General features: G+C 40.9%; 10 protein-coding genes, 1 long non-coding RNA gene and 7 other non-coding genes across 23 annotated transcripts in view; 10 read left to right on the top strand and 8 right to left on the bottom strand.

Annotated features, from left to right (window-relative positions):
* Positions 1–16,362, top strand: part of LOC126404221 (sodium/calcium exchanger 1-like) — a 130,589-nt gene extending 114,227 nt beyond the window's left edge. For all 3 annotated transcript variants that reach the window (XM_050067288.1, XM_050067287.1, XM_050067285.1), the window contains exons 13-16: positions 677–801; positions 2,235–2,334; positions 4,083–4,355; positions 8,148–16,362. In XM_050067288.1, the coding sequence (XP_049923245.1) occupies positions 677–801; positions 2,235–2,334; positions 4,083–4,355; positions 8,148–8,527 (878 nt within the window). In that variant the 3' untranslated portion in view covers positions 8,528–16,362. The remainder of the gene's footprint in view (positions 1–676; positions 802–2,234; positions 2,335–4,082; positions 4,356–8,147) is intronic.
* Positions 16,363–32,217: 15,855 nt separating this feature from the next.
* Positions 32,218–86,859, bottom strand: plcb3 (phospholipase C, beta 3 (phosphatidylinositol-specific)). The gene is made up of 34 exons (XM_050066776.1): positions 86,120–86,859; positions 69,187–69,273; positions 53,368–53,436; positions 51,477–51,614; positions 49,850–49,929; positions 49,716–49,769; positions 49,339–49,411; positions 48,366–48,466; positions 47,999–48,165; positions 46,967–47,113; positions 46,695–46,852; positions 45,932–46,014; positions 45,172–45,256; positions 44,266–44,413; positions 43,992–44,093; positions 43,818–43,891; positions 43,635–43,731; positions 43,256–43,340; positions 41,651–41,775; positions 41,261–41,415; positions 41,018–41,179; positions 40,817–40,916; positions 40,548–40,652; positions 38,689–38,783; positions 38,384–38,525; positions 37,681–37,722; positions 37,372–37,481; positions 37,071–37,180; positions 36,746–36,905; positions 36,432–36,508; positions 35,630–35,719; positions 35,460–35,517; positions 35,016–35,102; positions 32,218–34,928 (listed from the first exon to the last, which is right to left on the bottom strand). Exons 1-34 carry the CDS (start codon positions 86,216–86,218, stop codon positions 34,617–34,619), a joined length of 3,777 nt encoding a protein of 1,258 aa, XP_049922733.1. The 5' UTR covers positions 86,219–86,859; the 3' UTR covers positions 32,218–34,616.
* Positions 86,860–96,122: 9,263 nt separating this feature from the next.
* On the top strand, positions 96,123–126,447 carry ppp1r14bb (protein phosphatase 1, regulatory (inhibitor) subunit 14Bb). The gene is made up of 4 exons (XM_050067141.1): positions 96,123–96,784; positions 122,926–123,009; positions 123,105–123,137; positions 123,271–126,447. Exons 1-4 carry the CDS (start codon positions 96,584–96,586, stop codon positions 123,337–123,339), a joined length of 387 nt encoding a protein of 128 aa, XP_049923098.1. The 5' UTR covers positions 96,123–96,583; the 3' UTR covers positions 123,340–126,447.
* On the top strand, positions 123,339–133,815 carry brms1 (BRMS1 transcriptional repressor and anoikis regulator). Its single transcript, XM_050068045.1, has 11 exons — positions 123,339–123,411; positions 129,009–129,067; positions 130,809–131,028; positions 131,117–131,207; positions 131,288–131,415; positions 132,150–132,229; positions 132,697–132,793; positions 132,935–133,024; positions 133,159–133,223; positions 133,413–133,452; positions 133,533–133,815. The coding sequence occupies exons 1-11, from the start codon at positions 123,339–123,341 to the stop codon at positions 133,538–133,540; spliced, it is 951 nt and encodes a 316-aa protein (XP_049924002.1). The 3' UTR covers positions 133,541–133,815.
* A 2,803-nt stretch (positions 133,816–136,618) lies between these two features.
* On the bottom strand, positions 136,619–138,116 carry LOC126404418 (uncharacterized). Its single transcript, XR_007571477.1, has 3 exons — positions 137,931–138,116; positions 137,719–137,837; positions 136,619–137,202 (listed from the first exon to the last, which is right to left on the bottom strand). It is a non-coding gene; the product is annotated as an uncharacterized LOC126404418 (long non-coding RNA).
* A 746-nt stretch (positions 138,117–138,862) lies between these two features.
* Positions 138,863–144,852, bottom strand: tmem179ba (transmembrane protein 179Ba). Its single transcript, XM_050067983.1, has 6 exons — positions 144,722–144,852; positions 144,100–144,217; positions 142,888–143,084; positions 141,357–141,494; positions 140,908–140,986; positions 138,863–140,159 (listed from the first exon to the last, which is right to left on the bottom strand). Exons 2-6 carry the CDS (start codon positions 144,193–144,195, stop codon positions 139,959–139,961), a joined length of 711 nt encoding a protein of 236 aa, XP_049923940.1. The 5' UTR covers positions 144,196–144,217; positions 144,722–144,852; the 3' UTR covers positions 138,863–139,958.
* On the top strand, positions 139,679–139,760 carry trnas-gcu (transfer RNA serine (anticodon GCU)). Its single transcript has one exon. It is a non-coding gene; the product is annotated as a tRNA-Ser (tRNA).
* A 1,674-nt stretch (positions 144,853–146,526) lies between the features above and the next one.
* On the bottom strand, positions 146,527–159,411 carry prox3 (prospero homeobox 3). Its single transcript, XM_050068005.1, has 7 exons — positions 158,974–159,411; positions 156,585–156,673; positions 154,061–155,911; positions 153,845–153,951; positions 151,846–151,958; positions 151,102–151,207; positions 146,527–148,572 (listed from the first exon to the last, which is right to left on the bottom strand). The coding sequence occupies exons 3-7, from the start codon at positions 155,907–155,909 to the stop codon at positions 148,399–148,401; spliced, it is 2,349 nt and encodes a 782-aa protein (XP_049923962.1). The 5' UTR covers positions 155,910–155,911; positions 156,585–156,673; positions 158,974–159,411; the 3' UTR covers positions 146,527–148,398.
* trnai-aau (transfer RNA isoleucine (anticodon AAU)) lies at positions 149,401–149,474 on the top strand. Its single transcript has one exon. It is a non-coding gene; the product is annotated as a tRNA-Ile (tRNA).
* On the top strand, positions 150,177–150,250 carry trnai-aau (transfer RNA isoleucine (anticodon AAU)). The gene has a single exon. It is a non-coding gene; the product is annotated as a tRNA-Ile (tRNA).
* On the top strand, positions 152,690–152,763 carry trnai-aau (transfer RNA isoleucine (anticodon AAU)). Its single transcript has one exon. It is a non-coding gene; the product is annotated as a tRNA-Ile (tRNA).
* A 6,797-nt stretch (positions 159,412–166,208) lies between the features above and the next one.
* snx15 (sorting nexin 15) lies at positions 166,209–173,302 on the bottom strand. The gene is made up of 7 exons (XM_050067984.1): positions 173,089–173,302; positions 172,293–172,449; positions 171,344–171,459; positions 170,896–171,178; positions 170,615–170,788; positions 169,561–169,758; positions 166,209–166,891 (listed from the first exon to the last, which is right to left on the bottom strand). The coding sequence occupies exons 1-7, from the start codon at positions 173,185–173,187 to the stop codon at positions 166,752–166,754; spliced, it is 1,167 nt and encodes a 388-aa protein (XP_049923941.1). The 5' UTR covers positions 173,188–173,302; the 3' UTR covers positions 166,209–166,751.
* Positions 167,012–167,093, bottom strand: trnal-aag (transfer RNA leucine (anticodon AAG)). Its single transcript has one exon. It is a non-coding gene; the product is annotated as a tRNA-Leu (tRNA).
* trnal-aag (transfer RNA leucine (anticodon AAG)) lies at positions 168,736–168,817 on the bottom strand. The gene has a single exon. It is a non-coding gene; the product is annotated as a tRNA-Leu (tRNA).
* Positions 173,303–177,116: 3,814 nt separating the features above from the next.
* trnam-cau (transfer RNA methionine (anticodon CAU)) lies at positions 177,117–177,188 on the bottom strand. The gene has a single exon. It is a non-coding gene; the product is annotated as a tRNA-Met (tRNA).
* Positions 177,189–182,201: 5,013 nt separating this feature from the next.
* Positions 182,202–187,897, top strand: slc3a2a (solute carrier family 3 member 2a). Of its 2 annotated transcripts, none has more exons than XM_050067322.1 (11): positions 182,202–182,347; positions 183,426–183,637; positions 183,766–183,950; positions 184,806–184,979; positions 185,087–185,181; positions 185,309–185,445; positions 186,067–186,176; positions 186,468–186,667; positions 186,766–186,843; positions 186,929–187,148; positions 187,233–187,897. In XM_050067322.1, exons 2-11 carry the CDS (start codon positions 183,441–183,443, stop codon positions 187,370–187,372), a joined length of 1,536 nt encoding a protein of 511 aa, XP_049923279.1. In that variant the 5' UTR covers positions 182,202–182,347; positions 183,426–183,440; the 3' UTR covers positions 187,373–187,897. The 2 variants fall into 2 exon arrangements, with proteins under 2 accessions (XP_049923279.1, XP_049923280.1); XM_050067323.1 differs by lacking the exon at positions 182,202–182,347 and adding an exon at positions 182,981–183,004.
* A 6,834-nt stretch (positions 187,898–194,731) lies between these two features.
* LOC126404107 (transcriptional-regulating factor 1-like) lies at positions 194,732–216,628 on the top strand. 3 transcript variants are annotated; one of them, XM_050067104.1, is made up of 11 exons: positions 194,732–194,878; positions 207,486–208,930; positions 209,543–209,784; positions 211,695–211,900; positions 212,019–212,179; positions 213,127–213,230; positions 213,495–213,555; positions 214,244–214,332; positions 215,130–215,252; positions 215,644–215,744; positions 215,880–216,628. In XM_050067104.1, the coding sequence occupies exons 2-11, from the start codon at positions 207,514–207,516 to the stop codon at positions 216,400–216,402; spliced, it is 3,027 nt and encodes a 1,008-aa protein (XP_049923061.1). In that variant the 5' UTR covers positions 194,732–194,878; positions 207,486–207,513; the 3' UTR covers positions 216,403–216,628. The 3 variants fall into 3 exon arrangements, with proteins under 3 accessions (XP_049923061.1, XP_049923059.1, XP_049923060.1); XM_050067102.1 differs by lacking the exon at positions 194,732–194,878 and adding an exon at positions 204,301–204,529; XM_050067103.1 differs by lacking the exon at positions 194,732–194,878 and adding an exon at positions 204,301–204,529 and having other exon boundaries at positions 211,698–211,900.
* Positions 216,629–224,079: 7,451 nt separating this feature from the next.
* Positions 224,080–288,358, top strand: part of pcxb (pyruvate carboxylase b) — a 345,950-nt gene continuing 281,671 nt past the window's right edge. Inside the window, exons 1-9 of the mRNA XM_050067843.1 lie at positions 224,080–224,573; positions 240,369–240,505; positions 243,148–243,241; positions 244,562–244,652; positions 247,542–247,707; positions 248,003–248,148; positions 253,367–253,484; positions 256,907–256,974; positions 259,058–259,141. Of these exons, the coding sequence (XP_049923800.1) occupies positions 240,370–240,505; positions 243,148–243,241; positions 244,562–244,652; positions 247,542–247,707; positions 248,003–248,148; positions 253,367–253,484; positions 256,907–256,974; positions 259,058–259,141 (903 nt within the window). The 5' untranslated portion in view covers positions 224,080–224,573; position 240,369. The remainder of the gene's footprint in view (positions 224,574–240,368; positions 240,506–243,147; positions 243,242–244,561; positions 244,653–247,541; positions 247,708–248,002; positions 248,149–253,366; positions 253,485–256,906; positions 256,975–259,057; positions 259,142–288,358) is intronic.

Consider the following 288,358-nt stretch of genomic DNA (forward strand, 5'->3'; position numbering starts at 1 on the left):
CTTGCTAGAGGCTTAACTGGTCATAGTGGATGAGAGGAGAGCCAGGGTCTGGGAAGTTTAATTTATAACAAAACATCATATTGTATAAGCTGACATCTTGTGTGGACACTGCATGTCAGTTGTCCTCCAGTGGGGACACTGGAGGACAGCCGACAGCAGGCACTCAGCCGTGGGCACAGACCCCTGGCCTGACTTTCAGCTGCCTGGCTCTAACCCACAGCCCCCAAGCAGCCTCCAGGAGGCCAGTGACCCAGGCTGTGCTCTGCTCCTCAGCCAGAGAACCAGAGAGAGGGTGAGAGGGCGGCGGGGTTCATGCCCTCAGCCCAGGGCTCTCTGTCAGCTTTCCTCCAGTATCCAAATCCCCCTGGATGTGAAGCTGTGGACTTAATGCATGTTGCTGAGATGGCTGTGGTCAAAATCAACACTCTTTGCCTCACAGCGAAACAACCAATCACAGCAGCATCAAGTTTCTGACAGTCCCTCCTCTGTCCCTCTGGACCATACATTCTAGCATCAACCATTTTTCATCCCCCGAGGTTGGCGCTTGATGTATACAGGAGCATAGCGGTATATCACAAAAAAAAAAAAACCTGGCTATAATTGGATTCTTATAAGTTAACCTCTGCATGGTTACACCAACCCTACTGGCAACCCATTCATCTCTGTGGTCTCCTAGGTGACTCCAATGAGAACAAGCCGTTGGTGGGAGCAGAGGAGGAAGAGGTGGCAAAGATGGGCTGCCCTAGTTTGGGCGAACACACACAAGTAGAGGTGGTCATAGAAGAGTCCTACGAGTTTAAGGTAAGTGTGTTTGTTTATGCAAATATTGTATTTACATCTCCGTTAATAGGGATGTGTGTGTTTATGTGCGTTGTAAGTGCTTCCTTTAATTTTGTTTTTCAAAGGCACCTCAGAATAAATCACAGCTAGTCTTGATGAAATAATAATAACCACCAGTTTGGCAGCCATCAAGACAGCTGCGTTTACTATCACCTATAAAGTAAACTGACTTAAAATGCAAATTGGATGTAAAATGGTTTAAAGGGAGTGTCAGCAGCCCCGGTCTCAAGGATGAATGATTCATTTTGTTCGTCTCTGATGAGATGCTTGTCATTTTGATAGCAGACATGAAAAAGACAACAAATAATTTATTCAGAGGGAGCTGTCACAGGGAGGCCTTAAAAGAAAGAAAGTTGCTGGTAGACTATTCATCCAGCAAATTAGAAAATATATTGGCTTAGTGGAGTAATAAATACTGTATATTAGAAGAAATGTGTTTTCAAATTTGATCAGTGTGTAATTTAGCCATGGATCATTACAAATAATTTGACATTTCGGGTGTGCAGCACAAACTAGGGGCGCCTGTCTGGTGTTCATCTTTCATTTCTTTGTGCATTGTCATGTCATGTGTGTGTTGCTTTATTTTCATTCTGTTTATTTCCAAGTGATTTTGCCTTTGATCTGTGATTTAGTTTTTGTGTTCAAAGTGAAACCAATCATATTTATGTTGCACATTTGTCCATTTGTGTCATTTTGAATGTGTGTGTGGGTGTGTGTTTGCAGAAAGCAGTGAATACGCTTCTCTGGCGAGCTGAAAAGGTTATTTATCTGTCTCTTTAGTTGGCCTGTGCATGCAATGCTTGTTCTTCAATCTGCTACTGTACAAAATGTTGTAATGGTGCCTGAGTCCAGTATCACAGTGCAATCTATAAATCCTTAACTGTTATCCCACACCCGAATTAATTTGAATTATCTTACTAAGACTGCTAAGACACAGTAAATCTTGTGTTTTTAATGTTGTTTTTCACTTATTAGATAGTCAACCATGCAGGATTTTCTCCTCACAAAGCTCTGTCAGCTGGGTTATTATAATAGCTGCTAGTGCTCTATAGCCGTTTTTCATCAATTCTTTTATTACTCTTCTTTCTCGCTGCTTTAAACAGAAAACTCAACCACTCTGCCTGAAGATTTTTCCTAGATTTCACAGCAATTGTATTAATTAGCACAACCTATACCTCAAATTGTCAGTGTCACGAAATGCTGACTTTTAAATGTAGCGTGGGAGCTTATTGAAAGGTTTCCTGTTTCTGTTGCTGCAAATGAATTTAACAACTTGAGGGTTGTGTCTTTCCTGTTCTGCCTGGTCTGTATGCACTCGCATGTTTGCTTTTGTGTGTGTTTTTTGTGTGTGCGTGTGTGTGTGTGTGTGTGTGTGTGTGTGTGTGTGTGTGTAGAGTACGGTAGATAAGTTGATCAAGAAGACAAACCTGGCCTTGGTGGTGGGAAGCAGCAGCTGGAGGGAGCAGTTTGTCAGTGCCGTTACTGTCAGCGCAGGTAACGTGCACACACACACACACACACACACACACACACACACACACACGTACCAGGCATCATGTTGATTTATGAACAGTGGTTTTGGTTGACATCTTTCTTGACTTCATTTGGAAAAGATGATTGATGATGGAAAAGTTCATTTTGTTAAAACTCTCATAATACAATCATACAATAACTCAATGTATTCATAGTCTACTTGTTTTGTTTCTCTGTCAGCACGGGACTGGGGGAAGTGTTAGGCGTTCTTGCCAAAAAAACATCAACACCATTCTCCTCTTAAGAGTAGCTTAGCATAATGACTAGAAACAGGCGGAAACAGCTAGCCTGGCTTGAACCAGAGTTTTAAAGATGTTCCTAGTAACACCTCTAAAGCTTACAAAGATGTTGTATTTTGCTTGTCTAATTGAAACTCAAAAAGGAATGTTAAAATGACAATTTGTGGTTTTACAGGAGTTACTTGCAGAGATATTAACTACTCTCCTTCTGAATGGCCAGTACTTGTTGCCTTTGTTTAGGCAAGAGGGGTGAAACTGGTTCAGAATAGGGTATGAATGTCAGGGTAAGCCAATCAGAGGCACAGTAAGGTGGGTTATTTCTTTACCATCTATGGGCAAATAAATTTGCCTACAGGATGTAACATTTCTGTTTGTCTAGGAACCTGCTAATCAGTGAACTTTAACGATGCTGGCAGATGGACGTTTTTCCTTTGCCAGGGTGGCTTACTAGTTTTAGTATTTATGCTAAGCTAAGGTAATCACCACCTGGCTCTAGCCCTATGCTCAGCAGAAAGATATGAGAGTGGTGTCAGTGTTCTTATCAAAGGGCCAGTATCCTCAAAAAGAACTAGTTTGTACGATGTGTTGTCTGAGTCATTGGCACAGTTAGCTAATCAAGGCGTGAAGTGGGTGTCAATGACGAATTGGTTTTGGAAAGAAATAGTTGAACACAGCTCCCCCAATTCCTCCTTTGGAGGTGAATGAATTTCTAAAGCTATCTGACCATCTGACAAGCAGTCCTGAACAAGTATACTGGCAGCTTAACTCTAAGCAAGAAAATGCATGTGCGTATTTCCCATGGCTGTATAAAGAGAACTGGATACAGCGTTCAAGGTGGGGGCCCATTCATTCCTACAATAGTTGCTCAGTGGCGCATGAAGCCAAAAAATGTCAGTTTCCTAGGTGTAAAATTACTCATATTTTCTGCGTCATTGGGCCTATAGCAAGTGCACTAGAGACTTTTCGTGAGCCGAGCAGCTAACTAACCAATTCAGCCCTCCAGTAATTTGAATTGCGATAGAATTATTTAATCATGTGGCTCTTCTAGACTTTCGAAGTGTTGTCGGATCAAATGGATCAAGTCCCGGTAGTGAGACATTTCACTTTGTAGGGGTGACGCACAAAAAAGTTTAACTGCTGATTTACAGACGCCTCTCTCACAATGTAAGTCTATGGAGGAAAGTGTTGTTCGGCCTATGGCATCATGTGACGGCCCCAGACGTTGTAATTCCACCGTGTGGCCACTCTGAAAATGGGCTTCAAAGTCTGCCGCACTTCCTGGAGGCCTGATATGTCACCAAATGTTGAACTAATTCTTGAATCTTGAAGCTTTTTATTTTACGGTATTAGCATAAATTGTTTCTAAAAGTTGTCAGTCACTTCCCTCTGTCACCTTCTTTCAATCATCTCTCTGCTCTCCTCTCTATCTGTCTCTTCCATCAACATTTGAATCACCCTCTGCACCCAAAGGAGACGATGACGAGGAGGAGAGCGGCGAGGAGCGTCTGCCGTCCTGCTTTGACTACATCATGCACTTCCTCACCGTCTTCTGGAAGGTTCTGTTCGCCTTCGTCCCGCCCACGGAGTACTGGAACGGCTGGGCCTGCTTCATTGTCTCCATATCGCTTATCGGTGTCCTGACTGCAGTCACTGGTGATCTGGCGTCACACTTCGGCTGCACGATAGGACTGAAGGACTCTGTGACGGCTGTGGTGTTTGTGGCACTGGGAACATCGGTGCCAGGTGAGCGGGGCTGGTTTGATGTGTGTGTAGATTGATGGAGGCAAAGCAGTGTCCATTTTTGTCATGGTAAATGCTTCCTTGCTGATTTTACGTAACATTCAAGCTTTCTTTTTTCAACTATAAAAAACTCCTCCCCACAAAAACAGCACTAAACAAATGAGATGCATATTCTTCCCAAATTTCCGATATGACAGGGCAACAAACAAACACATAAAGGAAAGAGGACTGATCCTCTCTCCTCCATCTGATTTCAATAGCAGCCGCCCTCAGTAAGTAGGCTGGAAATAAAAATTGAATTGTAAAATGCCAGCTCCATCACAGCCTTCAGTCTGAGCTTGTGGGGACGCGTTGTCCCAGGGCTTTAATTCAATTCCCTTTCTCATTCCTCTCGCCAGCCATTTTATTGTCGCCCCTTCGTATGATTTATAGAAATAGCTCCTTTGCTACTCTTCCAGGCGGTAACTTTGATGGCTCGCGGCGAGGTCTGAATTAGTTCCTTCAGCAGCCATATTATGTTGTGTGTTGGATTTGGAGGCTGTAAACACGGATTTGATATCCATTACCAGTTTGTTTGTCATGACATGATGATGTTAATTTGCTGGCTTTTTCTTGCTTTTTCTGTTCCGAATCTCTTTCGCTCTTGTTTGTTTTATCACCATTTTCTCCTCCTCCTTCCTCCCGCAGTCTCACATCCCACCTCACTTATCTGTTATCCTTGCTCTCACACCCCATCCCGGTCAATTTATAATTCTGACTTGGTGTTACCTCTGTCTCTCGCTCTCCTCCCCCCTCCTCTTATTGGATGTTGTGTTTTCACTATTGTATCATCCATCATCCTGACCTGTGTGCTGTGGTACCCAGGTGTGTGTGGGTGAAAATGTGTTTGCTCTGTCGAGGTGATGCAAGTTTGCGTGCAGCAGGTCCCTCAGGTCATTATAACTTCCACTGGGAGTGTGTGCTCCCTAGTGTGTGTATGTGTGTGTGTATATGTGTGTCTCCTTAAAGCTCATTAGAAACATTCATCTCCTCTCTTGTTCCCCTCCTCTCTGACTTGCACTCTTCCCTCCTCCAGATTTATAAAAGCATTTCTGCATTATTACATCGGAGACGCACTGGAGGATTATCCAGCCAATTTACACCAGATTTGCAGATTCAGGCAATTAGAGAGCAAATGCTGATCGGAGGTTTGACACTGGGAGCTGCTACAAGTTTCGGAGTGTTTAAGAGGTTTATGGAGCTCATTTGTAACCATCCGAGCCATTTAAACAGTATCAGCGGTGTTAAAACAGTATGTGATTTTTGCGTTGGTGATAAACAAGTCCTGTAGAGATCACAGATTCTCACTGGTTTAAAGTCTTGATCTCACACACTGCTACAGTACTAGCTTGAGTTTATCTGTGAATGGAATGAGAGACTCTTGGTTTTTGATTGATGTCACACTTAAGACATTAATAGAACATGATTGTTAAAGAGTCTGTCCACCCTAGGTACAAATGTCTGCCTCCATCCCAGCACAACAACGGTACATTGACAGTTTTGTTTAGGACTGCTTTCTACTGGAAAAATAGTCCTTATAATATATAATATTCATAGTAACAGTAACTGACAATCATAGTGTATTTTTAAAGGTCCGGTGTGTAGAATTTAGTGGCATCTAGTGGTGAGGTTGCAGATTGCAACCAATTGAAACTTTTCTCGTGTGCCAAGCATGTAGGAGAACTACAGTGGCCAATGCAAAAACATGAATGACTCTATCTAGAGCCAGCGTTTGGTTTGTTGGTTCTAGGGTACTGCAGAAACAACTTGGCGGACTCCGTGGAAGAGGACACACTCAGTATGTAGATATAAACAGCTCATTCTAAGGTGATGAAAACACAATAATTCCTAAGGTCAGGTGATTATACATTAACAAATACATAGCTATGAATATTATATGCCATGTCTGCCAATACATCCCCTGAATTGTACGTACTGGACTTTAAACTGACATTGTGGAACAGCTAAAGTTTTAGGTTGCAATGTTTCTGACGTTGACCAGTGTAGACCAGTTACACATGACTTAGTTACAGTCATTTATCAATCACATTATTAAGTAGCAAACAGAGTAAGGGATTCAAATGTAAAATTCAGAAATTACAGTACAGTTACTAATCCCAGTAACTTTTCTCACTGGACAAAAAAACGCCTAGCATCTTTCATAGGAAAAGTCACAGTTGACGTTTATCTGCTGGACAAATGACTGCAGGAGTCACTGCTATTCATTAGCTCCAGCTCGGATACAATTGGCAGTAATAGAAATATGACATCTGGGTGGACACACTAACTGGTCTACTGGCAACCCCACAGATATGTGCTAATTTTGGTGGGAATAGCGTATTAGAATAGGGTATTAGTTTGGCATTTCTGGGATCAACTTGTCTGCTGTTTTACCAGGGAGAATCAGTTTCATCTTCAAAACTTTCTTAGCCAGATTGCCAACATAAGCCCTTTAACATTTAGAAATCACCTGGGTTTTGTTTAGAGTCACCTGCTATTTGCTGAAAAAAGGAGACATAAGCAGCAAATCAGAGGTAGGGAATCAGGCTACGCTGTTTCTGAACAAATACTATAGTGTCTAATTTGGGTCTTTGAGAAGGTTATTCACAACTGGGGAAAAAATAATAATATTTGGTAAATGTACAGTGTGATACAATTGGTTTCTAAATTTGGGTATGATCTTCCTCTATGCTGCCAGCAGTAGTTAGAAGTGTGTGTACGTGAGTAGAGGCAATAATGTGCAGTTTCATGACTCAGATTCAAACCCACAATCTGGTGTACCCGTGCGTCAACACACAATCTTTTCATTTCTTTTTGTGCGGTCTGCAACCCACGGGATTACAACATACACCCCCTCCCCCAAGAAAGTTTGGAGGATTTTTTTCATGTTGGGATATGAATTTTAACTAATCTCACTGACATTCAAATGAGAATTGAGACTCATCTCAGCAGCCGGTCTAAAAATAGAAATAAGCCGAGACAAGCATGGAGTAACTGGCAGCTGTTTCCCTGGTGCTCCCTGCCAACCCAGTTGTGGAGTCTCTGCGCTTTTCACCCAATTTCTCCTCAAATGTTCAGCACCAAAGAGCTCCACTCATGTGCACCTACAGCATTTTACAGCATTAATTACATCTGTCCTGGTTTAGGCTGATGCCAATGTACAACTGCGGATTACAAAACAGAACTGTGAATCTTCTGGAAGTAACCCAAGTCATATTTATGTGTTTCGTTTCCAGCACATAGATGAGAAATAACATAAACCAAGTGAATGTAAATTATATCCTTTATGTCAACTGGTTCATAGTGCCTGTTTATTATACCCAGTACATCTTTTCTCTTCTCTCTTTGCATTGAATACATGTGTGCCATGTGTTTGTACATCCCTGTGTGAGTGCTATACGTGGGTGGTTTCATATACAATGTTACCTTGAAGTCGTTTACTTCTTAGCTCAGTGAGAAAGACGTTTAAAAAAGATCATCAGAAGTCATTTTCATGAGACTGATTTTCACTGTTGCTTTACAGTTTTTTTTCTTTTGTTAACTTTTATGTTTCCTGCATGTTGCTTTTGCTCTCAGTCTTATCAGCTGTGAAAAATTTTTATTTGTATGATTTACACAAGCTAAAAGGTTTTAAAAAATAATGACAAAAGAATAAAATTCATAAAAGTGAGGACAAATGACTGTGATCAAAAAAATGTGCTATCAAAGAAGATGAAGTCTTAACATGACTGTTAATGTTTTGTCTTTCTCATCCAGACACATTCGCCAGCAAGGTCGCCGCCATCCAAGACCAGTACGCTGACGCCTCCATTGGCAACGTCACCGGCTCCAATGCCGTCAACGTTTTCCTCGGCATCGGCGTAGCATGGACCATCGCCGCCATCGCCTGGCGCTCCAAGGGCCAGGCCTTCAAGGTGGACCCAGGAAACCTGGCCTTCTCCGTCACCCTCTTCACCATCCTGGCCGTGTTGTGCGTAGTCACACTGCTGTACCGGCGGCGGGCGACGGTGGCCGGCGGCGAGCTGGGCGGGCCGCGGACTTGCAAGATGCTAACGTCGCTGCTGTTCGTCTCAATGTGGTTGATTTACATCCTGCTGGCTTCACTGGAGGCCTACTGCCATTTACCAGGGTTTTAAACGGAGAGGAAAGGGGAGGGTGAGAGACCCACTGCCAATATGAAGAGAAAGAGAGAGGGAGGGTTGGAGGAGTCTGGAGGAAGACAGGATGATGAGAGATGAGGAGTAGAGGTGGATCAATATGGGCCGATTTTGATATTTTTATGGAGTCAGCAGATCTTTTCAATTTTCTCCTTTTTTTAAAGTCCAAAACAATTTCCAGTGTTTCAGATAGATTTATTTTTCTCTTTCCATTTATTTATTTATTTACTGAAAAAGAGTGTATACCAGTATGAAACATTAAAACTCCGTGAATATATCCAAACATTCTTTTTGCTTTAGCAGACCTTCTGTCTGTCCAGTGATGGAGAAACTTGTAGGATACGTTAACTCTTTGAATTGAGAGTTATTTAACAGAAAGAATTAATGAGAAAAATGCAACACAGGTCTTAAAGAGCGCTTTTATGTTACCTCATCCATCATCACCCGTGGGAAACGCTGTTTAATGGTTAATATAAGGCTAATATCGTTCCAGTATAATGGCAAACCAGCAGGAGAGAAGAAGAGACAGACAGTGAGGAGAGCTTTTAGCCGGCCTCCGAGGGGAACAGTGAGGATGAAGAGGAAGGATAGGGGTGAAAGATAAAAGAGGGAAAGTTAAGAGAGGAGGCTGCAGGCAACAACACTAGAGAAAGGTCTGGATAAAGTCAATGGGGAGACTTGAGAAAATACGACAGAAATAAGTAAAAGAAGAAGAAGAGATGGGGAAAATATTATTCTACACCCCCTCCTCACGCTCTCTCTCTCGCTCCGTCCATCTTTGCTGTCTCTCGTCGTCACGAGAACAGTGGATCCTCCTATCATACTGTACCCACTGAACTCTATCTAATACTACCAGTGACTTATTTCTTTTAACCCCTCTTCTCACACACACACACTTCGGGGCCCTCAGGTGAATCTGCAGTGGAGGACCACTCACTAACTTGCGGGCGAACAGGCAAGATCAAAACAGACAACTTTTTTCCTTCTCTTTTTAAAAAACACTGTGCGAAATAGTCCTTCCACCCCACAACACACACACACACACACACAAACTGTACACCCCCTTCCCAACAAACACTCTGCAGACTTTACACACTCCTCCATCCCTCCCTCTTGCCTTACTCTTATCTCCCCTGTAGGAATTGTCTTAAAGTTGTGATAATGAAACGCTGTAGTCACCACCAACCAGTCCTCTTTTTTAATTGAGCCAATCCCAAGTCCCTTTCCTTTTACGCCAATCAACAGCCTCGTTTATCCCGCTATGGATCCCCCTCCTTTTTTTCTAAACTTTTCAATGGCGTCACGTGTTGATGTTGTTACCGTGCAATTGTAAAAAAAAAAAAATTTAAATAAAGAGACATATAAATATTGTATGGAGGGATAGAGATGAAAAAGCAGGTGGTTTGGAAGATGGAATGTAACGTGGAGGATCAAGACGTTGGATTAGCACCGGGAGGAAATCTCAACAGTTGGAAGACGGAGCAAAAGAAATGTTTGATAAACAGAGTGAAGATTAGAAACGTCTGGAGAACCAACGAGCAAGCAGTCCACCTAGTAATAGTTGTCTTTCTTGCAATGAAGAAGCATTGTGCACTACACGTTGTGCTGTTTACACTCTAATGTTGCATTAAATGTCGAGGAAATGAACATGTGAACAAGCAGAACTGGAGCCAAACAGGAAATGAACCAAGAGACATCAACAAACAAGGTTGGACGAATCAGAATGAAGGATCTCACTGGTTGTGACCTTGACAAAGACCAACGGTTATGACAGTGTTGTTGATGACAAATCAAAACTATGACCATACCCAGTGTTTCTAATTGTACATGGTAACATAAGAAACTTTTATTGATGTGTGTGAGAAAACACTGATATTTAATTTATGTGAAGTTCCCCTCTTTGTAAAGAAAACCCTGGAGGAGGAACAGGACGATCCACGTGATCCCCCTTTTCCTCTGAAACACAGTTCAGGAAGACATGTTAAGGAAATCCATCGCAAGGAAAAAAAAGGCTGTAAGATGTCTAAACCTGAGATGGTTCACAGGCAGAGAGGAGAGTCGAACGCTCTGAGTGAAAATGTACGGCAGCTCTGAAATATCACACGACTGTTCGGCAGCAGTTGTAACGTTGGGACATTTCTTTGTACTCAAAACACACATCACAAGTCCTCTGTTGTCCAAAGATTTAATAGAAAAACACTGTCACAGATCACCATTCATTTTTCAGTGTGCAGTTTTACCTCGCAGGTGTTGTACAAGCCCCACAAGCTGTCAGTTGTAGTTGAAAAAAAACTGGCACATTTAAATTCATAAAGTTGTTCACACTACAGATAAATGTGCTTAATCATTAGTATTTATATGGGTATGAGCCTGTATCTGAAGCTGTGGTATTTATTTTGTTTTTGTGAAACATTTGTTGATTCAGGCATTGTGTGTGAAAGTGAAAGTAAGATATCAGAATAGCTTAAAATGACGATATTATGCCACATATCAACCATATTCTTAGTGTTTGTGTGGAATCCAGAGTTATATTATGTCTGTGTTGATACCCCTGTCTTGCCCAGGGGCCGGGCTGCAGCTGGACAGAAGGGATGGCATATGGCTTGTCAGTGCAAATAACTATTGAGTGTATTCCATTTGTTAACAACAGCATAGAAGGAAAAACTCTGCAACCATTCCTCCCTTAACTGCCCACAGAGCTCACTGTCGACTTCAAGGAAAATCCTGAAAAGAAAACAATAATTTAGCTTTTTGTTCACTAAGAGAAAAATGGGACTGAAAACAACAATTTACCTGCTCACCGTCCGCCTTGTTGAATATGGACAAATTACCAGCTGCTTTCAGCTCAATGTAAATGCAGGCTTCACCGAGCCAGCTCAGTCGTGACCAGACTAAACACAACACGAGCTTGTCCGATGCAGCCTTGGCAGAGTCAGTGCTCCCACAAATGGAAGATAAGTGGCGATTTGGAGCAGAGGGGCATTGATCCGCTTGGGTGAAAATGCCTGTATGCTTCACCCCTTCCTTGCACTTTCTGACAGCTATAAAGGAACGAAAGGAGAAATATTCCAATCTTTAATCGTACAAAGGTGCAGTGAATCCTACTGTGATTCATTTAACAACTGTTTTCCAGCTCAAAGCTGCTGCATCAGCTGATTTCAGACAAGCTCGGCCAAGATTCATTGATAGAAGGAGTTTGGCCACCTGCCATGATGTTCGATTTCAAAGGAATATTTCTTGGCTGCAAATATTTAACATTGCTGTCTAGATATTAGACAAAATGGCACGCCCAGAGTTTCCTCCTCACAGAGGAGCTGCCTGGGAGCTCACAGGGATCAGCATGTTAAGTGCTTGCAAAGCTGTAGCCAGGATTTATAAGCACTGAGGTCATGAGTCTGAGTCCCCCCTACTCCCTACACTCCACAGAAAAGTTTCTCGAACCCCAAAGCAAGCATTCGGTTAGCTGTTCCATTATATTTCCATTTGAAGTTACTCTCCTACATGCAGATCGAAATGTTTAAAGCCTCAACATTACTGAATCATTTGTTTTTAAGCTAACAGCTCCATGAAGCTACTGCTTAGGCACAGCATTGTTCGAACTAAATCCTAACGTCAGCATGTTAGCATGCTAAAAATGCTAACATGCTCATCACCAGGGTCATTGTCTTAGTTAAGTGTGTCAGCATGCTAGCATTTTTCAATTAGCACTAAACAACTTGCATCTGAGGCTGACAGGAATGTGAATAGTTTAGCATGTATTTGGTCAAAAACAGAAGTACTGGACAAGTTAGAATTTCCAGCTGATGATAGCGCAATCAAAGAGTTCACCAAAGTGGTTCCTGTACAAATCATCATGTGGAGAATTGTTCAGCTCCCGTTCTTGTTCAGAGCGGCAAAGTGTCCCAAATGATCAGGGGATCCGTTCTTCTCTAAAACCTTGAGTTTTTATACCTTTTTCTCTATTCCTACATGGACATCCTTCATCAGATCTCCTTCTTTACTGCCCCGAAATGAAAAGTCACACATGGCATGATCACCTTTGCTATGATAAACAAGTGCTACATGACCAAAACTTTGTGTCCTTTCCTAAAAGTTTAGTACTTCAGTAGGCTATCCCCAAGCAACCCTGGTCATGAACCCATTTTTTGCTGAGCTTTGTTGATCTGTTAATCAAACCATCTATTTTAATTCAGGTACTTCCTGTTTTCACCAGCCATCGGTGTCTACTCAGCAGTGTCTGTACTTTCCACCCGTCCTTTCATTTCCTGATGCTGTTCTCCTTTGGTGTTTCCTCTTCGCCACTGGGCCCTGGCTCTGCCTGTGGTGGTGACAGGTCACTTATTAGTGACATGCAGGTTAGGTAATCGATCATCAGCTCCAGTTCTTCCTCCTCTTTTTCTTCTTCTGGATCTTCGGTGGTTCTGTCTTTTTATTAAGTTCTTCTGGTGCTGCTTTGTTTTGCTCGTTTTGTGTTTGTGATTCAGCAGGGTTAATATCTGACCTTTTTCTCTCATGGAGGCTTCGAGGCCTCCTATAAGGCCTTCTGGATTTTGCATCGACTTTGACAAATGTCAGAACCAAATTTCATAGCAATCCATTCATTCATGTGTGTAGGCATTTTACTCAAATCCACAAAAATTAACCTCATGGTGATGCTAGACAGACAAGTCATGAAATTACCAAAGTCCTTGGTCCTGGCAACATGAATGTTTGTACAAAGTTTCAGTGCAATATACCAAATAGCTACAGAGCTATATCAGTCTGGACCAAACCAATGTTGTCATCCCTAAAGCCATGCTGCTAGCATGGCTAAAAACACTGAATTCAGGCTGCGAAAGACCTGCCACGTGGAGGTTTCTAGAATGTTATGTCCCTCACAATCTCTAAAATGCCCTGAAAACCCCGAAAGACATGACCTCAGTGTTCTGAATCATAGCTACAGCCCTGGATGCTTGTTGACATGGTGAATGAGCTGAAACTGTCTGACTAACCATCCGAATCCATTCATTTCTGTAGTATCCTAAAACGTAGGAGTAAACCCTCTGTGACGAAGGTCATCAGCCAGCCACCAGTTTTGACATGACTGTCACGTTGGCACGTCTCCTGGCCTTTCGAGACGTCAGGACGTCTGCCGGGCCAAACTCTGTTTCTCAATGACTTAAGCTTCCGTAACAGTTGCCAGTTTAAGAATGAGTGGGCTGGATAATAGTACTGCTGACGCCACAGGAACACAAGAATACTGGGACTGATTTAGAAATGTAGGCTTTTTAAAGGTTGATAAGCCTTGCTGGAGGACGACTGAGTGTGTGAGTGTGTCTGAGTGTGTGCATGCTTTCTAAGTGAGTGAAGAAATGCAACCATATTTTTAGTCTCTTGCCTGTTGCTTAGCGACCATCTATCTGCAAGCCGTTGTCCTCTTGACTGTTGCTGGTGTGTGTGTGAGTGTGTGTGATCGTCTTTTGATGTTTCTCACTTTGTATGCCCGCCCTTCTTCTTCAGTGAATGTGACAATATAGTTTCTCATTCATATGTTCTCTCTCTGCGGGTGAATCTCAACATATATTACTCTTCATATGTTCAGGGTTTTTTTTAACGTGTGTTTCTTTTACTTTATGTTTCTTGTGCCTCCCCTCGTCTGCATGTGTATCCATTGTGTGTAGATCTACATGCGTATTTGTGCCTTTGTGTGCTTGTGTTTGTTTGTGTCGGTTGGTGTTGTAATCTCCTTATAAGGGCTCGTCCCTGTGTGTCCCTGGCTGAGTCCAATATGCTAGATTAATGAATTAGAATGCCAACCTGACCCACAGTAAAAAATGCCTGGAAATTGGATTCCCTTCCTAGTGTGTGTGTGTGTGTGTGTGTGTGTGTGTGACAGTGAGAGAGAGGCAGGTAGATTGTGCCTGGTACTCTCCCCGCTATGTGTGTGTGTGTGTGTGTATGTGTACCCGTCGAATCAGATTAGATATATAATAGATCTGGCTGGCGATCAAGACTGGGAATAGATGGTGGCACACTGCTTGAAGAAGTGTGGTGTGTGTGTGCGTCTGTGTGCGTCTGTGTGTGTGTATAGTATGTGAGGAACTGTCATACATTAAGGTCGCTGACTCCACACACTGACTGGCTGATGGCTAGCAGACACACACTCACATGCACGTATAAATATAAACAAATGTACTGTACATGCAGAAAACCAGAGGATCGACACGCTGCTGGTACTTGGTAGCTTGGGCATGTTTGAATCTTTACAGTCTATTAAACTATTCATATTTTCCAGTAATGTCACACTTCAGTTTAGTTAGAAAAAGACTACAGTGACCTGGGATGAAAACTGAAATGTATTTATTTCACTCTGTAAGTATATGGTTGCTTGTTTTTGCTGTGCATATGAGTATGTGTATGTTAGGGGTGTTTACAGACATTACTATATGTATCTAAGTTTGAAATATAATATTTATTTGTATTCTGGCACACCTTTCATTGTTAATGACAGTAGCTGCTGTCATATTTACATTATACCTAATACATTTTTTCTAATTTAAAGGTATACTATGCAGGATTGCTGGTTGCCGCTCGCCAGCAAAAGTTCAAGTAAACGCTATACAGAAAAAATACAGCAAAAAATACACCACCACACACTTCCAGTGGGTCATAAGTGTCGATCGAGAGGGATTACTTCTGTATCAGTCAATACATTTTTATGAGAATCCTGCATCGTATACCTTTAATTATTTTGATGTTGTTGCCATATAAGACGTAAAATTTAAACATATTGAGTCAGATAAAACCTGGCATGTATTTAATGGTTGAATGTCACCCCTCCCAATCTGCTAAAACCCCGAAATTCAGGGGGAAAATCACCAAGGACATGACCTCAGTGTCCTGGGTGTTAGCCACAGCCCTGCTGACTCTGCACATTCAGCTGCAGTGATGCACAACAATGAGTTAATTTCTTCAGTGCTGTTGTATGCTCTGGGAAACATAAAGACATAATGTAAAGGATTTGGTTTCTGAATTCAAAAATAATGCTGAACAAGTTTAAAAAAAAATCACATTTTAGATTTGGAAACATCCGAAGAATGTGTGTGCCAGTGTGTGTGTGTGAGAGAGAGAGAGAGAGAGAGAGAGAATTGTGTTAATCAGCCGCTATTTATGTGTTTTTTATTTTCTACCTTTCTTTTCTCCCTCTCTCTACTATTAGCCACTCAATTGCTCTCTACTTTCTAAATATTTATATATTTTATCACTTCATATTCTTCATTTTATTGATATATCATGCAGCCCTATTTATGAAGTCACAAAGTGCTTTTGATATGAATATCTGGTATTTTAATTTTTTCATTTATTTTATTATTGTACTCTTATGGTCGATATGTTTCCATTGTTTGTGTTGTTTTGGTGATTTGTTTTGTAAAAATAAAAAGCCCTCAGAGAGTAGAACAGCAAATTAGCCTAGTAACAAATTACAATAAGTGTGCTCTTATCCTTTTTATTGTGTGTGTGTGTGTGTGAGAGAGAGAGAGAGAGAGAGAGAGAGAGAGAGAGAGAGAGAGAAAGAGAGAGAGAATGCGTGCGTGTGTGTGTGGACGTGTGCATTTCTTCATATCATTCCATCCACAAGTGTGTCGATGCATGAATTAAACTCATTCTGAATACAGTGTTGATGTTGGAACTGTCGTAGTAAAGAGTAAAGTATTTTTAAACGATGAAAATGACATGACATGAAAAACGATATAGATGTTTACAAAGACCAAACTTTTCTTTTCTCATTTTTTTTTCTCAAAGATGAAATAAAACTTGACTGGCAAATGCTCAGAGGAATGTCTGTATCATTTCTACGGATGACGAAGAACTCTTAGCTCAGTTATGGTTGAGGATATTTTCAAAATTAAGATGCTATTTTCACTAAATGCTCAGCTAATTGACTGCAGTACATAATCATATTTGATTGAACTGATTAGCTGGGTAGTAGTCTAGCCACAGCCCTGCATAATATGTATATTTGCAGGCACCACTAAAAAGGTTTGTGCAAAGTTTCTGCAGCAGATTCAGAAGTGACTCAAATCTTACACAGATTCAACACACCACTCTAGTCTGGGCAGTCAGGTCACACATCTGTAACCTTAAAGGTTCTGTATACAATATTCCGAGCATCAATACAGCAAGCCTCTATTTGCTATGTAAAGATATAGTGAAATAATGACGTCCTGAGCACAGAAGTCACACTACCTCTGTGTGTGTTGTAGTTCCAGATTCTCTGTGGTTTGTCTTGGTAAGCCGGTCCATCCACACATGCATCCCACTGGCTAGCTCATTGCCACCACTTTTCACGGCACCTATATAGCAGTTTCCTCTAAAGCAGGATTTATACTTGTGTGTCACCTCTATGCAGGGCCTATGCCGTAGCCTATGCACGTGACCTACGCCATCGTGAGCATTTATTCTTGGATGATGTGTCTGTTACACCTCTAAAACACTAGTCAGCACTGGGGTTTCTGTGAAGTGCTCTTATGTTTAGTTGATTCAAAACACACATTAAACACACATTAAACATGGCTTAATAGCAACAATTTCAAACACAAGTACACAAATTGGCTTCACTATAACTGGCAGCATTCACAGACAAAAGCTGGACACTTTTTCCCCCACAAATACAACATGCTAATGTTTTTAGCACAAGCCTATGGCATTTTACACTGTATAAATTAGCCTAGGGGCTTGTGGACTTTTCCTCTACTCAACTGAAGCCAGGGACAAAAGCAACATTTGACAATGGTAACATTACAAAATGTGAATTTCCCAAGTGTGGGATCTTATCTTCAAATAGGTGAGATTGAAGCTAGAATAAATCACACACAAGACTTTAAATTATATTTTGCGGTGGCTTTATTGTCTCCACAATTTATTGTTTCTCATCTGGGAAATTAAAGTAAATAAAAGCTTTGTTTCCACTGAGGGAAATTTTCAGCTTACAAAAATAAACAGGAGGTCTGCGTCGCCGCGACCTGTTGTTACATTTATGGGGAGTTGCATGTCAGGCTATGGTGTAGGGTACGGCGTAGACTGGTATGGCATCGATTGGATACAGAAGTCTAAATCCTGCTTAATACTGGGACAGTGTCAAAGTGGAAGCTTAGCACCAACCCTCGGGTTCACCCCTGGTTAGCGCTGCAACAATTCATGTGCTCTGAATTCTGCACAGAGTCCTGTTTTTTCTGGGGTTTTTTGTTTTTTCGTGGAACAAGAGGCACTTAATGGGCCTTCAGTCTTTACAAAAATGCACTGTGGATTTCAGCTGGAGCTAATCTGAGGCTTCAGTTGCTTGAACTAGCCAAATCCAGTGGTATATCTTCTGAGGTTACTTTTTTAGCATGAAATTCCCTGTGTGTTACCCTCCTTCACAGCTCATCAAGGAAACACTGCCTGAAGAAATAAAAATAGGAAATTTAATAACAAAAAGAATATAAATTTAGAGCATATATTTGTCTTACTCAGACAGCTGAAGTCTCAGCTTCCCAGAACCAGGACTGTGTCATCCTCCCACAGATAAGTGATATTACATGATATGAAAACATGGTGGCATTCTGCCAGTTTTATCCTATTACACTGTGCTATTATGAAAATGACCAATCACTTGAAATATTAAAAGAGGTCACAACACAATAAAGGACACTGTCAACACAAAAATGATCACTTAACTGTTTGATACCAAGCATAATTTGATCGATAAAGTTCTGGGTCATTTCCGTGACAAAAACACTACAAGAATGCATGCATATTGCTGTGTGAGAGTTTGTGTTTGTATGTCTGCCAAAGTCCAATAATTAGATATCATAAATTAACTGAGGAAACGATCACATGAAATTAAACCACAGAGGAATAAGCAAATATTTGGCAAAAAAACAGAATATTCTGATGTCTATCTCCCTTAGATCTTTGTTGTCAACAGTTATGACGACAAGATGGCACATGCATGATTAGAGGAGTGTGAGTTTGAATGCCAGGAACAGGACTAAATTCTAATTCACTTTGCGATCCTGAGGTGGAACATGGTGATGTTGCCAGTGTGTGTGAACACTTGAATAAACAAGATAATGAGCAGAAACCAAAGAAAGATCAGAAAACACTCAGTGTTTGCCTCGACAGCACTTGTTATTCTCAGTGAGTTTGTTTCTGAGGAGAGGTTGCTTGATAACAAAAATACTACTACTACTAATAATAATTTGTTCTGCATAATTCACTCTTTCTGCAGTGCAAAACACCTCCAAATCCTGGACATAATAATTAATTTTTGTTGCACTTGGTGCTGGCTGACCTGGAAATGAATTGGCTCCATCAGTTTCAATAAAAATACATAATTAAAGGGGAATTCCAATTTCACACTTAAAGTCTTTTTACTGAGCACTACTCAGTCTTTGAAAAAAGTAGGACAGTGTCCTCTATGGCTCTCAAAGGAGTTTTCTAAGTAAGGAAACCTAACCCTGGTGATGTCACAGTTAGAGTTATCTTGGCTTGGCAAGGACATTATAAGGAGGGTGAAACTAAATTATGCTACTGATTGAATTATGGGAAATGTAGGATCCAGTTTTTGTGGACTTGACTTATAGAGACTAAAAGTCCCACACTAACCTAACGTGGTGAACATGGTAAACATTAGCCGCTAAACAAGAGCAAGTTATGTTGTTAGCCAACACTTTCTCACTCCGACTTTGTCACATATGGACATTTGGTCATGGACCTTCCACGTCCACAAACAACATGAAAGGTACTCTGTTCCATGCATTGTCTTTTTCCAAAATATACTCCCGTTTTCACAGGAAATTTACAATTTACATACTGTCTCTTTCAAAATAAATGCAATACATCAGTTCAACAACATGAATTGACTTTTTGACAAGGAAACCGGGTGGCGCTAACTTCCACATTGGCCCACAAAAAAACACTCATCCCTGCAGTGCTCTATGGTCTGTAGCAGTAGTTGGAAGCACATTTTCAGGTTAAAGTTTTGGAAATGTCTTAAAAATTATTTTAACAGGACTGCTATCAGTATTGTCATGTCAATTTATAGACTTCTACTTCAGGTCATAATTTCTTAGATTTCTCCAAATGTTCCCAACTTAGAGCTTGATATTGATCCAGTATGCAACTACACTGCTGACCTCAATCTCTATCATATTTCCAATTTGTTTATTCGAAACTTTTAAATTGGGGAGCTTACTGTAAATGGCAAGAATCTACAAAGTCTGTGACACATCATTTCTCAAAAAAGAGGACAACCATGCAAAAGCAGTGTCCCATCATACTGCTGCTGCTGGAGTCAAGCGTTTAATTAAATCTGAAAATATTGATTTCCGCAATGACAAGGCCTTTTGGGCGTAACAAGTCACTGTAATGTATACTCAGTCATTCTCACCTTGTACTGACCCCACCACACTAGCACTGTAGTGTGAACCAGTGTGCAGAGTCCTCTTCAGTCCAAACATTTGCCAATGATCCATTTCAGTTGAGGGCCTTTTTGAACTTATGAATAGTCAAACCGAGAGGATATATCATGCTGTATGAGCTGCATTACAAATTTTACGGCTGTCTAAACAGGGGATTAGTCCGGATTTCCAAGCATTTTCTCTCTGGTGAAACAGTGATGAAAAGGTCAAATCAGCATCCCAAAGGGCTTGAATCACTTGAGCCTGTCTAAATCAAGAAAACAATGAAGCCATTAAAAAGCTGTGTGGCAGTGGTGGGAGAGGTTCTGACCTGACCTGACCCGACCAATCAAAAGATCACTGGGTCATGCCCCCATGGCGGCTAATGTCAGTATTTGAGCAAAACACTACAGTAAGCTGTGTTTAGGGAGATTACAATGGCTTAGAAATACAGCTACATCTCATAGACGTATGTGAAGCTGCAAAGTGTGTTTTAGTCTAATAAAGCAATGTGCTGATTGGCTGCTGTTATACGACATTCATAGCATCAAAACAGCAGCAAATAACTATTAGCTATGTAGAGATCTATTGGAGTAATTGCATCCTAAACAGAGAATGAAGTCATTCCACCTTTCTGTGTGTTGTAATCCGAGCTTCTCTGTTTTTTTGTTGTGCTGGAAGATCCGGACGCACAGTGCATGTGAGTCTCTTCGAGTGTGTCACACAGGCTAGCTAATCGCTGCCACTTTGCTTGTGTCCATACACCGGTTACTGCATTGTTGCCGAAGTGTAGCACCCATCCTCCAGTTGCCCCTTGGTTGACACCATTTGCTCTGTCAGCACTGTTAGCATTGTTAGCACCATTCACACTATTATCACTGTTAGCTGCTAGCTGCCGACTCAGCCACCTCCATGTTGAGAGTCCTGTGCAGGCAATATCGGAATCATAGATTCACTCTGAATATAGTAAAACCTTAAAGGACCAGTGTTGAGGATTTAGGGGGATTTACTAGCAGATATGGAATATGATACTCAGAATTATGTTCTGATTAGAGTATCACCTAAAACTAAGAATCATTGTGTTTTTGTTAGCTTATGAGTCCTTCTTCCCCTTTAAAGTGGGCTTTTCACATTTATACATCGAAGTGACAGCTTGAATTTGTTGGCGCAAATACACCTGAGGGCCACTATAGGTTCTCCTACCTGCTTGGACAGGGAGGCATGAGCGGGGTGGGCTGTTCAGTACTGTGTAAGGGGAATCTAGTAGTTACAAACCCACAGAGGATAATCTCTCGACTCTGCTGTTCCTCTCAAGTCTACAGGGCATCTTTTAGCTCGTTGCTTTGGTTTTCCAGCCAGCAACTTTACTGTTTTAGTTAACTCTAAACACTCATCAACATTGTTTCCAGAAGCAGCTTTTTTCAGCAAAAAAGCTTGAATAAAGTGTCTGTTACCTGCCTAGACAGAGAAAGTTAGAAACCAACTACTAGCTTAGTGTAGCATTTAGCAGTAGCCAGATATTTCCCTCAGAACTGGTGGAGACAAAAGACGAGCAAATATAAACAAAGACCGAAAATTGGATTTAACAGTTATCAAGCAAACTGAACTTGCTAGATATATCAGAATTGTATGCTAACAGGATAGCCAACAACTTTAGAAGCAGATATTATGTCATTGCTCTGTTTATAGCTTTTTACGCTGCCCCCCAGTGGACAAAACAATCATTTTGAGCAGGTTTGAAGAAACAAATGATGATGATGAAGTCCTAAAACTGCACTTTCATTCTGGTCGCTAATGGCTCTTTAAATATGGCTTTCTACAGAAGGAAAGGACTGAAATACAAGCAAGAAGCTATTTTGTCCATTTAAAGGAACACTTTCAGTACTGCAGTAATAATTGCAGTAGGTTTATGTTTAATATGTGCCTGTATCTGGGTAGGATGAGGTCAATCTGCAAACTCTCCTTGTCTGTGCATTAGTTTAAAAAATTAATTTCAGTATACTGCCTCAAAGTTAATTATCTCATCAGCATTCACCTCTGCTTTTTAGCTGTTATCTAACCTGGCAACATGAGACTCATATTTATAGCACTGGCTGGAGGGGTTGTTGGAGATTAAACACTCACGCATACACACACACACATACGCAGGCATACACACACACCTGGGACCTGACCAGCACAACTGCTGTGTTGCCCTGTTGGCCAATAAACAGCTCCACTGTGGTTCCCTGATTTGATCTGGGGCACTTTGGGAATAGCGGACAACAGAGGCACTCGCTCTGCATTATAGTCCAGGTGTTGTCTGTGCATTACACTTTAAGACTGACCTCATTAAAGAAAAAGAAATCCAAACTTCAACTTAGAGGATTGTAACACTTTGTGTTTTGCATGTTTTTACTCTATTGCCTCTTTTTTCCCTTTCTTGTTCCTCTCTGTCAGTTTCCGAACAACGAAGTGGCAGCTGTTATTCCCACAGCAACCCCGCGGTAACCACGACGGCGAGACACGTCTCCATCCTCCGCTGGAGGAGAACGAGACGAAGAGACACAGAGTAAACACGACAGTCCTGAGGGAGAGATAGAGAAGTGGAGGAGGAACAACAAGAAGGAAGGCGCAGACAGAGACAAAAAGAGATAGACAGGTAAAAATAAAAAATAAAAAGCTGCAGAGATGGAGAGCTACAAAGTGTGTGAGGAGGAAGGAGAGAAAGAAAGGCAGACAGACGGTGGGGGAGTCTGAATGTGACCAGAATCTGAGACAAACAGACACAGAGAGAAAGCAATAAACAAATTGAAGCATGAGAGAGGAGTGACGGAGTTGGTGCTGACACAGATTTATCCTGTGGGATAAGGAAGAAGACAGGAAGTGACACGCTACATTGATTGTCTTCCCTCTCCTGGGTACAAATGTTTGCCTCCACACATAAAGTGATTTTGACACTTCTTAGTTGGTTAATTGGCTCTGCAGTTTTTCTTAACAAACAACTTCATATTAGTATTCACCAGACACAATGGTGTTTCTCACTAAAAGGGTAAAGCATCAAATTCTGTTTCAGTCATTTACAGACATGAAAAGTCTGTATAATGTATATGAGTTCATAGAGAAGCTTAATGGACAATCTGCTCAGCAACAAAGTAAACATGCTCATTTGAAGCAGGGAAGTTTTTGGTAATGACAATCTATGTCAGATAATTATAGAAGCTTCATTCAGTATTACTGCAAATAATTTAAAGGCGAGTTCTGGTACACTGAAGACTTAAACGGCAGTCCTCCAAAATCCCAAGAAATGTCGGTTTTGTTGCTTTTACTAAGCATTTATCTACAGCTACTTAATTATTAAGGCTCTTTCATAAGAAAATGAAAGCATCAAAATACTGAAAATTACATGACGATAAAGATGAATTATGTATATTCTCCAAGCAGCGAACACAACACTGACATATCTCCTTATAAAGTTGTTATGGTGAATATATGCAAGCTATTGCCAGCAGTGACAGAGCAACGTTGGCATTCATGTGGAGTCGAGTTTTTGGCAATCTGAGGAATATCTCCATTTAGCTCTTTTTTGGTCTCCTCCAACTCCTGAGGGAAATATGTGTCTATATAGCTGCTAAATACATGTGTAAACCAGAAAGTCACTAACTTTGTCTGGTACTTTGTGCTGAGTGTACTGTGGGTTTCTTTAAACCTGTCTGCTAAAAACAGCTGCCTGCTGTGGTTGGAAACATCGCTGATAAAAGTGAACCAATCAGTAAAGTTCCAGACAAAGGGTTATCTCTGTGTCTGAAAAGTGAAGCCAATGCGATAGTGCCTCAAACCTGTATCCTTTCTAAAGGCCAGCAGGGGGCGACTTCGGCAGTTGCATAAAGAAGTCAGATTTTATGACAGTGTATTAGAAAATGACCCTACTCCTCACTTGATTTAGGCAATGTATCCTCATAGAACAGTTTGTATGATATCCTATGAAAATCAACACACAACAGTTCGTAACAGTTCGTTGTAATCAACATTAAGTTACAGTGGTTAGGTCAAGTGGGTAAAGCAAAGTTACTGAGCTTAGGTCTAGAGAATGAAAAACATGGTGAGGACGTACCTTAAAATGACTCAAAGTTCACATGATTTTGAACACCCGTCTCCTAGGGAAAGACCCTTGGGTAAGTCCTGTGTTTTGTGACCCATCCACTGCCCCAACCTGAGTCCCTACAGACTGCTTGGGACTACTTCCTTGTTTACACCTGTCAGCACATTGGTCATGTGATCACAGCCTTCCAAAAATGTGGGTTATGCACAAATTACTGGCTCATTATAATATGAGATATGTACAAATTTGGGTGCACACAGTTTATGACAATAGCCTGATTTACTACCTCAGTAAACACTAACGAGTTTATGGTCTCAGCCACGAGTTTCAAGTCTTCCTCAATACAGCATGGTGTTCATTTTGTAAATGATGGTCCCATTTAGAGTAGAATAGATGATAAAGCAGGGTATGCTTCAGGGCATGGCTGCCTTTTGATTGACAAGTCGCTATCACAGCGTTGTCCTCAGGCTCTCAGTCAGATCCACCCCTCAGTCCTCTACAGCTCCACACTCGTGTCCAAATATAATCACTTCTGGCTGCAATTAATCAGGCAAAATGCCAAACTCAAGGCTTCTAAAAGGTAGTCCATAAACCAATAATTTACTTCATGGTGGTTACGTCCAATTCTTTTACACAATCTGTCGTTGTAGGTACAAAACCAAAACAATAAGCTGAAAGAGGCTAAAAAAAACCCATAAAGCTGAAGATAACTGCAGAGGTGGGTTATTTTGATTATTTGTAGGGTAATCATGAGCAACACCTGTCAAATTACACATTATTGTCACATTAATTATGTGATGTTATGTTGTCCGTATCCCATATTTTAATGTTTATGTTAGAAAGAAACACAGAGATATATTCAGATTGAGTGAGATGAGGGACTCATGCCCTGTGAATGAAAGAGAACATCCAGTGCAGTTTTGAGAAATGTGAAAGGATAAAGATAAACAGCAATGTTAGCGAGGATAGAGCAAGAGGACAGGGAGACAGACTGGAGTGAGAGGATGAGGGGGATAAAAAGAAACACTACTTTGTAATCAAAGAGAGCAGAGAGAAGTGGCTGCGACAACGAGAGGATAGACCAGACTTTTAGCAAACAGGAAGGATAAAAGAGGTCGGGAGGAAATGAGATTGACCGGGAGGAGGAGAGGAGTAAAGGCAGGCTGTTAAATGATTTGGAGAAGGATGAGAGTGAAATGATGTTTATGGGACTCAGGTCTGTTTATGACCAAGAGGATGGAGAGTGTTTATCATCAGATAAAGAAGAAGCGTTTTGTTATTTCTGGGGGAAAAAGATGCAGGGAAAAAGATATAGAAGAGATGACGCTACATTTGGAGAGACGAGGATGATTAAAGGGAGAACAAGGATTTTGTGAAATAGAAAGGAGATGTATTCGGAACAGATTTCTCAGGTGACATGACAATCTGTTCATGAGGTTATGGACATTTTAAAATGAAGCAGGTGATAATCAGAATGCATTACTGAGCCTGGATAAAATGTCCATAATCTCTCAAACCAATTGCCTCTGCTGAGGCTCTATTGTGTTGCTGATTACTGAGGATTTGCAGCAGGTAATCAGCGATCTGTGATGGATTATATTCTCAAACTAACCTTTACGACCTGCCGAGCAGCAGCAAGGGATGAGAGAGGGATGAGAGGAAGCATGGGAGAGAAAAAGAGGAGAAGAAGGAGAGAGGATGGTGGAGCTATAAGCTGTTGTCTGGTCGATAAGCTACCAGTTTGATACTATGGCAGCTGACTGTGTCACTTCTTTTCTTCGCTGAGTAAGAGTGTGTGTTTACATGAGGCATATACACTGTCACGAAAAGAGTGTGTGTCTAAGTTATCATCATCATAGATATAAGACACAGCACAGAGTCATTAAAAATAGTAGGAGCCATAAAAAGTGCCTATCACAATTTGTTTCTCTGCCGCTTCTCTTCAGCCACATCCTCCATTCCCAGGCCCCTCCATTGCTATTTTCCTTCCACCCAGATGCCCTCGGACATTTGCTCCTTTCCCCATTACCTGACTGCCCCACCTATCTACTCACCTGTTCCCACTTCCCTACTCGACTCTACGAGACCTTCCCAACTCTTCACCTGCATCTGATTAACTTGTCAGCAACTTTCCTCAAATACTGGTCAAGTGGTTACCAACTGGTGGGTCTTAGTCCATAAGTGGGTCAACTAATTGACAGGGATGGCAAATTAGCTTGACGACATGGCCAAACCCAAGTATGACGCTGAATATATTAAACTGTGTGGACCTTGAACTAATGACCAAGGAGAAATCTGGACCCCGTGGCTGGACTAGTTGGGAACCACTGCCTCAATTCATTTGTCAGATCGTCTTCTTTATGATATAGTATAATAAACCACTGAATTCATCCGGCTGCCTCCTCCATCTGTGTTAGGGTCCTATCCCTGCTGCCTTGCAAGTATGTCTTAAGATCCTGGGTCTCCAGTCATAGTATAATCATAGTATGGCATGCCCAAAACAAATTGCAATAACATAGTGTGCAAAAAGATATGAAATATATATATATATATATATATTTTTTTTTTAAAAAAAGCCATACTATTGTATGGCAATAAAAGTTATAATATTGTTGAAAAATGCAAAAAAACAAAACAAACAAAAAAAAACTTATAGTTTAGTTTAGTGTGTAAATAAATTGTCATGATATAGTATGCCAAAAATGTCCTACTATCACATTCTAAAAATAATGCCATGGTTTGCCAAAAAAAAAGTCATCGGAAAGAATACTAATAAAACACCATTGCGTTGTATGCTGAAAAATACCCAAAAGGTCATGGTAAAATATGAAAATAAAATAGTATAGTCTGCCAAAACAAGCCATGGTAGAGTATGCTAAAAAAAGTCATGGTATAGTACATGAAATAAATGCCATGAAAAAGTCATAGGATGGTATGCCAATCAAAAGTCATAGTATTGTTTGCCGACAAATGCCAAAAATGTCATAGTAAAGTATGAAAAAAAAAGTATTGAATGCCTAAACAAAGCAATTGTATAGTATGCCAAAAAGTTACAGCATAGTATACGAAATAAATGTCATGAAAAAGTTATACTATATTGCGCCAACAAATATGTCATAGGATAGTATGCCAAAATAAGTCACTGTTTAGGACGTCATAACGTCATACTATAGTATACCAATAAAACGTCAAAGTATTGTGTGCTGTAAGTACTGTATTTACCCTACAGTATGCCATAAAATATGATAGTATAGTTTACTAAAAAAAAATCCCAAAAAAAAGTCATAGTATAATATGCCACCAACATAGTCATATTGTAGTTTTCCGAAGAACATGTCACCGTAAAGTATGCCCAACAAATGCAGTAAGGTTAGAGTTTAGTGTGCCAAAAATATAGAATAGGAAAGTGTAGGAGGCCCAAAAATGTTGTACTTTAGTATGCCAGCAAAATAATACACTACAGTATGCCAAATATTTGCCAAAAAGTCATGGTAAAATATCTCAACAAATAAATAATGTTATACTATACCAAGAAAAGTCAATAAAACTGTCATAGTATAGTATGCCAAAGTGGATGCTAAAATGGGATAGTATACACAAAATGCAATAGTATAGTAAAAAAAAACAAAAAAAAAACGTCATTCTATGGTCAAAGTCATGGCATAGTATGGCAATTAACAGTATTTTATGCCAAAAATAAAAATAAAAAGCCATAGTATAAAAGTCATAGTATGATATGCCAAAAAAAAACCTCAGTATGGTGTGCCAATAAAATGCAAAAAATTGTCTGCCAAAAAAGTAGTGAGAATTAGTAGTAATAGTAAAGTATACTATGCCAAAAACTGTCATAATGTGGTATGCTAAAACATATGCCATAATATAGTCACAGTATCAGAAAAAAAGTTCAAAACAAATAGTCATAGAATAGCATGCCAAAAAACTGTAATATTATAGTGTGCATAAAAAATAAAATGGTAATGTATGCCTAGAAAAGCACTAATAATAATCATAAAGTATGCCAATTAAATGTCATATTTCAGTATTGCATGCCAAAAAAATGAGTTTTATGTGCCAATAAAATATAATAGTATAGTATGCCAAAAAACTGTCATTGGATAGTATGCCAAAATGTTGGGGGAAAAAAGTTGTAGTAGAATATGCCAAAACATAGATCATAGCATAGTATGCCAAAAAAACTTGATAGTTCTGTTAGTAAAATGTCATAGTAAAATATGCCAAAAAATATTTCATATTATAAAATGACAAAAAATACTAATAAAGTATAAAAAAAAAGCAAAAATAGGCATGCCAAAATGTAATAGTAATTTATGCAACAAAAAAAAGTAAGGGTAAGTATGCCCCCCAAAAAGATTCATAGTATGCTATGCCAAAAAGATGTCATAGTATAGTATTCAAAAAAACAAAGAGTCATAGTTTAGTAAGCCAATAAACTGTGATAGTAAGGTTTAAAAAAAAAAGTCATAGCATAATATACTGATAACATGTAGTAGCAAAGAATGCCAAAATTATGTCATAGTACTAGTATCAAATTGGTATGCTGAAAAAAAGCCAAGAAAAAAATCATAGTATAGTATGCCAAAAATTTAAACCAAAACATAGTCATTGTATAGTATGCCAATAATCACAGAAAATCACAGAAAAATATGCCGACAAATATGTCATGCCAAAAATTAAAAGAAAAAAAAAAAGTCCTAATATATAATGCCCAAAAATATCATAGTATAGTATTGTTGTAAAATGGTCAAATTGTCATTGTATTTTGTGCCAAAAAATGTAATAGGATAGAATGCCAATAAAATATCATAGTATAGTATGCCAAAATGAATGCTGAAACATGTCAATAAAAGTAAAAAACAAACAAACAACAAAATCAAAACAAAACAGTGAAATATGCCAACAAATGTGTCATAGTTCAGTTTGTCAAAAATTAAAAAAAAAAAAAAAAAAATAGCATAGTATTATTTCTATTTAATGTCATAGTATTGGTCACCAAAAAGTCAGTAAGTATGGCATTAAGAAAACATGCCAAAGATGTCATGGTTAAGATGCCAAAAAAAAAAAATAGTCATAGCATAGCAAGCCAAAAAATGTAATAGTATACTGTGCCAAAAAATAGTTACAGTAAAGTGTACCTTAAAATTGTCATGGTCTAATATGCCAAAAGTTATAGTAAATTATGCCATTAAACTGTGATTGTTTAGTAAAAAATGTCATTGGATATTATGTCAAAAAAAATACAAAATGGTCACAGTAAAGCATGCCAAAATAGACTAATAGTATAGTATGCCAAATATTGCACCTATCTTAAGTTCTGAAAAAACAAAACACACACACACATGTAACAGGAAGTTTTAAGTTTATTACTGAGTGTTCAGTCATATATTTTATATTAATTCTGAATAAAATATTACATCTGGATCATTGTATAGTATTCCCTTATATCAGACAGTCATATACACATATACAGTGTCAACAAACCTCACTACATATCTAGTCTAATGTATATTGCATGCTTTTTCCACTACCTGAAGTGTACACACACGGTTGATGCTTTTATTTAATTTAAATAGTCCAAAAGTAAAAGATGGTCTCTTTACTGAGTGAAAGTGAGGCGGAGGAAATGGGACAGTGGGGCAGAGAGAGGAAGGAAAAAGAGAGGGAAAGAAGACATGACAGCCAGAGGCCTCAGGGTGGGCCTAAGGGGGACTAGTCACACCAAATGTCTAATAAGAGTAAAGTCAAGGAGTGTTTATGTGTGTAACGCTGAAGTGAGCATAGTGTCTAATGGTACGCTGCTGTGTTTGTGTCAGAGTATGATATTGTGCGTGTCTGTTTAAATGAGTGTTTTCAACATAAACAGGACAGAAATAACAGAGGTTAGAGCTCACGGCTGACAAGAAACAACCCCCAGGCTCCATTCTGGTGGGAAGGAAACTGGCTAACGGCACTAGCATACTGACTTTTCTCTCGTCTCTCTGTGTGCGAGTGTGTGCCAAAGCTGCACAGGCCAAATCTGAGCAAGCACCAAGGAAAAGAGAACTGATGGTGGCTTTTTTACTGCCATGGTTTACACTTTAAGTCAATAGATTCAAAAGCAGCTGATATATCCCGATACCTTTCCTCAGAATTATGTTTTAAAGGAGCATAATGGCTTCTTGGGAGTTTGACCCATTTTGCACAAGCCTGACAAGTGTTTAACTCTGTAACTGCTAGACAGCACTACATGTACTGTACAGTGCACATGCTAATGATTTAGCATGTAGTGTGTTAAGTAATGCTGAGTAATCACAGTGAGAGTGACAAAAACTAAACTGGGGGGAACTGCAGTTGTGTGATAATTCTCTGTGGGTTTGTCACTATATCACACAAGAATCAATCCATTGTTAAAATAAAAACATTAATAAGTGCAGCTTTCACTCTGATATCAATCAACAGCTCCAAAATAAAATAAACTAATTAACTGTGGCATTTAAATGATAGGTCTTTTGGGTATTTTACTAATGAATTAAGTCATTATGTCTAACTAATGATGCAGTCGCCTATTAAAGCCGCTCATTGACATATTGTCACTACTTTCCAGCAGGGGCGGAGCCACACGTTGTAAACATTTGGGGCTCAGCCCAAACCTAGGGGGTCCAGGGCCATCCTCCCCCAAGGAGAACTTGTTTTTCCCATTTATGAACTAATTTTAAAGCCATTTGAGATGATAGATTGATTATATCATCCTGTATTTGTTTTCCTATTGTCGTCACCGTTCTAATTTTCATTCCTACCACCTAAGAAAGAGGCTAAAATTGTCTGTTATCTGTGTATTTTTAAGTAACATGACAGGTAGGTTAGGAATTTGGTGTAAACAGTATCACCAATAAAAAGTAATAACACTTTTGCTCCTTTGATTTGCCAGTCCAGGAAGAGAGACTGAGGGGAAACGACACAAAGCTGAAGGGGTTTTTAAAAACCTAAAAGACTCAGCTCTTAAGAAGCCCCCACCCTCACCCCGTGCTCCGCCACTGCTTTAAGCTATTTGACCTAACAGGTGACGGATCAATCTGGTGTTGATTCTCGTCAAACTCCCAAAATGCCATTTACTCTGTGAACCTATATTGGACTGATTACAGCTAGACAGACATCATCTTTATCCCCCAGCACAAAGTAAATATTGTCTATACAGTTCCAAAATGTTGGTTTGTTTTTCGTGATCTAAAGACACTCTCCATCTAAATTCAAAGCCACTGGGGACTTTCTAGAACAGCATGCGTTCACATGTCAAACACCTTCAGATATCTGAAGTATTTCTGTCTTTCAGTATTTTTCCTTTTAGAACTGTATATAGTGGACAATTTTTTATTTTTGTCTTCTATCACTTCCACACACATCAGCATCTGTGGGAATAGTACCAAATAAAAAAAAAAAGCTCAAAGTGCAAAGAAAAAACTGTCTTGAGTAAAATGTGCTCATTGACTCTTTTGCAAACAGCCACTGAACCTCATAAAAATAAACAACCGCTGTAACTTTACACAAAAATAAAAGAAAAATCAAAAAAGGGTTGTAGTAAAATGGGATGCTTCACCTCTAAGAGAGAGAAATACCTCTGAGTACCTGGTAATAATGTACAAATGTTACTGAATACTTGCCACAGGACTAGGAATGGCTTGGACTAGCAAGGAATGTATTTGACTTTCTTAGAAAATAAATCTTTTGGTTTGAAAAGACTGGTGGCTGTTTAAACTCTGCTGCATAAAGAACATACTCACACTGTATACATTAGTGTCCAAACTAAGATAGATGAGCAAAACCATTTACATACTGTATGCAGTGTGGCACAGTGAGTGCAGGACAGCCAGAGGTGAACAGGCTGGAAATCATCGATTGTTAAATTACCAGAGATCAAAAAGTCAGCGTAATCATTTAAACAAAGTGCTGACCCCATCAGGTGTATGCTGTTGTTGCTGTCCTACTAATGACTTATAAGTTAAACCAACAAGTTGCTTTCTTTATGGTGTCCAACCTGAAGGAGCGGAGCTCTGTAAATGAATCTGTAATGAGAGTTTGAAGTATGAAAACCTTTTACACTCGGCAAATTGTTCACTGAATGAATGGACCCTTTCTTCCATCAATAAAAACTTAAATAACCACAAAAGAAAAAGTTGTTAAAATTCCATTTAAATAGATGAGAGTTTACAAAGTCTGTGTGAGAGGGGGAATAATCAGACAGACAGGCAGCCAGTGCTTATTGAAGGAGGGAGGTGGGAGAGGACAAGATAGGAATCACTGAATCTCATCTAAAAAACAAAAAAACAATCTTTTCTTTGTGGAAAAAGTAGAAATTAAAATACTCCCCTCAACCTTCCTTTACCTCTCCTGACCTCCATCCCTCTCCAGCACTTGTGGTCAGTAGTAAAATTCACATAAAACTACACATATACACAGAATACATAAACACAGAGTGCCATCATTTTACCCCTCAAAGCAGACAAGACGAGAAAGAAAAAAAACATTGTGCCGTTAAAAAAGTCTCCAGTAATGGATGAAAAAAAAGAGCTAGGAAGCTTCAACAGAGACAGAAACACAGAATTTTAACTTAAAGTACCGTTCAAACATTCAATATTTGGCATAAATGGAGTATATAAGAGATTGTGTGGGATGTTTTAAGGGCATATTTACCCTAAAATAAAATGCAAATAAGCTGTTCCTTTGTCCATTGGTAATTCTGGAAACAAGAGAACTGTTTTTCAGAGCGACACATGATGGCAATAAGAGGTAACTCTTTGAATTTTGAGGCTTCAGTTAAATTAAACTGTGACAGGACTTCTTACCACATTATCTTACACTACAACAATTAGAACTTGTTAAATTGAGCAAATCTACAGTGTTGTGATTAGAAGTCAAGTGAATACCCTCATGTGTTTGCCTCATTTGGGGATTCAGACTCCACATTTCGAGTGCATTTTTACTTTAAATGTCATAGTGCAGCTTTAAGTCGTCATCTGAAGACTGTCTCCTACAGCAGCGTTGCTATTTAAGCACAATGTCCTTCTCTAGGCTGCAAAAGTGGCAAGCTAACTGCCATAACAAACATGTACACACACACAAACACTGAGCGGACTCTTTCCATTTAGTGGGCAAGAGCAGATGTCTCATCAAGAGATTAACTTCTGGCCACAAACACACACACACATACACACACACACACAAAGCCATGCAGAGTCTCATAATCTGCGATATTTGTAAAATTACTGAGGTTCTTCCCGAATGTGTGTGTGCGTGTCCTGTTTTCAAACGGGGTTAGATTGGATGGGATGAGGATTTTACCGGCTTTTGGCCACTGAACCAATAAACTGTGTCCGTGTGTGTGTGTGTGTGTGTGTGTGGCAAACCACTATGTGTGGATAGAACTTTCATAGAGGCCTCAGTAGATATACAGTGTGGGGAATGTGTGCGAAAGTGAGTGTTGCGTCACTAAAACCCACCATTCTTTACCCTCAAACACACACACACACACACACACACTTGTTTCTAGCCAGATGGATGTCTGCTGACCGCCCCCCATGCGACCTTGGCTGGATTTCGATCGGAGGTTAAAGGCCAGAGATTTTTTTTTCCCAACCAATGACGCTGCAGATCCTGCTGAGACAGGTGTATGAGTGAGTGTGTGTCAGGGTACAGTATAATAGGATAATCGGGCATGAATGGAAGGTTCAAACCACCAATTTAGATTACACAGCAAATGCTGCAGCACCACCTGCTGGTCAGCTACTGCCATTACAGCTAAAAACGTCAGGTTTTTTTTTAAAGTCTCTAAAAAATTATGCCTTATTTTCCCTCTTGATACTCAATTCTGGAAAATTTTTCTCTAACCTTTACCTTTTTACTTGAGAAGGTGGAAAGGATGTGTAGTTTTTAAATAGTTCCTCATCTATGTGTAGAATGTGAGGCCTTTATAAAGCAATAGGTCTAACATTGCTCCAAACCAAAAATCAAAAATTTGCAGTGAGACTTTTTCTTACCATTAAGATTAAACGCTTGGGCCAGGTGTATGTATGTCACAATGTTTTTCTGAGCAAAAGCAGCCGTTATCTAACCCCGCTTCTCTCTCTACACTGTTTAAAGCTTTCAAAAGGTATCAATAAAGTTGTTAAAGCTGTTACAAACAGAAAGCTTTCGTAAAAACAGTGTGAACATGAAGCTCGTGGTGTGGCGATAAACCACAGCAACACTTACTGAGCAGACAAACATGGAAACAATGCTAAGAAAAAGATCTCAAAGAACATGACGTTAAAAAGACAGAGACAAAATGTAAAAAAGGTTAAAAAAAAAAAGTTTGGTTATGATTCTTATGAAATCTTCCAACAAAAGTCATGATGTGCATCTGACAAAAACAGCAAAATAAAAAATAATATAGCTCTGTAGACAAGAACAAAAACAGTCTGTAATAAAAAAGGAATAAAATTAGTAAATAATTAATATCATTACTATCCCACATTATAATCATTATAGACCCCAGTTGAATGTACTGTATGTATTTTCTTTTTTACAAGTAATAGTTTTAACTGAACGACATCTCCGCCTCTGACAGGACGGGAGTGGTGGACGAGGAAGTGGAATCTGCCAGTGAGGCCATGCTATTGTCCATGCTCCTGTTCCAGCTGCTCCGATTGGGCGTCGACGGGTACGAGGGCGTGGAGCAGTTGGAGGGTGGACCCGAGCCGGAGCTGGGGCTGCTGTGATTGGACAAGGGCGAGAACAGGGCGTCTTTTCGGAGACCTTTGTTTTGGAGCTCCAGCTGAAGGTGCTCGCAGATTTCCTCTGGTAGTCGCTGATGCTCCTGCTCCAGGTCCCTCTCCAGCTGAGACTGGAGCTGCATGAGAAACACCAGGAAAGTATATAGGAGAGTATATTCAAGCACTTCAATGTGTGTGTGTGAGTCGATGTGTTTTCTGCTCACCTGTGGAAGTTCATCATCTAAGTGTTGCAGCACCTCCCGTTGTCTCAGTGTTAGCTTTTCCTGTCTCCTGGTCTGAGCCTCCTCCAGCTGGAGTGCGAGGAAGGGAGGAAGATTTAGGAAGGAAAAAGGAAAGGGTCAGTGGGAGGAAGATTTGAGGGGAGTTGCATATGTGGAGGAATGAAACGGCAGGAGAGGTATGTAAGAGGCGATTTTAGGAACAAACAGTCAAAAAGGAAAACATAGGGATAAGAAAAGGAAGGATGGCAACGTGGATTAAGAGGCCAAAAGATTGGCGAATAAGGGAGGAAGGGAAAAGAAGATAGTGTGTGAGAAGAGTGGAGTAAAGTTGATGACAATGGCAGAAAAATGTACTATAAAGTAGATAAATCCTCAAGGACTGCTGGTGATAAGAGTGTGTGTGTGCGTGTTAGAGTGGATACTTACCCCACGGATTAGGGAGACAGAATCTTGAATATGTTTCCTGTTGATCTCATTCAGGTCCCTACAGAGAGGGATAGGAGGAGAAAGAGCGAGAAAAATAAAAGGAAAAATGATGAAAGGCAGAACCAAAATAAGGTCTGACTGATCCAATATCCAATGAAAAAGTTGATTACGTTTCAGCCTTGTCTTTGTCGCGGCTCTTGGCTTCACTGATGCTGTTCTGACGCTTCCTGTCCAGGATCTTCTGGAGCTCTTTCTTCTCCCTGCAAACAAGATGACATCACAACAAATTGCAAATTTCACAGAGGACTTTTTTGTGAATGTTACTGGAAAAAAAACAGACACATCTAGGAATCAAAGTCACCTGGCGTAAAAAGAAATAGCTTTAGCCCTATGGCGTACACTGAGACTTAAAGGTCCAGTGTGTATGATTAAAGGAGATTTAGTGCCATCTAGTGGTGAGGAACGCAAATTGCAACCAGCTAAAACTCCTCCTGGTTAAATTTCCTTCAGTGTTCATTGTTCAGGGTTTTTTTACTGGGAGCCGAATTCTCAGCAGAGGTCTCCTCCTCAGACTCTGTGATTTAAACCAGTCAAAACACCGAAGCACTAAAGCAGTTTCACATTGCAAATCAGTGTTTCTCTGACACTGTTCGGCACTTTGCAGACAGGCTTGCCCAGCACCTACTAATGTGTGCTCACCTTTTTTCTCCCCATAACTTAAAATCCAAATGTTAGGGAGGTTTTTACCAGGAGCTGAATTATCCGCAGAGGTCTCCTTCACTTCAAAATGAATGGACCAGGTGATTTAAACCAATAAAAACAGTCAATAAAACAGTTTCCTAAATCCCACACACTGGACCTTTAAATATACTACAATATTAACTTAAAGCGGAAAGTCACTCTGGCAATGACTTCTGTGTCCTGTCCCAACTTTTCTTGTTCGGCCGTGCAAGGTGAGACAGCTGCACTTACTTCTCACACGTCTCCTTGAGCTTCTTCAGCTGAGCTGCTTGGCATTCACTGGCCGTCTCCTTTAACTTCTGGAAGGCCTAAAAACACACCACAGCAGACGACGACGTGTCAACGAATCACTGTGCAGATGTACAGTAGCGCCATAAAGTTTCTTAGAGGTCAGCGAACGATGAACTCTGTGTGAGTGTACGAGTATTTAAGAATTCAAGGGAGGGATACAGTGTTATTCCAAGTGTGTCACCTTGAGTATGTCTAAGTGTGCAAAGATTGGGGGGAGTGCACTGACGCGTTAATACACAGGTGTGTGTCATTACCTCCTGCAGGTGTGTTTGTTGCTTCTCTCTCTCCAGCGAGTGGAGCTGCTGTCGGAGCTTCAGCAGTTCTTGCATCTGCCATTCCCTCAGCTGGACCGTCTGCTTCTCAAGCTCCTGATCCAGCGCCGTCAGCTCACGTTGCACTGGCTCATAGGGCTCGCTGAACACACACACAAGGTCAGGTTTAGTTACCACCTATCTATTTTTGCATCATCAATCTATCTAAGTATTTCATCATATCTGTTCCCCCTTTCCTCTCTCCTTTACTGGTACTTCTTGAGATCTCTTTCCACTTTATGCACAGCATAAAGCCATCCATCCTTACTTTTTCTTGATGCTACGTTTGAGGTGCTTCTCCATCTGACTGCGTTTCCTCTGGGTGTCAGACTGAAGCTGGCTAGTCCGACTCTTCTGCTCCTTGCTCAGATTCCACACCTGCAAACACACACAAGCAAAAACCAACTTATTTTCCAGCGCACAATAAAAAAAGATATTTCTGTATCTTCTGCCAACACAGGGGACTTTTCATATCCAGTTTCTATGCAGAGCTGAAATATTCCAACAAGTGCAGTGAAAAATGCATACGGATCAAAATAGGTGTGTTTCCACTGTGTCTGTGAGCGTACCTTCTTGAGATGTTTCTTACGCATCTCTTTGAGCTCTTTGCTTTGTTTCTTTAGCAGCTTCATGTAACTCTTCTGCTGCCTCAGTTCCTCTATAGACTGGGCCTGGATGTCTGAGAGACAGACAGACAGAAAGAGAGTTAGTATGGAGGCCAATAATCAATGTCATGTACAACTGTACATCTAGCTGACACCAAGCCACTCCTTGTGTGTCTAATTTCAAAATGGCCATAAAATACATTCTCTACATGCAGCTGACCCACAAATGATTTCACGTATTTGGGTGTGGAATGAATGCAGAAATGACCTTACCTGCCAGCACAGTGGCTATGAGGTCTTCCTTCTGATTTGGTGCTACACACAAACACAAACACACACACACACACGTGGAAAAACAAACAAACAGGAAAAGCACACAGACAGTGTGTGTGAAATGGATGATGGGACAATGAGCCAGAAACACCCGGCAGAAACTCATTGTGCCCACTGCAATGAACAAAACAGTGTGCATGGCTTTAGTGTAAGTTTATCACATCAGTTAATCTTCAGTGGAATAGAAAAACAGTTTCTTGGATTTTCTAAGAAATTAAGTTATTATGCATGAAAAGGTGATATTTGGGAGATGCATGATTTTCACAACACAGTGAAAAAAGAAAGCTTCACTTGTTGGAATTTCCTGAAGACAAGTGAAAAGATTACACTGACTATTTGTGCAGTGAAGACAGATACATTGACATGTTATTATATGCTAAAATTAGCATATAATACTCCTCTCCGCAGCAGGCTGATACAGCGTAGAAACTTTTTGACCTCTAAACTTGCTCCATAACCAAACTGGCAACCAAGTCATTCACAGTGGTAGATTACAAGTATCAATCATTAAAAGTGATATCAATCTTCTGTGTGTTAGAATAACATAACACCCTTTGGAGGTAAATGACAAGTGTGTGCATTTACATGTAGACATTAAGACAACATTTGTGGCTGTGTGTGTGTAACGTGTAAAGGTCTCTACCTGGTGCAGGTACTTTGAGGATGTCAGGGGCTTCGTCCGGTGAGCAGGGGGGGAGGGTGTGGAAGGGGGAGGAGAGTCGACCACCTGGAATGACTTCACACTCTCCCTTGGTCTCTCCCTCTTTGGGATGGTTAGGGACAGGCTGGACAAAAACAACAGGAAGATGAAATTGAGTAACTGAGTAACTGTCGGTCTATCTGACTAATGGGGTACAGATATTTCATAAACGAGGGGGTGTGGGGAAATTTGGTCCACAAACATGTTCTGACGTCCCTGTTATTGTTCAATGAACAGATGTGTCTTACCTCACTGTTGTCCTCTATGAGAACAGCCAGCTGTGTCTCTCTCTTGTGCAATTGACTGATGTGCTTAATGGGGTTGGTCAGAGCCTCTGCGTATTCTGAAAATACACACAAACAAACACACACACACGCACACACACACAAATAAGACAAAGAGCGCCTTAACGTCATTGATATCCACAAGTTTATATATATACATATATATATATATATATATATATATATATATATATATACATATACAAGTTTATATATTTGGTAAGTGTTTTATGGTAAGTCCAAGTCAAGTCACAGGTCTTCCAACTCAAGGTTCTTGACTAACTTTAAAATTGTGACATTGATTTGCAGTGTTTGACTCCATCAGGTCACTGAAGACTTCTCTTTCAAAGTCCTGATTTTACATAGCTGAGGCCAAGGCATTTTGATAAATATGTTTCCAGGTTTTATGGTGTCAAAGTCAAATAAATTTGTTTTATTTTAAGCCTCAAGTCAGTGTAGCTGTTTCCCCCTTTCCAGTCCTTATGCTAAGGTAAGATAACTGTCTGCTGACTGTAGCTTCATTTATATTGTACAGATATGACAGTGGTTTCAATCTTTTCATCTAACTCCTGGCAAGACTGCAAATAAGTGCATTTCTCAACATGTCAAATTATTCCTTTTAATGGCATTAAGATTGCCTGAAAACCAGTGGCATGGTGTGACTTTTCCACTAGGTGGGCCTACAGCCCTGTGGGTAACTCTGTGTATTTTGGCTGAAACCACTGTGAGGGAATCTGGTGTTTTGGATGTCGGTGATGTGGCGGTGTTTTTGTTCGAGTGCTCTGTACAGATCTATCATCTGCCCGCACCTGTTTTCATCCCCTGATCTCTGAAGCTCTGTGTGCCACCACTGACTGGCAAAGGCGGTGGTGTCAAAGCACAGATGTCCCCAGGGACCACCGGTAGACAATAACCATATATTCTGAGGTTTATAAAAATGTACCTAAATTCACAAGTACGTAGGATATTACTATAGAAATTCCTGTACTATGTTGCAGTGAATCAATATTATTTTCATCAATCTTAACCATCATTGCTACTAGCTGATCTGAGCAGCTATATGCTAGCAGGCACACCTCGTCAAGTAGCATTCTAGCTACCGCAGTGTTGCCAGGTTGGTCCAAAAACATCTTTTTTTTTAGCCAGAAATGAATACACAAAGAAAAAAATATGAAAACTATGACAACTACTACGTCAAACCAGCCCAAAATTGTGTCAACCCACCCAAAATAATTTTTACCAACATAATCTCTCCTAAAGCTGCCCAATAGGGTGGAAAATTCACCAATCTGGCAATATTTCTTGGTCATAAAATCTTTGCGCCCTAGATCTAGTTATTTTTAGCATGCAGTGTCAACCAATCAGAGGCCACCGGGAAAATCTAATATACTACACAAATACTGCAGGCAGTACTTCTTCATTAGTCATTGCACGTTTCTCTTATAATTTATGATTTATGTGAGAGTCACAGCTGAAATTTATACAACAATAAAACAAACGGTTATTCATTAAAATATGTATTTTGCAACTGGAACTTCAGGAGGTGTGCACACCAGCTCTCTTAATCTATCACACACCACTAGTTGAAAACTAGTTAGTATTTAAAGACGTCAACATTGTTATCTAAAAGTAATGGATAAATTGTTAAAATAGTTAACTAGAGAAAATGGATAAGCAACTGAAATAGATAAAAGTAACGGTATTTCTCATATTGTCAAACGATTACTTTAAGGTACGTACGTTTAAAGTTAGTCAAGTCAGGTGATTTAAGTGGGATGTGAGGTCAGAGCTGCAAAGTGCTGTTGTCAATGTGGTGTTCTTACCCTGGTGTTCATTGGGGATGTAGTCCTGAGCTTCAGTGTAAACCAGCAGCGAGGGCAGCAGGAGGGGCTGGTTCAGTTCATTCTTCAGGTTGATGTAGTGGTAGCCTAGAAGGAAGGAAGAAACAAATAAATAAATGACTGCAGTCAATTAGTGCTGGACAAGCAAAGGTAAAGCAGCATGTAAACAGGTCATCAGTTTGGTTACAACCAGACTTCTCTAAATGCTTGACATTATGAGTGTGTTTATGGGTGTTTGCGTCTGCACTGACCAGGTCTAATGGCTGACACAGGGAGGATCCGATGTCCAATAAACTTGCCGTTTTCTTCAAACACTGCTATCCTCAGAGAGGCCAGTGTAGGGAGGACCACCTGGAGACAGAAGGGTGTTAATGGGAGAAGTTTAGAGAGCATGTAACAGAGGACAGACAGTGAAGAGTAAGGGAAAAATCTGAAAGACATTTGAATCCTACCTTATTAAAAACAAACATGTCATCGTCCCACACAGGGTCCAGAGAGTTCCCATTGGACGTTTTGGTTCTGTACTTCCTCTTGGTGTCAGCAGGAAGGCCAAACATGTCCACTTCCACGTACACACCGACCTTTTTATCAGTCAGGAACTGACCTGACATCACCTGGTGGATGTTAAATTATACATGTCTATTATAACAACTCTTATACAGAACTTTTCCAAATGATGACATGTTTGTTCTTACCCTAATTTTGATGGTATTGGCGACTATACCGTCCACTATGTTTTCTGTAAAAGGGTCAAAGTGTTTGTCCGTCCTTCTCATGAACTCAGGTTTCAGCAGGTAGCCGCTGTGGCCGTTGTACTCGAACACACCCATGTTCAGCTGCATAGGGAGGTCTGGTACAGAGGAATGGGGAGATGATGAATCAAAGGGGGGAGAGAGATGAGAAAGAGCACGAAAGGTAGGGAAGAAAGGGGTTTACAGGGATGAATATTGAGATCCTTGAACAGTTAAAGTATCTTAAATTAAAGTTAAAGCAAAACTTTACATTTTTCAAGACCTTATTTGTGTTTATTGGTTCTGTGGATACTGTGCACTTTGGCCATCTGAGGCTGAAATAAGCAGACTCACCCAGGGTCTGGAAGTTTAGCGCCACCATCTGGCAACCGACATTCCAGAAGAGCTGAGGCATGTAGTTGGAGCTGTCAACCCTTGTTCCTTTAGGATAGATTCGGCTTAGTTGATTTTTATTGTACCTGGAGGAGTGCTGTTAAGACCCAAACTCTGTATAAGAGGCATACGTGTGCATAGTTTCTTACATGTTGTAAATTGCAGCATATAAAAGGCACACTTGACATTTAACATGTTGGGGGAGACACTACAGGTGAAAATAGTTTATTTCATTACCTGGTCAATTTTTAAGATTGTCTTAAGATGTCTTCTTTAAGATTAGTGGAAAGAAAACATCCAAAATTCACATTGGGTGTTTATTTTAGATCAGATTTATGTTCTGGAAAATCATGCAAAATGTGCATGTTGAATTAAATAATGTGTCATTGGCATATTTAAACATAACATTTCAGACAACTTGTGATACAAAAAAGTGTTTTAATGTAAGTAATGACCTGTGGAAGTTTGATGGTGACATCTATTGGTTAAAAGTTTTACCCTGTTTACCTGTTATGTCTAAAAATGTATGGAATTTAACATTACACATCTTTAAAGTTCCAGTGTGTTGGATTTAGGGGGGATGTAATGGCAGAAATGAAATAAAATATTCAGACCTATGTTTAATCACTGTATAATCACCTGAAACTAATAATTGTTGTGTTTACGTGACAGAATAAGCTGTTTACATGGACATACGGAGCTGGTTCCACAGAATTAACCATGTTGTTTCTACAGTAGCCCAGAATGGACAAACAAATCACTGGCTCAAGATAGGGCCATTCGTGTTTTTGGATCAGCCACTGTAGTTCTCCCACACGCTTGGCACATGGGAGAAGTTTCAGTTGCAATCTACTGCTTCACCACTAGATGCCACTAAATCCTACACTCAAGACCTTTAAAGGGCCAGAAATCCCCACTTCAGTCGCACTTACATACACTAGACTTTTTGGTTTTATTCCAATCTATATTCTGAAGGTTTTTACAAATGGGGTTGTTCAAATATTAATCAGAGACTGATTTAGATAAAATTTTGGACCTAAAAACATGTTGAAAATTGATTCTTTTTAATGGCTGTTAACAGTATTTTCTGATTTATGTAGTGATAAAACGAGATATCCAAAATTCCATTGGTAGAAACCCTTGACTCTAATATTAGAGACAAAATGAAACAAGATTTTTTTTCAACCTGGCTTTATCCCGTGTTTAGATTTCTGTTCCGGAAATGTATGAAAATTAGCGCATATCTAATAATATAATACCTCATTTGCAGATTTAAACATAAAATTTCAGAAACCGATAATCCCTTTAATGTAAGTAATCAACTGAGAAAGTCATCAGTTAGTTTAAAGTTTCAACCTGTTCACCTGTAATGTCTCCCCTTATGGTCAAAAGACTTTCTTGTCAGCTTTGAAGACTTTTTCACACTCTCTACTTTCCATGCTAATAAAGAGTTCCAACACAAAAGAGGCATTTGAACACACCAAATATTTCAAAGACACACCAACATAAACCCTATTTCTTAAAAGAAGCTCAAGTTTTCATGCAATGACAAACTTCCAGGGATACTCGACAAACTCGATGGGGGAGCTCTTCAGGGTGTCCATGCCTTTCGTTTCCACGAAAGACGACATTTCAAAGTACTTCCTCCTCTCTGGTGGACAGAAAGCGTGAAAAAAAAAAGAACTCAGAAAAATTGACACAAGTACAGGAATTGATTAAGATAATGTATGTGCGACAGGTCTGTATGACAAGACTGATCATTAACCACAAATGAGTCGGCACAGCCGGCCTGCCTGCCTAATGAGCTACATGAGAGAGGTGCTTAAAACTAACGAGGCTTATCCAAAGCCCTCATACACACTTTTTTTTTCTTTTACTTCATATCTCCTCTGCACATAAAGTGAGGACATCTTCCTGTCTCTTTATCACTCACACACACACTTACTGTTCGCCACCTCGAAGCTCTTGAATTTGACAGGTTCAATGTAGTTGACAAGAGTCGACATCTCCTCTGTGGCGTTCACCTCACTGCTGGCTGTACCCTGAGGGAGGCAGATAGCACTAATCCATCAATCAGCCCGTCAGCCAGTCAAACACACTGTCAGCCCTGATCCTGTGTGGCTCCTACCTCATCGGAGTTTGGCTTTTTCAACTCTGCCGCTGGTTCGTCCTCCTCATCCTCCTCACTTTCTCCCTCACCTCCTGTTCGATGTAATACATGCACGTTATAAAGAGCTACTGGGGAGCACAGTGGCTGCCTTTATAATACATATATCTATCTACACCTTCCTCTACAACCCACCAATGGATTTACGAGGCTCCGAGTCTTTGACCATCCTCTCAGCCAGCTTCTCCTCCCCGTTAGACAGGAGCTGGCTTCCCTCACCATCTGTCAGAGGGCAGTCTACACAGAGAGCAGCAAACTCTATCTCACTATTAACATCTACATGCAGTAAATGGTATATATTAGCCCAAGACTATACAGGTTTCATTCCCCCAAACATGACAGAAGCTGCATCATTGGCTGTATCATTACAACCAATGCAATCTAAACCAATACAGATACATGCGCTCACCGTTGTTGGGCGACGACTGCTCCTCCAGCTCTCTGCGTCGTATGCTGCCACTACTCGAGGGTCGGTGGTGGTGGTGTTTCTTCTTGTTTTTGATGAGAATCTTCCCCATCATCTCCTGCGGTGAGGGGAGGGGCTGACCGGGGTCCAGCTGAAGACACAGGAAAGACACAACGATAAATTGGAAAGAAATTGGATTTATTTCATTTCATCTATTTGGACTTTCACTGCAAACCCTGCGTTAACTTTTTGCTATAGTTAAAAACTTGTAGGAAAACACTAGAATGAAAAAATGCATATCTCAACCAGTGTGTTTGGAACACAGATGTGCTTTCACATCATCTATATTTTTGTATTTATGCAAACTTGTGTGTTTCAGCAAACCCCATTGTGTGCCTCTTTTGTACATATATAGACATAATTGCCCAAAATGTCTGTATAATCAAATCTGGGGTTATGATACTCGGTGTGGGTCATACACATTTTTGAGTTTTATTTCAAGGATTCTGTGCCTTCACTGGAAAAAAGGCTCCAGGTTAAAACAAAGAGTCTAACTACTAGAGAGGTTTATGAGCTACGAATCACGTACTGTGTCTTAGTGTAAAATTGTCGAGATCATGAGCTGATGTGTGTATCACAAGCTGTTTCATCCTATCTGATGGTTTGCAAGTTGATTAACTCCATGACTGTGGAGTCAAAGGATATTAGTGTGTTGTTAATTCGCCTTGAGACACAGCAGTGAGACATCTAATCATCCAACATCATCCATTTATTTCAGACTGAAACAGACCTTGAAATAATAGCATAAATTCAAGTATCTATATACGTGTTTTGAATAAGTACTGCATATTGAAAGTTTAGGCAACAAAGGCAAAGTTCACGCCAGATCTGAATGGAGACCAGTCTTACCGGATATTTCTCTAGGGGATCGATGAGCAGGGCATCTCCAAAGATGGTCCTGCAGTACTCTGCCATTTTGGCCTGTTGCTTGGCCCTGACAGAACAAGACACACAGGTTAGTTTATTAGCCCTTGAATTAAAGGTCCCGTATTATGCTCATTATCTGTAATTCTGGTTTCTGCTAGAACATATTAACATGCTTTAAAAAAAAACACATTATTGTTCTCACATTGTCTGCCTGAATGTTCATCTATTCACCCTCCGTCTGAAATGCTCTGTTTTAGCGCCTGTCTCTTTAAACACCCCTCCTAAAAGCTCAGTCTGCTCATTTGCATCTGCGCTCTCAGCATCTCTGCACCATCATTGCAGCTGGGGAATGACTGTAACAGCAGTCTACCACCATTTTCGACCTTTATAGACCGGTCAATATAGTATAGTTGTGACATCACAACTTCACTAAAGTCCTGATGGTTCGTTTAAAGGCACAGTTTCTGAATATAGACTGTGGACAGTTCTCTGTGAATTGAGTGTTTTGATGCTTTCAAAGTATTATATAACACCTATACCTGCTTTTTAATAAAAAAAAAGACATATATGGGACTTTTAGAACAAGTCTTCAAGCATCCACGTTTTAGGACAAATACTTTAATACAAGCCTTGATTTTTACATCTGGTCTGGTTATGAATACATCAGACTAACCTGCAAAGTGTTACAAAGACTCAAAAAAGTCTGAGACAAAATAAATGATGAATCCATGTGCTGACTTACGAATCTACGTGGTTTTCAAAGGACAGGATGAGGGGGTATGGTGAGGTCTTGAAAGCACTCTCTGCTATCGCCTCGATCACCTCCTACAGTCAGGGAAAAAATCAGAACATTAAAAGGAGCTCCTCTGAATGAAATCTCCAAATACATGCTAAAAGAAAGAGGTCAAAAAATGCAATAAAAGCCCAAAATACTGAACAGATTTTTGCTTTTGGCAACAGGTCATGGCACTGCCACCACCCTCTGCCACAACACTAATAAAGACACTGAGTGTTTGTTCAAACTGTCGGTGGTTGCTGCCTCCATATTAAAAATATCTGAATCCACTGCACAAAGAATTTACTGACCAAACCGCACAAATTCACCAAGGGTCAGAGGTCCACACACCATGGTCCCTTAATACTTATTAGATTTTTTAACAGTTAGAAGAGGAAAAATAGCATCTCAGCTTGTCATAAACTATCAAATACATTTATAAAGCAGACCTCTAAACCCTAACGCCTCCATAAACATAAACATATGGTACATTCCTGTGTCTAGATGTAAAACTTTCACGAGTTGGTGATTTATGAATCACTTTTATATGGTGCCAGTCATATATAAAATGTAAAAACAGACATTTATGTGAGGAAAAAAAACTGCTGCAGTACATTAAATGTTACATGAGAGCAATGACTTACACAAACTCAGCCTGACCATGCTGTCACAATTTAATTAGACAAAAAACCTAATAATCACGGGTAACTGAATGCCAAAAAGCAGTAACCTTAAATGGGATCTCAGTGGTCATGGTGAATCCGTGGGTGATGTAGGGCTCCTCATCTTGCGGCCGGCCTTTCCAGCAGTCCAGCTCTACACAGCGACAGCCGGTCAGCAGCACCTGCCTGTACATCTCCACTGACGACAGACCGGTCAGCTGACCCACTGCGGGCAAACAGACGAAGGGAGGCAAAGATATATTATAAAGCTAGACATTCCAATGAAGCAAGTTTGTCTTCTTTGCTTTGAGGTATTTGCACTTTGTTAGCATGTTTTTACCTGTGAGGTATGTGTTGTGCGAGGAATTGATAAAGTAGTGGGACAGCGGTTGGTTCATATCGTCGATGAGGTCCAGCCTCTCAGGAGGTACGATGGTGTTTTCCTCTCCTCCCAGGTACCGACTGAAAGCCTGCAAACTGATCTGGTCTGCATGAGAGAGGGGGAGAGAAGGAAAGGACGTGTTTACGGACTCCAAAAAAGGTCAGACTTGTTTTTGACAGTCGGACCAGCATCTGCTCACGGCAATCAGAATAATTGATTTGATTTGAAGGGCAAGGACTGCAACACACCATGCTAAATGCGAGCTCTAGCAGTAAACTGGCCAGAGGAGCAAAAGGCCTCTGTTTTCAGACGTCAACACACTGGCTTAGTTCTAAACACTGTGGGCTGTACGGTGGATCATCTTACAGATTTTGGCTTAACGGTGACCTAGCAGAGTGGCTTACGGCAGCCAGGGCTCTGCTCACTCTGTAGTTTTACAGTTGATCCACAGCAACACATGTGGAGGATATTTCATCAAATTCACAAATGATTCCCACATTCTGGGTGTTACAGAGAAAGGAAATGGATGTGGGCTCGGTCAGTCCACGGCCAAGGATTTTAGAAAAAGACACCCTGCTGCAATAAAAGATCAGGAAATCAATTTGACCTATAAACCTCTAATTCTCTGAGTACTGCTGCAGCTGATAAACCTTGCTTTGAGACAAACTGATACAATCTAAACAAGGATACAGCTGCACGTACACTGAACTCTTGTTATCTACCAAAACAATATTATTTTATGTGACTGTGACATCTTTTGGTGCGGTTATTTGACTCAGCAGCTCAAAAAGGTCAGTGTATTCTGGTCACTTCCTTGGATGGTCTTCGGGGAAAACATTAAAAGGCAAAAGAGCAGAGCTGATTCAGATTTGCTGCAATGATTCACTGAATTACTTCATTACAATATCTCAGCTATGAGGATCACATTCTTGAAGCTGCATCTAAATGCCGACAATGTCAACAGCAAAATATAAAATCAGAGTCACTAACCTCTCTCCAGCTGGCTGGCGTTGGTCTCATATTTCTCCATGATCTGTCGGACCTGCTCTCTCTTCAGCGGGGGGTACAGCACCTCGTTCAGTCTGGAGTCTCGCTGCCTGCGGTTAATGAAGTCCATGAACTGGTCCAGAGAGATGAATGGCTTCCTCTTGGAGCCACTGGAGCAAAGAGAAAAGTGTACTGAATACCATGTGTGTTTGGTCACTTGGTACAGGTTGGGAGCATTACCTAGAATCCTAATAATATTATAGAGCATCATTATTAAAGGATCTAGGGTGGGGGTTGGAATTTTATTCTGGGATTAGAAATGGAAAGTCACAGCAAAGTTTTGTAAAAGCATTATTTGTGTGTCACGTACCTTTCCTCAAAGATGCTTTGTATCTCAGGCCGGAGACTGAGGGTGTCGAGAAACTTCTGGAAGGCCTCCCACGTGAAATCATCTGGCTTGATTCCCTCTGACTGAAAGAGAACAGAGAGGATTGTGTGGCTGTGGATCAGATCCTCCTCTCATTTCCCACTTTGTGTGTTCTTCTATTTCACCAGCAGGAGGCACCAGAGTAAAACAATACAAAGGGAAATGCTGACTGTGCATTTGGCACAAGCTGGTCCCTTATTTAAAAAAAGAAATGTCTTGTGACTCCAAACTGATTTTTAGAAAAGATTCTACCTACTAAAAACACACAAGAAACCTTGTTTTGCTTACAAAACCACAAGCCGGAGGTACCTTACACTGCAGATACAAGCAAAGGCTTTGACAATACAATATGGGACTTAAAAGAATGAATGAAACCTCTAGGAAACCAAATTTGTTAGGAAAAACTGTGTGACTTCTAAATAAATAGCTAGCTTTTGTGTGACTTGAATAGAACAGTTTGACATTTGGGGAAACAGGCTAATTTGCTTTCTTGCTTCAAGATGATATGTTTGATGCCCATTTCGTGTGTATGGTTAATATGAGGGTACTAGGAGCAGCCTAGTTAGTTTAGCTTAGCTTAGCATAGCACAAAGACTGGAGCTAGCTCGCCTTTCTCTGAAACAGCATCTCTGAAGCTCACACACACAACAGGTTATATCTTGTTTGTGTAACCAGGACAAAAACTAAAACTTCAAAACTTGTGGCTCTTGAGGACAGTTAATCAAAATGTCACATTTTAAAGCTAATGTCTGCCTGCAGCCTTTTTTTGCCTCCCTTACATTGCAAAGGCATGCAAAGAATGCTTTGCAGCACTCCGGGGTGAGAATTGATTGCAACTACTCGAATCTCATGTATGAACCAAAACATGTGCATATCTTGAGAAGCCCTGTGGTCAGTGATCGCTTTTGATGATTACCCTGTTATTGACGAGGCCACACTGCTCCAGAGCCGTCTCCACTCTCTTCTTATCCGAAAACATCTTGAGAATACTGAAAGACGGACAGAGAGTTTGGAGAGATAACAGTCACTGTTCAAAGGGGTTTTTTTATATCATGGCTGACTGAGTCAAACCATTCACAGATCAAAGTTTATTGTTCTCAACATTAAATTCAAACACTGTCAGCAGAGTCTGATAGGATTACACTGACATGAGTAAGCAGAGATAAACCAGAGGTGAACTTAAGAGGAGAGAAAATGAAAGAGAGACAGCAAAGAGGAAAGGAAAGAAGAAGTGGGCACTGGCGTTTTAAATTCTGTACAAAGTTTAAAAAGTGGTTGATGTGCGTTTCTCACTTCTTCACGGGAATCTTCCCATCCTGATTCACCTGCAGCTTTAACTTAGTGTACCTGAAACACACACAGAGAGGCTTTAAAAACATTGATCTGAGGCTCCCTGATATCAAGATAAGACATGTACAGCTTCTTACGCTTTGAGGAGGAACGTGTGCCGTGATGCATTCTGGGAAAGTATGTTTGTGGCCAAAGTGAACAGCTCATCTGTCCAAATCTGGAAAAAACACACACGAGATGATAACACAGGGTTGTTTGACTGTTCGTCGGATGTCAATTTAGTGAAACAGTTTCTATATACAACACACACGCAGAGGAAAAAAATCCCTCTTTACAACTCCTAAACACACACACGCCTCTATGTCAACATCGTAAAGTGAGTAATCAGCATATGGCCTGAGAAAAGACGCAAACGAGAGAGGGGGATACATACGAAAGATGGATGGAAAGATGACAGGAATCAAGGAAGAAAAATTAAAGTCCCCCCTCCATTCAAAAAATTTTTTTTAGTATGTTTATGTGCCTAAAAATGTCTGACCTTGGCTATACTGACTTGTGTCTGTGCAGAGTTTATCACTAGAGAAGCATTTTCGCATTCCTCTACTGAGGGGGATATAAATGTACGTATAAAGTGTATAAATGTACGTCGAGCAAGTTAGAGTAGGTACATCACTAACACGAAAGCCAATTGCTGTCTTATACGTAAGCACATAACTATAGGGGAACAAACTTTGACATAACGATGGTAAAGAAACCTGAAACCTCCAGCACAGAGTGGACTTGTCAGAGAGCCAGCGTTAGCATTAGCATAGTCAAAGTTTTGACAGCAAACATGGTAGAGTGCACGGTTTTTGGATGTAAACCAGACCTTGGAGCGTCCTTGAAATATCTACCAAAAACCCCATCATAGCACATGTACCTGTATGTTTCACAAACACTAATGCTGAGTCAGCAACTGCCAGTTAGCCTACAAGCTAACAAGCTAACAAACAGAACAAATAGTACTGCAGATACTAACAAGACATAACACGCTGTTACGTATGCTAGTCACCAATTTTGGTCAGTCATGGTCAGATAGCTGAATCTCTTGTGTTTCTCCTAATGCTGTGTTCACACTACAGGTGACAACGCAACTGTGTGACAAGCTACATTATCACAAAGTCTCAGTTTAAGTGTCGCTAAAACACTCATTGTTGTCACAGGCTTGTGTATGTTTGCTACTTGCCAAAAAGCACCTGGACAAAATGTCATCCTAAGTTTGTATCTGTTCAAAAAAATATCAGTGCTCATTAACTACAAATGAACCCTATTCTAATATCACATTTCGCAGCCCTGTTGCATCCCTGCGTGCACGGCAATGCACATAAAGCTAGCATAGCAACGGCTGACTAAGCTAAGTAACACAGTACCACAGCTAGAACCAAAAACATTTGATTGGTTGACGCTTCACCGCATCATTGGAACACTAAAAAGTTAAGGCCAGCTCATCTTTAATTTGTAGCACATCACGCCTGTCCACAGGGACAAGTGTCGGACGTCAGTTTGTCTTCATGTCACCACCTGCTTTCGTTGAAAATGACTTGTAACCTGTTGCTGTGTCGCTCATAGTGTGATAGCAGCATAAGGCTAACGCTAGTCATTTTCAAGCGTTGGAGAAAGCAGAAAGTGAACGCAAAACCTACCACAAGCAGCAGTTTTGGCGAATTAAAGGCAAGTATAAGAAAGGTAAAGAGGATATGGGATGCTAGTGGTTTCCATGGTTACCTTGGCTGTATCTTCCTGCATCGCCTGGAAGTTGTGGAAGGAGATGTTGACCAGGTCATTGCCATGGACGACAGTTACCAGCTTCCCTTCGACATTGTCACCCTTGCCGAAGCCAAGCACCTCCCGCAGCTTCGGGTCCTGACACATACACACACACACACACACACACACACACACACACACACACACACACACACAAACTTTTATACTTACATACTTTTTAGGACACTGAATATAAGCATGACACATACAGAATAATGACTTGTGCATACAAACTCTCCAGCCTTCCTGCTCCTTGTCCATCTCTCTGCCTCTTGAGAACAGTAAATGTGATGCATATGGTGTAGCACTCTGATCTAATTAACCAAATGACTCTTTCCTCCTTTAAAGACCACTCTTTCTCTGCCACCAACTCTCTCTAGCACTCAGTGTTTCTCCATCAATTATGCATCCTCTCCATCACTCCCTCTCTATCACGTCTCTCTTTCATTTCAGTTAAACAAATTAACTCGGATGACTGTTTATCAAGAAAATATTGCCAAGGCACTGCATAAAATGTACTTTGTAATCAAGCGGCAAGGGAGAGTTTAAAGGATCAGTGCACTCAAACTATGAAACAAGAAAATCAAAGGCAACACAACAGTGTCCACGTGACTTGAGATAATACACAGACCTCAGTATTTTCTTTGGAACTCCTTTCTACCAAAGAAACAGTCCTCATAAAACTGTTGACAGTGTGTTCTGTGGACTTTCCAGGGCAACAGGAACATAAATATTGGTGAACTTTCCCAACCTGCATTAACAGAATTTTTGGCCTTCAAGCCACAAATAAGAACATCAATATTATTATCATCTTATAAAGTTGACATGGTGTACTTGTTATCAGTTGCTTATTTACAGATCAAGATCATTAATTTAGGGTCACTTTTCTGCCTATCTGACAAAAACTAAGTAATAGTCACTAGTAGTTAGCTCAGACTTGGTCTCCACCAACTTCTGAGGGAAATATATCACTTTTTAGCTGCTAAATACTTCACTACATTCGCGAGGTAGTCACTGACATCATCTGTCTGCTATCTCAAAACCTGGGCAAACCAAACCACAGCTATCTGTGTGGCTAGATTCCATTCGTGATAAGTGAGAAGATGTGTCTTTTTGTAAATTGGGTGAACTGGCCCTTTAAGAATTTAAACCACTCTGATATGACTTTTTTTTGTTTGCCTTTCTTTTTCTGAACACCACATTTCAACATTACCTAGAAGTCTTAAAGGCACACTTCATCACTACATCACAACCACAAAATTCACTTTTTACATTACAACCCTAAAGGTCACACTGTGTATACTCCTGAACGTGCAGTTTTTCTTACATAATAACTGCGGCTTTACTGCGGTTATTGATGAATAGTACTCAATTAAAAGCAGCACCAAATTTCATTGTTCATTAGTTTGATTATAGATTGTAAGTAGAGTAATAATGTAAACTTCTGTTGCAACAAACTGTCTTCTGGTATTTTCACCAATTTGACCCAAAAGTCTGCACCATGTCAACACGTTAACACTGCGGCTTTATATTAGCGTCTCTGTCGGCAAGATCTACGCTCTTACACAATGACTTCCTCGCCAACAGTCACTGGTTATATCACTTCCTGTCTGACGGCCCATCTGGCAGCAGGCTCATTAGCGCCCTGTCACCTTTGCACTGTCAGCTGAGAGAGGAGACACACACATCTTTTGGTGACAGTCACACTTGAGCATCACAATTCTGGTCAGAGGACAAAGTTATCAACAGCAGGAGGTGACAGCTTCTCTCTGTCATTCTCTCTCTCTCACACACACACACACACACACACACACACACACACACACACACACACACACACACTACTGACCTTTGGTAGTTTGGCGTATTTTGCTGTTCTGGTGTCCCTGATGGTGCTGATGTCAAGGAGCTCCACCTCCTGAAAGACAGACAGATAGATGTCAGTCACTTCATGAGTAGCAGAGTGTGTGTGGGACAACAATTCAACATTAGCATCAGTAATTGCTAAATATATGTATATGTTAGTGTGGTATATTATTCAGCATCACTGTGGGAAAGAAGGGAAACAGTGGGATTAGTTGGTTCATCTCATTTTTTTAAAAACCTAAACCATCATACCTGTGCCACGCCAGCAGTGTTGTTGTAAGGATGGTGGTGTTGTGTGGTTGGTCTGTCCACTATTTTGGTCCAGACTGAAATATCTCACTAACTATAGGATGGTTTGCCACAAAACTTTGTACGGACAGACATTCATAGTTCCCAGAAAATGTCCTTGACTGACTTTGGTGATGCTTTTAACAGGTTTTAAGTGAAGTCTTTTGAAAACTATGGACTGGATTGCCATCGCATTTGATACAGACTTTTATTTCCCCTCCAGGTAAAACTGTAATCGCTTTGGTGACCCCTTAACTTTCTGTACATCACCATCAATAGGTGAAAATTTGACCAAATACAAACAGAGGTCACATTAACCAAATACCAAATATACCAAATATGTTTGTCATTTTGATGGTTTAACTTTAGGTTACTTTAAGTGATTTACACCCCTTTACAGTTGGTAGTGTGTGCATATTAATTAGCTATCGTCTAGTCTTGTCTTTGCCTTTGTCTGCATGACCTCGTCTTCTTGCTGACTTTAGCCATCACACATACCACTGCAAAATGTCATGTTTTCAAAGTGTCTCTGCAAAGTCTCTGTCTGTTTATCTTTTCTCTCCGTGCCCTTAATGTATAATCCATAAGGTTGTTGTTGCATATTAATTATTAAAAATATTATTACATATTATTATAAAATAAATATGATAAGCTACTGTTAATGCATTAAACTAAGACAGTGAACATGGAAAAAAACATGATGTTGGCAGTTAGCTTAAAGCACCACTATGTCTCAGCAGTGGTGTCTCACAGAGCTGCTGGCATTGCTGTGCACTCTCAGTCCTGCTGTGAATCTACCTGTATGAAATATAGATTGAGTTTGTAGCTGTTTTCTACAGCTCAACCTTAATGTAAATAATGAAACATGTACAGAAAATAGTGAATAGTTTGCAGTTTATGTAGCGAGCAGGAATCCTGACGAACAAACGTGTTTTTGGTGTGTTTATACTCCATGTAACCTCTCTCCTCCTTCCATTAAATCCACTTTTATCAGACTCCCCTGCGTCTCTAGACATAAAACACAACCACTGACATGTGAACTCAGCGTGTTTGTGTGAGACAGTGGAAAACAAAACTTCTGCAGAACTCTGCACAAACACTTATTATATCTTAGACACATCTTTGGAGTAGATTTGCATGACTGATGCCGCAAAAACAAATATGCATGCGTGTACATATGCATGTACACACATGCAAACATATACAAACAAGCCAAATACACAAAGAGATGATAGGAAAATTGTTGTACCACATAACAGCGAGCAAGGACTCAACGGCACCCTTAACCTGAAGGATAGCGTGGTTTGGAAGTGAGGGCGAAGCAAGAGACAAAAATGGGAGGGAGGGATGGATGAGAGGAGGAGAGTGTGGTCATAAACCGAGCCATAAACACAGAGGAGGACGCACAGTAAATATTTGTTTAGCCCTGCACTCATTCCCTAAGCTTTCCTACTACATCCGTGTCACTCATGTGACATCTTTTTCTCCATCTCTGTGTGACTCTGCTGTGACATTGAGTGCATTTTAAGGACACAATTTACATTTTCCCCCCTGTCTTAAGATGTTTTATTAATGAAAAAAAAACATGACATGTTTATGTCTCTTCCCTGTCTGAGTCTGTGACTGTTTCCTTGCCCTTGTTTTACCCATGTTCTCCCCATATTCCCTTTCCAAAAATAACAGTAAAGACAAACTCATAAAGTCACTATCCTTGGCTTAACTATTGAAACGCATGTCTTCCTCATTTCTTCCTTCGTTACTTCACTCTGGCTGTGATGTCATCGCCCTGCTGTCTGTCCGCTCCCCTGGGATTGGCCGCGAGTAATAAAGGTCAGCAACGTTGGACCAATTGGATTAAACTCTGCCTCAAACTTTGTCCTCTGATTGGCCTGTGGAGAATAACTTACTTCCTGGGGGAATAAACCACTTCTGGGTCTGTAGGACACACAGACATATGTGCACACACACACCTCCTCTCCCACAGGCCGTGGTTTCATTCTGCCATTGCCATGGTGACTCCTTGGAGACCACAGTAATGAGACTACAACTTTGTCTGCCGCCTGTGTGTGTGTGTGTGTGTGTGTGTGTGTGTGTCTGTCTCTAAGAGTTCACATTTTCTCACTGGCTAGTAATGTTAAACACACACACACTGCAAAGACGCAGCAATAAACAGACAGGCATATCCTCGACATGCACGTCCTGACTTGTGAACAATCCTGACCTGTTGCACAAGACAGGGTGTATGTGTAGGTGTGTGCATGTGGAAAAGCCTTGTAAGTCAGCCCACATTAGATGCATGCAACACAGAAGCGTGAGCAATTCTTCACAAGCAACTCTTCACTCAAGTCGAGTACAAATGTGTCAGCATGTGATCAGAGAGGTGTGTGAATGCCAAGTGAAATGTGTGTGTTTTGGCACACGGTTGCGTATCTGAGTGCACAACGTGGTGCGTGTGTCCGCGTGAAGGTCGGTCATCTCCGAGAGCACATTCCTAACATATTCCGCCCTTCTGCTCAGTTAGCGTGTGTGTATCTGTGTGTTTCAGTGTGTAATATTTAGCTAGTCGTGGCAGCTGTAGCGCTCCATTCATCTCTCGGTGCTAAGCTCAAACACAGCTCACTCCATTTATCACTTCAGACTGGGCTGCAGGCTCATTATTGCTCCAAATGAGTGTGGGTGAGAGTTTTCCGGGAGTCATGTTGTGATAAAGTGCTATCATTTACTTTAATTTACCATTTTTGGTAGACCGGAGAAGTTTCCCTCAGCATGCCTCGTGTACTTCTGCCTCAGCTAGCGACTTCCTATATTTTCCAGAGTACACTTCCTTTCCACTTCTACAGAATGTCGTTGCCTGTCGTTGCACTCAGCTGTTGATTACATGGGCAGGGAGTGTTTCTAGTTGAGAAAAACTGTATTGCACCATTTATTCAAAACAATGCATGTGCTGCTGCAATGAACTCTGGTCTACTGTGTATAGAAGAGGCTCATCCTCCCTCTTTGGCCCTAAGGAAGCAATACTAACACCACTACTGTTGATGGTTTAGATTAGACTCTTTTTTATGCCATCATCCACAGAAAGACTGATGGTGGCGTATCATATACTATTTAGTCTTTTATAGGGCCAGGTATCAATACTCAAGACCTTTAAGGTATTGACCAATATAACCAAGTAACAAGTAGTATTACAACTTCTCCAGTCAAACGATATCTGCATAAGATTCTTTTTGTACCCAGATCGAGAAAATATTGCTTGCAGCCAAACAACATAAGCATTCTTTGATGTGATTATGATGGTTTATATGACAGAGTTTGCAGTTCAGCATGCAGAGATGCCACCAAAACATTTAAAAGTATGACTACACTACGTCTGTGGCGTCAGACGAAAATAAATGCCTAAAATTCAGAGAGACTATTTCAAATGAACTACTCCATTGGTATCGGTATAACTTAAAAGTTACAAAATGTAATTTACGTGGTTGTTTATTGGCAAATATCAACTACTGCTTTCATAAATATATATTTACTAAAGTGTAATGCAATTCACATACAAATGGAAGCTTTCTCATAGGCTTAGAATGATTTCTCTATATATACACAGGCAGGGCGCGGTCTGCTGGAGGCTGCCTTCTTGCGTCGCCATATTTAAATACAGTGGCCGAAAGGGATATACGTGCTTCGCCTTTCGCTTTTACCTAGAACTTGCCGTCACTGGAGACGGTTAAGGTGAAGATCAATCTGGGGCGCTTCTGCATGAACCTGCTTTGTACTTTTATGATTCTGTTGCACTTTAAATGTGAAGTTTTAAAGTTTGAAAAACTCGAAAAACTCTGCTGTCTGCGCAAGGCTTTTTGTCCTACGAGGCCACCGTCACTTACCCGACAGGAGGGGTGAGTGAGTGAGCGCGAGTGAGCGCTGCAATCTAGAATTTGACTGCTGATGTCACTGTTACTCACCATTTTTACACACTGAGGCTTTAAGGGTACTGGTATTGTAATTTCTTAAACAATACCCAGCCCTAATCCTGATTTTTTTATTTAGTTAACATGCACAAAATAATGTAAGGAGTGTTTATATTTAAAATAACCAACAATGCTAGCTGTTGGCTAATCGAGTGTATAAAATACCGGACAAACCCATACTGGGTGCTGAATGTACTGAAGCGTCTCCATCTTATCATCAGTAATGGAAGATAATGGCAAAAACCCAATCATTTCAGCATGTAGACTATTATTAGATTGTTTATGATCATGTCTTTGAGTACAGTTGAGTCAGGGACTGGGTCTATCGGAGTGCTTCAGATAGAACATTTGGGTTTCTCCAAACCAAGGTAAGGGCTTATTCAGGTCTCTAAGATGATGAGATGTTTACATGTTCAAGACATAACTAGAATACTCCAAAATCCTGAACAGGGTAACAGTGTGAATGTAAACCCACTTACTGATGCTAAACAATTCAACAAAGTATCTGAAGGTTGACGCATTTCTCTCATGTCATAGTATAAATCATCATATCACCAAAGTGCAGCATCTGAGACATAAATTGAGCCATCATTGTACATTTGGCCACAAGATCAATGCCTGAAACAACAAATTGGGCTCAGAAATACAAGAATGAGACCAGATTTATTAGCTTAGCTGAACTGCTAGTGCTGTTGAGTCAGTTTGAACCTGTGACCTTCAAAAGGTAGGCTACAGGACAGCCTCTAGAAATGCTATTATAGTTATCAGGCAGATACGAGAGGCATTGATTTCTGCACAAAAGCAATAAGTGTTTAAAAAAATTATAATTTCTGTCATAGTATCCTCATGGTAATCTTTTGTGCTGTGCTGCAGTTGCGTGCATGAGTGGTTTGCTATTAGGTTAGACTATATTTAGACACTATACTCAAGTACAGTAAATATTGATGTGCTTTGATTAGGTCCTTGTTCACTTACTGCTTTCCTTCCTTCATTTCTTTGATTGACTCCTTCCTTCCCCTCCTCCCCCCCTGCCCTGCCACTCTCCCCATTCATTTTCTTCAGATTAGAAAATTACGAAAGGGCAGCTAAACAATCAAGAGAGCGCCACTCCTTTCCTGTGACGCGCCTGCGTGTGCGTTTGAAAGATCACCACAGCTAAATATGCCTCGAATGACCAATCACGTCTCCGATCAAATGGCACATGATGACGGCATATGGTAAACTGATCCTCTGGAACACACACACATACACGCCAACACGCACAGTGCCAGGCCAGCATACATCTCCACCCTCTACCGCTTGGCTGTGACCCAACAATCAGTGTGGAGGAGAGGAGAGGAGAGGAGAGGAGAGGAGAGGAGAGGAGAGGAGAGGAGAGGAGGACTTTAAAGGACACAGAAACATCGCAGAAGTAGAACAAAGAGACCTTCAAACTGTTTTACGGCCGCGATGGGAGAGTTGGCAAGATGTTTACAGAAAGAGAAGGAGGGGGACACTTAATACCCATGTGAACATGGGACAGCTCTATAACTCTGTCTCTGTGTCCACTCGTAATATTTCGTCGGCGCACATCAATGAGATAAAGCTCCCTCCTTTATCTGTTTATATCTCTCATTCTTTGTCTTTCCTGTTCCATATTTCTGTGGCCTGGGGAGGGTGAAAATGAAGAGAGAGTAAACATTTTAGCCACTTAGTGGACAGGCTGATCCGGTAGTGATTTGTAATCAGTCAAATATTAGAATCAACACAAAGAAGAAGAAGATTGAAGGGGGAAAGAAACAATTAAACATGAAAGAGAAATTAAATCCAAATGTACAAGGACGGAAAAACATCGTTTATGAGAGGAAAACTGAAAACAGTCAATGAAATGAATGCACGCGTAAACAACATCGTCATACCAAATGTCTCAAAGCGCAAATAAATAAAGGCAGAACATGGCCAAAAACACACAAAACAAAAATAGTTGCAGTCATCATAAATCTCTCACAAAACACAAACAGACACAGATTAGTGGGGCAAACTTACAACACAAACCCACATGCCACCAACACACACACAGAGGAAGACAGGGCATGAAAAGCAGACAAAGAATGCAGGACCAGTGTAGGTGTGTATGTGAGTGTGTGTAGTTTAAAGGAATTGGGGGATAAATATAAAACTGGGGGTCTGGGGTCCCTCCAAAGGAAAGTTTGAGTGCCAAACACTTTCTGGTGAATTTTTAAAGCATCAATTTTTGCCTTTTCTGCATCAATTCATGGTGGAAATGTCTCTGATCTCATCAAAATAAAGTCTATGCCCATGGTTCTGTCCACTTAATATGACGCTAGAGCAAGAAATCAATTACAGATTATCTGAACTACTTTACTTAGAGATGAAACACAGAATGAGTGCACAGGAATGTTGGTGACAAGCCCTCATTTCCCTGCACAGGAAAACTATGATAAGTAGAAAAGCTGAATCAGAAAATCTGTCTTTGAACTCTGATGGATGTTTTAAAGAGACAGTTTGGATAATAATTTCATTCATTTGCCCTTTTGTTTCTGTTTACAACCTGTCTGTTTCTTGCCCCGTGTGACGTAGAAACGATGGCTAAGAATATAAAACAACATTCTACTTGTGATAGACCAGAATTATCCTAATTTCTAAGCTGCTCACACGTGGTGGAAGTTTCATTAGCTGAGTGGAGAGATTAGCGAGGCATTACATTTACACAGAAACACATATTTTGGAGGAAGCATCTGCTCAGACAATAGATGTGATACCGTGCAATGTCTCAGTTCTTCATCCTGGGAAGAACTGAATGTCTATGATGCATGAGTGTGTGTGTGTGTGTGTGTGTGTGTGTGTGTGTGTGTGTGTGTGGAGAGTGAAAGTAAAGACTGCCATGTGCGCTAACAGATAATGTCAACAGAAATTGAAACGTGTGACCGAGCAAGGTAAGGAAACCAGAAGGGAGGAGAAAGAGGGAGGAAGCTGTCACATTATCGACTGACACTCAACTTCCCCTGCAAACCACTCACTGGATGTGTGTGTGCGTGTGTGTGTGTGTGTGTGTGTGTGTATGTGTGCGTGTGCGTGTGCGTATGTGCGTGTGCGTGTGTGTGTGTGTGTGTTATGTAAACCCCCTTGTTCCAAGTTAATTCTTTGTGGATGTTTGACTTGAGCCGGGGAGATAATCTCTATTAGATCTCTACTTATACCTGCCAACAATCCTTCTACTTACAATTCAGCTGGCTCATTTATACACACACACGCGCACGCGCACACACACACACACACACACACACACACACACACAAACAGACACACACACGTGCAGCAGGGAGTACCACAAGTAAAGTTTTAAGAGGCTGCTACTACATTAAAAGCCTGCCGTGTACTCACACCCAGTGTTACCAGTTCAGTTGGTATGGTTCTAGTGTATTTAGGCAGGCTCGTGAAGCCATTCTAAATGCTAATTAAAGATAATTGGCCATTCAATAGAAAATGAATCACCATAAAGATGTTTAAGGCAGATGCCAAGGAAACATGCTGAACATGTAGTGGTGTCAACTTACAAAATATGAAGATTTTCAGCTTTTCTCTAGTTTATATCATTTTAAATTTAATTTGTTTTGGCTGGTTTGACAAAACAAGCAATTTAAAGAAAATCGGACCAGCCTGTATTGTTTCTGTCAAAGCCTGACCTGGCCAGCAGCAGTTATGGGCCTGTGGGAAATCAAAAACCTGAACCCCACTGCAAAAAAATCTGAATATCCCTTTAATATTAGAACATTTATCATAAGCTAAAGTCAACATTACCCTCAGCAGTCAGTTTATGCATTAAAAGAACAATATGGCATTTGGGAAACATGTTCATTAGGTTTCTTGCTGAGAGCTGAATGAGAGGATTGATACCACTCTCATATCTGTACACCGAATACGATGCTACAATCAACAGACTATTAGCTTAGCTCATTGGAGAAATTATTTTTTCCCAAAAAGGGATTAATAAAACAATTCTTAAAGACTGTAAACAGGTGGAAACAGCCAGCAGGGCTCTGTCCAACTGTAATAAAATAAGCCTTGGAAAAACATTGTGCCTAGAAATAGCCCTGCATATAACCCCCCATTAAACCACAAATTGAGGTTTTTATACTTTGTTTTTTGTATGGTTTAAACACGCCAGATATACAAGCTATTTACAACTCAAACCACTTGCACCACTCTTTCTCAAATTGGACTGAAACAATTCAAATCACTTAGACAGCCCCAGCAACTCTCAAGTATGTGGTGACACTGGAGCAGCCCCCTAGGGTGTTTGTTAAAATGACATCGCAGGTAATACCTGAAACACCAGTGTGTGTTTGTTTGTGGTTTCTGTGTGCGTCCCTGCCCCTCAATGTGGTCAAGGAATGTGAAATCAATTCCACACCATTACAGGCTTAATTGGACTTCTGTGGCAACTCAATTACATCCCTGGGGGCGAACGTCTAAAAGCTCAGGTGCTATTGACATGACCTGTGCACCTTAAAGGAAGAGGGGAGGGAAAGACAGGAGGAAGGATAGAAGGAGAGAGGGGGGAATTCAGAGAGAAGGGGAAATGTGAAGGAGGAGGAGGAGGGGGGTGGAAGAGGGGGCAACAAAATTCCCCAGAACCCCCATCTCCCGTGTCTGAGTAACTTCCTGCCCACTTTCCCACGCTAAACGAGAGAAAGGGGGAGATTAGAAGTGTTGTTGCAAGAAATTAAAGAGCAATAACTCTGGTAGGAAGGGACCACATGAGAATATCCATTGATGAGATGAAAAGGAAGAAGGGAGCGGAGGGAGGGGTGGGAAGCAGCGAGATGGAGAAAGATAAGGAGAGAAATGGAGATAGTGAGGTGGCAGAAAAAGAGCGAGAGAAACGATGGAGAGCAGAGAGGGAGGAAATGTCATCCTTCAGTTTATATTAAAGGAACAACTTTTGCCTCATCTCTCTGACGGCTACCAGCTGCCCCTGAGACACAGAGACGCAGGGAAGTAAAAGAGGGAGAAGAAGACAAATTGGAGGTGGATTATGCCGTGTAGAAACAGGGCAAGAGCCAACAGCAAAAGTGATAAAAGAAAGGATAGCCAGAGTAAAACAAAGCGACGGGAGGATTATTCGTAGTGCTGCCAGGTGCATTTTAATTCATCCAGTTGTGGCAGGAGAGACTGCGCATCGCCATGACAGCACTAAATCAAACGGTCCTGTTCGTTTATTGGAGACCGCGTTTTGGCCAACACATCATCTCTACTGGCGACGCCGGTTGCATTATGAATAATGGCAGAAATGTTCTTAAACAGGGAAACAAGGCGAACAAAATCAGGCCTGGTTAGCACCGTTTGGCTGTGCAGTGGAGCCCAGGCTTTACAGTGAGGCTCTTTATAGTCTGACCCAACCACATGCTTACATTCTGTGTCTATTCTCTGTATTTCCTTCCAACGAAGGGAGTGTAAGATGGAGATTTGATTAATAAGGTTAATTGGAAAACCCCAACAAAACATCACCATGATCTGCAACACTGGGCTGCTTTAAAAAAAAAAATATTGAAACTGAAATGCACTTTGATTAGAGGTTTGTCCTCTGAGAAAGCAAAGGATGACTTTTCTCTAAAAAGCAAAAGGTATGAATCTATTCTTTGTGTTTTTTGTTGTTGTTGTTTTTGTTTTGTTTGTATTTTTAACTACAACTCCAATTTCCACAAAGGAAGAATCAACAAGTGTTCCAGTCTAATAAGCACGTTTTCACTCCCAACTCATCAAATACAGCAGCTTGTTCAGTGGCCCTACCCTTCAAACTATGACGCCCTTGGTACCCCTTAAGCATCGGTTTTGGACTTGTCAGTTTCCATGGCAACTTGCCTTTCCAAAATAAACATCCGTGTTCACAGGAAACAAAAGTTTTGTCACCAAAACTGATTTAGGCTGACGTAACAAAACTACTTGTGTGGACATTTGTTAACATGTAAAGCTCAATGTTTAACACCGGACACAAACAGCTGTCTCCTCTGTGAAAGTCCTGTGTTTGATTGACCCATCCATCACAGCTCCCTCCCACCCTGCACAAACTTTCTTGCTCTTTAAATTACTTTATGCAGTGAAGTTACTTGAAAGCGCGATACATTTCATATAGACGCTTAAAGGTACCTTGTGCTCAGACACTGACAGCCACTGACTTAGCTGCCATATTTGACGCCCAAGGAATGAGAACTAGCTGGTTTATTCCTTGTCAACTTGTCAATGTGAAGTGATTGACAGCTCTAGTTTCAGATCAACCTCTTCTGAGAACCCTTTAACCCCTCTCCTCCATTTGTCTCTCTGTTATTTTACCTCCGACAGTGTGTGCATTCGCTAAATACTTAAAACACTGAAATTAGGTTGAAAATGTAAAGTGGGGCTTAAGGAGAGTTTGGCCAGAGCACAGAAAGAGGACACTCACACAGCTGGGTTAGCAGTAGGGTGCAAACATATGTTGTAACAGATGTGTGGATTTGGGATGTGGATCTGGTGTAACCCTCAGCCACTGGCATGCACTTTGTGTTAAGTAATAGGGAACTGGTTTTCCAAACTGGATATTATGAATCCTTAGAGGTCATTAAAGGGGTAACAACAGGTCCCAAACAAAGGGAATACAAGATTTTTAATGTTTTGAATGTAAAGAGTGTATGTTTTTGTCTAAAATGATAGAGTTTTCCCTGGATGGGCAGGCATTAAAACTCTTCGTGCAGGAAATTCTGCTGCAACTCTTTTATTAAATGGGTTTCTGTCATCTAAAGCACATCTATTCTGAGCTCCTGTTGTAGAAAGTGTGTTCAAAGTTTGGAAAGTGGTGAAATATGCACTGTTTAATTAAAGTGACCACTTGGAACACCATGAATTAGCAGCCTGGGAGTATATCTCTCTAAGGTGCTACATCAAACAGCACCAACCATGTTACACTAACATTTGGCGAGGCCTGTATATTACGCTTACAGACTCCTGCTGTCATTACTTTTAAATATTTTCATAACATTCAACCCCTGTGTACCCTTACTCGATTTATGCCTGCAGAACACCCAAGGAATAATAACTTGTATAAGTCAGAGAGCGGAGCTGCACCTCAGTGACTTTAAATACAAATGATCACGTTAACAACAACTTCATCACAAAGTGCAAACCGTGGACAGAATTTAAGAGTCAGGAATGGACAGAAAGACAGTGAGTGAGTGAAAGAGAAAGAAAATCAGTCCAGGCTGGTGCAAGGTTGGGGTGTGTCTCCCTTGTTTCACTGCCAAGCCACTGTGTGCGTGTGTGTGTGTCTGTCTGTCAGCGACAGTTGGTTGTTATCGCCACTGACTCAAGCATCATGGGAAATTCTGAGTACGTGCACACAAACACACGTCAGAGGTCCTGTAAGCCAAACCTCTGGACATTACACAAAGATGGAGAGAGGGAGATAACTGAGAGCAAAGGATGACGGACGGGGGGGGGGGGGGGAGAGAGAGGAGATGACTAAGATTAACGTAGAATGAGGAAAGAAAAGAAATCAGGCACAGCTGACCGGCAGAGCAGGAAGAAGATTGTTCTCAGGACAAGACGAATGAATAATGTTTCAAAGAAAAGGTGTCAGAAAAGAGGTGGTAACTAATGGAACAATGGAAAAAGAGAGAAATATAGATAGAGTTATTTAAGGGGAAATGTTAAACAAAGTGAGGAGAAGGTGACACGAAACAGATGAAGATAAGTGAACAGAAAGGAAACAGATGACGGATGGGATGAGGAGGAACACCTGGAGAAAAGGTGAAAGGACACATGTTCAGATGGATATGTAAAAGGAGGTATGAAATAAACCAGATTGAAGAGGAAATGTTGTAAAACAAGACTGAGAGAAAAGGTGAGACGGAGGCAGGTGGTTTAAATAAAAAGAGAATAATGATGGATGGAACAAGAGAAAAGGCCACAACGTGCTCCTTCAGGCTGCACGTAGGGGGATATCTGAAATGATACTGCAATTGTAGAAATTGCTTTTTCAATATTCCGAATATACACTGGTTTTGAGAGGTGTGGACTCGAGTCACATGACGTGGACTCAAATCAGACTCGGGTCACAAATTTGATGACTTTGGACTTAATAAAATAAAAGAAGACTTGCAACTTGACTTGGACTGTTTAAGTCCAAGTCAAGTTGCAAGTGTGACTTCATTTGGACTTGAGCCTTTTGACCCAAAGATAAAAAGCATATTATTTAAAGCGCTCCACGAATCAGTTAATTCCCAGCAAGTCGAGGGCTAATACCTCAGTTGAGTGAACTACTTTTTCTCCGGTAAGCTACGGGCGATTTCTCAGAGCAGGAGGCTCGTTGACAGTAGTGACACCGTCACATCAGAGCTACAGATGGTCAGCGTTTCACACAACTTCATGTCCAAAAACCTGAACTATCACTTTAATTCCACTTTGTTTGAACCATTCTGCAAGCAGCCAATCAAGTTGCAGGAAAGAACTGACTTGGAACTTGAGTGCAAAGACTTGAGACGTACTTGCAAAACAATGACTTGGACCCACCTTTGCTGGTTTCCTCTATAACTGTGGTTAGACATCAGAGGGGGAGTGTTTCAAAAGTTCTCCAAGAGCCCAGTCCTCAAACTCAAATCCATAGGGGCTGAGCTTTCATGCATATTGGTGCCCGTCCTACATAAAATGCACTGTCAGTGCTGCGTCCTTCTCACCTTGACAGAGAAAGTGGTACTTTCTATCCCCTCATCTCAAGTTAAGCGCTGTTTAAAAAGTTCTTGTGACATTTTTGGGTTGTAGTCTTTTGGATGCCCTCGCATGTCTTTGCACAGGTTCTAAAAATTACTTCAGTGAGTGATCCAGTTCACTGACCATGAGTATCGTGAGTTTCACAAAGCAGACACAATACATCTTGATCACGGCCCGAATGCGACGAATCCTTAAATACAAGCAGCACGCCTTTCGTTGAACGCCGTATCCCTTGGCATCAAAATGAAATGAAGAGCAGAGCAGCAAAACTAAAGCCTACACTGGAGATCAAATATTTTAGGTACCTCTATTCAGAGAAATGGGTTCCATCCACAATGCCCTTGTCATCTGTGTAAAAGCGTATTAACTGATCTCATTAATAATAGCTGGATATCTGTGTTGCAGTGTCCTCTTTCTTTTCAGCTCTGGTTCGAAATCTCCAGGGGAGCCACATCATTGAACACTCTGGGATCACTGAAATAGGACTTCTGGAAAGCCACAGTCCATATCTACACATTCAGGTGTGTTCATATCCCCTTAGAGCAGTGCAGAGAAGCTTCAGTAGGCCAAAAGAAAGTTTGAGGAGGAGGAGAGGGCTTGTTTCACATTTTTACTGTGCAGATTTTCTGAGCCAGATTTAGATTGTAGTAACTTAATGCACAGAAAAGTTGAAGAAACAGACGTCACAGCACTGACCACAGAGTGATGGTGACAAGTGATCTGTGGTGCAGTTCAAAAACAACACAGCAATGACTGAAAACAATCTATCTACCCCAGAAAACAACTTGAAACTGGCAGCGTACAGCTTTATGGACACTGAAATGTGACAATTAAAAGAAAAAAATAACTATCATCATTAGTCACTGCCCGATGCTGTTTCTGCTTCCCTGTAATTGGCCTTGGTGGTCTGAATGTTTTGAGGCATATTTCAGATTTTATGGCCAGCAGTGTGCTCCATTCCCGCTACTGAAGTAAGAACAGTGGCCACAATCCAGCTCAGTCACGCCAACATTAACAAAGATGAAAAACACTAAGTAAGTAATGAAAGAAAAGCCAAACACTGCGGCACATAAGGCAAATGAGGAGGTGCTGGCACTGCCTTATTCCAACATTTCCAGGGAGGCAGCCAGATGTTGCCTTTACTTAGGTATTGTTGTAGTTTTAAGATAAAATCTGACACGGCAGTATGAAAATGGATAATTTGCATGGCTGGATCCGAGTCAACAAACATATGTCAGTCATCTACATTCCTGGACTCACACTCACAGGGGTTTAGAGAAGGCTGATCTGACTTCTAGTCTGTCTCTGACTTCATCTCCTGTTGTCTTTTTTAATACCACATGTGATGTGACATCTAAATACACTCCTGTTTCATGTTGAATGTCTTTGTATTTAAAAAACAATCCATCATTTCACAGGGCAGTAGGTCAAAATTGAAACAGGAAGTCATGCTGTAAATCGTGACATGTAATATGACATGTTCCAACTCTGACATCTAAATAACACCTCGTTTGAAGTTGTGTGCTGTTTTTGCAGTGACTGCGCTGAGCTGCTTCATCACCACGCTGAAAAGATTTAATCACTGACGGGCCGACTCCTCGCTAAACAGTGTCACAGCTGCACCTCGGGCGACTACCGGCCTATTATTGCATTCCCGCACACATACACGTGAGCGGGCATCAGGATAAAATGAGTATTTAAAGCCTTTGTGTGTTATGTGAATGCATGAACACATGCTGACACACGTGGACACGGACAGCGTGACGTGTGCTCTGGCCCAGATAGGTACACACACACACACACACACACACTGTCCAAAACATGCAGACACAACGCAGTGATAATATTGGCTATCAACAGGCCATTCCATACATGCCGTTCGGATAAATAGACAGCCAGAAATAAAAAGGAGGGACGGTGTGTAGTGTGAGAGAGAAGGAGAAAAACATAGACAGAGATTGGGATGAGGGGATGGGGGGATGGGGGAGGTGGGGTGCGTTAATTGAGCTGCCTTCTAATGTCATTTGATCCAAGAGGCCTCACGAAATGTTCTGACCGGGTCAACATCACACAGATATATATACACACACATATAGTAAGTGGGCAGATAAATGGAAGAGAGAGGAGATGGAGTAAGAAAAAAGTAGTAGACTAGAAGAGGTCACTGTGTATATGGGATTGAAATAAAACACTTTTAATACATCTGCACTACAGAACCACAATAAAAATCTCAAAACCCTACATCCTGCTGACTCACTGTCTACTGCGTCTGGCTAATTATGTCAGAATCCAATCTTACTAAACTAATGGCTTAAGCGCAGCCACCAAAGATATGGAGAGGAGGGTGGCTGTTGGGGAGTACAGATGGATGGAGTGAAAGAGATGCAGGGCTAAAAGGATGTGGACCGCAAGGACTTCGGGGAGATAGAGGAACAGGGGAAGGAGGAGGCAAACAAGACCGGGACAAATTGATGAAACCCATTTTGGCTGAACTAATGGACTGGATAAAACCACAATAAGAGACAAAGAGACGCAAAGAGAGAGAAAGAAGAAACAATTATTTGGAAAGACAACTGAAATAGCTGGAGGAGGAAGGAGCGTAGCTATGAGGTGGAGTTCAAGTAAACAAATAACAAGTGCAATATCCATATTGGCACTTATGTTGGTGCATTAAGAATCCATTGTGGTCTGCTTTAAAGTGGCCCACTTGTACTTGATCATGTCTGTTTTTGTAAGTCCATTTGGCCTACTTTGAGAACAATCTCTGCGTGGGTGTGTGGGTGTGTGTGTGTGTGTGTGTGTGTGTGTCTTACCAGGTTGGACCCTCCAGTCCAGTACAGGAAGAATCCATCTGGGTCAACTTTCAGGGTTACCAGGGTGGGGGGCCCACTGTTGGGTTCCTAGACGACAACAGAAATAGAGATGTTAGAAGGACGAACAATAATACCCATCTCACCCTCAAACACACACAAGCAACACAGTTACAAATACAAGTGAGCTCCAGTTTTATAACCAGAAGCCAATTTGCTGGCAATTTGCATCATATTTACGCACTTTTAGCTATTGACTATGATACAGAGTCATTGCTTATGTCTGGGAACAAGGCAGAACTGTTAAAATGATGTCTGACTGGACGAAAATCTTGAATGTTCAGCTGATCAGTTTAACCATACTATCTCAAGTGGAAGTGAGTACACATGAAGTGTAACTATCCCTCACTGCACAGGAAACTATGTGCACAACTGGAAAGTACGGCACTGTAGGCCAAAATCGAACCAGGAAGTCGCTCTGCAAATTGTGAGGGATGTTTACAACCAAGAGTACGGGTAAATGTTTCTTTCACATTCTCTTCCAAGTAAGTTTGGCTGAGACCTGTCTCATTGTCATGCAACCAGTCTGACTACTTTGTAGTAGAAAATGTTGCTGCGTTCCTACATCTGAGCAATTGATTTGGTGAGTACAATTTAAGGTTGTCACATTTCATTTCAAATCAGAACTACTGTTCGAAACAGGAGAGAAAACAGGCATTAATTCTGTAATGATTGGTTAAAATTCAAAATTCACAGATGAATTCACAAAAAACTTATTGCAGCTGCTGATAGCACCAGGAAGTAGGGTTGAGTGATATCTACCAAACTGGCAAAGGCAAGACAGTGAAACATCCCAATGGACGATGAATTGTCATTTATGGATTTTGGGAATTTTTGGTCGTTTCTGATTTTTGTGATGCAAGACTGTGCATTATTCAACCTTCCGGAAAGTATAAATGTTGCCTTTGTGTGAAAAACACAGGCAGAAGAAAAAGAAAACTGGAATTTTCAGGCCGCGAGCTTCAGGTCAGGCAAGAAATTTAAACATAACAGAGAGAAACCGTATTTGAGTCAGCGCTGGGCTTGACACCCCTCATAAATGAGCATTCATCGACAACCAACTCTCTGACGACGCTATTACTTAAATTGTAGTAGTGTGTGTAGCTCTGATCTTTGCAAATTGGACTGATCTTACTGTGAGGCTCATTTGCATAGAAAGGGGCCAATTTCACGGTAAATTTATACACATTACCAAATTTAAATACCTGCAAATTGCACAGGAGCACTAATAGACACTATTTGCTTGGCAGCGCAGGTATGTGTGCATTTCACCCTTTGCAGGTGCTTTAAAAATTACATGGTTTCTTTTTGTCTTATCTGTGCAGGTTTAGCAGCTGCAAAAGCCGTGCAATCCTTTTGTGAATTCATCTCCGAGTGTATAACCACAACAGGCTATGCCTTGTACTCCAGCAGAGGACGTTCCTGTAAAGCTCTGTCCATCTGACCCACTGCAGGCCCTGTTGTCTGATCACTAAAACAGGCTATTGTTCTCTTTAAATGAAGAGATAAAACTTGCAAATGAACAGCAGAATGTCAATTCTACGGTTCAGTTTAGGTGACAGGCTACGTTGGTTGCATGTAAACTGAATCAAACGATTTGCACATCAGTTTGAATTTGTTCAAATTTGTTGTTTTTTTAAAGTGAAAGATGGTGACAATGAGATTGTATGAGAGCATCATTTTGTTTCCGAACTCAAATTCCCTCAGCCAGTGTTTTTGAAAGCTACAGATTGGACTTCTAATTGAGCCCTGGGTTCATTTCTGCTTGGTCAGTCTTCTTGTTATATGCAACAGGATCCTTGAGGGGCCATAAAAGCAAACAGGCCCTATGATTCATTTCGTTCCCAAGCTGTATTTAAGTAAACAACTTCTAGTGTAAAGAGAATATTGCAGCAGCTTCTCCCTCTACAGAAGTCCCACAGCAATATATTAAGGACAGAGTGACATGAAATAAGCTGTTTATGGCAGCAGAGGCTCTAACTGCCATTGTATGGTGCCTTGCCATTATGGGATTGTAGACAGACAGGAAGACAGACTGATATTGTGTGTTTCTGCGCACGTGTCGTGCAACAGCTGTTTCGATGCTGGAAACCACACAGTTTGGCCGGCATGAAGAACTCATTCATGTTCAGCATAATGATGGCACAGGAGCCTGCATCAACATGTCATTAGCATCATCATTATGGGGTCATATGCAATATACCATGACCGCACACACACACATCCACACACACACACAGCAACTGGCTCTGTAATTACAGCAGCGAGTGGTCACACTCTGGCCCCACAGACAAACATACCGTCCAGACATCCTGGGAAACAACGATGATGATCCAGATTGTTTGTTATTGCAGTGACAGATGACTCATGTACACATGTCATCATGAGCATCAATATCAGCGTCATCATCATCATCGCCATCAGATTGGAAACGAGATGATCTGTCCGGCAACCCACAGAAACTTTCCCACCAGCATACTATCAGAGGAAATACAGTAAGTTTACAAAGCAGCGACCCACAAACAACTGACCACATACAAACCATACTTCTTCAAGTGGGGTTAGACAAAAAAAATGACGACCATGTGTTTTTCACAAAGCTAATATAGAAATGGTCACAGCTTCATGTTTACCACATTAATGTGCAAAGACGATCAGAGAATTTGACTGCTAAATAATCATTCAAGACTGAATGATTTCAAATTCTGCATAACAAACATGATCCAGCATTAAAGACTTGACACACATCAATTTCTCTAAGAAGTGGGATTCTGAACCAAAGACAAGCAAATTACCCAATGTTCTATCATCACTTTATAAAGGCCCTGACACACCAAGTCGACGAGGGGTGGTCGGTCAATGTCGGGTTGTTGGTGAGCATTTGTTGCCCTTGTTTTTGCGATGTGTCCCGCTCCCTTGGCGCTACAGTCAGCCCTCGTCGACTGTTTTTCAGCTGATTTGACATTGGCTTCAGAGCCGGTGGAGACTATCAGTGAGTGAAATCACTCTGGGAGTTCAGCTCAGCACTCAAGAGGAGAAACAGAAGTGAGGAAAGTAAACAGGCGGTTACAGTCAAGCGGGTGTGAGATCTAAACAAATCTGTTTTATCAGACAGGATCATTTGTTTTAGCCACTGAGCTCTTTAGCAGAAACAGTTCATAATTTTTTGTGTTATTTTACCCTAGCACATGGTGAATGTCGTTTGTTCTTTCACATCAGGTTGTGCTGGTGATATGCTAACTGGTTAACTAGTGTCTTGAATCCGTCCTGTCAATCTTCCTGTTTGCCCTTTTGAATGACGAATACAGACTACCACTGCTTGCTGGTACGGAGAGTTGTTTCCTCCACACAGACGCAGAACGTACGTGCTAGTTGGCTGTTGGCCGTAGTCTCTGGAGGGTGTTCAAGTGCAACTTTTTGGCCGAGACACAGGCGACATGAGACGAGACAAAAGTTGGCCTTCATTGCGTCAGTTTGGTGTGTCTGGGCCTTTAGACTCCATTAAAGGACTTTTTTGCTTACATATACTCACAATAATCATGCTTGCCTTAAATGGGGGGATAAACATTGTTATGATGTAAAACAGGTACAAAAGACCAACTCATAACTGTATCCCTCTATCACAAAATACAAAATACAAGTTATTTTTATATAAGCAAATTTTTCTTTACCTTCAGACAGAACCAGCTTAGCTTATTACTCATCATGCCTCTCATCTATCTCTCCACAAGTAAGCAAATACGTCTGTTTTCCTAAACGTTGAAGTATTCCTTAAAGAAGTCTCCTGGAAATGCACATTTTTCGTGCTCTCTAAAACATACCTTGAGTTTAGGCTCCAAGGTCGGCTAATGAAGAAAGAGTTAGCAGGAGAGGTGTTTGGATTGGGATAAGGAAAAAAAGGAATACAGAGGAAAAAAGGAAGATGGGAGGAAAGATGGATAGGAGAGGGATCGGAAGGGTGAAGGTTGAAAAAGAGAAAGAAACAAAAAGGTCAGGAGTAGAAGACGAGAGCATGAGATCAAAGTCCAACCACATCATGAGACCTTAATAAGCAACGGTAAATTTAGTCTCTTTCCAGTGGGCATCCTGAACTTGGAGTTAGGTGATTATCAGACTTCTTTGATACAAGACGCTTTGCTCTGTAGCACCAGCCAGCTGTGACGTTATCAGGATGTCTTGCTGTGCTTTTATGTAAACCCCAGTGATAGAACGACAGCTTAACATCAAAAGTGGAGCCGACTCTAAATCACTGAACTCATGACCTGAGTTTATTCACTGGAACCAGCGAAAACCTGTATAACTCCAATTTCACGCTGCGATTATCATCTTAAGGCTGTGACCTGATGTCAGATGCTCTTTTCAGCTGCTGATTTGATGTCAACGCTGAGCAGTTTTTTAAAATGCAGTGAAGCCTGAGCTCACATATCTGCAGCCATGTTTGTTTATCTTTTGCCTGCAAGGTTCAATTTTGACAACAAAACATGACACAAACTGGGAAGAGTCGGTATGGAAGGTGCAGACAGTCAAAGGGCTGAAAACAGCTTCCATTCTTTTCACACAACTGGGCTTTCTGTTCGATGCAAATTATTTGCAAATTAAAATGCCAGGCTTGGGCAATGGAGGCAAATGAGCCTATTGTTAAAATTCAAAGTAATCTTTGCTGCAGCTGGACAAACAAATCCATATTATGCATGCACCTCCGACATATAACTTTAATCCATTTTAGAAAGTGCTCCACTCTATTCAAAAAGTCAGACAGATTCAAATGGGTTTTTTTCCAAACTAGGCAGTTTCCATTCAACTTCACTGACTTCAATCTAAATATGGTGATGGCGGCTGGTAAATGGAACAGTGTGAGCACCCTCACAATATATTTTTGCAGCTGTCGTACTCCATGTTGGATGAATACATTATGGAAGGCAGTGCTATTCTGCAGCAAACAATTCTTATGTGTTAAGTAGGATTAAGTATATGGTTCCATAAACACTCATACAATAACTGTAACATGACTGCTACATACAGTCAGTATGTACTGTAGAACTGTAGACTCAAAAGTGGAAACAGTCATAAATGTCAGCTGTTGGGTCAGCAAACTTTCTGTTGCTGCCATCTCCATCTTTGACAGAGGGTATGCTCAACATCTGCCCAACTAGCACGGGCTAACACAGCAGCATCCCGACAAACTCCCACCAACACCAAAACAACTAGACTCTGTCATGAAACCTCTTAAAAGCTATTCAGTGGTCAGTATTGTAATCTTTTAAGCAATACCCAGCCCTAATTCTTACCATGCATTTGGTCATGGGTAAATACCTGATCACTACCAAGAGCACCCGCTCTTTCACACACTTCACTGCCACATCACAGGGCTATATTCAGTTTAAAAGTGGTCGTCAGTCCCCATAATACTGGGGACTCACTTGCGATATGGCACTCAAAAATCATGTTCTAGTACATTTGAGATTGATCAGAGAAATTCATAGTTAAGAGAGGTAGAAGTCACCACACATATCTTGTGTTTTATATACGATGCTCTACAGTTACCCACCCTGAGTGATCTCCCTTCTCTCAACTCCTTTCATTCTCACTTTATTTTGTAGACACATTAAATGGCTCATCCCAACACTCCTCTTGTTCTTTCCTTAATAAACACTTTGCAGTATAGATGGGGAATTCTACTCGGGCCGAACACACAAATGTGATGTGAAGGTTCATGTGACCAGTAACATAACAACCTCTCCCATAAAGCCTTCAAGCCACACAGACAGAAGACTGAACACACACACACACACACACACACACAAATCATTGTGGTCAGATATATTTGCATGTTATGCGTGGTGAGTTTTACATACCTAGCAGTTGCTTTCTAGTGTTGCCTTCCACCATGACACACACCTCTCTGTTACACTACATCCTTCTCTCATTCCTTCTCTTTTAATCTTTCTGTGTGTATTTGAGAATTTACTCACTTTTTGCATTATTGATTAATTGTTTAAATCAAGCCAAATGTCAAATATTCTCTGGTTCAAGCTTCAAAGACACGAGGATTTGCTGCCTTTTCTTGTTTTACATCAAAATAAACTGAATATCTTTGGGTGCTGGTTGACAAAACGTAATTTGAAGATGTCACCAAAATTGTAAAGGTTAATGATGATGGAAATAGCAATTATTTTATTGTCTTTATCCACTTTTTCTTGCTCAGTGTCATTGCGACTGCGACATGAAAGGTCACTATAGCCTCCAGATGAAATTATGTGTAATTCTTAGAAGCCTAACCAGGAAATCATTAGTGCATGCCCTTCACACAGACACACACACGCACCTTGTTTACCATAAAAAGTGGGTGGTAGGTCTATAATTGGACTTCACTCCACTCACTAATTAACGGCCATATGTACAAACCTTCTGAAGTCTCACCTCGCTTCCTTCCTTTCTTTGCATTCTTTAATGTTTGTCTTTCTCTCCATGTCAATCATCCCCTCAGTTCACTCTCTCTCCAACACTTCGATTCCTTTTTCCCTCATTAATTGACTGTAGACCACGGCTGTTTGTCCCGACCCCCTCCAGATGCCCTGACCCTCTGACAAGCACCTTCATTACCTGACCGTAATGTCAAACACACACACACAGTGGTTGGACCACCCTCTGAGGCTGAGGTCTTACATGGACAGACACTAGCTAATGAGTCCCTCTTGAAAAATCCCAACCCATAAGGGCATACACATGTTGGAAGACACACACTCCACTACTCTGCCTCTCTTCCTACACACTGCCCTCACCACAAACGTGTGTGTGTTTGTTGTATAATACGAGTCAGGAGAAAGCCATTAGTGAGAGACTGATAAAAAGTGGCTGCTCCAAGTGCACCTTTGGTCTGCCATACTGTGTGTGTGTTCAGCGACAGTCTGCGGGAGCAGTGTGAGAAAGAGGGTCAGTGTGCACTTAGTGCGAGTGTGTTTGAGCTGCTGCTTTGGCAACATGGTAAAAGTTGATGACAGTAGGTAACCTTTGGACTCAAAAGAGAGAGAGGAGAGGAAAGCGGGAGAAGTGTGGCCAGAGAGAAAACAAAGCTATAGAATATAACACAGAAGGTCAGTAAAGTTAATATTTATTAGAGTGGTGGATGGCATGTGGTGGATATATTCATCAAAACAGCATTACATAATGAGGGTGTAAACGTATTCGGATTTAAGGGCACTCTGGGACTCTCAGTATACTCATTTCTGCACAGGGGTCATTTAACCTTCATCTGATCCAACATCCACTCAGGAAATGAACCACTAACCTACAAGAGGAGGTGCCATGTTCTTACTACCGAATAATACTCCAGTGTATACACGTTGCACTTAGTCAAATACGGTGGAAAGCTTTTTTTCCACATTCCCCCTTATTGGGAGTGTCAAATTCTCCCACACTGATGTCCTTGTCACAGCCACTGTTAGTGTTGCAGGGCTGCTAGTGCAGCAACACAGAGGTGAACCCCAAGGGTTAGGTTGGGTTATGTTTTATCAGAACTAGAAACACAACAATTTTTGTTTTTGCTCCCATTTTTTGCAGGTTTAAATTAAAGATCTAAACTTTTTATGCACACAAAAAACTTGTTTCGGTCAAATTTTGATTGCAAATTTGTTAAAATCTTCTCCTTTTCTAAGATAATCCATCCACCTGACAGGTGTGACATATCAAGATGCTGATAAACCCTTTGCATGATCCTGCTTAAAAATATCCAAAATAAAAACCATAATAGCTTGAACATTCAGTCTTTTGCAGCAGAAATGTAGTACAAAACCACGCAAGATTGCCCGGTGGCGGCAGAGGAATCAATGGTGAAATCAAAATGCCTTTACACTCTGCTCATAAAAATGAGCATATCCCAAAATTTGAACAATGTACGTAGTTCAAATAACCTATGGAGTGTTTGTTTTGTATATTAGGCAGAGGCAGACCATTCCTATTGCTGAGGTTAATGGGCTTAACAGCATCATTACTACACAGGGGTCACAATGAAAGGCCACTCTAGAATGTGCAGTTTCATCTCAGGAAAACAAAACGACAATTCACATTCCTAGCGCTACAGATGCCCCAAAGAATCAGTCAGTATCGTTCAGCGGGATAAAGGCGCTCTGTCACCTCTACACACCTGGACGATCACTATATGAAGTAGGTGTAAATAAGGCTGGACAATATATCGATTTTATATCAACATCACGATATGAGACTAGATATAGTCTTAAAGTTTGTAATATCATAAGTGTTGTCTTTTCCTGGTTTTCAAGGCTGCATTACAGTAAAGTGATGTAATTTCCTGAACCCACTTTAACCCACTTAGTCATTATGTCCATATTACTGATGATCATGTATCAAAACTCTCATTGTGTATAGGGCTGCCACTAACGATTATTTTCATTGTCGACTAATCTGTCGATTATTTCTTCGATTAGTCGACTAATCATTTCATCAAAAAATGTGTTAAAATGTTGAAAAATGTCGGCCTGTCTCGCCCAAATCCCAAAATTACGTCATCTAACGTCTTGTTTCATACTCACACCAAAGGGTTTGAGTTCACTGTCACGGGAGAGTGTGTAAAGCTGCCAATATCTGAACGTAAGAAGCTGCAGTAAGAGTATTTTAGGGTACTTTTATAGTACTTTTCTATGACTCAAACCGATTAGTCGACTACTAAAATAGTCACCGATTATTTTAATAGTCGATCAGTCATCGATTAGTCGACTAATCGTGGCAGCCCTAATTGTGTAAATATATTGTGAAAGCACCAACAGTCAACAATATCAACAATATTTCTGGAGGTGCTATGAGTGTCCGTGTCACAATTCAGTGACAAAAAAACAGGAAAACCTGCTGTCAAACTGAGCAACACTGCTATGACAGCACTAGCTTGGTGATGTCACCACAATCTTACACTAATAACCAGCGCATCACATTTGCCTACTTTGAATTTTATATGATGTTTTATGTATAACTGGGCAGTGTAATAAAACAGACCGTTAAGAACAATAAGATAAGCGAGCTGCTGAATGCAAACTAAATCCGAATTTGGCGATTTTTGTTGTTGCTTCATGAGTTGCAAAAATCCTCATTCTTTCTCTTATCTAAGTAACTCATTTAAAACCCTATTTGGAGATACATTGTGACAAACAAGACCTTGACCAGCTCTACTGAGACACTGCAGTGTTTTAAAGCCTTTAAATACAGACAATTTATGACCAAATATTTGAAAGGGCTGTTTGGATACCATGTGTAGGAGTGGAGGACCCTTAACCCTAGTGAAGACCAGACTGGGATCTTAACTTACAGACGAGATAGACAGAAAGACGAGGACATAGGGGAAACAAAACTAAAACACAGGAAGCAAACTGAGACAAATAGAAGGAGGAAGAGAGAGTGATAGAAAGATGGCAGAGGAATGAATGGGGAAGAGATCACATATCCGATAGAGACACAGCAAGATTAAATGTGCAGTGATTGCAAGTGAAAGGGGAGGAGTAGATACGGAGCAGTCCAGATGTCGGTCCCACACTTCACATGTGGCTGTGGTTGACCTTCCACCTCTCTCTATCCATCCATTCATCCCTCGTTTCTCACCACGCTGTCAGGATGTCAGCAGTGTTTCTCGGCACGGCGTCAGACCTTCGCACAAGCCTGCGTTTCCTCCTCCTCTTACTCCCACTCTCATTTCCTAAGACACTTACCCCTTCATTGACTGATAAGACAATTTGTGGCTTGTTGCTCTCACGCGTCTAACGCTAAACCGAGACATCACTTTCTGATACTGGCCCACAGGAACAATCGGCATCAAAATGGTGCCCATTATGTTTTCCCGTAAGGTCACCATGACACAGCATCTCTGCTTACAAAGGAGATCTGCTTCTAAGGATAGAAATGTTTTCATTGTGATATATTAACTGTCACGTCTCAGGTGTACAATGCTTTCCAAGCTGTTACAAAACCATCTCTCCTTGTGTTGGGACTTTCAACACATCATATATCCAGTGTTATATCAGCAACATGAACAGTGCTGAGTCAGTAAGGAAAATATCTTTCATATTTATCTTACTTAATGAGAGCAATGATCATTCAAAGCTGCTACAGTGGATATTTTTTTATCAGTGCTGTGGCATCATAAAAACATTCAATGGTGTGATATGAAGTGTTTACTCAGATTTGGCCAAAGCCAAGCAGGAACGAAAAAACAAGACGATAAAAGGAGCTGCTCGGCAAGTCCCGACATGCAGGGGAAGAAAGCGTATAGGGGCAAAATTTGTAAGAGGGTTTGACTAATCTGTGTTTGGAAATGCAGTCTCAGACGATGGAGATGGAGAGGAATTTGGAGGCAATTCCTGTGTGAAGAGAGACATCCCAAATGCCTGGATATGGGACTCCCTAAAAACAAGGGGTTTCATTCGGATGGGCATGGTTTTGCAGGATGTAGCTGCTGAGAGAAGTTTATCTTCCAGAAAGGGATTTCTTGGTTTGCTTGGGGTTAAAATGGATAGATATCTGGCAGAAAACCATCTCGGCAAACTTCTCCCATGTGTACTCTGTAACTGTCTCAGCCCTGCTCAGCCCGACCCCCAATCTGAGTGGATTTTTGTTGCTGGACATAACTAAGTTCATCTAAATGTCAATATATTTTTGCACCATAGTTGTGCATATTTTCCAGTGTAATGTTAAGATGGTCAATTGGACATCAGCTGTCAGGTAAAAGTCTAGTTGCGGTTGCAGCTGTGCCAGCAGTGCTTGTTTACAGACTTATAATCTTCTTCTTTTGCTGTGTTCAGGACCTTTAGGGGCTGCAATTGGGCATTGGTGTTTTGCTCCCAGTCAATAACATCGTTTAGGTGAGGTTGGGACTTTATAAAAAGGCAGCCCAGGGAGAAGCAGCATGCATACAAAGAGGAAGTTATGAAAATCACGGACAAAGTGCAGAAAAAAACGCATATAGCAACGCAAAATGCCAAGCAGACAAAGCTGTCCAAAACAAGAGTGAGGGGTCGACTTTTGCTTTCTCTGGTGAGCACTGAAGGAGAGAATGGCGATAGGATGCGGACGAAGAGCAACGTAGATTTGGCCTGTAGTGTGTTGGACAGGTGCCAGCAGTTAACACAGTTAGCTCGCTTTTCCATTACAACAAATGTGACGTTCCTCCAATAGGAGCTTGCAGTGTGCGTACAAGCAGTGTAAAGACAAGGGGCCAGGATTGAATGTTGTCTTTATAAACGGTAAGCGACAATTCCTCTATAGTTAAGCTTTAAAACTACTGAAAAACAAACAGATGTCAGTCATCTCCACGCAGCATCATATGCCTGGAAAACTGCCAAGGAAAATGTTGATCTGCTTTAGTAGTAATAAGTCATTGTTGAATGGATTTCCAGGAAACATTAAACTGGTGCTGAGGTTAACAATGGCACCCTTAAACAAACACAAATACGCTCATTTGCTCTCTCGCTGAGTCTAAGATTACAAGTTTGATTACGACATTGTTAGCTTAATAGCATAAAGAACAATATTTGATAGTTCAGTGGACTGAATAAACATGATGCAATGTAATCACTTGTGAGATTTTGTCTTCAAATGTCCGCACATGCAAGAAATCTGGGTGTCATTGTTTGTTTCATGTTTTAAAATGTCCCCTTTCTCCAATTCATGATGCTAAGCTAAGCTCACTGGCTGCTGGGTGTAGTTTCATGTTTACCGAACAGACGAGAGTGGTATCTTCTTACCTGATATTCACCTAGAAAGCGGATATGCAAGTTTCCCAAAACGTCAAATTGTTCCTTACAGTACTAGATATTTGGCTTATTTCAGCTAACTACATGAATGATACAAACTTTCATGCATGCATCACTCATAAGCAGCATGTAAGCATTCAGTATTTTTGCCGAGTCAGGATATTTGAACACTGAGGACAACAGTGGCATTAAAGTGTCTTTTGTGTCCTCAACAGTTGCCAAGATCATACTTCTGAGCTCCTCTAAGCGAACTGCGGTGCAGCCTGTAAGGTCTGACAAAACAGTCCCTACCAAATTGCAGGAAACAACCTCGAAATGCATCATTTTACGGTGCATCATGCTCACATGCTCACGTTACAGGCATTTTGACCTGCAGCCAAGACTGTCACATTCCCAAAACTCTGTCCAATTAATGAGCAACTGGTGATCTCATATGACTTTGTTTATAAGCCTTGGTTTGCTTGTAATTATGCAATGTGAACATAAGCAAATTAAAACCAAAAAAAAAAAAAAAAGTGCACGTGTCCCATGTGGTTCTGACCAAGGAAAACCTGTAGGAGTGTTTGTACCCTGAGATAAATTCTGCCTTTGTTGTGCCTGTTTTGAAAGTATATGCATGCAAAGGCACATGTTGTACAGGGAAGTGAAACAGTGGAAGTGTATTTGCATACCAGGTGCAAATATAATCCATCTGAATGAAGGCTGGGAACACTCTGCAAAAGGGGCAAATGTTGATGTTAGGTGTAAAGATGATTGTGAGTTTGACTTTTTTTTTTGCACTCCACAGCACAGTGACGGAGAGCCGAGATGCTCTGTAGACGAGCTGTCTGTCTCTGTTTGTTTAATTGGTTGTTTAGGAGGAATTTTAACTGAATTCCAGTTGGAATTCATTTAAACTGAATTGTGGCCGAGGCTGCGAGAGGGTGGAGCAGCTGCAGATGGTAGGGGAGGGAGGGAAGGGGAAGAGAGGGAAAATGGTTTGGCTCTGGAGCCTTACAACAAGCTGGAACAGGAAGTCATTCAACGTCAAACACACACCCAGAACAAAACAACCACACACACACACACGAGCACGCGTGTGCACACAAGCCGAAACACAGAAGAAAGACGGTCAACTTGGAATGCATTCCTCCTCCCTCCCCCCCGTTCATGACTCAGTATGTCTGTGTGTATCATTTGATGTGCAGTGGACATACAGTGGACGGCAGCGGCAGCAGCTCAGTGACAGAGGAGTGTATGGGTTGAAAAGTGAAGAAGGAAAAAGAGACAAAAGTATGAAGAGATGAAGGAATAAGTTATGTGGAGCGAGGGCATGGTGATGAAGAGGAGGGGTGAAAAGAGGGATGGGGTCATAAGAGGGGTTTTCATGTAAACAAACTGCACTGGCCTTGGGCCCTTTCTGTCTGTGTGTGTGTCCTAATTCTTTTCTCACTTTGCAAAGGCCTTTAAGGACTACTCCAAGTTTTTGGGACAGGAGCCCATTGGTCAACTTCCTTGTTAAAACACAGACAGACACTAAAATAATCCATGGGTCGCCGGTAGAATATTATTCCTGAGCTTCATGTGAAAACTAAAAAAAAAAAAAGACAGTGCTTTATGACAAGCAGCTCTTTTACTCAATTACAGTTCGATTTATCGTATGCTCAGGTAATCAATACATCTTGACCATAAACCTTAATAAACTCTAAGCAACTCCTGTGGTTCAGTTACTGCTGCAGCACAGTACATGCCCTTTGTTTCCTGCACAACAGAGCCACACTGAGTCATGCTTAATTTGATATGGGTAACCTTCAGTGTCCCCCAGAGTCTGCTCTTAAACCTGAACTTGTAAAAAACTGCATGTACCCTGACTTTGGAATCTTTTACAAGATTTCGAAACGCCGCCTTCATACCAGGCATTCAAATGCCATATTAAGAAAAAGTTTCATGAGTAATTCGACTGTGTTAAATAGTCAAACTCTCTCTTTTCTGCATTTCAGGCCCTTTCTAAGGATGCTCAATGCTTTTGCTATGTGAGAAAGTTGTAAATGTATTTTTTATGTGAATCAGTGTTAACTCTACCCTGCCGATTTGGCCACTTTCTTCTTCTAGAAAAGAACGTGTATTTCAAGAGAACTTCCTGGTTAAAAAGGTTCAGCAAAATAAAAATAAAATGAACACTCAGCTGTGCAGCTGCAACAAGTTCTTATTTTCTCAAGTTTGAGATGCTGCTACGGAGTTCTGATGGAGCCCAAATGATTGACTTTTAACAGTGTTATTTATTTAGCTGTAGCCATCGGGATCGATACATCAATTCAATGATCAAGGATCTCATATCATCAATGCAAGGTGAAAACACAGATACATATCGTCATCTTTAAGATATGCCTGTGTCACTATTTCTGTCCGAGCACACCTCTTTCTGAAACATTCAAACACTGCAAACTGCCAAGCAGACAAGAAAAAGACAATGAGGATATTAACTGATATCGTCTCACATCGATCGCTGGCCCCTGAATTGAACTGAATCGACTCAAAGTCATATTGTGGCAGACTTTGTCACAGCAAATACTGTACTGTTGTCCAATCATATCGTGATTAAAGTTATGATTTACACCCCTAGATACAAGTATGACAAAGTGAGCAAATAAGGTGATCATCAAGAAGACTGAGAGTCTTAACTTGCAGTAAGTCTCGTCTTTACACTCCACTTACATCATCGATTTGGCAAGAAATTTGCCTGATTGTTTTATGGAGGAAAAAAATGGATTCTTTAATGACTTTCCTACAAGATGTGGACAAGCACAGGCATCATTTGTGACAACAGAAACAGGGTAATTAGAAGATGTGAAGCTTGTCTCACTCAGCAGGGTTACTGTTGTGCATTAGCTGGGTAACAGCTGCAACTCACAATTAGTTTTAGAACTCAACTGAACTTCAGGAAATCATGAAAAATGCAATGCAAACAGTTTTCCCAAAGGTCAAGATTTCATCTTCGCTTTGCTTGTTTAACCAACTCATAGTCCAACACTCGAAGATAATCAAAGAGGAGAAAGGAAAGCAATATATCCTCCTATTTGCAGAGCTAGAAACAGAGAAAGTCTAGCATTTTGCCCTCATAAAAAAATGATTTCACCGTTCTAAAAATTGTTTACAGCTAATTTTCTGTGGATCTGCAATCAAATGACTGATTAATTGTTTCAGCACAGCTCAGTGTGCGGACCAGATGCCGCAGTCCAGATGACACCATAATACCAATTTACTGACTTAAACAGTGTTTGTCAAAACTCATTATTGAGAGAAAAGGAATTAGACGACTGATTAACTCGCCTTAATGTGACATTTGCATTATGGATTCGGCAGGAAATCTGTGAAATGGCCTTATGGGACAAAAAGACGGCTACACAGTTTCTGCTTGTAAATTCAGGCCAAGTAGAAAAATTGTTCGTGCAACATTTACATTGTTGGCCAGCGTTTCTCTTCCAGATTTTAAGGGGTTTTGAATTTGCTTGGCTTCACACATCACAATCTTTAGAATCCTGAATTGTCAGACTGATCCAAGGCTTGATTTACTGAATATAAGCACTATATCAACCACGGTCTCATTTATTATATTGATGTTTAACAATGGAGCATCTTTGACATCTCGTCCCCAAACACAAAAGCATTCCTGTGATTATTTATATAATTCCGCATTTTAGAAAACTGGCATTTTTCCTCTCTCCCTCTCTCTCATCTCCTCCACATCCCTCCTCTCCCAGATGTGCGCTCTCTCTCTCTCTCTCTCTCTCTCCCTCTCTCTCCATTTCTCCTCCGTAATTCACATGTTGATTTTAGCAGGCAATAGCAAATAGAGGGGACGAAAGATATACAAGGAGAAGGCATGCACATGTTTTCGAGTGTTCACACACTTAATCACCACCATGGCCATTTCCTGGGAATTCCCTTTGAGAGAGAGACAGAGGGAGTTAGTGTGTGTGAGAGAGGGAGAGAAAGAAAGGAAATCAAAAGGACATGGTATGCACTGTTTGCGTGACAAGACCCTTCTTCTGAGGCCAGGCACACACATGCACACACGCGCACATTGTGTCATCATTACAACGTGTGTGAAGCTCTGTTGCTGATATATGGTTTTATAATGTGTATAATGTGTATGTGTGTGTGTGTGTGTGTGTGTGTGTGTGTGCGCGCGTGTTACACCACACCTGACCTCGCATCTACAAAGTATGATAACAGCCGTATTGGAACTCTGGACCTTTCTATATAAAGTTTCAATGAGCCACACACTTGCATGCAACAGTTGGAAGACACAGGCCTGATGTTAGAGTCAGATCAGTCAGCAACTCAGTTAATCATTGATCACACACACACCTACATTCTCTAGGGAGAGGATTGCAGAATGGCCATGCACTCTGTCTGAGATAACCCCAGCACACACACACACAGGAACACACACACACACACAATTATTAGGGTCAATGACACGGGCAGGCGCATGTCAGGGTTGCCAGACAAGCTGCGCGGAGGGAAAAATAGGGCAGAAATAGTTTAAATCTTTATGTTGGAGTCAAAGAAACAAAACACACAGTAAACATTCTGATACAGTTTTAACAGAACTCAAAAGGGGATGTTTCAGAGTGTGAGGTGCACTCAAAAAAAAATTTCAGACTCCCACTCGGACAGGTGCTCTCTCCTCTAATCTGCTGGGAAAAAAGGGGGAAAGTAGAGAAGGAAATAAGAGGAAAAGGAGAAAAGAGGGCGTCTGAGCTGAACCTGAGCCCGAGCAAAACCGGCTTGACAAGAATTCAACACAACACACACATTCAAGCGCCTGCTGGCAACTACTGGGGAGTTTTCTACTAGAGTATCTGATTAACACACACTCACAAATATAGTGGTCTTCTGTGTGAGGCTGTGCACACACACCTGCACACCACAAACACACGTTATCTGTGTCTGTATCTTTCCAACACACACACCAGTCTCGTGTGTCACTTCACAACAGTGGGCCCTCTGTCAAAAGCTGTCATGTCTCATGTTGGCTCTCATCAGGAGGACTGTCTTGATCATGAAACAATGATTCGTTTCACTTTGCGGCATGTATTGAGTGCTGTCTGTGGGAGGGAAACACAAAACATTCTCACCTCGTCCCATTTGATGAATTTGCCCCCCTTCTTCAGCGCTTCATGGACGGACAAGGGTTTGAGCTGCAGCGCGTGGACTCCCGGCTTGGCCCCGGCCATGGCGAGGGACTCCCTGCCCGGGTGCCAACGCCTAAACCCCGGCTAAGGCGAGCTGGACTCCTCGGAAGGAACAAAAAACTGCTCTTCCTTCCTCTGCTTCCACCCCGGAGCTTCTTTTTCTTTTCCGGGGAGCGCGTGAATTGAAAGGACGAGGGGAGGGGAAAGTTTTTCAGACGCCGACCTCAAAAGTTAGTGAACCTCACCGAGAGTTTGAAGAACATGAGGAGTAAAATCCAGAGAGGGAGAAAGACAGGAGTGTTGCAGGCGGCGCGCACCGCCACTGTCTTCTCGTCCGCGTCCACGCAACACGGCGGCGCGCCTGGAACTCCACTTTTTTTATTATAGGCTTTGATTCATATATTTGTTTATTTATGCAGGATCCTTTAATCGCGCACTTGAGCCCGCGGAGAGATCCTTTCCTTCCTTCCTCCCATCTGGTCGACCCCTCTCCTCTCCTCTCGCTCCTCTCTACCAACTTTCTCTGCTGCTTCCTCTCTCTCTTGTCGCCTCCAACGCGTTTCTTCTTTTCTCCTCCTCCTCTCCTCCCTGCATGTTTTCTGTGGAGAAAAAAAAGACAAGATTCCGAGGAGAGAGTGAGAGAGAGAAGGACAGCGTCAGATAGCGCTGAGTGAATGAGAAATGAGACAGGAGGAGGAGGGGGGTTCGGAGTTTGTGTAAAAGGGGTGTGTTTTAATTCAGTTCCCCTGTCTGACAGTCTGTCTGCATGCCTCCTAAATGTCATTGTATTTATTCAGAACATGATCGTGTGTGTTTTTTTCTTAAATTATATTGATTTGTCCCTATTTGTTAAAGTTTACACAACTTTGATATTCACTTCATCGCCAAATCTCTCCACCTGCAGTCTGCTGGAAGTTAAAGGTGCACCCCAATGACTCAGTATTGTACTTTCATAAAGTTGTGTCTCTTGTGAGAGGCAGATTTAAAACAGAATTGTCAAAATCAAAGCAGCAGAGGCTGAGATATCCTGACTTTTGTTCCTGAGCTCGATTCTACACTTCCCACAGTGCAACTGCAAAGTATTTTTCATTGAACACCCCTTTCATAAAAAAAGCCCTTGTCTTTCTCCACATAGTAATACAGACATGTTGTTTCCAAGCCCAGGTCGAGATAACCCTTGTGACATCACTATTATAACACAGTGGGCCCCTGGACACAGATGCCCAGTAAAGGGCCCCACCTCCTGTCCTACTCAGCAAAACACACAGGTGGATGTTTTGTGTCTTTTTTGTAGTCATTTAAGTCTCTTCGAGATAATTTTGTGTCTCTTTTGGTCATTTTATGTCACTTTGTAGTCATTTTCTGTCTCTTTGTGGTTGTTTTGCTTGTTTTTTAGTTATTCTGTGTCTCTTTGCGATTCCTTTGCATCTCTTTATGGTCTGTTTGTGTCTCTTTGTGGTCATTTTAAGTGTCCTTTTGGTCAGTACAGGTTAATTAGAGTGACATTTTGCAGGAGGCAGCCTGCATTTTGGGCCCCTGGGCCTGTGCCCGGTAGGCCCATTCAATAATCAATCCATGGACATCACAAGGGTCATTTTTTCTAACAGCTTCTCTGGAGCCAATGAGGAAATTATACAACAAAGAATCTATTACTTCCCATTTCGACTACATTGACCTTGATGTGTAAAATCTGTGGAGTGTCCTTTTGATGAGCTTCAAGTGCTGCAGCCATCAGCAGCACAGATATGAAACTGAAGTGTATTTGGAATAAACACAAGCCTTGCATGATCTGTAGCACAGTGCTAAATAAAAGTATAAATCTACATTTATTTTAAGGTAGGTAAAGGTACAAGGTAATAAAAGGCTTAAGAATGGGAAAATGTTTCCTTTTTTTGTTGTTTATCTTTTTGTCTTTCAGTTAGACACCTTCCCCTCTTCAGGCGTCTTAACACCCCTCAGTTAAAAGAATCCATGAGCAACTCTTTGGTTTCTTTAATTTCCGTTGATGACAGGGCACAGGAAGACATTGCTTTGTTTTAAATGAATTGCTCAACATTTAGGGAACTATGCACCAGCGTTTTCTTGATGAGAACTAGATGATAAGATCAGTGCCACTCTCATGTCTGTTTGCTAAATGTGAAGCTACAGTCAACAGCTGGTTGTGTTAGACACTGGAAGCAGGGGGAGACAGCTAGCCTGGATTGAAATAGAGGTTAGTTTAAAAGTACAGTAAAACACAGCAGCAGCTCCTCATATGTTTTGCATGCGAAATAATCAGTAACTTAAGATGCCGAATAAATTTAGTGGAACAAAAGTACAATATTACTCATGTAAATGGAGTAGAGTCGAAATATGAAGCAGCAGCACTGCTAATTCACTTTGTTGCTGAGAGCTGGCAGCACGAGGTAACAAAATCCACCCATCAATCTTCTCATCTAACTCCTGGCAAAGAAGTGAATAAATATATTTCTCAAAATGTCCAACTGCTTCTATTTAATATCACAGGCACACATACATGCCTGGAGAAATATATATAGTAGTCTCCTACTTACTGTAGTCTGCAGCGGCAAAGGGACTGTTTAATTCTTCAAAGTACCTTTGATTTTAATTGCATTAAATGATTTTCCCCGGTGCTGACAGTGACAGATTACTTATGCATCCAGTAATGTTATTAAAAATATGGTAGCAGTTATCATGGTTATTGGAAATACACAGTAATGAGTTTAGAGGTAACTTTAACTTTGTCAGATCGTGAGATTAAGGGTATATTTTATAAATGATGATATTAAATCTGCATCACAGAGACAGGAGATAATTCAGAGGATTTGGCAGTAAGGTAATTTAAGCCACCGAAAGTCATCAGGTAACTTTCCTCTGCCTCCTCCTCAGTGGCAGTGTATCATGTTTTAAGAAGTGTGAGTGCAAAGGAGGCTGCACAGTAACAATCCCGTCCAAATCCTGCTGCCAAGCAACATTACAACTTGGACTTCTCATAAAAAAAACCTACGGAGCAACAGCTTTTTTGGAAACCGTTGCCATTCTCCAACTCCCTAACTACACCCTGCAGGAATGTCTGCTATGCTGCAGCCTGCTGACTGCAGACGGTGTGTTTTTCCTCGACCAAAACCAAAGTGAAGAAGAGGAAATCCAAAGAAAACGCACGAGAATCAATCAGAAATAATCTATCATGAACACAGAGACCATATTTGTCTCTAGAAAGTGCTGGTGCCAGTGTTACATGACCACAAAGAGGTGCACACATCCAATGGGAGATAGACTGTTAAACAATTCAGCAGCTAGACAGATTGACATTGATGTAGTTGTGTGTGTGTCTTTGTATATCTGAGCTGTGTGTGTTTGAGTCTGGGCCGTAACTGAGTCCAGGTGGACTTGATTAATCTGATCTTGAATCACCACACACAGACACATGCACGCACACATGACCTCTCAAATGACAACAAACAAATAGAAAATGGGCACATGCATATGCATCCTTTCAGCAGCACGGCACACATGCATAAGCGGGGATATTATGTTTCTCTGGTGCATAATAAAATGCATGCACACTAATACACACAAATGCACTTCCTTCGAGCCAGACCATGTTGTGTTGAAGGCTGCATTTGAAGTGCAGGCACCTGTGGTGTCAATAGACAGCCTCCTCCCTCCATTCACCACTCTGTCTCTCGTTTTACAAACACAATCTCTCTTTAGGTCTCTCCGTCCAAGATAAAAACATTCCCTCTCTCCTCCTCTGTGTTTTTCCCTTATCTCCTGCTCTCTCATTCCAACAGGTGTCCAGCTTCCACTGGTTAATGCGACATGATGTGCAAGCTGCTCATCTGAATAAATATGAAAATAGGCAATAACACATATTGCACTCTGAAGAAAGAGTAAATGTAGATGAGCAGGCTTTTTGTTTTTTGTTTCTCTCTTCTCAGAATCAACCTCATATTTCTTCTGAATGCTTTGGCTCCCCAGTACATTTCTGACTCCTGTCCAGTCAGCTCTCTCATGCAGGAGGTTCTCTAACTGTAACAGGAATAGGTCTACCTCTGGTGAGGGTTCTGTGGCCCTGCTTTCTAGAAGTCACAACTGTGTCCACACTAAAACTTAGTGACTGTGTGTGTTTGGAGTTTGTGTCTGTGGAGTGTATGAGGGGTGGTTTTGAGTTTTTGTTTTTGTCTGTCACTCCCCAACTTTGTTCCAACTATCAGATGGGTTGCCATGAAATGGGGTACAGACATTCATGGTCCCCAGAGGATGAACCATAAGCCCCTTTTTCACTGGATGAAGAAACACAAACACCCACAAACATCTGGCTTTTGTGTTTGATGAGGAAAGTTACATTTGGCATTCATTCCCAGATAAATGACTTTGCAGTAGGCATGGGTATTTAGCAGCTCCAGCGCTGATTGGCTCCAATCAATGTCAATGGAAATATGACACCCCCATGAATGTGCTAATTCTCGACCTTTTTCCGATGCAATGCAATAACGGGCCTCAACAACATACCAAATGGCTCCAACCAAGCAGCACTTTACATTGTTTAAAATTAGTTAGTAGCGAGTCTCAAAGAGACTTAAGTAACCGCTGTAACAACTTTACCAGCCCCCGTGCTGCTTTCTACTGTTTCTAACCCTGTTTTCTGACTCGTCTTGGGCATCAAATGCGACATAAGTAAATAAAAGATAAAGCAATACACCCCTCTGGTCTAATGGCAATGGGGAAAGCAGTCTATTGCCCATTTTTAGCTGGTTTTCCCACATTTAAAAAAAAACAAACATAAAACTTCAACTAATTTTGGTGGGAAAAGGGGTAAAAAGAAATGGTAGCCTTAAATGACACCCTGGTGTTTCCTCTAGCCCCACCAGCAGGTTAGCATTTTTGGTTTTCAGTGACATGTCCTGACAACTACTGGTTGGGCTGCATCAAAACAGCTGCAGTGTCCTCACAAGCCCTCTCCATAAGACCACTAAAGTAAGGGGTAAAGCTGAGACAGAAATGGGAGCAAAATAGGACAAGCAGAGCGAAGGGAGGATCATTCAATTTGGAAAAAAAAAACAAAATAAGAGGATTTATGGGCGAAGGAGGGGAATAGGGACAGAGATATTTTACATTCATGGGAAATGTAACAGGATGAACGTGAGATCTAATCATGTTCAGGTATTCACTCTTTTGTGTTCAGTTTGACAAGGAAGCCGAGTTTAGTCTTTCCTATTACCTTTCACATACAGTGGCATACAAGTGTTGGAAACAAATAAATAAAGTAAGTAAGAAAGAGTGAGAGAAGGGCCACAGGGAGGCAGGACGGCTGCAGAGTTTGGAATAAGTGTAGGCTGCCAGAAGAAAATAAAAGGAGAACTCATAATGGCCTGGTAATAAAGAGGGTTATGAAAAGAGACAAAAGAGGGACAACAGAGGTTAAAAATGGAACAAAGTGAAGGACAGAGACACATGGAAAAGATGTTGTGGAGAAAGGGAAGACCCCCAACCACTCCCCTCTCTCTCCTCCTCTCTCTCTCTCTCTCTCTCTCTCTCTCTTTCTAGTAACAGCCAGATCTTTCTCTCCAACGCAAAGCCAAGGACTCACAAAGACACATTGTATGAAGACACACAGGCATATTCACTGTCTCACCACACACTGCCCCCTCTCCATACACACCCACACATTTGCACGCACAGAAACACACAAGCATGTACAGTACACACACCAGCTTTAATAAGAAAGGCCTGACTCAGTCAACAGTGGTAATAAAAGCTTGATCAGATTACCCTCCACAGCACTGCAGAGAGTTTGGCCTGAAGTCGCTGACAGTTCACTGGAGACGGGACCCATCTGTCTCCATAACACTGCACGGTTATTGTGGAGAAAGAGCTATGGTGTGGGCATGTGAGTAAAGTGCTGATTACAGTTTTCCCCCAGAAGAGGCATTCATAGACAATGCAGATGGATGTGATGACCGAGAACCAAAGTATCTTTCATGATAGTTCCATTCATCACAGTCCACTCTGTCCAAATGAGATTCGCTCCAGCTGTCAATCCCCACGGCCTGCAGCATGAAAATGCTCCACATGGGGGACTGAACCCAAGATTTGTACTCCATCACCACGTCTGCAATATAATCCTATACTGTCATCTAGTGGCTGCATGGCAACACTACCCTCCCCTTTGCGCAGTGCTGGGTGGATTGTGCAGCAGTTAGGAATCTGAGTGCACTAGTTTAAAGTCTGCGTCAGTCAGTTGTCCTCTGTTGTGAGAACGGGGGTGTAGGCTACCTGAGTGTGTGCACACCTGTCAACCACAGCAATCTGTGTTAAGTGTATTTGCACAAGTGAATCAGGGTAAACCCACTGTGTATACAGTAGCGCACCACATACAAATAACATAGGCTAAAGCAAGACTAAGAGACAGACAGATTTGGATTCCATTCTAAAATGATGACAGTGAAGAAGATGGAAATCACAGAGTAGAGTATAATACAAGACACTTTTTAAATCAAAGTATTTTACAGTACACTTGGGACAATCAAACACAAGGGAGTGTATGTTGACAGCATTAGAATAAGAGAAAATTAAAAGGCAAAAGCCATCCAGGGGCAGTACAAACAAACAAACAAACAAACAAAGTAAAACAATACAAGTTAAGTAACAAATTTGCACAAACCATATTCTTTGAATTTGTTGTTACCTAAGTTATCTGTGTTGGTTTGTTAATACTACTACTACTACTACTACTAATAATAATAATAATAATAATGATAATAAGACAGAAGAAGAAGAAGAAGAAGAAGAAGAAGAAGAAATGCAATATGGGGAGGGGGCACCAGGGGAAGCTGGCCTTAGGTCCAGCCCTGCTGACTTCATATGTTTAAGTATTTATTTCTATTTGTTTCATCCATCATGTTATATGTCAATTAACAATTGAAATGTATGATGTCACACATTCTGGTGTGGTCTAGGTGTGTTGGATGTAGTTAACTCTGACCTCTGACCTCCTTGTGATAGAAGGATATAGTAAAAAGAAAGTATCTACAATCATAAACAAAGTGTAACCTTATTCTTACTTATGGAAAAAAAGTGTGCAATGAGTAGGTGAAAACAAATGTACTGACACAAAACACTCCAGGTTGTTTCTCACAGAGCTGACATCTCAGTGGAAACGGCTCGACAGCTCCCCCTTGTGGGCGGATGACTTCCTGTCCTGGCTCCTTGTAAGAAAAAGAGGTCTGTATTTCTGAGAGCAGTTCTCTATATGAAGCTTCATGAGTCCAAATAAATACATACATAAATAGTAGGTGAGAGTCTGGTTTACTGTGTCAAGCTGTACAGTATGAGCTACACGGGTTAACATTCTGTATGGTTGCACACTAAAGAGGAAATTGAGACTGAGAGTACACCACGGGATTTGTTTCTTTCACTTATGTTCTTACTGTACATGCCTTCGCAGCACTTCACTCAAATGATTGGAGACTAGTTTAGTTTTTATTTTTCAGATTGCAGTATTGCTGCTTTCACTTTAGTAAAGGATCTGAAAACCTACTCCACCCCTGTGGCTGCCAGTTCTCAAAGGTCACAATGTCCGCGCAAGAAAAAGAACTTTAGTTAAATGAAGGAGCTGACAAGCTGCCCATAGGACAAAACTATGTCACCGTGGAGCCATGGACTGATCAGCACTGCAGTTACATAAGTGTAAGGCAGTAGCAGATCTGTGTCATGTATAGGTCTCCCACAGTGCTTAAGCCCAGGGGCATTCACTATACAATCTAATAAGCTCAGTTTTATGGCTGTTTGCAAGCTTGAGGTTCTTAGTGAGATTATTTGAGCTCATGATGTTTTCTCACACATGTATCATACCATATATACTGGCCTAATACGGTTCACTCTCCCCGAGGCCATCACAGTGTCAATGTTGCATGCTAACATTATACCGACTTCCTCTCCAGAGGTCTGTGTCTGACATGAAGTGGAAAAGACCCAAATATCACTGACAGGTCTTGCAAGTCCACTTAGCCTGTGTACTGGCGCTGATGCACACAGCGAGTCTGCATATGCATTTTATTGTTTTACCAGGTGACACATTTGGGTTGTGCCAAGTGTTTTTGTGTAGCAGCGACTGCATGACTATGTGTGTGTGTGGGTATTTTTATATGCAAGCACACGTGATTGTTTCAGTTACCATTTGTGTATGAGTGTGTGCTGGTCTGTCTGTGCTTACTCAACTGTAAGTTTCAGACATGCTCACTGAATAATTCACATTTTTATGTCTTGTTGCCATGGTTGTCTCTGAAATGGCTGCTTGGGCCAGCACCACACACACACACACACACACACACACACACACACACACACACACACACACACGCACCAATATGAGCATGTTGACAGATGTGAACACCCCCATAAACACTCCAAAAGAGGGAGTCAGACATTATGAATTCGCTCTCCTTCTCTCTACCTCCCCCTTCACTTCACACTCCTATTATTATTAAAACTCTTGTTATTAACCAGCCTGGCCGGGGTGTGGGGTTCCCTGCTGTGACAACACAATGGACAGGCTGTGAAAAAATGGGACTGGTTTCCTGTTAATGGAACACCTCCAGTGGTTTTTATCTCTGATGAAGCGTAAAAGTTAAACTCCAAAACTGAACCCAAACTAGAAAAATGAGCTGCTTTCCTCTTAAAGCTTAGAAGAGAATAACTAAATTTAGCAAACATGGAAAGCATACAATAATCATACTTGTAAACTGTGAATCATAGGCTTATCTTGTGATAAACTGTGAAATTGAGGTGTAAAAATTTGCCTGTATACATTTCACACATTCCAGAGGAGATATTGTTATGAACTAGTCAAATGAGCATTCAAATACCAAGTGTTTTGTGTAAATACTGTGTAAGGACAAAGTGTTACACAATGCACTGCGAGCGTAGTATTGTATACAGTTTGCCTCTGATGGTGAGCACAATGACAAAATACTGCCATTATCTATATATTTATTTATTTAGACACTCAAAAAAATGAACATAAGGGAGTGGAGTTTATGTGGAATACATTAGAGTAATAAAAATGAAAACTTCAATTAATAGCCCGGGCTATTATTTGCTCAAATCACTTAAGTCAACAGGCTTATAATTGGGAATGGCGTCTACATGGGAGAGGCCTTTAATTCCCTTTGAGCAAAACTGTTGCTCAGCAAAGATGAGAAAAACTATCAAATTGTTTATTTGAACGATGTGTAGCATCTTCGTATTGACAAAAGTTTAAACATCTATATTTGTATGTGCAATCGGGTTTTATAAATCCAAAGAAATTCTATAAAAATAAACTGCTTGGCAACCAGACCAGGTGTCTAATTGAGAAAGTCATTTATTTGTCAAAATGTGTAGCTACACCAGGCTAGTAAAAGTTTTAGAAGTTTTATGGTATTTATTATTGTTGTTTGTCAGTTTAGTTTTTCTTGTTAGATAGCTCTTGTTATAAATATAATCATGTAAAGCAACTACTACTACTACAACATGTGTTTTTTATGGGGGGACAGATGAAACTTGCCCAGGGCACCTAGGGCACCAAATGTGCTGGGTACGGCACTGATAATAGGTCATTTAAAAAGTCAAAAAGTTGGTCAAGGGTTGGGCTATTGAATAGGCCTGAATAGACCACTGTGGAGAAGGAGTTTAGTTTTTAAAAGTGGGATAAGAGCATACAGACAATAAAATGCCTGTCTTTGCTGTTTAAATGTGATAATGCTTGCAGTAGAGCATATTCCTCTTGTGCCAAGTGAGTTTAACTGAGTCAAAATGAGGGCAGTGGGCTCCAGTGGGCCACATGTGAAAGTTAAGGGAAAGAGGGGGGATGTGTTTGAGAAAAGAGGAGAAAGGGGGGAGTGAGCTGGTTTTCAAAGTTGGGAAAAAAAATCAACATTTGCTTTTTCTTTTTTTTTAGTCGCTCTACGTCGGATGCGCTCGAGTCCAGCCAGAGAGCGCGCACGCACCTCTCGTGGGGACAGAGAGAAAGACGTGTGATTTCTCTTTGTACTGAATGAAGAGTTGAGGCCGGCTCCGCCACCGCTCACCTCTCTTTTTATATAAGCAGAGTTTGCATGCTGTAAATAGCCTTATAAGCCGGTTACACTTTACGTTTCATCGTAACCCTCGCTCGTCTTTTGTGTTGTGGAAGCGGCCGGCTGCTGCCAATGTCCCTCTGAGCGATTTTTCTTTGGACAACAAAAGCATCAGGTCCAACGTTGTTTCTTCTTCGGGGGGATTCCAAGTCACTCATTTATCAGTCGGGATTTTTCAGTGCGGAGAAGCGACGTCCACACACCGCTTCGCCTCCTCTCCGTCGCCCCGTTCACACTTCCACACCTCCCGGGGGCGATTTTTTTCTTTTCCCCTAACCGAGCGACCATGGCTGCTGTAACAAGCCCGGAGACGAGCCCTCAACCCCGGGTGTATTTCCAGACGCCGGCCGGCACCACGGAGGAACCGGAGACACCCGTTCGGAAGCAGGGACGCGTAACCGTCAAATACGACCGTAAGGAGCTGAGGAAGAGACTGAACCTGGAGGAGTGGATTATCGACCAGCTAACGGACCTCTACGACTGTGAGGTAAAGACCCGAACAATAACCGGCCTCGAAACCGATCGAATGTATCGATCAGGCGGCCGTGCTAAGTAATAGAGCCCTACAGTATAGCCTAATAAGTCAGTGTATCAGCTCTGGGGCTTGTCTGTGTGTCCAGGCCGGAAGCAAACTGTTGATAAAGAAACATTAATAGGCCCATTGTCGCTGCTTTTGGCCTAGCTTCGCTTCTTCTATAGCCCATAGTATCTGGGCCATATGGAGGCTAAGTATAGATGAGGTAATGAAGATGGAGAATTGGGGAAGAGTGTGACCATTACAGGAAGCAAATTATTCATGGCAGACATTTCTAAGTCAGAGGAAGAGCCTTGTGGTTTAACTTCAGACCCCCCACCCACAGGTAGGCTAAATGTAGCTGATGCAGCTTTATAGCCTTATCATGAAATAGACTCCCTCTGCTCTCTCCTCTGATTGGCTGGAGCTGTTTTAAAGCACACCTGTGAACTGATTTAATCAAGTATGAATGGCTGAATGGAAATCAGACTATTTCTGCTATTTGGGTGGAAAAATAAGTCGGCAGCATCATTTTTTAACAGCAATAGTTCAATATAGAAATTAGGGGGAAACTTTTTGTGTGTTGTGTGTGATAGTTATGTTTACTTACTTTTTTCAATACAATTGTTTTCCTGAATTTTTAAAGTAAGATCAACTTGTCAGATTTTGTCTGAATGCAAACTTTTAAGTACGCAAAAGTAAGGTGTTGCTTTGTTGTTCAAGGAAGGTTGGTTGAGGACAAATGAGGTGATACTGATGAATCTGCACGGGCTGTTCAGTCATGTCAGGGAGGGACCCTCATAATAACCTCCCTGGCTGTAATGATGACTGAGCCTAACCATCAGCGGACGCTAACTTTAGAGTCCCTCCCTGCACTATTGCACATCAAACCCTTGGTCATGGTGACCCAAAGGGAGAGCCGCGTGGTCCTAATGTAACCTGGCGGCAGCTGTGGTGTGGCTGCTGGCGTCAGTAGTTGGTAAGCTCATGTCGACTCTACTGAGCTGGCATTGACCCACATTCTATTCCGAGCGGGAGGAATACAACGACTTAACAGGTTTGGAGAATTCCTAGTAGGGGACGAAAAGGCAGGAGTGCTGGAGGCTGGAAGCAAAATCACACACTCTACAGGGGATAAGAAGTTTTTTGTTGTTGCAGAGCAAAACTTTTAAAAACTTTCAGAATGTTCTACTTATCTACACATGAAGGGATAGGACTGGATGTTGCTATCATGATGGAGTTGTCTTGTTGGAGACAGGTTGGCCATTAACATCAGAGGCGCTACAGGCGGTGTGGCCGTCTCCACATTTACACATGGAAGTCCAAAATCCAACCCACTGACAAACTGTAACTAATTGTAACCAGATGTTATTCACAGCCACTGGTAAACAGGAGAGTTGTTAACTGATACGTCCCTTATCATCTGGTGGGAAAACCACCAGATTGTATCCTACTTTCACTGAGATTGTAACGGCAGTTACAGGGATATCCAGTGACACGCAGATCATAATAAAGTTAGCAGGGATACTACGGAGACTCGCACGCCAGCAGGGGCGATTAAATGGCCTAGGGAGGATTTTAAAATCAATGTGCTTTGATTGTCTGCCAACAATGGATTAATATGCTGTGGATTGAAACCTTACAGAGTCACAAAAGTACATTTTCAGGAGAAAATCTTTGCAGCACCGTGTTCTAGTTGTGACCTTTCTGTAATTCACTAGAAGACAATCAAAGTGGTTAATGATAGTAGACAGAGGATTTTCTCAATGTAGATTCATTCACTCATCTCACATCCATCTCTCATTCACTAATCCACTCAGTTTTTTAGTCATGCATGCTTTAATGCACTGATGCTTTATTGTTAGTCAGCTGTTTTTTGGAGCAAACAGGGTCACAAAGAGTCCAAAATCCTCACACTAAGGTGTCGCATTGACAGTGAGACTTGGATTGTAATGATTTCGCCAGATCACAGGCACATCAGATTATACTCATGTAAATAGGATATTGATTTATTCCACATTTTTGGACACACATCTCATTCATCTCTAGTAATGATGCCTATTTTTTCCTCTCATTCATAGTGGTTTCCCCCCTTTCCATTGTCCTGATCTCATCTCTGCCCAGGCTGTTAGACAACAAAGAGATTAATTTACAGTCGGTTCACTGATGGAGAGACATTGGGCTCATTTAGACGGGGAAATGTGGAGCACGTGCTACTAAACAGTGTAACCGGAGAGGCAGCTTTAGCCGGTCACAGAGCAGAGAGGGTACTGGGAGAACCCTGTGCACTGACAAAAGATATGGCGCATGTGGCTTGGGATTTCACTCCTTTCCTTTCACCTTCCTACATCGTCTTTCCCTCCTTTTCTTGCCCGCCCGTGTTTGCCTCTATGTTCTGACTCATGCCGTAATCCGTATTTTCATTTTTCACCCTCCATTTTTTTCCCATCTCCCTTTATTTCTCTCCTTTCTTGGATGCATATTTCTGTTATTAATACAACCACATGGAGTTTGTTCAACAGGGAATTCATAATGAGCTATTTTCCCCCATTCATATAATCCCTTTAAACACGCTACAAGCAGTCAGCCAGTCATTTCTGCCAGCCAGCTTGTCAGATATGCATCCAGCCACTTAGTCAGTCTATCAGTCAGAGTTGCTATGGGTAATAGCGAGGAGCCGAGCCTTAATATGGCTCCATGGCAACAAGGCTTGGTTAAATGTTTATGTTGGTTAACCATACAGTGGAAAAAAATAACGGTGCTGCCCATTTAGTGAAAGAAAGCTTAGTAAACCATCATTTCCAAAAAGCCCCTGCTTTCATTCTGTTCGTTTAATGCAAGATTATAATTAGAGCCATTTAGTTCTTATGTTAGCACGGCTTTAGTGAATTCCTGCACGTCGATTTTAATGTTGTATTTGCCTAGTTTTGATAGGGTGCCCAGTAGAGTGGTGATTCTCGACCAGGGTGTAGGTGAAGGGGTTACATGAGTTCATCTTATGTGGCTTTTGGGGCACATCGAGAAAAAAAAAGAGCCTCCAGATCCCACAACTCCAACCCGTCTCACAGTTTATATAATAAACCCAACTGTAAACTGTGTTAGGTTGAAAACATAAACACCGAACTGGCAGGAAGTGTTAGGATTTAAGGGGCACATAACAAAATGAGTGAGTGTCTCTTTAAGGAGAGATGCCTTTTTAAATTGTGTACACTTTCTTTGTTGTTATTGAGCTTCCACTCTATTACTGGCTTTGTATATAATGTGCTAAGTGAGTTTGAGCTGCTTACACTAGGGAAAAGGAAAGTGGGGGTTATGCTCGTCGAGTCCGCAACTCCACTTCTAGTAAAAATGATCAAATTTCACACCAGCCTTGGTATCATTTCCATGGCAACTGTGCTGGTAAATGTTTATGTGTCAGTAAAGAATAATTTTCTGCCGGTTCCTTTTGTTTTCTGCTCGTAGAACGCTGCTGACCAGAAGCTACATAGTTAACAGTGGGGCGAGTGGGCGGTCCAATCCCCAAACTCCAGGGCCCTACGTGGCCACATGGATACACACACGCGCACACACACACATAAACACAGATGGGGATACGAGTGAGAACAGAGGCAGGATTGGTGAGCAGGAATGCAATAAACGGGGGAAGAGAAGGAAAAAAAACTGGAGGGGATGGCAAGAGGAGAAGGAAAAAGTAGTAGGAGGAGGCAGGGATGTCAAAGAGGGAGAAAGTGTTTTTGTAACATGTGTCCTTTGCTATTGCTTTAATACAATAGTGCCTAAATTCTTCTTATTTGACTGCAGCAGCACTGAAAACAATCTTTTGACTTCTGACAGCTGAATAAATGAACAAAATTAGGAGCATGACAGCAAAGGAAGTTTGTAAATGGATTATTCTTTAATTATGTTGCCGTATTTTCAGTCTGTCTCAAACAACAGACTGTTAAAGAAGGGATCATTATAGTCAGGTAAAAACACAACATGTATACATGGTGTTGTATGTCTGTGTAAGTCATTCCAGCCGACTCATGCACCAAAACACACACACAGACTCTGCAACATTTGCTTAAACCTGACACTTAAAGGTCGGAATACCAATCAGCATTACCCTGTTTCCCTCAGTGTGCGTAAGAGGGTGACTACAAAGAGTGGTTGTTACACAGCGGGAGTGAAAGACTCCAGTGTGTCTTTGTAAACACCCCCCCCACACCAACACCAGCACGCACACACACACACACAGTCGCACACAGACATGCACACATCGTGTTAATAGCTTACATGTGGTTTTACATGTTGAACAGTTCTTTCCTGTTTGATTGGGGGGTGAGTCAGCATGTACTGTAGCCTGACCCACTGACTGACCATGTGAGCTTCTTTTAAGACACCGAGTGAATAAATCAACCAATCTAGAGAGGAGGGAGGGAGGCGGCCGAGAATGTTGTGAGCGAGGGAGGCCGAGCACGTGTTTTGGTTAGTGTGTGAGTAAGATCGGAAGGAAGTAAAGGACGCCAGGCGAGAGAAGGCATGGATGAAGAAAAAAGAGGGATGTAGAGAGAGAATGAGGGATGTGAGTCATCAAGGGGAATGTTTATGCATGTTGTCAGAGAGGAAGTGTGTGACAGGCAAACACATAAGAGTCCACAGAAAAATGGACAATATTAACATATCACTTTCCCTTCAAAGTACAGTGTACAGTCAATGCACACACCTGTTGACACAAACGCACACTCACATGTTTGTCTTGGTTAAGTGCACTTGTGTTGTGCATACTTTAGGGTTTCTAAATGATCAAGAGACACATTTTGCTGTCAAAGACTTGTGAGTCAGGTTTGAGGTTAAGGTTTGCTTAATGTTAAGATAAGAGAAAAGGGACTGTAATACACCACATGTGTGGGGGATAGGTCTGATGGCCAATTTGTCATTGAAGCTGACAAGAACACCAGGATGTCAAAATCTTCCCATTTGTTTTAGCACATGCTTTTGCCAAATGTCTTTGCTTAAAATTCAAATGCACAACAGATCATGCTTATCACCTACCACTCATAATACATTTTAATGTGTGAGCTGGAAACAACTAGTCTGGCAGCCTGGTACATATTGTGAATATCTTCAGATATATACAGTATATTATCTAAAGTAGTCCCTACATTATTTTGCAGCCTTTTTGGGATTATGGTGACTGATTTCATAGCAGCTGTTCTAAAACATTGCGATGCATGTCGCAATGTTTTTAATGTTTTTTGCAGTGAAACTGTAGGGGGAAGTGGAAACTGTAAAAATAGTCGCAATGCTGTCTGGGATTCGGATCCTTTTATTGTGAACAATCAGTGTTATCCACAGAATTAGAATCTATTTGTGATGGTAGGGGGTGGGCCTGGCAACAGCTGATCATTGACAATCAGCTGTTGCTGCGATTCGACACAGTGATGATGGATCGTCCTTGTGAGCAGCTCTCCTCCTGCTCACTCTGCACAACCTAACACAGCAGCAGGTGCTAACATCCGACACCGAGCCGTGAAACGGTTCCAACAATCCCACACCGACACCATAAATGTGGTAAACACATAAATAACCACTGGGTAACTTTAGCTGTGTGATGCTAACAGTTAGCAATGTCATTGTGTTTAAGTTCCAGGCATGGAGCTCACACTCCCGCAGCAGTAGTCTCATGATACAGAAAGAAACAGAGAGAGGGGCAAGGAGGGGCTTCGCAAATCAGCGTGGTACATGCAGCTCTACCATGAAATAAGGTTTTAAATAGTCAAATTTACGGTAAAGCTGTGGTGATCGGACAAAATTTCAGGATCACATTGGCTGAATTTGCGTTAATTTTTGCAATTGCAACATCATGAAGGGGCTACTTTGAGGTATCCTGTGGAGTTTTTGACCACTAGTAGTGCTGTGGAGCAATGTTTTGAAGTGCAGGTCCCTGTTTTGTTTGTGTCTGGTGCACATGCACGAAAACACACATGCATTTGCTGGAGAATTTTGGCGCTTTGATATAAATTCCTAGTGATGTGTCACAACTGGAGGAAGAAATGTAGCAATGGGTCAGCAACAGGCATGAAAGCAAAGAGACTGCCAGCTAGCAAATATGGATGTAAACGCTACTGGCTCTAAAAGCATACCCCCAGAAAATGGCTTATTATTGTTATAATAAGGGGGATAACTGGTATATTTAGGCAGATAGAATGAGAAAAATAATGTTTTAATTTAAACATTAAATTTACATCAGGGACCTTTAGCACATTTGTCAGGCCTCAGGGATACACACAGTGTGTTTTAGTGAGAAATGATGAATATTTATATCACCTTCTTGACAAAAAAACTCTCTAAGACGTAAGTTGACCAATGAGCCAAAGTTTCGAAAGCTTCATAACCGTGTAGTTGACGGACAGCCCTAATAAATAATGTGTGTACTCATGTGTATGGATCCATGATTCTTGTGTCTCAGTCTCTTTGTTGTTTGCAACAATCCTTGGCACATGCGATGTCATGTGTCAGCCAGCATAGTCTGCACATACAGTACTGATTGTCTAACACCTTTCCGCCAAGTCAGATCCTTCAGTATCATGTTTCAGTACTAGCTAAGCCTGATGAGCTTGTCATTCCATCCTCTGTCACACACCTGGGGCTGTCAGCCAACCGCAAAAGGTTTAAACAAAACCATTTTACCTTAACGATCACAAGACAAGCAGGGGAGGTTCCGAGTTCGATTACGAAACTCGGCTGCTCACAGCGAATCTAATAGCAGGCAGTAACTTGTTTAATGCCACGAGACAGTTTACAGACTCAAAAGCCAGTTGTTCATTGACATCTTCCTGCTTAACAGTTGTGTATTTTGTGTGTGCACATTTAATGGGCATCCTGTAAATACTCAAGCTGTTGAGATCTTTGCCTCCATAAAGAATGACTGATGTATAATGACTGTGATGTATTAAAGTACCCCTTTGCTCCTCTGCTCATTATTTTGAATGAGCTGCAATGTATAACACAGTTTGTTTCCTACAAACACTCTTCCCGGTCCAAACCCAAAGTGCTATTCACTGTCCTTTTTTAATTAATGCATTATAAAACTGTACGTATGCTTTTGATAGCTGCTCTGAGAAAGCTCCAGCACCCTTGAGGAGGCTTTTTAAAGTGAGCATGGGTATAATAGTGATATAGTTTGGTACACAGGCCAGTGCTATAACCGTATGTCACTCTGGGGTGTTGTTCCTCTAACAGTGCTTTTAGATGAGAAATGAAAATGAGATTTTGGTGATGGGTTTTTTAATTGGCCTCCATGTTGAAACCATATGAAAACAATGAAGCCATTATCCCAATATTTAACAGTTGCGACTAGAGTTGGCAGCAGCTGGCATACATCTTTGTTATGGAGTTGTTCTCATCATGAAGTCTCTTTGTAAGAAACGCCAACTGCCTGCAGGTTGAGTGAGGTAACGCAGATCCACTCAGGAGTGTATTTTCGTCCCAGGAGGTGTATTAGAGCAGACGCCAGTTGGGCTGTTTGTTAACTGCAGGGAAGCATAGGCTTTATTCACTGTCTCTGATTGTGTTGTGTGTGTGTATAATGTGTTTATTGTACTGTTTGTAGGCCAATAACAGACTGTACAGGAGCTGTGCACAATGTCCTCCCTGTTTATAGTGTATATTTAGAGAAGTTGATGGATGATGTCAAACTTGAGTTGTGATTTTTAATGTTATAGCTTCCAGCAGGTAGTAAAAGGCGTGCGGTCAGATGGGTTCACAGAAACAGGCTGTGTTCAGAGCTGCGGCACTGATGAAGAGTTTGCCAGGTGAGAGCACCGGTGCCATGTTGGCTTCATATGTCCTCCATGATGTCACCGCTGTGTGAAACCCAACTTAAGCTTTCACAGTATCATAACGTACAAGAAGTCATGTGGAAGGATTGTTGTGTGATTATGAAAACTGCTCTGGTTAAAATGGCTTTGGGAAGACGTGGATGGATGAAAGATGTGTGGACAGATGGACAGACAGCTGGGAGGCAGAGCGACAAATAGGCTGGCAATAGAGATGATAGACAAACTGATGAATGAGGTGGAGGAATAATATGACCAGTCACTTCTCTCATTTATTGTAAGAAATTCTAATTATGTAGTTTTATATTGTCCATCTGGTTAATTAGTGAATCATTAAGAGATTACAGTTTACTTTTTCATACTATGTGTGTTGCATGTGTGATCTTAAAGGGACAGTTGAGATTTTTTTGAAGTGGGGTTGTATGGGGTACTTATCCATTGAAAGTGTAGATGTCAGTCAGCACGCCCCCAGTTTGGAGAAGCAGACTGGAGTCCAACATGGAAGCTAAGCAATATACTGCTGTGGAGGGATCAGCAACAAAATGTATTATAGCCACTTAAAAAAAAAAAAAAAATCAGTATCAGTTTAAGTGTACACTATATGTAGAATACGTTCACTGCTTTACCTTAATGTCAGACAGTGATTTCCAGCCGTAAAATGAAGTCGTTATATTGCTCTCTTCAAAGCCAGACTCCCTTAAGAAAAATGCTGATTTAACATTGCTGAACACAGGAGCTGCTGGTCTACTGCTGCCTTTAAGAATTTTTTTATTTGCATTATTGTTTCTTTGGTGTCTATAAGGGTTAGTTGAGATTCAGCAAAGTTATACAATAACACAAATGAATTAACCAATGAAAGCAGCAGTAGATCAGCAGCTCCTTTGTTCAGCAAGCTAAAATTACTGTTTTTGTGAATGGAGTCTGGTGGCTTTGACGAGCGCACAGATGAGGAATTGAAGGCGTTAACAGCTTACCCATTGAAACGGACTGTCTGACAAAAAGCCAAAATGGTAAAAAAAAATATTCTTAATATAGCATATACTTGAACTTATATTGATTTTTTTTTTAGGTGGGACTTTTTTAGGCGGTTAAAATACATTTTGTTGCTGACACCCATCCTGAGCAGTACATTGCTTAGTTTCCATGTGAGATTCCCGCTTGCTTCTCCAAACTTGGGACGTGCCGACCACCATCTGCTGTATGTAATACACTGACTATGGATAAACACCCCAAACAACCCCACTTCAAAAAAATCTGAACTATCCCTTTAACTTATGGACTCAAGCAGACCCTGTAGTTTGCATTTAATCACTAAGCAGGAAGGAAGATCCGACCATATTTGGGCGTCTGACTTACAAGTTACTGATTCATCAGGAAGGGAGTCGGGTCTCTTAATCTCTCTCACTCACACGCACTCTCATGATGTTGGAATTAGGAGCATTCAGTGAACAAAGCAACACAAGTGTTCAGTCATTCACTACTTGTTCCTGTTCCATATTATAAAATATGACAACAAAATTGACCAACATGTCTGTAGTAACTTCCTTCCTGCCAACCCTCAAACCAACAGGGGTCTGTGTTTTATGTTCAGAGGAGTAAATGATTTATTAGGTGGCTAAATGAATAAATCAGTTATTGATATGGATGAATGATCATGTTGGGACAGCTAGTTTCTTTTTAGGTTTACTGTGTCAGACCTTGTCTTGTCTGACTGTTTTTGTTTGCATGTGATAATCTGCTCCTCAAAGCATTCACGTATTGAAGTACCCAGAGTGTTGCCAGTGTTCAGGAAGTCAAAGGTTGTGTCGATGATTGATCTGTATTAAAGAATTATAGCGTTCTCTAATCCCTTTTGAAATCCACAGGGATTACATCTCAGTAATGGCAGAATGAATTAAAGGGCTCCACAAATAAATATGGAAATGTCTTTGGCTATGTGGGTAAGAAATTAATGGAAAAAATATTTAAATGGGACTTGAATGAGTTTGTAGGACTGCCAAACTTTACTTCTGCCTGAAACTGCCAGAATAAGGGAGTGAGTCATTAAATCAGTGGCATGGCAAATGAACAAATGAATGTTGAGCTCTTTGGTTGTGTTAGTAGTACTCGCCAAGAATGACATAATGATAATCTGTTGTAATCCTTGTTTGTTTGGACGCATTCTTAATTTAATCTGCACGTAATCTGGTTTTTCAGTCCAATTGTAGTGGTAATGACTCCTCAGTCTCGTGGTGGAGGTGTGTGTGTACGCGTGTATGTGTGGTCTTCCTCACTCTCTGTTCCTGTATGTATTTGTTCCTAGGTTTTTTGTTTTTACTTGTTTGCTCCCATGATAATTAGTAATTGATGGAAGAAAAGTATAAATCAATTTGTTAGAACACCCCAGAGGACTTTTTCCCCAATGTTCCCCGGATGCATGCGCACACATCGATATCAGCCTGTGTGTGTGAATTAGGAGAGCGCTATGTTCTTCTCCTGAGGTCTCCTCTGCTGCAGAAATGACAGACTCAAGAGAAGATGGAGAGTGGAGGTGGAGGGTGGAAGCGGGCACTCACGATGCTGCCTGGATCACATATTTCAGATGGGGCATTTAGTAATTAGAGTGGGCTGACGAGAGAAATGGATATTCTTTGTGTCTGAGAGAGAGAATGGGGGCAGATAGAAGCTGTATTTTTTATGCAAATTATTAAAAGTGGTATGGAAATTTAAAGCAAAGGTTAAAAGTTAGCACGCCTTCTGGCGCCCCCCCAACTGCCAAGTTTGGTTGTCTGACATACATATTTACTGTACCTGCCTTTACCTAGCTGACACAAATGCATTACATTTGTTTTAATTTTTACAACATTACAAAACTTTGTTGAAGTGGTCCTCAACACCTGGCTGACTAGTTGTTCCTGTGCTGCTTTTGCTCTTCCTTCAGATCACCTGTTGATCACACCAGTTGTGCTGGCATCTCTTTACGCTTGGGTTTTTACGTTTGACAAAGTTTGAGTGTTTATAGTTTTTGCCTGCCTAGCTATGGTAGCTATTTCCACCTATCCCAACCTTTCAATCAATTCTAAGCATGTCACTGTGTCACCAGTATGCTGTTAAGAGGATTTAGGGCAAATTGGGAAAAAAAACTTGAATGAACTAACTTAAAGGTCCAGTGTGTAGGATTTAGGGGGATATATTAGCAGAAATGGAATATAATAGAATAAGGATGTTTTCTTTAGTGTATAATCACCTGAAAATAAGAATTGTGTTTTTTTTTACCTTTGAATTAACCATTTATATCTACATAAGGAGCAGGTCCTCATCGATGGAGATCATCATGTTGCACTGTCATGTTTCTACAGTAGCCCAAAGCAGACAAACCAAACACTGGCTCTAGACAGACATTTTCATGTCAGCCACCATAGCTAGCGGCCCCTCCATGATGAGCTGAGCTGTTTTAGAGAATGTAGTTTCCAAAAATATATGCACTTTATTAGCGTGTGAGAGTCTAAAAAAAAGATTTCTGAAACACCAGAGACGTCTTTCAATCTTTTAATGCTTTGCGCAAAGGTTCAGACAATCATATAGAGTGGCAGCCAGCAGGCAGTCTGCAGAGTGTAGACAAAAGGTATCCTTGTTGGGACTCCCTTATAGACAAGTTAGGGAGGCAACTGATAAGAAGGTATGCGCACCTGCAAGGACGTCAACCAGCTAGGACCATTTCTGTGGTCAACAAGTCGACTTAGCCTTGAACAGAATGAAACAAACATTACAAATCCTGTATGGTATTTGATTGTGTGAGCATTTTTAAATTACATGGGAGACAGTCATTGGAGAGTTCTATCAGTGAGCAACTTACATAAGGCATTTGTTCGAGCAAAGGTAATTCAGGTGATGGGTTGTACAGTTATATGGTAATTTTCCATTACAAGAAGAGACTTCTGTGGATAATTTGTCTCCTGCTAAAAACCTTCTGAACATCTGGTTCTGAAGTTGTCAGAGAAAAAAGGTGAACACACATTAGCATGTGCTGGGCTAGCGGCCCATCTGCGACAAGCCAAACAGCATTGGAGAAACAGAGATTTGTTATGTGAAAGTACTTTATTCACTGTTTTTACCGCTTTAAGTCACCTGGTCTGTTTGTTTTGGAGAGGAAGAGACCTCTGTCGATAATTCAGCTGCAATCCTCCCCGCTAGGTACCACTAAATCCCACACACTGCTCCTTTAAATCACTGCTGTTACATTGCGTTAAATGGTAGTCAGTGGCAATAGTCAAATATAAATATTTTGCCCATTTTTGCTTTATTTTTTTCATCACAGCTGAATGAACAGCTAGAGCAAATGGAGTGAAACTGAACAGCAGCAGTGGCAATCTGTTGCCCTCATGTAGTCGTTGGTAAGCGTGATCCAGCGGCAGACCTCCAGCCCTGGCGGCACGGCGCGGTTGCCAGTACAAGTCTTCCCGAGGCTGGTTGTGACCCTGAGGGACCAGCCAGAGTGTTTTCCCCCAGGAGAGGCTGCAGCACAGACATGTCCAGTCAACACACTGAAACCACTGAACCGTTCAGTCAGGCCAAACAAGCTGATGTGTGAATCATTCAACCGTGCTGCCAGCTACTATGACTTTGGGCAGCTTTTGGGGTGGTCAAGGTTGGGTGACACTCTACATTTTAACTCTCCAAATAGATTTTTTAGCAGTGTGTGTGTGTGTGTGTCTGGGTGCAAGTAGGCCAATCCATGTCTATCAGCATCTTCATATTCAGCTTGCCACTCCCTTCTTTACTAATATATAACTTAACTCTATATTATGTATGTCATTCAACTCTACTAATGCTATGTATGTATATATATATATATATATATATATATATATATGCTATTGTTGCCTAATTGCAGCGTAAGAACTGCCAAAACTACTGTGCCTTCACCTAATTATAGTGATGAATGTTTCCTGGCATCATATGAAGATCCGTCCTGTGTACTTGGAGCCTGTTTGGTTTGGCTTTCTCCTGCAATAAGTCTGAAGCAACCCCCACACACACACACACACTGGGACACAATGGCATGCCCACATCACTACCACCACCACCACCACCACCACCACCAGACTCTGGAGGCTCTGGTTCCCTTTACTTTACATGACAGATCTGTTTTATCAGTAGTGAGATAGCAGGAAGGCTGACAGGGCTGCAGAGTCGAAACATATGGAGCCTCTGGTAGGATGTACTCATTGTTGAGGGGTGCATGTTGTTTTAAGAGGGGGTTTTAAATAAAACAAAAACATGAAGGAACTGCATGTGTCCCTACTTTCACAGAGGTGTATTTGAGAGACACTGGAAATTGGAAATTGAAAACCGGACATTTACTGCACTGCAAGGTGTGAGAGAGTAAAGAAACTATGACTTATTTATGATTTATGACACTTAAGTCATATTACCTAAGCAGGCTATAAAGAGGGTGGTCTGGTTTAACTGTTTTGCCTGCGGCTCTTCTCTGTTTTTCATATGATTCAAAACAGGACATCATATTCTTCCTGGGAGGAAGTACATCTAACTGATTAGACGTGCAATAGAGATGAAGATCAGCTACACACACACACACACACACACAAATGCAAACACACAAACAAAAGGTGCACAATAACACACACACACATGATGTTGCATGCACTTCCCAGACTAAATTAAGTACATTGCATTGTATTGATTATGGATTGTGGTTTATGGTTGTGAGGCCACATATTCATTACAGCAGCCAATCACCACTTAGATTAATTGCACACACATACACACGCGCACACACACCGTCAACTCTGCCCTCTATAAGTGTTTCTGTAAACTCTCACACACACACACACTCAGCCATGCACTTCTCACAGATATGGCTTTACCTCCCCTCCCCCGGCTATCTCCCAAGGTCACGTGCCCAGACAGGAAGTAGCTGGGTGCTCTGGTATTTTAACCCCATCTTTGCATCAGACCTTTTGAAACTTATTTTCTGGGGTCACACATTTTGTGAGCCCCGCTGGTTGTGGGAGGAAGGAAAAGAAGTGTTGAGGAGGGTAGCCAACAGTGTCTGTTATTGAAAGAGCTGCAGATTCCTGATAAGCAATCGTGTTTGGGAGATAGGAAGAAGATGGTAAGCAGCAGGCGAAGACTGACACAATGCATCCCTAATCCCTACAACCTCATTGACCCCTCTTTGACTCCCTCTCTCATATATTCTTGCTCCCGTTCACTCATAAGTGCCCACAGCAACGCTATGAGTTGCCCTATTGCACCATGAGTGATTTATAGAAGCAGCAGGGTGGTGATGTCAACCAGACAGGAAGTCTGACAGAAGGAAGGGCATCAAAGGAGACATTAAGATAAAGAGACAGAAGGGGAGAGCATGACAGGAAGCAGGTTCAAGCCCAGTATTTTTCCACTATTTCCATCATCCTCCGAGTGTCTGTGTGTCAGTGTGCGTCTGTGATCTGATAGTTTGGTCTACTGACGTCTGGTTACCAGTCACAAGGGTGTCATGAATTACCACCTCGAGATGGCTTGCAGGCAACTTTTCAGCTTTTAACGTCAAATATTTTTATGTCTCTGCACTGGCGATAGCCATGGACAGAGGCATTATGTTTTGGGGTTGTCTGTCTGTTCGTCTCATTCTCGTGAATGCAATATCTCAGTATCTCACACCCTGAGGGAATTTCTTCAAATTTGACACAATTTGACACGATGAACTGATTAGACTTTGGTAGTAAAAGGTCAAGGTCACTGTAACCCCATCTGTCTCTCTCTTGTGAATACAACATGTCAAAAAACTTGAGAGAATTGTTTTCAAATCTGGCACAAACGTCAACTTGGACTCAAGGATGAACTTATTTTAGTGGTCAAAGGTTACTATGACCTTGCATCTGACTAATTCTCCTGAACACCATATCTTATGCGGGGTACACACATAAGGATTTTATAAATCTTAAGAGATTTTTTTTATCTGTGAGAGACCCAACACATGAAGATAAAAAATCATGGATTGAACAGTTTTGATCGTACTGTGTGTGGTGTGCTCCGATATTCTCAACACAGCACACCACACACATAACGACTGGCTGGAGCAAGACTAGCTGTTAGCTAGCTAGCCATTAGCTTACCTTCTTGCCAACTCTTGTCCTTGTTGTTCCTGTTGTGATACAACTTGGCGGAGACATTATATAAACACTTGTGGGTTTCCCACAGCTCTACGAGCTGGTCCTCCATTTCCGACGTCCACCTAACTTTGTGCTTCAGGTCGGCCATGCTTACTTTATTTACTACATGCTTACTTCTTTATTTACTATGTCTGCTTCCTTGTTCCTCAGTCAGCTCGCTTCTTGATTGGCTACATTCTGTTCCACGTCACAATTCATGGAGTCAGGACTCGGCTTTCCCCACACACAGGATTTTTGATCGTAAATATTGAACAAGTTTAATATTTACGATTATCGGCCCCGACCCTTTTCCGAGCAGATTTTCGGGACAAGTTGACTCTTAACACACCTCACACCACAGGATAATCTTATAGGATACTCTTATGAGACATAAGATGATGAGGCATTTGCCGTCCTTGGTCGGGAAGGGGGAAAATCAGGACAAAATCAGCCCGTAATCTTTATGTGTGTACCCCGCTTTAAGAAGGCCATGAGAGAATTTCCTCAAGATCTGGCACAAATGTCCATTGGACTCAAGAATGAGAGATATAAATGTGAAGCATACAAGGCATATAACCACAAGACGATATTTCTAGTTTGTTACTTTGACAATAAAAGAGTGTTAACTTTTTTAGTGTCTTTTATTTCTAAATAGGCCACTTAGTCATCTTATGAAATAACATGTTTCCATCTTGGCATGTCCATACCCTGCACATATTTGCACAATATCTGGCAATATAACCTTAACTTCTCCACTTGCTGTAATGGTGGAATTTTCCTATTCATAATTTTCTATGAAACACATTTTGAGGTCTGGGTGTTTGCTCAACTCTAATGTTATTACTAAATCTTTCTGGCTCAATCAGTGCTTATTTAAGAAACAGGCCTGCACATGACTGCGACGTGTGAACTCAAATGTGTGCTTATCGGCTCATCTTGTGTCTTTGTGAGCTCTTAGTTAAGTATAATTATGTGAATCTCTGCTTAAGCATGTTTTGTCCTAAAGCCACTGCTATCCTGAACTTGAGCAATGCAGGAATATACTTTTTTGTTGCTTAAGCAAGACCATACTCGTTCTATCAGTGTATGATTGTTTAAAATTGATTGTCAGCTGTTCTACTATCTCCTGTCTTTTGTCCATCTTCCTTTTTTGCCTGGATGTTTTCAGACCCGGGCAACAGCCAAATATTTTATCAAAATGCCCTGTTCTTTGAATGTTTTTTTTTTATTGGCCTTCAGCCACACTTCTATTTTCCCACCTCTGTACTTTGCCCGTCCTTCAGCTCACCTCAGCAGGTGACTCTCTGTTCGTGATGCACCAATAATCCCTTTTTTCACATTCACAACTAATTACAATAGCTGAGCTCTATCGACAAAGCACTGAATGATTTATTGCTCAGGCCATTTGATTTGGACCATTAGACATTAGATGATTAAAACACAATCCAGCTTTTTCCATTAAAGATGTGTGTCATCCTTTTTTGGGTGCAAATAGGCAGAAAATCTAAGTAGATGCTTTAGTTTCAGGCATTTTAGTCTTAGCTCTTGACAAATTGATCCACACTAATTAAAATCTATTGATAACAGCACCGTCTTGCTCCGATGTCAGTTATTTGGAGCTGTAAAAATGTTGTGTGGACATTATGTTCTTTCTCAGTTGTGAGAACCGAAACACTTTAACAGCCAAACAATCTCAGCTATGCCTGTGCTCACATTTCCTGCCTAGTGGTGTGTGATGTGTGTGTGTGTTTGTGTGTCTGTAACTTGTCATTGCACATATTTTGTACCTGTGTCACTGTGCCAAGTCCACCAGCATGGGGTAATAGTTTTAATGGAGCGCACACATTTTACAGAAACACACACACTCATCCACTCTATAATGCAAACACATATAGCCACTCAGCAAAAACACACGTTCCCGCTTGGACTGACCTCAATACAGTAAAACCCAAGCCAGTCTCACTCTCCATTTGTCAAATGCTGACACGTGGTTAGTGGCCCCTGGCAACAGATATCAATGCACCGAGGCACCCTTAAGCAGCGGTATGAGATGCGCCAGGTGAAGACACTTTTTGATGCTTTGATCAACTGCTGTAGCATAGAGAGTGAGAAAGTCTGCATAGGGCGAGTGGGAGTGGTGGCTGATGGGTCAAACAAACCCGGACTTTTACTCGGGAGACCATTCTGAAAGTCAACCAAGTTATTTGTGCTAATATTAGAGTTGTTCCAATATTGATACCAGTTTTAGAAATGCCTTTGATACCACCTAAAATGCTGGATAGCATATCGGCGAGTACACAAGTCTATGCACCAGTCCCATACAATGTCATTTACTGATAAACTCTGAAGTAGTTTCACACCCAGATAATACAGCAGCCTATTCGCATGCTCAAATGTCGGAATGGGTATTGGGAAGAAAAGAATGGTATCGGAAAATCTCAAGCCAGTATGTCTAGTATACTACGCTAGTAACATATGTCATGCAACGTTACAATTTCTAGTCAAACTGTGCTGTTAAGTTTATTTTCTTTTGAAACATAACCACATACCTAATGTTGCCTAAACCCAAAGAGGTAAGCCTAAAAACATTTTATACCTGCGTTATTTAAAAGAGAGACTGTATGTCTTTAACAAGCTGAAACTGTACATTTCCTGTGAAAACTGAAGTATATTTAGGAAAAGACACAATTCACATAATGAGCGTAAATTGACACACTGTCTCTGACGCTGGAGGGATACCTAGAGCATCACAGTTTGACATATAGGGCCACTGACCATAGCCTATTTGATGAGGTGGGAGTGGTAATGTGGTGGCAACCCAACAATAAGTGCAGATAGATATGGAAAGTAAAGACACATAGTGTTTGTGTAGTAGCCTAGTAGTGTCAGATTTGATCCCTGTAGATCACATGTCAACCTCCCCTCTGCACTAATCAATAAAAAGAACTTACAAGCACAAAACATAAAAGAAGAGGTAGATGGAGTGTAAAGGTCTGGTTTATTCAGTCAAAACAGGGACACGCACACACGAGGAAACTGGAGTGAGTGGTGACATTGTTCAGCGCCACGCGGCCTACTTTTCCTACTCCTTCCTCATCCTCCTTCCTCCATCCTGCCTGCTTCAGCCATCACTTCCCTCTGTCTCCAACTTCCTTTTTCCCCCCTCCTCATCCCCCGCACCATACCCAGCCAAAACATTGTCTTTGTCTTTGTAGGAAAACGGGCGAGTAGCCATCCTGAAGTCCGACTATTTTTATCCTTGTTTGTTACTGCGGCAGTAGGAAAGCAAAAGTGGCTATTTATCATCCATCATCAGCTTTTGGTAGCCTTTCTGTAATCCTTTACATTTCAGTCACTTTCTTCTCCATCTCCGTCTCTCTCTGGCCTCACTCACACACATACTTACACACACAGTTTACACAGATCCTATCACAGGAATCAGCTATGTAGTGTGTTATCACTGGAGGACATGCTGTGTAATCCCTGTAGGTGGCCTCTGTGACCTACTTACACATGAAGCTCCCCACATTAAAAAGACATTGGCTTATATCCACCTTATTATACCCAGTATGGACCTGTATTATCATTTCATTAGCTCTGTGTCTATAAGTGCTGAGAGTTACATGATCCTATCTGCATTTGTCTGGTGGCTGTTTCTCTGGTTTTACGCCCACACCCCCTTTTTTTCTTTTTATATCTGCATAGTTCATCTTTCACTGTGTGTAGCCTGTAACTGCATTATGTGTGTCTCACAAGTAAATCACAGTTGCAGTGTGGGAAGTTTTAAACTGAGTAGAAGTCAGTTAGAGTACTGTGAAATCAAGCCAGTCTAAAATAAAAGCAGTAGACACACAATGAAGATTTTATCTCTAGTTTCTGACCAGACTTCCCAGGAGAAACCCTGACTTTGCTTCAATGTGCTCTCCCGCATCACTTCCCTTTCCAAAGACATTTACAGTTGCCATGATAGGCCTTTTTATTGTAATACAAGGACGCTGACCTACTTGTTTGTGTGTAGCTTATGTTTTTCCTGTAAGGCCGCTGTATCTGGCATTTGATCTGTCCGAGCCTGCAGCCGCTGTACACAGCCCCCTGTGAGAGGAATAGTACTATGACCTACACGTACACATAAATACGCTCTCATACTGTCACATCTCATTCTGCTCTGTTCTGCAGGCAGCCTCCAGACAGACAGAGCGTCTGTCTGTTGCTCTCTCGCTGTCTCAGCCTCATTGTGGTTGTGTGAATCATATTCACAAGCTTGTCAGTAAGAGTATAATTAAGTTTAAAGACCACAGTAAAATAGATCTATATTAGGGTTGGGCGATTTGAAGAATATCTTTTATTGGAGATTGGCTGAGTACACTGCAGGTTGTTTTTTTGGTGGGGGAAATTTTGTCATTTTATTTTGCTAATTCAATGGTCTGCCTCCAAAGAACGAGAGCTGCTGCCAGCAACGGCAAAGAGAGACAGCGGAGAAAAACAGCATGTATCGCCAGCATATTTTCACATTTAACTCAGAAACTGAATTTAATATTCAAAACTATGTCTTCGTTATTGTGTAATCACCTGAAACTATCAATCACTGTATTTTCATTACCTTCGAATGAGCCATTTTTATCCACATACAGCATGGGTCCTCTTCCACGGTGTCCGCCATGTTGTTCTACAGTAGCCCAGAATGGACAAACCAAGCACTGACTCTAGATAGGGTCATTCACGTTCTTGCGTCAGCCACCATAGTTCTCCTACACACTTGGCACACAGTAGAAGTTTGAGTTGGCTGCAATCTGCAACCTAGATGGCACTAAATCCTGCGTACTACACCTTCAAGGGTTTATTTTGACCAAACCAGAGTTGGTGATTACTGGAACAGTGGAAGGTCTAACCAAAAAAAAGTTTGTTTAGTTTAAAAGAAGTGTGTTTTAAGGCCCAAACATACTCGGGCGGAAGGTGGAGCAGACTCCGCGGATATCCGCCCAGACTAAAAGCGGACGTCCGCAAGCCCTGTGTGCGCAAAGCCCAGATTTTACGACCGCGCGGACTCCGCTCCGCGCACCAGTGTACACAAAAGACTGCTCGGCATGTATTTTTCACATCGCGGGGATTTTTCACGGACATTTTTACAGGAAACTACAACGCGGAAGTGCGCTCGACTATGGAAGCCCAAATGACTGCGGACATTCCTCGCGGAGTCTGCTCCGCTTATAGTACGCCCGAGTCTGTGAGCACCTTTATGATGAGTTAACAAGGCAATTAAACCAGTCCTAGTCAGGTGAAAGAAAGAACCCTCAAATCAGAAGGTGTACAGTTGTATTTTTCTGTTTAACAAGGAAAGTAGGTGTAACAATATTACCTTTCTGGACATTTTGTGAGTTCGGCCAAACCACCCCTGGTGGTCATGGACGCAATAAGAACACATTGAACACAAGTGTAAATGCAGCTGTGTTTTTCAATCTACGTACGACAACCACTGACCAACTGTTCAAAAACCAGCGTGACCATTAGCCAGTTAGCGAGCTAAGCTACTAGCAAGAAAGCAGCAACAAAGCTTATGGATATTCATGACTCTCGTGGATGGAGTCAAGATGCGATCAAGTGTCTGCTTGCAGTTTGGTCTGACAAAAGCATACAAGTAAAAAATGGCAATTTATATTGCAATGGAGCAAATGGTGGAGAACAGCTACAACCGTTCATTTTTTTTTTGAGTCCTACAGAGTGATCGAATCTCAATCAAATCTAAGTGTGGATCCTGGAGAAACATTTTTATACCAGGTGTAAATGTAATCATGTTAAATCATATCTAGATAAAACCTGGATATGACACATTTTATGTGCAAGGTGTAAAGGGAGTCTGTATGGCAGTTTATAGTTTGTTTCTCAGATGATGCAGGTGGTTGAAGCTGAGTAAAATTTTGTGATGTTTAATTCCACTTACACTAAAAATGATGCTGAAAATGTTTTTCCCTGTAAACAAAATCACTTGAAGCTGAGGTGCATTGTAACTTTAACAGGTGTCAGAGCCATGCAGCATACGTTACAGTGGTGATCTACCTTGGTACCTTGAAAGAAGAGCTATGAATAAGTATTGTTCCTCCAGTACAGTTTCAGACACCTAAAGACTACATATCATGGAGCACTGACGGTGTTCTGGAGGCTCCTGGTAGAGCAACACCGTACTCTTTGTGTTTGTCTCCTCCCCAGCTGTATCTGTTACTTGCACATGTATCCCTATAAAGTTGCACAGTGATGTGTTTAATGTATCAAACATCCAAACTGCTGATGTCTTGTGTTTGTACTGAGAAGATTCCTGGTTCAGGGTAAATCAGATTTTCCTCTTTGAACAGTCCCACACTGCACTGCTTTGTTTACAACCCTGCAGTGTGTGCCAATATCTCGTAGGCACTTTTTAGTCCAGATCACATCTGCAGCCAACAGCACAAACCCCCTCCAGACTCCAGACTAGTTCAGTAAGTCAGTCTGGAAGATTGTTTTGGAAATCCTCCCTCGTGATTCCCTGCTCTCTTTGTGTCTCCTCTCTGAAGCCCGTCTTCCGGCCTTTTTCAAAATCCCTCCCTCCCTCCCTCTCCCTCTCTCCTCGCTCCACTCAGCTGCTCCCTCTTCTCGATGTGCTCCTTAACCTCTTACCTTCCTTCCTCTTGGTTTTCCCTTCCCCCCCGGCAGTTTTAACAGTCTGTCTCTCAAATCATTTTCAAGTAAGCTGTATTAAATGGAAGCCAAAGTGTATCGCTTTTCAGGAACGGCAATTAGTACATTACATTTACCTTGTGAGACCGCCACAGAGATACAAAGTAGAAATCAAATGCTGTTAATATGACAAATGATGAGCTACAAAGTTGAAAAATAATGTTGATTTTCTCTTTTTATCAGCGCCACATGACTGAGCAGTTATAGTAATAAAAAAAAAATCCAGTATCGTTTCCTTTGTCTTCACGCCTTTCTCATGCTTTGTGCCATAGCTTTCTTTACTGCATGTGGTAGCACATGGAGCCCACATGTTGTGCAGATCAGTCTTTGTGTCAGACTTAACAGCCTGTATGTGTGTGAGTGTTAATAACAGACAGCGTCAGTATGTCTGCAGTGCGAGCATGTGTGCACCTTTGTGTCTGTCTGTCTGTCTGTCGGAGCTTTAATTTTTAAATTCTGTAAGAATACCGGATTATGTGTCTTTGTGTGTGCATGTCTGTGAGTAAGTGTGTTAATGGTGTACTTTGGGTGTACTTTGTGTGTGTGTGTGTGTGTGTGTGTGTGTGTGTGTCAGTATTTTTTGCACATTTTTTCCTGCGTTGCTGCTGTCTGTGCGTCAACTTGTCCATTTGTGTGTGTGTTTAACTCTGCTGACAGTAAGTCTGTCTGTCACCTCCAGTCTCTATCTCACACACACAGGCTGTCCTGCTCAGAATTAAATCCTCGTACCCCACCCTTTACACACACACACACACACACACACATTTCATCCAGCTCAGACTTATTAATGCTCATTTTTATAATTCTTTAATCCATGTGTGTGTGTGTGTGTGTGTGTGTGTGTGTGTGTGTGAGTGAGGTGTGTGTAACAGAAAGGATGTGTGTGATGTTAAGGACTTGCCACTTGAAAAAAAAAAAAAAAAAAAGTGTGATGTTAAGGACTTGCCACTTGAAAAAAAAAAAAAAAAAAAGCACCATTCGGTTAATGTGACACACGAATGTGCACACACAGCATGCTGTGCCTGTCTGTCTGTGAGTGTACATGACTGTGTGTGTGTGTGAGATGGAGTAGGGGGCAGTTGGGCAGGTGCAGAGACAGCTGGTGCGGGCAACTCTAACCGAGGGGGAGGACGAGAGCGAGGGCGAGATTCCTAGAGAATGACATGAATATAGGGTAGCAATTGAGCTGCAAAAGAGGGGGAAACGAGTGTTTGTACGAGTGTGTGTGTGTGTGTGAGTGTGCTGTTGCCAGTGGTGAACCGCTTTGATAGCACACACTGAGCTAGTGTGTTTGAGTGAGACAGATGGAGAAACAGAGAAAGAGAGGGAGACTATTAAACCACTTTATATAGAGCAACAGATTAATCAGAAAAAGGAATTGATTGGCCTGAGGGAGAGGGCGTGGCGAGAAGGGGAAGGAAAGAGACAAAGATGAACTTACAGTGAACTCACTTTTCACTTTTACTTATTTAATAAGCCAAATATCTCTACACTAGAGGCAAGGGTGCTCTTAACCTTCATATTAGAGGTCAGCTTATCAGTATCAGGCGATAATTGCTTTGCTGAAATTAAAAGTGCATTAGTGTGCATTCTCCTTTATTGCAGCTATTTCTGTTTAAACGTGAATTACAGGCCAATTCTCTCTGCTAAACAGCTTCAGTGATTCAAAGAAGCAAATTTGACCCTTTTGAGATTTACAGCAGCGTGTTTTCACTTTAGGCAGCAGCGTGACAGTCAGCAGATTACAGGCAAGCTCTCAATAATGTTCTCGCCGTAGTATTAAGCAATAGTTCGACATTTTGGGAAATACGCTTTTTTGATTTCTTGCCCAGAGTGAGATGAGAAGATCAATACCACTCTCATATCTGTCTGCTAAATATAAAGCTTCATCCAGTAGGAGGTTAGCTGAGCTTAGCATAAAGACTGGAAACAAGTGGTAGCAACTGGCCTGGCTCTGTCCAAGGATAATAAAATCTGCCTTGCTTCCAGTCTTTATGCTAAGCTAAGCTAAGCAGCTGCTGGCTGTAGATTAATTTGTAACTGACAGACATCAGAATAGTATCAATGTTCTCATCTAACTCACAACAAGAAAGCAAATGTGTTTCCTAAAATACCTACTATGGGTGGTATCAATAATAGAGTCAAATGTGTCAGCATTGACCATATGTTTTTTAGTCCTGCTCTTTTCTGTTAATGTTTAAAGTGTGCGTCTTTGTGTGCCTTTGTGTCATGGCTCCATATAGAGCTGCATCAATTAGTGGATTAGTGACAGAAACTATTTTGATATTGATTAAATGCAGAAAGGGAATTCCTAAAGTAATAATACAAAAATATTCAAGATTTCCAGCTTCTCAAATGTCAATATTTTCTGGTTTTCTTTGTCTTCTAGTCAAACAAAATGAGGCATTAGATGACATCACCTTGGACTCTTCAAACTTGTGGCATTTTTCACAAATTTTTGGATAAAAATATTAAGCGAGAAAATGGTCCGCAGATTAATTTATAGTGTTTATTGTGAGATGCAGGCCTAATGTAGTTCATCAGAGTGTAGCACCCTTGTTGAAACACAGTCACCCCACCTCTGCTGATGTTCACTGGGATTTTAAACATTGAAGTGAAGCTGTCATTTGTGTTGCGAACATTGGTGGGTTATTAAAAGTGAAGAACTGAAATTTGCTTTCTTTCTACAGAGCAAGCATTTTCACAAACTGTGTGCATGTAGGCAAATTCATTTTGAATTTAAATGGACATTCTTGAAAAATATTAGCTGTTTGAAAAAGTCTAGTTTCTTTGTCTCCTCTCTTCTGTCACGGACAGCATGTTGGGTAATGGAAGGACACCGCCCTCTAGTGTTCACAAATGGACATTCATCAGTCGCCGCACCACGTCATACAGAGACAGAAAAGACTGCTGGTCAATTTGCAGACAACCACATAACATAAACACAGGGACTAAGAATAGAAAGAATGGTGAGGGTTTATATCCATCGTTGCATCCATGTACCCATACTACCATACCATTTAGTATACCAGAAAAAGATTTAGTATGTCCCAATACAAAAATACCAGGATGTAATGCTTCACATTCTGATTCATGCAAGCCATCATGCTTTTATGGCTATTCTTATGCGCAGTCCTCTGTGCAGCGGAAGATACGTCAAATCCACTGAGGCACAGACAGATGACAGCTCACTAACAGCTGACGGAAGCCATAAGATAATCATATAGATTAACAGTAACAACATAAGGATGTCAGAGGAACACGTAATTTTGTTGTCATGCATGTTAGAGTCTACAATGTATGTAGTTATCACATAAAAGTTAAAACTACCAACATTGCAAAATGGCAGCAAAGCTCAGCAAATTGTGTTTTGCATCTCTGAGGTAACGTTAAGATCTGCCATATTTTAGATTGCATACTTTTCTTACTTCAAAGTTCGCGCTACAGACTGAGACGGATACATTAGCAAGCACAAATGTCCCAATTGTATGCGTACTCCATGCAACAGTGTCTTACTTACCTAAAGTTTGAAGAAAAAGTATACACTATGGGATTCACTAAAATGTGTGAGCACTCTGACAGTGAGCTGTAGAGGCTGGAGCAAGTCGTTGTTTTGTAGTCTCAAGACAGGCAAGTCCCAAGTCACAAATGTGTCCCAAATTATTTCCCCAAAGGAAAAATTTTTCAACATTTGTTTTATCTAATAAGACAAAATTTTCAGTCTGTTCATCTCACACCAGCCATTTTTTGCAGCAGTATAATGTATGTAGTGGACTGAAAAAGCAATTGTTTATAATTTTCTAGTAGGCTACCAAAGTTTTTATTGGTATTTGTCATATTAATGATTTAGACAATTAAAAAAAAATCGACACTTGGCACTGTGTGACGATACAATATTGCCATACAAAAATATTGTGATACTATGCTGTATCGGTTTTTATTTTTCCCCACCGCTAGTTCACATACTGCAATTCAACTTTTGTTAACCTCTGCATATTTTTTGCATGCAAACAGTTTATCTTTGGTATCATTTGCCGCATAGTAATGTGGTTCTTTGGTTCAAACAGAGTGGATCTTTGAATGAATAATGTTAATGTCAGCTGATTCAGGAAATGAATTGATTCGTGGTACACTTTTTAAACAACATTCTTTTTTATCTCTGGGTGTTGGAGCAAGGTATTTCAGTATTCTCAAGTCAAAAGGCTCAAGTCCAAGTAAAGTCTTGTTAAAAGTCCAAGCAGAGGTGCAAGTCTTCTTTGATATCGTGTAGTCCAAAGTCATCATGTTTGTGATACGAGTCTGACTCGAGTCAAAGTCATGTGACTTGAGTCCAGCAGTGTTACCCAACCAAACATGATCACTTTTTTTTGTAAATACATTTGGAATTGTGTCTCTTAATGTGCTCTCCTCTCTTCTTCTTTTGCTGTTACAGGAGGAGGCCATTCCCGAGCTGGAGATAGATGTGGATGAGCTGCTGGATATGCCCAGTGACGTTGAACGGGGAGCCAGGGTCAAGGTAGGCCACAAACATAAGCTTGTGTCAAAGCATGCAAGGACTCACAGATGCAAAAGGCCAGATGTATATTAATACCTTCTTTCACTTTTTTACAGGATTTACTGGTTGACTGTTTTAAACCTACTGAGGTAAGAGATTTATCCTTCTTCCTTCCTGTCTCCCATCCTCCTCCTCTGACACTTTACCTCTGTATCTATGTTCTGCAGATTTTTTGTTCTCTGAATCCCCCTCATGTGTTTTGTCCCACCTGTCTCCCCGTAGGACTTCATCTCAGAGCTGCTCGACAAGATCCGAGGGATGCAGAAGCTCTCCACGCCTCAGAAGAAATGATGGCGTCCCTCCTCATCCTCAACCCCCCTCATCCTCCCACCCACCTCAGCCCTCACCTCTCGTCTTCCTACCGTGCTTTCCATCTTTTTAGTTTGACATCTTCCATCGCGAATCCTCATGAAATACTTTAACTAAACCTTGTTTCCTCTTTTTGCACACCCTCCACGCTAAAACCCCTTTCTTTTTCTTTTTCTTTTAATCTCTTCCTTGCCTGGGTCCAGCCACATAAATCGCTTTTACTTTTCATTTTTTTGTGACCTTCCCTTGCTGTTTGTTGGACCTCCTTCTTAAAAAAAACATCATTAAAGAAGGAAAAGTAAAGAATGCAAAAAACAGCAATAAGCGATTCATCGGTTTGAATCCAGGCACTCTCCTTCTCTCTCTTTTTTCACTCCTGCTCCTCCTTCACCCTTTGTTTGGCTTTACTCCTCTTCCTCACCAAGCTCTTCATCCTCCCACCCTCCCTCATATCACCCTCCATCTGTCTGAGGAGGAAGAGAAGAGGAGCCGAGTCCCATAATTACTGAGAGCGGAGCGGCTGAGAGTGGGAAGAGGCACGAGAGAGAGAGAGAGAAAGTCTGCAACAGCCAAGAGAAGAGTGGAAGGGTGAACGACGAAGGTGGAAACAGCCAATCGGCTTGAAGCAGGGCCTAATCATTGCTTATGTCTCTACCAATGAGATTCCTTATTTTGTTATTCGTGAAGGGGGTTAAACTTGTAAATGATCCTGCTAGCAACCATGATTCTTTTGATAAGTTCAGTTTGAGGGCGTGGGGATATTCACTTGACTTTAGTTTTTTAATTAGTTAACTTTATAGGGGGGGTCAGTACAGTCTTTTCAGATAATCCCCCCCTTTAATCAGAGGCATTTGCTACAGTGGTGCATTTAAAGACTGTCTTTTTTTGTGTGTGTGGATCTGTTGAAAAATCTGCACTATGTCATTTTGGGAAGAAAATCAGAACCTCTGACCACAAAGAATAATGTGTGGTGTATCTTTAGCAACAAAGAGGGAAATCTGATCCCTGGAAATAGTGGTTGAACCTTTAAAAAGTCACTGGTTGGCTGTGGTGGTCATACGGCCCAACTAATTTTAGACTTAAAATCTTCCTTTGAGGCTAGAGTAGAAGTAGGTTCTCTTAGGTCGGGTGTGCGTGAATAGAAATCCAAGTCTTGGGGGGAAAAAAAAGAGTGTTTTTCTTTCCTCAAATGCGTAGTGCAGTCGTAAGAGAGGCTCTTCAGAAGCCACTGCTGTCCAGCCTGCACATACACACGTTTGTGCGTCTGTGTGTCGCTAAATGCTACGTGTTGCTACATAATGTACAGCAACATTCATAATAGGAGTGTTTTTTTCCTGGCCTGTATATTCTGCTGTTCTGTACGACAAACTTGATTATTAGGATAGGACTGGTTCCTGTTTTGTTTTGTTTGTTTTTTCAGAATGCATTTTGTCACACACACACTGACAGTCCGACAGGGGGACCCAGAACAAAGCTGCCTTGTTTTTTTGTATCACCCTCCCCCCTCTCTATGCGTCTCACTTCTCTCCCTTTAGCTTAGAAATTATTTAGTCTGCCACATTGTCTGTGTTAGGCAGATGTCAATTCAGAGTAGTCACCCGCACATGGAAACTCCAGAGCTCTGTGTTGCTGTTGCGCTGGCCTCTGCCTGTCAGTAGACCCACCAATGAGACGTCTGAATGGGACGGCTGGAGGGAGGGAGGCCACTGTTTTACATTGAAGCTGTCTAAATGCATTCACCCTTCTCTTTCTTTCTCTCACTCACACACACACACACACACACAGGCCACCCTAGAGGCGGGCAAAACGGAAACACATTAGTAAACACAGCTGCCTCTCACACAGATGTGCACACACACACACACACACACACATACACTCCAAGTGCTGACACACTCCAAGTGCTGAGAGAGAAAGGGATAGAGACAGACAGGTCCATAGATGTCACAAGAACTGTGTGTTTCCCTGCTGCAGCTGCCAATCATCTCCAAGAGTAAGCCATCTGTTTCTCATTGTGAGCCAATCAGAGCTGAGACCGAAGCCCATTGGCCAATTGGAGAAGCAGCAGCGTTTGCTATGATTCCTGCAACCAATTGCTAACACCTGCGGTGACAGCAGACCTCCACTGTCTGTCTCTTCCTCTCTCAGTGCCAACACACACACACACACACACACACACCCACACACACACAATGGCCCATTTTCATCTTGCTGCTCTGTCATTTCTCCCTGGCATCCCCTCTCTCCTCCTCCTTCCACCCTTTTCCATCCTTTTGTCCACCCTCCCTCCCTCTATCCTTTCTTCAGCCCCCCCCCCCTTTTTTTAAAAACAGATGTTGCCTTAGGTATTATTTATGTTACACAAACCAAATAAACGGGAGACATTCATTTTTAAAAAGGTAACGCAAACACTTGTGTTACTGAGCAGAACTGCGGCACGTGGAGAATCTCGGATCTTCTGTCGCTTTTTTTTTTTTTTTTTTTTTTTTTTGGAAAAACAAAATGAGATTCTGTTGTTTTTTTTTAGGAGTGTTTAATACTTAGGCCTTGATACAGTGATTTTGTTTAGATAAAACAATGTTCTTTACATTTACCATTTGAATACTGCTCTGTTTTTATTGTGATCATGACACTTCTTGATGCCAGGCCTTGGATTAACATGTAGTCGAACGAAAAATCCATTCAGATACACTTTGGTGCGATTGCTTTTGCCTTCCTGGCAGCGTTTCCAAATCAAGCACGGTCTGCATTTTCTTTGGAAACATGGGATTGTACCAGGCAAGCTCAATCAGTAGGTGAATTCGAGTGGATTTTCATTTCTAAATCCAGGTTTGGATTATACCTTCTTAGACTGTTATTGAGAAGTCTGTTTTTTTACTGTTGGGGAAAATTGCAAAAAAATATATATACTGATTATCATCATTGAGGCTAAATACAAGAGCTAAACCATGCGGATTGAAGGAGGGGAGGTGTTTTTTGGACAATGATTAGATCAAACCAACAAACAAATGTAGCAATATCAACAACAGGTCTTGTTTTTGCCCAATTTTGTTACACTTTTATGCAACTTTAATAAAAACATGTAAAATGGACTTATTGTTTGTCTTTGTTGGGTTTGTCAGTTGTGTGCTTCAGATGACCTAGAGAGCCTTATAGATGATCACACCGCAGTATATTTGCTTGTATTATGTTCAACAGAACATCCCTTTTTAATTTGATATTCATCAGTGTGCAATTTATTCACTAAACTAACTTAACCCCACAAATAAACTCTTTATAGTTTTTTGCATGGAAGACATTTGGACTTAGCAGGTTAAGCACAGGTGTAATTAATAACAAGAGCATTGGCTCTGTTCCATTAAGTGTCACTGTAAGTCAGTGACACACAATCAAAGGAAAGGGAATGCAGACATAATTAATGTTATTAGCTCCACCTGTGGTATTCCTGCAGTGACATGCCAAAATGTCTGCCATGAAAAGGCCTATTGTCCAAATGATATGAATTCCACCATTATCATTTGTGTGGCTCTCCAGACATTTTGCATTACGTTGGTGCCATCTTGTGGCTAATTGCAGTACGAACACCACATTTGTACCCTACTGAGAAGCAGGAGTGGTCTCTGATTAGTCTGATGTTCTGATCACAAGGTAGTCAATGTAAGAATGATGCTTAACACCACTAATATAATGACTGCTAGAGTAACAACTTTAGGAGGAGTTAAGGGCTCAGCTTGGATCCATGGATGGATCCAAGGGGCCCACAGTTTCAGGGGGAACTATGGCCTTCACTTGCAAAATTTAAGATGTCAAATTAATATTTAGCAACCAGGAAGAAACTCAAAATAACCACAAAGAGATGCAAAATATCTTCAAAAAGACACAAAATAACAACAACAAAAAAATGTCACAAAATGTCTAAAAAGTGGCACACAAAAACAAAAATAAGACAAGTTACTTCAAAGAGACACAAAATTACACCATTAAGACACAAAATTACCACAAGGAGACACAAACTGACTACACACAATGCAACAAAAAAGGACACACAACTACCATAAAAAGATGCAGAACGACTACAAAGAGACGCAAAACCACCACAAAGTCTGCAAGTCTTGCTCCTGTGTAGGAGAGGTGGTGGGCCCCTCTGCATATCTGTGCCCAGGGGCCCATTGTCTCATCATCTGCCCGTAGTTGGATCTTTTTTTTTATGTTTGGTTTGAAATGTATGTAACACAACAGGTGTTTTACACATGCATATTATGAATAAAAAGTTACATCACAGAGGCCTTGATTCACACCCTCAATATCAGGTCAGCTAGGCCACTATAAATAAATATGAATCATTAAGAATAACTCTGAAAGATAGATTTCTTATTTTGTATTAAAATGTATTATTTTTGTTTTTGTTTTGTTTTTGTTTTGATCTTAATGTTATGTATGTTGGTATTTTTGGCTATTGAAGCCTGCAATTACTGTATTTAATGTAGTGTGCATGTGATCTCACTTGAGAGGTCTGGCCCAGCATCATTATATTATATTATATTATATTATATTATATTATATTATATTATATTATATTCGAAAAAAATGAAGATGCGCGGTATTTTTATAAGGTCTACTCTACTGGCTAATTCTGGTGGTTTGCAGCGCCAAAGTGGACTGTGATTGGTTACTAGACACGCTTCAGCATTTTTGATTGGACAAGCGATGTTCCGGGATCGTCGCTCCTATTGGCCACTCCAACAGTCCGGCTCAGCGCTGATTGGTTGAATTCACGGGCTGTAGAGTCCGGCAAAGTGTCGAACCGAAGATTGAAGTGAGGAGGAAGTACTTTTTAAAATGGAAATACAGCAAATGATACTTTAACTTTCTACAGCAGAGCGGAGGGAGAAGGTGAGCGGGCTCTTGTGGTCACTGTGTTGTCCGGTAAAGGAAACGTTATGCGTTTACAAACAGCATCGCCTGCCTGTCTGTCTGCATGGACGGATAACGTTACTTATTAATCCGTGTACAGTTGGAGGAGAGGGTCAGTGTGAAAGCTACTCTGGTGATGCCTCAGCGTACATAATGGCACTTAAACGCGTATTATATTGTTAACAACCAACTACACGCAGAGAAAATACCTGCCATTGAATAAACTTAAACATTGTGACAGTGTGATGTGATGAGCAGTCATTCCCTCGCTGTGTGGGTTCAATTGTTAGCTAGTGTTGCACTTGACTTCACTGGGCTTTATTTGCCGCTAATTTGACATGAAAACGCAACAACGAGTCTCGGTTAATTTCTTGGGGGTTGTATGTGAATGTACTGACAGGATAAATGGCTTCAGGCTCAGCTCAGGACGTTCGTTTGGTGTAAATACACCGACGGGTTCATAACGTTCACCGTCTTACTGTATGACATCACGGAAGCTGCCAGTGGTCAAGTGTGCAGATTAAAATGAGTCATCCGGTAAGGTATCAAAATAAAAGCCCTGTAAATGAGTGTAGCAACATCTCGGAGAAAATAAACAGTTTGTATTTTCAACTTTTTAATTATTTTACATAGAGCGTCACCAACGTTGTGTAAGGTAAAATATGTTTTGCTTATTCTTTTGCATTTCATCGAACAAAGTCGGGTAACTTCCGGTCGTGTGCTGTGTTCTTTTCCAGCTGACTTGACAGAGATACGGAAGCCATACGGTAGCTCGGTGTCCCGCGGGCTTTCCACTGTAAGTATATTCACATTAATGTCAGTCTGCACAACAAGCTACAAGTCACAAATAAAACGAGAACAGACCAACATGGGAATATGTTTTCCCCTCTGTCTGCTTTCTGTGTGCTTTCATGTGGCATTGGTTACTATTATTGCCACCCAGCTGCAGTGTTGTCATTTACCAGTGTCACCCATACTGAGTAAGTAGTAGTCGTGAAATCAAGGAAATCAACATTGTCAGTAAAGACGGTTGCGTTTCATTTAAATTTGCTCTGTGTACAGAAGAAGAAGAACCTAAAATAGCTATTTTAAATCTAGGCTCCCACTGCATTTCTCCAGTAGTGGACACATACATTGTTCTATTTTACAAGTATTGCAACTGTGATATAAATGGCAATACTTCCTCATGCAGCTATTTTATATGTTTCTATTTTTAATAAGGACATCCAAAACAAAATGGTGTTTAAAAACATTTTTTTTAAATCAGCAAAGAAGTCTTTCTACGTTCTTTGAGGGGAACACTACCTAAATTAAGAGCTCAAATATGTTAACTTATTTCCATGGCCTTGGAAAGTTCAATCAGTTTTTGTGAACATGAGCTACTCTCTCTCTCAGCTTAAAACCAGAGAAGTAAGTGTCAGACTTGTGATGTCATCAAGTATAAAGACTGGAGCTGCCCCATGGACAATGAATAAGAGACTGATTTTGTGGACCCACAGAATGTGTGTTTTCTTTTTATATCCATTCATTTATTAATTCAGTATCTGTAACTGCGTATCCTGGTACAGGGTCGCCGGGGGCTGGAGCGTATCCCAACTGATACTGGGCGAGAAGCGATGTACACCCTGGACAGGTCGCCACACTGTCACAGGGTTGACACATAAAGAGACAGACACCCATTCATGCTCACATTCAAGCCAACACTTTTGGCAAACACTATCACCACTGTTCACCAGAATGACAGATGAGATTAAAAAAACAAATCCATCCCATATCATATGAACACAGTACTGATTTCTGTACTGCTTAAAACAAATAAGGACCCTACTCACTGTACTAGTCTCAGACCCATTTCCTTGATTAACACAGATATCAAAATCATCAGCAAAGCACTGGCAACCTGACTTGAATCAGTTATCTCATCCCTCGTTCACCCAGACCAAACAGAATTTATTAAAGGCAGACTTTTAATAATCATTTATTTAATGGATCACAACATTCTACAACACTCCAAGGGCAGCAGTTACGACTAACAACCTCATTTCACAAAGTTTCACACTCCGTAGAGGCACCAGACAAGGATGTCCGCTCTCACCCTCACTGTTTGCACTTCTTATTTAACTATTAGGAGCAGCATTATGTCAAAACAGCAACATTACAGGTATCCGCACCAATAACATAACGCATAAAATTATCTTATATGCAGGTGATGTACTCATATACTCAGAACATTCCCCTCTACAACATCTTTCCCAATTTGTAGTCTGTGGAGCAGCTCCAGACTTTATATTTGATGACATCACAAATCTGAGTTTAAGCATTTGGGAGGGTTGTTTATGATAACTAAAATTATCAAGAAAAATAATAAATGTAATCAAGCGATCTTAATTAGAATATTTACTAATGGTAAACATTTTTTGTACTATGTGATATTCAATAATCAATGGAATAGCTCAGCAAGAGAAAGAACAAGATTTGGTTGACTTATAAACCTTTACCTTTGTGGTATAGTTAATGTGTGTCTACATGTTTCGAAGCCAGGCCTGTCCACCCAACCGCCTGTGACGGTGCCGGAGGACGAGATGGAGGCAGCAGGAGAGGCACAGCTCCCTGAGGCCAACGGAGTGGTGGAGAAACCAAGAGAGGATGGTGGAGGTGCAGGAGGAGAGGAGACCATGGAGGAGAGCACGGAAGAGAGGGAGAGCGACTTGGATGATAGTGAAGACGAGGAAGAGGAGGAAGAAGAGGAGAGTTCGGGTAAAATCCAAGAGCTTTGCGGAATTGTTGCCTGATTAGATGCAATGTCTCTGTTTTTCACTGTTTGTGTCTTGTCTCCTTCGTGAAGAGATGGACGATGAAGACTGTGAGCGAAGGAGAGGAGAATGTATTGATGAGATGATGGATCTGGAAAAACAGTTTCATGAGCTGAAAGAGACGTAAGTTGAAACATAATCTCAGTAGTATGAAGAAAAGCAGAAAAAAAGAAGGGAAGACTGACTGCACCGTGTGACTGCAGGTTGTTTCGGGAGCGGCAGAACCAAGTGAAAGTGAAGCTGGATGAGGTGCTGACAGGGAAGGCTGGAGAATACAGAGAACCACTGATTGCACTACAGGACAGCATGCAGATACGGACACAAGTAGCTGGTAAGTGAAAACACACACACGGAACCCGACATGCTCAGATTTGGAACAGCCCGAGCTTCTATCTCATGGCGTACACTACAGTTTCCTTTAACCACAGTGGAATGATGTTCAAATTTATAGTTAATGTGTGACTTTTTTGGATGAATGTCACCTGCACACAATATGCATCCCAAACAGACCTGAAAAACTTACCAGGAGATCTGTTACAGTTTGCATTGTATTACTTTTGTCATACATTTTCTAGCACACAAAGTGGACTTTACATCTTTTACAAGGTGTGTGTGTTTTCTCAAGTCTAACGTAGCATGATATAGCTTCTGACCACTAGGTGGGGCTGATTGACAAACATCAATGTCTCAGGCAGCTTGATGGGACTCCAGAAGATCCCCTGTGCTAAATATAATCTGCAGACTGGAGGGTGATTGTAGCCTAAAGTATGATTTGATTGATTTCAAATGCTATGTAAGGGCACTTTAAAGGGAATTTTTTATTCCTACACCTACAGCAATGTCTTTTTGTATTCTGCCCATTATAGTTTCTTTAGCTGTGTTCATATAGAAATGGTCTGTGTTTGGTCTTTGCTTTGATTAGTGAGTGGGCGTTAAATGATGCTAGTATCATAAAGGTCAGGCTGTGTTTGTTTCTGTCAACTTCTAAAAGCAACTAAAACCACAAAAAAATCTATAAATATCCACTTTCTGTCTTAAACATCCTCTCTCTGTCTCTGTCTGAAGGAGTGTACAAAGAGCTGTGTCTGCAGGTGATCAAGCACAAGTACGAATGTGAACAACAAGGAGCAAAGCAGCACCTGGAGGTAATTAACAAACATACTGTACAGCAGGCATGTTCAAAGTCTGGCCCGGGGGCCAATTGTGACCTGCGGGTGGATTTTAAATGGCTGCTGTTTCAAAATATACGAGGCTATATGGAAATTGGTTAATCAAGCTAGCTAAATCGCATTTTTTCCCCTTCACCTCATGATGACAGGACTATCATATAGATTGTAGGCATGCACGTAGGCAGAACTAATGTGTTTTCATACACACACAGTAAACAAGTAAACATCTGGTTACCTAGCAATGAATAAAAATGAACCATATGATGCAAGCAGCAGCTGGCCCCCAAGTATTCAAATGATCTAATCTGGCTTCCGTTAAAAAGTTTGGACACCCTTGCTGTACACTGCATAGGGACACTCGTACACATTAGCCATTGTCACTGAGCAAAATGAACACATGACTAAAACTGTGTTTGTGTATTTGTACTGTATGTGTGGTACAGAGTGAGCGGATGATGCTGTTCGATACCATGAAGACTGAACTGCTGGAAAAGATAAGAAGACTGGAGGAGGACAGGCAGAATATAGACCTCACCTCAGGTACAGCTAAGATGTCATTATCATTATTAGTCTTGCTGATGTGAGGAACAACATGAATCTACTGTACTTTTGCTGCCATTGTTAAGAAATGAATCTGAACAGTGAGGCAAGTTATGTAATAAATGCTGTATTTAATTCCAGAGTGGAGCGATGAGATGAGGGGCAAGAAGTGTAAAAGGAAGAACCTGCTGGGTCGGTCGGAGAGGAAAAAGAAAGTAGCTCTGGTTTCAGGTAAACCTTCCCCTTTTTCTGCGCTCCCCCCTACCTCAACATCCCCTTTTACCTTTCATTCAAAAACATTTAAGCCCCGTTTCCACCAAGCAGTTCGGTACGGTTCACTTCAGTACTCCCTCTCTGTCTCACAGGGCCTTTCATCGTCTACATGTTGAGAGACATTGACATCCTTGAAGACTGGACTGCTATCAAGAAGGTGAAAAATGACTAGCTATGTCTCCATTTCAGCTCCCACGTGTCTCAGCTGTTGCACTACACTATCATTTCAGTGTTGACATTACACTAAATTACAATGAATAAGTAACTGATAGTCACAATGCTACACTACATACACACTCCAACAAATAAACCAGCTAAATGTGTGATTTCTCTGTGTGCATTTCAGGCAAAAGCAGCACTGTCACCACTAAAAAAGAAAGTTGAAAGTAAGTCTACCTGTTTGCATGTACAAACACCTTACTGTTGGGAGATTTTCTCTGTAACCCATTCTCATTTTGTCTTTCAGAGCGGTGATAGGAGGAAGACCTTACCGAAGACCAATGGCAAAGAAACCAAACTTCTCACACACACACATTCCCAGCTACTTCCACTAACAGTCACGGTTTTGTCCCCACTGCATCACCCAGAAGATTACTGTGTTGTTGTTTTCCTGCACCCTTGACCCCGGCAACCAACCTCCCTATTGCTTGTCTGTTATCTATTGCTATTTAAAATAAGTTCTTAATGATATGGCGACTATGTATTTATAGAATGATTTATAATGGTGATTAAAATTTTAATCTTTTGTGACACAAGGGTTTGCTTGTTTGTGCGATCAGTTCCTTCTCAGGTGTTTATGAGTGCACACACACACACATTCAGGCTTTTGTGAAAGGATGAAAATGTTTCTTTAGGCAACTGTAATATTTTCCAAAATAAACTCCATGATGTAAATTTACTTATATAAATGTCAATGTATACATGATTAGTGGAACATCACACACCAGGCACCATATTCACAAAACTTACTAGCACAAAGAGTTGCTCCAATTTCCAACAGGAAATTCTAAAAAAAGTACAGAGTTGGGATGTTGTCTTAGAATTTCCCCTTAAAGTTTAGACAAGGTCCTTATAAAGTTATTCACAGAGCATTTTAGACCTTAAAAGAGCTCCTAAGGTGAAAAACTGTTAGAAGTAAGGAAGAGGACTTTTTAGAGGCTTAAGAGTTTCTTAAGCAGAGGAGAAAATGGTGGATCATTTAATTTCCACTGGGTGTCCACACCTTGCAGGCTCACAAAAGGGTGTGTCTGTGACAACCAATCACACCTGTTAAAAGAATGTGTCACACCTAGCAACAGGGTCAACCACACCTCCTCACTAAGGTAAAAGTTTCTGTCCCTTCCTTAGTAAGAGTTGCTCTGAGAACTTTCCTAAATCACTCCTAAGCTAAGATTCCTTACTAAAAATGTTTAGGCTAAGTTAGGAGCTCTCTGAGAGTTTTCTAAGACTGTTTGTGAATACGGCCAAGAAGTTTTGTCAGTGCCTTACCAAAAGGTTCCACCCATTTTGTTTTAAGATAGAAGTCTGATGCAGATTCTGTTATACTGAAGCTGCTGGTTGACAATATTTTGCACAGTATTTTCAACTGTATTCTAGTCAGGGTGGAAAAGCCTCTGAACCAAGTATCTGCTCACTGTTTAAACTGCTCCTGGATCTTCTTAGTCCTCACAAGTGCATCAGTGTTGGTGCACAAAGTCATCTGTTGAGCCAGACTGGACCCTTTGGCAGGCCTGTTCTGGCCCCCAGACCATATGTTTGACACCCCTGCTCTAAAGCATATCCTGCTTTATTGTCTATATTACTCTAAATGGGACCATACTTTACAAAATAAACATAGTGCTGTCTTGGGGCAGACTTGAAACTAGTGACTGATATCAGCAAACTCATTAGGAAATTTGTTACTGAGGTAATATATCATGTGTGAAATGGGTCTTTTTTGGTGTGCGGGTGCTACTGTTGTTCTGCACTTCCTGATATCGGACAGTGAACTATCACATTTAAACAAATCACTTGTGGAGTGTCAGCTGAGGTCAGTGTCACCAGACTTTTGCTTTAACGTTACTTGGATGCGACTTGTGATAAAAAAGTACTGAAAAACTAGTTTGTAAAAATGCTCAGAAAAGCACAGGTACACAGAAAAACACAACTTTGTTACAGTAACAAATCAGCTTCAATCATCTGTGAAGCACTCTGAACTGCATTTACCTGTATGAAAGGTGCTGTACAAATAAAGTTTGGCTGATTGATTAATTGTAACAAGTGAAAATATAATTTGTTACTTCCACCTGTCAAATACTGCACAGGATACCTTTTACTTTCTTGGTTCACTCCCACAGCTCTGACCAACTCTGTTTTCAGCCACAGCAGGCAGCTGTTTACTGTATAGCAACTCTTAAAAACCCACTGTACACTACATGCCCAGCACAGTTGTGTACAGTTTGTGTAGCCCAGGTGTAGCTTTTGCTACTCTCATCACGTCTTTACAGTGTCTCTACCATGGGAACATTTCAGTGGAATTTCATCTCTGCGGAGTAAAGCTTCAGCTGCAGGTCCCCCCTTAATGTGATTGGGGGATTGGGATTGGGATTGCATTGGGATTGCTTGACAAACAGTCAGCTCTGTAGAAGCACTTCCCATTCTGGCTGCACAGGTGAGGTTTCACTTGGTTTCTATTTCCCCCTAGGAGATGAATAAAGTAATTCTCTTTCTTAAGAGTGAGTGTAGTACTGTTGCTGCACCAGGTGCTGAGACTGGAAAGCTTTTTGCTCACAGGTTCCACAGGTGTGGTTTCTCTCCTGTATGAGAGAACTGGTGTAGCTACAGTTGAGACAGATACCTGAAGCTGGGCTTGCAGTAGCTGCAGTTGTAGTTGTCTCCAGTGATAAGTAGAGTACTGAAACTCTATACTCAAGTAAAATTACATTTACTTTAAAAAAGAAGACTCAAGTAAACATCAAAGGTACTATTTGAGAAACCTACTCAAGCAAAAGTAAAAAGTACCTGGTTAATAAATTACTCAAAGTACAAGTTACTGTTTAGCCTACTTGTCAACAAAGATGCTGTTTGCTTTTCATGTCCTGCGAGCAATGATAAAAGTACATCAGTTTTATTTAATAAAGGGTCAGTTAAGTTAATGTTTATTGCATCAGTTGGATATTTGAACATTTTTAACTGTCATTCTTTAACAGATTAAATATTAATTAACCTATTTGCCCCCTTTGTTTTTATCTTTATAGCTGCTACAGCTAGCTAGCAGTCTGTGCTCAACAGTTTCTGGCTCCCTGTTTCCATGGGAACAACATCAGGGAGCAATGTGAGGCATTCAGGGATACCAGGTTAAATGTTGGGAAAAAAACGTATCTCATTTAGTTCATGATGTCATTCCTCAACAGACATCGGTTGCTCTTTATCGACTTTAAGCCACTTACCTCACATGCCTAATGATAGTGTTGAGTTTAAATCAAGCTTAATGAGGAGAGGATATGTTCAAGGACAGAAAGAGACAAGAGTGTATTTGGACAGTGTTTATTTGACATGAAAAGTGGGAAAGAGGAGAGGGATCAAGTTCTTGTGCGTATTCACGTTTCACATAGCAGCCACAGCCAATAGGAACAAGAAAGAGCTGTCAGTATTGATAAAGTGCTTTTTTCTTTCTTTCTTTCTCTGACTCCCATCACTGGGCATCTTTTCCCTTCCTTCTCTCTCTCTGTCTTCCTTGCCTCCCTCATCCATTTCTCCCCCTCCCCTCAGAGTTTCTAGACTTAAACCCCTTCTTCTCACCTCCTCACCCCCACTTTCCACCTTTAGTGCAAATCAAGTGTTCACCATCACCATCACCATCCCTCTCTTCCTCATTCCCCTCACAGATGCTTGCTGAGTTTACGCGCCTGCCTCTCCCTAGCCTCGAAGGCGGCTTTGGTATCCATCAGCTCGTCCAGCTGCCGGCGGATTCGCGCCATGTCGAGCTGGGTGGACTCGCACTGCTCCCTCAGGGCGGCCGACTCCACCCTCAGCTGCGTGGCGGCTATGGAGAGCTGCTCGCTGCGTTCGCGGCACTGCATCTGCATCCTCTTGGCGTCAGTGAGAAGGGACTCCACGCTCACTGCCACTGATTCACACTGGTTCAGAGACATGTTCTGTGCAAAGATAGAGGGGGGGGGGGGGATGGAGGTCAGAGGTCAAAACACTAGCTAGACATTGTACAATGATTAGCCCAAGGACATTTAAGCAGACAGATGCTTGAAAAGAGTCTTTTTGTCCAGTTGGAAGGCTCTTTATTCAGGACTCTGCTCTCTATACCTTTTGTCTGATCTGGCAGCAAACTACAGCTATCCTGCCAAAAAAAAAAATTAGATGAAGTGAATCAATAGCTCGTAGTCAGAAGTCTCACAGATCAACAGGTTTTAAACAGAACATTTGATCTGTGGAGAGTGAAGTAGCTTAAAGAGGCTTATCATGGCTTAGCTCAGGCTACAGTGGCCACTGCTGCTCTCCTCTGTATTCCTCTTTTATCCCTGTTCTTCCATCAGTCTCTTTTTATCTTCTTATTTAATTTACTCTTATTTTTTCCTCTCGGACATGTTTGCATCCACACAGCTCATTTTAAATCAGTAGATCAATAGAACAGCCAAATAGGTGTGAAAAGGTCTTACCAGAGGCTCCAAAGTCAAATTAATCACAACCTTTGTGGTCTTCTTCTGGGACTCGAGTTCAAGACAGTCCTCGATGTTCTCCAGCGTTCTCTCTCTTTTATAGTTGTCCTTTAGACTTCCTGTGCATATTTAAGAAAAAACATACAGTAACTCCAGGTTTGGATTCTAATTTAGATGTAGATTGTGGAAGTAGCTTTTGGAAGTTGACTTACAGACCAAGTGAAGTTCTTCCTCCAGTGTGCCGGTATGTCTTCCCTATATTGTTTTATCTCCGTTTTCTGTCCCCATGTGTCTCCTTCTTTCCAATCCTGTCTCTCCCTCTCTCCCTCCAGTGATTATTATCTTCTACCTCAGGGCTCAAGTGAGGTCAGGTAATCCACAGAGATTAGACATTTAAGGAAGGAGTAGGAGTCATGTTGTAATAGCAGGAGTAAGCTGTCTATTTTGATCTGTCAGGTGACCACTGGGAACTCGCTCAGTCACACCTCGTTCAATTTTTTAAGAAATCTCCCGAGTCTGATGGTCGAATATTGATTAAATATTTGTCAGTATGCAGCTACAGTATGTTTTACTTCACTGCCTGTGCACAGATTAACCTATAAATGCATTTTTCATGGTGCATTTAGATTATTAGATTATTACCAATATAAATAAAGGTCTGAATTTATTTTGGGGTTTTCTGATATAGACAAGTCTTGGGTTTGGTAAGACTGGTGATCGGGTGCTAATCACTGACGAATATCACAGCCAAGCAGTGGTTTGTTGGGGTTAGCTGTCCTGGGCAAAATTAATAAACTGGTGGGACCTATTGGTTTTATGAGGCTGTAGCAGAAACAGGCTTCTGATGGAAGGGAAAAAGGCAACAGGAAGTATGCTTTGTGCTAATTTATTCTGGAGGAAATGCACTGTTTTGTCTTGAATCTATCCCTGCTGATTAGTACTTGAATTGGATGGCCAAAATAAAGCTTAATTGCAATGGAGGAGCATGAATTGACACAAAATATACTCAGTTTAACACCCATGTATCCCTGGTACAAGTAATTCCTAACTTGTTATGAACCAGCAGAGGGAGACACAGTTCATCATATCTGTCTCCATGTCTCCATTCCCATTGAAAAACATTTGCAGTACACACATTTGGGTCTTTGTGTTTTAACTCTTTGGTTTATTGGTTCAAAAAGGAGCACACCATGTGTCATCACTACAAACCAAGTGGCTGAGATCTTGACATACAGCCATTTAAGGTACATTAACTCCTAAGGTGCAATATCCCAAACACAGTATCACTGTTGATGAGCACCTAGACAGGATATTAGATGTAAAAGTTATGGTGGGAGCAAATATCATACCTAAAAGTAAAAATCCATTTATGTGTTGCATAATTTAATATAATGTTACTGTGGTTGTTTTGAGCCATAGCAAGTCTTTCTATAAGCAGTGGTTATGTTCACATAGTGTGACAGACTGAACTATCCAAGATCACATGGCAAACATTTCCAGACAAAATGAACAGAAGCGACAATCAGCCTCAATGTCACATAAAATAATTAATTATAAATAAAGAACAGAGGCAACTTATAGAAATAAAATTAGTGGGCACAGAGTGGAACTTTTCAAAAAAAAAAAAATGACTTTAGGCTTTTGAGGGCTGTGTTAATATTTGTAAAATGAGTGAAAATGTTTTTAACATAGGACACATCTGCCAGTCAAATCAAAAATACAAAATCGTAGCACACTGATATAAAAAATGAATGCCTGCAATAAACATTCTCCTGCTTCTTGTTATGTAAACAAATAGATATATTTCTGTGTGATCCAGTGGTCAGACATTTGAAGTGGCTTTTGTGAGTACATGTGGGAAACAGGTAAATGTTCTTATCAGCAGTTAAAACTTTGGATCATGTTCTCAGTCTGTGGCAGGCTCGACAAGATTGTTGTTTTTAGTGAGGCATACCAGCTTGACGAGGTGGCCGAGTGGTTAAGGCGATGGACTGCTAATCCATTGTGCTCTGCACGCGTGGGTTCGAATCCCATCCTCGTCGACGCGCAATGCTTCTATTGTATCACAACACTCGGGAGCAAATAAAGTTAAACACAATAAATAACTGTGACAAATATGTTCACTGAAATTCCTCAAACAGAATAACACTGAATGTGTCTACCTGTTTTCCACATCTACTCCCACATAATCATGTTGTGCTAATGTACATGTTTCTGTAAGTCATCTTCCACGCCCGTCCTCACTGTGGTCTTGCGGGACGGTTGAAAAATGGCTCAGTCTCTGCAGCCGTCACCCCCGCGTCACCAAAAAGCCCCCCGGCCGGCCCACCGTACCCTCCATACCCTCCTGGAATCAACTTTGACCCTGAGCTCTGACGCCTCTGGACGAGCACCAGAACCCCGATGATAAGCCAGAAGAAGAAGTTGACCCACACTGCCGTCTGAGGAGGAGGAGGAGGAGGAGGAGGAGGAGATGAAACATGACACACAAGATGGACTTGAAGCTCTTTCATCTGAATCTGAAGTTTTTTTTTTTACACATTTTTTTGTTCTTTGGATGTAAATAAGGTGCCAACTTTCATTTAAAAAAGCATCAACATAGCGCTTGTTTAAAAAAACAAACAGTGCCAGAGGAGGACCCCCCCCCCTATAATAGTCCCTGCTAAGCCCTGAATGTCCTTAAATCCTAGAAACAACCCTGTGTACACCTGACCTGTGCAGGGCTGCTGCAGCTGGATTTGCCTCTTGGCAAAGATGAGTGAGGACAGCAATTAACAGTTTATTAACGGGCTGCTTGTCTCCCATCATTTTGCAAAAGTGGCCCCCGGGCAGAGCAAGCTGAATATCCCTGCACTAGTGGTTCTTTATAGCTGTTTTAAGAATGAATGCTGACTGAATCAATCGCTCAACATAAGCAGCTTTATAAGCTGTGTCCAATTCATTCACACGTCTTGTAAAAACTAGCTCTCTGATCACTTTTCTTTTAAACTCTCTTATTCCCGCAGATGTTAGGCAACTCTTCCATTCATTAAACTGAAGAACAATGACCATATTGCAACTTAGTGCTCTTTTTTGCTGTATATTATTAAAAGGAACATTTGGGGTATATAACATGTAGTATAACATAATGCAAAGAGTTACGAGAACTGGTTCTGTACCCATAAAAAGCAACGGAGGAAGCCTACTGACCTCAGCTTTATATAGACTGTTGTAGAACCTTTCCCCTTTAAGTGGGCTGACCCACTTCTTGGTCTGGGCATCTTCACATCTTCAGAGACAGAAATAGATTGCATGTTAGAAAGTTACTGATCATAACATTTCAAACCAACATTTGTGTCCTATCAAATAGGTGTTAGCTAACTGGCTGCCAAAGTTCCTTCAAAATCATCATGAAATATCAAACATGATCACTTAGGCTTAAAAGTTATACAGTAAGTATAATTATAAGGCTGTAAAAAAGAGATGAAGACAGTAAAACAGTTCTGAGTACAAAACGAAAAAGCAAGCAAGCATGAGGGTAAAGCTTTCAAAGGTTTCAAAAGTTGTGTTGACTTTCATTTCTGACTTAGTGTGGACAAGCCTGTGCATGTTGCGGTCGCACTGTGAGGAGTGTGTGAGTGTGTGTGTGCCTGTGCCACCTTGTGATGTTGGTAACGCTCTCTGTGACCGACTTGCAGAGCGAGTCGCGTCCGATCTTCAACATGCACCCCGAGATGAGCAGGAAGAACAGGAAGAAGCCACTCGCAGCTATAATCAGGTTCATACCCAAGCGCTCCCTGTGGAGAACAGAGTAAACAGAACGAGGGTGAGAACGGCGGCGAGCGTTCTGTGAAGCAACGGAAAACAGAAATGGAAGAATAAAGTGTTATCTCAACCTCTGAACAAATGAGGAAATGACGTCAAACTACTGTATGTAACATGTGACTATGTTACAATGGCATGTCCTCTGTGATCATGTTTTGATTTCTGCTCCATGTTTGTTTTTCCATCCTCGCCCGTTTTGCAGCCTGAACTGTTAGACCAGTGTCAGAGAGACCATTCAGTCTGTAAAACTTGTAGCAAAACCTAATTAAACCATCCTGCTGACACACCCAAAATAAGTTTAAAAGTGTGGGTTGACGTTGTTTCATTGTTTCACGCTAACAAGGATACAACTCTGGAGTTTTGGTTGGGCCAGTTGTGCTATTACGAGAATTGTGACACTTCTGTTTTCGTGCAGTTGCACGGTTTCTGTACAAGCATTTATAGTAAAATGCTTTTACACATGCCTGGCTGAGATGGCTGTTATGGGTGGGAAAATACTGTATGGGATATTAGTATGAGCTTTAATACATGATATTCATTTTGCTCTCGATTTTGAGTGGAAACACTGACTAGTGCCAGTTTTTTTAACTTATATCAGCTTTTATCACTTAAAAGTTTCTTGTGTGATCAATTAAGATTATTACAAGCTGTGTAACATTTGCGTTCACTTAGTTGGCAAAAAGTAAAGTTCAAATTTCAAGTTTCAGTTTTAGTCAACCCATTTTAACAAAGGACCAAGCCCCCCCAACATAGTGATAAAAAATATAAAGGAAAAAAAATTGCAATGCTACAACAGGCAAGCATGCACCAGTGTCCAAAAAAATCTGTTTTGCGTGTGTTTGCTCAAGTGGTGTTGCCATACCAGCTTTTGCTCAACAGCTGTGGGCAGCAGGCACAATCACTGTCAAACACTGTACTGTCTCTCTGTTTCATTACTTTCAAATGTATTAAAAGTGTAAAACTAAAATATAATATGATTGTTATGTAGGCTATATCACTGTCAACTGTTATAGTTTTTGTAAAGAGTTGGTATGTCATAAACAATAATATAAAAAAGTCGTAAAAAGACATAGTATGTGCACTTTCCCCGTGCTGCCCTCAGTCACGTGCTGGCTCCCTAAAAAGGCACTCAGTCATCCCCTGCTCATTGATTTTTGTTTTAAGTTGGTTTAGCTGGTGAGTTTCTACAAATGTCTCCTAAGGGTTGGGTCACACAAGGTTTGGCCCTGCTATAAGGATTCCAACAGAGTAAGCAGCAAAATTCAACAGAAAGACAGAGGAACTCACAAACAATGGCTGTTTCCTCTATCAGGGCACTGAGAGCTAGTGGCTTCTGATGCCATACACAAACACCTGTGCAATTACCTTTTGATTTCCCCATCGATGCAGAAAGAGTACAGCCAGTACAGAGACAGTGAGAAACACACCACTGCCACCAGGACTGATATGGCCGACACAAAGTAGCACAGAGAGGAGGAGCTGGAGGACTTGATATCAATGAGGCCTGCTGTAGCATTGTAGTTGACAAGTCCATACAGCATGCACCGACCTGCAAAATTACCCTGAGAGATAAAGAGATTTTAAATTTTATTTTTGTACTTCTGTTGTTTCTTTTTTGTCATTTTGTTTCATTCAACAGTCTCAGTTTAGTCACATTGTTCCTGTGACTTCCATTTTGTCACATTGCTGTAATTGCACCAACAAAATACAACACGCATAAAGTGCAGCATCTGACTTCTATAAAAGAGTGGAGAGAATAATTGGGCACGAGGACCATCTGGTCACATGATGAGAACAGTATCTGGACACATGACTCTGTTATTACCCGCGCGCGCACGCACATCAAAACAATTAGGTGCGCGCGCATTTTCACACGCTCATAGGCTACATTTCCTGATAGAGAAAGTGGAGTTAAAGGGATGTTAAGCCTCAAAATAAATGTTATTCTTCACTGTGCCTTTAGCTAGAAGCGTAAAATGAGTGCAGCTCATTAAATTAAGTGGAATAAATTGGACACACAGTGATACAATACTGCGCGTGCTGATGATAATAGAGTTTGCGTAATTTTCTTTAGTGTTGTTGATAAGGAAAGTAGTTTCCTTTAGGAAACAACACATTGTGATGTAGGAACTAGCCTAAAAACACAGATATAATACAAAGATATGTCTGAGACTTCCTACAACACTCACAGTTAACAGGAAATCAGAAGAAAGTGAAAGCGCGTGTCTTTTTTTTTAGCTGCTCGCGCCCCATTACTAACAGCCTACGTGACATTTACAGAAATATGTTAAGATGCGCACGAGCGTAAAAGGGGATTAAAAATTTGTTTTGGCCCCCAAAAGTAGCGTACTGTGTTCATTTTAGAACCGAGATATATCGAAAACATAATTAACTTTGAATACAGTAAAATAAATGGCACAAATACAGCCTCTATGTTGTTATTTTTTCCGTTTTCACTGCCCGTTTTCACTTTCTGGACCTCACGCGCGCACTGAAAAAGTGAGTCTACCCGGAAGAGGATGGAGATAAAAGAAGTTTAAGGATTAGTTTGGTTTATTAATGTATGGATGAAGTCACCTGGACTATGGTGACGGATGCGGCGGCAACAATCCCACAGACGAAGCAGCAGGCGTACAGACCCAACTCCAGCAGCAGCAGCCCCGTTAACGCCATCGTCCTGCGGCCAGGTTCCTGTCTGGGAGGACACCAGCGTAAAGGCAGCCACAGTTAGATAAATAACTTCCGGTATGGTCCTTCAAAGTAAAATCTTGGATGATAAAAGCGATAAAACGTTAATTGACTTGAGCTTGTAAGGGGGAAATAATTAGCATGTCTTGAAGAGTGCGCAGTAGAAACAGGGCGGACTGGTGTCAAACACAAGTGGATAAATCAATTAAAATTTCCAATTAAATGTTCACGATATGCCAGAAAATATTATACACAGTTAATTAAAGTTTTTCATTGCATGAGTGACTGGAGTTTAAGGCCGTATTTTAGCAGTCGTTTCGTTTATCACTGTGTAACTGAATATCCTTGAGGACAGACAGACAGTCAGTCATAAAGATGTGATATCCAAAACAAAATCTTTCAATCTTATTGACTTGAAAGTTGTTGTATTAGGCTATGAAAAGACTGAAAAACATCATTTAAAATTCTGTTAATAAAGCCAGATGAAGCCATTTTGACTCGCACTACTCACCTGCCTGTTCCTAATGCAGTGTATGAAATGCCACGCTTAAATTTTGAAGATAAGAGTATTTAGTTTCCGGCGTTATTTTGGCTGGTTTTGCGTCCCTACAGTCCAGCTGCTCGAAGCGACAATCCACCCTTTACGATTCCCTCCAGGTTTTAGATTCAGTGGAGTTTCTTTTGAGCTCCAGCAGAATGCGTAAAAATCGTATATTTGTCACACTGACGGGTTGGGGAGCTTCAACACTGGTTGTCATACAGAGCAATTTTCCTCGGGTCAGCAGCTGGTTTCAACTGATCCTGACCCAGAAAGATAAACTTAAAGCTGTGGGAAACAGAAAGAAGGGATGATGCATCAGCTTTTTATTTATGTAAATGTCAAAACATTACACTGCTGTAATCCAGATGATGCACCACTGCAGTGTTATGCAAAAGTCATATTTCTAAGCAGGATGTCACATGCAGTTTGAGTGTAATAAAAGATGAGGTGGCTAGACTCAGTCAAAGGTTGAGCTACTTGATCTAAAGGCATGTCATCCGGGTGTGTGTGTGTGTGTGTGTGTGTGTGTGTGTGTGTGTGTGTGTGTGTGAAAGAGAGAGAGTGATGGCTGCAAGTAGCACTTCATCCCCAAAGTGCTTAATCAAACCTTGTGACTTATGTCATATGATCCATGCTGGGCGGATATATGTAACACAATTTTCAAGTCTTCTGCAGTAGAAATACTAATTCCTGACACACATCCAGACCCACTGGGAGCGTGTTGCATCATTCAAGTTTGCACAAGAAATATGTTTGACCTCAGACTGCACAAATGAAACAGTAGTCTGCTGTAAGGATGTTTTTATGTGGTTTATTTTCTATTTTCAAGAGACTTGTCACATAGTGAGCAAAGGCTTCTGCAAGCAGAATAAAGCTACTGCAGATTCCCTTCAGAGCTAATCACCACAGTATTTAGAGCAGTATTTTTTTTTTTTTACAGATTTACACAAATAGGCTGTATAGAGTCTGTAATGTGTGCCAATTCTGTGTCAGGCCACTGAAGACTTCTATAGATGTTTTGTGCTTTGAGGAGTTCTGTGAAAACTGTGAGCGCGTTCTTGTTGTGGTGCTTTCCTGATTCCACAGGCAATTGATTTGTCCGAAGGGGAAGCACACAAAGAGATGGCAAAATGATACTCAAAGAAGCCATTAAAGCTTCAGCATCAGTCACAGCAGTATGATAAAGCTGGTGTCAGAAAGATTTTATTATAAAATAAATAGAGACCAGCTAATAATAGCAAGAACGTGTTGTTGATTTTGATGGCTAAAATCTGACCTGGTTTATTCTCAAGTGTTGACAGTCAACAATAAGTTAGTTGGGGAATGTTTGCATTTATATTCTGTGTCTTGACACCAATGCCTTCCTTCAAAATGCCAAACTAAAGCTAATATGTGTGGAGCATGTGTCTAGGTTTAACCAGGTTCACTGTGACAAGAGCCGTTGTCCAGCTTGTTAGTCAAAAACAGGCTGCAGGACTGTGGTTTAGATACATAGCTAGCATACCAGAGAAACTGTGTGTGTGTGTGTGTGTGTGTGTGTGTGTGTGTGTGCGCGTTGCTGTCTCAGGTGGCTAGACTTAGTCCAGGGCTGAGCCTCTTACAAAGCCATCATCCAAGCATTAGTGTTAGTGAGAATGTGTGTATGTGTGTGTTTTAGTGCGGTAGTGTTGTTAGATTAAAGGCTTAAAGTATGATGGTATTAGTGCTGGCTACCAGGAGAGAGAGTGTGTGTGTGTTTCGTGTGTGCGGTGTGAATCCAGACATCACAACACAAGCCTGGTATCACTTTAATTCACTGATAAGTTTAAACACCAAAATTCACCAAAGTCCGAATGAGGCACAGATCTAAAGAATATGTACAATATAAAAGAGAGACCGATAAGAGCCGTGAGAGAAACAGAAGAGATTACGATACAAAATGTAATGCAAATATAGGAAACATGCACCTGAAAACACGTCACGAATAGTTCACACACGGGCTCGGTCTCACAGAGGTGTGATTAAGCCAGAGGAGGCTTCATCTGGAGCAACACTTTGATGAACAGAAGTCCCCTCTGGGTCAGAGTCATGATATACAGTAGATAGAGTGAAAGTTTCCGCAATACTTCCAGGAAACAAATGTCGATATATACTAACTGTGCAGCTGGCCTATTTAGTTTAACATCACGTTAAAGAAATACAAAAACAGAAGTGAATATTTCAACAATAAGAGTACAGCAAGGAAACAACAAAACATTAATTTTACTATTTTAAATTCAATATAATGTCCCTCTTGGCAGAACTTTACATTTTGATTACATTGTGCCATCATGTACAAAAGCTATAATAATTCCTTATTGAACAAAGAGATGGAAATACAGGCAAAAATAAATCAACCACTGCCCTTAAATTTCTCTCAAACAACAGCAATATATTAGGTGACAGTAGTTATGATTGGTCCTCATGTTTTCTTTAAAGATTCCCAAGATTGATTTCTCTGCTGGATACATGACAGCTTTGTGTTGGTGGGGCAAACAAACAAGCAAACAAAAGAAAGAGGAAAGCATCCCTGCAGCTATGGAGAAACTGTAAAAGCTGCAGGGCACACTGAACAAAAAGGTACTTGTGACCCTGCAGGGAAGCCTACACACACAAGGCAGCGATTACAGTGAGTTTCTAGCAAACAGTCAGATTCAACGTTTTGACAAGGCTCTAATGTAAAACTGTGAACACCCCCTGAGGGAGAGCAGTGGGTAAATGTTTGGGTGATAGTTGGGTGCTGCTTGTGCAAAATTACCAACAAATACAGAGCAATATTACTGCTTTTTAAACAATATTTATCAGGAAGCTGGATTTTTTTCTTTGTAGGAACAGTGCGCTCTGCTCACAGTTAAAGTGACAATGAGGAAAGTAGGGCATCTAATCTAAGAAAATTTGGTATGTGGATTCTTTGTCTGCAAGTATCTGAAACGTATATTTGTGCAGTGCCCATGCTCGGTAAACAGATATCAGCGGTACATTTGACTACTGAGGGGATGCATAGTATGGCATTTTTTCTGAATTGCAATCATTTGCAAGGGACTGCCAAGGAATGCATATTATCTTTTCAAGTGAATGAATGATGTGTGGTCTCATGGTAACACATAATGCACAACAAGTATGCATATTTCCGTGAAGTTGTTATTAAATCCAGTCCATCAGTCTATCCCAGCTCTGTGCCTGCAGCAACTTTTATTTTCACGACAGTTTTTGTCAATCCAGTGTAGCAGCACTGTGATTTCACAAGTCAGCTGACTGGTGAAGAATGTTGGGAAAGGGAATTCCTGCTCTGTCCGTTTTAATTCAATGGTATGGTCACGTTCCTCGATAAGTGCAGTCACAAGACTCTTATCACAGCACTGAGGATGTCAGAATACCATTCACTCTGTGAGTGTCTGTTCATTTAAGCGTCTGTGTGTCTTTCCCTGCACACACTGTCAAACAAAATACTTCTATCATCTAAAATTATCTTTTTTTTGTCTCAGAATGAATGCATTATGAATGAATTGCAGAACTGAATGGATTCCTTCACACCAGTTCTCACAGTTTGTGAATGCTTTAACACAATACCCTTTCTTTTAGTGAGTCTGTGTGTTTATGCATTTATTCTTATACATGTGGATCAATCATCAGCCAACAGGACAACCTGGCAGTCTGAAGGCATCTGGTACAGGACTGTCAAGCTTACAAATGATTTTATAGATTCCTTTCTTCCAGCAGGGGTCGCTGTCTCTCCCAGTCCAGATGGCTGAGTAAAACTCCCTCAGAGCCACTTCTGATACCTCGATAAACCTCTCTGGGACCTGCAGACACAAATATGGACGTCAAAGGATAAATACTTCAAGGTCTACAGATGTAGGGCTTTAAAATTCTGGACACAATTATATATCTAATCTTGCAAGACTAAAATTATCCTATTATTTTATCTCATACAAGCTACTGTACTTCTGTTTATTTTAACAAGATTTACAGGGCAGTGAATGGTTCTATAACCTCAATAGGAAGCAGATGACAACGCATGTTATGATGGCTGTTCAGAATTTTAGCATCATTGTTATTAAAGTCCTTTCACACCTACAGTGCACCCACGCAGATGTTTTCACAATTTCACTGATTGGATCTCTCTGGGACTATACAGACTGCACCTCATTGATATAACCCCTTTACTCCTGTTAGATACAATTTCTTATCCGTGCGTGGAATCTGGTGACCTTACGTGATAGGATATTGTAGCAAGAAGATAGAAGAAGAATAACGTTAATGAGTGCTCTATTCCATTAAGCGTCACCGAAAGCCATGTCATGTGAAAAAGCATGCATAATACTTGGGCCCTGGAACTGTTAATGGAGCGTGGGCATAATTAAGGTTATTAATTACACCTGTGCTCATCCTGGTGTACGACATGTCAGAATATGTGGAGCTCAGCTCACAGTTTCAGCCTGAGCAGAGGTGTAATCAGCCAGTAAACTCCTAACACCTGTATGGGTGAGCACAGACCCTAACAACTGTATTTTTGGAATCTCATAATGAGCTGTATGACGTCACACGGCAGAGGTGATTTAGTGTTACTGCCACTGGTCTACTTCATATTTAGTCGGGGTTAAAATGTCTTCAAATTTCTTCCCACATGTGGCCGGTTAGCTCAGTTGGTTAGAGCGTGGTGCTAATAACGCCAAGGTCGCGGGTTCGATCCCCGTACGGGCCAGGAAGATTTTGCAGTGAAATCATGACAGGTAAGTTGAACACTCATCATCCAAGTACCACCATCATCATGAAAGGAAAACATCCTCCGACTTCGGTACTATAAGTGGTCTCTTGAATAGACTCAATAGAAACGTCAAGGCAAATGTTGTGATTTACAATGTTCACCTTTATGGAAATTTTAATAACAATAAGATAATTATTTCTATTATAGTTGTCGTTTTCATTACTATTACATGCATATTTCCTCTAATAAATGACTCATAAGAGTGTTAATGCTAGCTATGAAGAAACCATCAATCAATACGAACCATACGTCGTGATTATTGATAATGATTTATCACAAAAATCCTTGGTATATTGGATATTACTAGCACATTCATATAAGATTTTTACCACTACTTTGCTCCTATTATTATCATTAATTTAATTATGTATTTAATATATTATTTATTTTACATTCATATTTGTTTGAGTATGTTAAAACTAGCAATGGAGGGGTTATCCATCAAATGATGATAATGAATGAATGACAAAAATCCTTACTTTGGCTGATGGGAGAGTTCAATTCTCAGTGTCTGAATTACTTGATTCATTTCAGTCTGTAGCCTATTTCAGATTTCAGTAGTGCTTATGGATTGTCAACATACAACGTCTGCTTGAATAATAATTCGGCAGTAGGCGGCTATAGTGGGATATCAAACATGGCCGGTTAGCTCAGTTGGTTAGAGCGTGGTGCTAATAACGCCAAGGTCGCGGGTTCGATCCCCGTACGGGCCAGTGCACTTTTGACTTACATCTGGCGCCCATTAAGTAGATCCGATATTACACATTCATCGTGTATCAGGTAAACAAGAAAGTCTAAGTGCACAGTGCACTCAACATATGACACAAAAGAGTGTACATCTGGAAACACTATCAAGTATCATTAGTGAGAACAAAAACACAGTTCCTGCTCCATCATTTGCACAGTGTGCACCCTAACATTAACAGGTGCATGCAATAGCTACTACATTTTCACACATGCCTGTGCAGAGACTACCATAAATGGGCTTTTTATATCACAGCAGTTAAAAGACATTCATACATCAAGCACATTTAAACAAGGTTTAACTCTTTAATAGTGATGATTTAAGACAACTAAGCCTGAGGAGGATGAATTCAACACAGCTTTAGTTTCCATTCCATTTAATGAAAAGACTAAAATAAGCAGGAAAACACTGTATGTATGTGGACAGAAACTCTCACGGTAGTAAGTTAAAAATAAAAATTGATTGGCCCTTCTTTCATCTTGTCTTTCCCTGACATCAGCTTGTGAGCTATGGTGAAAATATAACATCCCAGACAGCACAAGTCATTCTTTATTGGATAAACCAAGGCTGTGTCATTATAGACAGCAGTTAGAGTTTGTGATGTACATCCTGTTCACATATTATTTCATACATTATAAAATAAATACCTTGGGGTGTCCTTGTGTTTACGGAAAATGACATACTGCCATTAAATAAAACTTGGAGCAAATCAGATTCAAGGTACCCAGTCACACTCTCCCCACACTGACAGAGCTATACGGTATTAAAGCATCCACCCAAGGACTATAACCATGCTGCATACTGACACACTCCCCTTACCTGGTAGACGTTACTTTTATTGTAGTGCATGTTCAGTATGCGGTAAAGCTCTGTGTCACGGCCCACTCGCAGCTGACTCTCTCTGCCCAGACGAGGTGCACCATCCCTGGATTGCACAAAAAAATATATTAATATTTAAAATATTGAATGTATTATTCAACTAGTATTATTAGTAGTGGAATTTAAGTCCTAGTTATTTAATTCCTATTTAATTCCTGAGGGTGTTCAATGCATGCACTATGGCGAATGTTGACCACTTAAACCAAAATATCAATTTCATATACACTTACACTAACAGTTGTAAACCAGACCCAACACTGATAATTAAATTGTCATAAATAGGAGTAGTGGTGGGAACTGATGGAAATTCACATTTAATATAACTCATGAATATAAAATGTGATCTGTAATCTCTTTGCCACAAGCATCTCTTTGCTTGGCTGATAATAGGACAACTGCATGACTGTCAGAGAGGAAGCGATGGCGCTTCACACTGTTGCACAAAACAGGAAAGCCTGCAGCATGATACAACAAAGTTTTGTCACTCTGGTTTTTGTAATTCTTTCTCTCTACAAATTACCAAATGTGTAGGACAGCATATGCACAGTATCTGATGCATAAATCAGACAAAGTGTCAGCTAATGTAAAAGCCCAGTGCCAACATGCAAGCTCCTAAACCCAGTCAAACAATGGAAGTTTTGCAGCAAATGAGTTTGACGTGAACCAGTGCCAACTCAAACCAACCGGGTGAGAGCCTCGCGGACAGCCTGTCGTGCAAAGCGCTCCATCTGGATATAGAAGAACTCTCTGAAGTTGCTGAACCATTTAATCATCTGGGAGGTCACGCAGCGGTTAAACTAGACAGCGGACAGGAAAACAGCAGGACAGGAAGTGAGCAGGTGAGGACAGCGAGAGAGGGGTGCTTATTAGATGATTTCGTTTGGCATTAATAATTATATAAAAACACTTGACTTCAAAGAGAGTTTTAAAAGCCAGTAGCTCAGAGAAAGAGAGAAATTGTTTGATGCTTCATAATGGAAAATGTTAATATTCACTAATTAATATCATAATAATACATGAGAACAACATTTCTTTCTTTATTTGTAAACTCCACCTTGGACTGCACTTGATCTGCTGATTATTATTACAGATGTATGGGTATTAACAGATATTCAAACACAAATTACATATTTTTTTCCAAACACAAATTTTATGTGAATATGACCTTTGATTTTGCCTGTCAGAGTCAAAATATTGTCATTTGTCTTTGATTATTCATAATAATTGTATTTCCAATACAATTATTATGAATAATTGTATTTCCAATAGTTTCTAACAGCTATTAAGACTGTTGTAAAACAACCCCAAACATTTCATCAAAGCAATCCCTGCTCTGACTCCAGTTTAGAGCTCAGTCAGTTCAAGCTAAATTATCTGACTGGAATATTTCCTTCACTTCAATCTATTGCTTTTTAAAAATTCCCAAAATTGCTTGTGGAAGGGTTGCCCATAAACAAATACAATAATATGAAAGGCTAACATCACGATGACTTCCGATCTGATGGCCACGTGACTCATACATAACCATGGCCTGTTAGCTCAGTTGGTTAGAGCGTGGTGCTAATAACGCCAAGGTCGCGGGTTCGATCCCCGTATGGGCCAAGATGTTTTCATATGAACAGGAACTCTTCCCAGTCCTACTAATACCAATAATTGTAATGACAAAAAACTATATACAGTAGGTAGGTTGTGTTCACAACCACAGCTTGCACCTTGAAAAACCATTACTAAATTCAAGCTACACTCACTCATGAATTAAAATAGCTCTGACACATTTCACCTCATCCTCATTTCCAATCAGTGCAAGTAGAAGGGTATATGTATAAGTTTGCTTCCGGTGGCAAAATTACATCTTCGGAAGTTCAACTGTGGTGAAAGAAGTATGTGTGGAGGAGAGATTGATTGTCATTGTGTTTAACATGCCATAAAATCTATGATACTGGCTCTGAAAAATACAAACTGCCCCGCATGAGAGATGCTGCCTGGCAGTGAATTGAAGACAGGCATGGGGAAATGTAAGAAAATAGAAAATGTACCAATTACATTATATTTCGCTGTATTTATTAGCAGGCTAGCATTCAGTGTCTTTCTGTGTCTTTCTGTTGAAAAGGATACGATCTCCATTAATTATACATTTGACAGTAGTGAAAGTACCATAAAGAATTTAAAAAAAGATCTACAATCAGATTTGCAACCCAATAGCCTACTGCACATAGGCTAAATAAATCAACTGATCTTTAACCTGTGGCTGATACAACATTCTCCATGCAACAAACCCACCACGTGACTGTGGGTGTGTGTTCAGTGACTTTTCTGTACCAGAACTGTGTGCAAATTTTCATGTACCTAGGACTTTCTTTTCTGTTTGCAGTGGTTTTTCAAAGAGGTATTGAGTATTTTTATATTAGTGTTGTATTTAAGTTTAAAATTGTGCCTCACATACAACCAGAGGTGGAAAGTAGCTAAGTATATTTGCACAATTCAAGGTACTTTACCTAAGTATTTAAATTTGATGCACTATTTTTTTTTTCAGAGGGAAATATTGTGCTTTTATTACTTAGCTATAATTACTTGTTACATTGCAGATGTTGAATGAAGATGAATTTTGGCTGCTATGTCATTATCCGACTTTTATTATAGTTTAAAGAAACCTTGATCCAGCACTGCGATGGGGTACACACACCTTGACATCAGGGAAGTAAGTCTTGAGTGTATTGGAGCTGGGATACCGTGTGTAGAAGAACATGAGCTTGGCTTTCTTCAGATGGCAGGGAGACAAGCCTTCCTGGGTGTATACATGAGGCCAGTTAAGGAGATACACATACGTCCTTTTTCACACACTCATGAACAAACACACATCGCTCCCTCATTCCTCCCCCCTTACTGGAAAAAAAGGATATTCCCCCAGCAGTCAGGAAGAGCTCTCCTCCATCCATCCCGCCTCCTCCCCTCATCCCCCCATCTCCCCTCATCCCTCTCTCCCTGCCTCCATGAGCGTGGCGTGCAAGGGAGGCGTCCAGGTGACCGAGCAAGGGGAGCGGTGGGAAAGAGGGGTGAGATGAGGGGTGAGACGAGAACTCCAAGAAAGGGTCGGAGTTCAAATAGTCCTTGCGGGACGGGGGGAGGTGGGGGAGCTGAGGGTGGTGAAGGGAGCGAGAGAAGAGCTGCTGCATGGAGTAGTGGAGAAGGGGGAGAGGGAGAGGGGGAGGAGGTGGAGGAGGGGGAGGGGGAGGCGCAGGGAAGGAAGATGAGGAAGAGGAAGAGGAGGAGGAGGATGGATGGAAGGTGGAGGAGAGGTCTTTGGGTTGTGATGCTGGAGGCATGAGGGGAGGATGAGAAAGAGGAGGAGGGCGAGGTAGAGAGGGGTGATGGAGGGAGAGGCTCGGATGAGAGGGATTCAGGTGAGTAGAGAGAGGTGGGCCGAGGAGTGGGTGGGCTTTTCGTATGTCAGGTGACCTCTGAACAGCCAATGGCATTGCCAGATCTGATGGTTCAGTGCGATGAGGCTGTCCAGGAGGCATGGTGCTCCTCTTTTGGAGCTCTTTTTCTCTTTCTCCATCCTGCCTTCCTGTCTTCTCATCCTTACCTCTTAATTTTTCCTCCCCTCTTCCTCTCGTTAAAAGTCCCATCCACACTCCCCTCTCCCTCCCGTCATCATTCCCCGTGTCTGCAGGGAGGAAAGAGATGGCAGCAGGAGGAGAGGAGGGAGTGACATCTGTCATCTCGGTGTAAAGGCGGAGAACTCGGTCAATGACTCGAGCAACAGCGCTGCCCAACTCCAGCTTCAGAGCCTGAGCAAACTTCTGCCCTCCCTCCTCCCCTTCATCTTCTATCCCTCCATGCCAGTCTCCTCTGACCAGCCCTCCACAATCCAACCACAACCCCGCTCCCTCCATCACACCCTCCAGGTGCAACCCTCCACCTCTCCCTCTCTCCGTCCTCCCCTCTCTGTCTTTTTGCCTCTCCTCTCTCTGTTTGTGGAAGTTGTCAAAAGGGGAAACGGAAAGAAGAGAGAAAGTTTCCTTTTCCATCTCTCCACCGTCAATGTCCTCTTCATCATACATCCCTTCTGCAATGTCCTCCTCCTCCATCATCCCAGCATCTCCTTCTCCTCCTTCTCCTCTGTTTCTGCACCTCCTTTTCTTCTCCTCCTCTGCCATGTGCTTTTCTCCAAAAGCCCTCCATACTTTCTCCTGCAGGGCCTGCAGTCTCTCTCTTGCCTCCTCCAGCTGTTCTTTCAGCTCCTCCCTCTCTCTTCTCTTCCCCTCCCTACCTCCCTCGCGCCTCCTCCCTCCCTCCTCTGCCTCTCCATCTCTTGGCCGGCTCTCCAGCTTCATCCTCTTCACTTTTAAGACGTCCTGACTCCACTCAGCCGCGAGGGCGGCATCACTGTGCCTCTTCTTAACCCCCAACAAGCTGTCCTCTCCCTCCATTACTCCTTCCTCTGCTCCATCCATCCCTTGCTCCACTTGTCCATCCCTCTCTCCCCTGTCTTCCTCCAAATTTCTGTCCTCCAGGTGTCTGTGTGTGCCCAGGTTTGTGTTGAGTTGCCCTCCAATCCTCCTGGGGGCTCCTCCCGGCTGGAGGAGGTGGTGGATGAGGGGGAAGCCAGGAGGTCTGAAGGCAGGAGGAGGGCGGCCTGCACTGGGCTGAGGATGAACTCCGGGGAGATCTGTAGAGCCCTGAGTGGGAGCAAATGCGTGCATCTGGGGAGCAGAGTCATTGAAAAGATCTGTGGGGGAATCCATCACTGCAGAGAGAGACAGATGAGGAAGGAGAAAAAAAGAATGATTGTTTTTTAATCAGTGATTAAACTGGATTGTTTAATCACTGATTTTTACAAACCAAACAATCAATCTATTAATAAAACAAATCATCAGACTAATCTAGAATGAAAATAACCATTAGTTGCAGCCCTGTAGAAAACAGTTTAAGCTCCACCTTAAGCAACAGCAAAATGCTGCTTTGATATAAATACATGAGCAATAATAATCAAATGATACCCACACGGGTCACTTTTCTGCATTCAAGTAATAACCTTAAAGATTTTCATTTAAATGAATGCCTGTTAAGTCATTATCTACTGCTGAATGAGGTAACAGTAGTGACCAACCCTCTGAAAAAATCACGAGTGGCGCAGTTAGTGACACGTTTATCACTCAGCAGTGGTTGGTCTGCCAGAGGGGGTAGGCGGAGCTAACGCAACCAACTGCCTCTTCAATTTGTGTGGGAAGTAGAATATTGTTTTTTCCGTTCTCTGCTATAGCGATGCATGTAAGCTGTTACAATGGTCAGGTGCCAACTGCCAAAAGAATGACATCACACTGGCGACACTGCTTTGATCTCTGGGAAGTGAGATCCAAAAACACACCCCCAATTACAGCTTATTGCCATAGGTGCTGCCAAAGAGGACTTCTGCTTACCTGGATAGCTAAACAGGTCACCGGCCGATCACAGCACACAGCCACTTCCACTTGTAATAACAATGAGCTGCAAATGTCCTTGCATAGAGCTGCAAAATAGAAGCACACATTGTAACAGTGTTGAAGAATTTAGCAAAGCACAGAGTAGATGAATTCCCAAGTGGTCCAAACAGTTATTCAAAGGGTCAATATCCACCTCCATGCCTTTTTTTTAACATAGGAGGAACAGCACTTTACAGAATGACCAAAATCCAATGGAAAACAGAGAGAGAGGGTGTCAACAGACCGGCTACCAGGCTAGTTGCTGGTGTTGCAGTAGGTTAACATCTGGCTGATGATCTTTGTCACATATCAGCTACCTCTCTTCCAACTATCTTTCCTGTTTCTCTCAACTGTGTGCTGTCTAAGAAAGTGCAAATGTCATAAACAAAAAAAAAATGTGACAAAATGGCGGGAGACAGCTGTGTACGGATGATGATCTTGTGCTAAAATACTGCAGAGTATTTTTGCTGGAAAATGTCTTTTTCTATCGCTGGGAAATGTGGGTAATTAAAATACTGACAGTGGGTACTTCTAAGCGGCCTCCATACAATACCTGGAAAAGCTTATAAAACCAAAAAGCGAATGCTGGGCTTATGAATAACAGCACATTTCACTATTTAATCAAGATCAAAAACACACATCCCCATTCCTTTTTTTTTTTTTTTTTAGTATGTAACCTCTCCGTCCCGACACCCCTCTCCCCTTTTTCCTTCCTCTCTATCTCTCTCTCATCCTCTCTTCCTCTCCTCTCTCTGTTATCAGTGCAGGCAGCTTGTTAAGCACTGTTTGATCAGAGTGTTTACCGTCAAACACACTCACACACACACACACACACACACACACACACACACATTCACACAAAAGCGAAAGAGGCTTGAGAGAGGGCTGACAATGGTCAATGGTCCTTGGGGAGTGAAATAGAGTGAGAGCAGCATGTATGTGTGTGTGTGTGTGTGTGTGTGTGTGTGTGTGTGCATATGCAAGAGTGTGTGTGAACAGCAGTCCTACTTAGCATTGATAACACCCCTAATCCACTTCAGATGGATACACTACCGCTCACCGAACAGAAAGATGGATGGATGATAAATGGACAGATGTAAGGACAGACTAAAAGAGGTGTAGTAGACAGACGAAATGTGAACACAGACAGTATTTTAAATTTTAAGCCGACTGAGCTACTTGATTGTCAGTAGCTGGAATTAAAAATGATTAGACCACAGATAGATAGATAGATAGATAGATAGATAGATAGATAGATAGATAGATAGATAGATAGACCAGTGCATAGGTCCCCTGTGCAACATGAAGAGAATAATCCTACTATAAATAGCTAAATATCAATTATTCAAATGCCCTGTCCTCTCTACTATAATACAGCCCAGATGGCAAACCAGCCAATGCGCTTATATCAGGGACAGATTAGCTTTTCAAAGCCAGCGGAAAGCTGCGCAAAATATGAACACTGAGCAATGAAAATGAAAGCTATTAACCACTAGATTAGACTTAAGAATGGTACTCTTGGACTGCTGTGGCTGGCACTGGGAAAACTGACAAGAGAGGGAATTCACACTAAATAAAGCACACACAAGTCACTGGTATTATGTAAAGTATATTTAGAGATTCTAATGTGGGTGTATGTGTTGATAGCATGTTGTAATACACAAGAAAAACACACAAGCCAACAGGTTACCCCAATTATTAGGCCCTCAGGCCTATTTGCATCCAAGCAGTTCACACTGATTAAAAAATATATATTTGTGGTCTAACTGTATTATAAAGGGAAAGCTAAATATCAGTAGGTAGACTCTGTGTGTTTAAACAATATCTAATATGTATGGTTTTCAAATAAATTCCATTAGCATTATATGGGTGAGCTATTTGTCTGGGCTTATCTACCACTTTGTTTAAAATTATTTTTGAAATTATTTTAAAATATTTAATTTAATGTATGTTGCCCATACCTATCTATCTATCTATCTATCTATCTATCTATCTATCTATCTATCTATCTATCTATCTGTGCAGGTGGAAATAACGCCACTTTGAATAATTTATATAATGTTTGAAGCTTATGTTTGAAGCCTCCGCGTGGCAACATCTGCCGGTTTTGCCACGCGAGAGGAATCCGCTTTGGCCATTCTGACGCACGAGCTGTCAGTTTATGTGTGCGCGCGTCCGCGGTGCGTCCTGTGACTAATTGGCAGCGGTGGACTATAATGTCGCAGTATGAAAGAGAAAAAACAAACACACACAGAGAGCAGTAGAACAGACACTGACCCTCGTAGCTTGTTCACCGTGGAAAATGTCAAACATTATGTTGCGTGTGAAGTTTAAAAATTTTACTCACTCTCAGTCACAGAGAGGAGCTCCAGCGGTGTCCGCTCCCCGACGCTTCCCACTCCAGTGGCCGTTCCTGTGCGCTCTGCCTCGGTCGACTGTCTTCAGCTGGCACCGGGCGGGCCTCGGACATCGGTGCGGGCAGAAAAAGAACCAGCCAGCAGCGAGTTTCCGGCTATTTCCTGTTCCCCTCTGCTCTTTATTTGTCCTTTGTTCCGTAACTCTCGCAGTTTTACTCTCACTCATCCACCGCCTCCTCTTTACTCGAGTTGTGTCACTGTGCAGGGTTTTTTTCCTCCCTCGCCAACCCATCTATCTCTGGCTGGCATCATCCTCACGCGCTGCTCCCGAGTGGAGTGGCGCGCGGTGGGCGGGAGGGCTCGAGAGCTGGCCACTTGACGGTCCGGTCCCTCCCATGTTGGCATGACCCCCAGTACACACACACACACACACACTAGAGATGCTGGTTTAAATAGTCAGAAGTAACGCTAACTGATTTCAGATTAATGCATTTTTGATAAGTCATGATAGCAACAGTTTGTTGCAGATGGCTACTTGTTCCCCACACAGACACACCCACAGGTAGGCTATGGAGATGGGAAGTTGACCGAGACTGAGCAGCCTTTCTAAAGCCAAACAAAGTCTGTAGAGCTTCTGCTGCATTACAACAGTGAGGTGACAGACTTTTAGCAGCATGTTCTCATGTACTGTAAGGTTATGTTCACCAATGAAAGTCAGGTCATTCATTAACAGTTTTATCTCATCACAAGTATTTTCTATGAAACCAGGCACAGAAACTAACACAGAACTGACAATACATCCCTAATTTGACTCAGCACAAACAAAACAAATCCAGAATTAAGGCACTAAAGAGTTACTGCAGAACTATGTAAGCCAAAAGTAATACTTAATTTAAAGGTCGGCTCACCAATGTTGGCTCACCAACATCTGGTTCAGAAATAAGGCGAGCACGCTTTAAGTTAGCAGAAAAAATAAGTGAGCACACATTACCAGGTGCTGGGCAAGCAGGCCATCTGTGATGTGCCAAACAGGGTGGAAGAAACACTGATTTGTATTGTGAAACTGCTTTATTCAGTGTTTTTATCGGTTTTAATCACCTGGTCAGTTTGTTTTGGAGGGAAGGAGACGTCTGCGGATAATTCGGCTCCTGGTGAAAACCTCCTGAGCAAAAATATAGGTAGCTATTCTATGCTTACATTATTTCAAGATATCACAGTATTGAAATAAAACCAGTCTTGGAGTCAACCCCATAATGACTGAAGGTAAACAGCAGTAAATGGACCATGTTTTAACGCAACACAGGAAAAATACCCCGTTCATCACAGCCTTTATCAATTTTAGTGAAGTCCGATTTGAACTGTCTTTGATGATTTACTTCAACCTTTTTGCTTAAATCAACCAGTTTCAAGGAAAACAATAATGTTGATGCTTGACCTTGAGCAACACTTTGCCACCTGTTGCTGGGAATGTTGCCCTTCAGAGCCAGCCTCCAAAGTGCTCACAAGGTCTCCCCAGGAGCCCAGAGCCAGTTTCCATTCCTAACTTTATTCAGACCTCCTTATTATTATCTCTTTTTTTTTTTGGAAAATCATTTCTTTTATCTTCCATCAAATGCATCACCTGAGTAACCTTCCCCTTCCAAACTCACTCCACCTCCCTTTCTCTCTGTCTCATCTCATTTCTGTCTTTCTCTACTTCTGATTAAAAATGGTTAGGCACTGACTGAAAGGTCGCAGTTGTTATGGAAACGAGGCTGGTAACAAAAGGTGGACACATGGGTACAGAGGGAGAGAAAGGGGGTAGAGATGGAGAGAAAAAGAGGGAGATGTGTCTGAATAAACATAAACATGCAGAGTGGAGGAAAGGACAGGAAAGAGAGAAAGTGAGAGAGGTCTGAATAAATAAAAACATATTCAGAGGGAGGAGGGCGAGAGACGGCGAGGTCATGAAATGATGGCTCCATCTGCAATAATAAATAACAAAAGATAATACCGGGTTTTGTCATTCTAGGAAGGCGGTCGAGCCACAAAGGTGTGTGTGTGTGTGTGTGTGTGTTTGTGTCTGTGTTTGTGTGTGTGTGTGTGTGTGTGTGTGTATGTGTGTGTGTGTGCTGGACAGAGTGGCAGAGTGGGAGAATGCAATTGATAGATAATACATGGATCTGCTGCACAAGCTAGAGAATACTAAAAAGCACAAATTGTTCACAGAAAAGCCTACCAAAAAGCCTAAAATTGTGTGTGTGTGTGTGTGTGTGTGTGTGTGTGTGTGAGTGCGGGAACACCATCTCTCTGAGGGCTCATATTATGTTAACCACTTAGACCAACATCAAACACTCTCTCTCACTCATACACACACTTCAGTACAAGCGTGAAGGTGCCAGCCATATAAATAGGACGTCCCAGAGCGAGAGATATAAAGAGAAGGGGACTGTTGGGGTGAGAGAGAGAGAGAAAGAGAAAGAGGGGGGGGGGAGAGAGATTATAAATTCAAAGGGGAGACCGAAAAGGGTGAGAAGAAAGGATGTGGGGGGAGTGTAGAGTGAAAAACTGAGAGAAATAGAGAGGGCAAGAACAGGAGGGGGTGAGGACAGATAGATATGAAAGAATCAATAGATGGCATAAAGTGTATGTTCATTGATTTACTTACAGGGGGAGAGTGATGGGGAGAGAAAGATGGAATGAGAGGGAGGGGGAGGGAGGATATAAAAAGCAGGGAGCAGAGAGATGCAGGGGAGAGTCAGCCATAATAAAGAGGAAACAGCAAACAAGTCAGAGCAATACTATAAAGCGAGGGACAATGTAAGGTATAGAGACCTAATTATAGCTGTGTTAATCAATATACTTATATTAGCTATGGGTCAAATGGCTGTGTGCAATGTGAAGGGGGTCACTCATAGCAATGAAGCCACAGAGAATGTAGTTCCTCTCAGCTATGGATGTGTAAATTTGCTTGCTAACACAAAGGTGACAGACGTAAATTTTATGGCTAACACATTAGCCATAACTGTTTTGTTGCCCCCACAAGGCCGAAAGCAAAATCAAATATTGCTCAGTTTATTATATTTTAGTGGTTCCCTTCCATGAATTGGGGAGACTCACAAGAGACAGATTTTTAAAAGAGAACAGCCAAAATGGTCAAGCACTACAGGAAACACTGGATCCTCCATTTCCCACAATGCAACTCAATGGCATCTTTCATTGCGTCCTTCTTGCCTTCTTACTTCAAACCCCTTACCCAAAGTTTGCAATACATGTTGTCTGCTGACAATACTGTGTCTCAAGCCCAATCTGAAATAATCCTGACGACATCATTTTCCCAAACACTGGAAAGATCCCTCCGGAGGCAAAACAGATATACACAACTGTTTTAACAGGCTGTGTAAACCTTGTGACATGTAAACTGAACTTTGTGTGTGTACGAAAGAAGCTGTATACAACATTCAGAGTATTGATAAAGTCTGAATCAGTCCAAAAACCCAGAAATGTGTTAGCGTTTTACCACTTATGGTTCCCTCTTTCAAAGTCAGTTGTTTGTGGTTAACGCAATCTTAAGAGGTTATCACATTTTGTTCTACGACATAAAATACGTCAGTAAATAGGCCTACCCCACTCATAAACTTTGAAGCTTCTATGTATCTCTAGAAAGGCGGTCGCTAACAAGTGGATGAATGAGACTACAGAACACAACTTTATAGTCATAGTTTGGCTCAACATTCACATGGGAAGTAAACAGCCAGTTCCTGGGTGTAAATCAAAGGTTTGTTGGACCCATCCACCTCCCCTCATGCCCACCCTATAGGGACTTTCCAGCTCCATACATTATGTTGTTCGGCCTGTCTACTGTTGCCGCTTCCTCTGCAAACCAATTTGCAACCTGCCTCCACCCCAGCTCCTCCTTTTCATGCTGTGTCTGACTCATATCATTTCTGTTAGTCAATGATGCTGCTCTGCTCTGTTCCCGGGGTGTCTTCCTTGCTGCTCTCCCTGCCTTAGGCTTGAAAGGTGCCTTTGTGTGTTGATACCTAACACACAGATCACAGACAAAGCAGCAATGAGTTCGGAATGAGAGTGGGCTGATGGTCCCCACCAGCACTGTTGTTAGCACTGTTTATGGAGTTAACACCATTAACTGCTAGCCAGCTAGGCCATCTCTATGTTGTGCAGACAACCTGAGTCAGACTGTGAATCATAGATATGCTCTGAATATTGTATACAGCTCTATTCATTTTCTGTAAACTGTATTAGGTGTTGATTGACTTACTTGTGTGCAGATGTATTCAGATGCTCTTGGTGATACCGCACAATCAGGCCCCTGAGTGAAACTGAGCCAGACACTGAGAGACACACAACATACGTCAAGACTGACAGTAGCAGGAAGAGAGAGACAGGTTGGAACAGAGCATACGGGTGAGACAGATAGACAGAAAGAGAATGAGTGTGTTTATGTGTGTGTGAGAGGGATGGGAGTGCGAGGGAGAGACAGAAGTGTACTCAAATAGCTCAGGGCAAGGTGACAGAGAGAAACGAACGGACAGAGAGGGATAACAAGCTCATAGAGGGGGGATTGTGTGTGTGTGTGTGTGTACGTGTGTGTTAGAGAATGAGAGAAAAAGGAAGAGACGCAGGGCGGAAGGGGAGAGGGATAGAGGAAGTTGAGGGAACAAAAACAAAAACAGGGAGAGAGTGCGTGTGTGTGCGGACAGCCGAAGGTGTCAGAGTGTGCTATTTGGCTTAATGATGACCCACTGGGCATGTAGGTCATAACGGTTTGTGTCTCGAAGCCATGACTGTATGCCTGTGTGCATCCATTAGTGTGTGAGCATGTGTGTGTATGTGTGTGTAAATAGAAACTCACTAGACACACGCATGTAAAGTGGGTCTCTTAGCGTACGTTTAAGAGTGTGTTTGGTCAGAGGTTGGAGAAGCAGTTTTTCTAGCCGGTAGGACTCAATAGATACTTACACACACACACACACACACACACACACACACACACACACACACACACACACACACACTCATGTGCACCCACACATGCTGCAAATCCAGTTTTTGGCATTCACACTCACACACATCGACAGCTGCCCTTCATGTCATACATGCACATGTAATGCACCATGCATGGCACTGAATTATGCACAAATACACACACACATCTCTTTCTTTTGATCTCTCATGACAACACACATTCGCTCTCTTATACACACACACACACACACACACACACACACACAGGGGGAAGCTATTATGCTCTCAGGCTGGAGTGTTTTGATGGTATAATTGCAGTGACCAGTGAGGAGAAAGAGACAGAGGGAGGGATGGAAAGAGGGATGGGGATGGAGGGAGAGAAAAAGAGGAGAGTGCTGACACTCTCAGCATGCTAATGTTGCGAGGCTCTACCCCCCCCACCCCCCTCTGATTTCATCCCTCCCTCCCTCCATCCATCTCTTTGTCTCTCCATCTTCCTCTCTATCTCACATCCTCTGCATTTCACAGGTGCAGCACTAGAAAGAGGGAGAGATGGACAGAAAGGTAGAGAGGTGGAGAGATGAGAGGGAAAGAGGGATATATAACAGGATGGAGCAATGTTATCTCTCGCTTCCTCTGCCATCACTCCATCCTCTTCAAGCTCCCCACAATGCTCAAAACAAAGCATGCAAAAAAAAAAAGAGGTACGGGAGGATGAAAATAGAGGAAGAGGGAGGGTCAGTTTTTCTATCCCTTTAACAATGGAGGGATGATCTCTGCTTATCCTCTAATCACGTCCCTTCTTTTTTCCTCTCCTCCGTCCCTCTCTGTTATCTCTCGCTCCCCGCAACCCCTCTTTTGCTCATCTGGTGAGAAAAAGGGTAGCCTTTTTCCTCTCGCCGGCCTCCCTTTTTTGTCGCCTCTCCATCTGTTTGTCCTTCCAGTTCTCCCTCCATCCCTCTATCCTCTCCAGAGAAGGGATTGGGCTGTATGGTGCTGATCTCTTTCCTCTTTCTCTTCTCTTTTGCATCCCACTTCCTCCTCTTTTTTCTCTCAATCAATCCCTTCTCCTTTACTGTTTGGATAAAAATACTTAAACTTAAGCTTAAAAGGGACATTGGTCTAATTCTTTGCAATTTTATTTAAAAATGTGAAACTCCTACAATTCTGATGCATCTTTAACCAGAAGACAGAGAATTGGGGAGGTAAAGTAGCACAAGTGTAAATTTGCATACAAACAGACTGGTGAACGATTACCAGATGGCAGCAGCTCAGTTACAGATACTAGTGATATTATTTTCCTAAAGTAAGTTATGAATATGTACATCACCTCTTTAACAGTCTACCTGACGGCACTGAAAGGGTGTACACACAGGTTATTTACCATGAGAAAAAAACAGAATTAGTAGCAGGTGTTTCCATTTGATCATTGTAGCTGAAGACAGGAGAGTTCATCCACAGGGTAAGTTCTAGTTTCCTCAACGATCCTGCAGCTTATTTTAGTGAGTGCAAAGCTAAACTGCTGCTTTGCTGTCATAATTGCTACTCTGAGAAAAACAAATGCAAGATTTAGCAGATTTATAGCTGGAGAACAAGGGGAATGAGGAGTTTCTGCACTAGTATAATTGATACGATCTAATAGCTAACAGCGCCCCTCAGAGGTACTGCTGCGCAACTGCAAACCTTTAAGAGAATTTAATGATTCTGTTGAGCAACCACTGTGTACTTGACTACTGACAGACTGCTCTGTAATGATGACACCGTTTAAAGTACTGCTTAGTTCACTGGGTAGAGTGTATACCACTAAGGCTGAGTCCTTACTGCAGCTTGAGTCCGCTGTTCTAGTCTGGCCCAGGGCCCTTTGCTGCAGGTCCTCCCCTTTTTCTCTCCTTTAATATATCTCTGTCTCTCTCACTATCAATACAGCATGCCAAAAAATACCCTTGAAAGAAAAAAGCACCACTACATACTCAAATGCATCATCACAGTATACTGAAAGGGTATAAGGCTGCCTATACCAGCTCAAATCGGACGTTTTTGCCACTTATAAACAGAAATGTACCTGCGGTTCCTAAAGAGCAAATTTTATGCATTTATTGTTGATATAAGCTGAGTGATTTATTTTGACCACCTGATTATGTAATCCAAAAGCTGCAGTTAGGAAGTCTTACCAAACAGTGTTGGTTGCAGCAAACTACCTGCTTCTTTTAAGCTTTAACAAAAAAACCCCACAGATATCATATTGACTTAAGTTAAAATCATATTTATTAACAAAACATTGTGCAAAATGCAAATTACTGATATACACACACATTACTGTATTTAACAAGGAAACATTGTAAAAAGAAGGTAAAAATCAAATGAGAAAGAGAGAGATGGATTATTTATCCATTAATGCATGATGTTTGCAGTTACTTTAGATTTAGTAAATCAGTTTTTTTTTACTACACAAAGGCAGCTAAAGCAGCAGTCTGCAGTGTAGTGTGTACCTCAGGAGTGTGTGTTCATGTATGTGTGTGGTGTGCTGGTAGTGCCTGAATGTATTTCTGAGTTCTGTGTTCTCACTATGTGTCAACATACTGTATGTAACTTTGCATTTGTGTAAGTATGCTTATGTGAACCTTTATCAAGAGTGTATGGTAGTGTGTGTGTGTGTGTGTGTGTGTGTGTGTGTGTGTGTGTGTGTGTGTGTGTGTGTGTGAAATGTATGTGTGTGCCTATGTATGTCACAACCCTGAGCTTGTTTGTCTTTGATCAGTCTTCATGTGTGAATAGTGTATACAAAAATGTGCATGTGCTACTAAGGATCCTGTGTGTTTGTGTGTGTAGGTGTGAGAGTGTGTGTGGGCGAGGAGTGCTTGTCAACCAACATCTCAGTATGCTTCAGATACTGGGCTGTCCTCCTCATCACAGACTCCTTGCGTATCGGATCTGGGTCTCCTGAGAGGGCAGACAGACACATAAACAGGGAGATGATTACGTTACCTTATCTAACTGTTTAAACAGCAGTGCTAAAAAAGAGAGCAGTCTACTGAGGATATTTGAGCTGCAAGAGATTACTGGCAGCGGTGGGATTCGAACCCACGCCCCCGAAGAGACTGGAGCCTTAATCCAGCGCCTTAGACCGCTCGGCCACGCTACCTCATGACTCTGCTCATATTACTGTTGCATAACAGATGGTGAAAGATGGGTCAATATTTCCAAGAATAGATCTGGACTGTGTAAAAGAAGAAAACACTGGGCACAAAATGACCCCAGATAACCTATTACAAGATTGTCACATGATAACACAGCAGCAGATAACACACATACTTGTGTTAGTCTGTGACGTTCACTTAAATCTCTGCTTGACTCAGTTAGCTGTAGACAGCACACTGGTATGGAGGATGAAATATAACTAAGTATCAATCGATCAATTTTTATTTTTTTTTAAATACAAGAATAAATAAATAAATACTGAAATAATACAGATACAGAGACAACTACATAAAAGAATATGGAATATAAATAAAGGAATAAATCAAGAAATAAATGCAGAGGTTAGGACCTTCTGCCTCAACATGCAAAGACAGAAATGTAAAAATATATTTATGCAGTTGTACAAAAAGTTAGGAATAAATTTACTATATTTATTTATGTCTTTTTTAATTATCAACTTTTATTTATTTATTATTTAATACTTATTAATGCATTTATTTATATCTGTATTGATTTCAGTATTTCTTTTTCATTTATTTGTATTTTACATTCATTCCCATGTTTAATTATTTATTCCTATTTTTATTTATACATTTATTTATTCATTTATTGATACTTAAGTCATTTTTTGTCCTCCATACCCTAGACGTTGCACAGTTAAGTTTCTGTTTGATTAACACATAAAATAAGATTCTTCTTTTTCTGACAACTGAGAAAGCAAGGTAAACTGGTTAAGCAGGCACTGCACCATGCGGCAATATCATTTTAAAGTGTTGTCCTTTACATAATCGAGCTTATTTCTCAAAGAAGCAATTTGTAAAAAAAAAAGAAAAAAAAAAAGCCCTTTCATTAGTATCAGTAATTTATAATATTATTTGTGACGTTCATTTTCAGTGGCCCTGCCAGACAGTTTTGACTGCATATCTCTAAAACCCTCTAACCCCTCACTGTGCACAATCAGGATGGTCAATTAGTGCTGATGACAACTGGAAACTGTCAAATTTATCCCCCGCCTCCTATGTGATCGATTGTTATGTGCACGTAAAATGGCTTATCACAGTAAAAACTTTTCAGGGATGTATGAAGCTTCTGAAGCAAGTTTCTGAAGCAGTTTGTTTGTAGAGGTCTTCAGGTTTACATAATTTTTTGCTTTTCTGTCTTCCACAGATACAATGGGAGTCAAACCCACACCCCATACTACACTGCAGCCTAAATCCAGCCCCTTAAGCCACTCAGCCATGCTGCAAAGTAAGAAGACAGAGTTCAGTCTCACAGGAAAGAAAATGAGGATCAATATTGTTTACTAGGAGGAAAAAAATAAGCTGACTCCAGCACTCAAAACCTCTGCGTCTTTTCGAGAATGTGATTAGATGAGAAATGAAGACGAATTTTGGATGAAAGGCAAAATATCTTCGAGTATCTCATGCACAGACAGTTGCCTTTGACTCTTAACACTTCTGGATATTAAATACTGCATAACTGACAGTCTTCAGACACAAATATGATTGCTGATATGACTCAGATTAAATCCATTCCATACAGATATGATCCAGCTATTCAGAGGGAACACCAGCTGAAAAGCTTATTGGCAGCGGTGGGATTCGAACCCACGCCCCCGAAGAGACTGGAGCCTTAATCCAGCGCCTTAGACCGCTCGGCCACGCTACCCATACACCACACTGCCAGACACAACACTGAAGAAGACTGAATAAGTCATCCATTAGTGATCTAGCAGAGTCATGGCAGAGCAACACACAGTTTACCCTTGCTAAAACAGGACAGTAAATACGAGGACAAAATAGCAGTGTTGATTTTACGATGAGGTCACATGCTGACATGGCACACACGCTCTGCTGTGCGGTGTCCGTTTACCTCTGTGCGTACGTGTGTATCAGCTGTGTGTAATGCATCTGTCAGCGTGGAAGCGTGTGAGCAGCACATCAGAATATGTAGTGCAGAGTAAATGTGGTAAACAAGATATCACAGTTAAATGCACAGTATCATTTGTGCTGATGTACTAGCTTATTTGCACATGGAGCACGGTCACGCAATTTGCAGTTTTCGCAAGTGAGTAGATGGTCTGTCACTATAGCAACAAAGCTGGCTCATGATTCATGCAGGAATGGGCATGATAGAGTGCATTCAGGTAAAATGCCATATTGAAATAGGACTCACATGCAAGATTGTGAATAACCCCAAAAATGAGAGTGCTTGCAGGTGCACACCACTGCACACTTTTTATTCATCACTAAGTTTACCATTTTCCTTTTCCTTAGCATGTGTGTGATTATTATTTTGGGAGCATTACCTGACTATCACTGAGCTAAAGACTTTACCACATCCCTCCTCGTTCCATCCTCTCCCCTTTTCCACCAACCCATCTCCTTCGATCCCTTCATACATCTTCTCACCCTGCACTCCAGTGATCAGTATATCCACCGCCGTCCTGTATCTACGAATGGCAGAACCAAATTCTCCCTCCTTCTCCAACTCCATCGCAGCCGTTAGCTCAGTGCCAGCTTGGTTTAGGTAACCCGCATCCCCTCCATCCAGACTGGCAGGCGGCAGAGAGAACAACTCTGAGTGGTCGCTGGAGGAATTGGATTTATCTGGAACAACACAAACACCATGAAGTAGTCAACTTGGGGTCTGGGAGTTTTAAAGCTAGATTAATAATACATTTGGCGAGAAAATAATCAGGAGGTTTATTACTAATGACAATATCTGCTAGTTGTAGCCCTACTTAGACATGACATGATTTCTTGACAGCAGCATGATTCAAAAAGCACACTATAGCTAAATATTTTCCTATGTCAGGAGTGGGATTTGAACCCACACCCCTGAAGAAAATGAATCATATTGCAGCACCTTGGACCACTCAGCCACACTATCTCAAGAGGCACTGAGCTCACTATCAGACATCTCTTTAGCAAGGGCGGCTCAGCTTTGCTCTGCCAAGACTTGCTCTGAATCAGAGCGCAGCAGCGAACACACCAGCAAGTTCTAAGGGTTGTAATAATTATATTTATACCACCGAGCTGCCATTCATTAGTTATGTATTTTTCTTACTACTTCAAACACTTACTTACAACATAATACAATTATCAACCAAACACCATGAAAGCACATCAGTTCAGAGCAAATTCCATGTATTAACTTATTTCATAATGTCATAATGTGCAAGTGTTAGCTCAACATAACTTCACAAAGCCACTCAGCCTGTACAGTACAGACCTATTTTCACAAAGTGGAAACACAGCAGTACAACAGAAGAGAAGCCTCAATATTATCAGTTTTACATTTGCATATCAGATTTAGACTCAGGTACGTTGGCAGGAGGGTCAGAAGTAAAAAGAATCTGCACAAGACGCAAACATTTTTGACAACATCACCAAAAACAGGTTGCAATTAGATTAAGACAAATTTGTTATTGTTTCATGTGTATCCATTCACATTTATTGTCACCTTGTTTATAGCAGGGATCAAAGACAGCCAAGTCATTATCAGTCAGAGGAGGTGGACCATCCTCTTTCAGGGATGGGACTTGCTCTTCTGCCACAGAGTCAAACAGTGAATCAAATTCTTCCTGGGACTCTTGTGATTGGTAGTTTCTGGCTGGGCACAGGTCGAGAGATGGAACTGGAGGTGGAAACGTGGACCAAAAGGTAAAAACATGATTAATAATAAAATAAAGGTGCACACCAGTGTGAATTTTTGGAAGATTTTTTTTTTTGTCCCTGTCATACCTCTGTCATCCAGTTCTGTATCGCTAAGCTCCTCTTGTTCTTGTTCTTCTCTGGGGGAGCCTCCCATCTCGCTGTAAGCCTCAGCCGCCACCTCCGGTTCTCCCACCTCTAAGCCCAGGTTGGTGCCCAGGTCTTGGGGTAAAGTGGGAGCTTCCCTTCCCTCCTCTTCTTCGGCAGGTTCACAGTCTGAGTCCCTCCGCTTGGGGAGGGGGATGAGAGGGGGAGGAAGAGACGCTGCAGTGGACAGAGGGGTGGCCTCCAGAGGCCTTGTGACCTCACCACCCTGAGAAAGGTGTTGTGGGGTAGAAGGAGAGCAAGGAGAGCAAGGAGAGCAAGGAGTCCAGTAATATTATTATTCCAGGTCTGGCATGTTTTCCTGTGTGCAGATGTGCATGGCTCTTTCATATCTGTCTCACTGTCTATATGTGTATATGCAAATATGTCTTACTCTGAAGAAGTCCTTGAGCTGTGGGCTATTATAGAGAGCAGGTATGCTGGTGGCAAATAGAAGCATGGCCTCTGCAGCATTTCTCCTCTCTTCAATCACAGCCTCATCAAACCTTCCTGAAACAGAGACAGACAATATAATACGACAATGCTAGGAAAAAATGACAGAAACAAACAGCAGAAATGGAAACCCAGCTGGTCAACCTAACAGTGCTGGATTTTGGGGAGACTTTTAGATGTGTTTATTGAAATTGCTTGTCAATTTTCAGGCTGTAGCTTACAGTTTTGTTTAACATATATCCCATCAGCTCAACATTGTGATGGTTTAGAGCCACTGTTACTCTTTGCCAAAGTAGTTTGCCTTTGTGCATTCAAGCAATGCAGCATGGCAGCTTCAAAGTCAATCTAAGTGGTGACAGTCCATTGGCATATGACTCAACTGTGCATATGACTCAACTGTGCTGCTGCCTTTGCAATTCTGAATCTGTAACCACTGAAAAATAGTGCAACAGGCCGAGGGGAAGTGTCACAAGAGTGAAGAGAGATGCTAAAAACAGGCACACTGGAACAAGTAGATCGCCACCAAAAATGACTGAAAGACACTCAACAGGCTACTTGCATAGAACAGCTACAAACTAAAGCCTAAGCGTGTTGTATATATTTATATATTTGTGGATTTGCACCTTATTGTTATCTCAGATTTTTTATATTTGCACTCTTCTCACTTTGTATTGCTACTCCTGCACAGCAATTTTCTCTTGATATAAAAAGTTTTATCTTATCTTTTTTTTAAAAAAGTTGAGGTGAATTACAACCTCTGATATTTTGAGGTATTTTTGTCTACCTTCTGCAGCACATCAAACAACGCAATTAATCCGTGATCGTAGCTCTTGGTGACTACGCTGTAACTGGGTGTATCTACAATGTATCAGACTCTTTGCCTATTATACCAAAGACTTGTGAGCGGGGAAAAGATGGAAACTCCTCCTGTCTTCTGAACAGGTTCCTGTGAGTGTAAGCCAGCTCCCCATGGAGCTTCTTCAGCTCCGAGAACCTCCTCCACACCACCACCTCCTTCACATCTTCTGGATGACGCTTGGACACAAACTACAAACCACAGAGACGAGAGGACAGATTGTGTCATCAAATACATGTTTAACATTAAATGTCAGGTCAGCTTTTAGCATCTTCGCACAAATCAGAGGACATTCTTACGAAATTATGGGTGACATCATGTTTTGAAAAAGATTAACAGAACAGAGAAGTAAGGCAGCTACATCTAAGGGAGAGTGATGGAGGCTTACATCTATAAAGACATTATCCAGTTATATTTTGTGTGCATGCCTGTGTAGACCACGGGTTATTAGTGTGGTCATGGGGGTGCTGGAGCTCATGAACTGAATCACAAGTTCGCTTTGCTTCACTTGAGTGCTCACTGTGCACCACTGCCTCAAATAACAGGCCCATTGTGTACTTATCAGTCTGACTGAGCTAGCTGCAGAGCCTTTGTTTTTTTATGACTAACACTGATGTGACTCCATTGTGTTATAATCGAATAACAACACAAAGTTACTTCTGATTGATGTAACTGAGCAAAGAGCACAATAGTACAACACACGAAACAATGCATGTGTTACGCACTTAAGAGAAACAAAACACGAAGGCAAACCATAAGTAAATGATGTTAACACAGAAGAGAGATCACACACTGTATGAGAAAGAGAAAGAGAAAAAGAGTAAACCAACCCTCGCTGTCACTTTGTACTCGGTGTACCCCTTCTCGTGTGTGCGTGGGTCGCTAACGGAAAAAAAACGGTAGAATTCATCTTTGGGTTTTCGCGACATGTCAGTTAACGGTAACAACAGACAAACAGCGTGTTTCAGCGGCACAAAACAGAGCTGTCAAAGATGTAGTAGCTCTGTTGTGATTCTCCTGTTCCTCCTCTTTGCTCACTTCCTGGTTGGTGACGTGATTGCGTGATTACGTATGGTAGACGCGTCAAGGTCGATGCAACTCTATTATTATTTTATCACTCTTTCTTTCTTTCTCCTTCTTCTTCTTCTTCTTCTTCTTCTGCAACAAAAACTGCAGGACGAATTCTCACCATAATTGACAGGTGGGTTGCAATTCCACTCACTCCTCAGGCACAAAAAGTAGTTATACATTTTCAAACATTCCTCTTAAGTTCAATTTTACATTACTATTTTACATTTACTTAGAAATCAAAAATGGCTTAATCAATTGTAACCAAACTTTGTGCACATGTGTGGATGTTTTGTCCAGGCTTTGCTAAAAAGTCTCGGGATACTCTGCCACTAGAGGGCGCCACAACTTTGTAAAGTTTCAGAAAGTGAAGTTCTCATAATCAGCTGCAAGGATTCGAGCAAAAGTCAGTTTGTACCATCTAGGGTCATGACTCAGTAGAGGCATGGCTATATTACAATAAATCTAAATTTAATGACATTTCACATTCCAAGCTTCAACATTTATTTAGTTATTTATAATAACTGCAACCTATAGTCAGTTCAGACGCCCGTTACTTATATTTCTAAGAATATTCAAAATGAATCACCATCTATATCTCCACATGTCTTCATTCAAATCCAACCAAAATTGAAAAAGACATTCGTTGGATATGATATATCATATGTTCCAAATAGTGTTAATGTTAATGTGTTAGTGTAATGGTGAGTCCACAGATATATTTTATATCTTGATGTAATTTGTACTGTATGCACAGTATTTTCTGTTTCATCTCATTTTTAACCAAATGTCACCAAAATATTTGACAAAACACCTGAAACCAGCAGAATGATGTGATATTTTTATTTATTTATTTTAAAAACACATACACAAAAAAAATCCCAGTTTGCACATGATCATCGGCTCAAGTAGTCATAAGATAAGCAGGAAACTGTGTCTTCCTGGTGGCACAGTGAGTAGATCATTTGCTTGGGTATACAGAGTATCAAGGTTTGAATCTCCAGGTTGACAAGTGTTACACTTCCTGAATGTCTTCCACCATATGTTTTTGACAATACTCTGGAAACCAGCAGGTGATGCGTGACTATTTTCAGGATTGTATCCCTAACAGTTACAAGTTATGTGACCTCCCTCTCTCTCTGCCTTCTGCTGCTGAGGCTGGTTTCGCTTCCTGGCCTTGGAGCTGGTTGAAGTCGTCATCAGTAAAGTAGTAGCATCTGGGTAGATCTGTTTCTGTTTCTGCCCATCTGCTGTGAACTCTTCAATCAATCAATCAATCAATTTTATTTATAAAGCCCAATATCACAAATCACAATTTGCCTCACAGGGCTTTACAGCATACGACATCCCTCTGTCCTTATGACCCTCGCAGCGGATAAGGAAAAACTCCCCAAAAAAACCCCTCTTGTGGTTTAAAAGTTTACATGCCCTATCCTCTGCTACTTTATTCATTTCCAAACAAAAATTCTCAATATCCTGTGACAAATCTCAAATATCCAATATATTCAACTCAAGTAAAAAGAACCTAACTCAATTCATAATTCTCCATGTCAAAACCTACTATGACATGCAAGGATCAGTTCAGTTCAATTCAAATATTTCTGTTTATTGTTAATCTCATTCTAATTAGTAGCAGTGATAAGCTATTTGTATATTTTTAATATAGTTTTTTCTTTGCTGTCTGATGTTGAGATTATATCTAGCCTAATTAGCCTTATTCTAATAATCATAATGGCAAGGCACTAATTAAATTAGGTTTCAGGTTATGTTCTGTCTTTTCCCGACTGGAATATATCACCAACTCCAATATCTTTAGGTAGCATGAGGCTTGTGCTCTGTGCGTTTTTACAGTTTAAATGCTATTGAAATTCTTTGTGAACAATGGAATTATATTTTGTTCTTTCATATAAAGCTATGATATGGATTAATCAAGACAAAATATCAGGCCTTGACATACTGCATTTAAATTACAAGTGTGTACATTAATGTTGTAATCAGCTAACCTCTTCTAAATATCTAAAAAAAAAAAAAAAAAAGGAAAGAAAGAGATTCAATTCAAAGTGATTAAAATTAAAATGCCACGTAGAATAGAAAGTCTGTGTGTAAGTACAATGTTTACTTGTATGTAAAACCATGCATTACCCCTTGAATTTACCTAAGAAGTAATTCACATAGGAACAGTGATTTATTGAAATGGAAGTCAAAATCATAAAAATATGCAAATTGTATTACATTATGTGTAATCATAAAACTGCCGATTACACAAGATTTTTAAACCTCTGCAAGGATCATCAGAATGCAGCAGGGGGCGCTAAATGTTCATGTCATTTACACGGTGATGCCTACGAGTGGAAAAGGGACTTTACATTAAATAAAAATGTCTGTAACATATTTTTAAATGACTTTTGTTTGATGATAGCTTCTCGATATAACCAATGCAAATCTGCATTCACATTGTCTGTGTCTCAGTGTCAAAGATGCTAAAATAAGAACAGCACATAAAGGTTGAGGCCTTACCCTGTTTGAGACAATACAACAAAGAGAGCAACAACAGACATTACTGTAATGCTGAGGAAGTTCCAGCTGTGCATTCATATTGTGCAACAATACATTCCACCTCTTTCCCAAGCTCTTATCTATTTCCCAAGCTCTTATCTATTTCCCAGCTCTTATCTTTTATGCGGCCATTCTGAAATCAGAGAACCTTGCTCTATTTATTTTACCGTATTCACAGACTCATGAGGGCACTGAAATGACCCCAAGATCAATATGTTCCTCATATCAGAGTTTTATATCTGTTATGGTCCGGCTCTAAGACCATCACAAATAAGGAAACACATGGGGAGTTACATAAAAATAAGTAATTTATTTTAACAAAAATTCAAGAACAAACAATATAAACAAGTATTATAATGCAAACTAAACTATACAAAAACTCAAGTAAATGCAATCAAAACATAATCAAAACCCTCTCAAGGCCTTGAACAGGAGGCAGCCTGAGTGTGAGTTGATACCTAACAGGCTGTAGCTCAAAGGTCGCAGGTGCTGCTGTCCTCTCTGGTAATTGCTTGTTAAATTGAAGGGAAAATGTGCGGCAAACAGATATGAGGTTACTGTTTAAACTGAGATAACCTGTTGAGCTGGGTCGGCTTTACTGACGGAAACCTAACAAGTTCAGTGACAGATAGAAGTCAAACCTGTTGTGTTCAGGCTACAGTTTTATATGGTATTTCCATTTTCTGCTACTTTGTACGTCTACTCCACTACAGTTCAAGGGGGAATATTGTTCTCCATGCTTCACATTTATTTAATAACTTCAGCACTTTGCAGATTTAGTTTAGTAATACAAAATATAATGGGTGTAAAGGGGCAAGCTACCCGACTGTGTATAAAGTAATTAAAATGAGCTCCACCTTTAACAGCTTCAACATTAGAGACGGACACAATGCATCAATGATTATACTACAGTAATATAATATTCAGTATGCTGAAATGGGCCATAATGTGTGTATCCACATAATGGGTACGTTATATATTTTGACGCCAATGCACTTGTACTTTTACTTGCAGGACTTTTTTGTGTCTCAGAGTATTCTTACCATGTATTATCAGTTGCTCAAGTACCTAAATTCGTCTTTCAGCATTAGTACTTGATGTCTTTCCATTTGTTGTCACACAGAGGTATATAGATGGACTGCTTCCTGCGAACACATTGGTGATTGAGTGTAGTTACTGAATCCACAGTCAGCTCAGATATATGTACTACAATGATGGGACGATCTGTGCAAAATAGCAGAGGATGGTTTCGATCCATCGACCTCTGGGTTATGGGCCCAGCACGCTTCCGCTGCGCCACTCTGCTTCACATTGGGGGAGGGGAAAGAAAGACTACTTCATCTGTGAATTGTGAACTGTTTGGCATTCTCCTCACAGAAACGTGCACTCTTACATAATGTGCAGCCATTGTTTCCTGCTGCTAGGGGGAAAGAAAGGGCCTGAGAGGAGGGAACAAGGTTTAGAGAGTGAAAAACAAATGTAACATAAGAGCGGGCCAATAAAGGATGGGGAGGAGAGAGTTTGTGAATGAGAAAGAGATGTATGTCGACTGGGAGAGAGGGAGATGTGAAATGTAGAGACACTGGGCTGAGAGGAGAAAAATATGGTAAAATGTCAATGAGATTCTTTAATTTGTCTCTGAAAGAATGTTATTTGTATGGTTTATCTTAGCATGCTTCAACACAAGATCACTTATTTTAATTTAAACTCTTATTGTCTATATATATCATACAAGCAGGATGTGTCCCGAGTCTTTATGTTCCTTTTTATATGCTAGTTCTGTACTCTGTGTGTTTTATTCTTTACATATTTCCGATGTATTTATGTGGTGACTGCACTGTGATGAACTAATTAGTGTTTGCTGTGTCCATATTAGCTCTCCATTCATGCCAGGAGAGAGTTACAGAGGGAGGCTTTCCGCACCAAACAGTCTCCCCTTTGTCTGTGAGAGAAAACTAGGCCACACATCGGGAACAAAGAAAGAATAGGAGGAAATATATTACAGACTGAAAGACAAATGAAAGAGAAGAGAGACTGGAGGAAAATAAACCTACAATGATTTTAGAGCATAAAGCATTAACATTACACAATATGACAAAGTCCCTTTGAAGTACAACCAACATGACTGAATGTGTGTGTGTAGCATAAACTAATAAAATGTTTTACTTGCAATTTTCTCTGTAAATTGTTCACCAACTATCAGTGCAACATAGTGGTCTATGGGTTCATCTTGAACTGTACGGACTGTATTCTGCGCTGAGCCTGAGACAATGAGATAAAAGCACAAGACCTCAGCAGCCAAACTGGTTTAAACTGGTCCAGGTCTGCTCCGCTGTGGCTTTTTTTTTTTTTTTTTTTTCAAGCTCACGCTGTCTTGCAAAATAAACTCTCTCAGAGGGATCAGACAAGGATTTATAGTGAGGCCCTGTGTGTGTGTTTGTGTGTGAGTGTTCCTCCAGACTATAGATTTGTCACAGAACAATACACAGACCTGCAGGCACCACTAAAAGTTAAACTTATAGGGATTTTAGGCATTGTTAATTTCTGAAAACCATGGATATGTTGCATATGTAAGTTTCATATATCAATGTTTCTAAAATGACATAGTATATTGGCTAACTTTGTCACTGGGATGTGGAGGGGAGTAGAAACCACAGTATAGACAGCTACTGAAGTCAAACAAACAACAAAACTGGTTGTTTTTTAGCAAGTCATCACTGCATTTCCAGCTGGGATAGTGCCATGAAAAGTGGTTGTTTTTTTACCAAGATATCACTGTGTTTCCAGCCGGGTTAGTGCCATGAAAACCAGCTGTTTTTTACCGAGACATAACTATTTTTCCAGCTGAGATAGTGCCACCAAAAGCGGGTATTCTAAGCCAAAACATGATCTTTTCCCAATCATAACAAAGTGGTTTTTGTGCCTTAATATAACCCGTTTTAGCCACAGCGTTGTTGAAATGCAAAGATGTAAATTTTCAACTTATTTGCTACATAATAACGTACAAATGTAATACATCTGTGGTTTGAAGACATGTAATGCTATTAATTATGGCAAGTTGGTTGTTTGAGGATGAAAAAAATTACATGAATACCCAAATTATTGATTATGTTAAGACCCACACAGCAGCATTTGTGTCAGTTACCTGTCTATGTACTAGCTGCGTTATGTGCATTTGAAGTGTTTAAAACTGTGCATTAAGCCACTTTTGTTACAAGTAAACATTGTACTCTATAGCTTTAAGAGTTTGGCCAAATTTAAGTCACAAAATCAGCTGTGAATTTAACTTTTAATTGTTAAAAATGACAGTTTCCTCTTACTCATTCAATATACTTGTGTATGACCATACAACACTTGCTGTTGAAATAACTTGCCTGACATCTGCTGTAAACTGTTGTCTTTCTGAACTGCGGACTACAGTGTAATGTACAATAATCCCTGCCTGTTTCCTCTCTTGTCTACAAAACCATGCAGCAACTTTGCCCTCCTTTCCTCTCTCTCTTTCCTTTCCGTGTGTGTGTGTGTGTGTGTGTGTGTGTTAGTGTGTGTGCATGATTGTGATGAATTTAATGATACTGTCCCCTCCTCTACAGCCAAACGCACAAACAAAGCAGCTTGCTTTACAACAGAACATGTCTCAGAGTGAGTTGTTTCATCAGTGTCCTCCATGAACTTATCTCTGCTGTTGGTGGCTGACAAAGTCACTACTTTGGAAAACATGTGAATCAATATACTGTCACACAAAGTTTCAAATGTTGCTTGGATGTTGACCTGTTATGTGGAAAAACACTTTGGAGAAGTCTCACTGTAGCTCAGTGTTGCATTTCCCTTAATACCACTGCTCCAATTTTTGTTCCAAATTTTGCTGCACCCCCAGCTCACAAACATGTTTACATATGTCTGCCCCCTCCTCTCTTCCCCTCTCATGTCTGCCCTTTCTCCTCTTTCTTCTGACTCCTCCTGCTCTCTTGGCCACGCCTTGTTACTCATGTTACCTGAGCAAACCAGTGGTCTGTCTCGTCCTCTTTCCTTGTTTTTTCCTTTGCCTTTGCCATCGCCTTTCATCTTCGAACGCAGGAAAGTTAGGAAAAAACAGAGGGTATGATGAATATCACAGAAACGGAGATCATCCCTTCGCTGTTTTTCCTCACAGCGTCGGTCCATCATCCTTCCTTGATCAACAGCACAGTGTGCATTCACATCGGCCGGCAGTCAACAGCTCCATTACAGCCTGACTCCGCCAAACACACACGTGTTCAGGCCGAGCTAAAAACAGAAGCAGATGGTGTGTGTTTGAGCTTGTTTCTAGGAGAGACACCATTCCTACAATACATTGAGACATATAGCTTCCAAACACGTGCTGTGGACCCACATTTAGTCTGTGGCTAAATTTATATGCTCATTAGATTAAGTCTCCAGGTTTCCAGTTCTATATTGAAGAAGAAGTACTCCTAGTTGCATCGGGTTGTTATAATTTCCAAAACCTGGATCAATAATTAAGGTGACATGAAAGGGTCATGCAAGGTTGCAGTGTCACAAATCCACAAATAGAAATGCAGCAGCTCGGACACCCCCACTGGATTAATTTTATCCCAGGCCCAAGTTTAGAAAGGCCTGCATTTAGAAAGATGTTATTGTAAATGTGTTTACATTGAACTGTCTGACAACACATGGTACTGTAGCAGGGGTTAGAGTGAATAAACTTGTTTTCTCTCAGTGGTATTATTCATGTTAAAATAAGGATATCCTTTGATTTGCAGGAGGAATAATCTGTAGGAACACAGGTCACGATTTGGGATCCACTTACATAAAATAACATGGGGGTTGTTTAAAGAAACAGAGTGAAAATGCGGCTCCCCGTTGATTGTCCCCTCAGGGCGATAGGATAGAGACTGAACGAAAACATACAGGTGTTCAAAACAAGCACATACAAGCAAAGGCACAGTTACACCAGAGCAAAGTGGTGGAGCGTGTTCCTGAAGTTACCTGTTACAAAAAGACAGCAGTTTGTAAATTGCGAAACCAAAAATATTACCCTCTGAACAGTTACAACAGAACAGTATCATGTGTCTTATTTACTCAGTAATAATAAAACTTATGTGCTTTCTCATAAATAGCCCACAACTTTGTGTACATGTACTTAATGTACTTGACAGTGGGATTCTGTGGATGCTTTTCCTAGAAGTCTGCTGTTAAATAGAGATCAACAACAGCTGGGAAGGTCTCAGAGCACAAGCATGGGCAGAAACAGCGACAAAACTAAACGATACAGCAGTAATGTCAACAACCTGACATTTTAAAAAGGGGATTCACCAGCTATTTTCAGAGCCACACTCAGACAAGACATGATGTGGGTGTTCTGTCTAAAATATATTAATTCAGTATTAATTCAATGCATCCATTTTGTAGGTCTTGTATTATTTGAAAGCTGATTTGGAATAATTTGTGATATTATTCTTGTCTTAAACATAATATATTTTGGTACTGTTTGGTGGTATGGTTTGCTAGTTCTAGTGGGAGAGTCTGGTGTGTCGGATTATTTTCTGTACAAGAAATGTTCTACTTATGAAGACACATGTGTGACATTTATAAAAGGACATTTTTTAATCATTTGCTTACTACAGCAGCACTGTTGCTCAGCTACCAGGAGAAAACTGGAAAGCCACGCAAGTCCAATTCAGCCAAGAAGGGATTACTTTACTTTGTTGCATAAGTTAGCACTAAAATGAGAACATGATCATATCAGACTGAACAGATTACTCAGTGAGTGCTTGTCAAATGTTAATGGAAGCCAAAAAGTGACGCAAATGAAGTCTGTGTGGTGTCACAGAGGGAGAGAAGTGGTAGGAAGTGGGGGTTAAATTAGATCAATAAGGAGCAGAGAGGCAATCGACACTAATCAAAAGACGAAAGGCCTCAGCATGAGCCTATAGTGTGCGATCAGTCCATCAATCAGTGGGTCATCAACATGGTCTACGCAACTGATTGTATTATCTTGAGGAAGTGTTTGCATAACCTAACTTGGTTTGTTAGGTACCCACATGTCATCTCTATTAGCCCCTATTTATGGTGGAATTTTACTTCAGTCTGGAATAAAAACACAAAACAGAGTTCTGCATGTCATGTCTTGTCTTCTGTAGGCATATGTGTCAAAGGCTGAAACAGTGTAAGGACAGACCCAATACAGAAATGTGGTTCAAATAAGTGCTCTAATAGACTGGACATGTGGTATTAAAATTAATGTTGATTTGGAGCACAGGGTGTAGCCTAACATTTGTTCCTAGGAACGGAGAGACAGAGAGGAGGGGGGAAATTACTGGGTCGTCCCCTGGTGGGCGGAGAAACCAGGGCTGCTACATATACAGACCGAGCCGGCCGGTCTGAAACAAGATTAGCAGAGGCAACAGGATTATCGACTGAAAGAGGGGGAGAAAACCCGGACGGACTATACGTTGGCTTTTACAGGTAGTGTTGAATGTACGTCTTTGAGTTTACAGCCACAGGACAAGCTCATGGTGGTGTAACTCTGAATTAAACCGCTTTTATGGGGCCATCATCACTGGGAAGTAGAGTACAAGCTGTTAGGAGCCTCGTGCACCAGAAGATGACGTAGCGATGAACTTGATTTCATCATCTTTACAGAAGACAAATTACACAAATAGTAAACATTTCTTGGTTTCGACCGGTCCGTTTTTACTTGAATTAGTTGTTTTAACAGCTGGGCAGGTATTTTCGTCGAATAATTTATGTGAAACTAATTGAAACGTTAACTTGACTAGAAGAAACCGGCTAACTAATGTACTTCCGATCGAATAAATTAATTAGTTTATAGAAATGGGAAAAAAAATCTTTTATGTCAAACATTGTTCCTAGAAGTGGTCTCAAAAAGGATGGCAATGGTTTTTAAATATTAACTATTCCTGTCACCGCTTTGATAAATGTAATAGTTTTATTGTGAAGGAATATTGTTTCCGTTGTGCGTCGCTGAACGCAGCCCGTAACTGCCGGCCGCTGTTTCATCAGTCAACTGTTGAACACACGACTCGTAACGAACATTTCAAGGGTTGTCTGCCCCTTGTAATTGTTCTTAGAGCAACAAATGCTGTAATTACAAAGTGCAGTGTAAGTAAACAAAGTTAATCTCCGGTTTTATGTGTTGTTGAGCTTTTTGTCAGTTACTTGCTTAAAAATTTGAGGCTGTTACCTGACGCAAGTGTTAATTAGCAACGCCCATTTGATTTCTGCTTTAGGAATTAGCTCGCTAGCTAGTTTTAGGAGTCTAACATTTGTTTTCACGTCTTAACTGTGAGGTAACGTTACTGTATGCAACAGGTGTTAGACTAACAACTTTGTTCTCTTTGCTATCTCATCATTGTCCATATGTTTGGTCACATTGTATTTTCCAGTGAAATAAGACTGTTATTGCTAAGCACAAGTGTTTCAGACCCACACCCTTCCTCACATGAAGACCAATTAACGTGACAGTCCATTATTTCCTCCTCCTCCTTCTTTTATTCACTCCTCTATACCTCCATCTCTACAGAAATCAGATTGAATCATGAATAAGGACACAGAGATCGATATGAAAGAAGTGGAGCTCAATGAGCTGGACCCTGAGAAGCAGCCCATGACTGGTGATGGCCAGGCTGCAGGCGGGGAGAAAAATGGCAGTGTCAAGCTGAAGGTTCCGGAGGACGAGGTTACATTCACCGGCCTGTCTAAAGAGGAGCTGATGAAGGTTGCTGGCACTCCAGGGTAAGCCACTGGAAAAGAATTGCTTTGAACAATGTTTTAAGATATACAGGTCTTGTATTGGTGTGTGGCATAAAGTCATTGGTCATCTTAACTTTTTTTTATCCCCCAATCTCATCCTTTGTGTTTAGATGGGTGCGAACCCGTTGGGTGCTCCTGGTCCTGTTCTGGCTGGGCTGGGTAGGCATGCTGGCTGGAGCCATAGTGATCATAGTCCAGGCCCCTCGCTGCAAACCCATCCCCACGATGAACTGGTGGAACGAAGGCCCTCTGTACCAGATCTCTGACCTTGAAGCTTTCTCTGAGGGATTGAAAGGTACTTTAAATTTCAGACTTTTAATGTCTATAGCGATGCCCTTTCTTGCTACTGTTTGCATGATCTTATTTGCCTATTGTGCCATCCTTACTCCCAAAATAAGGATTGAGATTATCTATACAAGGTGGTTTGGTCTTGGGTTTCCTTAGTTCTGTGTGGCCTATTTCAGCTGGCCAGATACCAAACTGCTGACAAGGCTGACAACAAGTGACTCAAGGTCTAAAGGACGTAAAAAGCCTGCGAGTCATTCCTTTCATATCTCTCCTACTCAGCTTTGAGGTCAGGGTTGAGCAATCTTGTACATTTTTTAGTGGTTTGCAGATAAAAGTTTCTTCACTTGGGATCTCAAAAGTGATTAAACTTGTCTAACAAGCATTTTTTCTTTTCTTTGTTAAATGCCACTAAACAACGTTCACAATTATTAGGCTTCTTTTTTTTTCCTGTTTTGGTTTTAAGAGGCAGGAAGGGGGGCAGGTTGTTCTGCTGTTCTTAGAGTGAATAAGTAGGGAGCACTTGGGTTTCCAACAGGCCTTGGGCAGAATTCCAACAACCACACGTGACATGGTGGAGTTTTCACATAAAGGACCTCCTTGTGCTCAGACTTCACATGGCCAGCAGAGGGTGTGGGGGGGAGTCATTCACATGCTCCTGCTTTGAGTCAATACCTAGCAAAAAGAGCAGCACCTTTCTTCACTGGGCTTTCTCCTAAACCATCAAAATGTCTCACCAGACATTTGCCCTCTCTTTCCACCCCTCTCACCCTGCTACATCAACTCTCTGTTGTCTTTGCTCAATGTGAAATTCACCCTGACACAACATTTCATTCTTCCTCTCTGTTCCTCTGTCTGTCTCTAGGTGTTGAGGCAAAGTTGGATGAAATCAACAAGTTGAAGGTGAAAGGCCTTGTTCTCGGCCCTCTTCACACCGTTCAGGAAGACCAGCCAAACACCCTTAATCTGCAACAGATCAACCCGACCCAGGGAAATCAGGACGCCCTAGTTGCTGTGCTGGAAAAGGCCCACAAGAAGGGTAAGGGGTTCATTCTCAATTAAAAGCAAGACAGATTTTGCTGTGTTTTGGACTGCTCAAATCCAGATGCTGAATGTGAACTGCTTTTGTCTACTTTTCCCCTTTAGGTATTTCTGTGGTGCTTGACCTGACTCCAAACTACCTGGGAGCCTCTCCCTGGTTTACACCGGGTGATGTTGGTGATGTGATGGATAAAGTCAAGGTAGGACACACTCACTATGTCCTGTGGTCCTTCATTTAGTAACTTTTAAGTGTGTGAAACTGTTGCCTGATTGAAAGTATCCATGTCACTGAACTATTCCTGATTCTGTTGTTGCTGAATCTTTCAGGCTGCAGCAGAGCACTGGCTGAATTTGGGTGTTGATGGCATCAAGGTATCCGACCTCACTGTTGCCACCAACTCTCTTGATTGGTCAAAGCTGCGTGAAGCCGTACAGGGCAACCGCACTGACGACACCAAGAGCAGGTAACTACGGCTGCCATTTTATGTCTCTCTTTGGTTCTGCGCAAGTAGACAGTCAGTGCAATGACACAGGATGTTTCATTTGCAAGATTTCTGAATAAATGTAGCTATTGCCCACAGATACAGAGCAAGCAGTTTTGAGCAAAGACTGCAGCGGTATTTATTTGAAAATTAGGTATTAGAAGAAGCTCAATTTGGCAAAAAAAGAGAACAAAAAATGGCTTCCAGCAATTAATTGGGACAGAAGATTTTAAAGTAAAGAATTTGTAGGACTGCTCTTTGCTGGCAAAGTAATTTCAGCGCATGAGTAAAATGTCAGGATGTTGACCTTGCCAGTGTTTCCGGAGAGAAGGTGGAGATTAAAAGCATTCCAGTGCTGCAGGGGGACTGTGGGTGGGGGTCAGGGGGAGATGGCTCAACAAGGCAGGCTTCCAGGCAGATGGGGCTTTACACTCTCTCATGGTGAAGTGACACCTTGTGGCGGGTTTTAGGAATGACAATCTAATTTTTAACATTCGATGGGGTATTTCAAGATGCCATAACTTAACATTTTCTACTTTCAACTAACTAAATACAGTGTCAGCAGTCTATGTGATTTAACCTTTGCACATTCTTTTTCCACAGGGCTCTGATGGGTGTTGTTGAAGGTGTTTCGTCTGCAGAGGTGTCTCAGCTCATCAATACCACAGGTGTAGACTTGGTCCTGTCTGACCTGCTCAGCAGCAAAAAAGAAGGTATGTTGGAATCTCGTTTCTTTTGCCGTACTTGCATGTGTGTCAAGTGTTCATCTTAATTTTTTGGCTATTATTTAAACACAGCATCAGGATGTTTCTGACAAACTACATCCATTATTTTTAATTTTAACTCCATTGCTACTTATTTTGTCTATTTTATCTTATGATTATGTAGTGTGTAAATCAGGAGCTATCAATTGCACTGAAACAAAAGTTAATTTGTGTGTGAAAACCAACCAGTTGGTGCAAATTGGTGCAGTGCATGATGGAATTTTACCTAAATACGTGCAGGTAAGGGGCGCATCATGGCCATGGACACATTGCACTCTCAGCAGAGAAGTCTGGGATGGGGTCTGGGTGCCGCTCAACAGGACCAGCTGTCTAAACAAGCGGCGACTCCTGCTCTGATTCGTCTCTACCAGCTCCTGCTGTTCACCATGCCTGGAACCCCAGTGTTTACCTACGGAGATGAGATCGGCCTTCAGGCAGTTGTAAGCTATGAAACTGAGATGTAAAAATGTTTCAGTGACCTTACAGCTGTTCCAGAGTGTAACCTTTCCCCCCCCCCCCCTCTTCATTTCCTTATCAGGGTGCAGAATCTCCTAAGATGGTGTGGGACATAGAGAAGAAACCAGCTGAAGGAGAGGCTGTCAATGAGACTGCTGAGGTAAGAGTGTGTTCACAGCGAGTGTTAGTGTCCTTATTGATTTCCTCTGTGTTTTTAAAACCTTTTCCGATTCTCTTGTTCACAGGCTCAGCGGGAGGAACGCGTCGCTGTGAGGACGTGGTTTAAATCCCTCAGCGACCTGCGAGGCAAAGAGCGCTCTCTCCTCCACGGCGACTACTATCCTCTCTCCTCCTCCACTTCCTCCCTCTCTTTCCTGCGTGTGTGGGACCAAAGCGAAAGATTCATAACAGCTGTCAACTGGGGAGCAACAGCTGAGACACTTCAATTCAAACTGGCACCGACAGGCAAGTTCAACAGAAGGATTGAGTCAAGGTGTAATGTGTCCTCTGCAATAACTTACATTAACACTACGATCTTTGTTTCTGCAGAAGGACTAGAGTTGCCAGAGAGAGCCAAGGTGAAGCTGTCAACTGATAAAGACCAAGAGGTAGACTCCATGGTCGACCTGGACAAAATCACCCTAGCACCCGGACAAGCGGTGCTGTTGCAGTTCCCCTATGCAGGCTAAAGATGGAGCCAAACAATAGGAAAGCTACCCACAGATTAGACATGTTTTTAAAAACGAAAACTAGAAAGTCAGTCCGAATCCTTAGAAATACGATCGCATATCCATAAGATTCAGGACATTTCTCTTTGTCTTTTTTTGTTGTAGAAGAAAAACAGATTCAGACCCCTCAGACTCTCATCCACTGAGTATTAATCCTTTTTTTATTTTATTATTGTTGACTATCTGTCCAATTATGTGAAAAACATTCCATTCCTGTTCCTCGGGCATTTCTTAAGCAGTCCTTTTTGGTGGTTTTTAATTATAAATTTGAAGAAGTTCTGTTTTAGCGACAGTTTTATTTTCTTTCATGGATTTTTTTTTTCTTTTCTAACAACGGCATTTGTCACACAGGAAAACAGGTTAATTTGTGTGGTGACTTGGTTTAAGGTCTTTTAAGAGTGCTCGTAAACAATTGTTTTTGCAAGCTGCATCAAGTCTGTCAAGTCAACTGAATTGGAGATGAATAAACAGAAAGTTCTGTACCGACTCCTGTGTACTCCATGTTTATTTGTGTTTGTGACAACATCTTTGTAGGAGTGGGTTCTGTGTCGTGTGTTGCTGTCTTGTGCTCCTGTTTGCCGAAGATAATATCAGATGAGACGTTCACTATTTTCAGTCCGTACAGGTGTGTGTAAGTGTGTCACAGATGTTAACAGAGGAAGCATGTAGAGTTTATCAACATCCTCAGATGGGTTATATCGGCTCATGACACATGACTCTAAAATGTACGCAGCGCACATAGCCACAAGTTTCACAAAATAGGTTAAACACTGACTCTTAAAGTAACTATTGTCAAAAAACCTCAACAATATGTCTCGTTTTAAAACGTAGCAAAGCAAATGTGTTAATTTTTAATGCTAAGCAACACTTTGACCCCAGATAACTTTCAATATACCTTTTAAAAAAACACAAATGCAGTTTGCTTTCACAGCGTGTTCGATCGTGGTCTCTGAGACCATTCTGCTAAATTCAGTGATTTATAAACAAACTTCCTGTAAGATGAATCAGCTTTGACGAAATTGAGTAGATGGATGAGCAATTTGAGAAATACTAATACTTTCTCTCTGTATGTACTGTATTTCCCACAGTTGCTTTTATATATAAATAATAGTTCTTGTGTATAAAAGGACTGTGACACTGCATATATATATATATGTATGCATATGTACGTATGAATTATTGCTGTAGGATGCTTTAGATATCGGTAGAAGAGTAGGGTTCATATACAGTAGATCTACATAGACTGACACTTCCTACAGGAAGAATGGTTTTACATACTGTCAATAATAAAATGATAACAATGTTTTATCTATCCGCACAATTGATTTTCAGTTCTGTTTTAAGTCTTGACATTATCGGTTAGAGCAGCACCGAAGGAGAGCAAAGAACACTAACACTTACTGTAAACCATCATGATTGTACCTGTATTTACCACAACAGTCTGTTGTTTTGCTCATTACACTGACAGTCTGTCATTGCTCGACCTGATTTTACACTTTTACCTGTTACTTCTACTTTTATTCAGCTGTGGAAAGCAACTAACACATTTGCTTACTGTGTTTAACTAGAATTTTCCAGTACTTGTACTTGGAGTTTTTCCAATTCTGTGCTTCTTGTTACTTCTAAAGGACTCCATTGCAATTCAGAGAACTGTTTTATGCACTAATACCAATATACATTAGTATATGATGTATATTAGCCTATAATTTTTCGATGCAAATCAGCTTTTGAAATAATGTAAAATACACTCTTCAAACAACAGCAGTATACGAAACAGGTAAAATCAGCTCCACCTTGACCAGCTGCAACATTACCATGTTGATCACACATTAAGCCATCAGTAATTAAAAAAAAAAAGTATTGAGGGCGTCACATCCCCCTCAGTTTTTTATTGGAAGTCTACTACCTCTGATAAAACCATGAAAGTAGTAGACTTTTGTTGCAGGAAAAAGACAAATCGGTGCATAAAAATTCACCAGGATGCGAGAAATTAAGTGTCTGGTGCTCAAAATTTTCTGGCCGAGGACCTCTTAACTCCCCGTTTTATTTGTGATCCCCTCCAATGTTGAAATGAAACCTACACCCCTGTAATATACCACTCTAAAATAAGCCTTTCTGTATAAGTACTGCTCATTTGATACAGTATTTATGTGTATAATTTAGGTCTACATTTATCAAGATTTTGAGTGAGATTATTTGAAAATGAAGGCCTACTTGAAGATATCTTATTGCAAATGTTGACGTGTAATCTTTGTTGGTGTCTGATAATCGCATGTGATGGGCAAAGTGTTTGATTCCATATAAAATATAGAAATCAGCAAACTAAATTAATGACACAAGAGGTCTCCTTAGAAGTTTATACATGAAACGTGAAATCTCATGATGGATCTTTTTAGTTACGTTAGTGATACTGTTACGTGTAATGTAATCTTATAAAACTTCTCAGTTTCTTGCTCAAAATCATCTATTTAAAACCATTCCTTTGATAAAAATGTCAAACAGTCCCTTTAACAGCTGAAAGTAAAGCTAATTCTCAGCAGAGTTTCAGGGTCTTGGTATAATACAGGGCCGCCGAGGTGCTGTGGTATCACAGGGGAGGTTTGAAGTTGCTGATACCGGGAATCAGAGCCCGTCTCGGCACCTCTCTGTGCACCCCACGCCGCTGCGAAACCCAACCACCGTCTCACCCACCGCCATGCACACTCATGACTGACTCTCAGTCTGAGTCTGACACACACACACACACATACATACACCTTTTACATCACGGTGACATGACGATACATGACCTTTCATCAGCTTTCATGGAGCACCACAGAGGCACAAATGATGTTTTATACTGAAATACAGCACTTTAATCCACTCCAACCTGCCACTTTATAATGGAAAGCCCTATGAGTGAAAACAAGACATTGTACATTCAAAAAGCAATCAGAAACCAAGTCATTCCACTCAATATACTCACACTAACTTAACTATTTAATATACTACTATACTACTATTATAGATATATGAAAAATTATTGTTTCTACAGCTTGTTTTGGTAACCTTTATATTAGGCCTGTGACTTCTTCAAGGCTTTCTCAGGTAAGATTTGTTAAGACACTGGAGACAGTACCTTGTTTTTGAACTTCTAGCCCTCACTTTTGACCTCTACTAATGATTATTGTCAGGGCATCAGATCGTAGCATTATTGTCACTCCTGTTTAGTTTAATCAGAGCTGGATTAATGATGTCCCAGAGTGAGAATGAGTTGCTAGGCACCTATTAATTCCCCTTCTGCTGCAAAGGAAATATACTATGACAATGGAAAGCACCAGAACCACCTTAAGTATAGTGTTGGCTGAAAGACGAATTTGAGGATTTTAGAAAAATTGGTGGATTTTCTGCTACTGGGTAGGGCTGTGTTTCGTCTCCTGACTTCATCAAATACACAGATTTTTCTTCTGATATTCTGTTTGTTTTGCCAGCTTGAACACTCTTCATTATGTCCATTATGTGTTTTTGTGGACTCATCGTTCTGTGCTTTGTTTAATTCTGTGGATATCTTACCCACTCTGTGAATTGTGCAGTTTTACTAGGCTTGAACACGAACGAGCCTCGCATTTGCTGACTGTTGTTTTATTAAATGCAAATAAATTTGGGAATGTACAAAAAAAGCACAAAAATGAAAACATGAATGTCTTGACTCTAACTTTCTTAGAGCAGGGACTGTTGATGAACTAATGAAGAAAAAAATTAATCTTTAAAGAAAAAAACCCCAAAACAATTAGAAGTGCTGGTAGGTGGACATTGTTCTCTTTGGGCTTAGCCAGGGTAGCTGTCTCTCCATTTCCAGCCTTTATGCTAAGCTAACTAACTACTCATTCACTGAACGACCAAGAAAGTGGTATAGATCTTCTCATTTAATTCTAGGCATGGAAGAGAGTAGGCTAAATCTTTTCTTTTAAGTCCAGGTGAAGCAAAAATAAAAATGTGTTGTGTTCGTCACACCACAGGAGCTGATGTGCAGCAACAGGCTCTGGTTAGCAGCTCACCCAGTAGCCAAGCACACACACACACACACACACACACACACACCATGAGCCGAAGAACGAGTGAGGCACTGCACAGCAACAGACTCTTGTTCAGCAGCTAACAGCAGCTTTGTTAGTACAAAGCACACACTCACAGCAGCGAGCAGTGGCTGCAGGGCTGTGTGGCTGATTTGGGCTGAAAGACTGAAAGTTATGTTTGTGATGGCTATTTTGCTTGTGTTTATTTGATTGTGGCATTTAACAGAGTTGTTTAATAATGTAGCTATTTATTGGCTAATTAGCGACTGAAAGTCCTAAGAGCGCTTGTTGAGCGTAACAAACTCAACACACACAGGGGTGCACGAATTGACACTAATGTTCTAGTGTTTTGTATAGTGGTAGAGGAAACAGAAATGATAAAAAAAACATTTTAACAGTCTTAGGCCCTTTCTACACATGTACAGATAAATTTAAAAAGGCATATTTGACCCCTCTGTTTAAAAAAAATAAAAAAATCTATATGTCTCTGTCCACACTAGAATGCAAAAACCACCAGTGTTAACCGTCACAGTTTTGAGTCCATGTAGGAGCTCACTTAAAGATTCAAGTGATGCTCTAGACATGCAAAATTCTTTCTTGAATTCTTTATCCAGAACAACCCCACTCTCAAGATTGTCCCAGCATCTAGCGGTTAGACCAGGTCTGATCCAAAACTGTCCTTTCTGGCAGACTTTACACTGCAGACGCTGAGTTGGATCAAATTACACTGGGCACAGCAGAAGTTGTTAAGTGGTGCAGCAATAGACCCTTTTACTAGTCTGGGACCGTTTAGTGGCCATTTTGGTAAGGAACCGGAATGAGGGCGAGAGAGACAGGATCCGGAATTCGATGGATGCGCCTTTCCGTCAAAATAAAAGCACCAAGCTAATAAAATTGCGGTGAAACTTTTTAATTTAAAGAATAATTTACAAGAAAAGCTCCAAGCAATTAAGTTAACCTTTTTCTTTTATTGTAAATCGATGGTGCACCAGAATTTAAAGGTTTACTTTGGTGAACACTTTTACTTTGGTGAATTTGGTGAATTCCGGATCCGCTCTCTAGACCGGAATTTATATAGAAATATAATGCTCAGTTTCTTCAACCAACAGGGCTCTCATCTTAGTGTAGAGCGTCAAACTTAAATTATGAACGCACCTTATCAGATCACTCACTCTCCGCAAGTGTGACTTGAAAAAGTTAACACTGACCAACGGGACCAGACTGGCCGACCCGTATGCTCTCACTCAGTAGATGGATGATTTGACAGGATTGCTGAAGGTGGGATGGCCGGCTTTGTGGTCGATTATTATGCCAATCTTACAAAGGAGGACGACACTTGAACGGTTTCCTCCACTTTGTTTTGCTATCGAAGCTAACGTTAGCTAATGCACTAAAAAGTTAGGGTTACAGAGAAATCCAATATTCCTCTTAATACCTCCCCAAATTCTGATGAGGTGGACATGATCATTTATTTATTTATTCATCCCTACAACAGTTAATACTTTTTTCCCAAACCTGATATGACGTGCGAGCATTTTTGATGATTGCCTCTGTCCAGTCCTTTTGTCTCATCACGTTTAACCGTAGTTGTCTTTGTTTTTGTTGATGGGCAGTGGCAGCTGGTATGGGATAAATTTTAAGTTTTGAGCCATGACTCCTTCTATTCTGGCTCCCAGTAACAAAACAAAATGACATTTTAAGACTCCCATATAACCTCCAGCCCTGTGATGGCGAGTCAGCGTTTTGCCTCCACTTGATAAAATGATGTCATTGTCGTAAAGGGTCAATAATCTATAGGCCCTAAAAGGGACTACAGTCTAAGTGTATTTTCTAACATGGTCATTACACCAAGCAGTGCTAACAAAACATAAATAAACTGATAGTGCTACTCCGCCATTGTTATCATTTTTTCTGGCACATGCTCATTACCCAAAGCAACAGTGGTAGAGCTTAGATCGGGCCCAAAAAATCTAGCCCGACCCCACCCGAGCCTGGCCCAGCCCATCCCTTTAACTGTAATTATGAGCCCAGGGCCAGTTTAAACCCGACTGTTTTTTAAAGATACGAATGTGGACATTGAAGGCTGACTCTCGTCTTTCTTTCCATGGCAAGCCTTCATCATGTGCCTCTAAGTGTCGAGGTCCCCGTCTTTTTTCTGTCATATACCAGCATCGTACTGCACTTGGTACACTCGACGAAGCCGACGCACACGTTGTCACCGTCAACAACTCACATGTGCGCGGCCAGTGACGCCGTCAAGGCCAAAGGACAAAAACAGGACCAACTTTGCATGGCAACAAATAAATTAAGATGTTGGCCTGTCAGGAATGTTGCATGCTTTGTGAAATATTTCATTCTAGCACAATAAAATTACTCAGATTTACAGTGTGTTAAAACTAGATAAACAAGTTCTTGTTAACCATACAAACTGACTTGACAATCAACACAGGCAATTGAATTGAATAGCCCATTAGCCAGTTAGCAGCCTGTTAGCTAAGCTAGCACACTGTCATACGGTCTCTCTGGAATTCACTGCAAACGTTAAATTTTTTTAAGGTACTTGAGGCAAATTCCAGACCAAAATACTACAGAGGGGAGGAGTTTCGCAGGCACATTGGCTATTACGGAGATTCCCATAGGAATAAATGGCATTCCGGTTGACTCATCTCTGTACACATACGTAAGTGGAAACGAGGCGTTTAATTTTCCCCACAACTAGATCAGGACTCCACAACACCTTGTCCAGGAAGTTTTTCTCTCAAATATCTACCCAGGCCAGAAGCTGAATGTATGATGCATTCTTTCAACAAAGTGACATCAGACCTCCATTATGTGCAAAGGTACAGTAGCCTACATCTTCCTGGACAAACCACGCTTCAAATTTTCAATGATGTGCTCGGTATGAGCATTTAGTTTTCTCAGTGGTTCTATGTGTGTGTGTGTTTTACATTAGGGCGTGTGTGTGTGTGTGTGTGTGTGTGTGCGTGTGGCCCTTTAAAATCAAACCGACCAAAAGAGAAAATGAGGGATGAGAAAGCACCCACTCAAACTGAAAGTGTGTGTATGTGTATGAGGTCGAAGCCACATACTAGGGTGTTTTTCTCTTGTTTCCAGCATCACTATGACACAGCCTGTAACACACACACACACACACACACACACACACACACACACACACACACACACACAGTGCCATTATGACACAGTGGATGAAAGGCTGAAAGATCAACTGAAAGAGCGACAGTGGCCGATCATCTTCAGCGAAACTACATCTTTCTCTCTCTGTCTGTCTCTAGTTCGCCATCTCACTCTCCTCCCCCTTTCTCACACACATGTCGACCTACCAGCAGACCATACACCCATGCACCTCACTGTCACAGACACATCTTTCATCGTAATGACAACTTAACAGGTAAGAAGATATTTCTTGTTTTGTTTGTTTAAGCACACTACATGGCAGGAGCTTTTCAGAGGGAGCTATGAGAGATTTTAACTCAGTCTTAGCGATATCAGCATACTCTCACACTAATATAACACACCTGTCCCCGCTGAGTCTTCTTTAGAATCATTTAACAGTTACTTTTATTGAAGGGAGCCATTTTTACCAACCAACAGTGAAGTATACATCTGCAACTGCACATCTTTAGGGATTTTATGGATTAAATGATTAAATTTGAATGTCGCTTTGGATACAAGCATCTGCCAAATGAATACATGTAAATGTACATCCAAATACATACATTTACATGTATTTGAGAATACATGTAAATGTAGATAAATCAACTTAGAAGTCAAAGCTATTCAAACTGACAAATATCAATCAAATGAAAGTATCATTTTGGTCTGAAAAGGGGCTCCCACGGAGTATCTACTCAGTCTGATTGATAAGTCCATGCACAGATCCATACTGTTGGAGCAGCTTCAAAACTATGTTTCTTATTTTACAGTGACAAGCTTGTCTATACCGAGTTCTGAGCCTCAACATGACTTGTAGCATTTCAGTGCTGTTGCCCGCAATATGTTTGTGTTTATACCCAACATGCTCTCACATAGAGAGGCTTAAAACCACAAGCTTGACTTTCTTCACTGTGATCACTTTGTAAAGATATGACAGGATGAACCGGTGCCTCAACGTAAACCTGACCCTGGTACAGTTAAACATTTTAAAGTGATGTGTCAGCTAAAGGCCCACTTGGATTTGAAATCTAGGATGTAACCGTAGTAGCCATTTATTAGCTAATCTCACTCAGCAAGTCATTTGTTACACCGAACAAAAACTTAAACAGAATCCCTGTACGAATTCCTGCCTTCATAAAGGTTCTTTTAAAATGTAATTTCCCATTAAAATTGTTTTACAGAGATGTTTACTGGACTTAATTGGCATTTTGGAGGCTTTACTTCGTGGTGCAGTTGTGTCAAAGATGTGTATCTAATATGCAGTCTATCCAAACTTAAATGAGGCGGACAAAATGTCAGAAGAAGAGTTTGTATTGTTGTTGCTATTTTTGACCTCCTCCCAGTTTGTGACCTCCTTTGACATCTGCAGACAGAACGGGAGCAACAGCTGCTTTTGTGTTATACGCTATAAAGTATAACTTAGGCGTCTGTGCCAACGAAGGCCCGAATTAAAAACATCTGCATTAACATTTGCGCTGCTCAACATGAAAATCAAAGCAAGCGGAAACAAAATGAAGTCGAGTCACTTGTTCATCTTTAAATGGCTTCATTGTTCATGGGCTTCCATACTCTGTCTGGAAGAGAAGGTGAAATGAGGAAACGGAAGAAGATTGCAGTTCATTTCAAGTTACTGGGCCTCTGCTATGCAATGCCTGTAAGTATTCAAACATCCCGATGGACTAAAAAACTCACAAATACCGCCTCAAGCAGAACAGGCACCTTTGGCAGCAATATTAGACTTTGGTCTGTGTCAGCTTTAAACATCTTGATGCTGCAGTGTTTCCTCCTCCTTCTTTGCAGAAGGGCTCCAGCTCTATTAAGCAGCATCAAGGCAGTGGGCGAACCGCAGTTTATTTAAGTTAATTAATTGACGTTCTGCCACATATTCTGGATTGGACTAAGGCCTGAATTTTGACTTGACCAATGCATCTTTTTCTGTGTAGCTTTGGCTTTATCTATCATAAGAGGGAGAGAAGCATCCCTACACTACGATGCTTCTGCACCGTGCGTCAGGAACGGGATGGTGTGCTTCTGCTTATTTGCAGTGTTTGGCATAGAGTCCTTAAAGCTACATTTTACTCCCATCAGGCCATGTAACCTTTTTCCACTTGGTTTCCCGCATGCCTTTTTGACACACACTACCTCAGATGTCATGTGACGTCTTTACAACAGTGGTTTTTGCTGTGCCATGAAGCTGCTGCTGGTGAGGCATCAGTGTCTCCCCTCTCAACTATGGAAACCTGTGAGTAGCTCCCTCACAGTTGCTGTGGGCCTCTTGGTGGCCTCCCTCACTCCACAGCTTCTAACGCAGATGCTCCACAGTCGGGGCCTTGAAAATGTTCTGATATTTTCCCCCTGAGTCTTCTCAGTAACGTTGCTGTGGATGAGCCTGCAATGTTACGTTATCTTTGTGGTGCAGTTTTTGCAAGAGGATTGTGAATGTAACCTAAAATCTCTTGTCATACATTGACTGCCAACGTTTAAAGGCCACTCAAATTGAACTGCAACCTCTAATCGATCCACTGCACCAGTGACAAATTTAGTGTGTCAAAGTAAAGGGGAGCAAATATTTGTGAAATCTGATATATTGTGCTTTATATTTGCACTTAAATTCGATCAGTTGGTGTTATGCCAAGTGTTATTTAAAGCTGTGAAAAATAATACATGAAAAATTCTGGTCACCCTATATTAACTTAATATTCTTTAATATTTGGCCATTTGCTTTATCACTACACTGCGGCGTAGTCGCAGTCGAGTGTTAAAAGTGTGGAACATTTTAGTAATGCAGAGCGAGGACAGAGGTCATATCCATTAGAGCAGAATAACGAAAGACATCTTTCTAATCAGCAGCAGGCAGACTGTAGGATATGAATACTTTGCTTTGCCGCCTCACCGTTAATCTTATTTAATAGGAATATGCCAATTACTGCCTGATCACTGCTCACGTACCAGTTTTAGTAGTGGTTAGGCTGATAATCATATGTCAATGCTGTAAACAAGTAAAACAAGTCCTTCAAAGAACACACATTTATATGGGCTGAGGTTGTTGTGGAGCACATTTATTGGCTAAAAAGTTGCAAAGCATTTTAAAATTTGTATTATTTTCTATGGTAAAGTAGTATGGAATAATGCTGAGGGTTAAATTCATCCGCAGGTTTTGTATTGCCGTTATTTAACATGAAATACAATAAACCTCTAATGAGCCTAATAGGGAAATTATGATTATGGAATGGCCCAACATGGTAAATATATAGCAGTAATAATCACACAGATTAGGACTTGTACAACTCCTTTTTTACTTTAAGAAATAATTCAAATATCCTGTTCTGTAAACTGTGATTAGGTTTATGTTTGAACACAGTTGCATAAAATTTTTTGAGCTGAAACATCACAACCGAAATGACGACAATGTGTTGTAACTTTCAGTTTCAGGAGAGTTTTTTTATCCGGAGAATACACTGACTTAAATTTATTTGTATTCTGAAGGATGCAAAACTGCAGTCCAGTGGCACGATTTATTTACTGCGTGTCAATCATTTTACTTCAGCCGCTCACCAGAATTATAGTATGTTTAGTGTGTCAGCGGCCAGTTCAACATTTATAGTAATATCGTGTGAAGGAAATGTTTTTCCAAAAAAAAAAAAAAAGTAATATATTTTTTTTATACATATTTGCAATACTGAACGTCAAAAAACACCCATCACTGTTGTAATAGCTTAATGAAAAGAAAGGACCTGAAAGAAATATTCATAAAATATTTCTTTCAGGTCACCTTCAGTTGACCTCTGTGACCTTTACTTGAATAGGTTAATGTATTCAGAATTAACACTTTGCAATTATGATTTAGAATTACAATTATTGGTATTTTCTACATCTGTGTGGAGAAAATACTGTTATAATAATATTGGACATCATATTATCAGTGTCATGCTATATTGATAGTGCATGTGTGTGATCAGACTTAATCATTATACTATTACAGACTTTAACCAAATAGATGGACATGACTCTAGAGTTTCCAGTTCTTTTGCACTGTAGTTGTACACTTCTATACCTTGGTGCTGCAGAAAATTTGAAGTTGGAATACTAGGCGTGTTAGCTGCTTAAATTTGTCACTCTCAGTCAAGCTGAATAACTTTGTTAGCGCTCTAATAGTTGATTTATGGGTCATTTGAGACTACAGAACAGTACTACAGTGTGTTTAGATGGCAGCTTGAACATGGTCGTCACTATTGCATACCCAACTTTTGGCACGTCTTACTGATAAATGAAGGTCCGTCATGGGAAACTGACAACGCTAGAATGTCCTTTGATATCCACCACAGAATTGCATTTTTTGAAACAAAAACAAATGACTGCATTCTAGTTCAGTCATGTTATCAACTTTTTACAAATGCTTTAAAGTGGCTTCTCCTGTGGCGAAGACTATTAATTCTACATGAAAGAAGCCTGTAGCAGTCTTTAGGCCTGTGATCATGTTTCAAATGCAAAAGCTCTTGTTGAGCTATCAAGTGATTTTCAAGCCTTCACATATTCTTTGTAAAAGCATCAAATGCATTAAAAGAAAAATGTGACCCAACCTTATTTGTTTATACTTAAGATGCATCAAATCTAAATATAGCCATTTTACAACTTTTCTACAACTCTTTCTGCAGACAGTGTGTATATTTTCTTATGTTTGTGTGTGTATACAACTAAAACTCTCAACCTTATAGTTGTAATTTACAGTGAGGATGCTGGGGACATGTCCGCACCACTTTTTAAATTGACCGAGTTTTCTCACTTTTTAAAAGCATAATTTGTTAAAAATGTTTGGGAAAAATAGCGTGCAACAATAAATGAGAATGCTTTGAGAAAGGTTTTATTCGCACAAAACATACTAAATAAAAAGTAAATATATAAAGTCAATATAGAAGAAACAAATGTGCATTGTGCGAAGAATGTAAGGTAAACTAAAAAAACAAAAACAAAAAACAAACAAACCCTACCCGACCGATTCTAAAATGACTCCAAGATGTGCATGCGCCTATCTGTAAATTTAATAAATTCTTGACACCACTTTTTTCTCATCCAAGTTTTCCATTCCATGAACATGACAACACATATTTGTAAATAAATCAGAATGAATTCATATGTCACTGACATGAATAGGAGCCATATGCACATTTAAAGAGGTTACTTCCCCAAACAAAAGCCACAAAGGAGGAGACTAAATCATGCCTACATAAATGTTGACTCAGCAGAGACAACATTAAATGAGAAAAGTTAATCTACAGTTGGATTGATGTTTGAAAGTGATACAGAATGCCAGAGAGCCGTGCTGCATTATATTCCATTATATTTTTAAACTGTCACCTGCCTCTTAAATTTTATGTTTTCTGTATGTACAAATGCAATCCCTTTATAAACTGGTGCATAAAAATTCACCATAATGCAGGTAATAAAATGTTTGATGCTAAACCCCCACCCCCCACTGCGCTGAAGCTTTGTACCAATCTAAATTCTGTGTGAATGTAAAATACACATTAAAAAATTACTTTCTATCATTTAACTTTCATTTTATATAATCTTTCTGTACTGTCTGACAGTGTTTTAGACGTAATGTTTTTTCGAACACACTTTTCATGACTGTTTTCCCGAAGGTCTTAACAAATGTGGATCATTTTGAGATGCGGATACACTGTTTTTTGAAGTAAATTTCTTAAATTTATTGAATCAGAGTTTCTTTTAAGCTTCAAAATGTTAGTTAAAAAGCCACTACAGGAAAAGACTATCTTTTTGAAAAGTAATGTCTTTTACCTATTTCTGCAGTTTTGTAGCAGTTTCACCTCTGCGAGTTCAGTATTTCATAAAAACTGTCACGCTTTTTAGTTGACGCCACACTTTCTCGTACTGTCCCCCACACCTGCAGCGTTAGCATGGATCAATCGTCCCATAATAACAAGGTCATTGTGGGGGAATGAGCATTGTTTAAGTGCTAACAAGGCTAACTTTAGCAAGACAGCCTGATTCGTGTTTTGTGATACAGAGATACAGATTTCTGTTATTTGGCAGCTTAATTTCTCCCTCATCCATTCAGTTACTTTCTTCTTGCCAGTCATGACTACTTCTGTCAGTGACGGAAGACAGGCGGAGAAGAAAGAAAAAAAAAAAGCAGAAAGAAAAAGTACAGAAGTGCTTCACTCGTTCCCCCTCCTCTGCTCCCGCAGGTTTTTTTGGTGAATTTGAGAGAAAACGAGAAAAGCGTCTCCCCCGTACACACTCCTTCGCACTCCCCTTCCATTGTCTTGCATCCTTTCATTCACACATATTTATTCGGCTTGTTTTCTCATGGTTTAATGCACATACAGATGCAGGCAAAAGCGTACGCACAAGAGACACAGACAAATGAGCAGGCCATGTCAGAATCAATGGTATAAAGAAAGTAGGATGTGCTGAGTTTTAGATACAGAGGCCGAAAAGTTAAAAAAAAATACTTAAATAATATTTTAGGCCTTTGAAGGCTAAACTTAACGCCTTATTGGGTGCAGAATAAGCTTTGCAAAAACGCGTTCTTACACTTCTTCTTTATATTAATCATGTGGTATTGATTTATGTGCTTTCTGTTCTTCCCTGCACTTGATTAACAAATATCCTGAAAGGAATTGCAATGAGAGGGATTAAAGAGGATTTTTAAGTTTCCACTTTGTATGTTTGGTGAGCGTAGATGACATAAAATGAGTCTTGAAAATAACTTTGGTAAAACTCTGAAGCTGCAGAAACTCACACTGTCAGAAAAATACCTGTTATTTGGCTGCATGTGATGATAAATATGGAATCAACAGTCTTTCTGATTCTCGAGTCCTACCTACAGCAACATAAAGATGACTTGGATATCAGCATTGATAATGTGTTTTATATTAATGTCAAAAATATGTTTGGCAGCTAATCCTCTTTGCATAGAACCTTCAGATTTAAAATAGTTGCAGGGAATGTAGTGAGGATGTCTGTATGAGCTTAATTTGACCCCAAATATCATGATACAATATATTGATAAATTATTGACAAAGTGATCACGTATGCTAATGTTGAGGTTATTGTGTCTCACAGGTTGTAGTTACCACATTACTATCTGTCGTGCATATTAATGCTGAGGTTTCCAGCTATGAGAAGTAGTCATACTGTAAAAGTGACCTCAGCATTAACATGATCACCTACACACACACACACACACACACACACACACACACACTCTAAATTGATTCCATGCACCATCTGTAACTGTTAATATTGATTTATAACCAACAAATTGTCTGTTCAAGGGTTGTATTTAAAACATGCTAAAATGATCTGTAAACCTCTTTAGGATTGAACACGTTTTTATGCAAACCGGGGTCCGTGTCATAAAAGTGTTTTGCGAGGACTGCTTAGACACAGGTGCCAGAGTTATGTTTCATAAACGACTGTCACTCACAAATTGTACATACATTCATGGGGCCTGTGTGGTCATGCACGGGTCACAAGTATAGTGTTTATTTTGATACAGGAAAATGTGTCAAGAACAAAATTATCTTGTGTCACAAAATTTATGAAATGGGATCCAATCCGCTGGCATGTTTCGTATCAACTTAACAAGAGACACAGTTTTTCAGAATAGGTGATCACAGCTCGCTGAAAATTCATGTTAAATAACAGCGTTTGAGATCTGTGACGTGACGCTGTCATTTAAAACATATGCTGTAATTTCTGATACAATATTCACACAGTTTTCCAAATTTAGAAAGCAATGAAGTACATTAATTGAAGTGTGAAGTGTACGTACAACTGGGAGGCCATGGCACTTCCTTAGAGTATTTCTATTTTGTGAGATTTTATACATATACTTTGTACATACATGCTTTGTCTTCAGTATAATATAAAGGTACTGCATATATTTTTCACATTATACATTTACTCCAGTACATTTCAGAGGAAATGAGGGAAATATTGTACTTTTTATTGCTTTGTACTTACTTTTAAAAACAATAATTAGTTCTGATGACTGGTAATCTTGCAGCTAGTCTTCCAGATTAAGTTGTCCGTAAAATATGCTGACTTGCATTGGTTTTTAGTTTCCCAATTACAATACAAAATAAAATGTTGCCAATTTGTAGAGAAAGTATTCATTTAACACTCTTTTGGATGAGTTTGAGAATGTTTTATTTGCATTGTTGTACTACATTTTAATACCCTTTTCATCACTGATAGCGAGCCATTTATATATTAAGATGCTGGATGTTAACTCAGAAAACTGATTGATCGTTCACTGTCTTGTCTGTGGTATTGGCTTGTGTGCGTGTGTGTGTGTGTGTGTGTGTGTGTGTGTGTGTGTGTGTATGTGTGTGTGTTTGAGGGGGCGGGCTTATTGAAGTTGCTCGCAGACTTGTGGACCTGTCAGTGGTCGTCTTTGAGGTTATGTGTGCGTGTGTGAGTGGGTGTTTTTTAAAGTTACATGACACACCAAAGGTAGAAAACATCTTATTGGCACGTTAAAGGTGCTATTGTACCATGTGTGGTGGGTGAGTGGGTGGGCGGGTGAGTAGGTGGGGCTGCAGGGTGTTTAGAGGGTTCCCTGAACCTCATCGTTTGCCTTCCTTCCTGTTTCGTTCTCTCTCATTTCCTGTCAGCTGACTCAGCCGGAGAATCTTGATCTGGTAAACATCTACGCTGCCGCTTCTGCACACACTCGCTCTCTCATCTCTCTCTCTCTCTCTCTCTCTCTCTCTCACACACACACACACACACACACAAAATGAACTGTAAAGATGTATGCATGTATGTTCACACATTCAGCACACACATAACTGAGTACTGAAAGACACATATACATGAATTTATCACACATACTCACACTTTTATTAAATGTTTCACAGTGACTTTACTGATGTCAACCAAACTTCATATGTATAACCTATATAAGAAATGTGCATTTATGTGACTGAAGGTGTATAAACTACTGATTAGAAAGTTTCTACAGCTGACTATGTTTTATAGCCTACATAACCCTAAGTGTTTTAGTAAGTCAACATCAGTAAATACCTTTAAAAAGAAACTACAGAGGAAGAACTACAAAAAAGGAAGAGAGCACCACTAAGGGAGTGGGACACAAGAACTGAGATGTATACAAAAAATCAAGGAGCACACTTAGACCGAGAAAACCAGAGAGATGAAAAGCATGTAAAAGACAGAAGATGAAAGGCGGGACAAGAGAGAGACAGAAAACAAAGTTGGGCGCACGGTGAGAAAGAGAGAATAAGAGACACAGAGAGAGATAAGGACGGGCAAAAAGACGGAAAGAGAGACAGCGAGATGGAGGAGGGGGCAGAGAGATAAAGATAGCTGACAGGAGGGAGATCCGTCAGCGTTGTTTCCTCAGGATGTGGTTACCACGACGACGAAAAGGCAGAGAGGCAGCATCACTACCCGCTGGTCCCCTCTGACACCTGCGAATGTGTGTGTGAGTGTGAAACTCAGTGTGTGTGTGCGTGTGTGTGTGTGTGTGTATACGTGTGTTTCAGTGAGTAATAGAGTGAGTAAATGCATGTGTCTGTGTGTGAAGAACACAGTGACTGTGGTCTGTGTATCTGTGCATGTGTGTGTGTGTCCATTTTGCTTTAGGTATGTGCGACAGTGTGTGTGCCGTCAAAGGATACACAGCAGAGAAAGAGAGAGAGAGATAGGAAGGACTACGTGAGAAGCAGAAAATCTAAAGGGGGAAATAATTAGACAAACAGTCAAGGCAGTGGAGACTGAAAGAACAAAATAGTCAGAGAGAACGATGAAGACAACCAGACGAACAAACAGGACTAGAAAACATGAACACCAGAGGACGAACATATGTGAAAAGGAAATTAAGCGCCGAGGACTGGTAAAAAAAACAACCCTCAAAACGTATACAGTGTATTTGTCTCTTCATCTCATCTTCCTTCGTTCTTTCTCTTTCTGACTCACTCACTGTCCTATTTAGAGCAGAATGTGGTTTCAAGAAAGAAAGAAAGAAAAACCAACGAAGACTTCAAGTGCAAGTCTTAACTTTAAGTATATTTCTAACAAGCTATCATGTCACTCATAAAACAGGAAAGAACATGGTTTTGTCACTTATGAGAAATCACTGGTTTTGAGGGTACATGGTACAATGTAGCATTTGCTGGCAAGATTACCTTTTCTTTAGCTTCTTGGCAAGTGTTCATGCATTTTTTTAAGACTACATTGCAGACAGCCACATCTGATATAAATATATATCTTTTAATCTATTTTTGAGGGTAAACAAACCCCAAGGTTGTCAGTCATGGTAGACTGTGTTAGCATAAGTGCTCAACGGGAACATGCATGCTAAAAACGGCTAAACGGAGCTGGATTTCAAATACAAAAAAGGTACCATTGCTTTAAACCTGCAGCCTGCATTATCAGTTTCAGGTAGTGACATGACACTGTCATTAGTGGACTAAATACAGATAGTAATGTGCATGGCTTCTCAGAAAATTACCTCCAATTCCTGCAGGGCTCTGTACAAGCTATTTATGGACAGGGGATTTTGGAGATGTGATAACTCTTCTTACTTGAAACCAGCCTATTTTGCTCAACACTTGATAACTACATCATGCCTATAGACGTTGGAATATGGCCTTACACAGTGATGAGTTATGGTACTCAGAAGATTGAATGAGCTGGTGTTTCACCAAATTCTGTGCTCCATCAGATTCTGTGACCCAAGTAGGAGTTTTAGCTAAACTACCATTGCAAATATGTTCTCATACATTATCACTTACTTTATTATATTGAAACTACAGTGTAAAGGTCTGTCTGTAGAACACATATGTCTCACCTGTCAGTATCTAGCAGACTCCCTGGTCTTTGTCGCGTAGTTAACCCTCGGCTATCAAAAATCAGTAATCTGTACTGTAGGTACAAATTAAAGGAACAGTGTGTGGGATTTGGTGGCATCAGGCTGGCAGTGGGGTTGCAGATCACAACCAGCTAACTACCCCTACCCTCATCCCTCTCTTTACAAGCATGTAGAGAACCCAGAGGCCTTCAAGTAATTTAATAGTGTTTGATTTGTCCGTTCTGGGTCACTGTAGAAACATGACGGTGCAACATGTCGGGCTCTGTGGAACAGGATATGAAGGTCATTATACACTATGAAAACATAATAATGAACATTCCATTTCTGCCAAGAGATCGCACAAAGCCCTACACACTGGTCCTTTAAAGTAATTATGCTTACAGTAATGCTAACAATTCGCTATTTGGTGAATGGCAGTTTTTCCAAGTCAGGTTTCCATCCAACCGTAGTGCAAATGTTAACAATATTTTTAAGAAAATCGTCAAAATAAAATGCAAATTTGTGCCCTTTTTGTATCCAATTCAGCCGCAAATACTGGGAGTTGATTCATTGATTCTAGATAAGCAGTAGGTGCAGCTAATTCTCCAGCCAGGTGCCGCTGAAGAAGAGGGCACAACAAGATGACGTGATTAAAAGAACTATTACAGATATGTGCTCTTAGATGAGTTCAGATAACAGCCCTCTGTGCATTCATATGCCATCCAGAGACAACAAAAAGCTTACAGTGGCCTATGCAATAACTGCAGCCTGTGTCATGACTGTCATCATTTATTACTTGAATCTGGTTATTGCATTTACCTTTTAAAGATACACCAACTTTTCCACCTCCCCCAAGCATAAGTGTTTTTTGCATTTCCATTCAGGGGTTTTTAGTGCATAAATTGAGCATAAAAATAGGTGGATGGAAAGGGTGCATTGATATGGACGTGCACAAAATGAAGTGATTGGGATTTTCCAGCAGTAGCCTCTGTGGGAACTAGTCAATGGTACTCCTCATGGGCAGACATTATACAAAAGCAAAACAATGATTATGTAGTCCCCAGTGTAGTATGTAGTCAGTGTTTAGTTACAACTTTGGATAAATCAAGATGGAAAGCAATGGATGGTCACTGCCTATTGATAAAATACTTGATTTAAAATGTTAGCTGGCCATACAGGGCAATATGGATGCACATCTCTAAGTTAGTAATAACCATCAAGTATTCAGCGAAGTTACAGTTAATATAAATAGTATTTTATAGGGGTGGGAATCACGAGAGACACCATGATGCCATACCATCACAATACACAATACTCACAATATGTCACGATTCAATATTATTGCAATTTTAAATGTGTTTCACAACATATATTACAATTTTTTTCACTGCTAATTTTGTCCCCAAGGGAAAACTTTGTTAACATCTGTTTTATCAAATAAGATAAAGTTTTCAGTCATTTTTACTGTAGCAACATGTAAATTGTAGCCTAATATTAATAATTTATGTAATACAAAATCAATACTTGGTGTCCATGCATTGATATAATATTGCCACACAAAAATATTGTGATACTGTGCTGTATTTAATATTTGAAAATGTGTAAAAGGAGATCAGGGGGAATATATTCTGTTCTATAAATATTGTTTCTCTATACGTCATTCTTCTCTGTATAGATCTACTTATTCTCAGACTGGCAGATGGAGTAAACTGTTTTAAAGCAGGGAGGATTATAGTGGGAGCACTGGGATGTCAGGTGTGACTGTGTGCAATAGCAAATGCCTGGCTTATGGGTCAGTTAGCAGGGCCCCTTACCAGAATTTTGCTCAGGGCACCAGGGAGGTCAGGACCAGCTCTGCTTTGTCACATGGTTATATGATATTATGTTGTTGAATTTTTTTCAACATATGTAGCTTTGTCTTTTTTCAGTATTCATGTGTTTGCACCCTAGTTCTAATGCTCTCATATATACTTACACTATGTTTCTGTGTCTCCTGTAGGCACTCTAGCTACATTCAGCGAGCCATCATGGACGACCATTCATCCACCCAATCCTTCCCCAACCTCCACCACCATCGCCACCGCCCATCCTTTCACCTCACCTTGCCAAGCCTTCAAAGTCCTGAAGTGGGATACCTGTCCTCTCAGCCTGCCCTGGACCCTCTGGAGCAATATGGAAGTAGAGGGGAGGAATCCGCAAACGCCTTCCCAACTTCAAACACCTCTTCTGATGGAAGGAGGGGGAGCAATGGGGGTGACAGAGACTTCGTAAACACAAGTGGTTGCGGTTTGGATGGGGATGCTAACTTGGGAGGCCATCCTGACGTAGAAAGTGGGTTAGGCGTCCATTTTTCTGACACTTGGTATGGTGGTGGTAAAAAAGAGGAAGTTTGGGAGGATGGGGAAGGTTGTGAAAATGCTGCAGATGATTTTTATAGAAAAGGTGATTGCTACGGTAACGCAAATAATGTTTTTTACACCATGAATTGTAGCAGTGAGGAAGGAGTCAGGCGTAAACTCAGAGCAAACTATAATAATTATGCCCATGTTAGCTGCGAAGCTAAAGGGGAAACACTTTACAATAGGGAGGCTCACGTTAGCCACTTTACTAAACAAACTACTTCCTACAGCAGAACTGCGCCTGGTAGCTTTAGTGACAGCAGTGTTGATTATTCAAGAGTGAGTGAAAATTATTTAGGAAAAGAAGAAGATTATGGGTCCAGCTGTGGCTCAGGTGAGGATCAGCTTCAACCACCAGAGGTTGAGGAAACCTGGCTCAGTGTCTCCCCCTCAAGCCAGACCGGAGAGGGCAGGTGGAGAGGAACAGCAGACACCACCACTTTGGCTTCAGGGTGCCTACCACAGAGATCACCTCTCAGCATCAGCAGCGGGACGTACACACAGAAACTGGACTCCTTCTCTGAGGCGTTCCTCTCCCAGCGAAAGAGAAGATTCCCTGTGATTCCCAGCGGGGACTCCTCTGGACAGAGCTGGCAATTTGGAGTGGGTAGAGGAGAGAGCCCTGGATTGGTCAAGTCAAGGCACAGCTGTGCTTTTGATTCAGACACCTATCTGCCTCCCTCCTCCTCTTCCTCACCTGCTCACCCCTCTCCTCCGTCCTTCCCCTTCCCTCCCACATCATCTCACATCATGTCTTCAGTTCTTAGTCCTCCTCCCACACCTCTGCCTCCTCCGTCCCACTCACCCTCCAAAATGGACTCTCCCAGTGCGTTCAGGGACAGCGGACATTCAGTGTCTCAGGGGGGAGAATCACTCGGTACGCTCCAGTTTTTCACCTCCCACCTTCAGTCTCTCCCGTCTATCCATTCTTCTGGGATGATATGGAAGTTTCCACTGTTGCCACACAGCTTTCCACAGTCGTCAGGCGACCCCAGCATCATCGAGAGATCTTCTCATGGTAGTGACTATGGAAACAACATCACAGGTAAGGCATTGTTTGTGCATTTTTGTTCATAGTAAGACTAAAATTGATAAGGGTTTTCCAGAGCTTGTCATAACTGTGCAAGAAGGGGAACAATCTGAAATGGAGAGTAGAGAGATGTAGTAGTGAAATGATTTAAATGAATAAATTATTTCCCCCTTTACACAAAAAAAAAGGGTTGATACCCACATGTAAATTTACGAGACACGTGGGTTTTCTTAGGTAAGCTTGTGAAATTTCCCATTTCCCCTATGCAAATTACATTTTCACTTTTCACATTTTCACAGATAAAACCATGAGCAACAGACATTTTTTGTACTATTGAACACCATGTGAAAAATGTTATGTTTACATGTGACAACAAGCGTACTGTCCTGAACTACCGATTGTGTGCTTTTAGTTTTTATGTGGGTTTTTCACAAGAATTGTTTAGTGTTTCCAAATAAGAAACAGATTCTGGTTTAACACTTTCCCGTCTGCACAGTAATACGTCAGACTTTTTTCTGTCTTGTTATGTCTCACTTTCTGCTGCACTCAAAATGATAAAGCAGCTCTACAATTAAAGATGGAAAGTTGACTTCTACTATTCTTGTCTTACCCCTCTCATTTTCCCAGCCCCCCATGTTCAGTCTCCAGAACCGACATTCCTCACCACTGCATCCCATCCTCCATCCCTCCATCCATCCAGAACCCTCTTGCCCACCAATACACTATCCCTCCATCCCTCCCTCCATCTTCCCTCTCGTCCATCCCACCTTTCCGGTCACCATCATGAGGCAGCAGAAAAGATAGCACCTTACATTGTGACCCAGAAAGTAAAGAATGGACCAATTAATCTGAACCAATCACAGCTACAGGTATAGTATGGCACTTTTACTATTTTTTACCATGGAAAATAAATTTGAGATTTGGAAAAAAAGATACTTGTCTTTTCCTCTTGCTGAGTGTGAGATAAGAAAAGCATTAGCAGTTTTGTGGTCGTGCATTAAGGACTTTTAGATCCAGCTTTGGTCAAAAATAATAGATCCCGTTGCTACATTTAAGAGAAGAAGACAACGGTGGTGTATACCTTTTACTTGCTACAGTTGGTAACTTTTATAAATGATTAACTTTTTTCATTTGCTGAAACTGTCACTGTATTTCCACAGCCCTAAATGAGACTGATAATGTGTGAAAAAAAAGATCATACTCCTCTGCCTACTCTATTACATTATTCCTCCTCTGCCTCGTAACATTTCTAATGGCCCTAGCATGTGTGGGCAAACAACCAATCAAAGCTGAGGAGTCTCTAAAGCAGCTGTCAGTCATGTAACTGCTCGTGAACTGCGGTCAAACTGTCAAACTAGACAGCACTGATCAAATATGAATCAAGATTCTCTTACTGCATTGCTTACTCATTGCCTGAAATGTTTTCAGAAACACATTATAGTGTACTGTTTAGCTGGTGAAATGAGAAAGTTTGTGACCCGGCTGCCATGTTAAATACATTTAAACTGAGTACCAAGCACCACTCACTAGCCATATCAATTTTCTCATTTGATAGCAAAACAGAACACAAAAATCTGTTTCTGAAAACATGAAAACAAGGGTAGGCAATGCAGTAACAGAATCTTGTTTCATATTTGATCAGCACTACCTAGTTTGATGTTTGACTGCAGTTCATGAGCAGTGATTGACATGATTGAAAGCTGTGTTAGAGACTCCTTGGTTCTGATTGGCTGTTTTTTGGTGCACCCTGGTATATTCTAACAAATGCCATTAGAGGCACAGACTATCTGTACTCATGTACTATAGCGATAGCAAATATGACGCAAGGGTATTTTCATACAACTGTAGCTTTAATGTAATTTTAGCCACACAAAAAATATGTCTAATGCTTTTACTGGACAATACATTTATTACCAAAGAAGTACTCAGTGTTAAGTGCTAATTAGCAAATGTTAGCATGCTAACATGATAAGCTGAGATTATTATTATAAACATTGAACCAGCTCAACAGCTGATTGGCATTGGCATTGTGAGCATGTTAGTATACTGACACAGCACCATACTAGTGCTGAGCTCTTTTTCTTTTAGCTTTTTCTTTATAAGTCAGGTAGGACCATTCTGTTGACAGTTTGAAGCTTTAGGAATTAGGTTACATGCAGAAACGTATAAGCATGGTAAAAAAAAGAAGTAAAAAGAAGTAAAAACAAAGACGTTGTGCTTTGTGAACATCCACTGCATTTCAAAAACCACACTATCTCCGTGGGGTTGCCAGGTTTGCACACTGTCGTCACTCTTCCATCAACAGAGACTGGGTTTTGGGAGGAGGCAACACTTGCTACAGCTGGAGAAGCTGTGGGCGGATATATGGTCGTTTGTCAAGAAATTACGTTAGCTTCAACTGCATTTCTGCTTCTAAAACCACAGTCTTAGTCCGGGTTTTTATTTTTAGACTTCTTGAATAGGTGCAGTGTGTATACGAAACAGATTGTGAGTTTGGTGAAAGGAATGTTATTCATCTGTGACAGAGCTAGGCGAGCTGTTTCTCCTGCTTCTAAGCTAGGCTAAATATGTCATGGACTTATCTCTGTGTTTGATATGCACAGAAATGGAAAACTTTGATGCTTAGAAATGGAAAACCATGTTTGTGTGAGACTACATTTTGGAGAACTTGGTGTGCAGATGCCTACAAACCACAAAAAAACTGTTAGGGCATTGTCTAAATACTTAAGCTATTACAGCTTATAACATTTTAAAATTCCATTTCCTTGGATTCTTACAGCAGCAAGCCTCTCCAGTCTACACTGGAACTCCATTTCCCAGTATCCTTCACTCCAGCAGAGGTCAGAAGAGGGGTCGGTACACTCCTCAACCACTCCTCAATCCACTTCGTAGGGGAGTGGGGCTCTACTCGTCCATCTCATCTCCCAATCACAGAGATGAGGACACAGCATGTAAAGGAGAGGAAGATGAGTGTGTTGTGTTACCGTGAGTAAAATGTTAAAGGAAATTTTTTTTGTTTATTACTTTATTAATTAGCATCGTGTTACTGTTATACACATTGTTTTCTTTTCACTTTCCTAACTTCTTCTGTCCTTCTTTACAGATGTGTCAACTTGGGTCATGATTTCCAGGCAGAGCTTCCTCCATGCTTGGCGGGTGTACAAGGGTTTAGGAAGATGTCACCAGAGGAGGAATCCCCCAGAGAACAGTTGCTCTGGAAACCGCTGGACAAGCTGGAGGAGAGTATCAACTTACAAGACCAAGGTAAAAGGCATGCCAAAATACAGCTTTCCAACACAATCTTAAAGAGAGAGTTCCCCTCAAAATCAAAACCACATATTTTCCCTCTTTCCTGTAGTGCTATTTATCAGTCTAGATTGTTCTGGGGTGAGTTGCTGAGTGTTGGAGATATCAGCCGTGGTGACATCTGCCATGTCTCAAATATAGTGGAAATAGATGGCACTTACATGTGGTACTGAAAGCGCCAAAATAAAACATTTGAAAAAGTCAACACTCAGCAGAAATCATGATCCAGTTATCCAAAATAATCCATGAATAATCCATTAACCTTTTTGCGAGAAGTTCAATGTAAGAACTATTTTTTCGACCAAACTACACCTGCCCTCAACATGCAGAAAGAAGCGTGCATCTACTGCTGGCTCACCAAGCAGCACTGAGCCGAGTAATGTTACAGCTCAGCCGACGAGGATGCCATTCAAATTTACATCTCATGCTGTCATGAGAACGAGCCTCTCGTCCATGAGTAGATATTTAGATAGCTCATACTATGAACTCCTCACAACAAGGTGTGTGGATTATCCTGAGTAATTAAGTCAGGATGACTGAAAAGAGACATTGTTTTTGAGTTTCAAATGTATTTTTTTGGCAATTTGAGCACCACAAGTCAAGTGCCATCTAGTTCCGTTATATTCGAGAGAAGACAGACATCTCCACGGCCAATATCTCAATCACTCAGCAGCTCACACCAACAAAATCAATACTGATAAATAGCACTAACAGGTAGGAGATAAGATATGGATTTTTAATCTTGGGGTAGACTATGCCTCTAAGAAAAGACCAGCTTTGGAGTAACAATTGAACAGAAAATGCCGGTCAATTGTCAATATTACGGTAAAGTTCAAGGGTCAAAGCTACAGCGACCTGACAGAGGTTGTGTGTGTGTGTGTGTGTGTGTGTGTGTGTGCGCACAGTGGAGAAGCTGTTGTCCATGTGTAGTTCCAGCTGCTTACCAGGAGGGGGCAGTAACACAGAGCTGGCTCTGCACTGTCTGCACTACTGTCAGGGGAACACAATGGTAAGCAGTGAAGGGGAGTATTAGTACAGCCTTTTTTTCTTTATTCTTCACTAATTGTTTCATCATGCACTCATTCCACTCTTTTCATCATCCCTCCATCCATCGTGACTTACTTGTTTGCATCATTCACACACTCATTCTCTTTGTCATTTCTTTCTTTATTTCTTACTTTCTTACTCATTCATGTCCAGTTAATTCTCTTCAAAGCCATTGCATGCCTCATCTGTCTGTTCTCTGCCTCCTCCATCCCTCTCTCCTGTGCAGGCCACACTGGAGATGCTGCTGTTCTCACAGCCCTCGCCGACGGGAGACTACCACTACTCTGGTAACCTTTAGCCTCACCTTAACCCTTAGGTTTCCATTGCTTGTTTAAGGATGATTCCTGAAATATCACATATTCACATAACTTTTTGGCTTCACTATTAGCACCACTAACAACTTTGTTGAATTCAGCCAGGACAGAAAAAGGAAGAGAAGTAAAATGAATTAAAGTGTGTTGTAGTGAAGGAAGTTTAGTGTGTCTCTGCAACAGCCAACAGCTGTCTGCATGCCAAGTGAGTCAGCAAAGGAATCACCATTCCCACCATACAATAGTAGGCTTTGTAGAAGTCCAACCCTCCTGCCACTTTCATCACATACCATCTCTCTCTTTTTCTCTCTTTGTTTCTGTGGTGCGTTTGAATCCACAAAAAAAAACCATGTTAAGTACAGAGCAGACATTGTTCTGTATACTAGTGTTCGCTCAGTTTGGTGTATTTCTGTAGACAGAGGTACTGTTAAGGGTTTTGGGGCCCCTTGACAACAGCTAAACATCATAAAGGATGTCTAAAATCACTGGCCTTTTTCTTGACTCCCTTCTAGCTATTGGCCCCCTGAATGACTGCAGGAGGTTTGCAGGTTGTCTGAAGCTTATTGAATGTCCTCAGGCAAACTGTGTTATGTGTGTAATTTAGTAAGTATTTATCAACTCCTTTCCCCTCCCTCTCCCCTCTTCTGTCTTTCTCTCTTTGTAGGTAGTGATTGTTGGACAGACAGTGAAAAGAGTCTCTTCACTGCAGCTATGGGAACTTTTGGAAAAGACTTTTCACTCATACAGAAAATGGTATTATTCATTGCTTGTGCTCATGGTGCATTCTTTTAATTGTTATCATCTCCTTTGTCCTAGCCTAACAGTGATGTGTGCTGTATGCCTCTGCATTAGTATAACTACAGTTATGCACATACTGGTGGATTTTGTTATCAGATAGTTCTGTGAAACAACATACAGTGATGCCAGTGTTGACCACTTGCTTTACTGAGAAATGCCTATTTTAGAAGGTAAAATCAACACATCGAATAGAAAATGGGAAGTCAAGCATTCACATCCGGTTTGTCCACCACTGCACCACTTAGTGGTTATTTGTTTTGCGCTCATCATCGATTCAAAGTGCTCTTTTTGTGTGCAGGATCACCACAGAAAGGTGAAGTAGTATTGTACTATGGCATATTAAGTACAGTGTGCTTTTCCTTGCCTGCACCCGTTTGGCTTTTGGTGACTCACTGTGCACTTCAGTGGGGGTGCAGTGACACATGAAACTGCACAGAAAAAAAGAGCAGTTTTGATTAAATCTCACACAACTACAAGAATACTGAAAGTGCACCACCGCCTCCACGGCACACTGTGCACAGTGAAAATGGTCATATGTTGCAGCTTGATTGATTAAATAAGACCCTGAAAATTCTCTGACTCGATAAAAGGCTGGAAATGTCTGCTTATAGTGTGGTAGTGCAACAGAATGTGTCAGCTTGGTTATGTTTTCTGAAATATGTTGGCTTAGATATTTGGAATCAGGCTGAAAAGTTAGATTTTCCAGTTCCAAGTACACACTGTTTGTCCGTGTTTGTGTGTGTATATTGCAGGTGAAGACTAAGACCATGTGCCAGTGTGTTGAATTTTACTACCTGAGCAAGAAGCTCCAGGACAAACAGAAGAAACAGAAGGAGGAGGAGAGCAGAGATGCAGTGATGGAGCAGCAAAAAAGGGTAAGAAACACCTGAAAGAAGCAGTTGGGAATTTAGTGTTAAAACCTTTTTTGCCTCTTGTCCAGATATCCCAGCTGATCCAGGAACTCTGGTACCTCACTGATGTCCCTGATGTTACTTTTAGATGTGTTTTAAAATCAGCCCTTTGCTTGAGTTAACTTTCTATCATCCTTTTTTTTCTTGTTGTTTTTCAGTCATTTATCTATTACCATCTCTGACAAATAATACACATAGAGTAGAAACAAGTAGAATAGTATGCTTGGTGTGGGAAAGAATGAATATGTGGAGTCTTGTGTGATCAATTAAAAGCATAAATGTCTCTCTGGTGTGGAATGCAGCTCAGCAAGCCAGTCAGAGCATGGTTGCTCACAATTGGTCCTTTTTTTAATAGATAACACCCATCTGTCAGCCAGTGGAAAGACAGTTTGGACTGGAGGAGGCAGTTCCTGTGCCCTCATTGGCCAGCTTCTTCCCCTGCAAGCTGTGTGGCAAGTGAGTAGGACCAGTCAATACTAAAGGAAGCTCCAACGAAAACTCTCTCTGTGTTTGACTTCGGGGCAAGCCAACAGATGGTTTAGATTTTCAAGTCTTCTTTTCAAACCTGTTTATCCTCTCTCCTTGCTGCAGAATGTTCTATAAAATCAAGTCCCGTAATGCTCACATGAAGATCCACCGCCAGCCTCAGGAGGATTGGACAGACAGGCGGCTGCAGCACCAGCTTCTCACCCAGCGCCTGGCTCTCAGTCGTTCCACCACCCTCATGCCCACCCCAGGCGGTAACCTGCTCGCACCCCAGGCAGCAGCTTTGACCTTTCCCTCCTCTGCCCTCGCTGGAACATCAAGCAACACCAATGCAGACAATGTCCTCAACTCTGTAACCAGTAGCAACGCCGTCACTCCTAGCAATGCCAGTGCCCTAGATCCCAGCGCCACGATAACATATAGCAACATCGCTGCTTCAAACTCTCATGTCATCACCAGTATTGATGGCGGTGGCTCAAATCAAAGAGCACCCACCACTGTCTTACCTTTCCACCAATCATGGGGCTCATTTGGACACAGCTCTGACCCTGCTACCTTCTACTGCAACACAGAAGGGAAAGACGGAGCTGGGACAGTGGGGGGAAAAGAACCAATCAACTGGCAGTAGTGTTTACCTCTCCCAAAAGCATTACTACCACTGAAGTCTTAGACGCACTCAAACTATGCTTTGTAATTCAAACTAAACTTCAGTCCAAAGTCCAGTATTTTTTCCAGCATATTTCAAGAAAACATCTTCATTTTTGTTGTTTTGATTTTTTTGTAAATTGTGTATATGTGTTACATATTTAAATGTTTCTTACACATTTGACATTTGAATAAAATTTGTAACCTGATGGTAGTTTTTTTTATGTCTTTGACTTGTTTACATGGATTAAACACACAAGATATGTTAATATTTAAACTTCCGAGGTGGTGGAAGGCAGGTTTTTTTACCTTCAGAGAGAACCATGAAAGCTGTTTCCCTTGTTCCCAGTCTTTGCGCTAAGCTAACTGTCCTCCAGGCTGTTGCTTCATATTTATTAGGTACACATGACAGTGGTATCATCTAACTTTTGGTAAGAAACCCAAACTATTTAAAACATAAATCCATTCCTTTAAGTCTCACACAGCTCGTATAGAAGTGAGGATGAGCCAAACGGTCCTTTTAAAGTCTGAAACTCAAAGTGGTCCTCAAAACGGTAGACAAACACGAGCACACACACACAGTTGGCACAACCATTTCAACACAGATTGTTGAAAGGTTTTGATATAACACTATAATGGGCTAATATTGACCTTGGTAGACCATCTCCTCTCTTAAAGCTGTCTGAGTGCGTGCGTGCCCAGAACTGACCTGTTGATGGTTAACCACAGTGCGTGTGTGTGTTTTTGTGACAGTGTCCTGGAGGATGCCAGAGAAAGGGAGGCATTGTGACTGTGTGTGTGGGTAGTGTGTACTGTTATCTGTGTGAACGAGTAGGCCCACTAAATTTAGACCGAGGTTGATCTAAATGAAGCAAATAAACAAAAACAAACATAAAAAATATTTGTAATGACAAAAAAGAAAGACAAACTTTACATACACAAGCAGCATCCTGTATGTCATTGTTTAACTCACGTAAATCTCCAGGGCCTACAGGCTGACTGTCTTCACCATCATGTTTACAATTCAACTGTTACAACCGGCCCATCATACTTGTCTGTGCGGTGCCTCAAGGAAATTTCACAAGGTTGTGAGTATGCTTTGGTCTTGTATCTTTATGAGTGTTATGGCCACTGTGATAGTGATAACGGTGTTTGTATGGGTGTGTGCTTGGTATGTATGTCTGTTTATGTACATATAATGGATCACATGTCCTTCAAGGTATCCTTTTTAAAGTAAACTGTGAGTGAGCAGGTCCTTAAGTGTCTGAGTACGTGGATATTTGTTTGTGTGTACGCATGTGTGTTTACCATATGTGTGTGTCCCTGATAAAAGTTAACCACAGCCTTTGAAATGGTCCCTCCTCCTGGAACACCCCCTCCCCCCGACAAAAGTCCACCGTGTCTTGCAGTTTGTCTGCCCTCTTTTCTCTGTCTGACGCAGATTCTGTCTAACACTCCACTTCCCAGTTCTGTTATATAGAGCATGAGCTGCATCTAGACAATAAATGTGCTCAATCTGTCCATATCCCTCTGTTTTAATAGTTTCTTTCCAGAGCTATGATCAGCATTACCACTGTTTATCTTTTTAAACAGTCTCATTTGGGCTTTTTGGTGGGTTAAATTTTTACTGCAGCAGCACAGGTTGTATGTGGTTGAAGATTTTGTTCTTATTCTTTAATTTGAGTTTTCATTTGGAAATGAGTAGGAAGGGGAGTGGCAACTGGCAGCGGTCCTGAATGTTGGCCACAAGCACGTAGATAAAGGGGGTGAGGGAGTCCAGACCAATGGGGTGAGAGAAGAGGGGAATGGGGAGAGAATCAACAGAGAAGTTACTGAGCAGCAGCCATTCACCTATTCATGATGAGCAGATCTTTGCCAGTTGACTGAGCTCACGCCCCCCACTGCAACCCATCCCTACTTTCTCTCTTTTGCTGCCTGTACTTCTGTCTATTTTTTCCTGGGCCAAGGTGGTATGAAAAACAGCTTTTTCAGCCCTTTCACTGTTTTGACAAGGGTACAATGCCTCACCAATATAGTGACAGCGAAGGTGTCAGTCACAAATAACTACCAAAGCCCAAGTTCAAGTTAAAAACAAGAATAAAGTGTGGCAACAACAGACAACATGATACATCTTTTTCAGTTGCATTTAATGGCAGTTTGTCTATCCTGTGAAGACACCCTCACATGCTGAACATGTGACATGTTTAGAATAGTAACATTATAGAGTAATCACATTAATGGAGTAAAATCAAATACTATAATGAATGGACTGTTAAAGTAAGTCAGCAGAAGTGGGATCAAGTCATTGTTTTGCAAGTCTCAAGTAAGTCTTAAGTCTTTGCACTTAAGTCCCAAGTCAGGACAGGCAAGTCCTGAATCAAATCCAAATTTCAGATTGACAAGTCCCAAGTCCTTAACTTTAAGTTCTGAGTGCCAAACAAGTCATAATTTGCTCTTTGTCTCATGTCATGCTAATATTAGATTTACAAAAATCATTAATGATTTTTTAAAAATTGTATTTATTTGTCAAAACTAGTTCAGTAAAAAGTAAGCCTCGACGTATTGTTCTTTGTACAACTTCAAATGTCCAACAAAGCTAAAAGTTGTTTTGTTTTCTTCTGTAATTTTCCACCCATACATTTTGCATAGCCTACTGCAGTTCATATTTTATCGACCGCTGCAGTTTTTTTTTTTCATGAACGAAATTATCTTTGGTATCATTTTTTCCATCTGGTTCAAGTAAATCTGGGGAATTAAGTGTCAACTTGCTGGGAATGAATAGTGCGAATGCTAGTTGATTAGGGGAATCAAGGGAAATCCATTTATTTGTGGCACTCTTTAAATAACATATTTTTTAATCTTTGGGCACATTCAAGTCCAAGTCATGTGACTCAAGTCCACACCTCTGCAAATTAACATATGATTAATCCTATGTTTGGAAAGTCCAAGCAGATTTTATCACACAGACTGCTTGTACAGTAGCATGAGTGTCCTCTTTGGGAACATTTATGGACATATAAGAACAACACTGTTATGTCCGTATCTTACTGAGAGGTAAGAGTATGTAAAGACTGCTCACTAGCTCTTACTTGGGGTCACTAAAAACAACCGTTAAACTTGTGGAAATGGAAAAAGAAAGCAAATCAAGCAGACATGAAACAACTGTGATTCCTGACACAATGATTCACAGTCGTTTCACTTTTTTACGATAGGAGTAGTTAAAGCAAAAGCATTTCCTCCTTTTCCTTTTTCCTTGCAGAAGAAAATCTTAAGCTTGCTTTGCCCTTCTTGGACAAATGAGTTTATATGAGAACAGAGAATTAAATCTTGAAGTTTTATCACCTGTGAGATAATGTACATAGAGGTCGACTGCTGTCATTGACACAGTTGAAGATTGGGCTCTGTTATGTAATAGGTGGCACAGCCATTACATAGGCCTATTGTGGAAAAACTGTAACTTTAAAGTGTTTATCCACTATACTCTACTGCTCCCATGACTCTATATCATGATATTGTATGGAGGGGAAAGCATCTGTAAAATGTTTAATACTGAATATCTGTAGCTGCTATCATTGATAGCAGTTGGTAAAATGTGCAGTAGCCTCTGTAGAGGTGTTCTCATTTGATTTATTTTCATACCAGTTCAGGACAGACACTGATAAACATTTTTATCATTGTGTCTTACCTCAAGATAGTGGCTTGTTTAATCACAGCAAACATGTGAGGTATTTAGCATTTAGAAACTGGCAGCAAAACTAGGTGGACTGGACCCTGGAGGAGGGGTGAAAGATCACTTGGATAATAAATATTGACCCCTGCCAAACGCACTCTCTCACTCTTGTGCACCCTTTTAAATACGCAAAATGACAACAGGATTAATACTGAGTGTCGGATATACAGGGAAGTGGCCCCATAAAAATTCTTTTTAGGTGGGTCCAGTGTGGCCTAGCTACACCAGCACTGGTGATGTAACACTTGCACACTGTGGTTAGCCCACTTGGCATGACTGAGAGCATTCTGTCTGCCTCTAAAGGAGATATGCAAGAAGCTATGAGAGTATGGTCTTAATCACAACCTTTGAGAGACGGCCTGAGGAGAGGCAAGGAGGGGAGATGAGTGTGAGTGACAGAGGAGAGAGAGCAGTATGATTTAAGTTCAGTGAGAGTGTGAGTGAAAGGCAATCAGACGAGAATAGGTCTAAGTAAAGACAAATAACAGGGCATTTGAACTGATCAGGAATCACAATCCTACTGCAACTATGGTTAAATTTGTGTCTCTTCCTTTGTATGCGTCACTGACTGTACATTCATTTTTGCCCCTGCCATATTTCTGGTCGATTTTGAATGCGTCCTCTTATAGTATGAATGTCATTGACACAGACGCTGTTATCGGGAACTGATAAGAAAACACACAAGAGTTGAGAAACAATCAGTTATGAGTACTTTACTTGTGTCAAGCCCCTGTGTGTGATTGTGTGTGTTACTGAACTTCTGTCCTGACAACACCACATGTAAAGGTAGACAGTTGCACAAAATCCACTTTAAAGACATTCAGCTCTGAAAAAAGAAAATGTTGCCTTGATGTTATGATTTCCAGCTGAGGCTTGTGCAAATTTCTTCCTGACTTAATTGTCAGTTTTCATTGAAATATCACAACACCTTTAAATTAGAGTAGGATCAAGTGCTAGTCATTTGCAGGTTAGGATCAGTACTAGATTAAGGAGGTAATGAATGAACTGCTTTAATACAGTGCCCTCACAGTTTTGTCTGTGTGTAGTTCTCGGAATAAAAGCTCAGTAGTCTATTGTTCACTTAACAAAACAGGACAACAAAAAGCCTTTTTTAGAGCCTGTAATCAAATCCTGTCCTTTTCAGCTGTTTCCTGTATCACAGTTTTCTTTCTTTCTTTCATACTGGGCATCACATCCACTTTAACAACTCACTTTTCCTCTCTTTTCCTCTCTTTCTTTTTATTGCATTTCACTTTTTTAAGGAGGTGTTTACTCAACTTTTTAATCTGCCATAAATGTTTAAAATCAATTTAATATCAGTTATTCTGATAATGATGCAGATGGTACACCAAAGAAAGAAAAGAACAAACCCTTCTTTCTTTTGTCAGTGCAGAATTGCAGTTTAACACGAAAACAAAGTATTAGAATCTAGAATTACCGCCCCACCATTGTATGCCTCCACACACCAGTCAAGTTTCTCTTACAGCTAACATTCTTGTCTGTGAAAACATGGATGCTTCACACACATCTTCCTCCCAGCAGCACAGATCTATACAATCAGATCACAGTCAATGTCAGTGTCAGTGTCACCATTAAGTATCTGCCCAAATATTACCCCTCTGTCCCTGAGATATGACATTTAATAATGTCCAGAAAAGTGTTATGCAGAACGTTATGATGTCACAGTGAAGTTGACCTTTGACCTTTTGGAAATAAAATGTCATCACCTCATTATTCTATGCTGTCAGACATTTCTGTGAAGTTTTGTCACAATAAGCATATAAATTCTTGAGTTATGGCCAAAAGCATATATTGTGAAGTCACACTGACCTTGACCTTTAAGCTTCGACCACAAAATTCTAATCAGTTTATTCTTCGTGCCAAATTTGAAGAAATTCCCTCAAGATGTTTTTGGGATATCATGTTCACGAGAATGAGACAATAAAGGTCACAATGTCCTTGACCTTTAACCTATGACCACCAAAATTATTCAGTTCATCGTTGAGTTCAAGTGGATGTTTGTGCCAAATCTGAGGAAATTCTCTTAAGGCATTCTTTTTTTTTTTTTAATATATTTTTTGGGGCATTTTATAGCCTTTAATGGATAGTACAGACAAGTGTGAAAGGGGGAGAGAGAGAGAGGGAGTGACATGCAGCAAAGGGCCACAGGCCGGAGTCGAACCCGGGCCGCTGCGGCAACAGCCTTACACATGGGGCGCCCGCTCCACCACTAAGCCACCAACGCCCCCTTAAGGCATTCTTGAGCTATTGTGTACATACGTATATATGAACAACCTGAAAACATAATGCCTCATGCTATCGTGCCTATCACCAGCGCCGAGACATTAGAATGATTTTTTTTCCCTCTCCGAACTGTAGACCTGAAGAACAAGACTGGCAGCTAGCTCTCAGTCATTAGCATGATAATAACCAGAGGCCCATATTAAATGAAAAACAAATTAGGGTAAACAAATGAATGCTGTGTTAAAGTAATCCAGAGACTGACTGTTATGTGTTGATAATTAAATTGGAAATGTATAGGGTGAATGGAAACAAAGGTTTGAGGCAGTTATTTGAGTTTAGATAGCTAGTAGACTTTTTTTTCAACTTGTTTTGGATTTCCAGAGGAATTTTCTTGAAACAACCACTTCATTTAACCCCAAGTAAATATTAGTTAATCATCCATTTATTGTTGTTAAATGTATTGGACTTGCATTGAACTGCATGCTTCTCTATAGAAAAGTCCATATTCTTGCATGTTGGTTAGCAATGAACTGGAATGAACTTAACACTGTCTCCATTTCCCCCTATAGTTAGATTCAGATAACAGCAGACATTTTGACTTGCAACAGGAAAAGCACAGGTGCAGCTAATTATGCTAACAATGACTCAGCACTATCAAACCTGCATTAACTGGCTTTGGCCACTTGGGAGCAGCAGGGGCTGTTAACACAATGCTAACACACCTTCACTTTTTAAATTGTAGCATTTGTTAGCCACATTATTTTTGTTATTTCCACGGAACAACATTTGGCATTAATTTGGGGGTCGTGTTTCCGGACACCTGAGACATGTAAGTACAATTTTAACTCTGCTTTGGTCTCCAAAATGATATGGCTTTTTAGCTGCTAAATGCGCCAGTTAACGTTAGCTAACGTTACTGTCTTTCTGCCATTTGGTAGCCTACTGAGCTGGTAGCTATCACCTGGGTAGAGCTTTGTAGCTATAAAATGAAAATATTGATATATAGCAGCTTTAATGTTATTAATGAAGCCTCTGCTTCTCCTGCTGTCAAATTGTCTGCTGTAAAAAATATATGAACCACTTTCATAGCACAGTTGTCTCATATTGTGAGATAAGTTTTATTTCTCTCCTATTTATCAGTTCATTTTAAAGGACTTCCTCTGTGTAGAGGTTTTCTTGGGAGCCATTTTGATCTTCACCTGCCAGTAGTAGTAAAAGCACAAGTGAAATATGGAAATTTGTGGCTCCAGCTTCAGTTTCAGGGACCGTGGACGCCTGAACTGAACACATCGTTAATATTAGCAACACCTGTGCTTTTTCTGCTTTGGCAAGACAAAATGTCTGCTGTGAAAAGTAGTGGGGAATAGTGGGGAAAGAACACTTAATGGGCCTGTATTTTAATACCAGTACCGGAGACTGGTCTTAAACATCGAGTCATCCTCTGCATAACACTATAATATGTTTTTTTTTTTTTACATTACAGTACCCTTCATTATTACAAATACCACATTTTAACTAAATAACGTCACATTTAAGTGTTCAGTCTCGAGCTGTTTCAATGGTGCCGCTCGTGCGTGCTGTCATGCCCTCGTCTGTGATTGGCTGAGAGCAGAGGGGGGCGTGCCTGATTGCGTCATGTCAAAGAGAGGGATGAAAGCTTATGGAGAGAGAGAGACACCGAGAGAGAGAGATTAATAGGGAGTAGGCAGGCGCAGTAGCAGACTCCCATATCCGCCAGACGGAGACGGACGGTGCCAGCTGCTAGCTAAGTTAGCTATAGTACACAGTTAGCAACTAGCTTCTGAGTCTTAGCTGCTTTACCACATATGAGGGACTGAGCAGGAGTGTATGTGCGTGTGTGAGTGACAGCGTGTGTGTCGACGCTTTGAACGCCCGCTCGGCCGTCCCGAAGTCACTCCTTGTGTTTGTGTGCACCTGAGAGTGAGTGTGTGTGCAGGAGAGGGAGAGAGAGAGAGAGAGTGAGTGTGTGTGTGTGTATATAAACTCCCCTATCTTCCTTTTCCTGTTCCGAGCAGCAGCGTGCCTGTGATTGTGTGTGTGAGGTTAGCACGCAGAGAAGCACACATAAACACACTCTGATAGTCGACTGTTTACAATCGGTGTCCGGTTACTTGCCAGCGGATTCACATCATTTACTGACACCGGCACAGCACCAGCATGTGAGTACTGACGGGTAACGCGTGTGTGTGTGGCTGTCATTGAGTTCAGCTATCTTAAAGACAAACCCTTATTTCACTGAGTGACTGAATTGCTTCACGTGTAACCTCACTTGTGTCTTGCTGTCAGCGTGGTTGGAGATGTTGCATGTACAGTGTGTCCAACTGTCATAGCTGCACAGTTGCTACAGAAAGGCATCTGTAACTTGTGTGTCTACCTGAACCAAACTCTGTGCATTGAAAACCTGTCTACAAAGTGGTTTGTTTATTTTGCTAACTCATTTTTTTAGCTGTAATGTGCACATGCAAACTTTAACTCCTCATAGCAGTAGTTACCAAAGTGGGGTCAGAGGGCTCTGAGGCTGTTCCAGGAGCTCCCAAGTAAAATTAGGAGTTTTTTCAATGGAGTTTTTTATTGGTATGAGTTGGCATCGTGGCAGGAAATATGCAGCAATGACTACTTTTGTTAATGGTTACCCATTGTCACTTTCCCACCTACAGAATGGATGGTGAGGTATAATACATGGAAATTGGTATTTAAAGAAGCAGAAGGCACCACAGTAGGGACTTCATTTTCTCTGTGCTGAATAATAATAATGATGATAATGTCTGTTTACAACCCTGATTCAAAAAAAGTTGGGACGCTGTGTAAAACGTAAATAAAAGCAGAATGCAATAATTTGCAAGTCTTTTTCGCGCTACGTTCAATGAATACAGTACAGAGACAAGATATTTAATATTCAAACTGGAACTTCATTGTTTATTGTAAATATAGACTAGCTCCGAGTTTGATACCTGCAGCACGTTTCAGAACAGTTGAGACAAGGGCAACAAAAGACTGTGGAATATTAAAAAAACAACACCTGTTTGGAACATTTCGCAGGTAAACAGGTTAATTGCAGATTTGAGTATCATGATGATTGGGTATGAAAGGAGCATCCACAAAAGGCTCAGCTGTTCAGAGGCAAGGATTGTCACTTTGTGAAACACTGGGCAAACAGTTAAAGAACGTTTCTCAATGGACAGTTGTAAAGAATTTTGGGATTTCGTCATCCACAATCCATAATATTATGAAAAAAATCAGATAATCTGGAGAAATCACTGCACGCTCTGTACGCTCTGTACGCTCAACACGTAAGGGGCAAGGCTGATAACCAACACTGAATGCCTGTGACCTTTGATCTTTCAGGAGACACTGCATTAAAAACCAACATGATTGTATAAAGGACAATACTACTACAAGGGTTCAGGGACACTTTTGAAAACCATTGTCAGTAAACACAGTTTGTTGCTGCATCTATAAAAGTTAAGTCTCTGCCATACAAAGAGAAAAACATGTATTGCCAACATCCAAAAAACACCAGCGACTTCTCTGGACCCGTGCTCATGAGGGAGATTGAAACAAATTGGCAATGTGTGTACGGTCTGATGAGTCCACAGTTCAAAGCCAGCATCTGTGATGATATGAGGGAGTGTTAGTGCTCATGACATCATGGGTAACTTGCACATCAGTGAAGGCACCATGAATGCTGAGTTACATAGAGGCTTTGGAGCAACATGCTGCCATCCAGACAACTTCTGTTTCAGGGACATCCCTGATTATTCCAGTAAGACAATGCCAAGCCACATTCTGCACATGTTACAATAGCGTGGCTTTGTAGTAAAAGAGTGTGGGTACAGAAGTAATCTGCCTGTAGTCCAGACCTGACTGTGATGTGGCACATTATGAAGCACAAAATAGAATAACAGAGACCCCGGACTGTTGGGCAAATGAAGTCATATGTCAAGCAAAGATGGGAAATAATTTCACCTTTAAAACTTCAGCAACTAGTGTCCTCAGTTACCAAATGCTTACTGATTGTCGTTAAAAGAAAAGGTGATGTAACACTGTGGTAAACATGCCCCTGTCCCAACTTCTTTGGAACTTTGTGCAGGCATCAATTTCAGAATAAGTGTATATTTACAAAAACAAAGTTGATCAGTTTGAACATTAAATGTCTCATCTTTGTACTGTAATCAATTGAATCTATGTGAAATGATTTACAAATAATTGTGCCATGTTTTTGTTTAAGTTTTACACAGTGTCCCGACTTTTTTTTTTGATTCAGAGTTGTACATGTTGACACTTGTAGATTGCATAACATGCTTGTTTCCTTGTGAGCTGCAGATCAGAGTTTGTTACTCTGTCTGTGCATGTGGTGACCTGGTTGTCTCTCGAATTGTCTGTATTGCAGAAATGTGCTCTCTGCTCCTCACCTTTGAACCCGTGCATGTGTCTCTCTTGTGTCAGAATCATTTGACTGTACAGTTTGTTCACCCTAAAGCAACCTTTACTCTGCTTCAAAGAGGTACAACAACTGTCCCATCCTGGAGCTCAAGGAGGCCCAGTGGGAGCTGTGTGAGGAAGTAAAAGACAGTTATTTTCACAAGTCGTTAGCAGACCTTGCAGTAGAGCCTGTAGCTGGGATGTGATCGGAAATGTACAGGCAGAAAAAGGCAGGAGCCTCCTCTTTGCCTTGGCCTGCTCAAAGTGACTGTAGTGGCCTTGTGTTTTTGATGGACATGTGGCATTCTCTCAGTCACCTTAATGACAATACTTGTTGCAATATGCCAAGGTAGTAGACTTGAAAGTGTTCAAGGCAAGTGGGACACACATCCATTATAGTTTTACGTCAATGATGCAGAGCTTTCAGAGCTCTCTTTTTCCCCAAACATACACACCACCTTATAAATCTCTTTAAGGATGATATTTTCAGTTTTTAGTCTTATTAGTACTTATTTAGTACTTAAGCTAATGGTAACATACTCTGCCCATACTAGACAATAGATATTTTGAAAATACAATAGCTTTCAAAGACTGCACTTGTTTATGTCAGTAAGCACTGGTGCAGACTTGCCTTACTCCCTTAAGATTTTCTTCAGGGCTGTCAACTAATTGGGGTCCTGACCTGTTGTTAGGGTTCCCATGAAATGAAGAGTAAAAAAAAAAAATGATTTATGCTTCTTGGGAAACACTGGACCTTCTTCTAGTTATGCTGCCAGGGCACCATCTAGCAAATAACTATGATGAGTGTTGCAAGAGTTAGAGTGGAATCCGTCAGATGGCGAGGCAGATAGTAAACAAAGACAGGGGCACCAGAATAAACTAGCTGTGTCCCTGGCACTTTGAGTCTACAGATTACCAAAAGAGCATGACATAAAAATGACTTTTGTGTATTTTTTTTGCACCTTTTCTGGTTTTGGTCATGTTAGGGTGAAGCACAGCCAGTAGTGCATCTTGCTGTGCTTGCAGGCATTAAACAATTAATCAATGTGGCTTCTCGCCCTGTAATGTACTGTCCTGCTGTCCCATTTTAACAGGATCTGCATCAGATTAAGGAGGTGCTATTTCTTTGGGCCTTGAATCACTGACAGATGATGTAGCCTAGTAGTTACAGTTCATGATAGACTGATCCAGCAGTGATTAGCAGGTATACAGCAGATTAATGAAGCCCTGCATGACTTTTAAGCATGTTAAACTGCTTCTTTCCTCATTGTTTCATCCAGAGGGCAGCAAGATGTCACTCGTGAAGCTTTCATGCTCTTAGCAGACCCTCACCAACATTAGCACACAGACTTCAGTGTTCATTAAAGAGCTAACTGCTCACAGACTCCTTTTGGTAATCTCCAACTATAAAGAGAGCAAAAGGTTTCATAGACAATTTCTTATGAAAGTAGGTAAATCCATAGCAAACCTTTTGCTTGTTAAGTATCCACTGGCATTTCTTCTTACAGGGAGAGACAGGTTTAGCAGAATGTAGCCTGTAGGCCAGTTTCAGGGTTTTATGATATATGTCCTCTCACCCTGTTTCAGTTGGTGGTCAAAAACTTTCCCCTTTGCGATATTTTTCCTTTATTACTTTATTTGAAAACACAAAATCTAAACTTTCTCAAGCAAAGAATCTATATAAAATCATTTAAAAGCTGAAAAAATGTCTATGTCCTTGTGGTCCGTGATAGGCCATCAAAACGATAACAGACTAAATAATTTCCAAGCTTCTGTTATGCTATGCTGTAGCCTAGTAAAAATGTACAAACTGGCCCAGGGCAGCATCATGCACTTTAAGAGTTATTTAAGAATTATGTAAGAAATCTTGTGTTTTTCCAACACATTATATCCTAAAGGAGCAGCCAGCAGCAGCAGGGTGCTGGAGCATCTTGTTGACACAGCTGGTAAAGGGGCTGAGTGACAGTCAGTCAAGAGCAAAATGCATTAGCTTCATTTGGCTCAGATAATCCTGTCAGCGTACCACAAATTGTACTGTGTTACACATTAATATAACTAGTTTAACATTGCTGTTTTCAAATGAGTAATATGTATTTGGGTTCTTTTTTATTTAGAGAGTTGAAATGTCTTCTGAAGGGTAAATTTAATGAAAGGAAGGACAGCATCAGCATTTTGTTCAAAAGTTTTGTTTACAGGTCCTTCAAGTATTTATTTTTCACTTCTGTTCGGCAGAGTTTCCCCAACTGCTTGTAAATTCAAACCCACCTACTGTATCTACCCTTCCTCAAGCTCAATATTCTAACCTTTATGCCATCACTAACCACTTTTTAGTCCAGTCACAAGCGTTGGTGTTGTCTACACAAACACAGCCATCCTCCGTAACCATGCTCCTGTTGTGTGAGCAGTTGCTGTTGATAATCGGGACCTTTTTAGACCTCATCCTTTATGGTTCCATACTGCTCTGCCCTGCGTGGCCGATGGTTAACATCCACGAAGCAGTTAATTTTGTCTTGTGGATTTTGGTCTGACTGCACCAGAAGGAAGGGAGTGTGGATGAGGGCTCTCCCATGTAACATTCGTTGTTGTTCGCTTTCCACATTTAATGACACATAACTTTTTCAGGAAGCATTTGGATTCTGAGTGAATCCACTTAGCAGCCAGTCTACTGTGTGTGTGTGTGTGTGTGTGTGTGTGTGTGTGTGTGTGTGTGTGTGAGTGCGTGCGTGCGTGCGTGCGTGCGTGCGTGCGTGCGTGCGTGCGTGCGTGCGTGCGTGCGTGCGTGCGTGCGTGCGTGCGTGCGTGCGTGCGTGCGTGCGTGCGTGCGTGCGTGCGTGCGTGCGTGCGTGCGTGCGTGCGTGCGTGCGTGCGTGCGTGCGTGCGTGCGTGCGTGCGTGCGTGCGTGCGTGCGTGCGTGCGTGCGTGCGTGCGTGCGTGCGTGCGTGCGTGCGTGCGTGCGTGCGTGCGTGCGTGCGTGCGTGCGTGCGTGCGTGCGTGCGTGCGTGCGTGCGTGCGTGCGTGCGTGCGTGCGTGCGTGCGTGCGTGCGTGCGTGCGTGCGTGCGTGCGTGCGTGCGTGCGTGCGTGCGTGCGTGCGTGCGTGCGTGCGTGCGTGCGTGCGTGCGTGCGTGCGTGCGTGCGTGCGTGCGTGCGTGCGTGCGTGCGTGCGTGCGTGCGTGCGTGCGTGCGTGCGTGCGTGCGTGCGTGCGTGCGTGCGTGCGTGCGTGCGTGCGTGCGTGCGTGCGTGCGTGCGTGCGTGCGTGCGTGCGTGCGTGCGTGCGTGCGTGCGTGAAAATGTTCTGTTACAATGTCTTGAGGCCAGACCTCTGTGTCCAGTTGAGACCAATTAGGCGGTGAAAGTGTTGGATGTTTTCAGGTGCCTTTCACAGCAATCTGCAGTGGATCTTTCACTTGTCTGATTCCTGCGTGTCTTACCTCGCCTGAAAATTTGTTGATACATAAAAATAGGCATCCTTATAATGGTTTAAACTCTGTATATAAGTATGAATAACTATTGGGCTGAGCTAAAGGGCAATGTGTTTGAAGGATACATTTGAAATTAAGAATAATTCTATTGAATGCAATAATGTATTCATTGGCATTCTCAAAACTAGGGTAGGACATTATCTTTTTTGTTTTTTGTCCATCTGCCACTGTGGCTGGTGGATTCCAAAATTTACCAACCACTCAATAGATTACCATTATTTTTTTTGGCTGTTGAGTAAAACCTATCTAGCAGCCACTGCCATATTTTATCAGTGTTTGGCTGGTGGTAATTCCAACCCTGGATGTGCAACATGCTTCTTACTTTATAGCTTTAAAGCTCATCTAGGAATTCCTTCTCATCCTTAGTTGTAGTAGAGATAGTCTCACCTCATCCTCCTCTGTAAAACATTACATTACGTGCGGTATATCAAGGCTTTCCCCTGATAAGAGAACTCTGGGTGATTAGATGTTTGCTGTGACGGATGAAAAGGTGGATTATCTATTATTGCACAAATGCTGGCAGCCATGTATTTGCCCTATTATCAGTCAGTTGGGTAAAGTTAATGCTAGTTATGTGTGTTTGTGTGTCACAATATCAGGGGCTGTGTGCGTCAAAACAAAGCAGAACTTTGATCTCTATGAAGTTAATGTATGAACCAGAAATCCCCTCTGTTCTTTTAAGCTGCCCAGCACACACAGGTTGCTCTCAGTCGCCTCTGACCTTTAAGTTTAGACAGAGGAGTGACTGATATATGCATGCAGCAATGCATACGTGCCATGATTTAACTGCACTGTCAGACAGTTAACAATGAAGGCTGAGAAGAGTTTTGGTTCTGTAGAGACTTTGCTGCGAGGACACTTGTGCTTATTCTTGTTTGTGCCCCTAAGAGTGTGTAAGAGAGATTGAGAGACAGGACAACAGAGAAAGGGTTGGAGAGAACATTTGGCATAAAACATCTACATTCCACTTTGGCTTTCCAGCTATAATTTAATTCAGTGCTTGTTTTGTGTTGCAGCAGTTTTGAAGCTGATGTTAGTATGCAGGATTGAGACGGGGAAAAGGTTTCACTGTGAAGTTTAGCTGAAAAGTTTCACTGTGTTCTGCCTGTGAGAAAGAGAGTCAAATAGTGTTATGTCTATTGCTCACTGATTTAAATGCATTGTCAGGAAACATTCAAGTTGTGGACACAAAAATTAAATTAAATGTGCCCCTGCTGCCAGTTTAAAGTGTCTTATGATCTTATTTTGGCCTTCTGAGTTCACAGTACAAATCTTTTGACATTTTCTCACTGCTTTATCTCTCAGCTGAATTGGAAGTTCTTTGTATTACACAATAATACACAACATTCATACCTAAAAGTTTGCAACAATCAGGGGTCTGCAGTGGGTTTTAAACCTTCATATTGACCTTTTTCACAGCAGACATTTTGACATGTCATAGCAGGAAAAGCACAGATGAAAATGACTTGGTTCCTTAAGTGTCCCAGTAGTGAATGTGGGTTTCCTAGGATAGCGAAGGCATGACTTGTCCTACTCTCAGTCTGATTGGCTAGTACTCTTTGCCTTCATTGGTTGGATTGGTTAGGTTTAGGCAAGAGGACTGAGATTAGCTAGAGTTGGGGTCAGAATGTCAGGGTAAGTGTGTCTGCATGAGTGGAAATAACTCCTCATACCAGTAGGTGGCAGTGGTCTGTATGTGTCATTCAAAAAAAGGGAAACTTGAAGAGCTACAGAACATATTTCAGATGTTAGTTAGCCAGTTAGCACATAAAACAAAGGCTATTACTGTATGCTAGGGAACAATAACACAAACAATTTACGAACTGCTTCTCAATGGTTAAAGAAATAATGTTACATTTCTCTTCTGAACTGAGCTGGACTGCCAATTAGCCTTGGACCAAGACGTTCATTGCATGAACATCTTGAAAACGAACCCCGTTTTTCATGTGGGGGTTCCCGGTCTAGACCGATTCACGTCTCCATAAACTTTCAAATCAAACATGTAAAGTACTCACCTAATAGGCACAGATGTTAGGAAGGTGTACGGGGGTTGCCGTGTGTTTGTACTATAGCGGTTGGGAGGTGTAACCACTATAGTGGCGCTGTGGCGCAGTAGAAAGCTGGTGCACTCATTCATTGCCGGACGAAGAAGGGGTGAAGAAAATTTCAAGACATCCCGAGATAAAATGCATGTTTATTGAACAATAACGGATATACAAACACACGGCAACCCCCGTACACCTTCCTAACATCTGTGCCTATTAGGTGAGTACTTTACATGTTTGATTTGAAAGTTTATGGAGACGTGAATCGGTCTAGACCGGGAACCCCCACACGAAAAACGGGGTTCGTTTTCAAGACGTTCATACAATGAACGTCTTGGTCCAAGGCTAGACTGCCAATCAGAGTGATTGCTCTCACCAACAAGCTCTGCCAGCTCCAGTGCCAATTCAACATGCGGAAAACAGGTGACAAGGGCTGACTACTCCCAACATTGTGGGACACACTGCAAAAACTAGGGCAACAGACACTTGCCGACGGCCTGACATTGACCAATGGCTGATTGTCTGCTTGGTGTGTCAGGTCCCTAAGGTATTCCTGTGAGCCAGCATGCACCATACCAGGATCTCCTTGAAATGGAATGCAGCCATCATTAACTGTGTTAAATATACTTGTTCTTTTCCTGCTGTGACAAGTCAAAATCTGAATCTTGTGGAACTAGGCTAAACGTTGTTGTTGTTGAATAATTTCAGCTAGACCTCTGCCCTCTGGTTTGAATTGTATTTGTTTCTTGGGAAGCAGCGGGAGCTGTGGTGCTCCAAATGATTACATCATAACTCTTTGAAAAAGAGCGTCTTGTGTCTTGTGGTATCTTGTGAAACTGGGGTAAATTATTGACCAAAGGGGCTGTTTTGCAGTGGTATGGATTGTTCATATCTGAAACAACAAGACAACTATCCCTATTTTATTTTTTATTTTTTCAGATTCAGTGAAAGGCAAATGGACACATTCCTGTGCCACAGTAGGGACCTTCTGAAAGGCCGAGGGATACTTTGCTAAATGGTTCTGGCTTTTACATGTCAGATGAATGTTCATCAAGAAATAATTATGTTTCGGATAGTTGTGGTGATTGTGCTCCCTTTTTGTCGGGAAACCTTGATAGAAATCTTAAAGTTGAGCTCATGACATAGAGCAAGTACTTTACAATTAGTTTAGGCCTAACTGGGGTATCGATCTGTAATGTCACGTCTTTCAAAAGTTATAGTAAAAAAATTATGTCGGCGCATAAGGCAAAATTCCTGTTCATACCAAAAATGAATAGGAATGACTACGTAGCTCTGTATGAAGCATGGGAACCCTACTAGCCTTACTGGTGACATTAGTTCATTAACAGGTTTTAAAATGTTTCAGTCTTTCACATGAGTAATCAATACAGTTTGTATGCATTGCCACAGTAGGATCACGAGTATTCTGCCCTCTGACCTATTCTGCCTTATTTTACAGGCAAGTGGACAAAACTGATCCCAGTGTAATCCATCTGAAAGAGATTTCCTTTGTTAGAGTTGTGTGTGGAAAAACTAAGAAACTATTTGGATGACTTGGATTTTCTGTTGCTGTTGATTGGAAGGAAATTCCTCCCCTGTGTTCCCTCTTAATATACAGTGGACACAATAGTGCAGTCCATGTGTGTGTGTCGCCTTTAAAGCTGTAGTTGGCAACTTTTATGAAAATAACTTTGTCATATTTGCTGAAACTGTAACTTTATTCTGACAGAAGTTCATGAGACAGTCTGTGAAAAAATCATGTCCCTCCTCCTCTCCCTGCCGCTTCTAATAGCATTTGCTGGAATCTACAGCGGTGCACCGAGAACAGCAAGTCAGAGCCAAGGAGTCTCCAGTTCAGCCAGTCAAGTCATTGTTTGTGTGCTGTCAAACTGCCAAAAAAGGCAGCGCTGATAAAATATGAAACAAGATTCTGTGTCTGCATTGCTTTTTTCTCCCCTCAAATGTTTTCAGCAACATGTTTTGATGTACTGTTTTATCTATAAATGAGAAAGTTTGTGACCCAGCTGCCATATTGGAAAGATTTGACTGAAGTACCAAGCTTTGCCAACCAGCCGGACCAGCTTTCTCATTTTACAGCCTATCACTAAGCTTAAACAGGTTTCTGAAAACATTTGAGAGGAGATATAGGCAATGCAGTAACAGAATCTTGGTTCATGTTTGGTTCTCTGCCTAGTTTGACAGTTTGACTGCAGTTCACAAGCAGCGATTGACACTTGCTGTTTTCGTTTACATTCTGTAAGGCCATTACAAGCACTACCAAGCAATATGCTTTTTTTTTTATCTCTTTAGTGCTGTGTGATTATTGTGACAAGTATGAAAAAAATTATATCAAAGTTACCAACTCCAGCTTTGAAAGACACCCCTTTGATGTGTCTGTTGTATCAGTGTGGGTTATATTGCTGTTTGTGTATCAGATGAGCAGAGTGACTGAAGATTTCAGTTGATAATTGACATGACTTGGTCTATTTATCAACATTTGATAAACAGTCCAATCAGATAGCCAATGGTGAATAAAAAAACAATGATTGATCAAGTTGTATCTGCTCAGCACTACATAATAAAGCTGTAGTGTAGTTTGGTGGCAGTCATTAATGCAGGTGATAACTTGGATATTGATGGCAGTAAATACTATCACTACTATCTTTTACAAATGGTGTAGAGATGTGTATGATGACATACATTCCTACTTTATCAGTCAGAGCCACATGGAATGCACGTCAAAGTTTATTGCATTTTGACGCAAGTTGTGTTGATCTGGGCAGTGAATACGCATGATTCTGATGTGGTCTATGACGTGATCATCTGAGAACGTAACAACTGGACTGAGAGTGGAATTTGGTCATGTTTGTTCTGTGGTCCCAATTAATGTTTGCTTTGACTCAACATGGACGCAAACACAAACTTATCATCAAAAATTGGCAGTGTGTTGTGTTGCATCCTCCTGCTGTCCATGTGACTGCATGAGTCAACAACAAATGGTGTCTGAGTAGCCTCAGTGATCACATGGTCATTACTTGTTCTTGTATTGCACGTTCAACATGATTTGGCTAAAGTCACTGACCTGTAAATAATGATTAGTTTTGTTCCTTTTTTCAAGCACTGTCATTTAGTCAATTACATGTGGTAACTGCTGGTATGTTGGTAAATGTATTCATCAAGCACAAAGAAGAAGTTTCAGTGTTCACCTGCTCTTTAACTGTGTCAGTATGAATTTTGACAGTGAGAGAAGTATGGATAATGAAAGTTGTATTTACACTAGTTGTTTGTAAAGTCTGGCAGGCCTGCCGTCAGGGGGAGGTCAAAGGGTACAGATGGCCCAAGGCCAAGGGGGACCTGTGAAAAAGTCTGTGGTTGACCCTTAAATGGGATCAAGTACAACAATTTACTTACTGACTTAAATCACTGACAGCACAGGATGAATAAATGTAATTTTATAGTTAAAACACATTTCAACATGCCATCTGATACTCACACCCCCCCCCTGCAGGTATTGTGTAAATGGTGCGGCCCATCTGACATGGGTCCGGTGGTGATGTGCAGAACTCTCAAGTTAAATTTTGGCGAGGGGAAAACGGAATATTGCCATTTTTCAAAACGTTGTATTTAAACATTTCTGCATACTGTGGTCCCTAAACAGTCTTGGAATTACATAAACTGGGTGTGACTGGAAAATCGAGAGCTGACAGTCCTATACTCTTTACACTGTTTTAGTTCTGCACACAATTTGACCAGTATTTAATTAAAGTAGCCGTCAAGATTGAATGAATACATGAAAAAAAAAAGATTTGTTCACCCCTTTTCTCTAATCATTCGTCAGAGGGTATTATTTGGCCCAGGACACACATGGGTGTCTAGTAAAGCATAATATACTAGATGCTTTCAAAATACTCCCTTCCAGTGTGTTGTTAGCTGTTAGGACACACACAAAACCCTTATTCCACTTCTCGACCTATGTTATTTCTTTAATTTCTTAGGCTAAATCCTGATGAAGAACTGATTTATTTTTAAAGTATTCTCCAAATATACAGAAGGAGACAATTCAGCAAAATGACACTGAGGCGCAAAACTAAAATTACCCTCAAACTGTACTACCACAGCTCGCGTGTCCCCACCATTTGACATTCCTTTCATTCCACAATTTATCCTTGCGTTTGCCTCATTGCATTTTGGCAATGTGAGTCATACTACCGGTAAACCACTTGCTTTGGCACATTTTATTGTTGGCTCCATCCATCAGTGCAGGAATTCAGGAAAAAAGGAAGAAGAGGGAAGTGAGCTGTGTTTCAAATCTGTTGAGTAACATTATCAAAAAAATAAAGAAATCTTAAGATGAGAGAGATGGAGAAAAAATAGAAGAGGATATGCTTGGGACACAAGTTAGAGATAGAGCTGAGATGGGATGAAAGATACATATAGAGAAACGAGTTTGAAGAGGATGACCTTTTTCTCTCTTCACATTCAGTGTGTTTAAATTGCTGTTGTGATTTCTTTCTCTAAGTCTAACCTTTTATTATTCAGTTCTTTTCTTTAGTCAGAGGAGAGCTAATTATTTGGCTCAAGGACTAATTTGTAAGGTTACAATAAAAAAAAAGTATCACAAAAGATAATTACCACAGTACTACAGGCCAAGTCTAAATATTTCTGCTTCTATTAATTTCTCCTCTGTGGGATGTAAAAACAGTATCGTAGCACCAAAGGTACATTCGTATCAATAAAAGTAGAGGCCAGATAGTTTGTGTCTTCCAGAGAAATGCCCTCAGCGGTTCATTGAACTGTAGGGACAGCATGCTTTCTGTGTTTGGGTGGTTGTTTACACCTCAGCATATGGATAGGGAATTATCACTGAGCACTATTTCAGGTTAGGAAGTTACTTGCCACTGCAGGCTGCAGTTTCCGGTAGATTTCCAGCTTTTGGCAGATCAAAGAGCATTTTAGATTACAGGCCACAGCTTATATTAACCATCATTAGGCTACTGGCTGGTAATATTTCAGTGTCATTTCTAAGTGATCCATGCACTTTTCAATCAATGCATGGTGTTTTTTTTGACAATTTGTGTTATTATGTTTCTACATTATCGTCTACATTGGGGCTCTCAGGCTGTATTACAGATTTCTGATCTCACTTGACTGTTACAGCCGAGAGGAATACTAATACCTCCATCTGCCTGGCCATCATATCCACATTGCTAATACAGTGTAAGTGTATTTTACCAGAGGCCTTATCACTCAACATGAGAGTATACTTTAAAAAAGTTTTAATTCAGCTGTATTGGAGAGAAAAGGTTAATGCAGGACACAGATGGTAATCGACCTGTTTTTGCCTGTCTGCCACAATTGTCTTGTTCCTCTTCAGTCTGCTCTTGTCTCCCTGTCGTATTCAGGCCTTGAGGAAACTGTATCTGCTTCCTAGTCTGGCTCTGTTGCTTTGGTGTAGATACAGGATACTGTTACAGCCTTAGCTTCCTCTGCATACAGTCTTCAGAAAGTCTCAAGGCATTCGTTGACAGTGTAAAAGCACTTCTTCGTTAACTCCTTTAAGTCACACATGATTATGTAAACATTATCAGTCTACGACTAAGAAAGTAAATTAAATTTGACTATAAAGATTACCTTTGCTCTATTTGCTCTTTGTCATGCTATCTGGTTGATCTAGTCTCTCAGCAGTCTGTGCACATTCCTTCCACAAGTCCACCGATACACCTCTTGCGATGTAAGATAGCAGACATGTTTTGATTGGTATGAATAGAAGACTGTTTTGGTTTTATCTAACTTAATGAGTTTGAATTGTTTTGTTTGTTGGTATAATTAATTTTTGCATCATGCAATGAATAATAGTTTAAAGCAGGTTAAATATGGGTATAGTGACTGTGTAGTATTGACACCACTGTTCACTATCTTTTAAATCTATATGGGACATGTGGTAATTCAACTTTAGGTGGAACTCTAACCAGTGGTAACAAACAGGAAGTAGTCAGACATGACAAGACATCACTTGGCTCAGAGAATTGGAGGATATTATTCTGTCTGCGTCAGTATTACCATGACAAGTTGAAAGTCTGGAGAAAACTGGCACTTATTGTGATCCGAGGCTTTTTAGATTGTCCAACATATAGTTTAAGATATGTGCTGCCTAAATTCTAAGTGTTTGATAAACCAAACATACTGTTAAAATGTTACTTGACAAAGTAGTTTGGTTCAGTACATTATGTGCAAATTCTGGGATCTCTAAGGAGCAGCATTTTGTCAGCTCAGCTGTGGTCTCCACTGGCTGCATTGCTGTGGTTTGACCACAGTGTGGCAGCAAATCACTGTCAGTGAGGTGTAGCCTAGTAGTCAGACCAGAAGAAGAAGCTTTCACCTCTGCAGTGTGAGGCCACTATCAAACAGCTCCCAGCAGTTAAGCTGTCTGTTGCCCTGCATTGAATGAGCAGCTTCACATCTAGTTGAGAAGGTAGTTATGTGTTCACGTATGTGTGCAATGTGCCTTTGTGAGATTGTGTCATTTACATTTGGTTGTGAATAAGTTTGTCTGTGTGTGTTTGGTGATTGGGTGCTTCAGTGTAGTAATTGTATGTGTTCAGGGGATTATTCAAAGTAAATGCAGCCACTTAACCACAATGCCACTTTCACCCTAGTTGCCAACATTGTGGGCATGTTTTTGTTTGAAAGGTTTCAGACAGTTTTTTTCTTTCCTACCATTAATCTATGAATCGGACTAATGGGAGCAGAATAGTTTATATGTTTGTATCTGACATGTCTGGGGTAGGAAAAAGATATTTAGTGCTGTACTTTTATTGCGATTTGAAAAAAAGACACCATGGACACACAAGAAAGTTGTTGTCTTTAATTTGACACACCTGGGGCTGATTGGCAGCTGGTTAGCAGAGCAGCAGCTGATTGGCTTCCAGCCTCCTTCCTTCCTTTTGTGGAGGTCTGATCTTTTTGGAAGATTTTTTGATTATGAGTCAGCTGTTAGCTTTATTTCTCTGTACTCGGAAATCATCATCATCATCACTTCTACTAAAAATGTTACATGAGTGTAATCTGAATTTAAAAACGATCTTTGTGGTATTATTAGACTGCTTCATAATATTGTGATAGGCCTTCCTGACCCCTTTTATTATCAAATAATCATCCAATTGTTTTTTTTTTTTTAAATAAATATTGACTACCATCTTTTGATTATCTTACAAAGATATGTCTATCTAATAGCTTCTGACTCATGTGGTTTAGTCATATTGATATATATTGATTAAAGGTTACAGTCATTACAACAGTGGGACCACTATGACAGCCTCTCTCTAACTGAAATGGGATAACATCTTTTATAGTCCCAGCTGCAGATTATGTTAGATTTTTCCACCGTCCTTTGCCAAACGTTCATAGCAAAGGAAGTCAAGGCCACAGCAGTCGTATTTTTCATGCACAATACAGCAGCATACTGGAATAATATCAGCAACACCATTTTAAGTTTTGGGAGAAAATGCCATACATTTAAAAGGCTCCCACAACCCAAGGCAACAACTTTAAAGGGCTTGGCGCTTTCGGAGATTTAATCTCTTTAATTTTCCTTAAAGCATAGTTTTTCCCCCCGAAATAGTTTCTACATGGAGATTGTAAGAATGTGTGAGTTGCCGATTTTGGACAGGGCATTCGTGTTTTTGTTTGATCTAGATTTAATGATATCTTCCAGCTTAATTGTTTAAATGTTTGACTGATTGGCTGTCTTGTTTCTGAAGAACTTATGTATTATAATGCTCCTCAGCACTTGGAATGGAGAATCTGGATGTTATCGTGTGTCACAATAAGCATGTTAACAATTTCTTGTGTGTATGTTTGTAAAAATTCACCCGTTTCCTGATCCACGTGTTCCCATCTCTAGCTAGTATGTCTCACTCTTTTCCCTCTTCCCTCCACTTATTCCTGTCTGATTTTCAGTGTACAGAGACGTTGTGTATGTCAAACATTTTGTCTGTTTCTCTTAGAATGCTGAGGTACACTGTAGTCCGAGGAGGCCTTGGCCTGTTGGCTGTGAGGAGGGCGTGTCTTTCCCCCCGCTTCGCCCACTCTGCCCCGAAGAACGAGTATCGACCAATCAAGAAAGTCATGGTGGCCAATCGAGGTAAGGCCCCTTTCACATCCTAGCAGTACTAATTCACCGCTGAAAAAGACAACCAATTCACATACTGCTAAATTAAATACAGTTTAATTCTGTTTCATTTATAATGTAAGAAAAAAGTTATGACATTTACAATCTTCCCTAGGCAAAGAACAGACTCTCAGACTCTTAATATTTAATGGCCAACACTTCGTTTGCCTTGGCACATGCTAATATTTAAGAACACATTGTATGTGGGTGGATGCACAAGATAGCTTTGTTTGCTTTAATCCAAAGCACTGTTTTTTTTAAAATATTGGAAACACAGGTGGAACAGCTAACAGTCTTCACTGTTCTCTAGGAAATTAAGTTTAAGGCTATATGTATTTAACTGTTATGAACTGTAAGCTGTAGGTAATGTCCCAGATGTTTTTACTGTGTATGAAAGCTAAAATAAAATCAGCACGGAGGTCTCTAAATTCCCTGGAGTCTAAATCAAACCTGTTTTAACGCTGTGTTTATGTATATATATTTTTTCCACAAAAACAAATTGAGCCCACCAATAGGCAAACATATTTGTAAGCTGTTGGATATCAACATAAGTGGGGTCTACATTACTGGCATAGAGGTCTGAATGGAAATATAATTATAGAGAAGCCCAGAGTTTTCGAAATATTAAGCAGTTGCCAGTATGGTCGTTTCACGGAGCATAAACATGACTGATGTGCTCTGGTAATACTTGTAATCACCGGACCCCTCCTATTAATGCTAATGCTGTCCAGAGAGGCCGTCAGTGTGCAATTAAAATGACTCAATGTCAGGTGACGCACAGGATTTGAGTGACAAATAAATGTATTCATGCATTTTATTCTAATTGCTTTTTAGAGCCTCCCATTATATTCATTCCTGTGGACACATTTAAAGTGCTTGATTTGGTTCAGGGTTTCATTATTTTAGATTGATTGTTGCGTAGGTTTCCAATACGGTGCCAACTCTGATCACATGTGGTACTTTGTGGGCCTCCTGCTGCACATAAGTCTGCATTACGCATACATATGCATGCATACATCCGTGTCTACCCTCCAATAAAGGCTCTATTTAACTGCTTTAATCCATCAATTTGATTCAAATAGATTATGGTCTCTGCCACAAGCACACAAACACACACAGACACACACACACACACACACACACACCCTCATCACACACAGCAGGGCTTTCCGTCAATCTCTCTCCGTCACATCGGCGTGACGCGATATCAACACCACATTAGATCACATTCATCACACTGGAGCGCACTGGACCGTGCTGGGCTTCAGCGTGCGTGCGTGCGTGCGTGCGTGCGTGCGTGCGTGCGTGCGTGCGTGCGTGCGTGCGTGCGTGGCGTGCGTGCGTGCGTGCGTGCGTGCGTGCGTGCGTGTGTGTGTGATGAAAAGAGAGACTGGACCATCACATCATATCAGCCCAGATTCCACCTCACCAAGCACATCTCCTCTCTGCCATTGCTTCTCTGCTCTTTCACTAATATTCTCCTTTCCTTTCCTTTTCTATCTGCTCTCCTCTTCCCCTCTTGCGTCCTCTCTTTTCTCCTCGTCTCTTCTCCTCCTTCCCTTTGCACTCCCTGTCTTTTTCAGCACTTGTCAGTTGTGATTTTCCTCTGAGCTCCTTCCTGTCTTCCTTTTGCTCCTTTTCTCTATCCTTTTCTGCATTCCTTATTTCATTTCCCTCTTTTTTCCCCTCCACTGCTTTTCTTGTCTCCTTTCCACTGATTTGTCATGTTGTTGAACTTGCCAAACTGTGTGTCTTTTGGTACCTACATTCTTTAAAACCTCTTTTGTCCGTTTTTCTCTTTTGGCATTGTTCTTCTCTAAACTTTGTGTATTCCCTGACCTTTTATTCTTTAAATTTCTCACCTTAAATCCATTACATTTCATCTGTCTGTATCTCTGTCCTCTCATGTTTTCACCCTTTTCATTTTCCTTCTGTTGACCTTCTCCAGAATTCACTTTCTTTATTGCTCGCTTTCTCTCTCTTTTAAAGCTCCTCAAATGTTTGAGCGCTGTCCTCCCTTTCAAGCAAGAAGAACACATCTTACTAGTTTTCAGTAACTAAACTTTTTTCTCTCCCAAAATGTGTGTTGCTTGAAAAACAAGTATTTGGCTCCAGTGACAGCAAGATAAAAGGCAGGCAGTGTTTTCGTTGTCTAAAGCAGAGATTTTACACCCTGTGTTCTCAGACTAAAAAAAACAAACAAAAAAAACAGTAGACTTATTGCAGTGTCTGTTGATATTTTGCACAGTGTGATGAAGCACACCAGATGTCTTGTTTTCACATCTCATGTATGGCATAAAAAATTCAAAGTTTATTTTATTCTCTCAGCGGAGGCATTTGTCGCAAAATAGGGCCAATGCTACAGGATGTTGATAAAATAATATAAAAAGTGTGTTTATGAAAAATAGATGATGAAAGACTGAGAACCCCAACCTCCCTGTACACACAATCTGCTGAATTGTGGATAAAAAATATTTTCAAGAATAAGCAGAGTAAAAGTGAAGAAGAGGAGGAGCAACATTTCAGAAAACATGGACAGTATGGCTGGTAAATCAATTAAATAACCATCTCCTGCACCATCCATTCATCACAAATGTCCCCCATTTTTCTTCCAGGTGAAATCGCCATCCGTGTGTTCCGAGCCTGCACAGAGCTGGGGATTCGAACTGTGGCTATCTACTCTGAGCAGGACACTGGACAAATGCACAGGTACTGAGTTCTACTACACTGGAGCCGAATGGGTCCACACAGGTTTAAATACAGAAAGCGTAACCGACAGATGTCTAAGTAAACTGCTGGGCTGCCACTGCTGGATATCGACCATGAAATGCTAACAGTTGATTAGAGCCAACAGCAATTAAAGAAGGCTCGGGAGCATTTCTCTCCTCTCCAGTGCTTTGGGCCAGTTCTTTGTTTTGCGCCTGGTATTAAGTAGAGACATAAGTATAATTGTATTGACATTCCAAACATTCAGGTAATCAAGCTGCTTAGTTTACATACACAAACATCCTAATCTGCCTCACTGACAGCTTCTTCTATTCCACTCTGACTTGTCTCTTTCTTTTAAAATGTCTTTCAGTAACTAATAAATCTTGTTATATGCATGTACTACGTCCTCCATCATTGTCTATATATAACATAAACCTAAAAAGATACTGATAAGAGGACTAATCTGAGTGATTAAAACACAAACTACTGGTGCCTACTGAGCTTGGATATTCTGTCATGAGGTCATAGTGTTTGTGTACTTGAGAGCTGGTGCACATCTTTGTGTTTTCTTTGCTTCTGCTGTCCCTCTGCCATCACCCTGACTGCATTTACATGCAAATTGATATTGTGAACATGACAATATTCTAAATTTGATTCAGGTCATGTAAACAGCATATTCTGTTTGGATTTTCCAAATTAGGCCATTTTCCAAATGAAGCATTTTTCAATTAAGACATGTGGGATATGCCGCTATTATTTAGGTTTTAGGAACATTCTTTGGACATGTTTACAGTGCATTCAGAGTATGCATCTTAATAGGGGTTTTTACTGCAGTTTGTGACACACAGCTTCTTGCCTGTTTACAGTTAGCTCTGTGCGTTGTATACATGCCCAAAAGAAAAGGCCACATTTTTGGTTGGAAGGAGAAACACACCTACTTTTAAACATTATGAAAGACTTGGATGTTAACAGGCTTTTGGATATGCACAAATATTGCAACACTGACCTTTTTGAGAAGGTGGTTGAAGAAATGAAAGAGGGAGGCTGGGATCACACGGTCCAGCTAGTCCACAACTGATGGGAAAACTGTGAAAAAGTCCAACTTTGATGCGAAGAAGCAAAATGGCTTTGACTTAACACTTTTCCATATTATAATATGATGAACGACATCTGAGGACATGAATTTGAGTAGCCATAGCTGCATGTAAATGGGAATATTAGTAGGAATATTGTCTTTTTCGGAATAAGGGAAAAAACTGGAATGTGTTGTGCATATAAATGTGGTTACCGATATTAAATCCTTTGCCCTTGTCTTTACAGGCAGAAGGCAGATGAGGCTTACCTGGTTGGCAAAGGCCTCGCACCTGTTGCAGCATACCTGGACATTCCTGACATCATCAAAGTAGCCAAGGTAACTGTTGGTAAATGATGGTATTAAGAAAGTGGTTTTCCCACTAAAGAATAACGCTGCTTGCTTTACCAGTAAACCGATTCACTTGTTTAAAGGAAAACATCTGTGATTTTACATTTTAACTAAAGTTTCATCATGGTTACCGCTACAGTACTCAGCCTGTGAGAGTAGCTTTAATGCTTAATGACCTCTGTGGCCCTGGAGGAGCTTTCTAAAGTCTGAAAAAATATCCCAAGTGATGTCATTAAGGTTTTCTCAGCTCGGGCTTTGAAGATTGCAAATTGTTATCGGACAGCCAGCTTTAAAAACTGGGGGTGGGGACTTTCAAAGACATGGCCATGGAAGATCTAAAAAAAAAAAAAGACATTTGTGAATTACATTAAGGGAAAGTGTAGTAGCTGGACTCATACTAGCAGCTAAAAATATGTATTTTTGAATGTCATTTGCAGTTTTTAAAAGTGCAATACTAAATTGTTATACTAGGCCTTTTTAAAATCTCATCTAATCCTGTGCATTTCCGAATAAAAATTCGCCTCAGCTGCTCTCAGGACAACATATACATAGTAAACATTCAAGAGAGAAACTTGCAGTGTGTCGTCATACATCAGCTCTGTCTTACCCTGAGAGGTGGTACAAATAGTGTCTCTCAATGTTAAAACATAACTAAGCTGATGTAAGCAATCCCTTTTCTCTCTGTTTAAAGGCTTTTACTTTGAAGTAGTGTCTTGAATTACCATTAAAGGAAAAGCTCGACATTTTGCTTCTTTGCTTTCTTTCTGGGCGTGAAATGAGAGGATTATCAATCTTTTATCTGTGTATGAAGTGTAGAGCTGGAGTCGGTAGGCCATTAACTTAGCTTAGCACTGTAATAATTAATATGATGAAAATTATCTTTATTTACACATTACTTTTTTAAAACAAAGTTACAAAGTGCTTTACATGTTTGAGCCAGGATAAATGACTAGAATCTGAGAAACCGGCTTGCCTGGCTCTGTTCAAAATGAAAAACTACGCCTACCACCACCTCTAAAGCTCGCTTATCACCATGTTGGATCTCATTATTTAACCGCTGCAGAATGGAAAAAAAAAAAAAAATGACAGTGTGTAGTTTTAGGGAGCGTTACTGCAACTGTGTTCCCCTGATGTGTTCTGCTAGATTTTTTTTCTTTGCTTAGGTTTTTAGGTTGTTGAAAAATATTCTTTAATGGTTTACCTTACTTTTGATCTTCATGGAAAAACCCTGCTGAGTTCCTGAAGTTGGAAGCTGTCACTGAAACAACAGAACTTTATGGATTTTAATGGCATAAAATTAGGCAGTAATGCTACAGACAATTCCCTTTTATTCCCTTGTGTTCACCCTATATTTAGCTTGATTAGAAGGAAGGAAAAGGAAACAACTGCTCTCCGTCCATCCTTTAAACACCTGCCCCCCCCCCATCTCTTCCTTTCCTTTTTCACTCCCTTTGCCCAATGTTTCCTGCCTCCTCTTGTTCCTTGTTGCTGCTTCCCTTTACCATTTCCCTCCTTATTACTATCTCTCTTGCTCTCTTTCTCTTCCCTCTGACACTTAGCACTGTGTTAGATGAGATCTGTTCCTTGTTACCTCCTTTCCATTCCTCCCTCCCTCCTCTAGGACGTGCTGCCAGTTGTTCATTAGCATTTCTCTGATCAATCTCTCACAGTTTAAAATTTTCTGCGTGGGCATGTGGTCAGCCAGCCAAAGCGGGGAGCCTCTGCCATCCAACTCATTTCTCAAAATCCTTCTGCCTATCTGGGAGCCCAGCCACCCCATGCTAGCAAAGGAGTGTGTGTGTTCTTTCCCTCCTGCTCTCGCTCTTTCACATTGAGTGTATGTGTACCTCTTCTTCTCACTGTGTATCACTCTGTTACTGTGTGACCAAAATAACCATCCGTCTCCGTCCCGGTACCGTCTGTGTGTGGCGTCATATGTGAAAATGTGTGTCTGCTTGTAACTGCGAAAGCACGAGTGTATGATCTTACTTGAATGAATGTGTGTCATGCCGGCGTGTTGTGTTAGCCTGTGTGTGTGAATCTTCATCTACTGTCTGTGTCTCTTCTCATTCACATCTGTGTGGGCGAGTGGGTGTACCTGCTCATGTGCATGCACTTGCTGCATTTTATGTGTGTGTGGCTCCATGCCTCCTCCGGCCTGCCAGTAACAGCTCCCTTAACAACGGGACAGCCCATAATTATAGTCCGCCTCGTATCCAAGAGCAGATGGCACATACTGATCCAGAGATGGCTCTATCTGTCAAGCTCGGCAGCTACTGTATCTGTCTGCCTCCGTGTGTGTGTGTGTTCCTCTCAGTACCTTCCCCCTGACCCTCAAATTATGTGTGCCTGTCTACTTGCTCAGTTTCCTGCTGGTGTTCATTGAGTAGATGATGATTAAGGCGATTGCGAATAAGATCGAATGAGAATAAAGTGTGTCATTAGCTCACAGTCCCTTTGCCGTAAGTGCGACATACATCCTTTTCACTGGCCAGCAGACAGTGTGTGGTAAAGCATGCAGGTTAGTGTGTGTGATGACTTGTTATTTCCCTCACCAATATTCAGCCAAGTGTTAACTGGAGCCCTGCGGTGGCTCTGTATTTAACAGAGCTCCTGTTGCTAAGCTGGGCTAGGTTTCCTTTCTCTGGGTTCCACTGGCAAATGTTTTTGGACAAACCTGGAATTAAATGAGAATGAAAAAATGTGTTTAGGTGGTTGGTACTGTAAATGATTGTAGACTCATTTCTTTCTAAGCTTAATTAGCTAGTTAGTTTTTTTGTTTGTTCGTTCAAAGCATGAAAGCCAACAGGTACCAAGCATAGACATATAATGAATGTGAAGAACTTATTCTCCATATATCCCTTTCTCATTTCATAGGACAACAATGTGGATGCTATCCATCCAGGCTATGGTTTTCTCTCTGAACGGTCAGACTTTGCCCAGGCCTGCGCAGACGCAGGAGTGATGTTTGTAGGACCAACCCCAGAAACAGTCCGCAAGATGGGAGACAAGGTGGAGGCTCGTGCCCTGGCCATCAGTGCAGGTATGGAAGTGAACGAGTGGCAAATACGGGATGAATGATGTCAGGAAGAGTAGATTCAGAGAAAGGAGAACGCCTGCTATAATATGTGTAGTATTTTTGTTTTACCAAAAATACTACAAACCATTTTTGTTTGCTGGCATTCTGCTGTCTTCTCTGTGGTGGTCTCACATGATATATGATATATAACTTTCTCTATATTGATGCACATTTATTGCTATAAAGTACAGCAGTCAGAATCTTTAAAGTACAACATTTTTCACTTAAATTTCCTTTTGCTCTACCCACCTTTGTCAAGGTGTACCTGTGGTCCCAGGAACAGATTCCCCCATTGCCAGCCTACAGCAGGCGCAGGTGTTCGCCCAAACTTACGGGTTCCCCATCATCTTCAAAGCAGCCTACGGAGGAGGAGGTCGCGGCATGAGGGTGGTCAGAGAGTATGAGGTGAGCCAATCAGGTGCTGCTGTACATTATTACTTCTGTGAAAGATGTTATTTAATAGCTTGCATTAAAAACATTAATCTTGTCCTGAGGCGCGCCCAGCAATGACGAAACAAACCCAACTTGATTGCCAGCTCTCCTCATGTTTTTCATATTCATTAATTTTCTGTTTGTTATGAATGAAGGTGAAATTTCTTTGAAATTACAGCCTGGTCATTTATCTCTCTGGCCGCCAATCACCCCGTGTGTTGTTGTGTGTGTACTTTGAAATTGCTTCTGTCACTAAGCAAGGCCAGAGTGATTTCTGTGTGTTGGTGGCTCATTTTACTGCATTAGCCGAGAGCATAAAGGAAATAATGTCTTTCAATATTGTAGCTGTCCACGGGGCCACTTTTGAAATATGCATCTTAATGTACAGATGATCATAAAACCAATCTAATACATCTTACTTGTGTGCTACGTTTCCAACGTGAGCAATCTCTTTATGGTAGAATACCATAACATACAAAATACATAGCTCTACAAAAGTGTCAGGAGATGGGAAGGCGTAGGCAGGAAAAATGTTACCAATACTACCAATCTGCCACCTTCTCCTCATCTCCCTCCTTGCAGCTACGTAAGGGTGCCATCACCCAGACAGGAATGATAGGCTGTCACAATAGCTGTCCCAGTAATGACTGTACAGGACTGTGATTTAGGCCAAAACTGGACATTTTGTGCATGTTACTGTGTAGCTAATCTAGGAAACAATTTTATTTTGCTGTTAAATGATACTAATAGGATTCTAGTTGATCAACATGTTTTTTTCTTCCCAGTGACTCTTCTTTTGCCTGTTCTAGTTTGTGTATGTAGTTGTTCGTCTTGGTTATAAAATGCCTGGTTATGAATTAAAGTCTGTCATAGAAATGATGACTTTATAACTGAGTCACCTGTGTCAGCTGTTGAAGCGTATGTGACCCGTCACCTCTAGATTACAGGCTTGCCCTACATTTCTGCCAGCATTTACTTCGGACAGGAACCTGGTGGATAAAAGCATACTTTGTCTTTTTCTTTATACGTATTCAAGCTTTATAATGCTACAAGAAATGTACTATTTAAAGACTAGAAAACTAAAAAGCAGACTGTTTAAGGGGCTACATTATACATGATACAGGCAAATAATAGAACAGCAGGAAAGTCTGGTAAGTTTAAAAAAATGTCATCACTTTACTGTAATGCAGCCTTTAAAACCAGGAGAGGACACTTATGATATTACAATATCCAAAATCCAAGAGTATAACAGGTCTCATAACAATATTGATTTGATATGAATATATTTCCCAATCCTATTTTCAGAGTTTTCCAAGTGTGGTAATGGTGTGCATATAAAGCTTCTGTTGTTTGTCTCATCTCTGTTGAGTATGCTGTGTGTTAATATATAGTTACAGACTGTTAGATAAGTCCAGTCACTCAAAACATATTCATAGAGCTGTTGGACAGCCAACAGCTGCTTGCTCGCTGTAAGTGGTGTTTTGGGAGATGCTTGTGAAAAATTCAGAATGGTTGTAGCGTTTTAACCTCCAAGAAAAACACACTCAGCCTCTACTGATTGTTATTGGAAACTGGGCCAAGCAGGTCCAATAATACTGTTTCACCTGCCACGGTTCAGTGGTAGGGTAATTATGATTTTTTTTATTACAACATATTGTACATTATTAATAGTAAAATAAAACATCAGAACATCAACATATAAGAAGGGGTTTAATGTCCTTTAGTGGATGATTTTATCCAAAGTATGTGTCTCAAAAGGAAAACGAACACCCGTAGGCCCATAGACACCAGGATGTGGCAAGTTGTCACCCCAGTTTATTTCAGTGGAGGCCTGGTGGCAGCTTTGCTTCTCGTGCCAGCAGTTGTGGGGGCACTGGAGAGTGTGTGTGTGTGTGTGTGTGTGTGTGTGTGTGGGGTTGCTGCCCATGCAAATGCGTGCAACTTTTCACTGTGTTGACCATGTCAAACTTTTTCAGCAGCAAGCAGCTGGTTGTTGTCCAATGAGACAGAAGAGGGCACAGATCAGTGGTGAATCAGAGCTGCACAGAGCATTACCACCTCCTCATTCTCCATTGCTGGTAGCATTTACTGTTCTTTATTTCTGCGCTTGGACTCTATAAAAAAAACAAAAACAAAGAATATCTAAGTCACAATGAATAAGGTTATGCAAATATCTCCAACTTTGTTCCTACTAAACAAACCACATCCATTTTGAAATGGTTATACTCCCGCTACTCAGATGTATGCTTTAAATATATGCAAAGTGCAAATTAAGGTGCTTTATTTTAGGGCTGCAACTAATGATTAGTTTTATTGTTGATTAAATTTGTTGAAAATGTTTTCTTTCTTGATAAATGAAGTAGTTAGTAGTTTGGTCTATAAAATGTCAGAAAATAGTAAAAAATGTTCATCAGTGTTCCCCAAAGCCTAAGATGATGTCCTCAAATTTCTTGTTTTGTCCACAACACAGAAATACTCGGTTAACTGTTAGACAGGAGAAAAGAAACCGGAAAATATTTGTATTTAAGAAGCTGGAATCAGAGAATTATGACCTTTTATACCTCCACGTCTGCGATAGCTGTGGCTGAAGGCATTATGTTGTTGGGTTTTCTGTCCATTGGTCCCATTCATGTGAATGCAATATCTCAAGAACTTCTTGAGGGAATTTCTTCAAATTTTGCACAAACATCCACTTGGACTCAATGATGAACTAATCAGTTTGGTGGTTGAAGGTCAAAGGTCACTATGACTTCACAAGATGTATTTTTGGGCATTACTCAATAATTCATTCGCTGATTATGACTCATTATTCAACATCATGTTTTAGGAACAGAAGAGGAGACATTTGGTTAGATACTGAACTGGTGAGACTGATCTTGGGTGTCTACCTTGAAACTGTGCTGATTGTATAGATCCTCTGTGTTGCCGGATTTGTGACGACGAGAACTGATTAATCATGGCAGCTCTACTTCATTTATTAATTCCCTTTTATTAGCTGGGTGTGGCCCTGTTGGCTGTGACATTATTGAACCCTTGATCCAGAGAAACATGTCACATTTGGAGTGACTGCTCAGTGTCAGCCACAGCAGTACTTTACTGTTATTCACTGATCTACGCATGGAATAGCAGTGCTGTGTTGTACTATAGCCATTGAGCCTCACAAGTCAGCAATCCATTGTAAAGTATGACCTTTTCGGAGTTGTACCCCGGTCTAATTAATTAGTTGTTGACATTTCTAGTTATTCAGTTGAGTCACAGGGGCCTGAGCAGCTCCAGCTGATATGATGTGAGGAAATTGTAAAGAGGTTTCTCTGCACTGTTGGGACCTCAAGCAACAATGCGTAGGTTGCCTTTAAATTCCATTAAGGCCAGCTCGTGGGTCATTTGTATGCTGAATTAACAGATTGAGCCTAACTATCCTCAACATATTGTAGGATGAGATGTGTATGTTTACTGATAAGCAAGGCAGAATTAAAGTGCCAGATTTTTGCTCAGAGTTTGACGTGACGTGCTTTCCCAAAGACTAAGAGAAAAAGAGAGCGGCACGTATCAAAGCTCCAGTGGCCAGAGCTGACAGACGGACTGAACTGATGTGAAAGGAGTACAAATGGAGTTCTGCTAACTTTGAGTCTTTCAAAAGTCTTTTCTGTCATTCACAAAAATGGAGGTGCATCAATAAATTGGCAATGTTGCTAGGTGTGTCATTAAACTCTTTTCCCAACACTTATAATTCAGTGCCAGTTTAAGTATTCTTTTCAGTGGCTTCTTATGTTTTTACAAATGGCCATTTCATTATCTGGTAGGTTTATTTCAGTTATAACAATTGTAGGAGCCATTTTATTCTGACCATAAACTGACAATCCTAGACACATTTCTAAGAATTATGAGCTCATCCTAAGAAAGTTATATTTTGCAGTGATTTATTGGGTCTTGGAAGACAGATATGGAATATTTTCATTATTCATTAATCTGCCAATTACTCTCTTGATTAATCATTTTGTCTATGAAAAGTTAGAAAATGGCACTAGATGCCCACCATAGTCTGCCAGAGTCCAAGGTGACATTTCTAAATTCTTTATTCTCCTTCCAGCAGTCCAAAATTCAAGGTTTTTCACAAAAACTAAAAATGAAATAAAAACTGAAAATCCTAAATTTTGACAAGTTTGAGGCAGCACATTTAACATTTTTGCTCACATGACTCAAACAATTAATCAGTCATCGAAATAGTTGCAGATTTATATCCCCAATATGAACTTTGTCTGGGACTTATGTAATTAATGTAACTGTGATGTTTTAGTTTTGCACTTTGCAAATGTGTTCAATTATAAATCCAGACAATAGAACAGAAACAGGGAGGTTAAATATCTATATAGCCCTGTTGGAGCACTCTTCCTGTGTTGGTGTAATTATTATACACAATCATAATTGCGCACTGTAGGTTTAAGCCTTCCATCTGTGTGTTTTAAGTTGAATCATTTTGAGGCCGTCTGCGTTGGATTTTTAACTTGGCAAAATGAAGCCAACTGACTTACCCTGATAGCACTAAATCCTCTTATTAGTATCCTTCATCTGGTCTGATCGGATGTAGGACAGTCCAGGCACTGAAATGTATTTTTTTCTGGTCAATCTGTGAAATTCACGCTTTCCTTTCATGCCAGTTTTGCATTTTTTTTCTTAGAAGCTTGTTCTGCCTCCCAGAGCATCTTTTCTCAAGGCTACAAGATAACAGATGAGGATAGGCTTGAGTATCCTCCACTGAGGCACAGGGAAAGGGGCATGATGGTGACTCAGTCTTTCCCCATAGAGGAGAGTGGATGGTCTGGATGGGCTGGCCGGATGTCACAGCCTGACAAACACAGATTGTGTCATGACCTCCAGCATGCTCCGATGTGACCTCCCTCAGCCTCTTCCCAGAGATGTTGTGTACAGTCTCAGTCCCTAAGGGGCTGTAAACATTTGTGTCGAAAGAAAGAAAAATACATGAAGAAAACTGCAAAACATCACATGTGAATGACAGGGGAGGGAAAAGGAACGGGAAATAAAAGTTATACAAAATCAAGTGACCTGATGCAGAGATCAAAGGACCTTGAAAAATACTGTGAAAACCTTACAAAACCTTTACTATGACTCACTTTCTTCTTAAATAGTAGCACTAACTCAGACGTGTATGCATTTTTCTCCTGTTTGTCAGGAACTTGAGGAGAATTACCAGCGGGCCTACTCTGAAGCCCTGACGGCTTTTGGGAATGGAGCCCTGTTTGTTGAGAAGTTTATTGAAAAGCCAAGACACATTGAAGTACAGATCCTTGGTAAGTGCATTTACGACTTCCTTTGTGTTTGCATTTAACTACTCGTCCGTTTTTTTGTTTATGTGAATTGATCTAAGTTCATTAAGAAAGCAAGATGCATACAAGTCCTTGACTTCAGTGATAGCGCAAAGGGAGGAAGAGAAACAGATGAACAATGAGAGTGAATGAGCTTTATTAGCCAGCAGAGGATTCTCCAGCCATTATTTCTTCTCGTAATAGTGAACATAACTCTACTACCACTCAATATTAGAGAACAGAAACACAACACCGACACTTACAGGAAGTGCATCTGTACTTTGACCATATACTGTACAGTACATGCGTATTTGTGCATGCATGTTCAGATGTACTTTACTGTAAGTGCTTATGTTTTCAGGCATACATCTGTCCATGGTTTTGGGCTGATGTGTTTGTGTGTTTACGTCTCTTCATGTTTCAGCATTTACCTCATTGTTGTTCTCTGTGTGTGTGGTCACTGTGATTAATTACTGTCTTTAGGGCATGTAAGGGATTTTGTGAATTCTCTGAATTACCTGTTCAAAGCCCTGTCTTTGCCAGCCCTTCTTTTTTTGCCTTTCCTCTTTTCATACTTCCCTCCTTCACTTTCAATTTAATGTTTTCCAGTTTCACCCCTTTAATCTTCTCTTTTTCTCCCTTTTACCCTACTCCTTTTTCTCTTGTTTCATTCCCAACCTCCCGCTGTCTCATTTTGTCTCTTCTGCCTTTGCGTTTTCTCTTAACTTTCCTTCATCCTAAATTCCTTTTAGGCTATTAAATGCTGTGCGATAACAGCGATCTTGCGGGTCATACTGTGTGAGATGGGTGTAATAAGTTCTTCGTCTCAATCTGTGTTGAAGTATAGGATATCAATTTTGAGGCATGTTAGACTGTGCGATTAATGTGAGGTAGATAGTAGGGCTACATTTTGAAGAGGGAAAATAAAGCATGCACAGACATGTCGGTAACTGGCTTCATCAGTCTTTGGCTATACTGCTGGCTCTGTTTTTAAATGAAGTCACAAATGAGACTCAGCATAGTTATATACGTGACAAAATGATATCTGATGATGCACTGCTCAAAAAAAAACAAGGAGACACTTAAATCACACATCAGATCTTATTATTCAAGTTGAAAATCTTTACTGATGTACATGTATAATTTGTTGAGAACAAAACAACATAACAGTGGTCAGTGGAAACCAAAATCATCAACCCACTGAGGACTGGATTCAAAATCACAACAAAAATCAAAGCAAAAAACTGAAATCACAGGCTGATCCAGCTTGTGTGAATTTTATCACAGCAACTCATAATGTGACTCAGTAGTGTGTGTGGCCCCCGCATGCCTGTATGCACTCCTGACAACGTCTGGACATGCTCCTGATGAGTCGGTGGATGGAGTCCTGGGGGATCTCCTCCCAGACCTGGATCAGGGCATCTTTGAGCTCCTGGACAGTCTGTGATGACGTCCTGCGGGATCTCCTCCCAGACCTGGATCAGGGCATTATTGAGCTCCTGGACAGTCAATGGCATTAATGCTTTCATCATCCAGGAACTGCTGACACACTCCAGCCACATGAGGCTGGGCATTGTCCTGCACCAGGAGGAACCCAGGGCCCACTGCACCAGCGTAAGGTCTGGCAGTCGCTCTGAGGCTTTCATCTCGGTACCTAACAGCAGTCAGGGTACCGTTGGTTATGACATGGAGGTCCGTGCAACCCTCCAAGGATATGCCTCCCCAGACAATCACTGACGCACCGCCAAACCAGTCATGCTGGATTGCTGTTACAGGCAGCATAACGTTCACCATGGCGTCTCCAGATTCTTTCATGCCTGTCTCATGTGCTCAGTGCAACCTGATTGGGCTGCAGGTACTGCCTCATGCTACCAGTAGTGACAAGGACACTAGCAGAACACAGAACTTGAGACGAATCAGTCTGGAAGGATAAGGAGAGAGCAACTGTCTGTAAACACCCCATGCAACCCCATTGGGGCTTGTCTCGCTTTTGCTTCTCCATTGCACCCTTTTATCACGTTCATTTGCACCAAAGCAGGTGAAATTGTTTCACAATCACTTGTGCTTCCTACATTGACAGATTGATATTCCTGTAGTTTGACGGACTTTGTGTTAGACTGTGATGGTTAAGTGTTCCCTTCATTTTTTTAGCAGTGAAGTTGTGAGAATGTGAGTGTGAGGATTTGGTGCTCCTTCATATTTTTTCTGTAATTTTAAACTGACTATGTTTGGTTTTGGACTATTGGTTATATAAAAGAAGACTTAAGGATTTCACCTTGAAAATGTTTCACTTTTTTCTGATGTTTTATAGACGTATCCTACTTGATACCTAATCAATTAATTGAGAAAATAACAGATTATTCTAAGTGTTTTGTGAGAGCACAAATGGTCAACCCAACAATATTGCTGCAATGTCGTTTTGGAGGTATTTGATCAAAAGTATTGTGATATTTGATGATCTCCTCATCACCCAGCCCTAGTTGCAGCCCTTAGTGTTATCTTGTGTAGTTCATCCATGGCTGTGAGTTCGTTTTGCAGTTCTCTGTGAAATGCTGAGAATGCCATTTATAATAATCACAACATTTTGTGGAGGCTGTACTTTTTTCATTATCACACATTTCTCTGGCCAGTCTCTGGCTCGACTCCCCACACATTGAAGTACTTATGGGAAAAATCTGTGATGGTTAAAGAAATTGTGAAGACATTTAAATAGGCTATTGAAGAGACTCTTAACTGTGGCTTTCAAAACATCATGTATGTGTGGTGAAGCCAGCATAAATCATCAAAAAGTAACCTACCTGTGGCTCCGTTTGCTACTGTCTGTCACATGACCATTGCCTTGCAGGCCGTAGCAATCCCTTGAGACTGTGCCATCAGCCCATGGAAGCTTTGAATGAGCTGTTTATATCTGCTCCATTATATTGCTATATCTGTTCCATGCAGTCTCCAGGTTGTTTCTACAATAGCTCAGAACAGACAAACTAAACACTGACTCTAGATAGAGCCACTCACGTCTTTGCCTCAGCCACCGTAGTTCTCCTACATGTTTGGCACAGAGAAGTTTCAGCTGGGTGCTGTTTGCAACCTCACCACAAGATGCCACTAAATCCTACACACTAGATCCTTTACAGATGTGGGTTGTAGGAGCAGTCACATTGTAATATTTTGGTCCTAAATTTCTTATGCTATCAGAATTTTGATGCCAGCTGTCTTTGATTGTCAGAGCTTTAAACCGACCATGAATAGACGTGTCTCTCAGAAAATTTAGGACTAATTAAAGCTCCTTTCACTCTGTTTTACTCAGATTCAACCAGTCCTTTTCTTCATACCCCTGATTATCCTCTAATTTTCTTTGTTCATTTAATTTTCTCACCTACTTCTCTCTTTGTCTCTTTCTCTTTCCCCAGGCGATAAATATGGTAATGTCATCCACCTCTACGAGAGAGACTGCTCCATTCAGCGGAGACACCAAAAGGTGAAGTCCCCATTTTAAAATTCAACTAACCTTACTTAATCTTGGGATTTATTTAAGATTATCTTCACGGCATTTCTGCCGTATTACATAGATTAGCATGAAGTGGATGGTGATCGTGGGCAGGCATTAAACAAAGGTCATAAGAAGGAATCACTCCTGCAAGCACTGCAGTCTGCTGAAAAGACCAAAGTGTTTTACTCCCCTTTTTATTTAGGAAAACAGGCCAATTAAGCAACACATTAATAAATACGATGATTATAGTCCTGATTATAGAAATGATTACTATGGCACTGGCCCTGGGTATCATAGACGTCCTGAGCAGCGGGGGGTAAGAGGATTATGCACCAATAAAAATTAGCCACTGCTAATGCTGTGTGAATAGGGTTCTTAGCAATAACTGCAGGAGCTACATAATTCTCCAGCAAATCAACTTGGATCAACAAAAACAGTTTCTTTAAGAGTATATAGCTTTGAATTTATTGTCATTCATTAGCTGGAGCTTTTTTCCCCAACATTTTTTGGCCTGTGACTGGACAGAAATGAGGTATTACAGCAGCACCTGATCAAAATAACAAAAATGTCTAAATACCACATGAGAGAGAAAATTGAAATTGTCATCTAATAGTCACTCAATATAACAATGCTTTCATCAGAGGAAGCTGATTAACATGTGTAATATTTCATTAGATATTGTCACCTCAAAGCAGTTTGAATCATGTGTTTTCATCACTTTCTTCCTTTCCCTTTAATCAAATTATAGATGATAATCATATTAGTGGCTCTGTTCATGCCAGCGCTGTTGCTCTTTGATTCTGTGAGACTTAATCTGCCTTTGCCCTTAATCTAAGATCTTTTTGAATCTCAGAAACAAGAATAGTCGCTTGTTGAAATAGATTAGAGATGGTAGACCGACGATAGGATATATTTAGCTGCTCTGTGTCCTGGAAGTGCAATTCATACTTGGAGAGTTTTTTTTGAGGGGGTGAGGGATAAAGATTTGATAAAACTCTAAATTGAGTTCTTGTGATTGCTATTTTTTTCTAAATCAGACACAGGTCACGTTGTTTTGAACTGGATCCAATTATTTCAGTTGGATGGGTTGACTTGTTTGATGCAGTGGAATGAAACAGATCAGCCTCCATCATTGGCGAACCCCACCCACCCAAATGAAAGGCTGAATGTCACTTCATATGATTCACTCCATCTGCTTTGGGGAAGCTAATATACTGTATCAAACTAATGGCTACTGTGGGGAAAATGAAAACAAATTATGGTATTTACTAAATATTAGTGGTCTGTGGTACTTTGACTGTCTGTTTTTAGAGCTAGTTGTAAAATGGGAATCTGACATTTTGCTATAGCAAAGCAAGGGAGTGCGTTTTTAAAGCTTGATACCTTTAAACATAGATCAAGTGACTGTGTAATATTAAAAGGTTCACTTGATGTGATGATGAACCAGTAGAGAGTTATCACCTGACTCACCGCTTTATTGTTTTGGCTCTCATCAACACTGTATCTACCAGAAAACCAAACTGAGTTAACCCACTATACATTACCTGTCCAATACAAAACAGCAGACAAACCAGTTGAACATAATGAATAATGGGCAAATGCACTCAGTGGCCATTTTCTACATTTTGTCTGTAGTTACAAAAAAAAAGTCACACATTCATTAGAATTAAAGGTATACACGGGAGCATACAGTAGCACGGCTTTTCAGAATTAACTACTGTATCTCAACACATTGCCTATGCATTTTAAATTAAAATTTCCCTTCAGTGGCACATTATTATAATCATTTGAGGTCTGGTGTGCAGCAGTACTATCGTCCAAGAGAATTTGGAGAATTGCATTTCCAGCCTCAGTGTCAGACTAAATGAATAAAACTGACAATTTAATTTAGTTTTTTACCCAGATTCTTCTATGTGTTAAAATGAATTATTAAAGCTGTTCAAGATGCAGGATTTGTAGGTGTCGATCATTGAGTTGAGATATGTTGTTGTTGTTTTGACTGTTTGCTGCATTTCTACTGACATTGCTGTGGTCACTGTGGCATCATCAATAAAATCCTCTTGTTTTGAAGGTTGTAGAGATTGCTCCGGCTTTCCAACTGGACCCTCATCTGAGAGCCAGACTTCACGCTGATGCCGTTAACCTCGCCAAACAGGTACATTTTTGTGTTTTGTGTCAAAGCCAATGCCAGTAAGCCACAAAGCCCTTGTGATTCCCGCTGTCTCTTCCCCCTTTTTTCTATTCCAATGTCACACAGGCATTTCCCCAAGGTTCAGGTTAACTAGACCATTTCATTACATTAGGGAAAATGCTCCTGAGTGAATGGAAAGGAAAAAAAAAAAGTTTTATGACAGAACCCCTACTTAATCACTTTTTAATCATTAAGCGTACAAAATTAATAGCCACGTATTAAAATAATGTTAAATATTCATGCTGCTGCTGCTGCTGCATGATGTTAAGGCAGCTTATTCACTAGGAAGCAGTATTTCCTCAAAGTTGTCAAGGCAGGTGTCAGCACATTGAATTTGCAGTGTTACAAAGTTTTGACCACTTGTTAAAAAAGGTTGGCAGACTTGAGGAGAAATGGCTCACTGAAACTGAAAAAGCTTTCCTGGCGAGGACACTCAAGCATTGGGTTGTATTTAGGAAGTCTGAGCAAACTCCCAGTGCTCTTCATTTTTTCTGTCTATAATTGGTCTGCAAAACAACTGGATTCTCCCCAGGAATTTTAATGCTCTATCTACCTGTGATTCAAATGAGGGAGACATTAGTGCTCTGCCAAACTGTGAAAATGAAAATGCAATTTGAAAATGGGTGGAAATAGATGTCAACCGTGCAGACAGTTAATGCAATTCTGAAAATTAGTGTTTGAACAGTTTTGGAGTGCATCTGTCGAGACCAATTTTATGATTATTGTCACCAATTGTGCACTCTGCTAAGGTAAAAAATGCAAAAACTCTCGAAGTGTAAGCTCACCTTGCATTTAGCCTTTTAAAGCCAGTTATATCACAGTTGGTCTGGCTTCTAGTATTGCCGAAAAGTTGGCTCAACTATGACAGCATCACTTAAAAGTCAAGCCTCATCTCTCAGAGGAGATTTCAAAGTAATGGCCTTTTCAGGTAATGGCCCAGTTGAGGAATGGATAGAAGTAAAGCGGGAAGAGTGGGAGAGGAGGATGGAGACAAGGATGGTGATTTGCTAAAGAAATGACCTTGATGATACTGATGGAGAAATGGTTATATGAGAGAGAGAGATAGAAACTTTATGCGAGACACATGATGTGACCTTGCTTCAGTAATGACTTTTTTCTTGCAGTAATCAAACCACAACATCGCCCAGCTTGTCCGCCTAAAGTGACGAACCATGTCTCCTTGTGTGTGTTTAAGAGCGGCAGCAGCCACAAGCTCTTGTCTGCATATTTCCATTTGAAGCAGGAGAATGATGTTGCTCCTTAAACGACAATGTGTGGATGACTGGTACCAACAAGTACAGCACACATGCACGCTCACGCACACGCCCGTTTACTATTCTTGAGAGGACCTCAATTGACTCACTACAAGGACACGTTTCAGCTCCATCACGCAGGCACCGCTGCAACGTGCTGTCTGTGTGAGAGCGCTGACTGCTGTCGTTGATTGCAGGAGGAATATTTGCCTCTGTTTTCAAACCTTGCATTTAAGATTTAGTAAATGATTTCGGTGTCGAGCTCTATTTGAAATCAGATTTCAGTGTTTACTTACCTCATGCAATATGTGCAAACTAAACATAATTGCCTGTATCAGTAACATATTTCTGCTTGTCATGCCAGCTGTGTGCGCAGTCTGCAGCTAGAGTTGTATGAGATGGAGACCAAAGCAAGATCTTTTTTTTGCAAATATTAAAACATTCACCACAACTCTTAATTTACACACATAAACATGTTCCAAGCTCAAGGAAATGATAAAAGACCCTTAGATACAAGAAAGGAGGGAAAAGAGTGGAAATTACTTGTTACCTTGAGCAGATCAAAGAAAGATTATCATAGATGTAATTAGTAGTAAGAAGATGATAGTCATATTAACAAATACAATAACTGAGACTAGCATAAACAAGTGTGACTAGTTTAGAAAACATTAGGTGTTTGATTTGCAAAAAATAGCAGATTATTCTGTGAGATCTCTGTGCTAAAAGTAAAAGTAGTCTCTCTTAGATCAGCTCTGGCACTGCATAAGTCCTCACGAGTATAACAGCCTGCTAAAACAGACGTGTATGAGGAGTCACGCACACAGCTGAAGGATCAAACCTGCAGCATTTGCAGATTATCACCAGGGGTCTCACTTTCTCCCGGCCTCATCCTCCCATTTTTCTTGTTCCAGACACCCCTCCTTCCTCCTCCCCCTCCACCTCCCTCTCTCCTGTCCTTGCATTTCCCTGCTATGTGTTGTGATTGCATTTCACATTGTGCCAGTCCCCACAGTGGAGGCTTCCACTTCAGAGCTGAACCCAGCTCTCACTGCAGGTATTGAAACCTGCTCCCTAAGCAACGCTGAGGCTGAACTTTGGTACTTAGTTGGCTATTATTAATGTGTGTGTGTGTGTGTGTGTGTTTGTGTTTGTCACCGCCTGTGTGTATGTGTGTGAGAGCGAGAGACGGTGCGAGGCGACATTTATTTTTAATGCGTTCTGTGGTCCTTATAGAATAGAAAATGGCAGTTATTCTCCCTACACAGAGGCACACATTAACAGGTACATGTTGTTGTCTCAAGTGGCCACTTTTCCATAGTTTGCTATTCTTGTGAAGACATTTAGACTCCAACTCTTTCAGTGCTCAGACACCTTAATGTCTGCAGTCCGATTTGCAGTGTAATTAGAGCCTTTTAATTTTAATCAGCAGCTCATTGAAATGTAATGGCATAGTGTTCCGGACATTAAACTGCTATTGTATCACATGTGCGTGTGTATGTGTGTGTTCACCTGCACACATACACTCTCCTCTGCTTTCTCCTGCAACTACACACCAGACAACACGACAAAAAGTCTCCCACTCTTTAAAAACACATTTGGTGTCCACACGGAAAGATTTTCTGTATAACTGGAAAGATCCACTAAATGATATACTGTCCCCAGTCTTGGTTCTGTATGCTCACACAATCTCACGCACACACACACACACACACACACGCACACACACACACACACATACACACACACACACACACCTGCTATTTCTCGACTCTTATCTGGTCTTAATGGCGGCCCCATAGTGCTGGCGCTCTGTATCTGGTCTTAATGGCGGCCCCATAGTGCTGGCGCTCTGTCCCCCTTCATCTCGCCGTCTGTGCCTATCGCCTATCTTCCATTATCGGCAGCCTCCATCTGAGTCTTTCAGAGAAACAGCGCAGTCTTTGAACTCACTGCAGGCCACAGCATTTCCTGGTAGAATGTCCTCGAGAACAAAGTTGCCTGGCAACACTGACGGCTGCAGGAAGTTACTTCAGCTCTCAGTTAAAAAGGGTTTTGAGCTGTGAGTGGATATCAAGCCAGAGCTCACAAGAAAATCAGAGATATTGTCAAACGGCCCGTTATGCTGTTATGTGTTATCTGCTGCTCAAACAGCTGATTTTGTATATTCATTTGTAAATGCTTTTGTTTGTTTCTCTCCTCAGCCCTCTGATTGTCTGGCTGCCATGTCCTTGCTTTGTTGTCTTTGTGTTTTCAGGGAAAGGACTATGGCTGACATTTCATTTAACCACGCAGTATCTCAGCCAGTCCTGATTAGTTTTTATTAATGATGCATCTCACTATAGCAGTGTGAGGTTTTCATAATCAGTGATTGAACCATTGATTGGGTGCTTCATTGCTTGCTCGCTCATCCGTGCCCTGCATGTGATAATTTTGGCTTTTTAAACATCTCTTTGAAATCTGTGTTGCTTTGTAGCAGTTGTATTGGGTAGGTTTGAATGCACCAGTCAGGAGTAAATAGAGCTGCAGAGTGCTTTGTTTTGCTTGGTGAGCACTGGTTTTATGACAGGAAGTGAGGCTGAGTACCTGCATTTAGGCATAAATCCCCCTTTGTCAACCATCAACAAGTTGTATATGCTGTCTGTGAGGCATGCAAAATCTGGGCCCAAATGGGCTGCGGTTTAGCCTCCCAACGCATATGCTGCACAATCTCATGATAGACTCCAACCACACAGACATAAAATAACATGCCTCACACATTAAATTTGACAAATCTTATTTCATTTACAAAGTTGTGTTGACTGCCCCAAGATGGTTGTGTCCATAACACGTGAAAAGTGGTCTATTTGTTGCTGACTGGCTGTGCAGGCAATTGCATAATTCATAGGGAAGACATATTTACTGCTGTTTGACGGATTAGTTACTATTCCTTTTTGCTGGACTGCTGGATGGCCAAAACATTTAATGTTCTTACCTTACTGCTTTCAAGAGAAAGGATGCATCTTGTGGAGCTGTGTAGAAATGGTCCAGTGTCAGCAGTCTCTTTTTGACAGCTGTGTATATTTTTTTCCAGGTTGGTTTTGTCATCACAGGTTTGTTCCTTCCCTCTATCCATTTCAGACCGTCTTTACGTAAGCATTGGCTGAAATAGTGATAATCTTAAACTGGGACTCTGTTTTTCAGGGTTTGACTTGATAAATGTTCAATAAGAGAAATCAACGACTCCCCACATAGTCATTGTAGGTAACTAATGAAAGCAGTAGCTCTGTGTGTTAATCTCGAGCGACCTGCTGCAGCTGTTAATAGCTTGTCCAGTTCCTGCTACATGTGGCCATCAGACTAGTTTTATCGGGAGTCACTTGCCTGGTGATGTTTTTCAGTTTAACATTTGAACTTGCTCATTTGCTTTAAACACAATGTTTTCAGTAATAACTGATCTTAATGTTAATTTTGTGTGAGTTAAAGCTAAAGGGCTACATCACAGTTAGCATTTGGGTCAGTTAGATCATTTACTTGTTTATTTACCCTGAAGTAATTAGATATACGGTATAATGGCAGCAGATTATGCAGAGGCCCTTTTTTGTCAAGATCAAACAAATGAGTCTACAGAAGTCCTAGATCTTGGTTGGCTATTGGGATTTACTTTGCTGTGGAAAAGGTTTCTCTTTAATTCAGTCCTGATGTCCAGATATAGTTAGACAAACCTGCCCTTGGCTGTATTTATATACTTAACATTTATCCTTTACTGTGCTGCACTGTCTCACCCACACTTTGGACTTTGTCCAATGAATCTTGGAGCCGTCTTTATGTTGCACTTTGGCAGCAAGTTTCTGCACTATTTTCAAGCCTCTATATCATGATTTGGATTTGGCTGAGGTAGCTACTGTGAAGGAGTATAAGCAAAAGGGAAGATGTGAGTCTGTGATCCAAAATGATGAAGCTTTTTGAGCTGCTATAATGAATGTTGTTCTTTTAATGTCTACAGATTATACAGTTTGAGCCTGCTTAAAGCCAGAGCATTAGCATGTGCAAGGACAAAACATGTCTCACACTGGATGTCATCCAAATGAGACTAACTGTCCTTGGAATGGTTGTTAGCTAAATAATAGGCACACATCATTAACTATTAGGGTTTTAGCATGCACGTAAGCTCACCTTCGATGTCTGTGGGCAATGAAACTATCAGTCTAATTAGCCCAACATTTGTCTCAGAGTGTGTGTGAGAGGAAAGACAAGCAGGTGTGTGTTTATAGGTGACTTTAATGTCAGCAAGACCTCACCGTCTGCCATTTTTTTCCACGGCATCGGTTTAACCTCAAGACGGGGAGGAGGCAGAGTTACTGTCAGATATTTTGTGCAGCTGTAATTAGGAATTCAATTCTGGTCCTTGTGTGGGTGAGGAGTGCTGACAATTGAGACGTTATTGCATTTTACACTGAATGTGACGCAGTCTCACCCACTCAGTTATGTTCGTGTTTTTTGGGTGGCGAAGAGAGAGGTGAACTTTTTCTCTTTTTTTGGCAGAAATTAGCACACAGCATTGAAGCTGGGCCAGAAAACGACACTTCTCACTGTTTTTGCGCTCTTGTGAAGCGTGGAGAGTGGAAGAGGGCAGAAAATTCTCATTTGCTGCTGTGTTTTAAGTATGAGATGAAGAGAGGAGAACAGGAGACAGAGATTTGAAATCTGTGTGCGAGATGATTTGAAGGGAAGCATCATTCGTGGTTGAGTGTTTTGGAGAACAGGGGAGAAATAATTTGTTGTTTGTGTTCAGTATTTTGCTTGTGCCTGCCTGCTCGTTTTCCCACTATCCCCTGAGAGAACCGCTACTCAAAAGTACAAACATGTCTGCAGCTCATCAGTTCTCTAAACAAAGCAATTGTGTTTATGGCTTTGTGCAAGTGGGATAGCATGCTGCTGTACACCTGCGTGTATGTAAATGCAGTCTGATCTAAACGGTCAATACTTTATCTTTCTTACTCTGTGTGCTGCACCCATCCCAAAGTCTATTCATGCTTACTAAAGACGTTAATGTTCATACATGTGTCACAAATATATTGTTTGATTTCCTCAGACTGCTGTATTGTAGTTTTCAGCAACCAGGACTGAATTTAATTTTTTTCCAGCCATTACTGCCCCAATTACAAAATAGTTGTGAGATTGTGTAAAAGGTAAATAAAAGCAGAATGCAATGATTTGCAAATATTTTTTGACCTTTATCTAATTGAATACAATCCAAAGACAAAATATTTTATGGTCAAACGATCAACTAGGCTTGTGCCGGTTTGAAAATTTTCCAACCGGTTTGATTTAAAGCCAAATATCTAACCGAACCGATATATCGAATTATATACGTAATTTTACCACTGGGGGTCGCATTTGAGCTATTTTTCCCAATAAAAGCCCATTATAGGTGTAATGAGCTATTTTTCCCAATAAAAGCCCATTATAGGTGTAATGTGCTTCCAATCCACTTGGTGGCGTTAATGCTGTATTAACCGCAAATACACACAAGGTTACACAAGAAGAAGAAGAAGCAGAAAGATACTTCTCTCCAGCAGCAGCAGCAGCAGACAGCTGAGCGGAGCTGCAGAGTCTGCAGTCCGCGGACCCTCTGAGATAAACTAAACAAAACACTTGTAGGCTCCTCCACTTCATTTAAAAACATACATAAACCTTATTAAGTCCACTTCATTTAAAAACATACATAAACCTTATTAAGTTGCCATAATGCATGTTTCAGTGCAAGATAAGTTGAATATAGTCCCTTGACACGCCGCTGATGTGAAAAGCTCCCCCCCCCGCCCCCCGTTTTATCCAGTTGATGTGAATTAAACCGGGTGGAGCTCTTAAACTGGACCGAACCGGTTAAACCGGAAATCGGCACAAGCCCTGGACCGAACCGGTTAAACCGGAAATCGGCACAAGCCTACGATCAACCTTATTTTTTTTTTTGTAAATATACACTTTCTGAATTCTGAATTTGATGCCTGCCTCTTGTTCCAAAAAACACCTTGAAAGTTGTGTAATGCTCCAAAATCACCTGTTTGAAACATATCACAGGTTAACAGGTTAATTGGTAACAGATTAAAGTATCATCACTGGGTATGAAAGGGGTGTCCTTGAAAGGCTCAGTTGTTAACAAGCAAGGATGGTCACTTTGTGAAAAATTGTCTGGGCAAACAGCCCAACAGTTTGAGAACAATGTTTTTCAAGGGATTTCACGATCTGCAATCCATAATATCGTCAAAAGATTCAGAGAATTGGAAGAAATCTCAGCACATAAGGGGCAAGGCTGAAAACCAACATAGAATGCTCGTGACGTTTGACCCCTCATGTGGCACTGCTTTAAAAACCAACATGATTGTGACTCCTATTGAAAATGTGTGGCGCATTATGAAGCGCAAAATACAGCAATGAAGACCCTGGACTGTTGAGCAAGTGAAGTCGTAGATCAAGCAAGAATGGAAAAGAATTTCTCCTTCAACTACTACAACTAGTGTCCTCTGTTCCCAAATGCTTGTTTGAATGTTCTTAAAAGAAAAGGTGATGTAACACAGTGGTAAATGTGCCCCATGAGTCTACATTTAAGAAAAAAGTTTTTCAGTTTAAACATTAATTCATTCTGTTTTTATTTATGGTTTTTAAACAGTGTCCCAAGTGGAATTGGGGTTGTGTTTCTAGTCACAAATGTATGCGCATCTGGTGGACATTTACCACAGGACTGACTCAAAACAGTGACAAAATTGTGAAAGTGTCTGCAGCCTGACATCACCCTTAATTTAATTATAGCACCTACTGTGTTTTTGAGACAAACCCATGTGTGTTTGTGAAATCTAGGGCTGTACCAGACTTAAAGTTATGTCCATCAAATCTGATTTGGCTTTTAAGTACAAATATTAGACTGTTCTCCCCCCCCCCAGATAGAGTTTGTGAGTTTGAATGGGGCTCAGTGGGATGTTCATTGTGACAGTGACATTCATGAAGCTAACTATGCAAACAACAGATTGGAAATGTGCAGCAATGTCTTTTGCCAACACAAGAAATCAAACAAAATCCAGAGGCTGTAATGTATTAAGTTGCTGTGAGCTGTAAATTCACCACTTTTCCACAGAAGGTAGAAGATAAAGTTACCTTGGAGACTGACCAGGCAGAGCCTCTCTTGCTCCGGGCAGCTGCCTCTGTGTTAGGTGCCAGTACTGAGGAGCGGCCTGAAAGCAAAGAGCGCTCATTTTGCAGCTAAATCTGGGGAAAGCAATGTCTGCAGAAGTACATTACACACTGACTGACCAAAAAACAAAGAAAAAAAGGATCTGCCGCTCAACTCGGTGGAATCTCAGTCGACTTAGGGGTCTCCAAAAGACGATTCAAATCTCCGACATTGAGGGGGCAGCCGTCATGAAATTAAATGCTGCTTTCAGCCCTCTTGTGTGTCCTTCTGTAAGCTCCATTTGTGCGCACACATACACACATGGACACACACATCCATCAATCTACCATGGGTGATAAACGTGGAATTAGTTCTGCTGTCAATCACCTTGGTGACGGTGAGTGCAGAGATGACACACTCTCACTCAGACGAGTCATGTCCCTGGTAGACACGCACACACACACATGCACATATATACACAGGGACATGGGTGGCTCACAAACTCAGATTGACACTTGGTCCCTGGAGGTGACCAGTGAACTGTAAACATTATTACTACTTACAGGGTCATAAACACCCTGCCTGTATGTGTGTCTCAGTGTGTTCCCATTTTTGACTTCAAAACTAGCAGCACTTTTTGCCCTGAAAGCATATTTTAATATTCCATCAGGAAAACCAGCATTTGGAAATGGGGTAGACGGAAAATGTTCCACTCTTTTCCCAGTGAGCTCATGCATCAGTCAGTTTTCTTTTCTCTAATTTACTTATTTATGTTCTGCCTCTTATGTTTTTCATTTTTTCTCTATTTATCTCGACTACTGTCTGTGTCTTCATCTGTTCTCTCTTTGCCTTCCACCGTCGTTCTTTGTACTGTGTCCCTCTCCTCTTTCATATTCAATACTTTTTAGTTTTTAAATTTACAATATGCTCCTTTCCTTTTTGTCTTTTGTGCTGCTCAACTTATTTGCTCTCATTCGTCAACTATTCCTCTGCTCTCTTTTAGTGACAGTTAATGTAGAAAGGTCAGCAATGCCAAAGTACATATGTGCTTTTGTAGACAAATTAAAAATCTTCATCTTAGACTAAATGTGAAATGTGATAGCATATTAGTTACCAAACTGTTTTGCAGGTGACCCCTAAAGCAACCCTGTGGCATGGGTTACATATGCCTGAGCTGTAAGCTGTTTAGCCAGGGGCAATGATTCATTCTCATATTTATTCATTTTCATAGTTTTTAAAGGCCTGAACAGGTAAAACGATCAAGTGTTTCGCAAATTGGAGAAACGTCAGACAATTTAAGTAAAAGTATATTTTCTCTCAATCTTGTTGTTCATCTTGTGACCCTTCAGAGTTATCATGTCACCCTTTGGGGCGTCTCAGCACCCAGGTTGGGAACAACTACAGTATTGAATTGTAATGAATGGAATTAGATGCCAACATTTAGCCCTATCATTTACACATGATACATCTACTATGCCTCCTCTTTGTTGTTGTAATGCAGTTTTCCAATCTACTAGCAGTCATGGAAGCTGCTGTAAACACTCAGCATCAGGAAGCTCTTTTTTGGTTTCGCAGAAAACCCTAGAAACACAGTGTCTCGGTACAGCCCATAATGTTTAATTGACAAGTGGTCTAAAGGAAGCACATTGCAGACACAAGACAGCATTGACGATACAAACCAAAAATAATACACTGTATGAAATGAAAGCTGTAACTACAGGCTTACATTAAATGAATATGATTTAAATATAATTATAAATTAGAAACAACAGTTTTCTCTCCACTTTATTTTTTCTGCTTTCCCTCCAGTCTTTATTCTTTTTCCTCAGTTTGGTCCGTATCAGTACATGTGTGCAGTGCTTCATTGTCTGCAAAAAGCAAAGACAGTTTCTGCTGTGGTGTGTGTAATGTAGGATGCATAAAGTAGTGCAGGAGTCTTGCATGTCAGGGTGACATTGGCACTTGTGATTGGATGGGTTCTATTTTGAGCATGTGTGGCTTGTATCCTCATGCCTGCAGGATCCTCATGCCTGTGTGTACTGCATTCAAGCTCAGGTTTGATATTGAAATGGACAGTGCTTTTCTTATTGCTGATTATGAGTGTGTGAATAGGAATATATGTGTGAATTTTAAGATCATATAAGGTTTTTTGGGAATATAATCTCTTAGGAAGCAATTCAAAACTGTCTAGAAGGGAGGCAAAGATGGGGGATGGAGGTCTAGATGGAGGGAGAGAAAGCAACAGACAGTGAAGCACAAAGCAGAGGGAAATGGATGTAGGGAGGAGGATAGAGGGAAGGGAAAGGAAGAAGACAAACCTGCTGTTAATGAAATGAGGAGACTTAAAAAAAAAAAAAAAAAGAGGCAGAGTATGCAGAAACCAAGCGAGGTGGTCAGAGGATGCAGGGACTGAGACAAGAGGAAGTGAGGGGAAAGACAAAAGAGGGGAGGTATCGATTCTTTCCGCCAGCTGGGGGGAAACTCAAGCCAACTGTGCTTTCTGAAATTAGAGCCAAGGGAAAGGTGGAAGGGTGGAGGAGAAAATGGTGGGAGAGAGCAGCAAGCAAGCTTTGGCACTGTTTGTATCACATTGTGCAGCAACAACACTAAAGAACAGTGAAAGTGCATGCTTATGAATAAAATATGCTCACAGCAGTGGCTGTTGCAGAAGCAGGATATCTGTTCTCAAACTGCAAACTCAACCAGCTCTTAAGAAGTTGCTCTTTATTTTGATCACGCTCAAAACTCTTGACTTTTATTATTTTTTATAATTGTGTTGTGTTAAAGCATCACTGCAAAGTGATTTAAAATGGTAATAAACAGAAAAATGTATGCAGGTGACATCAAAACTAGCAATCAGACACATCACGCCTACTAAACAACCGTCTAAACAATCAAAACACATCTGACTTGGATAACATTGTATTAATTACCTGCACAATAACACTGGGAATGAAAATGGAAAGATAAAACGCCCTAAAGGCAATCATGGGTTAAATGATTGTAGTAACAAGTTAGAGAGTGCTATAGGTGAGAACTCCAAACTCAGACAACAAAACAAACTAAGTGCTTTAAACAGGAAAGGTAACTATTTGCTTTGTTTTGTTGTCTGCACCTCACTTTGAGTCCCTTTTCACAGCAGGCAGTTTGACATGTCATGTCAGGAAAAGAGATGTAATTAATAATGGCGGCAATTGAGTGAGCTTACCGAGACACTTAATGAAACAAAGCCATTATTAATGTTGGGAGCCACACCTGCACTTTTCATTAGAAATCAAAAGGCTCTCCAATGTTCAGTTTGAGAGGCGGTGGGACTGACCCCTCATTCGGCAAATATTGTGTGTTTATATTTATGCCTCTCCACCGGCGATAGCCATAGTCTGAGGCATTATGTTTTCAGGCTATCTGTCCATTCGTCCCATTCTTGTGAACGTGATATCGTGATAGGGAATTTCTTCAAATTTGGCACAAAGGTTCACTTGGACTCAACGATGAACTGGTTAGACTTTGGTGGTCTAAGGTCACGGTGACCTTGAATCCGTCTCATTCTTGAGAATGCAATACCTCAAGAACATCTCAAGGGAGATTCTTTCAAAGTAACACAAACATTCACTTGGACTGAAGAATAAACTCAATAGAATTTGGTGGCTGAAGGTCAAGGTCAGTGTGACCTCACAAAAGATATTTTTGGCCATAGCTCAAGAATTCCTTGCTATTGCTTATTATGACAAAACTTTACACAAATGTCTAATAGGATATAACAATGAATTAATGATATTGTATATCCAAAAGGTCAACTTCACTTTGACATCATTATTTTCTGCATAAAATTTTTCTGGCCACTACTCAACGTCATATTAGAGGAACAGAGGGGGGCACATTTGGTCAGATACTAATTTGGTGACAGTAATCTTGGGTGACCACCTTGAAGCTGTACTGATTGTATAGACTGTCTGTGTAGCAGTGGGGGGGATCCATGTTTTCACAGACATGGAGGTAAACTTGACTGATGCATGGATGCATATAGCTGCAGGGCGGTAATTCTAGTTTCAGAGATACATCCTCCCAGGAACACTGCTGGATTTTGAAGCCAAGTGGCCAAAAGTGAATTTACACTGTCTGTCGGTCACATGATGCCATGGAGCCCAGAAAAACTTTTTCTCATAGACTTTCATTGTGAAAGAGATGTCTGTAAATCACTGGATACATTTTTTGAGCATCACACCCCATGTGAAATAACTTGTTTTTTTTACTATTGGTATTAATGCATTTGCTCAAGTTGAGAATAGCTGCACAATTAAATTGATTTTATCCCTGTTCAAGTTAGTGTAGCGCTAGACTGGAAGATTCACTAGGTTGGCAAAAGTTAGGTGCTCGGCTGCCATAAGTCTCTAGAGCGCTTGCTCTGTGGGCCCTGTGGGCCTTGTGATGCGGGTTTCTGCAGAAATCGGGCTTTTAGGGCTTTGTGCGCCACTGAGCAACTTTCATCAGAATGAACGTTTAGTCTGCTTCCAACGCAGTTCTCTTAAAGGCACTGAGGCAGAGATACTGAATGGTTTTAGTGAATGGAAGGGCGGTGACACAGGAAGTGTTGGATAAGAAGCTGTATTATTAGGTTCGTTTGAGATGAGCCAGGCCTGCGCAGATTCGATCACCGGCGATCGGCGCACAATGCATGCCGGTTAGTTTTGTGTCCGACTTCATCCCGACTTTCTCTGACGTATTACAAAAGTGGAAGGCGATAAAGCCGCGAGAGCGAGGTGGCTGCAGTTTTTAGAGCCAGGCGCTGCAGTTGCTCTCCACCGACTGCACCGCCTGGCTCTCACCTGATCTAACAGCTTATTGGTTTAAATGTTGACTCAACAAGATGACGTTTTAGATAAACTTTTTATTTTTGTTGAATTTTAGAGATTAAGATTGTATTTGTCTGATTTGAAGGTTTATTCTGTGAACAGAAAACATGTTGTGTGACTGATGGTGAAGTTTAGTTGTCAGAGACTAAATACATTCATCGTAAACTATACAGAGTCTACTGTACTATATTACTATTGGACGGTTTAATTATTGAAGTATTTAGCAACACAGAGACTTGTGGTCAGTGGGATGTGAGGATTCTTAAAATAACATCAGATGTGAAGCCCTGATTGTATCTGACTGAGCCTTAATGAAAGCTTTTGTCTTGTATGTTTTTTTCCTCTGAAAATATGAACCTTATAGTCAAACACAGTTTATATAGCCTGTGTAGTTGAGGGGACAGGTCAAACTGATATGATGCTGATTTACAGGAGAATTCATGTCAAATGGAGGATAAACCATGAACATAAACTACAGATCACCTGTAAAGCATTTTAATAAATTAATCTATCATAATTAAAACAACTGGAGACTGCAAACAAACTGATATATGGGTCTGATCACTTTTTTAATGAATTGACATCATTCCAGACAGGATGTAAGTGTGTCTGTGACTTTCTGTACGGACTGAAGGCTGCTGGAAACTGTTGGGAAACTGTCCGACTTCACCGCATCTTTTTGTCACCGCCCCCCGCTGCGGCCGCCTGCTCTCGTCTACTTTCCAGGCGAGGCGCAGTTCATCTCGAACGAGCCTATTCACAACTTGTAAAATGCTGTTAGCCTGCTAGCTATAGTAGCTCCTTTGTTTACAACCTACTTATCCCACCTACTTTCTGCCACAGCACATGAGTCTACTTTCCCAGACAAAATCCTGTCCTTTAGACTGGGACATAAAAGGCAGGCACATGGGTATGTTGAAAACTGAAGTACATTTATCCACAAATTGGTCAAATAGATGCAAACAAATAGGAGGGTGAAATGTGCAACATTAGTAGCATAGGGAGCAGATGAGGATGTGCTGCACGTGTGTTGTGTTGCAGGAGGAAAAAGCAAAGGTCTGTGGGGCGAGGAGATCTCCACTGGACTGCCTGCTACACTGGCCTTATCTACTTGTAGCATGCTGCTACAGGCCCAGCCCCTGCAGACAAACCCAAAAACAAACAAAAACATGTACTCAAATGTAGTACAATGAAATTGAAAACAATTATGTTAAAGCTTGCTACATCACTAAGCAACCAAGCCCAGTTGGGTTTGTTGTTTACTATTCAAATAACCAGTGGCATCTGCTGCCAAAAAGATGTTGACCCTTAGTTACTGCAGACAAACATTGGTTACAAAATTTGAAATGTATTTAGGAATCATAAAACTTTGTATAGCTGGTGGGAGGCTCAGTGGTAATTTTTGCTTTTGTTTCTGCTGTTCTATAGCTGCACTTTAGCCACAGATGCCAGCCATAAACATTAATTTTGTATGGTCACAGTCTAGAATAACTTGTTTCTGTAAGATAAAGCGCCAGGAGCTGGCAGTTTAGCTACATAGTTTCACTGAATACTTGATTCTGTCTGATTCTGAGGTCTGTTATTGGAGCACAGTGACCCATAATTTGACATTAAACTCTGCAGTCAGGACATCCAGTCCGTTTTGTTAATTTCTAATTGGATTAACGAGTGAGCTTCTGCCAGAAAGACATTAGCCCCTGACTACTGACAGGCGTGCTGGGCTACTTTTTGGCAGAAGCTTGTAAATTGCACTTTAGCTTGTAATGAAATCATCAGCGTCACATTGGGGTGTTGATTCCCCGTCAGGCCTCATTTTGCAACACTGACGAGCTTACACTACATTACTCCTTTATTTAGCATCCTAATGATGTACAGTAAATCTAAATGGGTCTACTGTAGTGCATGACTGTCCTGCTTCCTGCCAGCGCTGCCCTCTGAGGACTAAAAGAAGAAATAAGGAACACATTTCCCCCCCCAAAAAATTCCTCTAACGCGGGCAGAAGAATTGTAGTCATAATGTGCTGCTGCATGCAGTAAAAAGTGGAATCTCTCTGATGAGGACAGATAGAAGAAAGAGAATTTGCCTATGGGGAAATTAAATTGGAAAGACAGGAAAAGTTTTGAGAGTGTTTTGACTGAACGAGCGGTTCACTTTCTCTGTTCTCTCACACACAAAGCGTGAGTACAGAGTGAATGAAACGGAAAAGTGCAGCACACTGAAGAAAGGGAAGAGAAGAATGAGACATGCCCTGCCTCCCCCTCACTTGCTCTCTCCTCCCTCACCTCTCCTCTTAACTTCTGTGAGGAAAGCAAGAGCTGTTAATGAAACTGGAGTGGACACACACACACACACACAAACATGCACTAACTCACTCCCTGGCATCAGCAGTTTTCTCCGTTTAGCGTAGCTCCCTGACTATGCACACAGGATAAGACTTAAGACAACCTACTTCACCTTCATCTCTCTTCACTATCTCTCCTTCTTTCGTTCTCTTTTGTTTATCTCCACTTGCGCACACTCACTTACATCTCTCCTCAAGCTATCTCTTTCTTTCTCTTGTACGTCTTTTCTGTTTCCCCCTTTTTCTTTCTTATATGCCCTTTCTGTCTTTCTGTGCACACAAAATACTCATCAGTGCTTTTCCACTCAGTCATCCGCTTTTTTCTTGTTCTCACTGTTTTGCTACTCTGTACAGACTGTTTAGTGCGGAACCGAAGCTTTGCTGCATTTTTCTACTATGAGCTATTCAAATTCTAAATAAAAGTGTGACAGAGTGTGGATAAGCAATTAACACAGTGCGCCTGCAAATGTGTTCTATACGGCGTCAGGGTGTGTGTATGTGTGTGATAGTTAATTAGTTGCGCTTCAAGATGAAAAGTTTTTATGTGAAACATATAGGGGATAAAAAATCAGGGATTTAGTTGTTTACACGAATGACTAAGCAAATTGTGATGAAACACTAACAATTATGAGTTGTTTATTGAAGCTTTTTTACATGTGAAAGAATTTGTCTGCATTAAAGCATTAGTGAGGAATACAGTTCATAGCTTTAAAGCCTGTTATATTGCATTGATGTCTCAAAGTATTTTTAATATCATGATACTGATTTCAGTCACATCGCCCTGCCCTAATTGAAGTACAAGATTGTCTCTTTCTCCAAAATATAACTATATAGGTTGTTTTTACAGGTCTTTTTTGTACTTGGTAATGAATTGATTTCCATAATTACAAATTTTACACATTGTGCTGCCCCAGTTGTACCATATGTGCACTGAGTTTACCAAGTGGCAACCTCTGGGTCTGAAAAATGAAGTGCCAAAGACTGCAGTTCTTTGAATGGCCACTTGATGTTGGCTCCAGAAGCAATTAGGTCCCCGTAGACATCCATGTTAAAGTACCCAAACTTACAGCTGAAATAAACATGTTTACAGCCTGGTACAAAAAACAGTTTTGGTGACTATGGTTAACTTCCTCATTCAAGACTATACAGGGGGTGAATTTTTATGTAACTCACCGGTTTACATTTTATGAAGGCTTAAAGTTACACACAATTAAGGGCGGGGCCAGTTGAGTGACAGGCTGTCTGCATGTTGTGACCACAGTCTGTGTGTCAGATCCACCCCTTGCTTGTTCACAGCTCTACCCTCCCATCCAAGTTATGTTCCTACTGGCTCCATAAAAGCAAGATGGCAACAGCTGAAATGCTGAACGTTTGAGTTTGCTGAGTTTGAAAGACCAGTGATGACAGAAACAACAGAGGAACTCAAGTTATTTAGTATTGCAACCTAGGAGACTGCAGTTTGTGTGAACCCGAAAGTCAGAGTTGAGTTATTTTTTTATGAGTCAAGTTAAATAACAAACTTAATTAACGCACATATGATCTTTTTTCTAAACCTAACCAAGTAGTTTTGGTGCAACTGTGACTGTCTCTTGATGTGTTTGAAACTGCGACTGTTGACAGTTATATACAACCTTTTCTGTCATTCAGATATGAGGATGTGTTGATTTTCTGCCACCAGTAGGGGTGTTAATTTAGAAAACACTGTATTTGACACACCTATTAGAGGTCAGGAACAAATGACCAATTCGGTTATATGGGTTGTGAATTAGTTACCAGGGTCTGTATGGAATTGACTGTTAATGGGTTAAAAACAATACCCAGGAAAAAAAACACACACATATGGGGGAGAAAAACATAAATAAATATAAATATGTATTCACACAGCTGCCCGAACAAAAAGCAAGAACATGGAAATATGTTTGTGTCCGCCTATGGGCGCACAACAACATGCATTCATCGATGGACACAAATGCAAATGCTGCATACTGTACACATACAGGAAACATTACGCTGATGTATTCTGAAGTGACACTCAACGTACACATTCTCATGTGTAAATGGATTCACACAAGGAAGCACACACACGCGCACGTCACACAAGTATAATTAGGAACAAACAAACCCAAAATCATCCCTCTGCCTTGTATTTTCTTGCCACTCTTGTCGTCTTTCCTTCCCTTGTGTCTCCTCCTTTTTCTCTCTCTCCCCAGTTCCTCTCTCCCTCCGGCTGTGTCAAATGCTGCAGTGTGGGTGTCTTCGCTCAGACTACATCCAAATCTTCGTCTGACACACACACGCACACCGAGCAGCGTGCGGACACACAACTGCAGTCTTATGAAGTAGAAAACCCATTTCTGCCCTGACTACCTTTTGGAAGGACTGAGAACGAGGGAGTGAAAGAGGGAGATAAAGGAGGGTGGGGGCGTGATGGAGAGAGGAGTGAGATGGAGGGAGGCTTGCTTGGAGTGAGGAAGCCGTGGCGAGCGCATAGGAGGAAGAAAAATAGCATTTGGCCTGATTTTGGGTCCACGTTACTAATCGTGTATCTCCACTGAGCATAGATTTAAGTGTGTTTGTGTGTCTGTGATTCAGTAGACACTCCTCTGCGCGTGGGCAAACAATAATCCTTATCTGTGGCTGTGTGTGTTGTCATTGCTTAGATTTGTGTATAGGCATCTATGCACCCGCCTTTGTCCAGCTGTGTGTGTTCTGCGCTGCTCTTTGATCATTAGGCAGCTGTATTCAATCCTGCTTCTCATCATTTCATAGACAACAAGCTCATTATGCTTCCATTAACTGCTGACAGAGTGAAGGGTGAATGAGGGCAGAACAAGAGACTGAGGGAGAGAAATGAAAGCAAAGTGGAAGAGAAAGGGGAGGCATGACTAGCTGACTTACCCTAAAATGAGGAATAATGCCCTATATTAAGAGAGATTTGGGAAGAAGGATGAGCAGAGAATAGGAGAGGTTGGATGAGGTGAAAAGATGGGATATGAGATCAGGGAGGAGCGGTGGAGAGAGGGGGAGCCTTAAAATGTAGCAGGGTGTAAGTAAGATGTGAAAAGAGGGATTTAAGAAAAGTGGGTGCATTCAGATGGAGTGGTAATGGGAAACTTTCAGAATAAGACAGTCGTGACATTTTGACCGGCAGCGTGTGCGATTATTTGAATTCACCGCACACTCATCACTTTATGGGATCTAAAGTTTCAATTCAAGTCTCAAGGCCTTTCCAGTTTTTTCTTGTGCTCAACAAAATCAGCATTTGGCAAGCATGATTGGGAACTTTCAAAATGTAATTTACCACAGATTCTTGATTACATGCTGGTTATAGCAATCACAAACTTAATTTGAATTGCCTCAACATCCCCAAATGTGAAAGTTGTTAGATTTAAAGTAGCAATAAAATGCCATCAATACTTCCTTAAAATGATGTAATTACTGCTAAAATGGGTTGTCGGGACAGGACATAACAGTGAGAGCTGAATATCAACTGTAAACCAACAGAGCTTTTTCATAGCAGACATTTTGGCATGTAATAGCAGTAAAGCATCCTTAATAACATTAACAATGGCTGCGTACCATTTTAGTTTTACCAGTTCCATGGTGCTTGCATTGTGAACGCTGGTACACTGGCACAACTCATTGACTCCTTTTTGGATCTGGTTGTCGGTTTATAAAATATCTGGGTCTGAAAAGCACTAAGAATAACAAATGTCTCTTTCTGGCCAGGTTCCAATATTCAGCAACAAGACCAGGTGATTAAAATGATTAAGAACAGTGAATAAAGCAGTTCCATTTTAAACATCGGGTTGCTAGCTCAGGACCAGCTCACCTTTTTTCTCTGGTAACTCAACGTGTGCTCACTTTTCTCTTTGATAATGTAAGATCCAGAGGTCTCCTCCTCTTCAAAACAAACAGTTCCAGTGATTTGAACAAGTAGTGATTAAAAAAGGAAAAACACTTAGTGAAGAAGTTTCACATTAAAAACCAGTGTTTCTCTGGTGCTGTTTGCCTTGTCACTGAGAGGCTGCTAGCCGAGCACCTGCTAATGTGTGCTCACCTCTTTTCTGTGCTAACTTAAGATTTACATGTTCTATAAAACACTAAACATTTTTACGATACACTGAAGTGTATCGTAAAAATGTAGCTTAAAACTATATAAAAAATGTCAAATATTACAGCTTCTGGGAGACAATGCAAAGGGGATATGATGGCAGACCAAAATGACAAAGACTGTGTCCATAATTAAAATGACAGATTTCTCTGGGTTTGAACATATTTGGAAATGTTTGGGAGAATGTAGGTAGTCAATCTTGGACATTTGTATGTGGCGAAGTTACATATTATATCTTTAACAAGACTGTAGCAGCAAAATCCCAGAACGCATTGAATGAAGTTGTTGTTCTTGCATTATGCCTAGTGTCAAAATTGAAATGCCTTTATCAAAGATTCTTCTTACACTTTACCAAAAAGTGTCCCTGTAGCATGCACATGTTGTTTGTTGTACCTGCAGCATAACAGAGATGGAATCATATTACTGTAATAAATTTATATGTAACCTTACACTGTGGGGAAGCCATAGTGGCACTTTACCTCAGGAAAAATTGGTCATACCAGCATGAAAGCACCACTCGTGTAGAAATGGAGAGGTGGCGGATTGAACAGTGGGAAGAGGAGTAGATTGAGGGATAGAGGCTGAGGCGAGCAGATGGAGAGACGGCTTGTGCAGTAAAGGAGCAGAGAATCCGAAGGACTCTTATAAAACGTTATGGTCTCATATCACAGAAGTCAGCAAGAGATGAGGAAGAAGGTGGGAATGGATGATGGAAGGTAGTGATAGTTGGTGGAAGTTTTAAAGCTGTAAAACTTGACGTGTAAGTGTTCTTTTTTAGTTGTCTCTTGCTTTAGTGAGTAGAGTAGAGTGGAAAGTGTCTATAAAATCCATAAAACTAAATATAATGGCACCCAATTTTTCCTCTTAAACAGCAGATTAGGTGTTAAATTCTTTTTATCTGTAATACCCTGCAGACTTAAATGTTTCCAAGCACCATAAAAAAAGGTTTATTTTTGACATTTTTGGCTTGGTTGCAGGGATATGAAACAAACATTTTCACATGTGGCAGTCAGCTGTCAGTGACATTTCAGAAAAGGCCAAAGTTGAGGACATGAGATTTCTGCAGGAAACTGAAGAAACTTGAAGGCAAAAGAGACGGGAAACGCAGGTGGACAGGTAAAGGTTACAGGGCCAAGAAGGTAAAGGAAAAGTAGAGAAAACCAAACAATATGTAGCATAAGATGTGTACACCAAGCACACATACACACACATACTCTCAGCATATAGCAGTTTATTTGATGGTGTCATAAAAATGACAGTTTGGGTTGCCTTGCTGACAGCAAATCAGCCCACAGAAACTCTCTCTGAACCGTGCGCTGTTATTTTGGGATGAGTCTTCCTTTCTGTCTCTGTCCCTTCAGTACATCTATAGTTATGGCTGCACTTTGCACTTGATGTCTTTTTTTAAAATTAATTGATAGTAAACATCAGATTTTATGAGCCCACAATTCTGTGTGTCCACTTGTGGACCGTAAATTCCTGTTAGGTGTCTTCTGTGGCTGTATTGATTTAAAATCTGTCTGTGCCGCTCTCGTCTTTCTCTCCCTCGCCATCTCTCTTGCTTCTGTTTGTGCACTTTATGGCTGCATTGCTTCCAGACTATGTACAACTCCCATTACACTGCTGGCTGATGGCCTTGCAGCGTCCATTTGGTTCACAGGATCTCTCAATAATGTGAGAAAAATCGACTGATCGATATATTTTTCTCTATCCACATCACTGTTGATGTGTCACGACTGCGACATCACTTCGTCTGCAGCTACAGAATGGCTGATTAGTTTGTCAAACAAATAGCTACTTGAAAGCACAGAAACATTGCAGCACACATTGTTTATTGCAAATATCCATCAGTGCATTTAAAATTCATTTTAATGGCCATATACACTTTCTGTCTGACTCTCTGTACCAGTGCTTATTTTGATGGTCTATTGCAGCGATCTGGAAAGTACACCAATTAGCTCTTAGAGCTCCTTTTTGTTTTGTCTAACAGTTCATATCTGCATGTTTGGTTGTAAACAATTAAGCTATGACCAGTCCTCAAGTAGAAAAAAAAATGTATTTTTAATCCCTGTCAGACATACACCTCGTTACATATGTGTGATGGCAGTTTTATGCATGTTAGTTTCACGTCTGAATAAGCACCCAGTCATGTAGAACCTAAAAGTCACATCAGCAATCCTACAGGGTCAGCCTGTAACCTTTCTGTAATCGTAATTTAATGTAGTTATATTAAGGTAAAGGTTGCAGCAAAAGAAAGATAAGTACACACAATGAGAGATAAAATACATTCCATGTTTGCATTAAATATATCTCCACCTTAATTACTATCTCTTATGCATAAAAAAAAAATAAAAATCTGGTTAATTTAAAAGTGAATTTAGTGGGTTTACCAAGTTTCACTTACCAGGATTCATGTCTCAAATAAAATTAGATTATGAAAAAAAGACAACAGCCCTCATTCAACAGTGGTAATCATCAGAAAGTCTCCCTCCTTAAATGTTCTGCTGTCACCCACGCTATCTGCATGGATGAATATCCTTTACATATAGAATGTGAGCAAATAGGAATTAGACTAAAGCCACGACTTAAACAGACAGATGAAGCCAACAGTATTACATACTCCATGTCTGAAAAGGGCTTTTGTTGCTCTACACTGTCATCTTTCTCATCTGGGTGTCAGTACTGGATGAATTTAAGGTACTGACCGAAAAACCCAGAACAAAGTAGAACCCGAACATCTCCAGTCAATAGATACCTGAGCCTGTTTCTACCCAAATCTAGAAGAAAAGACTATTCATAAACATGGTCTGTGGTGTGGTGAAGTTGAGCACGGTGTATTTTTAATGGCAATTCAGCGTGCCGATGTCCCGCTACAATTTCACGTAGGCATCCCCCCATATAACCACTTGCGACTTCAACACACACACACACACACACACACACACACACACTTAGACATTTTACACAACGAAATGCTTTCATTCACACAATGAGTGTTGAATGAAATGAAGAAAAAAAAAGGTATCAAATGAAGTACTCCAGTGGTACCAGTAACACTTTAATGGTATTGGTACTGGTATCTTCATTTTTCTAAATGATACCCAGCCCTATCATCTGTGCAGCTTTAAACCTTTCAACTCTGCTGCTTCTTGTGGCCCTTCCTTTCATCACTTTTACATCACACATTTCAGTCATTATTCATCCCCAGGCCTTTTACTAACCCCCCCCGTCAGGTTCTTTCGCTGTAAATTTACAGGTGCTTTGATTTTGCTTATAGCACTTCTAGGTCATTCTCTATTTATCTCAATTTGTCTTCCTCTCAATCTTTTCCTCCATCTAGTTTCCCTTACTGAGTTCCCTTAAAGCCATCTGCTCCATTCACCATCTATCTTCACTCATCTCTTCCATTGTTTTTTTCCTGTCCCTCTGCCCTGTTCATGCATCGCTGTTTTGCCATCTGTCCATCTGTGACCTTTCAGCCCTCAGTCACTCTTTCTTGTTTTATTCCATTTCCTTAATTGTTTGAGATGAAAAGACTTATTTTCTGAAGGCCTGACAAACTTAAAGGGAGAGAAAGAAGACAGAGTTGAAAGCAGAGCAAAGGACAACTGCCACATACGGAGAGATGGCGGCGGGGAAAAAGAGTGACTGTTTTTGACTTGTAGCCATGTAGAGGAAGAGAGGAAAAAAGATGAAGGGGAGAAAAGCAAAGGGAAGGATCAGAGAGCAATGAACAGAGGGAGGGTGCTGGAGAAACGAATAGCTTTCACTTCAGAAAGAAGTGGTTTATTTGTAGAATATAGGATTTTACCCTTTACGGGTAGTCTGGTAGAGTTGATATTTTCCTACAGTACTATGTACATCCTTATCTACCGCTGCATAAACATGCAGGTTTACAGGTGGTTGGCGTAATGAGTAAGAGTGCATCTCTCAAAGTGAAGGACCCGGCTCTGACCTTCTGTGTTGGCATTCATCCACGCTGCTAAAGTGTCCTTATGAATAACATTAAGCCTGCAACGGTGTTAGTTGTTAAGCTTGACCTCTGACCTCTCAGGCGATGGGTAAACATAATGAAACTATGCTCATGGCTTCAGCTAAAGCGCATACTAAATTTAATGGCTATTAATCTAATAGATGTTGAGACATTTTACTAAAAAAATAGACATTCATGCCCCCTCAGGTCAAATAAACCCGAACTGGTTTATGAATGCATTCTTGCGAAAGTAAGAATGCTGTAGTTTAGACGCTATGACAGTGTAACCAGCATAGAGAAGAGTGTAGATCCCCAGAATTTGAATATCATAAGGCCGCAGTTGCAAACACATTTTAAGCAAAGTTTGAGTGTTCTGGTCCCAAATTGAGAACCTGTACAGCATGCATTATATAATACTAATGATCACGCTCAGTGAACACTTATACATTGAGTAATTTGGGCATCAACTCAGAAGGAAGTCTTATCCTGTCTCAATACTCCACCAGAATTAGTGACATAAAAAGTAAAATTTCCAATTACAGGACCCTCTTGAGTAAAACCTCTCCCTCAAGAATAGTTTATAAGTATCAATTTATTGTTGTTTTATCTCTCCCACTCAGATCTGTGAAAGCCTTTGTATCCCTCGCACTTTTTCTGCAGTATGTTTGTTTACCTACTACAAATTTGATGACCAAACATGTTGTCCTCTTCATGTCCAGCAAATTATTTGGCATAAAAATGAAACTGCGAGCGTGGAGAGCTGGATACACAGAAGACGGGAGGTTGACCTGAATCCTAATTACGGAGGGTAGAAGTGAGAGTATGGGCAGGCAGGATTGAGGGAGGAAGGTATAAATGATGGACTTAAAGCCTGTAGAGGAACTGAAATGAAGGGATGAATACATGAATCAGTAAACAGATGGAGGGATTCCGGTCAAGCTCCTTTCCATTACAGCTGGGATGACTATGAACGTGTGGGTGCATACGGAACTGTGAGTGTATGTTTGTGTGTGTGTGTGTGTGTGTGTGTGTGGGGGCGTACACCTGATTGTGTTCGTTATGATCATATGTGCCTTCAGGCATGTATGTGTTTTATGTGCGCATGTGTGTAGTACTGTATATGTTTGTGCCTGCGTGTGTTTTGTACATTATGTGTGTAGTGTGCTCGGGTGGGTGAGCACCACTGCTTTGGCAGCTCCCTGCAGCAAAAGGATTAGAGAGGTGGCACCACTGAAATAGAGCTCATCTATTTGTGAGTGTGTGTTTGTGTTATTCTGTGGTTGTATCAGCAATGAATCGGATGAGAGTTGTGTGTGCTGGGAGTCTGAAAGGGAATTGGATCAGATTACAGAACATCTTGGCACCAGATTAACTCCAATCCCCTCAAGAGAGGAAAGAAATGAAAGAAAGGCAAGAAGTGAGCTACAGTTAAAGGGAAGCAGCAGCAGTGATGTTTAGATGAGAGGAGGCTAGAGTGAGATGTACCGTAGGATCTGCTTGTGTAATAACTGCTGGGTAATGTGACTGTGTGCCTCTAAAGTTGCTGTGCGGAGCACCTTTAAACAGCTTTTCATTTTCCGATTGTGATACCCTTGTGTATTATACCAAAAGAAAAACAAAAAAAAAAGAATCAGAGTCTATGTGATCAGCCTCTATTTCATGGCAGTGACTGTTAGTGCTGCTGTTTTCAAAATGAAGGCCACATTTGCCATAAACTCTGTTGCTGTCATAACAATGGCAGCACTCCTCCCCTCCCTCTCATCCTCATTGTGACTGTGTGTCGTTTCCCCCTGGGCCTTACTGAAAATTAAGATGTAGTGATTTCCCCCCATCTGTGTTTTACTCATTCCACCCCTTGGCAACGCCAGAAGCTTTGCCTTAGCATATTTTGTTTGGGTGCTGTAAAGCATCCCAGCAACTTCCTTAAAGGATATGTTCAGGTCTGTCTTTTTCAGTGTACACACAAGGATGTTAGTATTGTGCATTTTTATTTAGGGATACACCAATTGTAAAATTCTGGATGGATACAGATATTTAATATAACAGTTTGGCCAATGGCCCACATTTTTCATAGTTGTTTTGTATTTGTTTTTTATTTATTCCCTGTTACCAGGGAAACAAAGAAATCTCCAGCTCTTGAATACAGTATCTTTGAATGAGCATGAATGAAATCATACAAAGTTATGAGACAATTTTTAAAATGACCTTTCACATGAAAAACATCTTTAAAAAAGACTCATTCAAAAGCCTTTTTACTGAACATAATTTAATTCCCTTTTATGTAATAAAATTTAATTTCCTCTCTAATATCTATTTTATATTGCTATTAAGAAATTTCTCCTTGAAACTGTTGTATTTATTCAAGTTTTTCAACAAAAACTACATTTTACAATATTACATTGAACACATATTGAACACATCATTATATCATTAAATGTTACATTACATTATATACATCATTATATGTTGCATTACACTTCATTGCATCATTATATGTTACATTTTATTAAACACATCTTGATAACATCATAATTTACCTTCGCCCAATGCACATTTTTATTGAAAGGAGCTTGAACGTGTCATGATGTAACTATAATGCAACCTCTTAGCTGTTAGCCCTTACCACTAGCTGCTAACAGCTAACGTTAACTACCTCTCCTCTTACCAACCTAAACACAGATTTGTTGTTCACAATGAAGCATTATCAGAGAAAAACTTGGGTGCATCACCTGACGTGTCAGTGGTGAGTTTATGGTTTCCCCTCATCCCCAAGGCGTCCCAGGCAAGATCTCTGTTGCTTCTCAGACACATTTTGTATTGTGGCTGGGACACTGTTGATCACGAGCCCTACTTTTGAGCCTGCGCAAACTTGAAATGACACAACAGTTAAACATCAGGCACTGCTAACTGTGTATATCATCTTATTTGACAAATGGCCAGTAGCAGTCAACAAAGTGAATATCAGGCGTTATCGATGTTTGGCTGATAAATCGGTGCATCCCTAATGTTATTGGTTGTTGTGGTCATTCCTTCCGTCCATGTTGGCCATAAAGAAAACCCCTACTAGTCTAGTTTGTCATTTTAAAGACAAAAAAATGAGCATGTAACCTGAAGGGAGAGAAAGTGTACTGCATACCAGAACAAAATCATTCAGTTTATTTCTTGTGAAATCTATTGCATGTAGGCACAAATATCTCTGCAGGCATTGTCCCTACAAGTATTTAAAAACCTGTGCGTATGCATATATGTGAATCAGGGTTCATAACAGCTACAGCTTTGATTATGTTTTCAGAGGAAGTAAGGTAGCAGAATAATATAAACCTTTTGGTGTCAGTCCATTGGTTCTGAATGTCACCCTGCAGTTGCACCACACATACACACACTAATGTGACTAGACACAGCCATTTAACAGGTCAGTACCATCGATTGTACGATTGATTTGTTTTGTTCCCTCTGCTGCGTGATGCACATCACACATAAAGCTGGGGAGCATGTACCACATTACTCTGACTGCCCCTGGACATTTCATGACCCAGCATGCATTGCTTTCTGGCTGGTGGATGTGGGGCACTGAGGGAGATGACGGGGGACTGGACTAATCAGAAGTCTTTTTGTGTGTGTGTGTGTGTGTGTGTGTGTGTGTGTGTGTGGTGTGCAGTGAATCATCAATATTGTTTTTCCTCCCAGGATTTGCATGTAGTGACAGCAATCTGGCAGCCAGAACCTTGAGAGGAAATCATTTTTCCTTTTTAGACAGTAAGTGTAGTGGGAGTGCCAACCTGATGACCACTGAGTGTTTGTGTGTGGTATTTAAGGAGAATTTTACTGTTTTCCTGGCTGTGATATCGGAAAGAAAATCTTGAAAGTGTCTATAATTCTTCTCTCCGTGACTAATCAAAGCCAGTTTTGTATGTAGTTACTTGTGTCTGTACTTTGAGTTCAAAGACAAAAATGATTGTTATGCTTAACACCAAGTCTCATCTGCTTGGATTCTTTGTGTGTCCTCGCAGAGATAAAACTGCAGTAAGGCCCTCAAATAAAGATGAGTCTCGACACAGAATAAAAACATTTTGGCAGTCTCAGACTCATGCAAACTTCCTCAGAGCTAACATGACCCAGTATTCTGCTGGCAAGAACAAAAACCCTGTCTAACAATTAGCAGTATGTAGAACACCTGTGCAAACCTAGGCACAAGCAACTCCACTCATGTTTTTTTTTGTGCATAAAAGGAGTGTTTTATGACACATAAAAAGAAGAGACTTAATGTTATATTATGAAATAAGTGGGGTGAAACACAGTGTCATCTGCTGCATGCTTTTACCTGTTGTGTCTTTATTCTGCACCATTAACATAGCAATAGACTTACATGGCACTCAGTCAAGACACTTCAAGGCCAATCACAAATTGCTGATTCAGAGATACCGCGGCTCCAGAAGCCAAAGGGGGATCACATTGGTAATGTTGCTACACTTACAAGAGTCAGTACAACTTAAATCCCAAACATCACTCTGCTTAGGCAAAGGAGATTAAGATTAGACAATGTGCAGTGCCAGCAGAAAACATGTCTACACTCACACAAAATACTCACGCAAACAAAAGGACGGTAGGAGCACTTCTCAAAACTGCCATGTTAAATCTTTTCAGGGTTACAGAAGACAATTGTGAAGTAGCCCTCAGCGATAGTGCTGCACAAACACTTGGAAACTCAAATGCACTCTGTGGTTTTGCTTTCACACAAATGTATTAAGTGTGGAAATAATATATTTCCAAGTACTGCTAACATCAGAATAATGTACACACGAGAACTCTGACTTTGGCAGTCACATTGTCAAAAAGAGTAGATGTGAGATTTGACTAAAAGTATAAGGTACAAAAAAAGATGTCACACTGCTGGGTCCAGAGGTGCAAAGGTGGAAAGAGTACAAGAATATCATACTAAAGTAAAAGTACCGTTAACTTTAAAGAAATTTTGCTCAAGTAAAAGTGCTTGTGTAAAGATTCACTTAAGTAAAAGTAGGTCAGTTAAAATGTACTCAGAATAACATCACTGTGTTAAATTTTTAAAAGGGAAAGGAGGGTGGGGGCATCTTTAAGCTACAAAATAAATTGCATTAAATGTCCATGTACACACTAGTGGAACAACATCAGCAACACAACCCCTTATCTCCGAACCAACAATAAATTACCTTTCTGTAGACAGCACTTTGCAGCCTGTACATACAACTTCTAATCAATCAGTTTAGCCTAACTAGAATTAAGCTTTAAAGAGGCAACTCTTAACCTGTAATGTATGAGTTAAAATATAGCAACTCTACTTGTGAAAAAAAAATTCTCGAATGAAAGTAAAATTAACAATTTGTAAAAATACAAGGACATGAAAAATGACTTAATACTACTACTGATTGATATCACTTTATATTTTGTTATGTCATATTTTATCCTTTATTATAACTTGCAATGCTTTGTATCCTTAAATTTAGTTTCATGTGATTTTCTTCA

This window comes from Epinephelus moara, chromosome 17, assembly GCF_006386435.1.
Source record: "Epinephelus moara isolate mb chromosome 17, YSFRI_EMoa_1.0, whole genome shotgun sequence".
In the NCBI taxonomy this organism is placed as follows: domain Eukaryota; kingdom Metazoa; phylum Chordata; class Actinopteri; order Perciformes; family Serranidae; genus Epinephelus; species Epinephelus moara.

Bases quoted from the DNA above. Each gene is read 5' to 3' on its own strand.
- slc3a2a (XM_050067322.1), top strand. From the start codon at position 183,441: ATGAATAAGGACACAGAGATCGATATGAAAGAAGTGGAGCTCAATGAG. The intron at 183,638-183,765 runs GTAAGCCACTGG...CTTTGTGTTTAG, and splicing joins AAGGTTGCTGGCACTCCAGG to ATGGGTGCGAACCCGTTGGG. The intron at 185,446-186,066 runs GTAACTACGGCT...CTTTTTCCACAG, and splicing joins ACTGACGACACCAAGAGCAG to GGCTCTGATGGGTGTTGTTG.
- plcb3 (XM_050066776.1), bottom strand. From the start codon at position 86,218: ATGGCCGGGGCCAAGCCGGGAGTCCACGCGCTGCAGCTCAAACCCTTG. The intron at 48,467-49,338 runs GTAATCATCAAA...GTTCTCTTTCAG, and splicing joins GTGGCCTCGTCAATAACAGG to TCAGAGGGAATCAAGCCAGA. The intron at 43,892-43,991 runs GTGGGTTGTAGA...TACATCGAACAG, and splicing joins GGAGCCTCGTAAATCCATTG to GAGGTGAGGGAGAAAGTGAG.
- tmem179ba (XM_050067983.1), bottom strand. From the start codon at position 144,195: ATGGCGTTAACGGGGCTGCTGCTGCTGGAGTTGGGTCTGTACGCCTGC. The intron at 143,085-144,099 runs GTGACTTCATCC...TTTATCTCTCAG, and splicing joins CATCCGTCACCATAGTCCAG to GGTAATTTTGCAGGTCGGTG. The intron at 140,987-141,356 runs GTGGCACAGGCA...CTGTCTCTGAAG, and splicing joins AGCGTTACCAACATCACAAG to ATGTGAAGATGCCCAGACCA.
- prox3 (XM_050068005.1), bottom strand. From the start codon at position 155,909: ATGGATTCCCCCACAGATCTTTTCAATGACTCTGCTCCCCAGATGCAC. The intron at 151,959-153,844 runs GTGTGTGTACCC...TCCGCTGTCTAG, and splicing joins CTTACTTCCCTGATGTCAAG to TTTAACCGCTGCGTGACCTC. The intron at 148,573-151,101 runs GTAAGGGGAGTG...TTGTGTCTGCAG, and splicing joins ATAAAAGTAACGTCTACCAG to GTCCCAGAGAGGTTTATCGA.
- LOC126404107 (XM_050067102.1), top strand. From the start codon at position 204,477: ATGAACACCAGAGGACGAACATATGTGAAAAGGAAATTAAGCGCCGAG. The intron at 211,901-212,018 runs GTGAGTAAAATG...CCTTCTTTACAG, and splicing joins GATGAGTGTGTTGTGTTACC to ATGTGTCAACTTGGGTCATG. The intron at 214,333-215,129 runs GTATTATTCATT...TGTATATTGCAG, and splicing joins TTTCACTCATACAGAAAATG to GTGAAGACTAAGACCATGTG.
- ppp1r14bb (XM_050067141.1), top strand. From the start codon at position 96,584: ATGGCTGCTGTAACAAGCCCGGAGACGAGCCCTCAACCCCGGGTGTAT. The intron at 96,785-122,925 runs GTAAAGACCCGA...TTGCTGTTACAG, and splicing joins CGGACCTCTACGACTGTGAG to GAGGAGGCCATTCCCGAGCT. The intron at 123,138-123,270 runs GTAAGAGATTTA...GTCTCCCCGTAG, and splicing joins ACTGTTTTAAACCTACTGAG to GACTTCATCTCAGAGCTGCT.
- snx15 (XM_050067984.1), bottom strand. From the start codon at position 173,187: ATGTCGCGAAAACCCAAAGATGAATTCTACCGTTTTTTTTCCGTTAGC. The intron at 171,460-172,292 runs GTATAATAGGCA...TCTCTGTTTCAG, and splicing joins TCCCCGCTCACAAGTCTTTG to GAAGGTTTGATGAGGCTGTG. The intron at 166,892-169,560 runs GTGAGAAGATGT...CTGCCCTCTCAG, and splicing joins ACTGATCACTGGAGTGCAGG to GAGACCCAGATCCGATACGC.
- brms1 (XM_050068045.1), top strand. From the start codon at position 123,339: ATGGCGTCCCTCCTCATCCTCAACCCCCCTCATCCTCCCACCCACCTC. The intron at 131,416-132,149 runs GTAAGTGAAAAC...CTCTGTCTGAAG, and splicing joins GATACGGACACAAGTAGCTG to GAGTGTACAAAGAGCTGTGT. The intron at 132,230-132,696 runs GTAATTAACAAA...TGTGTGGTACAG, and splicing joins GAGCAAAGCAGCACCTGGAG to AGTGAGCGGATGATGCTGTT.